At 37.9% G+C, this 288,358-nt stretch overlaps 12 protein-coding genes, 1 long non-coding RNA gene and 1 other non-coding gene across 69 annotated transcripts in view; 6 read left to right on the top strand and 8 right to left on the bottom strand.

Annotated features, from left to right (window-relative positions):
- The window catches only part of LOC133515338 (cell adhesion molecule Dscam2), a 92,622-nt gene extending 32,857 nt beyond the window's left edge, over positions 1-59,765 (top strand). Inside the window, exons 5-42 of one of the 50 annotated variants that reach the window (XM_061847864.1) lie at positions 4,914-5,096; positions 6,875-7,024; positions 12,754-12,886; positions 13,906-14,054; positions 14,353-14,536; positions 14,953-15,056; positions 15,715-15,971; positions 16,851-17,008; positions 17,492-17,646; positions 32,098-32,391; positions 34,406-34,525; positions 34,871-35,044; positions 35,135-35,223; positions 35,487-35,694; positions 35,842-35,998; positions 37,056-37,307; positions 37,388-37,498; positions 37,586-37,827; positions 38,001-38,156; positions 38,606-38,754; positions 39,687-39,819; positions 40,308-40,417; positions 41,124-41,283; positions 41,720-41,871; positions 42,023-42,105; positions 42,874-43,050; positions 43,355-43,419; positions 43,580-43,681; positions 45,784-45,984; positions 47,451-47,627; positions 49,565-49,660; positions 51,263-51,438; positions 51,920-52,033; positions 52,572-52,710; positions 53,343-53,492; positions 58,035-58,095; positions 58,886-58,900; positions 59,543-59,682. In XM_061847864.1, coding sequence (XP_061703848.1) covers positions 4,914-5,096; positions 6,875-7,024; positions 12,754-12,886; positions 13,906-14,054; positions 14,353-14,536; positions 14,953-15,056; positions 15,715-15,971; positions 16,851-17,008; positions 17,492-17,646; positions 32,098-32,391; positions 34,406-34,525; positions 34,871-35,044; positions 35,135-35,223; positions 35,487-35,694; positions 35,842-35,998; positions 37,056-37,307; positions 37,388-37,498; positions 37,586-37,827; positions 38,001-38,156; positions 38,606-38,754; positions 39,687-39,819; positions 40,308-40,417; positions 41,124-41,283; positions 41,720-41,871; positions 42,023-42,105; positions 42,874-43,050; positions 43,355-43,419; positions 43,580-43,681; positions 45,784-45,984; positions 47,451-47,627; positions 49,565-49,660; positions 51,263-51,438; positions 51,920-52,033; positions 52,572-52,710; positions 53,343-53,492; positions 58,035-58,095; positions 58,886-58,895 — 5,531 coding nt within the window. In that variant the 3' untranslated portion in view covers positions 58,896-58,900; positions 59,543-59,682. Of the gene's footprint in view, positions 1-2,446; positions 2,615-2,811; positions 2,974-3,084; positions 3,253-3,350; positions 3,513-3,832; positions 4,010-4,913; positions 5,097-5,216; positions 5,397-5,524; positions 5,705-6,041; positions 6,219-6,874; positions 7,025-8,015; positions 8,140-8,184; positions 8,309-8,515; positions 8,640-8,666; positions 8,791-9,153; positions 9,278-9,322; positions 9,447-9,495; positions 9,620-9,845; positions 9,970-10,649; positions 10,774-10,845; positions 10,970-11,002; positions 11,127-11,463; positions 11,588-11,861; positions 11,986-12,753; positions 12,887-13,905; positions 14,055-14,352; positions 14,537-14,952; positions 15,057-15,714; positions 15,972-16,850; positions 17,009-17,491; positions 17,647-20,075; positions 20,370-20,457; positions 20,752-21,583; positions 21,872-24,333; positions 24,619-28,684; positions 28,970-32,097; positions 32,392-34,405; positions 34,526-34,870; positions 35,045-35,134; positions 35,224-35,486; positions 35,695-35,841; positions 35,999-37,055; positions 37,308-37,387; positions 37,499-37,585; positions 37,828-38,000; positions 38,157-38,605; positions 38,755-39,686; positions 39,820-40,307; positions 40,418-41,123; positions 41,284-41,719; positions 41,872-42,022; positions 42,106-42,873; positions 43,051-43,354; positions 43,420-43,579; positions 43,682-45,580; positions 45,755-45,783; positions 45,985-47,450; positions 47,628-49,564; positions 49,661-51,262; positions 51,439-51,919; positions 52,034-52,571; positions 52,711-53,342; positions 53,493-58,034; positions 58,096-58,885; positions 58,901-59,542 lie in introns of all 50 variants that reach the window. The other 49 variants (XM_061847817.1, XM_061847815.1, XM_061847835.1 and 46 more) reach the window with 49 other exon arrangements.
- Positions 59,766-61,241: 1,476 nt separating this feature from the next.
- Positions 61,242-71,801, bottom strand: LOC133515351 (ATP synthase subunit delta, mitochondrial). Its single transcript, XM_061847878.1, has 6 exons — positions 71,642-71,801; positions 71,311-71,443; positions 71,000-71,090; positions 70,336-70,442; positions 66,956-67,060; positions 61,242-61,461 (listed from the first exon to the last, which is right to left on the bottom strand). Exons 2-6 carry the CDS (start codon positions 71,440-71,442, stop codon positions 61,396-61,398), a joined length of 501 nt encoding a protein of 166 aa, XP_061703862.1. The 5' UTR covers position 71,443; positions 71,642-71,801; the 3' UTR covers positions 61,242-61,395.
- Positions 71,802-72,541: 740 nt separating this feature from the next.
- Positions 72,542-88,108, top strand: LOC133515342 (breast cancer type 1 susceptibility protein homolog). Its single transcript, XM_061847866.1, has 10 exons — positions 72,542-72,656; positions 72,764-72,856; positions 73,042-73,241; positions 73,525-75,734; positions 76,790-77,301; positions 77,609-78,076; positions 78,671-78,764; positions 80,161-80,295; positions 84,953-85,073; positions 85,720-88,108. Exons 2-10 carry the CDS (start codon positions 72,771-72,773, stop codon positions 85,905-85,907), a joined length of 4,014 nt encoding a protein of 1,337 aa, XP_061703850.1. The 5' UTR covers positions 72,542-72,656; positions 72,764-72,770; the 3' UTR covers positions 85,908-88,108.
- An 8,515-nt stretch (positions 88,109-96,623) lies between these two features.
- LOC133515330 (acyl-CoA Delta-9 desaturase-like) lies at positions 96,624-108,035 on the top strand. 3 transcript variants are annotated; one of them, XM_061847795.1, is made up of 5 exons: positions 96,624-96,753; positions 98,717-98,952; positions 100,001-100,131; positions 104,338-104,543; positions 105,770-108,035. In XM_061847795.1, exons 2-5 carry the CDS (start codon positions 98,736-98,738, stop codon positions 106,272-106,274), a joined length of 1,059 nt encoding a protein of 352 aa, XP_061703779.1. In that variant the 5' UTR covers positions 96,624-96,753; positions 98,717-98,735; the 3' UTR covers positions 106,275-108,035. The 3 variants fall into 3 exon arrangements, with proteins under 3 accessions (XP_061703779.1, XP_061703778.1, XP_061703777.1); XM_061847794.1 differs by having other exon boundaries at positions 96,637-96,914; XM_061847793.1 differs by lacking the exon at positions 96,624-96,753 and adding an exon at positions 98,481-98,635.
- A 467-nt stretch (positions 108,036-108,502) lies between these two features.
- LOC133515329 (uncharacterized) lies at positions 108,503-119,936 on the bottom strand. 2 transcript variants are annotated; one of them, XM_061847791.1, is made up of 9 exons: positions 119,576-119,936; positions 116,223-116,416; positions 114,151-114,325; positions 113,891-113,990; positions 113,397-113,662; positions 112,728-112,970; positions 112,160-112,395; positions 109,558-109,813; positions 108,503-109,372 (listed from the first exon to the last, which is right to left on the bottom strand). In XM_061847791.1, exons 1-9 carry the CDS (start codon positions 119,660-119,662, stop codon positions 109,181-109,183), a joined length of 1,749 nt encoding a protein of 582 aa, XP_061703775.1. In that variant the 5' UTR covers positions 119,663-119,936; the 3' UTR covers positions 108,503-109,180. The 2 variants fall into 2 exon arrangements, with proteins under 2 accessions (XP_061703775.1, XP_061703776.1); XM_061847792.1 differs by lacking the exon at positions 119,576-119,936 and adding an exon at positions 117,345-117,617.
- Positions 119,937-120,350: 414 nt separating this feature from the next.
- LOC133515328 (ELAV-like protein 1) lies at positions 120,351-121,927 on the bottom strand. The gene has a single exon (XM_061847790.1). It carries the CDS (start codon positions 121,797-121,799, stop codon positions 120,894-120,896), a length of 906 nt encoding a protein of 301 aa, XP_061703774.1. The 5' UTR covers positions 121,800-121,927; the 3' UTR covers positions 120,351-120,893.
- Positions 121,928-126,471: 4,544 nt separating this feature from the next.
- LOC133515327 (proton-coupled amino acid transporter-like protein pathetic) lies at positions 126,472-151,399 on the bottom strand. The gene is made up of 6 exons (XM_061847789.1): positions 150,833-151,399; positions 148,026-148,203; positions 140,820-141,177; positions 133,196-133,371; positions 131,999-132,171; positions 126,472-127,304 (listed from the first exon to the last, which is right to left on the bottom strand). The coding sequence occupies exons 1-6, from the start codon at positions 151,098-151,100 to the stop codon at positions 127,072-127,074; spliced, it is 1,386 nt and encodes a 461-aa protein (XP_061703773.1). The 5' UTR covers positions 151,101-151,399; the 3' UTR covers positions 126,472-127,071.
- Positions 151,400-151,937: 538 nt separating this feature from the next.
- On the top strand, positions 151,938-160,285 carry LOC133515325 (5'-AMP-activated protein kinase subunit beta-2). The gene is made up of 5 exons (XM_061847788.1): positions 151,938-152,342; positions 152,429-152,575; positions 154,164-154,295; positions 157,247-157,345; positions 157,895-160,285. Exons 1-5 carry the CDS (start codon positions 152,022-152,024, stop codon positions 158,039-158,041), a joined length of 846 nt encoding a protein of 281 aa, XP_061703772.1. The 5' UTR covers positions 151,938-152,021; the 3' UTR covers positions 158,042-160,285.
- Positions 160,286-162,875: 2,590 nt separating this feature from the next.
- Positions 162,876-178,730, bottom strand: LOC133515324 (UDP-galactose transporter senju). Of its 4 annotated transcripts, none has more exons than XM_061847787.1 (5): positions 178,317-178,730; positions 177,852-177,975; positions 169,753-169,936; positions 168,741-168,872; positions 162,876-164,868 (listed from the first exon to the last, which is right to left on the bottom strand). In XM_061847787.1, exons 1-5 carry the CDS (start codon positions 178,396-178,398, stop codon positions 164,683-164,685), a joined length of 708 nt encoding a protein of 235 aa, XP_061703771.1. In that variant the 5' UTR covers positions 178,399-178,730; the 3' UTR covers positions 162,876-164,682. The 4 variants fall into 4 exon arrangements, 2 of the variants coding, with proteins under 2 accessions (XP_061703771.1, XP_061703770.1); XR_009799009.1 differs by lacking the exon at positions 162,876-164,868 and adding an exon at positions 165,082-167,139 and having other exon boundaries at positions 167,183-168,872; XR_009799010.1 differs by lacking the exon at positions 162,876-164,868 and adding an exon at positions 165,082-167,951 and having other exon boundaries at positions 168,095-168,872.
- Positions 178,731-179,257: 527 nt separating this feature from the next.
- Positions 179,258-184,219, top strand: LOC133515323 (TBC1 domain family member 23). The gene is made up of 2 exons (XM_061847785.1): positions 179,258-179,552; positions 179,794-184,219. Exons 1-2 carry the CDS (start codon positions 179,530-179,532, stop codon positions 181,796-181,798), a joined length of 2,028 nt encoding a protein of 675 aa, XP_061703769.1. The 5' UTR covers positions 179,258-179,529; the 3' UTR covers positions 181,799-184,219.
- An 8,590-nt stretch (positions 184,220-192,809) lies between these two features.
- LOC133515519 (uncharacterized) lies at positions 192,810-276,688 on the bottom strand. Its single transcript, XM_061848065.1, has 7 exons — positions 276,679-276,688; positions 271,676-271,884; positions 252,868-253,003; positions 198,415-198,548; positions 196,152-196,325; positions 195,468-195,684; positions 192,810-193,422 (listed from the first exon to the last, which is right to left on the bottom strand). The coding sequence occupies exons 1-7, from the start codon at positions 276,686-276,688 to the stop codon at positions 193,295-193,297; spliced, it is 1,008 nt and encodes a 335-aa protein (XP_061704049.1). The 3' UTR covers positions 192,810-193,294.
- On the bottom strand, positions 204,082-205,837 carry LOC133515348 (collagenase-like). The gene has a single exon (XM_061847872.1). The coding sequence runs from the start codon at positions 205,312-205,314 to the stop codon at positions 204,463-204,465; it is 852 nt and encodes a 283-aa protein (XP_061703856.1). The 5' UTR covers positions 205,315-205,837; the 3' UTR covers positions 204,082-204,462.
- Positions 233,119-234,005, bottom strand: LOC133515352 (uncharacterized). Its single transcript, XR_009799013.1, has 2 exons — positions 233,727-234,005; positions 233,119-233,475 (listed from the first exon to the last, which is right to left on the bottom strand). It is a non-coding gene; the product is annotated as an uncharacterized LOC133515352 (long non-coding RNA).
- On the top strand, positions 256,538-256,610 carry Trnay-aua (transfer RNA tyrosine (anticodon AUA)). The gene has a single exon. It is a non-coding gene; the product is annotated as a tRNA-Tyr (tRNA).
- Positions 276,689-288,358: the final 11,670 nt, after the last annotated feature.

Here is a 288,358-nt window from a genome sequence, read left to right as displayed (position 1 = left end):
CTCCTTTAGCAAAGTGTCTGCTTAAACTATATGTATATCTAAATTAGCGCCATTATTTTGTAATGTAGCCATAAAACAAGCAAATCCACATACAACATAAAACACTGTTAGTACTGTAACATCGTTCCTGTATAACTCTGTTTAGACCCGACCAGTTCGCTACAGTATTTTACAACTAAACATAGGCCGCCGTATTATACGAGCTAGCCAAATGAAAATGGTTCTTACCACGTGCTCTTAAAGTACCTATCTGTAAGCAACACGGGGATGCTAAAGTTACAGTAACCGAACACGTTGGAACTGTACACGGAAGACCATTTATCAAACAAGATAGCTCACTTCAAACATGCTCGGACCGTTGACTTATGACCCGCGCTCGTTTGTAACCTAATACGACTGTGACATGATAAAAGAATTATGTTTCATATGGCGAGATGTGCCGAGATAGGCCTATTTGGAGAAAGTTATGAGTTGAGATGTAATGGCACATTGCATTTAATAGTAGCATATCTCTGTACCTACTAGTAATATCACACACACACGCATCCATTACGTCACACGAAATATCGAGTTTTTGGAACTTCCTCCTCGCTTGTCACGCTTTTCTCTCTCTTTAACGTGTACTGTCACATTCACATTTGGCATGACCCAGCCCAGTTAGTTAGTATAGTTCACAAAGCTTTCTATGTACCTATTATTAGTCCAGTCTGTTCTCTTGTTGTTCACTATTTTAAAATAGTCAATACATTTCCCCATATTTCAGTTTCCATTTAATTACAGAGTAAACATACATCGTTAAACAATAAGCTCTTGAAACAATACGGCTACAACGATAAGCCCTTTTTACGGCCCTTGATTACTAATAAAGTAACAATTGTCGATGCACTTTATTGGGCTATCGCGACGTGTCACGAAGCGCTGCCCTTCAGGGGGCGAACGGTCAATTAAATAATCAGCTCGCGGTGAAGGACCGCCTATTCAGGCGTAGAGTGATGCTGTGGGATTGTGATGAAAGTTCATATGGGTCAGAATAATTTGTAACTTGTGTTGATAAATTTTAACTGAAGTCCCAAAAGGTTATCTTAATAAAAACAATTCACTTAAGTATTCTATGGCTAAGAAAATACATTTTATGCCAAACTGCCAGTAACTATGCTTAACGGCAACTCACCACGGAAACGTGGAGATGGTTCTAGGGCAGAGTGGTTCCTAACCTTTGTAATATAATATCAGAGAAATTGATTTTACCTACAGGAATTTCATTGTTGAAACTTAATGAAAACAGACACTTAACTAACGGAACACTATATTGTTTTCAACTGTAAAAGCTTCAGGTGACAGACATGTAAATAAATGCAAATGTACTTCCACCAGTATTGAGTAACCGCGTCTGGTAAACAATGCTATTTGCTGATGTAACACCCACCTGTTGTATTGCAAATGTAACTCATCGGCAGCGTGGAGCTCAAGGCTACTGATAAGGACATTTTGCGATTTGAAACAGTACTGATATAATGGTCGCAGTTATCTACGATAGCGTGATAATCGCAGCGTCTGTCACTTTCTATCAAGCGGCGTTAGAAAGTGACAGTTGCTTTAACATGCCGATAACTGCACTCTATACGTTTCAGATTAAACGTAGATTTGAATTCAATAAAATCGAAGCATAATAGCGACGGAAAGCCGCATCACCTTATTAATCGACGACGTTAGAGACCTTACGATTAAGGCGATTGAAACTGCAGTTCTATCTACCTATACGTACCTTAACAGCCACAAATATTTGACACCGACTTGGCGATCAATGAAATAGCTTCAGTATCACCATATGTTTGGACGGTGATTTTAATGGTGCAACTTTGCGTCTTATGAATTGGTCTTATTTAAATGCTACATATTCAATCATAAAATTTATAAAAATAGGTACTGTTGCATTGTTACCTATCTTTTTAATATGTAATTGTTAAGTATTTACCTTCTTTACGGGATTAATATATGAATTGTCTACGTCTGCTGAATAGTACAATCAGTTACACTTGCCGTTGTAAATAGTTATTTAGTTAAGTAATGTGGTGATTTTACTATTTATGCAGAACCATCTTAATTATGGAAATCAGTGTGTTTTTTCTAACAGGTTTTAGAATATCAGTCATATTTGGGACTAAATTTATGTTTTTTGTTTGTGATCAAAAATATTTAACAACGTTTGATGCTAGTTGTGGCCCAGCATTACGACACTGATGTCAACAAGGAATACGTCATTATGGGCAACAGCATTGTGCTGAAATGCCAGGTCCCGTCTTTCGTCGCTGACTTCGTAGAGGTTCTCTCCTGGCACACCGACGATAACCAAGACATCTTACCTGGCAACGACTACGGTTACTCTCTCGCCTTTTACCCTCTTTCTTCCTAATCCTCAAGGATTTCCAAATTTCTACATCCACAGTGGTACAGCAGCAGTACGAATCCGAAGTAAACAATGAATACGTCATCCGCGGAAACTCAGCCATTCTCAAATGCTCCATACCCTCGTTTGTAGCGGATTTCGTTAACGTCGTCTCTTGGCACGATGAAGATGGGAATTCTTACGCCGCCGCAGATCCTAAAGACAATGGTACCACTAATATATGTGCATACATGTCTCCGCATCCTGTTGCCAGCTTTCCATTCCCAATCAAACCAATCAATAGAATGTCAGTGACCACAAAACCTTGGCGACGTTTATGGTCTTCCTGTTGTTAAATATTATTTTCAAAAGCCTCTCGAATTGTTTGGTGTACTTATTTTAAGACCTCACGCGTCTTTTTTCAGTTGTTAACCAATTCTACGAAGCCGAGATCCTCACAGAGTACGTTATAAGGGGCAACGCGGCTGTCCTAAAATGTTCCATTCCCTCTTTTGTCGCCGATTTCGTGAAGGTAGAGGCGTGGATCGACGAAGAAGGAACTGAGATTACGCATTCCGACGACCTCGGTAACAATACCTCGCTAAACAATGAAGTAACCGCTTCCCGACGCACTAAAAGCCTGTCCCACACCTTTACCCGCTCATTTCCATCTAGGTGACTTAATTGTTATTCTTCAGTCGTGTCACAGTATTACGTGACCGAAGCCGAAAATGAGTACGTGATACGAGGCAACGCCGCAATAGTCAAGTGCAAGATACCCTCTTTCGTGAGCGACTTCGTCTATGTGGAGTCATGGATAATGGATGACGGACAAACGCTTACCATTAACAATACACACTCCGAGGGTACTCCTTTCACGTCTTGCTTTTGTTACTTCTCACGATCCCATCCCAAATTCCTTTACCATCATAAATAATGTACAAAAATAAACTTATGTTGTCAGTGATATCGCAACCCTACGAGTCCGAAGCGGACAACGAATATGTCATCCGCGGAAATGCTGCTATAATGAAATGCGAGGTCCCCAGTTTCGTGTCCGATTTTGTATCTGTCGAAATGTGGACTGACAGCGATGGAGGATCCTACTTTCCTGAACATGGAGAGGGTAACTCCTCCAATACAAAGAGAACTCCTTTCCTAAATCCATGTTTTTTATATTTTTACACAGCTGTTCTTCAAGTTTATGAGGCTAGAGTCAACGACGAGTTCATCTTGCGCGGAAATACAGCCATTCTCAAATGCATTGTGCCTTCCTTTGTCGCGGATTTTGTTCATGTCGTGTCGTGGACTATGGACAATGAAACTGTTACTGCTGAAGAGCACGCTAACGTTAAGTCGGGTAGATAAAACCTGTAGATGTTAAACCCATATCCATCCCACTATAAGGTACCGTTTTGAAGGGGTGAATGAAATTTTGCTTCACAGTAGTTCATCAGTCTTACGAACCTCGGGTTATCGACGAGGATGTCCTGCGTGGAAACTCCGCTATCGTTAAGTGTTCAATCCCGTCGTTCGTGGCGGATTACGTCAATGTCGTGGAATGGATAACAGACGAGAAGTCCCTCTCTGCGTTTTCGTTAAACGGCTCTGACGGCAATTACGGTAATCGAGAGCGCCCGCCCGACCCCAATTGTCCCTATCCGCTCTCCACTAAATCCTATAGCGTTAGCAATGGCCATGTTGTAGCGAGTATAATGTATAAATTCCAGCCGTCAACCAGTTCTACGAGTCGCAGGTGTACGACATGTACGTGATTCGAGGGAACGCTGCATTATTCAAATGTCACATCCCATCGTTTGTCTCCGATCATGTGCAAATAGTTTCTTGGCATGATACGGATGGCGGAGAATATACTCAGAATGAAACTTACGGTATTACTTATATCCGAAAGAAAATATCCGTCACCTCCCGTCCTCTCTGACCACGTTTAGTTATGCCAGGTTAACGTTGTCGTTTCAATATTACAGTGGTATCGCAAGCGTACTCAGTTCACTTAGTTGAAGAGAACGTTCTACGTGGAAACGCTGTAATTGTGAAATGCCTCATCCCTAGTTTTGTTACTGAGTATGTCTCAGTATCTTCATGGATAATTTCGGAAGGCGAACAAGAAACTGAAATTAAATTGGAGGATGTTAACAATGAGGGTATTTTGTAGTTGTAGTTAATGTCAGTATGTCAGACAAGCTCCTAAGATCCTTTCCTGTGTTGAATACATAATTAGTCGTTGTTTTTAAATTATGTTTACAGTCGTGAGCCAAGCTTACACAGTTCAACTAGTTGATGAGAATGTTTTACGAGGAAACTCCGTAGTTATGAAATGCCTCATCCCTAGTTTCGTGACCGAGTATGTATCAGTCGCTTCGTGGATAATTTCTGAAGGCGAACAAGAATCTGAAATTAAACTAGAAGACATTACTAACAAAGAGGGTATTTTATAGTTAACTGGTTAGCTTAGCTCCTAAGATCCTTTCCTGTTTCAACCGGATGTTTTGGATGTTATTTGCAGTGGTGAGCCAAGCTTACACGGTCAATCTGATGGAAGAGAGCGTGTTGCGCGGGAACGCAGTTATCCTAAAATGCCACATTTCTACTTTCGTCACGGAATACGTAAGCGTCTCTTCTTGGATTATATCCGAAGGCGAAACTGACAAATTGGAAATTAACGCTGACGCTGAAGAAACCAACTTGGGTATTTTTATCTAACAGCTAGTCGTGTGCCATCCTCCCATTCCCTTGATGTCGTTTGTTAGGTTGATTAAGTTGTCGGTCTATTGTTAATAATGTGACAAGACAAATAACGTTGTTTCAGTCGTGTCTCAAGCGTACACGATTAACTTGATGGATGAAAACGTACTGCGTGGCAACTCAGCCATCCTAAAGTGCCACTTACCGAGCTTCGTTACTGAGTACGTGACTGTATTTTCTTGGATTATATCCGAGGGCGATATTAATGAGAAAGAGATTAGTGTAGAAGATTCAGCTAGCTTAGGTATTGTTAACTAACAAAATTATCCCAAATTCCTGCCCGAATCCTACTTGAAACGACAACTCAACGAAGTTTATTTTAGAATTATAATCTGGGTGTTTCGTATTTAATAAGTTGATAATTTATTCCAGTGGTGTCTCAGTCGTACACCGTCAATCTTTGGGAGGAGAACGTTCTGCGCGGAAATGCCGCAATACTAAAGTGTCACATTCCGAGTTTTGTCACCGAATATGTCACGGTCACTTCCTGGATTATTTCCGAGGGGGATACAGACGAGTTGGAGATAAATTTAGAATCTGACGTTAATCTGGGTAAATAAGGATAGCTTCGAAACTGTCTGAACACATCCTAACCTACTTATCCTAGTCATTTCCTATTCCATTGCTGTATATACATAGTTGTTTTCTGTAACAGGAAGGTGTCTTCTACCTCTTCTCTAGGTAATGGGTACATAGTTTGCAGTGCGAAAATACAATTAACAGAATTAGTGATATAAAAAACCTAGATGAGTCACGGTGGGTCTAAGTCTCATAAGCTATGAATCATCGTTCTGTAGTTACAGTTATTACTGCGTAATATTATTACTAACCGTGTAAAATTACTCGTAAATCAAGGGCAATGTTTATCGGACGTACTTTCCTTTTACAGTCGTCTCCCAAGCTTACGACGTGAAATTTTGGGAAGAATATGTTTTGCGCGGAAATGCTGCAATTCTCAAATGCCAAATTCCAAGTTTCGTTTCTGAATATGTGTCAGTCGCATCTTGGATAGTTTCCGAGGGCGAACAGGAGGACGAGATTAATATCGACAATTCATCAAGTTTAGGTATTTGGTTGGTTGTATTCCTTTCCGTTCCCGAGGTTTCCCATACAGTCCTTAACACTTTCGTCTATTAGTTTCGTTAGTAGATATTTCTAATTGGCAATGTAGGTTTTGCGATTTTGACGTAGGTATACTAATGTTTAGGTTTCCTTTATAGGGTCAAAGATAAATAAATGTTTTATATGAATAAATGTTCTAGAAAACTCTTTGACAACTCGTATTGTTCCAGTGGTTTCACAAGCGTATGCGGTAAATCTAATGGAGGAATACGTTCTGAGAGGCAACGCAGCTATTCTTAAGTGTCACATCCCGAGCTTTGTTGCGGAATACGTTACTGTAGTCTCGTGGATCATAAGCGAAGACTCAGAAGACGTCGAAATTAATCTCGACTCCGATCATGACTTAGGTACTAGTTTTTGCCGTCCTTGGCCTCCGTCTCCAATTATCAAGTCTTTCCAGTGGTGCATAGGAGTGTTCCTATTGGTTTCCCGTGGCTCCATGGGCCTCACGGCCTACCTTTTCCTCTGATCCTCCTTCCTGCATGCTGTGAAATTTATAAGTAAAGCAGCCTTAAGCTGCGCAGCACAAATCATGAAATTGAATTTATTGATGTAATTGGGCTATAAAATGGATTCCTACAATGTCTTATGAATTTTCAGAGGGAAAATACTTAGTACTGCCGTCTGGAGAGTTACATATTAGAGATGTTGGACCCGAGGATGGATATAAATCATACCAATGCCGCACGAAGCACAGGCTTACGGGAGAAACTCGCCTTTCCGCTACTAAGGGACGTCTCGTCATCACTGGTGAGTTATCTTATTTTCTAATTGAGGTGGCGCTATAGATTCGTTCACGTATAAAATCAATGAATTTTATATTTACATTTCATTCATTTTCACTGTTTATATGCAGAATGAATTTAGAGCGTCACGTTAATAACAACAATGTCGTTTTCATTAAATCTACGTGTCCAAAGTTTTTCTATTCATTATTAACGTATTGTATTTGTTAAGAGTTTGATAGCATTTTAAAGACATTGTTGATATTAAGCCTTTTTTTACTCAATTAGTTGTCTTTAAAATCTATAGCGGATCTATTGCGGATTATTTCCATTTACATAATATTATCAATCAACATAAATTACCTATGACAAACGGTAACAACTAAATTTAAACTACACAGTTTAAATAATCAATCAACTTTCAGCATGGTCAGTTTAAGCATGCAGCTGATTTTTGTTATCAATTACAATACAGTACTGGAAATATTCTGCTTTAATTTTATGGTTTATAAAGGAAATTAATAATCTTGTCTAACTATACTATTTCTGATAGCAACTATTTACCTTACCTTTCAGTGTATCTACCTTACCTGACGTAATCAATATGCATACAGTTGAGATTATTAATTTTACTATTAATAACGAAGTTTACACACACAAATATTTGTGTCTGAAAACTTTCTTATATTAAACGACTTGCCTGAATGTTGGGATAGGGTACCCTGCAGAGCCTTGACTCGTGTTTTCAAAATTAGGCTTATAGAGAACAGTAGGGGTAACTTGGCCGGTCGAAGTCCACTCTGAGTAATACGTTCTGGTCCGATCCTTGAAAACCCGCCTTCTCCCAACATGTGCAGAACCCGTAGGTCGGGTGCCTCCCAAGTTCCCTAGCGCACAGACGACCAGCGGTTTCCAGTTTAACGAAGGCTCCAACCTGGCGGTTCTTTGTGCTGCCCAGGCCTTCCCTGCGCCAATGTACCGGTAAGGACTTCAAAGCTAACCCTTTACGTCCCCAGAGCCAGTAGGGCGCGTGCCTCCCAGGCTATCGACCACACAAGTCGGTGCCATGTACGTTACCACGCTGGCAGCTTCGTTTACGTTGCAATGTCCCGCTCAAGCATTTCCTGTACCCCTCTTCAGGTAAACTTAGCATACCAAGTCTCTATTATCTATACATATTTTTAGAACCGGTTGGCCGCGTACCTCCCAAGTTTGCGACCGTACTCACTGGGACAATGTTCGAGGTTAAGAAAAACGAATCATACGCATTACAGTGCCCTGCGCAAGCTTTCCCTACTCCACTATTCAGGTACATAATTTTAACCATTTCACACTCCTTTCCTAGAACCGGTCGGTCGAGTGTCACCGAAATTTGCTACTTTACTAATGGGCACCTGGATGGGAGCTAAAGAAAATCATTCGCTTTCATTACAATGCCCGGCTCAAGCGTTCCCCGTTCCACTCTTCAGGTACTTATTAGTTACATATTATTGAGCTATGCATATTTTGTGTGTAGAGCCCCTGGGAAAAGTATCACCGAAATTCCCCAATATCGATAAGGGCCGTCTTGTGGACTATCAGCAGAGCAGCAGTATTACTCTGTTGTGCCCTGCTCAAGCGTTCCCGATTCCGCTTTATAGGTAAAACATAATTATATTTTGCTACAGAACCTATGGGAAAAGTATCGCCGAAGTTTCCAAGTCTAGAAAAGAGTAGACTATTCAATTTTGAAAGTGATCAAACTCTGTCAGTTCTTTGTCCTGCACAAGCTTTTCCCGCCCCAATGTTTAGGTAAGTCAAACTTAATATGACACAGAAACATATAATTTCCGATTCGTAGATCCCATGGGAAAAGTTTCTCCAAAATTCGCTACCGGAGACGTTAGCCGATCGTTTATTGCAAATACGGGTAGCGATCTTCCGTTGCTCTGTCCAGCTCAAGGGTTCCCTGCGCCGGCATTTAGGTAATTCAAAACTGTCTCTAACGTTTTCTCTTGGACAGAACCGATGGGCAAAGTTTCTCCGAAATTCCCATCCATGGAAACTGGACGCAGCTTTACCTTTTCGTCGTATACTTGCGTGACTCTGCTCTGTCCGGCCCAAGCGTTCCCCACTCCATTGTTCAGGTACTTAGATGTCTGTTTGTCTCTCTAGAACCCGTGGGTCGAGTGTCTCCAAAATTCCCTTCAATGGATAGCTCGAGGAGCTTCAGTGCTACTCTTAATTCAAGTCTGACTATCCAATGCCCTGCGCAAGCTTTTCCCGTCCCATTATTCAGGTAATTTGATTAGAAACATTTCAGTAAGCATTTATGTATTCTTAGAACCTGTTGGTCGTGTTCAGCCTAAGTTTACGACGGGTGACAAAAGCCGCGCCTTCGACGCTAACGGAGGAGATAGCATCACACTTTTGTGCCCCGCCCAAGCATTCCCTGCCCCAATGTTCAGGTAATCCATAGATAAAACATCACACCAATGCGCGCATATTTATATTTAGAGCCTGTGGGTCGCGTTCAACCAAAATTCACAACTGGTGATAAGCTTCGCGCCTTCGACGCGAACGGTGACGATAGCATCACGCTCTTATGCCCTGCACAAGCATTTCCTGCCCCAATGTTCAGGTACCTATATAATTTTTCATACCACAAACCATTTTGTAGAACCGTTGGGAAGTGCGGCTCCAAAAGTGGCAACTAAAGTGATTGACCTCATAGAAGAGTTATCGAATAATACCGTCACGTTGCTCTGTCCGGCTCAGGCTTTCCCTGTTCCAATATTCAGGTAATTTGACTAATTTGCCATTGCTAGTAAAGAGCAGAATTCAGTAGATAAAATGTCCGTGTTCAGAACCCGTGGGCAGAGTTCCACCGAAGTTCCCTACTTTGGACGATAGTAGAGGATTTAAAACATCGGTCAATGCAAGCGTGACATTGCTGTGTCCCGCTCAGGCCTTTCCAGTTCCTCTATCAAGGTAAACACTAAACTGTTAACTGTTTCTTAGAACCGCTGGGCAGTGCTGCTCCCAAAGTGGCTATGAAAATGATCGACATCATAGAGGCGCAATCCAATAATACTGTCACATTGCTATGCCCGGCTCAGTCTTTCCCTGTCCCAATATTCAGGTAATTCACAGGTTTCGATGTTGTGAATACAATAGAATAAATATTTATGTTTAGAGCCCGTGGGGAGAGTTCCTCCGAAGTTTCCCACATTAGACAGTGTTAGAGGTTTTAGTACATCTGTCAATTCGAGTGTGACACTGCTGTGCCCCGCTCAAGCTTTCCCTGTTCCTCTATCCAGGTAAATACTGCATTTTTGGCATGTCTGTTTTTTCTTGTAGAACCAATAAATAGTGCTCCACCCAAGGTGCCTACTAAAACAATAGATTTCGTGGAATTCAAAATGGGTTCAAGCATTACGCTGTTGTGTCTGGCACAAGCGTTCCCGGTTCCAGTGTTTAGGTGAGTTTAAAAAAATATCGCATTAGTTTTAGAGCCGGTCGGCCTGAAAACACCTACTTTCTCTACGGATTTCAAAATGGCGTGGTATGTTAAGGACTTAGAGACTTAGAGCAAGGTTTTGCATTGTTGTGCCCAGCGCAGGGATCCCCCGCTCCTTTATTCGGGTATATAAAGCCTTTTATTGTTTTAGAACCGATTGGCTCCAAAAGTCCTGCTTTCTCAAGTGGATCCAAATTAGCATGGTTTGAGATACATTCTGGTCAAGATTTTGCACTCACGTGTCCTGCTCAAGGGTTCCCTGTCCCCCTGTTTAGGTGAGGAACTAATACAAACACACAATTTAAGCATTCCGAAGCTAATATATTTAAGATACAATCTTATTTTAGAACCCGTCGGATCAAAGTCTCCTACATTTTCTACTGATAACAAATTCTCATGGTATGTGAGGAAAATAGGCGATAGCCTTAATCTTCTGTGCCCAGCTCAAGCCTTCCCGGTCCCCCTTTTCAGGTGAATAAATTATTTTTAATATTTTACTTATAGAACCCGTTGGCTCAAAGTCCCCTACGTTTTCGAACGACGTTCAGTTCTCTGGGATCACTCGTAAAACAGGTCAAGATTTCGCTCTGTTATGCCAAGCGCAAGCGTTCCCCGTCCCAATATTCAGGTAAGAAAAACAAACATCCTAACATGAAATATAATTGGCAGAACCTGTTGGGTCCAAAGCGCCGACATTTTCATCAGAGTTTAAAAGCACTACGTTAACAAAAGCGGCAGAACAAGCTATCGTTCTCTTGTGTCAAGCTCAGGCGCATCCCACTCCTCTGTTCAGGTGAGCCAATCGTTTCTCGAACGGTTTTTTCTTTTCCTTCACTCGATCTAATCGGATCAGCTGCTTCCTATCCAACGAAACCTATCAATTATGAAATTGAACTAGAATCAGTGGTACCCAAAACCCGCATTCAGGTAGGTTCTGATATTAATTTCTATATACTTTGTTGTAGAGCCCGTTGGAGCAAAAGCCCCGTCTTTTTCAACTGACTCAAAAGGCAGTATATTTGTTAGAGATATTGGAAATAGTTTCGCGTTACTGTGTCAAGCCCAGGCATTTCCCACTCCAGTGTTTAGGTAAGCTAACGTCACGTATTTTCTTACGCAGAGCCGGTGGGTTCCAAGCCTCCAAGCTTCTCCAGTGATTCCACTTTATCTGCGGTGATAAGACATAAAGGTCAAGCTTTCGCAATGACGTGTCAAGCCCAGGCTTTTCCCATACCAATTTTCAGGCAAGTGTTGATACGATTTCTTTTCATTTGCAATATATGAGTAACGCCAACTTTGGTCTGACGTATTTGCGTGTTGTACCAACTTTGTTTGGTACTAACTGCCTCTTCTTCTTATGCAGAGCCCGTCGGTTCCAAGGCCCCCTCGTTTTCTACTGAGTCTGATATATCATCCCTAAAAAGACACGGAAGCGAAAGCTTTGCCCTTCTCTGTCAAGCACAGGCTTTTCCGGTACCAATCTTCAGGCAAGTTTAACATTATCGTAATTAAAATATAAAATAGCCAGGTAATATACAATGTCTTAATTTAACTCCTTCTGTAGAACCGGTGGGCGCTAAATCTCCGACATTTTCCACGGAATCAATGGGAAGTATATTTAGAAAACGCATCAGACAAGGCTTCGCTCTTCTCTGTCAGGCTCAAAGTTACCCCGCCCCTATTTTTAGGCAAGTACCTGTTGTATTCTGTTATCAACATCAACTGTTTATTTTGAATAACAGAACCCGTGGGATCCAAAGCCCCAACTTTTTCCACGGACGCACGTAGTACGACATTCATAAGAACAATTGGACAAAGCTTCGGACTGTTATGTCAAGCTCAAGCTTTCCCTGTACCATTATTCAGGCAAGTTTTTCTATTCCATTTCAAATAGGGTTTTACGGCAGGAAAGTTTTTCTTAAGAGTTCATTCCATTCCTCAGAGCCAGTGGGTGCGAAAGCGCCAACTTTTTCCGGGAATTCTAAAAGTTTTACATTCGTCGAGGAGATAAACAAAAGTTTTGCTCTACTGTGTCAGGCGCAAGCGTTCCCTACTCCTTTATTCAGGCAAGTCACAGTTCTTAACATGTAACGTTTCATAGAGCCAATTGGGAGTGTTGCACCGAGTATCACTTCGACGCAGAAGGCTGCGGTTCACTATTCACAAAACTCTGCGATGGCTCTCCTATGCCCGGCGCAGGCGTTCCCCGTGCCGTTGTCAAGGTGCGTTGAATTTATCTACTTACTCTCTTACAGAACCTACCAATAAGATCGCCCCACGGAGTGAGAAAAGCCGCAAATTCGAAGGTGGACAAATATTTTTAGTTTCTGAAACAGAGTCCGTCTATCTCACCTGCGAAGTATCCGGCTATCCCGCCCCCATATTTAGGTAAGTCCAATGTACCCTGAACCCATGAAAGATTTTTCGAGATTAAGTTTATTGTTTATAAAGGCATCCTTATTTGTCCGATAGTTTTCCCATAGGGTTTATAATAGAGATCTGTAGGTTTTTAAGTATCCATCCATTACAGAACCAACTAATAAGATACCACCTAGAAAAGATTCAACCAAACACTTCGAAGGTTGGGAAGTTTTCGTCGTTTCCCAAGGCACCAATGCATACTTAACTTGTCAAGTCGCTGCATTCCCGGCACCCTTATTTAGGTGAGTGGTAGGTGTCAATTAAAATTCAGAGTGGAATCTTTATTAATCTGAAGGATTAAAGTTTCCTTTGCGACTAAACGAAAGAAATGCGTACCTGTTGAGATTTGAACCCTGTCACGGCCGGCCGCCGATATCTCACGCATTCATTCATCACGTAGCCTCACCATCTCATTCCAATGTACTGATGTGCGTTGTTATTGCAGTCTGTTGCGGCGGCCGCTCCGCCCGCGTGACATGAAGGCGTGACTCGCGGCCGGCCGCGACCTTAAGGTCCCCAGCCAAAGTATAGAACAGCGTACACACCTGCCGGTAAGTGTCAGGGTGTTCTTGCTTTTATAAACGCTTCGATCTTTACTTTGTGCTTTGGCGTAGCTCGCACATAACATCCATGTTCACGCGCTTTCGTTATTGTACTTATATTAATTTAGTAGCCAAGTCTGTCTCGGTGGTAGGGTTGAAGCTTCTCACGTCAACTTTAAATGTATTTCACTTTAAGAACCTACGAATAGTATCCCTCCCAAGCTGTCTAGTGGTCGATTACAAGAGTCTGAGTTGGGTGTCGGACAAAAAGGGACGATTCTGTGTTTGAGTCAAGGGTTTCCAGTGCCGGTTTTCAGGTGGGTGACAGAGGTTAGTCTGTAATATTTTTGGTCTTTAACGTACTTTGTAGCGATTTATCTTTGAATGTCCGATATTAGCTAAGTTGTCTGGTTCACTCTCTGAACGCGTTCTGTTTTGTTTCAGATGGTACAAGTTTATTGACGGCACAACGAGGAAGCAGCCAGTTACGCTGAACGACCGAGTGAAACAAGTATCTGGAACTCTTATTATCAAGGAAGCTAAAGTTGAGGATTCTGGAAAGTACCTGTGCGTGGTCAACAACTCTGTTGGTGGTATGTTTACATTTACATACATATCGTCACTACTTTGAAAAAATCTCGTATCTCACACTGCTACTCAAACTTAAAAGGCAGTAACTCTGCAGGCATCCCATACATAGATACTACATTTTTCTTTTGATTGACAGACCAAAATACGAGTTTTTTTGTTCAAAGTAGTGCCGATATGTTGAAAATACTCTTCAGCTTTCATAAATGAAATGTTGTTCTAATTTTCTTAATAACAAATATGTCTGTTATATTTTACTTATAGTATAGAATAATATATTAATGCTTTTTATTAAATTTCCAGGCGAATCAGTGGAAACGGTCCTAACAGTAACCGCCCCTCTCAAGACGACTGTGGAACCAGCTACGCAAACTGTCGATTTCGGCAGACCCGCGGTATTTACCTGCAAATATGAAGGCAACCCCGTCAAGACGATCACCTGGCTTAAGGACGGCAAGGATATGAAGCACCACGACCCTCTGCTCAGGTAATTATTTAATGTACTTAAACTTACAGTCAAAGGTAGTAAGTCATGGATGATATTCTCAAAACGGTCATGGATCCCATAACAACATCGGTAGACTTGCCGTGTCCACCTGCAAGTCAAGTTAATGTGGTTTAAGAACGACAATGATGAACGATATGGTGTGTCATAAATGTTACAATCATCTGCTCCGGAAATTTATAATTATTTATGAAAGAAAAACAAGCCATATTTTATTCTTTAGTCGATAGAGTTGGGTGCATAAATTATTATTTTGAAAATATCTTCTACATCTTTTTTAACTGGCTCAGATAAGCAGAAAATGTTTTGGATTGTCTAAAACTAAAGGTTATATCGTCAGTTCCTGATAATTGTTGTAAGCTTGCTAATACATGTTTGTTTTTTTATATTCATTTTAGGATCGAATCAGTGAAGAAGGAAGACAAGGGAATGTACCAGTGCTTCATCAGGAACGACCAGGAAAGTGCAGGAGCTAGCGCCGAACTTAAACTTGGGGGACGATGTAAGATATTTACATTTACTACACATGCGTTATCGTATAGGAACAAAATTTGGACTCGTCCATTAAATCCAAACTTTGACAATTACTCTGCAATTGTGCATATACTTGATTTACTTCAAGCGTAAACCTTGAATTCTTAAAAATATTTATTGGTTTATAGAACATATTTAACTAAGAGTAACGAGAACTAAGTTCTGACATATTGTGCTACATTTAATCAGTTAGTTGCTAATGATGATTCGGTCAAATTATGTTTTTTCAAAAACAAATTATATCAAAATTTAAACTAATACAGTTGATACTTTTGGGCATGGTGCTTTACGCACACTAGCGTCCCCTCCCCTCCCTCTGGCGCAACACCCCCTCTTTGCATGAAATAATTCCCGGTTGACAGTTTTTGATTTTTTTGGGTATGTATACATTTTAAGAATAAAATACCAGTGAAAGAAATAATGCTCATTAAATTCCTAATAAAAAGGTTATGTTAATTTTTTTGAAATGATGCATCATTTTTATATTACAGCTAGCTATGCATAAACATGAGATAAACTTTGTCTTCCCCATACATTAGAACAAAACTTGACCGAATCCTAAGTCTACAAATTTTCTTAGCTCTCAGTTCTAAAAGTTAATGACTATTATCTTTTTCCGATTCCAGTCGAACCACCCCAAATCCGCAAGAACTTCCAAGAGCAGACTCTCCGCTCCGGCCCATCTCTACGTCTCCAATGCGTTGCTTCCGGCAACCCTACTCCTGACATCGCCTGGCTTTTGGATGGAGAGAAATTATCCAGTGGAGAACGCCTGCAGATCGGACAGTTCGTTACTGCGGACGGCAACGTTGAGTCGCATCTGAACATCTCTTCTGTACACACTAATGACGGAGGATTGTATTCCTGCATCGCTTCGAGCAAGGTAATTAAAGAACTTAGGAACAATCCTTCAGTTCTGGTAAGTTCTTCTGGTAACTCAACCCTCAACTTCGCCTTGTTGCTGGAGAACGAAAAACTTATTATAAGAACACCTGCCGACGGCAACATATTCTTGCATCAATGTTATCCGGTAGTTTTCCTAAATAATCTTAGATTTTTTGTCACAACTTTAAGTAAGTTTTTGCAATATATCGATCGTGTTCCAACGCTAAAACTAATTATTAGTAACTATCTACTTAAACTAAAAAGTCTATCAAGACTTCAGTTGAGTTAATAAAGTAAGAAGTAGATATTGGCACGCAAACTCAACAGCTTAGCATTTAAAGTGACAATTATTGGAAATGAGCCAACCTAAAGCCAATTTGTCTGACATTAATAAAATAACAATTCGTTTCAAGCGGCACGTTTTATATTCCTTTTACCGAAATCTTTGGTAGATAAACGCGTCTCAAAATGTCAGTTCAGTTCGTATCACTAACTAAGAAGTCTGTCAACATTGAATTTTTAGCCATCGGTAAACCCGTTAAGTTATACATTTTAAGTAAACACACTCGAGTCAAGGCTACGCAATAAAATCCATGACATAAAGGTGACGACGTGAATGACTTTTCTTTTATGGTGCTCCCAAATTGGTTGTTATAATATGTTATATAACATCGTGTAACAGGGACAACATAATAAATTAGTAACAATACTATCAGGATGTCCCTGTCACAAGATGTTGTGTAACATTTTATAACAGCCAATGTGGGAGCACTATTACTCTAAAAACGCAAACCGGGCTGATCATCGCCCTTTCTATTTGTTAACGAGCGTCGCATTTCTTTTAGACCTTTTATAAAATGTACGTTTGTAACTCCAGGTGGGCAGCGCGTCGCACTCGGCCCGCGTGAACGTGTACGGCCTGCCCTACGTGCGGCCCATGAAGAAACGCCCCGTCGTGGCCGGCGACACGCTCGTCGCGCACTGCCCCGTCGCCGGATACCCCATCGACTCTATTGTGTGGGAGCGAGACGGACGGTAACACCTTGTTTTCTGCTAAGGGAGCGATGACAATATGAGATTTTACTAACTAGTTTTCTATGCAAAATTAGTCCCGGAATTCCCGGTTTTCGCCATACATATTCAGTACCGCGAGCAGCACGGAAACTAGTGGAAATTATTACAATGCATCCATGTAGGCATCCTTGTTGGGGAATATAAAGTTATTAAACCATTTTTAAATTCACTACGCTGTGTTACGCTCATGTTTAAAAATATGTCAATAAACCGGAACTGACTACAGCCAGGCCCGGACGATCTTCCATACTATTTAGATTTCGCGTTCGTTGTTCGTCGAGTCGCGTTCATTATAAGATTTATTTACTGCTCGCTGTGCTCTGCTTCTCAGATCGAAACTGCATTAATTTAAAATTACCGTCTTTAATCTATTTTTTTTATTACTTCGACAACTGTACGTTAGGTTAGACGAGTATTCTGTATTGTTATTGTATTTATTTCCAGCGTCCTTCCAATCAACCGCAAACAGAAAGTATTCCCCAACGGTACCCTGGTGATCGAGAACGTGGAACGCAACAGTGACCAGGCCACCTACACGTGCGTCGCTAAGAATAGCCAAGGCTACAGCGCCAGGGGATCGCTCGAGCTGCAAGTCATGGGTAAGTTCAAATGCAGCACAATAGCCAGGAGAAACGTTCATTTGATGCGTAGAGTAAGTGCCCGACTAAAGTACCCACGTCGCCATAATAGCTGTATAGAAAAGTGGATACTTATGTTAGGCCACCGACTGTAGCATGTTGCTGTCACGTTCTGACGATGATCTTCCACACTGTTGATGGATAATTTATAAACATGTGGCAAAAACGAGTGCTTGAGAAAATGAAACGTCGACAAATAATAACATCGATAAGTCAGTCATAGATTAATAATTAAAAGATGTACAATGCCTCAAGGGCCTATTTTAGATATAAGCTAGTTATAGTAATCATCTGTTTATATCCATTATGTATATTGTAATTGTAAATAAATACATCCATTAAAAGATGTAAATTCTACTTGCTGTAATTTACCGGGAAATTCAAAGAATGCAAATCAATTACAATTCCGACCACAATTTCTTTATTACGAGTACATATATTAAGTATTGAAAAATAAAAACGTAAACTCTAGAATAGTGTCAAAAAAATAAGAAAACTACCTATAGGGTGCTATAGGTGTATCAAAGAAGATATCGAACGTGTTGTGTATTTCGCAGTAGCTATCTTTTTATACAATGTTAAAAATATCTATAACGCTAAGGTGACATCGATAATAGACATGTCAATATTTGATTTTGTCAATCACTTTATTTTGCCACAAAAACTTCTATGTGTGTTTATAAACCATAATGTAAAGAAAGGTCCTCCGATGGTCGGTTAAGACTGTTGCTGTACTTGCTGTTGATATTAACGAGGCAGTAACAGTTAACTCTGAGCACAAAATTAACGTTTTATGAACTGGGTACATGTCATGTCATGTCTGTCATACGGAGTTTAAACGTTGACCCTAAAGTTATATATATGGAGTAACTACTTAAGTATTCGGAAACTAAACTTTATGTTGCCCGGTAAGAGATATAGTCACATTGAACATTAAACCTTTTGAATTCTTGGTACTTAAACGAACAGTCCCTGTTTAATTGGTTATGCATATTACGATACAGTATATAATTAATAAATGATTATACCTTTAGGGTCAACTTTAAAGTTTATTGTGTGAGCTAATAAAATTATCGTCTGAGCAAAGAATAATTAATGTAGTTAATTAATTTTTCGTGTTTCGGGCTCCATCAAGGTGTTGATGATTCTGCCAATGTCGAGGTGTGTAAGAAAATACCAAAACAGTAACATCTAAGTTCACACATTTGACAGTTGTCTATTGAAGTTTGTAGTGATGAGGCTAGGACGTATCGTTTGTCAAATCTAGCGATTATAAACGAATTAGTCGAATCGATTTTACAGTCGATGTTTGCAAGTTTGTATTGTTTCCTTTTTATTAATAATGAACCTTTTTTTCACATATTATTTCATTTTAGTGTCATTTTGTTTTAAATATATGATTTTTATCAACTTAAGATAATGTGATATGAATCGAAACGACAGACTCGACCACAACACTGCTTTTAATAGGTCATAGTGTGATAAATTATTATCGTAAATTACTCAATAACTAAGATCTAAATTTTTTTTACATATTTAACAAACCCAATCATTATTATAGGATTTTATTTATAATTTCAATGGGTCATGCGCTTTTACGTTCTACGGGCGTTGTCATGTGTCAAATGTGTGAACTTAGAGCTCACAGATTTATAATAACTTTTTATGTTTAAGAATTTAATTAGCTCACTCATCAGCACAAGTATTCATACTTATTGGGTGTTGAGAAAGAAGAGTCAACCACTCATTATTTGGAACAAAATTAAAAATAAATTCAATGAAGAAAGAAGAAAAGAAACAAACTAGAAAATTAAGTAGAATAATAGATGTTCTAACTGAACTTTCTAAATAGGGAACAAGATGACTTCGCTCTAAAAAAAGCCCTCATCTACAGAGAGGTGAGATGAAAATATAAAATAAAGCGAATAATGAGTGGAAGAATACCTAAATCACAGAGTTGCCCGGCACATAGTATCTTAAGTATACAGGTCTACACATTGTAATTCAATTTTCATCTTCAGCATGCGACTCTGTGTCTCTTCTTGTCGCAAAGTAAGGCCGTTGCAAATGTGATATGACGTCAACAAAAAAATCAAATGAACGACAGAATTTTTATACAAACTTCTTTAACTCTGAAAAATTTTCAAGCTAAAACATCGCAATTCACATTTTACGAGTATGAAAACATGTTGCAGTGGCTTTATTTACCACTGTTGTACTAATAACCTTTCTTTCAGATTTTACATCAAGATGTTGAATATAAGTGTGTCATAAATGGCCAATGTTATTATCGGAGATGTTTATGCCCGCCAAAGCTACATCGTTTGCCACACACGCCCCGTTCCTCCGACGGTAGAACAAGTAGCTCCCTGTAGCGCGAGTCATTGCAGTGCCTCCGCAAATATCGCCCTTCGAGTTCGGCGACGAACCCGCCAACGCCGGAGACATGGCTTCCATATCCTGCGCCGTCAGCAAGGGCGACCAACCGCTAAACATTTCCTGGTACTTCAACGGACAGCGAGTCCAAAGGGGCAATGATTTCGGAATAGTGGTCGTCAACATAAACAAGAAAACCTCTATCCTAAACATAGACTCGGTTAGCGGGGTAAACAGGGGCTCCTACGACTGTGTGGCGGCGAACTGGGCCGGCTCCACCAACCACAGCGCAGTACTTAACGTCAACGGTACAGCTATCGGCTATCGAAAATTGCTTGTATCCTTCCTTTTGAAAAGTAGTTTCCCCTTAGAAACCCACTTTCACATATTCCCCAGTCCCACCACAGATCACGCCGTTCGAATTTGGCGAGGAAATCCTGAATGAGGGTGAGACGGCGTCAGCTTCGTGCGTGATGAGCAAAGGAGACCTCCCAGTTGTATTCACATGGAGATTTAATGGCGAGGAAATTAAGCCCCGCAATGCCCTTGGCATCGTTCTCACAACCATCAGCAAGAAAACCTCCATCCTGAACATTGAGCCGGTCAGCGCCGTCCACCGTGGCTCCTACACTTGCGAGATCAGAAACCAGGCCGGAGAAACTAACCACACCACTCTTCTAAGTGTCAACGGTTCGCTTTTCTTTTATTAGATTTCATTTTTTCGCTTTTTATCACAGTCCCCCCTCAAATCTTACCTTTCGAGTTCGGGGAGGAGCCCGCTAACGCCGGAGACACCGCCTCAGTCCAGTGCGTTATGAATAAGGGCGACTTGCCGGCCAATTTCTCGTGGAGCCTCAACGGGAACTCGATTTTTCACGGCAAAAGCCTCGGCATCGCCATAGGCAGCATGAGCCGCAAAATGTCGATCCTCAATATTGATTCCGTGAATGGAACCCACAGAGGCACTTACGTCTGTCGTGTTGAGAACGCTGCCGGTTCTACCAACCACAGCGCTACCTTGGAAGTCAATGGTTCTTCTTTCACCTTTTTATACTAGTACTAGTGTAGTTTCTTAATTCAGTTTTTTGTTGTGTATATAGGCAATAAATTATTCACCCTGTAACAGTTTTGCCCCAAATCCATCCTTTCACCTTTGGAGACGAGCCGGCCAACGCGGGAGAAATGGTCGGTGTTCAGTGTATGGTGCCGAAAGGCGACGCTCCAATCAACATAACTTGGCAATTAAATGGCCAGCCTTTAAGAGGAATTCAAGGAATAACAGTCACCAAGATTGGTCACAAAGCGAGTAGCCTGTCTATTGACTCCGTAGCATCCATACACAGAGGTGTCTACACTTGCTTTGCTTCTAATCCAGCGGGTCATGCCAATTACTCTACTGAACTGGCTGTAAATGGTAATTTTATAAAAAAACGCAACAAAGTAGATCTGATTTAATGCAACTTGTCTTCTGCTTGTCTTGTCTTGTTTATTTAAATGATTTTTTAAATTCAATCCATTCTAGTACTCCCCCAAATCAACCCTTTCACGTTCGGAGAAGAGCCGGCCAACGCGGGCGACACAGTCGGATTGCAATGCATGGTGGTGAAAGGAGACGTCCCCGTCAACATCACTTGGCGGTTAAACAATAGGCCGATAACGGAGACCCCTGGTATTTCGATCATGAAAATGAGCGCGAAGGCTAGTGGCCTCACTATCGAATCTGTGTTAGCCATTCACAGAGGAACATACACGTGTCATGCTCAAAATGCAGCCGGCCATACCAATCACTCTGCTGAACTCGCTGTCAATGGTACACTTCATCGACTTTACAAATTTCTTTAGCTTTGTATTTTGTATGCTCTTATTAGTTCCAAACCCTAAAAGCCAGCCTTTGAATCTTTGTCCAATCTGTTCTCTTCTACCTCAATTCCATCTAGTTGTACCGCAAGTGACTCCGTTTGATTTCGGTGAAGACATCCTGAACGCAGGTGAAACCGTATCTTTAACTTGTACCGTGGGCAAGGGAGATTTGCCTCTGAACATACATTGGGAACTTAACAATGAAGTTCTGAATTCCGGCAACGGTGTGCTTATAATCAGAAGTGGCAAAAGAATTTCTATGCTGAGTATAGAAAACGTTCAACACGAGCACATTGGCAATTATACCTGCATAGCGGAAAACGAAGCCGGCCAGAGTAGCCACAGCGCAGTCCTCAACGTAAACGGTATACAATTCATGCAAACCGCTTCGCTTTTGTTCGCACGATTTACCTATTTCACATGTATTTGTTTTTACCTTTCTGTTACGTACGACCACCATCCTTGGCAGTTCTTCCTCAAGTGGCGCCGTTCGACTTCGGGGAGGACACATATAACGCGGGAGACACCGTGTCTCTGACGTGCACCATCACCAAGGGCGATATGCCGATCGAGATATCTTGGTTGTTCGACGACAAGCCCGTGGGGAATGGGGACGGCATCGTTATTGCGCGCAGTGGACGGAAAATATCAATTTTGAGCATTGACTCTATTCAGGGCTCCCACAGGGGGAATTACACGTGTGTGGCAAAGAATGATGCGGGGTCTGCAGCGCATTCCGCTCTCCTTCACGTCAACGGTAGTATAATCCAAATTTTAACTTCGTCTTGATCGAATGGTAGTCCTTATTTTTACGTTAGTTTCCTTCAGTTGCTCCACAAATACGCTAAATACAATTATGTCATTTAATTTCGGCACGGAACCCGTCAATGATCAGGAACTGGTCGTGGTTATGTGCACTGTCTCCAAGGGCGATATACCTGTATTGATAAATTGGTACTTCAAGGGCAAAGCTGTTAAGTCGGGAAGTAACAGAGTAGTGCTTACGAATACGAAGCGCACCAGCCACATGTGCCGTAGGCAATCAGGCGGGCACAACTAACCACTCAGCCAAGCTCTGTGTTACCGGTACTTAATCGTAACTCGCGTAGGTAATGTTTTTTCCCAATAATCCTAATTTGTACTTGCTTATTGCTGATTCCTATCCTCTGTCAGTCCCTCCTCAGATCATGCCCTTTAAGTTGAGCGAGGAACCAGACAATGCACAAGAAATGGTCGTCGTTACTTGCACAGTGTCTGAAGGAGACCTACCCTTGAAAATAGAATGGTATTTTAATGATAAGATAAGTAAGATCGGGAGACAGCGGGAAACTCGAGGCGTACAAGTCAACTTAGCATCGAGTCTGTTAGTCACCAGAATCAAGGGTCCTATTCATGCGTCGTTCGAAATGACGCTGGCTCCATAAATCACGCTGCACAGCTATATGTAAACGTTATAAGTTACATATATCTTTCCTAGACATTGCAACCTTTTAGTATTAGTATACCTTCTTTTCCCCATCCTACTTCTACTTGTAACTTTGGCGGGTCATAATATTTATCACAGATAATCGTCATTACCTACGATGAAAGTATTAGTTCAGATAACAGTCATACTTCGTTAACGTTACTTTATTTCAGTGGCACCGATTATAGCGCCTTTCGAATTTGATGAATCGGTATTTTTTGGAGAGGGCGTTCAAGTGATGTGCCACGTTACCAAAGGGGACAGGCCGCTCGATTTCAAATGGACGTTTAGTGGTGGAGACGTGAGTTCCTTAAGCGGGTTAAACATCATGAATGTTGGGGACCGGGGCTCGGTTCTTATAATACCCACCGTGACGGCCCAGCATTCTGGCATTTTCACGTGCACAGCCTCCAACATTATTGCCAGCGCTAGTCATCACGCCATGCTCAATGTTAAGGGTATCATCGCACTTTTCGTGGTAGCCTATTGTGTCATGTTATGTTTCGTCTCTCCTCACAAATACTTTTAGCCAAATAGTGGAAACAAAACCCGCTTAAGACATTGTGCTCCCAGTGTAGTAAGATAAAAGGCAAGTTTTTTACAGTGGCGCCCATCATTTCAACATTTGAATTTGATGCGGCAGTTTTTTACGGCGAAAGTATTCAAGTCATGTGTCACGTTCCCAAAGGAGATATGCCGTTCATTATTACTTGGTATTTTCGCGATCTTCCACTTCAAAGGCAGGATGAAGTCATCATAACCAAATTAGGAGACAGGAGCACCTTGTTATCTATTCCAGCAGTGACAGAAAAACACTCTGGAAATTACACTTGCGCAGCTTCTAATACCGTAGCAAGCACTAACCACACTGCCACATTAAACGTTCAGGGTACACACATTAGATTCATTGTTGATTTTTGGTTTATTTTATGTTTTTCCCTCACCAGTTCCTCCGCACATAGTTCCATTTGAAGCCGAAGAGCAAGTGTTTGCTGGTGAATCTGTACAATTGACGTGCCACGTATCTAAAGGCGATACGCCCCTAACGATCACTTGGAGTTTTCACGGGGAAGACCTATCTTCCCACCAGGGACTGTCTACAACGAAGATAGGCGAGCGCACGTCGCTGCTGAGTATAAATAGCGCCACTGCGAGTCACAGCGGCGAATACTCGTGCCACGCCGGCAATCATGCCGGCCTTGCCGTCCACTCCGCCTCAGTCAATGTCCATGGTATCCCCCATTCAGCCCGCTGCCTTAGCCTAAGCGCACGCTGCACGCTTGCCTGAATAATACTTAATGTCGGCCTTCTGGATTATCAGTGCTGCCGCACATCGTACCCTTCGAGGCGGACGAATCTGTGTTCGCCGGTGAATCGGTGCAGCTCACCTGTACCGTTTCCAAGGGTGACTTACCGCTCAACATCAAGTGGCATTTCCATGGTTACGACAATGCTACCTCAGAACTTGGCATCATGACGACTAAAATGACATCACGCACTTCATTTTTATCTATCGCTGCCGTTACTGCCAGCCATAGTGGCAATTATACCTGCGTAGCCTCCAATAGCGCCGGCTCTACTAACCATACCACTATCCTAAATGTTCAGGGTCAGTTTCATTTTTTCATCATTATTATGGTTTATCATTTTTATGTCGGTTTCGCATCGATGTCAGGTGTGTCGATAGAACCAGCCTCTGTTCTATCCACACATCTCCAGCGCCCGCTTCTTCTTTTCCACCATTTATTTTTGTCGTCAATTTTATTCCTACCTTTTGTTCATACGAATATTCGTATATCTCGTACAGCCACACCGAAATTTTGTTAATGACATATTATTTAAAAAGTCTATCTGCATGATTTACCTCATATAGGAAAGAGACGCTTTTCTATGTATGAAGTTTAGCGGTTCATCCTTATCGCGAGAGCTAGGAACTAATTAAAGCGAACGGACAATCGTCAAAAAATTGTTTTTGTGTAAAGTTTTATAACTTTGGTGGTTTCGTACTTGTTTGACTAAAGTTGCATTCTTCCTAAAACAGTTTTGCCCCAAATCCACCCTTTTACATTCGGAGATGAGCCGGCCAACGCTGGCGACACGGTGGGCATCCAATGCATGGTAACTAAAGGCGACGTTCCTGTCAACATTACCTGGCTTCTCAATGGAAAGCCTTTGAACGGAATTCAAGGAATTACGGTCACCAAGATCGGGCATAAATCAAGTAGTCTGTCTATTGACTCGGTAGCTTCCATTCACAGTGGTATTTACACTTGCCTCGCTGCCAATCAAGCGGGTCATGCCAATTACTCCAGTGACTTGGCTGTTAACGGTAATTTTCCTAACACAATATTTTACCTAATTTAATGTAAAGAATTTGCCGCAGTATCGTCTAAGTATATTGCTTTATGTCCAAAAATTTACACCTATTTTTGTATTTTCTTTTATCCATGCTTTTGCCGCAGCAATGATCGAAGACCAATTACTATAGTCCCCAAGGAAAAAAGATAAAATGTGTGTGACTGTAGCCTTCCACATCAAATTCATTAGCGTTTCGACTTAAGTTCTTCAAGATTAGGTTAATCACCTTGGATATGATGATATTATGTTATATTTTGGTAAATGTTTCCATTGCTTTCCAATGAATATCTCTGCGAAATCTAGTTCAAAATATTGTTCCTTAGTTGCACCGCAAGTGACTCCATTCGATTTCGGCGAAGACATCATGAATGCAGGCGAAACAGTATCTTTGGTCTGTACCGTCGGAAAAGGCGATCTGCCACTTACAATACACTGGCAACTTAACGACCAAGTTCTGAATTCTGGAAACGGAGTTCAAATAAATAGAAATGGGAAAAGAATATCTGTATTGAGCATAGATAATGTTCAACACGAGCACATTGGCAACTATACCTGCATAGCGGAAAACGAAGCTGGACAGAGTAGTCACAGCGCTGTCCTCAACGTCAACGGTATACAACCCATGCAAACCGCTTCGCTTCTGTTCGCACGTCTTACCTATTTTACAGTCACATGTATTTGTTTTTACCTTTCTGTTACGTACGACACCATCCTTGGCAGTTCTTCCTCAAGTGGCGCCGTTCGACTTCGGGGAGGACACGTATAACGCGGGAGACACCGTGTCTCTGACTTGTACCATCACCAAGGGCGATATGCCGATAGAAATATCTTGGTTGTTCAACGACAAACCCATGCGAAGTGGGGACGGCGTAGTCATCGCGCGTAGTGGACGGAAAATATCAATGCTAAGCATCGACTCAATCCAGGGCTCCCACAAGGGGAATTACACGTGTGTGGCAAAGAACGATGCGGGCTCCGCGGCACATTTCGCTCTCCTTCACGTCAACGGTACAATAATCCAAATCATAATTTTTGTCTTGATAGAATGTTAGTCCTTATTTTTTTCGTTACTTTCCATTAGTTGCACCACAAATTATGCCATTTGATTTCGGCACGGATCCTGTCAACGATCAAGAACTAGTCGTAGTTATATGCACCGTCACGAAAGGCGACATGCCCCTTTCTATAAATTGGTACTTTAACGGGAAACTCGTTAAGTCGGGAAGCAATGGCGTGGTGCTTACAAACACGAAGCGCACCAGCCAGCTCACTATTGAGGCGGTCACGCACACCAACCAAGGGAACTACACGTGTGCCGTAGTCAACCAAGCGGGCACAACTAACCACTCAGCCGAGCTCTATGTAAACGGTACTTAAACGTAACTCGCGTAGTTTATTTTCTCCCAATAGTCCTGATTTTTCACAAGCTTTTTGCTGATTCCTCTCCTCTGTCAGTCCCTCCACAGATCATGCCCTTTGAGTTCGGCGAGGAACCGGTCAATGCTCAAGACATGGTGTTAGTTACTTGTACGGCTCTTAAGGGAGACCAGCCTTTGAAGATAGAATGGTATTTCAATGAAACTCTCGTGAAGTCGGGTGACAAAGGAATAACGCTTACAAATACAAAACGCACTAGTCAGTTAAGCATTGAATCTGTCAGTCACCAGAATCAAGGCTCTTATTCTTGCGTCGTGCGAAATGACGCCGGCTCCGTCAACCATACTGCACAACTATTCGTAAACGGTACTTGCATCTTTTCTCCATCCCAGCCTTGAAGCCTGTATGTAGCATTTTTTTTAAATTAAAGGAAAAATTGAAAAAATTACACCTCCGGCAGGACTCAAACTTGCGACCATTGGAACATCGGTCCTACCTGTCCTATCGCTTCTGTTAACTGGTGATGGTGGTTCGCATACATCTGGTAGGCCTTCGTGGCTCAGTTGGAAGAAGCGATCGGACCGGTGTTCAATGGGCACAGGTTCGAGTCCTGCCAGAGGTGTACATTTTTCAATTTTTCCTTTAATTTTAAACTTAGTATTAGTATTCGTTTTTCCCATCCTCCCTCCACTTGTAACTTTGGCGGGTCATAGCGGACATCACTAAAAACCATTACTGCACAGAGAAGACTTCGACGAGACGTAATAAAACTTGCATAATTTCAGTGGCGCCAATCATAGCTCCTTTTGAATTCGACGAATCAGTATTTTTCGGTGAGGGCGTCCAAGTTATGTGCCACGTTACCAAAGGGGACAGGCCTCTCGATTTCAAGTGGACGTTTAGTGGCGGAGACGTGAGTTCCTTGAGCGGGGTAAACATCATGAATGTTGGGGACCGGGGATCGGCTTTAATCATACCGACCGTGACGGCCCAACATTCGGGCATTTTCACGTGCACTGCCTCCAACATTGTCGCCAACGCTAGTCATCATGCCACGCTCAATGTTAAGGGTATCGTCGCACTTCTTATGATAGCCTATACATACTTATGTGTCATGTTACGTTACGTTCCCCTCCAAACTCCTTAAAACCGTATCACTACTGAAACAAAATCATGTGATTTAGTATAGTCATAGGCAAGTTTGTTACAGTGGCTCCCATTATATCACCATTTGAGTTCGATGAAGCAGTTTTCTATGGAGAAAGCATTCAAGTTATGTGTCACGTTCCCAAGGGCGACATGCCGTTAACTCTGACTTGGTATTTCTGCGGCCTTCCACTGCAAAAGCAGGACACAGTCATCATTACTAAACTTGGCGATAGGAGCTCCGTGTTATCTATTCCGGCAGCAACTGCGAAACACTCTGGAAATTACACTTGCGCGGCTTCCAATACCGTAGCGCACACTAACCACACTGCCACATTAAACGTTCAGGGTACATACTTTTCTGTAGATTCATTGTTAACTTTTCGTTTATTTTTTGTTATTTTTTTCCTTTACCAGTTCCCCCGCACATTGTTCCATTTGAGGCCGAAGAGCCAGTCTTTGCCGGTGAATCAGTACAATTGGCTTGCCACGTATCTAAGGGTGACACGCCCCTCACCATTGCTTGGAGTTTCCACGGGGAAGATCTTTCCTCTCACCAGGGAATATCTACCATGAAGATCGGCGAGCGCACGTCGCTGCTAATTATATCTAGTGCGACTGCGAGCCACAGCGGCGAATACTCGTGCCACGCCGGCAACCACGCCGGCCTGGCTGTCCACTCCGCCTCAGTTAATGTCCATGGTATTCCCCGTTCCTCCCACTGCTCTAGCCTAAACGCACGCTGCACGCTTGCCTCAATAATAATCTCGGCCTTCTGAATTAACAGTACTGCCATACATCGTTCCCTTCGAGGCGGACGAGTCTGTGTTCGCTGGCGAATCGGTTCAACTCAACTGTCACGTTTCCAAGGGCGACTTACCTCTCAACATTAAGTGGCATTTCCATGGTTACGAAAATGCTACTTCAGAACTCGGCATCATGACTACTAAAATGACCTCGCGTACCTCATTTCTATCAATCGCCGCCGCTACCGCCAGCCATAGTGGCAACTATACCTGCGTAGCTGCCAACAGCGCCGGCTCTACTAATCATACCACTATCCTTAACGTTCATGGTCAGTTTCATTTCTTCATCATTTTGAGTTTTCATGATCATCAGCAGCGCATCGGTGTCAGGCGTGTCGATGGAGTCAGCATGCGTTCTGTCCACACATCTGCAGCGTATGCTAGTTTTTTTCCATTGTTTAATTTGCCATCAGTTTATTTCTACCTCTTAAATTGTTCATTTGTCTCATGCATTAACAACGAACATTTTACCATTCGACATGAACCGGTAATATTGTCCTTTGGGGGAAATTGGGGAGTCCGTCCAGACGATGTTCCACGCATCGAAGACAATCCACTCTTCTCTTGACACTCGTATTGTAATTTCGAGTTTTGACGACAAAGAGCTATCTATAGCGAGATTTAGGAACTTCCACTCAAGCGTGCGACCTATTTGATGTTGCGATCCGTGACTAGAGCGCCCGTTGCTGAACCCGCGTCCTAGTCAACACTACTAAAAGTTACTGGTAAATAAATAGGCTATTTATGTAGGTAGCAATAAATATCGGGGATATCAATTTTTGTTTTCTTTGTTGCCGTGTCTTTCATCCAAACCTTATTTTGCTACTCGTATTTCATATGCAAGTGGTCCCGCACATAATCCCATTCGAAGTTGAGGAACAAATCTTCGCCGGTGAGTCGGTCCATCTCACTTGCCATGTATCGAAAGGAGACAGTCCTCTTCAAATAACTTGGAGCTTTAACGATCGCGAGATTCCGTACCACAATAATATGGGCGTGACGACGACGAAGTTAGGAGAGAAAGCGTCAGTGCTGAGCATTCCGACGGCCATGGGCCAGCACAGCGGGAACTACACGTGTACCGCCAGCAACCGCGCCGGCCGCGCGCACCACTCCGCGCTAGTCAACATTCATGGTACCGCACCGACGACCCCTAGCCCCCTACAAATGCACGATTAGACTTAACTATAGCTCCTTTTCTTTTTCTTTTTGATTAGTTCCTCCTCATATAATGCCATTCGAGATCGAAGAGTCCGTGTACTACGGAGAATCCGTGCAAATGACTTGCCACGCGAGCAAAGGTGACCGACCGATGACGATATCGTGGACATTTGAAGGGCAAGATCTTTCCAATGACTTAGGAATCAAGACGATGAAAATGGCAGAACAGACATCATTCCTATCTATAGCTGCTGTAACGGGAGAACACAGTGGAAATTACACATGCATAGCAAAAAACAGAGCAGGAGAGCATAGATACTCAACATCTCTCCACGTTAAGGGTACTCCTAGTTAATTGTTCCAGCATGCACCTTATAAGTTGCGCCACTAACTTACCGTTTTTTTGCCAGTCGTCCCCCACATCAAACCTTTCGAATTGGACGAAGCCGTTTTCGCGGGAGAGTCGGTACACCTCGACTGCTACGTGTCAAAGGGCGACACGCCTCTGAATATAACGTGGAGTTTCCAAGGGCAGTCCGTTACGCGTAGGATGGGCGTGATCACGACGTCCTCAAGCGCTCGCGTCTCCGTCCTCGATATTCCAGCCGCAATGGGTGCAAACAGTGGCAACTACACGTGCACAGCGACCAACCGCGCCGGAAGCGACAGCCATACAGCTATCCTCAACGTTATCGGTACCACCTTTAGCTCGAGTGACGCTTGCTTTCTGTTCAGTTCTTCCCGTGGTCCAACCCTTCTCATTCGGGGAAGTCGCCATGAATTCCGGCCAAGTAGTAACGGCTCCTTGCTCGGTTATTGAGGGCGACCACCCGCTGCAGCTCCGGTGGCTCTTCGATGATGAACCGATCAAGCCGAGGTCAGGGGCGACCGTATTTCATATCGGAGAGCGAAGCGCGATCCTTAGTATCGGTTCTATCTCGCACAAACACGCTAGCAACTACACATGTATCGCGGAAAACGAGGCTGGGATTAGTTTTCATTCCTCTACTTTAATTATAAACGGTGCATATTTTTTCTATATGTTGAGATATTAGGTTTTATTTTTCTTTAATTACCCTTTTTCGTTATCTTCTATCTAATCGACTTGACTTATTTAAGTAGTACGATTAATTGATGATGCATTCCAGTCCCCCCAAATATTCTGCCGTTTACGTTTGGAGAAAAGCCCGCGAACGTCGGCGAGTACTTGCAGGCGGCGTGCACCGTCAACCTTGGCGACCTCCCGCTCACTATCTTTTGGACGTTCAACGGCCACCCCATATCGCAGAGAAACAACGATTACGTTCTCACTAATTCCAAGCGCAGTAGTCTACTCATTATAGAATCTGTGGACGCAAAGCATGCTGGTTCTTATGTCTGTATAGGAGAAAATCGCGCGGGCCGCACGTCTCATACCACAGAACTAGTTGTTTACGGTTAGTTATTTTTTGGTAGAATTCCATTTAGTTACTAGATGACGTTTGCATTTCAGTTCCTCCCAAGATCGCACCTTTTGCCGCTGGTGACGAACCGGCCTTTCTCGGTGATTACTTTGCGCTCCAGTGTATAATAACGCACGGGGACCAGCCCGTTCGCGTCGAGTGGACGGTGAACAATAGATCCGCCCACTCCGTCCCCGGCTCACGCGTCACTACCGTGGACCGAAGGAGCAGCGTGCTCACGATAGAATCCGTAGACGCCAAACACGCCGGTCTCTATAACTGCACCGCGACTAACGCAGCCGGCGTCGCCTCGCACACCACCGAACTTGTAGTCAAGGGTTCGAAGTATACATATTAAGTTTCAGCCCATTAAATCTTGATGCTAAAATTTTGCTTCATTTAAAGTTTTGTATTGTCCTAGTTCCACCATTGATAGTGCCGTTCAGTTTCGGTGAGGTGCCCATCAACCCAGGTGACGCGGTGCTCGTACATTGCCTGGCTTCCAAAGGAGACCTGCCTCTAGAAATCTCGTGGACGTTTAGCAGTGAAACTATAGAATCTAGTCTGCACCGAGACATCACGACGACGCAGCTCAGTCCGCGCGTGTCCGTGCTAACCATAACGTCAGTGAGCGCGAACCACCAGGGCAACTACACGTGCATCGTACAGAACGCTGCCGGCCGAGCCGAGCACGTGGCGACACTCGTCGTAAATGGCACGTGCTAATTCAATATCGGAGATGGTAAACAGGGACTAACATCACGAAGCAGTGCCTTCGAATGACCTCCACACTGGCACCGCTCTTTCCGTCATTCTCACAGTCGCTAACATGCCTGCCACTGGTCGATCTAACCCTATGTTTCTATGGTTGTTTGCAGTACTGCCCCGCATAGTTCCATTTTCGTTCGAGACGCCGTTATTCGCGGGGCAGGCGACTCAGGTCACTTGTTTAGTGTCCGAGGGGGACCAACCTCTCGATATTCAGTGGTACTTCGAAGGGCAACCCTTGAGAGAAAAAGCTACAGTAACGTCCACTAAGATAGGCCAGAGGGGATCTTTGCTTCTGATCGACCCTGCGGGGTGGTCGAACAGTGGATCTTACACTTGTCTCGCGCGAAATGCCGCTGGCTTCTCCAACTATACCACCTCACTCGAAGTACACGGTATACTTAATATGCATTCTTAGCACGAAGCTTTGCCTTAATACCTTAAAAGTTCCAATATCGTTCGCTTATAGTCCGAATAGAGCGGTATACAACAATATCCGATGTTGATGTTAAAGGTATTTTGTATTTCACGTCTATAATATTTATGAATGTGGCTAAGATGCACATGTAGATACCCGCACACAGGCTGCGATGTCGTGGATCATCTAGGACAGACGTTGGATGTCAGTAGGAACCGGCTGCGGCTATCATCGACGAACCTCTCCCTCTCCTCGCATCTCTTTTATTATGTCCCTCCTTCTTCCCGGGTTCCTTCTGTATTTTCTGTTTGTTCATTTTATTGCAATATTTGTGTTGGGTTCGCGCTAACATGCTTGGCTTTTTTATGGCTCTTTTGAAATACATTGCGTTGGCGTGGTCGAAATAGTCCAAATAATTTTAACGTTGTTTACTACTTGGCATATTTTTTTGGTCATAAAGAAAAGTGGTTTTAATCACTGCTCTTTTATTTTACTGTATGTAAAATGATGTCAGAAAACTTAATGATATGGATAGGTCACGTCAACCCAGTCATTTCCCTAGAGTGCTTTTTGTTGGCATTACGCTTTTCATAATGAAGTTAAGTTTTATTTGTATATTTCCATTTATTTTGTTATTTGTAGCTAGCTGCTTCATTAATGGTTTTGTTTTGCGTCATGCTTAGATAAGTAAATCAACAAGCTTCTATAGTGATACATATAGGTACCTAAATTGGTAGTTTATTATTTTATGCTGCAAAAGCCTTAGCTACGCTTTTTTGCGTTAGCTACAATCAAGTAAAATAATTAAAATGTAAAACAATTACCTATCTAAATAATTAATAAGTATCGGAATGGAAGCTTTCACATTAAATACCAGATTGAATCATTGCAGTAGTTTTCTTTCATTTTTTCCAAAAGAAATCAATGTTTTAGATACCTACTAAGTAAATTGTATTTGAATGACTGCCAGTCTTCAGACTCAGACCTTTAATATTTAAAACTATAGGCACTACCTATTTACATTGATTGATAAATACAATGATTCAATGTTATTTGGTGGCATTGGAATTCAGAGTATTTGTTGAATACTTGTGTTAGATTCATGTATTCCATTTTACGCAAAAGGTAACAAACAAGTATTTGCCAAATGCGAATAATTCATGTGCCATCTCTTTGATAAAACCATTTCCTTAATGCAAATCCAGTAAATATTACAGTAAAGATTTCATTTTATCATGGCAAATTTACAAATCTATTTAACTAAATCTGGGTTCTACTAATCTGGATTTGAATTAATGAGGTTGAGCAGAAGCAGACATATTATTGGTCCCAAGAAAAACTTGAATATATAAAACTTCATTTCAATTTTGAATATACTTTTCTTCTTGAATTCATGTTAAACTTTAAATTTATATGGAAATTGAATCTCAAACTCACCTATTATAAAAAAAAACAATTGTCTATAAATCACAAAAAAATCATTGCATGCACTGCACCCATAATGACGTTTGACGGTAAGCTACAATTGTAAGTGCGATTTCAGTGCCCCCGCGCTGGATACTTGAGCCCACCGACAAGGCTTTTGCCCAGGGCTCGGACGCTAAGGTCGAATGCAAAGCCGATGGCTTCCCCAAGCCCCAGGTCACATGGAAGAGGGCTGAAGGTACGTGCTCTTTTGAGATCGATTCTATTTGTATTCTAGGACACTGAGAAGTCCGTTTCATTCCATCCATTCAATGACTTTTACCATCTCGATATTATAGTTTAGGTAGGATCTGTATTGGTAGTTCTATAATTACTTTCGTGTGAAAAAAGGGCGCCAACTCAAATACTTATTTGTTGTGCAACAATAATTCATTTCTTCATGCCCACCTCCCTACTTGATTGTTTCAAGAAACTTATTAATTGTGTCCATATCATGTTACACCGACTAAGTACCTAAATAATACGCAGATATATTATAATTCCAGACAAATCCTCTTACATAATACATCTCTCTTTATTATAGGGGATACGCCTGGCGATTACAAAGACCTTAAGCCAAATAACCCAAATGTGAAAGTAGAGGATGGAGCTCTTTCGATTGCCAATATTCAGAAAACGAATGAGGGTTATTATTTATGCGAGGCTGTCAATGGAATCGGCTCAGGATTATCGGCTGTCATTCTGATCAGTGTACAAGGTAAGTTGAAAAAGAATCCCACTCTACAACTAAAATTATAAATATTGCGGAATTTATTTGAACTGTATTAATTCGTTATATCTATTGTAGCTCCCCCTCAGTTCGAAATCAAAATGAGGAACCAAACTGCCCGCAGAAGCGAGCCCGCTGTATTGCAGTGCCAAGCCAAGGGAGAAAAGGTAAGAAATGGTCGTCTTTCTATTTCCAAAGATTAATTAAAGAAACTTGCTAAAGCTCAATCTCTTAATCCGCTCTCATCCAATAGACTCCCACAACCGTGGATGGATTAATCCACCTTGTGGAAGGTAGAACTAACCGTTGCTTCTTTAGCTATTATACGACCGATTTTTTAAGGTTTTCGGCAGCTCAAAAAACCTATTTATAATAGTTAATCTTAGCGCTTCCATGAATCGCATGATTTCTGATTTCATTTCATCCACAGCCCATCGGAATTATCTGGAACATGAATAACAAACGCCTGGAACCGAAATCGGACCCCCGCTACACCATCCGCGAAGAGATCCTGCCCGGAGGAGTGGTTTCTGACCTGAGCATTAGGAGGACCGAACGATCTGACAGCGCGCTTTTCACTTGCGTGGCCACTAATGCCTTTGGCTCTGACGATACCAGTATCAACATGATTATCCAAGGTGAGCGATTGACTATTTTATTCTCTTGGGTCGTTCCAGAATTTTAATGAAGACGAGTCATTTAGTTATTCTGGTAGGAGACTTGCAATATAACTGCAGTCATGATGGTTGAAGTAAGCAAGTTTAAAACCACGACTTGTTCAACAGAGGTACCCGAAGCACCGTACGGCCTGAAAGTGTTGGACAAATCCGGTCGCACCGTGCAGCTTTCCTGGGCGGCCCCTTACGATGGCAACTCGCCTATCAAGAAGTTCCTCATTGAATACAAGCGCGCCAAGGGAAGCTGGGATAAGGACATTGACAGGTAAAGTTTCTCTAAATATAACTAAAAAAGGAACGTGGCTTCCTGTTAAACGATATTTAATCTACTTGAAGTTATAAGAAAAAAAAATTCTGAGGTGTGGGGTGAGATGTGTACATTGCAGGGACCCGTCCGGTATCCCCTTCGTAGGTTTTGGAAGGGGTATTTAATAAGGCTTTGCTTACCAAAGCCGTTGCTAACTAAAACCCTTTTATTTGGCTTTTTAAGTGCTTCATAATACGGGTTAGATGATACCCGTTCGATAGCCGTTCCTTAAGCGCTAACTTAAATAAATTATAACGCTTATTCCATTTTCAACTTTCTCTTCGTAAAAATAGAATCAAATATTGCTTATATAAGTTTAAAGTGAAGGACTGGGTGTCTAGCGCGTTGACAGCACAGATGTCATTATGTTTTGAATTGGGAAGAGTAGATATATTTACTACCCTTTCATTTTATATCTCTCTGAAATGGAAACCCCTTCCTAGAGCTAAGTCAAATGTACGGGTAAGTAATTCAAAGGGAGTAAATCATTGGGACTAGTCGATAAACGACTAAGCCATTTAAAGGCTTTTTTTCTGGGAAGGGGTGGACAGGTCCCTGGTATATTGTAATATCTGAGGGTAGTAGCGTTTTAGGTTCCGTACCCAAAGGGTCAAACGGGACCCTATTACTGAGACTCCGCTGTCTGTCCGTCCGTCTGTCACCAGGCTGTATCTCCTGAACCGTGATAGTTAGCCAGTTCAGATTATGTATTTCTGTTGCCGCTATAACAACAAATACTAAAAACAGAATAAAATAAATATTAAACAAGCCCCCATACAAAAAAGGCATTTTTAGATAATTTAGAACCCTTCGTGCGCGAGTCCGACTCGCACTTAGCCGATTTTTTCATATCGATTGACACCTTCTCATGACTACTATACATACAAGGTCCTGGCTTTGGTACTGGAGGCTATGAGCGCCAGTAGTAAGGTATCAACACATCTGGGTTTAATAACAGATTGACCATTCTCGTTTCATCATAAGTTTAAGTCTCATGCTGTTATGTCCTCTTCAGGGTACTAGTCCCCGGCGACTCTACCGAAGCCGGCGTGTTCAGCCTCCGCCCCGCCACCGCCTATCACATCCGAATCGTCGCTGAGAACGAGCTCGGCACCTCCGAACCCTCGGAAACCGTGACCATTATCACTGCTGAAGAGGCGCCCACTGGCCCACCGCAAGACGTGAAGGTTGACGCTCATGACAAGCACACCCTGCGAGTCACCTGGAAGCCTCCCCCATCACAGGACTGGAACGGTGAACTGCAGGGGTAAGTAATATTGTTAACATTTGTAATTAAAGTAATATTTGGCTGAGTATTGTGTAAAATGCAAAAATGATATCTTACAGATACTACGTTGGCTACAAACTGGCATCAAGCAACAAGTCATTCGTTTTCGAAACTGTCGACATTTCTAAAGAATCTGGCAAGGAGCACCACCTCGATATCATGAATCTGAAGTAAGTGTCAACATGAAAACACGTTATACAATACGCCAGTAAATATCTACACTTCGAACAAATACCTCACGATCGTTTTTTCCCCAGAACATTCCACCAATACGCCGTAGTAGTTCAGGCATTCAACAAGATGGGTTCCGGTCCCGTGTCACAGGAAGTCCGCGCGTACACCGCTGAAGGCGCGCCCTCAGCCCCGCCACAAGACGTTCTCTGCACCACTCTGACTGCGCAAACCATCCGGGTCTCCTGGGTCTCTCCTCCTCTTGCGGCTGCCAACGGACTGATTAAGGCTTACAAGGTCGTGTATGGACCCAGCGACACGTGGTACGGTAAGTAACTGTTTACCTGTGCCCCTGGTATTTTCTGGGTGCGCCACTTAGAAATGACAGCAACTGTCTTTTCTGCCTTAGAGACCTTTTTAGATGCTGTATCTTGATAGATAACATTTTTGTGAATAGATGATGTAAGGGAAAAAAAATGCTAATATTGTTTTTCCTTATAGATGAGAAGACAAAGGATACAAAGATCACGGCAAGCAGCGAGACTATCCTCCACGGACTAAAGAAGTTCACGAACTACTCAATGGAAGTGCTGGCGACGACCAACGGAGGCGATGGCGTCCGATCTGCACCCATTCACTGCCAGACTGAACAAGACGGTAATTACATATCTAAACTTTATTGCACAAAATATATACGACAATGTACAAATGACGGACTTAATGCCAAATGGCATTTTCTACTAATACTTAGAATCGTAATTTACAGAATGGGAGATGATACTCAGAAATAGTGATCTGATAATTTCTTGTAGAAAATATTGAATACGAGACTAACCCCCTTATTTATAAACGTGTACTAAAGTTACGATGCCGCTGATCATCGTTTGTCCCTTTCCATCATACCAATATGTCGGAAAGGGACTAACGATGATCAGCGGCATCGTAACTTAAGTACACGTTTATGAATAAGGGGGTAAGTTAGCTACTTAACATCTGGGTATCTGGTAATTGCCAGTGGGCTCCACCCGCTTAATTGACATGCGACATTTAGATTCAGAATACATCGTTATCTTTTAATGACAATGACTAATGCATTTACTGTTTAGTGCCCGAGGCCCCTCGTGCGGTGAAGGCGCTAGTGATGGGCCCAGACTCGATCCTGGTGTCGTGGCGGGCGCCCGCGCAGCCTAACGGAGTCGTCACGCACTACAACGTTTACACGCAAGCGCAGAACGCCGAGCCGCATCCTAACAAGGTAATTATTTAAACTTGCTTAAGTGGGAGCATGCCGAAGAAATTCACCCTGAAGCAGAGTTAGTCACCGATATAACTAAAAATCTAAATATCTTTCCTGCATTCGCAATAGTTCTTTAGACATATTCTAAAACGGTATTTAGGAAAATACAATCTATCAGATTTTCTGGCCGAAGAACATATGAAATGAGGATTTGTGGAGTATGTGCCGACAACCTCATCGTCCAAGAAGTAGCGCTGCGGAAATGGAGATGGATCGGACATACCCTTCGAAGAGGAGCTGCGGACAGCGCCAGTGTCGCGTTTGAGTGGCGGTCTTAAGACGGAAAGCGAGCCTGCAATCGCCCTGTACACGTCTGGAGGCAGAGCATAGAGACCGAGCTGCGAGCCGTAGGACTGAGCTGGAACGAGGCCAAGACGGTTGCTCAAGATAGAAAGGCGTGGAAGGATCTTGTGGAGGCCCTCTCCGGGCTGCCCTAGGTCCAACAACGACAACAACAATTTATCAGATCATCTAAGTAAAATGCAAAATAAACCAAAATCGAAAAGATATCGAATTATTTATATACCATATGAAAATACTACCGGTAATTCAATCCCTACCCTGAAGCAAAATTCACCAAGTCCTTAGGTAATTCTTCTACTTTTTATTCCGTATGATGTTCAATCTTCAGTCAACTGTGCAGTATGTATAGTAGGTGCTAGTTGAGGTCCTAGGTTGGATCCTGTTTTCATAGTGCAACCAACGGCATACTTCAACCCAACAAGATAATACGTTCTTCAATATCTTGCTACTGTGATGTCCACTCATTACCTACGTAGCGGCCCAATGAAGTCTGAACATTGGGAAGAAAGTCATTACGTGGACTGTCTTGCATCTATGGATAATACCTCTATACATAACGTTGATGAAATTTAACTGTTTGGTTTTAGGTACCTGCATCGCAGACCAGCTACTCAGCGACTGATTTAAAGGCCGGCCGCTACGACTTCTGGGTGACCGCATCCACCATCATCGGAGAGGGACAGCCTTCAGGAACCGCCTCCTGTAGCCCTAGCGACAAAGGTATGTTTTATTTCACTTTGAACCTATTCCCAAGTACTTTGAATAACCTTTGAAAAACTCGGGCACTCACAAAAAAGTTGAAAATCCATTATTCAATTGCAAAGGTTCTAATTCTTCTGGAACTGACACACACACACGCTCTGCTCAGGGTTAATATTATTGACATATGAGACTATGACAATATGTTGTTACATGGTTGTTACTGTTTCAAGCATCTTCAGAGTAATTAACGATGAAATCGACACCAAAATTCAGCTGTAATTGATATGAATAATAGATTTATTCAAAATGACAAATCCTATTATTTTTGTAAATCATTCTAGATTATTTTACATCCTGTACTTATTTGATCTTTTACTGTTGCTCGCTGTCAATGCATACTGTTAATCTTCATCATTATAAAAAAAAAACAACTACAATGGATATCCTACCAGACTGCGCCAGTTCAGTAAACGTTCATGTTATTAACTGACCTGATTGTTTCTCAGTGCCCGCTAAGATCGCCTCTTTCGACGAATCCTTCACCGCCACATACAAGGAAGATGTGAAGCTGCCGTGTCTCGCTGTTGGTGTTCCGCCTCCCAATATTATCTGGAAGGTAAGACGACTGACTATTAAAATAACTCTCGTGTGCATCCATTAACTGGTCTCCAATTATTTTACAGGTCTATATTCTTGATTAACGGGATAATTTAAAAGAAATGAACGACTTTTGTGTATGTACCCCCTAACACGTTCAAAAAGGGCACTCTTTATTTATTATTATTATTGTAGTTTGTGGGCCTTTGAATGCCACGTCGACCAGGCATTGGTCTATTGTGACAGCCCTTTAAAGTTCATTACTGATGCCCGTTGAATCCAGGAAATTCCAGATTCTTTATTTAAGGAGGATTGACTATTATTATTATTAATATGAATAACCCGTCGCAAATACAGCCAATATATTAAAAATAATCCCAAACCTTTATATACAATCCTTATAGACATTTCGATAGCGTGATGTAGAAATCGCCGCTCCCGGTACAGCGCCATCTCACGGGATATTTGGTAACAGTTTATATTAAAGAACTTGACAAAAGCGACACGAACATAGACAACATAGAACGCGAACATTTGTCTATTTCGCGTAACGTTAAGTATTTTCCTTCGCTCGGATCACGCGTCGTTGAAGTCGCAATACAACACTTAAATACGCGTTAATTTCGGTTATGAAACTAGAATATAATTTTACCTTTATATATAACCAGATGTAGGTACTGAATCTCGTGTCAAAGATTTACATATTCAATGTTTTTTTTTTATAGATTAAGGGCCAGCCGCTGGAAGCCTCCGAACGCGTCCGTCAACTACCCGAAGGATCTCTGCAAATTGCCGGAGTGGCCCGCGAAGATGCAGGAGAGTATTCGTGCCACGTCGACAACCAGTTTGGAACTGACACCGTCACACACACACTCTCTGTTCTCGGTGAGTCAATTTCAACTGGCAGAGGGATCTCTTCAAATCGCCGGAGTAGCCCGAGAAGATGCCGAAAAATACTCATGCCATGTCGACAACCGGTTCGGAACTGACACTGTCAGTCTGTCACATACACGCTCTTTGTTCTCGGAAAAAATATTGAGCTAATTGATATGTTGAAATATGATGATAAAACTTCCTCGTAGTGTAAAATGACTTCAAAATAATTAAAAGACAAGTCGGCAGTGAAATCTAGCTGCGATTGATCTAAACACAGGATTTGTTTAGAGTGTCAAATCCTATATTGTCGTAGTGATCGTAAATCATTTTAGTATAGTTAATATCCAAAAATATTTTATCATTTACTGAAGCCCGCTATCAATGTATTTCTTTTGCTGCCAAAACATGTTTTTGTACCTTCCTAACCTGTTTTTTTCTATGACAGCGCCACCCTTCCCTCCGCAACTGAGCATCGCCTCCTCCTCCGTGTCATCGCTCACGCTCCGACTGAAGCCCTCCGAGAATGCTGACCAGTCCCCATCCGCCGGCTACACCATCCACTACAAACAAGAGTTCGGAGATTGGGAAACTGTACAGGTATAGCCAACTTAACTATTACGTCTGGTCCAGACGTACGTTATACAAACCTAAATAAAGAAGGTAAAATCGAACTTCGTCTATCCGCAACATACGTCTAAAAATCAATCACAGTATTATTTAAGAAGATAAAAATTACTCCTTGTTACAGATACCAAGCAACACTGACACCTATACCTTGGAAAACCTGTTCTGCGGCTCTAGATACCAACTCTACGTCACGGCTTACAATGGGTAACTATTAAAACCCTTTCAGGCTTACACGATTCGATTAGATAAGAATATAGAACTAGGTTGTGAGTACGTAATTTGATCACATAGAACATCAACCTGTTTTTGTTAGCTGACGATCTGTAAACCTTATTGTAACTACTTAAGGTATATCGATGGTCAGTTTAAGAAAGTTGCTGTCGGTATAAACCTTTCTACCTATGATACTTTCTACTATTGAATGATCGTCGATCGTGTTTATTCATCTTATATAATAGGGATGATGACACATGTTGAATTTTATAACAAAATCGAGTAAAATACATAGCAAATGAGCAATTTATCGCAATAATGTGGTTATTAAAATAATATATGGAATTGATAAAAAAATATAGGACCTGAAAGTTTCAAATTTAAAGGTTTTTTTTTATTTCCAAAAAGGAATAAAGTAAGGGTACCATTCGATTCCTTACATTTTATCCAAAAAAATATTGTATACCAAATATATACATAAACGCAATATTTCACCGACAAAATCGCAATTTTAATGTTTTTCATACTTCAAGATGGGCTCTCGGGGACCGTGACGTCACGTTTCCTTATCGTTTTGTTGGGAGCGTTTCGCGAGTGAAGTGCGACGGTCGGACTTTGACTATCATTTCTGACTTTTGTATCGCTTTAATGCAATGGGTCCCATATAGACATTTGATTCTAAAAACGATCCTGAACTATTGATACCATTAATAAAAAATTGTCATCTAGCCTATTATATGAATATTATCTAAATCCCAGCATCGGCACGGGCGAGGCGTCGGACGTGGTGATCGCGCGCACGCGCGGCTCCAAGCCGCCCGTGCCGCGCGCCGCCGACTTCATCGAGGTGGGCTCCTCCAGCGTCACGCTGCATCTCAAGCAGTGGCTGGACGGCGGCTGCCCGATGAGCCACTTCGTCGTTGAGAACAAGAAGAAGTAAGCACCATTGACTATTTACGTTACTCGAGTGGTATATACCTAATTACCTAGTGTTTTCTTCTTTATTAGGCGGGTCCACACAGAGCGAGCATACGTGCGAGGCAATTTCCTTGCTCGAGGCACATCTACACTGTCCGGTTTGTGCGCGAGGGAATTGCCTCACGCGTATGCTCGACCTGTGTGGACCCGCCTATTGATCTGATAACTTTTTGTAAAATACCTTTTAAACAAATGAATTTAAGACCTGGAATTATGTTAACTGTAATAAATGCCGGATCAAATTTACGTTTTATTTCAATAGGGGAGCTGCTGAATGGAATCAGATCTCGAACGCTGTGAAACCTGGCGGAAACTTCGTCGTGCTTGGTATGTTATCAAATTTTAAAGTAATTTTTACGTCAAATCAAAGAAAAGATCACCATATGAACCGTGCGAAAGTGTAAAATCGTAACAAAACATTTCTCAACTTGATGTGTATACAATAAGGTATAAATGAGTGTGCACACCAATAAACCGTATGTTGCAGATCTGGAGCCGGCGACCTGGTACGTGCTGCGCATCACGGCGCACAACAACGCCGGCTTCAACGTCGCCGAGTACGAGTTCGCCACGCTCACCATGACTGGCGGTACCGTACATCACTAACTACCACCTGTACTGTTTGACCGTTTACCACGACAATGACAGAACGTATCTTTATGCAGTTTAACCTTCGATATAAACATCCGCAACTTACACACTTACAAACTTTTGGTAACAGACAAAAGTGTTGTAAAAAAATTACTTATAAACTTATTTCGACTGAAAAGAAAAACCTACGATAAATGGGTTCGGGAACTGATCGCTCTTGTAGTTGAAATATATCGGAATTATCGCTAAAAAAACATTTTCAAATGTTTCAAAATTGTTTTTGTTGAATATTAAAGGACATTGCACATGGTTAACAAAACTTCTTCATACTGGGTTTCATATGGTAGGTATACTCAGCGTTATAATAGCCAAAAACTACATAAACGGGACGGTCTAAACCAGATATGAGGATATCGACTGCTAGATGACTGATTACTAGCACAGTGCTAGATGTTAGGTTAGATCTTTATAACTTTTAGGTTAAGGTATATTTTTTCTTCTTTTATGCTTGTCACGTAATTTCTTCGTTGTGCATTTGTTTTTTCTTGTAAAACTTTACTTTCTGCTTATCGCTTTTTTCTATGTAGCTTGCTTAACACTTTCTTTCTTTATAACTACTTTATTTGTGGCTTATTGGTTTTGGTGCTTGTATAATTTAAATAAAAATATTGAATGTGACGCGTGTGTTATTTTTTATTTATTTCATAAAACCGTGTCCTGTAAATCGCTCATGGTCGCAAATAGAAAACACTTTCTTTTCAAGGAAGTATCACAGGTATTTTTAGGTATATTTTGACGACCTGTCTGGCTTAGTGGGTGGGCGACCTTGCCTATAGAGCCGATGGTCCCAGGTTCAAATCCATAAGTAAGGGCATTTATTTGTGCGATGAGCATTTGTTCCCGAGTCATGGGTGTTTTCTATGTATTTAAGTATTTATGTATTATATTAGATATCATTGTCTAAGCACCCACAACACAAGCCTTATTGAGCCTACTGTGGGACTTAATCAATTTGAGTAATTATGTCCTTTAATATTTATTTATTTATTTATTTGTGCCGGTTAACAAACAAAAGTAACCCCTTTGTCGGGTGCCAATATAGCGGTATTGCACTTGCACTTGAAGATGCGGGAATCGTCAATATGAACGACAGATAATGCACCCTTTATCCTCAATGTAACATTTTCTAAAATACAGTTGGAAAAACTTTTTTTTTAATTGGATAGCGATAGCACTTAAATATGAATATAAATCATATTACAACTACTGCTATTAAAAGGTAAAAAAGTTGCAAGAATGTGACTAATAATTCTCAAATAGGGTATGTAACTATCCAATGATTGGCACTAAAAGTACCAGCTACCTATGCTACCTACCAAGTAGCCACTTGAAGTGTCCATGGCATGGTTAAAAGACTTATAACTCTTATAAGTGACCTCCATGGGTGGGGTGCCGACAATAGGGTAGTTTACTTTCAAAAAAATGCTTTTGCAATGATATTATGACTAGGCGTCGTACTTAGCGCACCTAACCATTTGGCATGATAGTGTGAATATGACTTTATCGTGGTAAACAGATATTTAGAATCATGTAGTTCTATAGAAGTAGCTAGTTTTCATATATCATATCATAAATTGTACAAATTCGTACCTGAAATGCATCGCTTACCATGATTTTCAATATTCACTGCAATAATCTACTCTATCACCGATTGCGCAGAGAAAAACCGACGAGTCAGTTTTTACTCTACGTAATCTTTGATGCGGATTGAGCAGTACAATTTTATTTTATTCCTAAAAACGTAAGGTATGTCTCGCAACGTTACTCTCTCGCCTTACAAGTGCAAGCGAGAAAGCAACACTGCGCATATCTTTTAACAATTTGCGTTGCATTTCAGGTACGATCGCGCCCGTGCGCGAGGTCGGCGACGGGTCGCTGACCCCTGAGCAGACGATCAAACTGATCCTGTCGCACCTCAACCTGATCGTGCCCGTCGTCGCCGCCATCTTGGTTATCATTATCGCCATCGTCGTCGTCTGCGTTGTTAAAGGCACCAGAGATCACCACAAAGGTATTCACAATGTAATCTTTCTTTTAAAGGTACCGTCGCGCCTTTACCAGGCAATGCTGGTGATGGAAAGGAGCTGCCGCCTTGGATCAAAGCGTGGCTGGAGCCCGAGGTTTTAGTGCCGATTCTGGCGACTATAGTGGTGTTCATAGTGGGCGTGGTGGTGATTTGCCTGACGCTCGCCAGGAGGAACACGCCGCACCGCCTGCGAGGTCAGAAGGACGTGTACGACTGTATGTATGCATGGAGCGACGCTTCATCTCTTCATTTTATCATCATACCCAGTCACAAATGTCAATAACAGCGTTTTATAATATAGAACCTTTTCGTAAGCTGAACTGTCATGTCCTTGCAACTTGGAGGATTTAACAACTGGAGTCGCCTTTAAAAGCTTGGCCCTCTGTGGAAAACCAGCCAATGGTCATATGCCTTGTAAGGACTGACGTTTATCGCACGTGTGATGCGCCCCTGCCTCACAAAAATCGGCAGACTGTTTTGTACAGAAAAATACAGACAAGACGTCTCCAAAGCCTTGAAAGCAGCATTTCGACCGAAACATCGAATTAAAACCTAGATATTTAACCTTTTGAACGCCACGCCTATCGCACGCGGCGCGTAATCGTGAACCTTGTACGCATGAAGGTTGATATTGGGCTGTAGCCGCGCGCGTCATATGACGTCTTTGGCGGTCAAAAGGTTAATAGCTGTTGTTCTGCTCACGTGTTGTTAATGACATTTTGTGAAGTTGACTGATGTTACGTTATAGCCAAACTTTGCTAAAGACTCGAGGTTTCACTAAAGATACGACGAAGTCGAGGTCACGCTAAATTAAACAACAGTGATTAATTTGTGTAGATATATTAATTAAGTATAACTATCACGTAACACTCGTCGATCTTATTTTTCTTTGAAATTGACATCTTACTTGGAGTTCTTTTGATATAACTTCCGATGTAATTATTGTTGCTAGCCATCATGTATCCACCTTTTATATCATTAGATGTGGCAACATATTATTATTATTTTAAAAGCCATCATTTTATATGATTTGCTAAATCATTTAATTGTCAATTTAACTAACGTAACTAGAACTCCTAGAACGCTTAGATACATAAATTGCAATCTTATTAAAATATTTTATAGACTTTAATTTCGTTATAATTCAAAATATATTTAAGCGTTCAATTAAATTGACCAACTATATTGTTACCGTTAAGTTATAGTAAATGGAACAGGGTATGAATCTAAATAATAAAACCGTTTTGATTTGCACCTACTCTGTTGAAAATATAGTTTCACTTATAATAACCGTATCAATGTTATTCCGGCATATGGCTAGCTATATTTATATCATGATATTCATGTTGTGAGAACATTGAATCCTCATCAACTACAGAACTTCTATACTTAACACTTTGAACACATTGCGAAGTTAATACGTTTTCAAGTGTCTATAGCGAATTAGTTATGCGTATTTACGAAAACTTGACTCTAAAACAACCTAAAACAGTAATGCAGAAATCAAAAGATAATCACAAGTTGAGAATCTGCAATAAAATCAACGTTACGACAACCTAAGGGCTCATTTAGACGGCGCGCGGACTATTGAGGTTACATCCAATTCAACCGACCGATCAAACACCGCAATGTAATGAAACTCGCATCGTCTAAATGAGCCCTAACAAAGTCGTTGCCCCAGACGACGCCGTGTACAACGCATCCCAAGCGGCCATGGGCGGCGGCGGCGGCACGCTGGACAAGCGCGGCGGGCTCCGCGACGAGCTCGGCTACATCGCGCCGCCCAACCGCAAGCTGCCGCCCGTGCCCGGCTCCAACTACAACACCTGCGACCGCGTCAAGCGCCAGGCTGTCATCAGTGAGTACACACACATAGGCGCAAACACATTGCCATTTATATAATCCTTCTCTTACAGATACAAAAGACCAACCTGTAACGTTGAAATGGAACAGGGAATTTTGAAATTCATCATTCAGGATTGCTTTCCACGAAACTACGCACGTACCTACCTAATTTTAAATTTGATAATACGCACTTTTCTTATTTTGATCTATTTCACATCTTTGAAAATAATTTCATATGACGCTGTCTTCTCATCTATTCACCATAATAAATTCACTCTATCGAAATAAACTAAAAAATAAATGGGTAAGTAAATGATTTGAGATTATTATGGACCTGTCTGCACGAATTTCTCTCTTCGCTATTTCTTGCCTAGATATTCCTAATGTATATTTTAAGACAATAGTTTTAACAAAGGTGACAAGGTGGGTGACGGTATAAAAATGTGTAGATGTCGTCCGTGGTCATTATGTCTGTTCATCCTCTATTTTTTATTATATAATTCTACCTATAATGATGTCCCCTTTACTTATGAAATAACAAATTCGTGCATTAAAGAAACAATAGTAGACTGTTAACCAACGGATAAAAGGCACCCATTTCTGTCGAGATAGTCCGAGACTGAAATGGTGCCTTTCACACGAGTTAAACACTCTACTGTTCATTTCGAATACGAGGAAAGTAAAGTACACTTGCGTTTGAAAAAACACGGCCAAGTATAAACTTCAGTAGTATTTCTTGTAGATAATTTAAATTAACAATTTAGTTAAAAATATCGTTATTTATGGAATTGGGAGTTAATTATCAGAATGGAAATTGTACAACAAATCAATTTAAAACCAAAATTTTAATTGCTTATCGTAAAAAAAAGAACTAAACGTACTTAGAAAGAACAGTGCTCTAGAGCAGAAACTTATCATATTCTGCACACTTTTTAAAACAACAACGACCAACTTTCTGAGCACGAGAAATGAAAAAATAATTTATCTTAAAGTTCTAATTTAAGAAACTTGTTGAATGTAGATAAACATGCATTCAGATAATGGTTCCAATTTCGTTACCCTCGACAAATATTTTTGTTTGATACGATATCCTGAGAATAGTTTTAATATTCAATTATACCTACACATTTTCTTTAATGCACGACAATAATAAATGTGGTTAATAAAGATTAGTGAATCGTTACTTTTATTAAAGTTTAATTTATTTTTAAAATGATTGCATCGATTCCAATCTTTATTAGCCGTGTACGTCTGATAAATCTATTTTTGTTTGTTCGATGTATTTATTTTACATCGGGCACGCTTTTTATATTGTTTAAATAGTTCGATAGCATCTTTCTGGTTTAGAATTGTATCTTCAATTTAAATTGCACTTTGTGCATAGCGATAAACTTTAAATTTGTTAATGAGATGCTATCGGACAGCATGCCTTATAAAGAACCACGACAAATCGCATGGATCAAGCTTATTATTAGACCAATCGTTGAGCTTGGACGTAGAAAAGGTGTCTGGTTCTGTTTCGTCGCTTACGTATTGCGTTGCGTCTGATCCAAACTCAAGAAACAAACGAAACTCAAGAAAGAAATGAGGTCCTGATGATAAAACGACCAAATTAGTAGAACACCAAAGATCTCCTTGGGAAGTTATTACCCATTTTCTAAAGAATGCTGAGAACAAAATGTCCGGTGATCCTACCTCTATAAAAAGATAGGAGCATCTTCTTGCATAAAATTCTAATAAAATCACCGGGTGGATTGTGCATAAGTCTTCGAAAATAGATTTATTATCATCCGAAAGACCTTCTCAATCTTGTCATTATCACGTTGATAAATGGGTCCATTAATTTGGTCGCATACCATCGCGACACCCAACTTCATAATTTCTCGTACCGCATCGTAAGCGTCGAAGCTTCCTGCGTAGTCGTGGTTCCTAACCGGTAGTGTGGCACAGTGAACGCGCACTCGACGTGGGACCCTCGCCGGCACCACTACGAGCGCGTGCGCCGCGCGCACCAGCGCCGCGGCTCCGGCGACACCATCTCCACAGGTGACACGCCAGGGTCATCGCCCGACTAATGAGTTACACACTGACGGCATTCTGATTATCCACTTTATCAGAGGGCCACAGAACGCACGCACCGTGCGTGCGTTCATGCTTGACACTGACGTCAACCGCCATACATTTGTTTTCACCGATGTTTGGCGGTCGGCGTCTCCGTCGTACGTGGACGCTCGGAGCGTGCGTTTCGTGGCCGAGGAGTTACACGATCTTCCGCGAAGGGCACAGCTCTTTAGCAGGGCATCAGGCTCGGTACGTCTGATGACCTTATGTCATGTATTTTTATGGAAGAACCTGATTCTTTTGATGGTGCTTTCTATTTTTTCGTTAATCTTTATAAAACAAGTGAAAATCTCATCAAAATGTTGAGATCCTTTATCGAAAAGACGTGCAGACTCATTCAAAAATTAAAAAGCACTTGGGCACTTAAAGACACTATATGAAAACACTGTGAATACCATTGATGGTGAATACTGTGATGTGTATTTATACACTATATAAATGCATTTTGTAACAAAGGAACGGCGATCATACTGGTATCAAAAGTAGTACTAATGTCCAATTACATTTACTTTAAATATAGTATAGTACCTATACGTTATTATTTAGATACTTAATATTATCTACATCCTGTTTATATAATTGGGAAATTTTATACGGTACATTCCGTACATTATAATATTAGAAATCTATTTCGGGCCTGAAGTTAACCACGTAACGTAACTGATACAAAGCCACTTGTAACTTAAGATGAAGTTGGACATTAAGACAGAATTGTAATGAGGTTCTAACAGAGTGGAGTATCGACTAACATGCCTGAACCGTGAGTATGTGTATGTGTTTTATATGAACGTATGACACAGTCTGCCCAGCAATAATATAATGATATACTTGATGATGATGAACATGTTCAATTTTGATGAAAACGCAACTTAAATGCTACAAGGTGAAGTTGAACTTTTTGGATGCGTATTGAATTCTGGGCAGACTGATTTTAAATTTTAATTCATAGTTAATTGCAACCTAGATCTGCTTTTTTTCTAACCCAGTTATTTTTTATTTGCTTCTCTTTTTATGTATGATAGAATAATAGAATTAGGTAGCATGCGTTTGATCTAGATTTATTTTTGAAAATCGGTACTTGGTTTTTCATTTTCATTTAATTACCTATTTTTCATAACTGTTTTCAGCATATTCAATTATTTTTCAATATTACCTACATTATTACGCGATGGAATGCCATTTGCATAAAATGAAAACGCATCTAATGTAACTAAAATGCATTTGAATAATACCCTATTATTAAAAAATAATAATAACCAAAATAGCCAGACGCACGATCACAACCTAACATAACTTCACTAAAAGAAGCAAACACATTCCCGCGGAGACACTAAACAAACATAAAACGCGTTTTATCTTTATCTATCCATTAACTGCCTATATTTCTTTAACAAAATATCCGAATGTGTATCATTTAATTTAGCCCATAAACAAGTCAGCATCAACAAGAACCCGACCAAACCAAGTCTCTGCGGGAATTTCCACATACGAGTAAGTGGCCTACTTATTATATAACATCATTTCCAGGCATGGAGGACGAGATCTGCCCGTACGCCACGTTCCACCTGCTGGGCTTCCGCGAGGAGATGGACCCGAGCAAGGCGCTGGCGTTCCCCCACGCGCACGCGCACGCGCACGCCGGCACGCTCGCGCACCCGCACCCGCACCACCCCGCGCACTCCCGCGCTGGCAGCCAGAGCATGGTGAGTGCATTCCCGGATTACGCATTTACGGTTCCTTGCTCCTAATTTGAGTATGCTGGACAAAATACTATCTCACAAAAAACCGCAAGCTTTGACAACCACGGGCTGATGTGCATGTAGCGGCGGTATCGGCATGAGCAGTGTGGCGTCTTATACTGGCGTTAAGTAAGTGCAGGATAATTACGAAGTTTTAACAAAGTAGATGAACCCAAGCAAAAGTAATCCTGTCATTTTGTTATAAACATGTTGATCTATGAAGTGACTGGAACGCTAAATAAAGGCCCCTGTGCGCAGTTGTTAACTTGACACAAAGTGACAATTGGTGCCGTGACCAGGATTCCGGCCTAGATAACTCTGCAGCGATTTTTATAGCACAGATGTGCAAGTGATATTTTAAACTTCTAACTTATATGAAATTATGACGTTTGACACTTGCACGTCTATGATATAAAAACAGCTAAATAAATAAATTTCGTTTCAGCCTCGCGCCAACAGCCGCTACGCCCGCAAGAACTCCCAGGGAGGACAGAGCGCCATCTACTCCACCGCCCCCGAATACGACGACCCGGCCACCTGCGCTGAAGAGGACCAATACGTGAGTGATCGACATACAAATTATTCAGAAAAAGAAACCAGAATTGATGAAAGAAAACATTATCAGAAAGCCGGGCTGATCTCAAGACCTAGTTTCCTTTCTAAGTTCAAAGGCAGGCATTTGCTTTTGTAAACAAACACAACACATTACAAAATCATTATTAACCGCATTAAATATTCGCCAACGCTGCCGACCGCACGACGGTTGGTATGAGCACAGATGAGGAGGAAGAGACAGACCAGTCAGAACCTCAAAATTGAAGTTTTTGCACGGACGGACAGCAAGCTCCCGTCCGTCCGTTTTGGACCCTAGTTTTGTTAGATTCGGCAACGCGCATGTAACTCCTCTGCAGTGAGTTGCAGGCGTATATAGGCTACGGAGACTGCTTACCATCAGGCAAGCCGTATGCTTGATTGCCGCTGACGTAGTATAAAAAAAAGCTCATGTTCCTCTTTAATATTTTCAGATGCTTAAGCGCTACTGGCCTTTGTACATTGTAATTTGACTCTTACACATGTACACGTATGGTTTATTTCAGCGCGCCCGCTACTCCCGGCCGATGTACGCGTGTGGCCCCGAGTACGACGAGCCGGCGTGCTGCCAGCCCGAGGACGAGCAGTACACCGGCGCCTACGGCACGCCCTACTCCGACCACTACGGCTCCCGGCCCAGCATCGGTGAGTAGTCAGCTGTCCTCATAATGACCATCGCCCAAAATATCTTGTCAAGCTGGACAAAGATTTTCTACAAGGACAGACACTGACAAAGACACTAATCTAGTGATTTCTATCTTTGTTGTCAATTTTAAGGCTAATTCTCTGATAAGAGGAAATTCATATCGGATATTTGTTTCTGAATAAATTCTAATTTGGTAAAAGGAATCTGAAAATTTTGTCGTACAGATTATCCTGACCATAAACATCAGATCTGAACTAAATAACGAATGTAGTTATTTACGGTCGCCCTTTAGTACACTGCTTTAAAATCTTTTATGACAAAAACCTACCTAAAGCCTGACCAGTAATATATGATCACGCGCCATATTGCGGAATTTCATTAGAACTAAATTTTTTATACCAAATTGAACTGTCACCCTATACATGAGAATAAGAGCTCCCTCTTGACACATCATATATTTTGGATTGGACTTTATTTACCGACCTACGTGACGTCAATGCGTATATGGTACGTCATATTTCGGCGTAATCGATCCTTTAGTTGGCTATTTCGATTTTTATTTCTCCGTCTCCCTGAAGATTCCAGGTGAATTAGAAGAGAGACCTTAAGTTAACGTTCCGATTGTCATCAGGCACCCGCAAGTGCGGCGGCTCGCCCGAGCCCCCGCCGCCGCCGCCGCGCAACGCCGCCGCCGACAACAACTGCTCCTCCTCCTTCAACGAGAGCAAGGACTCCAACGAGATCTCCGAGGCCGAGTGCGACCAGCCCCGCAACTATCCCGGTACGTCGCTCACACAACAGACCTGAACCTTATTGCCAACTGATCAGGTCTACTATCGTCCACACTAACGACTGCCAATTCTCAAACCTTACTGGAAACACTTACCTCTATTTAAATTCAATGTCCTTGTAAAGCCCAGCGGAGGTCTGTTAAGATGTAGCTTCTGATTCTGAACAACCGATTTGTTTATTATCAATTATTTGCCTAGAGGTTGCCATCTGTCCGGGTTGTCTCGTATTTACTCTAACCTCCGAAGTCCCGATGACTTTTTAAAATAACTGGTATAGACTTAACAACTGAAGTCGCCTTTAAGAGCTTACCCCTCTGTCGAAAACCTCGGCCAATGGTCATATTTATTATATAGACTGACGTTTATCTGACTTTGCTATTTGTGCGTTACATTTGACGTGCCCCTCCCCCGCAAAAATCGGCAGACTGTTTTATACAGAAAATTACAGACTAGGCGTCTCCAGTTGTTCAATCCTTCAAGGATTAAAATTCCAAATAAAAATAAACTAAAAAATACTCTTGGATTTAGGGGTCTAATTAGGAATCTGCCCGTGCAAGAATCCGAAAAGCGTCCGAAAAAATCGGGACACTACTTTCTTTCCCTATACTCCATTTTATATTTTGGATAAAATTTAGAGATGTGCCGACTAGTCGCCGACTAGTCGGGAAAGCCGACTATCCGGCCACATTTATAGTCGGCGACTAGTCGGCGACTAGTCGGCAAAATGAGCCGAATAGTCGGCTGCCTAGATCTTCCAAAAAAATAAGGAAATAAAATAAAAAACCACCATACTCGAAGTGTTTGCCGATTTACCCAGTCCACCTCGCGAAATAAGTACTTGGCATTGATTACACTTCACTTTACTTGAATCATCTTCAACATCGTCAAAAAATGTCCACACGCGTGATTTTCTTTTAGTCATAATGTTTATAAAGATCACTACTTGTTTATTTAAACTTTTAAACAACAATTACGATTCGTTATGTATGTTTTTCTAATAATAACACACCGGAGCAACAAGTGAATCGGAAAGGTAAACAAAACTAGTCAAAACATGAAAACGCAACCACGTGCGGCAGCGAATCAGGCGACCCGAACGTTTCCGATTACGCCCGAACTTAGGCGAAGACCATAGTCGGCTACGCCGACTAGTCGGCCGACTAGTCGGCCACCTGACTGCCGACTAGTCGGCTAGTCGGCTAGTCGGCCAAAACCGTAGTCGGCACATCTCTAAAATTAATCAATTTTAAGATCGGAGGCAGCAATATGTAGCAACATAAATTCTTGAAGTAGTCGAGCAAGGCTATTGATCATAAATGTTATCACTTGCCGCTAAGAACTCCGCACAGTAGAGCTTCCTGATTGACGCAGGTGCAAAGAGTGCCCTACACGGCTACCTCGAGTTGACATTTGATATTTACGTTAGTGGCTGCGTGAACTGGATCGCATTCCCTCTCTATCGCACCAATCCATCAGTGCGAGCGAGCGGTCGAGTTTACGCAGTAGCTAACATAAACGTCACGTGAACTCGTGGTAGGGCTACTAGGCAATAAGGAAGCCAATACTGTTTCGACTTCTCACCGCTTATAATAGAACGCGGCCTAAGAATACGACAGATGTCGTGTCAAATTAAATTCCTTAAGGACAGCATGTGAATGCAACATGCTTACAAAAACCGAATTAAAGATGTATCCGCAAAGCACTGCTTCTGCCAGGGACACATAAAATTCAATACATCCACCATATTTGTCATACTTCACGCATATAAGTAGTATATTCCGCTAAAGCTTAAAGCTGTAATACTCTACATTTTTGTTAACTAAATTTGCTACATAAACAAGTATGACAAATAGTTCCATTTCATCCCGTAGATTTATGAAATCATATAATCAATCAAAGAGTTGAAAGATTGACAGAGGTAAACAAAACTATGATTTCATAACGCCGATATAGTATGAATTTTATGAGTTGTTTTTTTCCGCTCTGGCCGTAATTTATTAAACAACAGCCTGTTTCTTTTATGGATATTTAGGTGTCTTAGGCGTATGCCAAAGCATCCATTTCGTTAAAAAGCAACTACACGATAGTATTAAGGTTCAAATTTATATAACAGCTCCTTCTGAGATAACGAGTTTAAGTAATGTAGGACGATCGGTCGCCTGTGTGTGGCCAGGTAACAGAATGAGCTGTTACATGAAATTGATGTATATAAATAGGGCGGTAAAATTGCTTTTTAAACGAGTTTGTTCCCGTTGAGTCAGTACCGGACTACCGGTAACATTGGTAACCGCTGCATGAAAGAAACAAAGGCTTATGTTTAACAGATTAGGGCCCGAGCCAAAAAAATCAATTCATTTCACGATACGCACACATTCACAACTCGAGTGCTGAGCGGTGATTGGCTCTAACCCGACAAATGAGTACGTGTGCGTGCAAAAGCAGCTTGTTATGAAGTCACAAGTTTGTCTTAAGAGTCACTGAACCTAGTCGCCGCCATACATTCGAAGTTATCCTCTCATTCTAAAAAGATTGAATGAAATCACATGTAATTTGACATGAACAGTCATGTAACATATTATATCTATGTCTATTACTAATAGTTTTCGTCACTTGAAATTCCAATACAAAGAAATGAGAGGGAGTAGAAGTTTTACACACAAAACTTATTTAATTTGTATGTACTTACAAAAAAATTTAGCATCTAAAACTAGTACCAGACATGGATATATGTTACGTAAATGTTCGTGCCAAGTTTCATGTAATTTAAACACGCCGTTTTAAAATGTAAGCGTAACTTGGATTTTGTGGCGGCGTAGGTTCGTGTGACACCAAAACGACCCTACCTCTGACTGTCTTTCGACTCTGAGTAATCAATATTAATTCTGAAATTGGTCCATGCGTCCTGGGTGTCGCCTGTACAGAAGACGGTAAAACTTTGGCTCAACTAGATTATCTTTGTGTTTTAATAAATTGTGACTGACAGCATGCAAAATTTGTCTCAGTAATAACAATTGGATACATTTAAGCTTCTGAATAGCGCAATTGGCTTACTAGATTTAATTTTCAAAATTTGTCTTGTCTTTCTATCTTCCGACTGTTTTGTGACACTGAACAAACATCAAAACAAAAAAAATATTTTTGCTATCTGCGTATGAACAAAAATTTGGGTAATTAGGTATTTATATCGTCTGGAAATAAACAAAATGATTACAAATCTTATGAATCATAAATTACTTGAACAGAGAGAAGTTGTTCAGTTTCGCCCAATAGTCTAATGGGAATATCTACATTCTTCAACTGAATTTTCACAAATTTATTTTATGTGTATAGACGTGGTTGTGATAACTTATTTTTAAATTGTTGTAGATTATAGTCCGTGTTTCAGAAAGCAGACTCGGGTCTCATTCATCCAAAAGCGTGGTTTTAATTGACAGATTGTTTTAATTGACAGATTCGTGTCCTTTGGAATTTGTACCTTAACACAAACAGAATAAAGTCCGCATAAACACATCATCTAATAATAGTAAGATGCTTTGTTGTTCTTGTTGTAATCAAATGCATAAAAACCATACGACAATCTCAAAATTAAAGGGTAGTGTAAAAAAACTTAAATGACTAAATTCAAATAGCTTCCCAAAACCCACGGTCCTACTCATGGTACATACTAATACTTCGATGTAGTTAGTAAAAATCATTTACAATTGAAACAGAGTTCGTTCATTCATAACAATAAAAAATCAATCATACTTTTTACACCACCGGTAGGGTGGCAAACAAGCGTGCGGCCGCATCCTATTGGCCCTTGCAATTGTAGTGGAGTTACACTATCGTTGCAGACCCTTACGAGACCAGAGACTTACTCTTACTTGTTAAATGATTGTGATGAGTTATAGTTGTTCGATTTGTAGCTGGTCCCCAACGGCTTATCCTTTTTCTATTGTTAACTAAAACCGCGCGTGCCAGTTTTATTTAATTACAACTCATATGGTAATTGAAATAAGATTCAAAATGAACAAATGGAAAATAGGAATACGGTTACTGAGTGCCGGCGAGTCGAACGCTACCGAACCAGTCTAAAATGTGTCCTCGATATGCGCAACAAAGGCGCGTTATCGGAGAGCGCACCTACACTGGTTTTTTGAGCGTTGGACTAGCCCGCGCTCAGGTGCCAATTAGAATTATACGACCCTTTTTTTGCAGGTAGTGGCACGCGCTGTTTTAGTTAACAATAGACAAAAGATAAGCCGCTGCGGGCCGGCTTCAAATCGAACGACTATACTTCCTATATACTATTTATTTAATAGTGTAGGAAGTAACTCATTAATCGCCACTGAATCATCCGTCAGGGATGTATTTATTTCAATTGCCTACTTTTCTTGTATGTTGGGCCTTAGGAAGTTAGATGGGCACCTATTTTTTCTCACCAAAATAAAATTACCTAGATTTACATAATAAATGTTTGGATGAATGTTGGCCGAGCCGGCGTAGGTAGGAGGTAGCGTAGAGCGCGTCGTGACTTGTGTCTGTTGCAGTGAGGGCCCACACTGCCAAGGACGGCATGCACACCGAGGAAATGAGGAAACTCATTGACAGGTCAGTACTAGGCCAACACACACACACACATCCTATCACAGAAATGTTACAAAGACTAAGTCCAAGCCTATACAATGTTCAAAAAAATCAGCTCATTTGAAAGCATACGCCAACGCGTAAAACGCGTCGTGTTATCATAATATTACTGTATTACATCTTCCTAAAGTACAATATATTAGAATATAGAATTTTGACACCCCAGTTACGAAGTAGCAATGGTCTGATTTATTTATTATCTGCCTGATATTTACTATAAAATGTATTTCTAATTGTCGTTAGGTTTGCCTACCTAAAGTTGATGTTTTAAGTTAAGTTGTTAAAATTTAAATTTCAGACATTCGTAATTTACCCAGTTCCAGGATTGCTTTAAAAAAAATGTTTTCTAACGATGTACATTATTTCTGTATCACCAACAAATTAAGCTGAAAAAAACTTCCGTGAAGTATTTCTTACTGTATTTTGGACAAGCCAATGGAAGTTAATCTTAACAAGAACACTAAACCTCAAGTTTTTTACACCAACGTTTTAGTGTTGCACACAACTGCACATGATTTCAATGTTTAATTGTTCATCATATATCACCATATCACAATGTTCCATGTGTAATCAAAATTGTAATAGTAAAATAACACATGTACTGAACAGTGAGCCAACTAAACAAATAAGATTTAAATGTTTAAATCAGACACTCTAACAACATAGCCGGTTCCTTGTGTGTGCGCTTGCATACATAGCGTAGCGTACTAGTATGCATTACTAAGCATGTGTTATGTTCTGCATCCGTCTCCAGGAAACAGTAAGTCAAGTATGTGAACGATGTCTATGTGACCTAATTTGCCTGTTTATGTTCTAACATTATGTCGCTAACACTTCCAACCTTGTGCACTGAACTTATTTTGCAGATTGGGAAGGCCTCATAACCTTGTTTTGATAATCAGTTGTCGTGAGGCATGTGTGATAATCATTTTAGCATTTATTCCCTGAAATCGGATGACCCTGCATAGCTACAGATAACTAAGTTGCCCTGCTATCAAAAATTAAATCCCTGTCGTTTTAATTTTTAAACATTTCACATTAGCCTGCTACTCGCATTTTAATATTAATGAATAGTTATCGATTATTATTAAAACGCCTTCATTGTTTGATACTGTCATACGACATGCGATTTATTAACCAGTGATTGCTGATTTGTCACATATATGCCCTGTGCTCTCCATAAGCTTACAGTACCTTACAATTTCCGGTAGATAAGAAATCTAACCTAACAGCAGTACATTTTCTTACCGGTTAGGTTAAAATGTAAAAATTTTCATGATGTGAGAATATTGTAACCAATTTTTGTAACCCACTTGTCCCAAATCGTCTCAAACGTCGTTCGTTCATCACTCATTAAGCTTGCAAAACTTCGACATGACATTGTTTTACTAACGTGTTTGTACATTTTCAGACCAGAAGCAACCACCCCAGTCCCCCAGCAAGCAGGCCACGGGCGGGGACTCACAGCCTACGATACTGTGGCAGTGTAACCTGTAGGGCGCCTCCGACCCGGCGACCGCGCCACGCTCCGCCACCCGCGCTCCAACTTCGCCGTCTCGCTGAACTAACACTTTACGTTCCACTTTTTAATTGTTCATTCGTTTTCAGTTTTACGCACTCGGAACTGCAGTTCAGCGATACGGTTGTGCCAAATTGTTAATGAGCGTGTCGCGTTTTATTTGCAGTTAAATTTATCCCAACTTAGTTGGCCGGATTTAGTATTTATTTCGCCTTAGTTAAGCGCACGTCGGTGCCATAATGACGGTCTCGGTGCGGTGCCGCCGGGCCCCCTAGGACCCGCGCCGCGTCTAGTTACCATATGAAGCAGAAAATCATGGTTGTGCTAGTTATTTCAAATTGATATATTCGCTTGATAGTACGGCGGCGCGGTTGTATTGAAATTGAACCTGTCCAATAGCGACGTAAATCTTAGCTCCCTCCCCCCGGCGCGCCGGCCGCGCTCCGCGATCTCACGCTGTCGGCCGAGCGAGTGGCGACCAGTGCGAGTACTCCCACACGTACGAGTACATCGAGTTAGTCAACCTTATTTTAGTCTTATTTGTTCAGCTTAATTTAAAGAAAGCTTCGTCGTTTGCCGGTCCGGGGTGTTGACTCGAAAGTTTGGATTTAAATTAAGCTCAACACGTAATAATGTGATATTTTGTATTTTTTATCCCATTTTTATGTTTAGCGCGAGGTTATTTTTCCTCGCGGTTAGGTGTAGGGCTCCCCCCATGCTTCCTTTAATGTTATGGATTTCGTGATGCTTTTTTACCATTTACGTTATTGTATTGTGTTGCCAACATTTACTAGGATTGTAAACTGTATGTTTTTTTATTGTTTTTAAATTGCATTTAAGCATACACTACGTAGGTTAAGTCTAGATATAAGCTTCTTTATTACTAATTAATCAACTTTTAAACGACTCGTGTAATCCGTAGCTAGTTAGTGACGTATGTATTACGCAATATTATTAATGAAGTAAATTAACTAATCGACTCTAGGTACATACACTACTGTAATCCTCGACTAAACCGATATACAGGAACGAACACGAAATGAATTTAAAGTATGAACTGTCAAGTCACACACTACCGATGCGGAATTTGAATGCTTCTAATGTTACTCTAGATAAGGTGCATTTTTACTAATCATAGTCGTAATTTAATCCTTCTATAGTTATTGGAGATAGCGTAAGACACGTCGTGTCGTGTGTAGGTGTTTCCTTATGTGTTGTGCATCGCGTAGCTCAGTAGGTAGGTCCCGCGGCTTCCTAGCAACCAATTCTTCTATTAACCTTCCAAATTAGCTAATTCGGTAACGAAGCTTAATTAAAAATTGTGAACAAATTAAAAATTATAAAATTATTCAAAATTATATGGTAGCTTAATCCAAAATTATAATGTCGAATCGATAGACGTATAATAAATAAATACGTAGCGATAATAAATGGCTATTCTATCGGGGTTTTTCATAAGTTCGATATTCGCTTGCTGTGTTGTGTTCGCAGCCGCATTTCCTGTTTATTTTGTATTGTGCGAAACCGACGCTGCAGCAGCTAACAGTTTGTACCAAAGTGTTTGATTTGTGTTGAATAAACTACTCAAACGTCAACTACATATCGCTGTTTTATTTCGACCAACAAATAATTTACACAAGTGACATGCAATAAATAAGAACTGTTGACATGTTCTACGGAGGTGTTTATTATACATACAGATGGTTCAGTTCATATTGAGTTACAACTAACGCTAGATGCCCGCTCTACGCGGACGCAGCCTTCACGATCTCCTCGGCAACTTCCACGGCGATCGCCGCCTCAGCCTTAGCCTGAAATAAATACAGCTTATGAGAAAATGTTAAAACATTCCAATAGAGGGCTCTATCCGAAACCAAAGGAATTACGTTTTATAGTTCGTATAGCGTGAGCATATGATCTTATTCAATGTTGGCTTGGCGACGACAAATCCCGAAATCGTTGGCACCCTTAAGAGGAAAGGAGACGGCCGCTTCTCCATACAAACGTATTCTTCATTTTCCTCTACATAGGGTGTTTTAGTCACCTGCAATCATTTACGAGCTGTATATATGGGTCATACTGAACAACTTTTACTATGGGACCAAACCCAAAATCGCGAAAAAAAAATTTTACTATCCCATCCCATCCCAAAGTTGCTCATTATGACTATATATTTACCCCGTAAATTATTGCAGGAGACTAAATAAACACCCTGTATAAGGTTATAGGAAAAAATGATTTCATACAATGAATAATTAATTAATCAAAAAAAATCATCTGCTGTGGTTGATATACAACCAATTGTGTCAAAACATTTTCAATCATGTTAGTATCCAGAGAGGACTACATTTGTATGAAAAGCCGATTTCGCGCGGGTTCTGCACTTTCGTCTTAACCGTTTGACAAATGCAATGATGTCAGAAATTGCACAATATTGAACCCTATTACTGAGTAATAAAATAAAGTTCTAAATCATTTCTGCATTATAAACGATTAAGGTCTAAATCATATTGGTAGAATTTACTTTTGGAATCAATGTCAAAACTGAAAGATACACCATAGCAGACAAAATGCAAATTGTTAGGTTAGTGCTTATTTTACCTTGTCAGTGCAGCAGTGTTTGGCATGTGCAACTAGACATCACTGACGGGTTATAAATGGTAAAAAAAATATCTTTAGGGCCTTGCACCAACCACATTTAGCGGACTGATCAACGTCACTCGACCGTGAACTATGAGACCACATGCAATAGACCTTTTGAATGCTACGGCTATTTTATATAACACTCCATATTAAACCTTATTGGAATATATGAAGATTAATAATAACGGTAACCGTGCACTTCTGTGGACGTCTTTAGTGGTCGAAGGGCTAAAAGCCTTCCTAGAGTGAATTGTCGTGCATTTGACTATGGTCATATTGGTCATAATTCAAAGTGATGATGATTTTCTACGCCTATTCTAGTTTTTATTCACGAACGAGTTAAATATGCATGTCCCTATAAGTATGATATTTGACATTTATGACATATTCGAACCCAATATCGTATATTTGTGCTTCGGCAATGAGGTTACCGAATTACAAAGACATAAAGGAGTTGAATTTAATAATTTAAAAAAATATATTGCAACTTGATTATTACAATAACAGGGTAGATATCTCTTTTTAAGGTGGTTCGATTTTCATACAAAAAACAATCGCTATTTATTAATTAATTACACAATATTATTACATAAATTGTTGCGCATCTATCTACTTTCGAATATTCATTTGCGCTAAATTAATAGAAAAACTTTGTTTCATACAGAAATCATGCAATAATCAACGTTATATTTTTATAAATTTTACTCATGTGTGTGTGACAAATGTCGTGTACAAATACATTGCGACGTTGCCACTCCATGCCTCGGGCGGCCATCGGCGCGACGTTGCGATGTTTGACGCGTTTTTAGCTGACTCTGTCGACACTGACACTCAGTGTGACCAGGCGTACGATAATTGTCGTACATGTACGATAATTTGGGCCCCGGTATGACGTAATGTTCCAAAGAGCATTATCGTACACTAAAGTACTATAATTTCAGCCCTTGGATGATGCCACCTTAAAAGTCTAGTAATTTGAAGCAAAATATGACACTTTCTCTCAGAAATAGGCTAAAATTAGTATCTTTTGGGTGTTCGGCTCCTTGGTGTAAGTTTAAAGTTTAAAATGTCACAATTTCCTGTATACCGTTTGAGTCTATCCCAAAAATACACAAACATAAACAGATTTTTTGCGCAATTTAGACGAAAATTGTATTTTTTGTATTATTAATTCGAAATTTAAGCTTATTTTGCTAGACATTTTTAGGGGCTGCCTTTTTGATTGGCGTACGATATTTTTTTCAACGGTACAATAATATTGACACTCAAGTACGATAATTCTCTTCCGCTCACCTGGCAACACTGCTGAAACTTGACAAGACCTGGGGGCCTACCGCGAAAACCGAAATTCGCAAATTGCGGGGATCTTTCTCTTTTACTCTCACTAAGACGTAATTAGAGTGACAGAGAAAAATGCCCGAAATTGACGAATTTCGATTTTCCCGGTAGCCGCCCTGGTGCTTGAGGTACTTGATAGAAGCAACGCTGCCGCATGTTCTGAATTGTGATTTTATGTGTTTTTGGTTTGAAAATGATAGCAACGTCTAAATCAAGTTACAAAAATCATCGATATTCTGGTCCGCGAAAAACCAGGAAAAGTGTAACTGTAATTGGAGTCTACAAAAATGACCAATTCATAGAAAATATGACCTAGAAACTAGTTCACTTTTATAAAACTCAATTTTGCCCGAGATTGTACTTAGGCGAATACCTAAGGGAGCTAAGTGTATTGATCTTGAATAATTAGTTGGCTAATACATATATGACTCCAACATGATATGGACATTTACATCATAACTATTATACCTAGTTGGTTACTAAGTTCTGTTACTCGATTTCTTTCTTTCTTCCCAGCGTTGTCCCAGCATATTGCCACGGCTCAATGAAGCTTGGGGTCCGCTTTGACAACTAATCCCAAGATTTGGCGTAGGCACTAGTTTTTACGAAAGCCACTGCCATCTGACCTTCCAACCCAGAGGGTAAAACTAAGCCTTGTTGGGATTAGTCCAGTTTCCTCACGATGTTTTCCTTCACCGAAAAGCGACTGGTAAATATCAAATGATATCTGTTCTGAAGTTCTGTTACTCGATTTGCAACCTCTTTATTTCCGTTAAAACAAATGCTATCGAAAAAATAAAAAATGACATAATGTGGTGGATTTGTGAGCTATAATTATATACCACACATAACGCTTATCTCGTCGTATCTATAATGAATTTGGGCCTAAAATAGAATCGTATTCCAATTTTTTGAAACGCTTGTATTACTTTCTATACTAACTAAAAGTTGCCTTAAAATTCAGCTTTTATACTAAAAACGGCTTTAAATATGTTAAATTAATAAAATATATTTTGACAGATGCTTTCGCGCCCAAAACGCTCTTTGAAAATTGTGTGAAGTCACAGTTTATGGTTTGACACATAACTACATATACACGTAGAAGATACGAACTGTCAACTGATATTTGTCATTTGTTGTTAATCGCCTAACTGTCAACAGTGTCAATCCGAGAGTTGTGACGTCATCAGAATCTTCAATGACGTTTCGAGTTTGGTCACGTGACGTGTGCCAAAAGATATTTTAAATTCAATATTTACAAAAATATGGTCATTACAGGTCCCCTAAAAGTAGTTTAACATGTTCTTATAATCCAAAAGAATTTATTGGGATACAATTATGCCCTAAGATTTGTAGATGGAAACAACCCTATTGCGTTGCACAAATGTGGGCACCCGCCAAACATGATTTTGGGTGTGTCATACTCAGGGCTAACACAGATTCATTTCTGTGAAAAAGGTGTGAAAACCGGAAACTGAAAACCGTTCTCGAACCAATAGTGAAGCCCTTAAGCCACACCCTATTTCAAAACCAGCCATGGATCTTTGAACAGGACTCAGCTCCTGCACATAGGGCAAAAACAACTCAAGCCTGGTTTCGAAGGAACAAAATTGACTTTATTGCCCACGAAGACTGGCCGTCCTCCAGCCCGGACCTTGACCCCCTGGATTATGCCATATAGCAGGTTATTGAGGAGAAAGCCTGTGCTAAACCCCACACAAATCTTAACTCCCTCAAGCGGGCCATAGTTAAGACAGTGACGGAATTAGACATGACAATCGTGCGTGCCGCTATTGATGACTGGCCTCGTCGTTTGAGGGCCTGTGTCAAAGCCAGAGGAGGCGATTTTGAATGATATTGTCATATGTAATTCCTGATTTTGTGTACTTCATTTTAATATATACTTTATTAATCTTTCGTTGGTATATTTTATGTAGATAAAGATTATTGCAGTAACAGAATTTAATAACCAGGTAGAAAACAATGCAATACATAAACACATTAATTGGATATGATGTGATCCGTTGAATGAAATTGACAATAAATAAAATAAATAAATAATTTTCTATCTCTAGGCATTGTGTGAAACTTCTAGTTGTGTCAAAATATCGGGAAATCAATAATATAAACAAACATGGTAAATATCTCATTTCTTTTTATAATGATTATACATAGAAGGCCGTGCAATTTTGTAACTCACTGTAATTTAATTAAATGTATCGTAAAAAAATGTTTTAATTCTACTGTAAAATAGTACCTACTTTTTTAAAGGCTGGGCAGTAAGGGATTGCTTTAATTTTAGAACAAAACAGCGTTTTTTTTTTGAAAAAAATACCGGAAAATCTGACTTACAAATTTGGACTTTCTTAGGTTCATTCTACTTAGAATCTTCTCCATCCTAGCATTAAAAAAAGATATCCTAAAATATCCATACCATTACGTCACATTTTAGTGTGAAAGAAATTTCAATGTAAAACTAAAATTTCAATACAAATTTACGGGTTTTTTTAGCACGAGGATTGATTATGCTAGTGATTCTGAATTGGAAGAACCCAAAAATATCATGATGTGTGAGAATCAGATTTTTAATATTTTTATGGAAAACGCTCATATTTCTCATAAAATAATTTATTAATAAAAGGTACTTGATAATACCTACTGATAACAAAAAAAAAATTAATGAGTCTCGAACCCACATCCTCTTGCATGTATTTCCACGTACATACCGCAACGCTATTGAAGCCTACTCACGCTGTGCCAAATTGTCTACTACAAGGATCCCAGTAAGACTGTTTGAATGTGTGAGTGATACTTAGAAATAGAGTCAAGAAACATTCTGTCGACATTAAGGGGTAGTTTTTGTACAATGAAGTGTTCAATGTTTGTTGTAATAGTTCAATATTTATTTATTTATTTATTTATTTATTTATACAAGGAATTCCAACAGCTTTAAAAAATACATTAAACTTTTTTGATAGTAGTACAGAGCCAATTACAGGAACTCACAAATAGAGTATTCAGTGATACTTGTGATAAGAGGCACCGCTCTTCCGCAGTAAAGTATCTTAACTAACAAAGGTGACACAGATTAACTTAAAATACAGAAAATGCTGTATCCCATATCATTACTACATGATGAGTTCCATAGCTATGCCTAGAAAATAGAAAAGAAAATTGATAAATTTACAGGGTAAAGATGCCAGGTTTCCAGTTCACTTAAGGGGGGAATTTAATACATTGAAGGTTAGGATCGTCTGCGCGTATTTTCACGAATAAATATTACACAATTGTGTGTAACGTGCGAATTCTAGTTGTATGTTGTACCTTGTCTCCGCTGGCGGAGCTGAGCTCGGACTGCGCCTTGCTGAGCGCCTCCTGCGCCGCGCCGCGGTCCAGGCTCTCCAGCGGGTGCGCCTCCTCGGCCAGCACCTGCAGTACACCCGGCGATTAAATAACAACCAATACAACCATTCGTATTACAATTTTAAAATATTTGCTTGATTTTATTTTCGTCTCAGTACAGGAGCGGAAAATGTTTCCAATATCAACAAGTCCATCAATAAACAAGAAAAATTAAACTGTTTATTGTTATACCATAACTGTTTAGTGTTTTTTTTTTTTAACAATAGCTTTACTAGGTTTATTACTTATGCTTTAAATTACATCGATGGAAAAAGTGGTTTAGAGCTTTTGGTATGTAAGAGGACACGATCCTATTACCATATTCATTATTATTTTTTTAGTTATGAAATTAGGTTCATTGGGTAAACTGCGAAGGTTTTTTAAACTCTAAAGATTTAAGCAGAAAAGAAAACATTGTATACAGTCGAGTTAATTAATATGTACACATTTCTCCACCTTAATCCATTGTAATAAGATGAAAAATGTGTACACATATTTATGAATTCGCCTGTACATCGTAGACAATTAGACATATATATGTATGTATGGGCCTTATTTGCCGAATAATAAATGATATTTAATTTTTGTCTTTAACCTCGTGGCGCCCACGCGCCTTTTGATAAACCAAAATAAACATGGCGACTCCAGCCCAGAACTTTTTTCAAGTAACTTTCAATTACCGCTCATGCGCCTTTCAGAAGGTCATATTAATAAACTCTGTCTAGATTTTTGAAATTTCGCGGGTCAAAGAAATAATTTATTCCTATTTCTGAACGAAATATTAGGGAACAGTTTCCGGTATGCTACCATTAGCTGTCACAATTGACAGATGTCATTTTTTTTGATAAATGGACGGCGGTATGGCTGGCTCACGAACACGTGGTAAGTAAATCGCATTTTATTATGATAATCCGTGACATACTCGATGTTTTTATGCAAAAAGTTGCTAATGAATGGGTAATTCTTAAATGGAGATAATTATTTCGCATTTTTATAGCTTAAATTCTTCGAAATCTTGGTTTGAAATAATATGTACTTTGAGAAGTCGGTTGGGTCGAAGCTAGTACTAAAAATATCTTAATGTTTTTAGTTTGTGGCTTTATGTTATGCTGGTTTATGAAATATTACTAATATGAAAATGCTACTTTTTCACTAATAATTTGATACTCTTTACACTACTAAGTTTTCGTGTCTAGTCTGTGTAGATACACTTATCTAGCACTATTCTAACCCAGTATTGTTAGCCAGAGGTTCAGGATTGCATTGATCACCTATACGTAAGGTGTTTTAATCACAGGTTTGCGGGATGAAGAAATCCAAGCCTTTATGGGCGATGGTAACCTGGACAATTCGGAGTTTGAAGATGACGGAGAAGCGGATGCAGATTTTACAATAGATCATGGAGACAACGCAGATAATAGCTCGTCAGACACCAGTTCAGAAGATGAAATTCCTCTTTCCGAATTTAGGAGTACAAGGAACGGACCACGGACGAAAAATAACTGAAATAAACATATTAATCCTAAAAAAGTTATTAATTTTACATCACTTAATAATTCCTTCTAATCTAGTAATTGTGGCCCAGTGGCCTTTGTAAAGAACAAAAGGTAGACAAATAATTGAATTGAAAAACACATGCTAATATAATCATAATTATACCCCGAAAGTTTCACTTCAAACCGGTAACTCTAACACATAAAAATTTCAACTCGAAATCTTGGGCGGATAGGACTATAACTATTATGTCCTATAAGAAGGACGGTCGGGTCATAGTTAAAGAAGAGCCAAAAAAGCCTTGGGCGCCACGAGGTTAATGTAAGGTTTAAAGCTCTAAAATAAATGCAATATTGAGTCTAATACATAATTGCTACGAACATATTTTTAACTTTAATCTGTGTCAAGTGATCTCTATTAATTAAAGCTATTATTGCTATTGCTGTAGCTAACTGTACATTCTGCAGACCGATTTGTAAATGCATGTCACTAAAATTCCCTTTCAATTAGTTTTAAGCATTATTGTGTACTTTTATTATGTACCTATGTATAAACTTATTGAATAAACGTCTTTTATTAAAATACAATCCAGTACCATGATAAGCGTAAGTACAGTCAACATCAAAAGTAGCGGATGAAACAATGCACCAAAAGTATCTGATATTCGGGATAACTTTTCTAAATGTAGATAAATCTCTAAAATTCACACCCAAAATTATATCTTTTACAGTCTAAGTTCTACATATAGAACTATCACTTTTTGTTAAGCTGTTACAGAATGGTAGATACTTTTGAAACTTTGTTTGATCCGCTACTTTTGATGCTGACTGTACAAGCAAGTCCTAAAATAAATTAACAAAAGATCATCAACTTCATAAAATGTATGTCATCATTTTGTTACCAGTTCAACTTCATCAAATTTAGCTTTCTGACAGTAAATGCACAAATTAGAATTACTATAAAAAGTACCTAAATCACTAATATACGCGGTGTCCGCGAGAAAACGGAAAGATTTTTACCGTATATTCCGGATCGTATTTTGAGACAAAAATGTCATATATATATATTTTTTTTAAATTGCCTAGTTTCCGAGTAAATGCCAATTTAAAAAAACGTTTTCATATTGTGTTTCAGTGATTCACTGCATAACGTCTTTTTGATGGCGATTACTATGATTATTTTTGATTGACTAGACGTGCTAGTCTAGACGTGCTTATTGACAGACATCAAAGTGACAAGGCAAGGAACACTTTGAATAGATTAGTTTTTACGTAAAATAAAGTACCAATTCATATTAATTCATACATTTTCAAGGAACATGTACTTATTATGTATAATGACATCCAAAAATTAAAAAAAAAAAAAAATTGGTTTGTTGGAATTAACTTAAATTTGTATAAGATTTTTTCTTTCTTATGACCTCAGGAATATGTGGTTAAATTTTTCCTCATGGGCACCTTGTATAGTCTGTCAAATAACTTTGTCAATAGAAGAAGGCGCAAAATTTTAAATTTTCCGCTTTTTTCTATGGCACATAGCTTGACAGACTATATTTAAATAATTGATCCTAACCCAGTGACAACGAGACCCTGTGATACTTCTCACCCTTTGAAACAAAAACACCAAATTGGCTATGCCATTTTTGATAAATTTGCAATCAGGATTTGTATTTGTAAGACCCTCTTTGTAAAAAATGACAAATTGAGAACCTCCAATGAAATTCGAAGTTGGTAAAAAGCTTTCAGAAAATGTCCGCTTGGAATATAAGTTTTTATAATACGGCTAGCTGTTGTATTTGTTTGAGATACCTGAACAGAGGAGTCATCATTGACGGTGACGGTGCCAGATGAAACGAAGATCTTGTTCTGTTTGCCATCACTCTCAACCACTGTTACAACACCAGGTCGGAGGACAGCTGAAAATGTAAGACACTCTTAAGATGGAAATATTGTTACAGATGAGTCAAATTAACAATGTCAACACTCATTCACTTCAATATGACAGAGACAGTAGCCTTCCCCATTTGGCGGGTCCACACAGAACAAGCTGCCTTGTAAGGAAATTGCAGCATGAAGCAACTCGGTCAGTGGAGACATGCCTCTCTGATGAGCCTATGTCACGCAGTGCCCAGTATTATACAGTTAAAAGTTTGTAAAGTTGTATCACATCACTAAATAACATCAGTCTAACTTATTGTTTAAAAGCCACTTGTCCAATCTGTTTTTAAACACATTGACCGAGGGAGCAGTCACAACACTATCCAGTAAACAGTTCCAAGCCGTCACGACATGGTTAGGCAAATAATGTTATGTAGCTTTAGTAGTAGGAGTGTGAACAATTCTTAAGCTGTAACCTCGGGTCTCGCGGCTGAAAGTTCTTCTTATTGATTATATTGTGAATGTTTGGCTTCTTTACAATTGTCTTGGTGATTATGACAGAGAAAAGTGAATATGAGAAATAAATATGACATACCCAGCGTGGGGACGTGCTTCGCCAAAATACCGAAGGAGCCACTGAAGGATGGCACATCAACCTGCTTCACTGACACCTTATTGTAGAACACCTGCAAAACACACACAGTGAACAAATAAGTACAAACATCATTTTATATATGTTACACAATATTCAAATATATTTGTTGAGAACTTTAATCTTACATTCCAGTAAGACTAACCTAACTGCAGATAAGTAAAGTATCTTCAAAACTAAATTTTGTGAACAAGCCTTGGTACCAAATTGTACCTAATTAATTTTTGTAATTTTTATAACGAATCTACACGTACCTTGTTACCAGCGGCGAAGGTGAGGGACATCTCGCCCTCTTTGACAGTTTCTTTGGGGGCCTCCGCCGCGAAGGTGCGGATTTGGACCCTCCTGGCTGCGCTCCTCAACAAACCGCGGAGTGCCACAGACATGCTGCAAACACAAATAATATAATTCTGGCCTCACACCAACAATATTCTTGTTGGCTATAAAATTCACCGAATACTATTCAGTATTCTAACTTGATATTATGTAATGACATTTCTGTCAAAATTAGAAGGCCGATTTTCAAAGAAATTAATCGTTATTTAGCAGAAATTAACAAATGGATTCTGTAGGAGTTTTACTCACATTAAATATAGTTTGTCTGTTCAACGTGATTGTAAAATTAGGAAGGTAGTTTTTTGGTCCTTCAGCAAACAGGCACACGCACCCCCGATTCCGATTGACTTTTCGTTGACAGATATTCAGAGGGCCTACCGCGGATCATTGCTGTTGCCTCTCTGTCGCACTTGTGAATACGTACGTATGTATGACAGGGAGGCAACGCAACGAACGTGGTTTGCGGTAGACCCTCTGATATTCTTTGGTTGACAGACAAAATAATGTTGCTAGGTTCTTGAGGTAAAGTCGTAATTTCTGGTAAAATGTATGTGGACCAGCTACATTTAAATCTTTCGTGAATATTTACAGCAAAAAAATCATTCTATCATTTTACTGGAATATTAGCATTATTTACTCTTTGAATGTCAGGAAAAAAGAATACTTCTGTTCTTCTATATTCCAAAATAATAATCACTTAAATGTGGAATATTCAGCAATTTTCTGGTCGCCCATATATACTGGTCGGGACATATTTTTTATTTCATGTTTTATTTATTATTTTATTAAATTCAATTAATTCATTACGTTTTGGTAATATATAGTGTAAATCTATAAGTTTCATATTGCTGAGTCAAAAGACAAAAATATAATTTCACTATAAGTAATCGTTTTTAAACATAACTTGTATAATCCCGGTCCAAATTAAGATAATATTCCAAAAAAACTTATTTGTAAAAAAACCACTGTGAAGTTGACAGCTATATGGTATATAAGGGTACTTTTATTAAATAAAATAATAAGAAAGGTATAATATTTTAACTGTAATATTTGAGCAAAAACATCATAATAAAACTGAAAGTTTGAGGCGCAATTTGGACTACATGCAGTGCAGTGTCACAGACATCACTGTCAGTTTGGCGCGCGGACTGTCAATAAGCATAGAAATTAGAAATATGAAAGGAATGGAAGGAATATTTGCCGCCAGCCAGTGTTATTTTTTGTAAAAGGATTTGTGCCTAAATTGCTTAAATCAATGAAGAGTGTAAGTTTCTATTCTAATTTAGTGTCTATTTGTGAACAAATTACAATCGCAGCCTGACAGAATGACTGTTTCATATTCACGATAATTTTGTTTTTGCGCGTTTACAGCATCAACATGGAGAAAGTATTGAAAAAGTTTAACCCTGAGAATGCTGCCAAGGAACTAACTCGGGTAGTGGAAAATGTAACTTGCTTAGAATGGTTTGTGTTTTCGTATATCTCTTCATATTTTTTTTGAAAATGTTCAACTATTACTTGAATGGTCCTGGATGCATCATATGAATATATATAGTCTTAGGAATTTACTAGTCCATTAATTGATGCATTTTCATTGTATTTATGAAACACCTACGTAAAAATAAATAAAACAATGCCTTAATTTCCAGTTGTAAATTTTACATTGTTCCGGAGACTGCCGCATGCGGGCACACCCTATGCCATGGTTGCTGGATAGGGCGGCAGACGTGTCCCGTTTGTGCGCTGCCTCTCAAGAAGCGGGCATTGACGCAAAATGCAGTTATTAAGAGATACACGGAATGTGTACAGAAAGCTACAGCATTGTTTGAAAAACAGTTTAACATCAAAAGTAAGTATAGATAGTTTGAGTAATCCTTTTTGACAGACAGGTTGAGTTGAGTTGAGGAATTGTGCTTTTGGATTAGCAGGCTGCTGGGAAATGGTTGCATAAATCCCTATGAAATGTTATTCAACTTTTTTTATGTGGTGACCTAAAATTATGAAACGTCAGTCGTTCCATGTAGAGCATAAAAAATATTTAAGAAAATGCTAAAAGTTGACTGTATCGCCGGAATCCTTATTAAAGGTTAATAGATCTAATTGTTAGTAATACATTATAATTTGTTTTTCAGTGGAAGAATTTGCTGTAGATTCTCCAGTTCAAGCAATAAATAAGATAGTGGAAAAAGACCCAAGTAAAACTGTAAATGCATGGCTATGTGACTCACAGAACCACTTCTCAGCCCCTGTGTCCTCTCAGCTGTCCACACAAGGAGAAGACCCCACTATTGAAGTGAAAACTTGTGAAATCCAAGTTCATACAGAATCAAAAAAAGTTCAGAGTCCAACAAAAGTAATACATGCACCACCTCCCCCCCAGGATGATTGGGACAAGATTGAGGTGGTTTCAGACACAGAAGAATTTTTAAAAAACAAAGAGAATTTTGGGCCCCACATAGAGCCATTCCATCTAGATGATGATGAATACACAACAGATCATCCCCGAAGAAGTTCCAGAAAAAGGGAGCACAAAAATGAATCCAAACCCAGTGAAACCTCGGGAGATAAGCACAGCTCTAGTAACATAAGCCTAGATACTACTGACAAATTAAACAAAATCAAGCAGAACTGGAGCAATGTTAAGAAGATGAAAAAAGAATTCAGTAAGTTACATAAAAAGAATAAAAATAAGCTAAATGTCTCAATAGAAATGTGTAAGAAAACTAAAAGTGCCATCAGCAAGCCTGCCCCAAGTGTGGAGCCTGAATCTCAAAAAGTTATAATAATAGATGATTGTACACCAACTCACAAAAGTACACCAAAAATAGCTGAAAAAGAGAAATCACCTGTTTCTGACAAAATAACTATTAACACTGGTAATAAACATGATACTGAAGATTTGAGCAACAAAAGTAGTGGAAAGGCATCACCAAAAGATAGACTTAGATGCCAGGCAATGGATACCAATGAAAATAATGATAATATGTCTAAAAGAGACCATAGAACTAACAGTTCATCTATATTGAATAATTTTAAAAGTTATGATGTAAATCAAAGGGAACCCATAGAGACTGAAGTAAATTTAATGTCAAGAAGCAATATACCTTTTCTTAAAAAGAGTGCTTTACACACAGATAAACCTTCTGAAGATTCCAATCCCAAAAGTACTGAGATAGCCAAAGAAAATACTATCCAAACAGTCAACCATGCTGTTAATGACAATATTGAAACGGATTCAGATGATATACAAATAACAATCAAAATCGGAAGTACATTAACTAATATTTTTATCAAGAAGAAGAAAAATGATGTTAAAGTGAAACTCAATACAGATCAGGAGGCTCAAACATTGCAGTGCATGGAAAAGACGACTTCTTGTAAATCATCTTCATCTGTTTCTAAAACTTTAGATGTACAAAACATTGAGATTAACATTGGAGGTGAGGGAGTGGTCAGTGCTGTTACACAGCAGACAAAATGCATTGAACCCAGAGTTGACCAACCACCAACAGCTACCAGTGTGAAAGCTAATCTAAATAAAACTGCATCAACAAAGAAAGACACTGCATCAGCTGAAACTATTCCTATTGAAATCTCAGCAAGCCTTGAGAAAGAACTTACAAAAATTATGGAATGTGATGATGATGATGATAAAAAAAATAACGCTCAGAAAAAAAAGACACAGGAGCCTCAAGAGAAAAATGAAGATGTTCATAAAGTATCATCGACTTATACTCCTAATAAGGAAGAAATATCGAAAGAATTGGAACTTGATGAGGACATGTTTGCCAGCGGATCTGTCAAAGAAAAAAATGTTCAACTCCTTAAAGCTACAAAACCAGCTCCATCTGAAATACTAATGCCTACATATAGGCAAAAAAAACTAACACAAACACAGAGGCAGGCTAATAAAAGAAACAGAGAAAATGATGATGAGATGACTAGTAACAAGAAACTCAAAGTTACTAGTGAAGACTATGAAGATAGTATTGATGATATACATAACAAAGATAATAAAGATGAGAGTTCAATCAATTATGATTCAGTTATGAACCAAGTGTTTGCTAATATTGATGCAGATATTGGGAAAACCAGTAAAAGTCAAAGCATTATCGAAAATCCAGATAAGACCTTAGCTGACAAAGAGGCTGAAACACAAGCAATAACACAACACTCACAGTTTCTAAAAACTCAAAAAACTCAAAGGAAGGTGCTAGGTTTGAGTAGACTGGGCAATGCTACACAGAACATACAGAGTAATTTGCCACCAAAGGATAGTGAGAGCCTTTTTGCATTGTCAAATGTGGACTCACAGATTTTAACAGACAAGGGCCATAATCAGGTGCGTATTATAAATTTTTTTACAACAAGACAAGCAATACAAAACATCATGATAAGTTATGATTGACAGTTTCGTCTAGTCCGTTAATTTCCAATGATTTATTTTTATCTAATAATGCCCCTACGAGCGTGTACAACTTGCCTTAGGGCCTGTTTACATATTGCTTAGTGTTTAGTATGAGTTTAAATAGGAACGCAATAATCCAGTAACTTTGTCGCCTTTTGTAATGGGGTTCAAGTTTGTGACCTCGAACGCCGAAAGCAATTTAGTTCGAAAAAACCGCGAAAATCTGTTTTTTATTTTTATTTATTTATATTTGGGTGATTATAATAATCCTTAAGGACTAGTCTTTGATAGTATCTTCTCAGGGAGTTTTTAAAGTAAGTAGTAACTAAATTTGCTACAATACGAGACTAAAATTGTCTTTATAGATCTAATAGTTTCCGATATAATAAAGCCTTTCAAAGTTTATAATTTTTTCGAACTTGAATTAGTAGGGTAAGTAAGTACAGTGAGTATGCACTCAGGCGATGCCGCTTGGCACGGTTGTTCCTTAGGTCAAACAAAACTACGACGGTAGCCACGAGATTGTACCGTGCCTACCCCCTAAAAAGGGTCTGGAAAGGATCGGCTCACCAGGTCCAATCGATGCTATATTTCTTCCTGCTCTTAGCAACTAGGGCGAGTTATATATAATAAATATAATAATCCTATCAAACCTTTAATGTAGAGTAGAACCTCGCCGAGATCTCTCGGTTATTCAAAGCTCACTATTTTTCTAATAGCTTCTTAACGTAAATGAATGAATCAAGTTCTAACTCGCCTTTCAAATCCGCCCGAAAAATCATCGTAAGTAATAGTGTCAGCTTGTCAGCGTCAAGAATGACCGTTCATGCTTTCAAGAAAGGTTTACATTCGCTTCGGCATATCGTCTTGACGTGTACTTAAAAATTTGGTTAAATTTCGTATTACGTACATATGATGTTCAAAGTATTAACAGCAACAAAAACAGAGTTCAATCAAACTTCTACTCTTATCAAAAGTAAATTTTCCAGAGGCACGGCCCAGAGACCCAGGCTCACATTGAGAACCTGCTGACGCCTGGCATATGCCAGGACCTGGCCGACACCCATCGCCAGGAGGCTGGCCACAACCGTCAGGAGGCTGGCCACAACCGCCAGGAGGCTGGCCACAACCGCCAGGAGGCTGGCCAGAACCGTCAGGAGGCTGGCCACAACCGCCAGGAGGCTGACCACATCCGCCAGGAGGCTGGCCACATCCGCCAGGAGGCTGGCCACAACCGCCAGAAGGCTGACCACAACCGCCAGAAAGCTGACCACAACCGCCAGGACCTGGCTGACACCCACCGCCAGGAGGCTGGCCACAACCGCCAGGAGGCTTACCACAACCGCCAGGAGGCTGGCCACAACCGCCAGGAGGCTGGCCACAACCGCCAGGAGGCTGGCCACAACCGCCAGGAGGATGGCCACACCAGCCAGCACGTGATCCCTGCCACGCCGCAGGACCACGACTCAGATGCTAGTGTGTGTGAAGAGACACCGCAGAAGTATGTATATTCCGTACGCATCTAATGTGGGAATTATAACTCCGGAATATTTACTTTAATTTAGTTGTCAAATTAAAGTAAATACTGTCAAAAGTTGTTCATTGACAATGTCAATTTTTTCGTAGAGCTGACGTCCTTATTACATTCAATAGCACTTTGGTAAAAAGCGAATCAAAAATAGGGTAGATTGCTACCAAGTGCTGGTTGACATCTAACTAACAGTATACCTACCACGTTCCTGTTTATTATTTAATAATCTGTCACACAATCTATTGGAACTGGTTGATACTTACCCTTAATTTCACAGAGCTTCATCATTCACAAGAAAGCCTAATGCGGCCAGCGGCGCACAACCCAAACAGACGCAGTCCCAACTGAACCCCAAAGAGGCGCAACTCATCAAGGAAATCATCAACATCTCCGACACCGACAAAGATAAAACCGTCATAGCGAAACCCAAGCTAACCTTAGCAACACCCACTATAAACCAGTTCTGTAACTCTATCCAGCATTATTCTACGCCAGTAGCTCGGAAAAGTCTTAATTTTGACACAGCGGAGAGTACAAATTCTCCGTCAAGTACAAGGAGGAATGAATTCTCGAAGCCAAGAACACCGAACGTGAAGTTTTGCGTGGCGGCGTCGGGTCTGAAGCCGGCGGAGGTGAAGGACGTGGAGTCGCTGTGTGCGCAGAGGGGGTGGACATTTGTTAAGGAGTTCACTAAGGATTTGACACATTTGGTTGTTAAGGTGGATGAAGAGGGCAGATCGCAGAGGTAAGGTTAATTGTAGAATAATGAACTGATATTGTGGTAATATAAGCTTAAATTCATCATATCAGCTTAAAAACTACCGTTAGAAATTTTAGACCAGGGTTAGAGTGGGCTAATCTGCACAATGTTGTGACTAACACATGGCCTTTGGATTTGATCTATACTTGCTGGGACACCTCTGTAACTCAGTTTATTATACAGGATGTTTTTTTAACCCCTAGCAATATTTTGCGGTGTGCATATATTGGTCATAGTAAACTACTTTTACTATGAAACCAACCAAATCGCAAAAAATGTAGTTCTCCCATAGAAAACATCTGGACGGCCACAATGTACGTAGAAGCCAAATTTTTTTTAGTGGTTTCGGGGTTGGTTTCATAGTGGAATTTGCTGAGTGTGACCTATATATTCATGTCGCAAAATATTGTTATGGGTTAAAACATTTTGTAAAAACACCGTTTTTGTTATATTATAAGCCACTTGGACAATATAAGTCTTTATATTATACCAACATTATATGTTGTCACTCTTACTAGCTAGGTACCAAATAGTAAAAACAACAGAAGAGTGTTAATTTAATATGAACCTTATTCCTAGGACGGTAAAGTACATGTGCGCGCTGGCGGCGGGGCGCTGGATCGTGCGCTACGAGTGGGTCGACGCGTGCCTGCGACGCGGGCACGCCGCCGAGGTGAGACAATGTCAACCTTGTTGCTAGGTCGGTAGAGTTCATGTTCCTAATCCGTCGGATCTAAATATTTCGAACAAGCTGCATTTAGATTGCAATCTAGTCGTGGCTCTTTAAAAGTCTTGTTGGAAGAGTACAGGGAATTAAGGAATTATGTTTTTATTTAAACCTCCTTTATTCAGTTCGATATAATTTAAATCATATTTAATTGGAACAGAGTTGAATTTGCTTTGTACATATAGATAGAAAAAAATCCCTGGGTGAAATTTAATATTTAACGGTTGTCGCTCGCGAGAAACTATTTCATAAGATATATGATAATGCCGATGCCTTACTTAATGTCAAAGATTTGTTGATTGTATAAGATGTGTAAATTCTAAGACAAAATAGTGCTTCGAATTCGTAGATGTCACTGTACGGCTCCGTACGTTGTGCGGTAAGGCGGTAACTCTGTGTGTCAAAAGATGATGAAGTGTGACAATTTAGTTACTACAAAACATTCCGCCGTACTTCAGTGGTCAGAATTTCTCATCTCATTATCAATCATGTATGCTGCCATAGATAAATAAGTAAGCATAGAGCGCTCACTCCATATATCAGTTTTCTTACCAAAACCATACAGAAATAAGAAGAACATAGAGTGCTCAACTCCATACAACGGTTTTGTTATCAAAAACACTATTATTTTCGTAGTCTACATCTAGCGTCAAGTAGCGGAACTCTCAGTACTGCTACTCGATAATAGATGTTGCGGCAAACGAAAAGTCTAATGCTCAACGATTTTTCAGCTAATATTATAACCAGAGTAAGCGTAGGAGTTGAAAACAGAGTTCCGGTTATAATTTTACCTGAAAACGGTTGAGCATTAGATTTTTCGTTCGTCGCAACATCTATTGTCCAGTAACAGTACTGATAATTCCGCTACTCGATGCTAGATGTCGACTACGAAAATTATAAGCGTTTTGGTACCAAAACATGTATGGAGAGAGCACTCTATGTACTTCTTATTTCTCTATGCCAAAACGCTTATAATTCTCGTATATCGATGTCGACATCTAGCGTCAAGTAGCAGATTTATCAGTACTGCTGCTTGACAATAGATGTCCGACGAACGAAGTCTAATACTTTACAATTTTCAGCTAATACTATAACCGCATTAACCGGAACTCTTAATCTCAACTCCTGCTTGTAATATTAGTTTTAAATTGTTGAGCAATACACTTTTGGTCAGTCGCGGTACTCGTGACATCTAGCGTCAAGTATCGGTACTGATAAATCTGCTACTTGACGCTAGATGTCAATTACGAAAATAATAAGCGTTTTAGTAAGAAAACTGATGTATGGAGTGAGCACATACTTATTTATCTATGCTACTGCAATCAAATGGTTTGTCCACCAGGAACCGTTCGAGGCGCTGGACTGGACGGGCGAGCCGGGCCCGCGGCGCGCGCGCGGCGCCACGCGCAAGCTGTTCCACGGCTTCACCTTCTTCTGCATGCCGCCGTTTAGTGTCCTCAGCGAACCCGTGCTTAAGGTACTTAGCTAATAGGAGGTATTCAGATATCGCTATATATGTGCGCCGTCTCGCTCACACAGCGTGCGGGTCGCATGTGTGTGATCGCCGAAAACCAGTGTCACTGTCACAATATAAGTTTGTACAACGTATTAAGTATTAGAAATAATCTTTAATCTAATTGGACCCGGGTACGTCCTTAAACTACGTCCACAAGAGAGGTATGGGCATTGTGAATGTCATCTCGCTTTGTGTGGTAGGGCACAGCACAGCGGATGTCCCCAACTGGGGAAGTACATACCTCCACCTTACAGAAAACCGCAGCCAAATAACACTAGACCCTACTCATAGTAATTGTGTTCCTGCCGGAGAGTAAGGTTGCCAGAGCTCAACGAGGGTGCGGAGTGTTAGGGTGGGCAACGCGCATGTAACTCCTCTGGAGTTGCAGGCGTCCATATGCTACGGATACTGCTTACCATCAGGCGGGCCGTATGCATGTTTGCCACCGACGTAGTATTAAAAAAAATATAAATATTCTAAACATGACCATAATGTCAAAAGTTTCCGATATTTTTAAACATCCTGTACCTGAGATACGTATTTTTAATGACGCGTGGCGGTGTCACCTTAAGTGTAAAATAGAGATTATTACATATATTTTAGTCACGTTTTGAGACACGTTTAGATATGTGATTAGGATAAAATTAAACACCTGTTTTCAATTCGCAAGAAAGCCTCTTTAGATTGTATCTTATCAATATGTTTTAAAATTATTTAGGCACGCGTTTTATGATTGCATGGTTATCAGCTCGTTGTCAGTTATATATTACCCGATTTAAAAGAAATTAAAACCCATATTGTTAGGAGCCGAATCTTATGGGACTTAAAGGGAACCGATGCAATAATAGGCTCAAATACACCGTGTTTTGGTATGGGTAAGTACCAGACATAGAAGTTTTTGTGGCAAAATAAAGTTATTGACAAAATCAAATTCGACATGTCTATTATCGATGTTACCTTAGCGTTATAAATCAACTAACTAAATATATGTAATCAAGAAATTATGGTCGGATTTGGATTTGATTTGCATTCTTGGTAATTTACAGCAAGTAGAAGTTACATCTTTTAATTAGTAATCTATGACTGACTTATTATTGCCACAAAAACTTCTATGTCTGATAAGTACGTATAGGAAAATAAATGACATCGATAATTTAAAACAAAATATTTATAGTATAAAAATATTAATTAAATGTTGCATACGGGACCGTGCACGACGACAGCGCCATATAGGAGTTGCAACTATATACAGATCGTTTTTCTTAGCATTAGAAAAAAGGTATACAATCTTGTAATAACTTTTTATTGAAAAACTCTTTTTAAAAAACAGTTAGTTATGAAAGCAAAAGGTTGTAAATGATCGTATATGATTTATATTAGGGTTGTTCCCAATTTGAAACGCTTATAATACGTTCTATATTAACCAAATGTTGCCCTAAAATTTAATTTTTACCCTAAAAACGGCTTCAAATATGTTAAATTAACAAAATATATTTTGACCCTTGCTTTCGCGCACAAAACGCTCTTTGAAAATTGTATGACGTCACAGTTTACGGTTTGACACAACTATGTACATACCAAAGAGTAAAGTAAGTATATAGGCACAAGTATACACACACACGTAACACCAAGGCCCCCCGTTCTCTATTCTCAGTACAAAATTTGATACTCGAGTCGTAGCCATTTTGGTGGGCAAGCTGTGTATGCGTGCGTGTGGGTTTCTAACCAACTAATAAAATATGTTTTCTGTAATAATTGAGTTATTATAAATCATAAAGTATTCATTATCTATTAGCATTTCTATGATGTTAATTTTTAGTGTAGATATCAAAGCTTCCATTAATTGCCCACCACCAAAATGGCTACGGCTTGAGTATTAAATTTTGTACTTAGAACAGACAACGGGGGGCCTACCGCGTGGGGACTAAGACGTAATTAGAATGACAGAGAAAAATGACGAACTTCGATTTTCGCGGTTACAGCCCAGTGTCAAACCGTGAGTTGTGACGTCATCAGAATCTTAAATGTCGTTTCGACTTGGGTCACGTGACGTGTGTTAAAAGATATTTTAAATTCAATATTTACAAAAATATTCTCATTAGAGATCCACTAAAGATAGTTTAACATGTTCTTATAATCAATAAGAATTTATTGGGATACTATTCTGCCCTAAGATTTGTAGATGGAAACAACACTATTGTGACATATTTGCCGTAACTTATTTTTCATAAGTGTTTTTCAATAAAAAGATATGTAAAAACAAAATCGCTTCCCTTCTTAAGCAATATTTTTTGCTTTAATTAGTATAGCAAGGACACTAAGCATGAAGAATTTCGTACATTTACCGTCCTGTTCCCATCTCTATCGCACGTGCATAATTATATTGCTGTCCAGCTCGCACAGTTTAGCTCATTGTGGCGAAAATTAGGCGCGTGCGATAGAGACAGGAATAGGCAGGAATGTACGAAATTCTTCCTGCTTAGCGTGTTTACTTTAGCGTGGGACTAAAACTAGTTTATACATGAATTATATTTCTGATTAGTTAACATAATACAAATCAGCTTCCTGCAGCCTTGTCTTCAACCATCCCGTAACCCGTAACTGACCATGATAACCATACACCGCACTCGAGGAGGCATTTTGTGGGCACGTTACGTTACGCACGTATTACAATTATGTATCATTATAATTAAATACCAGGTTACAAATAATAAGTAAAAATCAAATACTTTCTGACAGCTCGAAAATGTATTGATTTATTTGCAAACGTTACTAACTGACGTGCCCGGAAAATGCTCATTGAGTGCGGTGTATGATGATAACTTCTTACAAACCCCCTCAGTTAAACGGTGGACCTATTGGCTATGTGCAAAGTTGGTGGTGGGTGAAATACAAGTGACGCCAACTCACGACGTGGTGAAAATATGGACTTTCAACTGCAGCTGCCAACTGTCAAATAAAATAAGCAATATTCCCCACACTCACTAGGGCGGCGCCACGGCCACTCACGGAAAGAGTACGAGTCAATAAATTGTATATACAGACGTCAATCACAATGAAAATAATCAACGATGATCAACTCTGGCCAATGTGGGCCTCAAACATACATCTGTGGAGTGCCAGTCCAATTATATACAATTATACGGTATATACAATTTATGGTGCTCCCACACAGGCTGTTACAAGTGTTATTTAACATTATAAAACATTTGTTATATAACATTGTATAACAAATGTTATACATTGTTATCGTGTTATGTAACATATAAAATGTTTTAGAACAAATGGCAACAACTTCACAAGTTGCAGGTGCTCCCACACTGGTGTTACATTGTGTTAATGTTAATGTTAGATGTTATATGGTTATAAAAGCTCCCAAATACCGTAAATACGTGTCAGTGCAAGAGGTTTCCGACTCGAGTAGACATGGACGAGGGTCATTGGGTTCGCTCTTTATTTTTGATTTGCGAAAAAAGAAAAAGCGCTCTTGTTGGATGCGTCGCTCTCTAAAAGCTAGAGAAAAGTACAGCGTGACGGAATATCTGGTGGATTTGGGGTTTGATGGCTGTTTAACCGATTTTTTGAGAGTAAGCAGTTCACAATTTGGGTTACTGCTCAATTTAGTTGGAAAGAACATTGCAAAACAGGACACCAATTGCAGAAAACCCATAAATATTACGGAAAGACTAGCAGTCACCCTGAGATTTTTGGCAACAGGAAGTAGCTATGTGAGTCTTGGAGATGTATTCAAATTAAAGATGATGGGAAATTAATAAGAAACGAATTCGCCGAATATTTCATACATGAGGGACTATTGAATTGGATATCTAATTACTATTATTAAAAACGGTAAAATGAAACTCACCTGCTGCAATCCACCCTCTAAACTTAAAGATGGTTTATTTCGGTCCTATAGAAACATGAGCTTTTTAAATGCAAACCATTTAGTGTGTCCATCGGCTCCTGCGCCTGATTTAGGTTTCTTGTACTCTCTTTGAAATTGGCCTATGTGTGACCTAATTTTTTTTCGACTAACTGTTTTTCCACATTAAACTCATTGGCGATTTCCATCCAAGCATCGTGTTTTTTATTTCGATTTTTGTAATCTTCTGGCAATGTATTCCACCGGACATCCCTTGCTACATGTCAATAAGCTTGAAATCATCGTCGTTACTCAAATTAAGAATTGTAATTTTGCTCATAATTAAAAACCGAAATTCACTACAGTTTCACATGCGAATGACAACTTTAAGTAAATGCGTTCCGTAATCACACCTACCCCCGCGTTCTTCGTATTGCACTCTCCCGATAAAATGTTGCATAACATTGTAACATTCATAACATTTGTTATAAAGTTATATAACATTGTTATAAATCTTTTTTTTTTGTTTTAGGTGTTATATAACATTTTTATATCAATGTGGGAGCGTTTATAACATCTAACAAGTTGTAACAAAAGTTATAAAGTGTTTAACAATGTTATCGTGTTTTATAACGTTATTTAACACTTGTAACAGTCTGTGTGGGAGCACCATTATAGATTGTAATGTGGTACGTTCCACAATAAAAAAAGGATAAAAGATTAACATTTGAGTACAAGTCAGTTTATTTTTGTCAGGTGATGTTAGAATCGGCAGGCGGCCGCGTCGTGCCGTCGGTGCGCGACGTGCACGTCCAGGGCGAGGACGTGCGCCTGCTGCTCGCCGAGCCCGAACATACGCAGGAAAACCGGTTTACATGTGAGTCAACATTTTCCTAGCATTGCGCTGTGGAACCACGCCACAGTTGTGTTGGAACATGAGGTTTTTTGCAAGGCATTAGTTTTTAAGAAAGCAACTGCCATCTGACCTTCCAACCCAAAGGGGATATTAGGCCTAATATACGGGGAAAAGCTCGGTTTCCTCACGATGTTTCTGAAGCAGTTCACGTGAGTATGAGTTTTAAAATGTTGCAAGAGTATGGTGTCAACTTCAGACAACTGCATCACAGTATTTATATTACAAAACAATGCGGCTATAGTGACCGTAAAAATAACTATATAGAGATTTTACAAAATCTTTTAAATGTACGCAATCTTTTTGAAAGAATACGTTGTAATTTTTCTTATGTAATAGGTACATTCGTGGTCTAAAGTGTTGTTGTCAAAGTGCCAAACATATTTACCACTTTACCACGCCACTGTAGTATCACAATGTAAGCATGTAAAAGTTAACTCTCAAGATTCGGTTGTTATCTTATTAACATCTTTGCTTTGATAAAATAATCCCACTGTGCCCATTCGTAGTGCGTATACAGACTGCTAATTAAGTTATTTATCTCTGATTTACTAACTATGAAATAACCACCATTCTGAATTAGTCCAAATTATTTATTTGTTTGCTACAGACCTGGCATTAGAACAAAACATCGTCCCAGTAAACTACGAGTGGGCGCTGAACTGCCTCGGCAGCTACAGCGTCACTTCTATCCTCGAGTTGATGCTGTGTCCCTCATCCTTGCTGCCTGCCGTCACTTCCAAATGGCCGCAAGCCCTTATCACACAAGAGTTTGACACTGTCATAGAGTCTGACTGACCAGGTGATGCTAGTGACAAAGGCTTTTGAAAAAATAAGTTATATTGTTGACTATATTACTACAGTGTAAACACACAAGGACGCGTAATTTGTCAGGATGGCCGTGTCGGAGGCAATAAATTGAACATAACGCCATCTATTGGCTTTACTGTAATCTGATTACATCTACTAGCAATAGTCAATCGTTTCATAATCATCACAATCGCTCACATAATATAGTATATTTTCTCATTATTGTTCCCTACAAAAGAAAAACTTATATAAGCTTGGTTTATTCTGAATGAATTTATGAAGTTGGTCTTCGTGGGATACTAAATTATTGACAGCCTTGATGGCATATAACTAATTATTATAATACAAATCCACAAATTAACAAAACCCGAGAAAAAATCCGCAAATTAAGAGGAAGGCGGCATATATGTAAATAAATAAATGGGTCCTCAAAAACTCATACTGTACTCGTATTTGGACAAATCTGGATATTGTTTTTTTTTCATTATAGAACTGGGTGCGTAGCCAACATGCCAATCGTTTACGCTCCGTAGCGACGAAACGCAACTGTCTCTGTCACATTAATATGGAAGAGTGAAAGATGACTATTGGCACGTTCGCTAAGCACCCTAATAACTATTAGTATAATCGGATTATTAAAAAGCTTCATCTTTTTGCATCACACAGAGTAAATTGCTCTATTATTGTAATCTACACTCTGTATCTTTAGGTATTTAAATAAAAGTAAACAAAATCTACCCTCAAATGGCTCCTTAAGCCAGTTGAGGGTAGATAAAACATTAAATGATCAAATAATGTAGTTTAAAGTCAGGTCGTTCAGTCACAGATCCAGGCGGTTTTTTTTATTTGGTTGGTTAACCAATAAATGTTATAACTACCCGAAAATGTACAAATTGTTTGTTTACTTTTATTTAAATACCTAAATATACAGAGTATAGCACCACCCGTATCATTTATTTTATATATAAAATACCAGTTGGGTGACTCCACGGCAGAAGTAACGCTAGTCACCAGTTTAAATATTGCGTGTTTCTTTCATTCGTGACTCGCGCGACTCCTGCCGTGGAGTGACCAAGTTTCACAAATATAGGTGTTATAATTATAAGTACTACTAACGCAGCAGTTACACTTAAGATTTATTAAATAAGTGTTAATCGTTTAATCTATAACTTTGCATACACTGACATCATGTGAAATGATAAAAAAAAAATAACCTAGATATTTTGCAGCTTTGCTTTTAAGTTTGCAACGTTTACGTTAAAAGTTGTTATAGAACGGCAGGCGATGTTATTAAATTACGGGTCAATTTATAAAAGCGGGTTAATAATAATAGTTGAGTTCAGTAATGTAATTAAATTACATATAAAAATCAGATAAAAAGTTGTTGCCTGCTTGTTTTTACTTCTCTTTAAGAATTGAAATAATAGCTATAAGTTCATTTTAGCTTGCATTAAAAGTTTTAATATCATTCCTAATACAGTAATACACTCAAGCAAGACCATCGAAAACGGCTCACTTCGTAAGAAACATCTGAGAAACCCATTTTCACTACTCTAGAGTGTATTTTACTTAAAGTAGTCTTAAGTAGAGATGCAACGAATAGTGGCTTGGCCGAATACCGAATATTCGGCGGAACCATAGGCCGAATAGCCGAATATTCGGCCGCCGAATAATCGGCAAGAAGTTTTACCTAAAATGAAGTAAATTCTAACGCGCGCGTGCATGCGCTGTGCAAGTTGCAACTTATTTCTCGCTGTAGGCAGTCTTTGATAGAAATTGCGCTTATTCTGCACGACATTGCGGTGCGTTAGATTTCGTCGTGTGTGTAAAAAAAATATTTTGTATTATTTTTCTCATGTTTTTGTATTACTATCTATGAATATAAAGGTAGTCTGACTTGTAGTTTGTTACTTTTTATACCCCTCGTTTGCCGTTATCTACGTGTTAACGTACTATTCGGTATTCGGCCGAATAGTGAAATTGTGGCCGAATACCGAATAATGGCCGAATATTCGTTGCATCTCTAGTCTTAAGTGTCAACTACTGGATTGTTTATCCTTATTACTTATACGCAAAAAAATCACAACTGACAGGTTCTTTGGCCAGTTTAGAATACTGTTAAATTTACAAGATGTATTTTAAAACTATTGTTAATATTTTTTATGAAGAATAAATGTATTTTTATCTAATTTTGCTTTTTAATGACAGATGCAGGTCAAACATCATTTCGCTGAACTAAAATGCACATAGAGGTGCAAATTTTGTAAAAAATTTAATTTTTAACATTTTGTTCACATTCGCCTCCATTACACTCCCTAAGACAGCAAGAGTATTCAGGAAGGAGTATACAGTAGTAATTTGTAAAAAAAGATTGTTACCCCAAAAAACTCATAAAGGTGTTTTCTTAACCACCCTAAAGCCCGTCACAGGCGGAGCGATAATATACATTAATATACCGACAGAGATATATAGTATAGCTGAACACACCACACGCCAACGATACCAAAATATATATATATATGTTACTGTAAAAGCCCGAAGTACGGTAAAACCTAGGATATACCGGTAAGACCTAGGTTTTACCGATGCCGATCGGTAAAAGCCCGAAATGTGAAATAATTATTGTTCCCTTCGGGCTTTTACCGACATGGATTTGGTAAAACCTAGGTCTTACCACGTCGACCGGTAAAGGTTGAATCATGCACTGGTTCTTGACATTATTAGATGAAAATCTTGTATCAGTGTAAGGGGCGTTATATGTAGCGCCATTTAGAGTGATGCTTCGTATTGTTTCGGCTATTGTACTAGTCATATAGATCTAGGTCTTTCGGTTTTGCTGAAGGTGAGAGTGAACTCTACTCACTGCAAATTCGAACGCCGTGAGCAGGTATGTAGAAGTCCTGAGAGCAGAGTAATGTACAGTGTGTCACATACCCTCTGTAAGCAATATGCCCAGTTGGTGGGAATTTTCGGACTATAGCTAGCCGCTGTGATGGGTAACAGAAACGCGTTCCGTATGTGCTTCGCTTTCCAGATGACTAGGGTGCACTGCATTATGCAGAGATTATCATATTGCGAACAATTGGTATCTTAACTAGGTACCAAGGTTAAGATATAGTTTATAGTAAAAACAAATTAGGTATCTATTAATAGTTCTCGCTAGTTGAAGCGATCAAATGACACCCAGACGCTTTCAATTAAATCAATCAATTTTGAGGATGCTGTTGCGGCTGCCGAAGCACTGCAGCGCGTCCGGCATGTTTGCTGAGGCGCGAGTTGGTGACTTTTTTGCCATTAGGCGGACAAAAATCGCCTCCATGCTAAGACGGGTGCGCGGCAGCAGCAACAGTATACTCAAGGTGTTGGCCGAGCGCTTCGACTGCCCCGTTATAAAGTTTTGGGTGGAGGTGGCAATTGGGAGAGCAAAATAGAGCTTAGCTTATAGAGCACAACCTTTAATATGTAGAAAAGGACGTATTTAAGTTTCTTCTCGTACCGTGGGTATAAATAATAAAAAAAAAAAAAAAAAACAAAAAAAAAATCGTTTATTTCAGATCACTGATCCATAACGACTATTTGTATAAGCTTAAAACTATGCTAATTAGGTACTAAGAGAAAAACAAAAACAAGAACTTATAACTAAACACTAAGATGTGTGGAGAGTAGGGGCGAAGGTTGCCATACTCTATTTCACTCTCAATTGCTATCTCCACCCAAAACTTTATAACGGGGCAGTCGAGGTGCTCGGCCAACACCTTGAGTAGACTGTTGCTGCTGCCGCGCACCCGTCTCAGCATTGAGGCGATTCTTTTCCGCCTGATGGCAAAAAAGTCATCTACTCGCGCCTCAGCGAACATGCCGGACGCGCTGCAGTCCTTCGGCAGCCGCAACAGCATCCTCAAGATGTTATTATATTGAACGCGCAATGCGTTATAGGCTCGTTGTGTAAACTTCACCCACAGGCTGCACGTGTAGAAAGTCTGACAGTAAGCTCTAAAGAGCGTCAGTTGTAAGCATATGCCCCAGATACTTAAAGAGATCTACAACTTTTAGGGGTACGCCACACAACATGATCCTCGGCTCCGTAGACGGGTTATACTTACGAGCTTTGAATATAACAAGCTGACTTTGGGCCGTGTTGTATTTTAGACTATGCTGCCCGGCGTATTCCTCACAAATATTGATGAGCTGTCGTACCGCGTCAGCCGAAGGCCCCAGCAACGCCATGTCGTCAGCGTAACTTAAAGTGTTAAAACACACATCACCTGTATGGCAACCGACAGGTGCCCTGCTGAGTGCCTCGATCAACGTTTACGTAGACGTTGAAAAGGACAAGGGATGTTAGCCCTCCCTGTCTCGGTCCACATTGTAGTTTGTACTCGTCAGACTCCTCTCCCGCCCATCTCACTCGGTTGACCTGGCTGTTGTACCAATGTTTAAGCAACGCGACATATTCAATGGAATCTCCCGTTTTTGTAAGCTTGTACTATAGCTTGCCGTACACAACCAGGTCAAACGCCTTTGACAAGTCCAGAAAGCACGCATAGATCGGCGTGTCCTGTCCTTGTAACACCTGAAAGCTTGCTTAATACACAAAATCGCACTTTCGGTCGACAGCAGTCTCACAGAATAGAGCTGTAAGATTCCGGTTCAAATAACCCTTTAGCGGCGCGGTTCCTTTGTTCCGACCGGCCGTACCAATAGTTCCTAGGGACGCAGAGGCCTCCTTTCGCATCCACATCAGCTGTCCACGGCGCTTAAAGACGTTCCTGGCTAACCAGGAGCGGCCCTCGGTACGACCAACTAGCATGACAGGGGAGTACCAACATACAACGGAACCAGACAGGCTTTTATCTCTCCCTTACGAACCAAACCATGACCCACGCTTGGCAAAAGGTTTTTTACTTAAAAGAAAATGATTTAATTGAAAGCATCTAGGTGTCATTTGATCACCCAGCCATAGTCGCTTTAACAGGCGAGAACTATTAATAGATACCTAATTTGTTTTTACTGTAAACTATACCTAAACCTTGGTACCTAGTCAAGATGCCAATCGTTCGCGATATGATAATCTCTGCATTATGCAGTACATCCTAGTCATCTGGAAAACGAAGCACACACGGAATGCGTTTCTGTTACCCATTACAGCGGCTAGCTACAGCCCGAAAATTCCCACTAACTGGGCATATTGCTTACAAAGGGTATGTGACACACTGTGCATTACTCTGCTCTCAGGACTTCTACATCCCTACTCACGGCGTTCGAATTTGCAGTGAGTAGAGTTCACTCTCACCTTCAGCAAAACCGAAAAGTCTAGATCTATATGACTAGTAAAATAGCCGAAACAATACGAAGCATCACTCTAAATGGCGCTACATGTAACGCCCCTTACACTGATACAAGATTTTCATCTAATAATGTCAAGAACCAGTGGATGATCCAACCTTTACCGGTCAACGTGGTAAGACCTAGGATTTACCAAATCCATGTCGGTAAAAGCCCGAAGTGAACAATAATTATTTCACATTTCGGGCTTTTACCGATCGGCATCGGTAAAACCTAGGTCTTACCGGTATATTCTAGGTTTTACCGTACTTCGGGCTTTTACAGTAACATATATATATATATTTTGTCTGTCTAGCGCTCTCTGTCTAGTATCTACATTGTGAGACGAAATATATCGATATATATATCGAGCTATGTCTCGCAAGGTATCTTAAGATCCCTTGCTATAAAATATCGTAAGATACCAAAATATATATTATAGTTTCGTGTGTGGATTCTTACAAATGGGACGTAAAATATATCGTAAGACGCCTTGCTATATCTTTTGGTACATTATCGCTTCGTCTGTGACGGGCTGGGCTGGGTTTCTCAAAATGTGGTACGCGAACCCAGAGATTCGCCCGCGATTTGCGACAAGTATAACCAGACTTTCTTAAATAAAGTTGTGTGGTTTTTACGTCATGTGGTTCGCAGACGGTAAGCACATTGATTAGAAATAAACGGGTAACCAATTGAAAAAAGAAGTGAGTTTGAGGAGCCCTGGGCCATGGTATCTTCGCGTCATGTTGCAAATGTGCTTGTTGTTTTGTGATAGCGAGTACGGGGTACTAATTATAATTAATAGTAGTTGATAATATAGCATCATGCATCAGTGCCGTGGAGTCCAATTTTCCATGGATAAGACGGCTTGTTTTCGACGACCGGTCTGGCCTATGAGGCCGATAGTCCGGGGTTCGAATCCCGGTAAGGGCATTTATTTTTGTGATGAACACAGATATTTGTACCTGAGTCATGCTTTTCAGTCATAGGGTTAACCCCTATTAGGGTTACGTCACAGTAAAAGCAAGCGCGAAGTGAAATCCGTTGCAGAGGAACTACCGCGAACCACGTTCGACGTGTTGCCTCCCTGTCACACTTACGTACGAAGTTATGCGTGCGACAGAGAGGCAACACGTCGATCGTCGGCCCTCTTGTTTGTCAAAAATGTTTTCGTAAGACCGGCTGTTCTCCTCTAAACGTCGCATTAATCGACCGATTTTCATGTGTGAGTAGGTTCGATAATCATCAAGTTCGCGGGGTCTACAGCTCACAGAACGTAAGTGCCATCTACACTTTCAGAAATCGGGCCCGAAGTCAGTTCATGTTCGTGTTCTGATAATCGTTTCCCGTTTCACAGAATATCAGCACTTCGTTAACAATATTTGAAATGTAAAAAAATGGTTCATATGCAAAAACATCAAACATTGAACATTTTTGGCAATTACAAAGTATTTTTTACATATCAAATATTGTTGAAGATGTTGGTGAAACGGAAAAATACTCTTTTAATTGGCCGATAACACCAAAATTCAAATCTGGAATACAAAGAGCAGCAGCTAGCACTTCATAATATTTCTGAGCTCTTTTTGAGCAATTTCAAATTGAGCAAGTGCGAGAAGGACGAATGATTTTCATCGATGATAAAAGATAAGATTTATATCTTCCTACTCGGCCTTTGTACAATGGTGGTTTACTTATTGCGTGCCGTGCCTCAAGTGCTTAAATAAAATACGCCATACTGTACCTATTATAGTATTACACACGTGTGCTAGTTTCTTCAGGGCTGTTTGTCGCAACCTTTACTATTGGACAGTTTCACCTCGGGATTTTGATGTCAAGACATGATGGCACAAGAATCTAAGCAGTCATTAAATTAGCCCTTGAGATTCTGGTAAGATCGTGAAAGATGTAACTGTAGCATTTTATTTAATCAAATCAAATCAAAAATTAAAAATATTTTATTTTATAGAGTTTACAAAGGTCTTAGGTAATTATCAATTTAAATACGTTACTTATATCAAGCATTTCTACAGATTGCAATAGTCCCTTACACCATACATTTTAAATGAATATTTCAGGAGTAATCGTAAATTAAAACGAGATCGTCCACATTAAATAAATAAATAAATAAATAAATAAATATTATAGGACATTATTACACAAATTGACTAAGTCCCACAGTAAGCTCAATAAGGCTGGCTTGTATTGAGGGTACTTAGACAACGATATATATAATATATAAATAATGCGAGCGTGATGGGCACCTTTGCGTCTGGGAGGGCTCGGGACGGGTTGTTTGATTAATTTTTGTATTTGTGTCTTTCTTTTTGTTTACTTTTACTCCTGTTTAGTTTATAGTCAATTTTAATGTTTTTTTTTTTCATTGTATTTTAGTGGATTAGTTTCCAATACTATGTTATCTGTAAATTACTCTTGATTGAATAAATATATATAATTTTTATATATAAATATGTATAAAATACTTAAATACATAGAAAACACCCATGACTCAGGAACAAATATCCATGCTCATCACACGAATAAATGCCCTTACCAGGATTTGAACCCGGGACCATCAGCTTCGTAGGCAGGGTCACTACCCACTAGGCCAAACCGGTCGTCAAAACAACAAACATTAGATTCAAAATTTAAAAACAAAAAGAAAAAAAATTTTTTTTTAAAAAGCGGAACCTATAAACAAAGTGATTTGTTAAGATTTAGTTAGTGGAAACCGTTTACTCCCGAAGTGGAATTTCATACAAAAAATATCGTTATTTCGTTAGATTCGAAAAGCTATTCTTCCCTTTCCTAGACGCTATCCTTGGTTAGTTCCGATTTTCACCACCGCATGCGCTGCGATCGCTTAACTTACCCCCACCGCAATCACCGCATGCACTATCGCAGGTAGCCAATACTACAGATAGGCAATATAACCATAATAGAACACGTTCCCCAAAATCCCCAAAGTAGATAGACACTTGAGTTTAGTACCTACTCCCAGTAAGTTCCTATGTAGATAGGTGACGTTCGTGCCTATTAGTAAGGAGAAATATATATAGTATAGTTTCTATATGGTTTCTATAGATAGTATGCAATACGCCCGTGAGGGACAGAGCACCCAATGCGACGAAATAAAAAACACGTTTTAAGATTCCTGACAACATACCAAACCTTAGCCTTTTACCCACGTTTTACCACAACTCTTCCGTCGTGGTTGGTTGTGGTATAAAGTCTACATATTAATTATTATAATCCACTTGCCGATTAAGCCGATAAATTTGTTGTTGCTCCAAGTCGCTCTTAAATTAAAACAAACTTTATATTGTGTGCAATAAAGTTCATAAACCAATCTCATTTATTTCTTTAGAGAGAGCGAGTTACTTGGAGTACCTAATGTTTTGCAAGTCCGTGAACTCTGTGAATCATGTTATTATTGAGTAATTGGGTAATTGTCGTATGATGTGATGAAATCACTTGTAAGGATACGTGGTCTTCCGTCAGGCCATAAGGGGTCCGAAGTTCAAAGTCTACATGGATGTGAAGAGAACTTTGGCCAATACAGGCCCTAGGTAGATTCTAGGGTACCTACCTGTATTGATACCTAATAAGCTAATAACGAGTAGTATAGTATACCTATTTGAGGATGAACTGTTGCTTGTGCGGATTAGACGAGTAAAGAATATGTAATTCACGAGATTCATCTTTATGCCTTCACGGCTCTTCAGTCTCTTCACTATTTGAAATATTCCTAACAATCGACAAATAAACTCAATGAGCGCTTTACGCTTTGCTCGCGCTTGACGCTCGCTCGGTCGGTGAAGAAGGGTCTCAAAATCCAAAAACACAAGAAATAGATTTAGGTTTCTTACGCGCTTTATTCTTACGCGGATATGGCCACGATATGGCATGGCAACGCACCAACGCTGAACGGAATTGAGCAAATCGGAAGTTAATTTTGAATGGGGTTGGCAACTGTCAAAGTTTTGCATAGATGGCGCCATCATAGCTTGCCCCTATCTCTCTAGTTTTGTTGTATGAGATTTGGCTTCCAGGATGCTTCAGGCCATAAATTTCCAAAAAAATGCAAGAATTTGACACAATTCTAGGGATTGACAGAGCATAGCTTGCTGGCGCCATCTGGAAAATATTTCTACCGGCCAAACCCATTGACGTTAGGTCAAAGAGTAGTATAATATGTGACGTTATCTATGAAAAGGGAAATTATTGTCGATGGCGCTTCCGCCGTAATAAACGATGCTCCGATAAAAAAAACAACGCTGTGCGGCGTCGTAGTGATTATATGCTCTTTGTAGGCGCCATCGACAAAAGGTCCTTTTTCCTAGATAATGCCACATAACAACAAGCTAGGACAAGTACAGTCATGGGCAAAAATATAAACTCGCATGATTTTTATTTTATTTTAAGTTACACACTTATTTTTCGTCTTACCCGTACAGGAAACAATGATGTCAAAGCCAACACGCAGGTGGAAAATCTTTGCGAGGTCCCTGGGGGCCTATCGCGAAAAACGAAATTCGCAAATTGCGAATCTTTCTCTTTTACTCTCACTAAGACGTTATTAGAGTGACGGAGAAAAATTCCCGCAATTGACAAACTTCGATTTTCCCGGTAGCGGTTCCGTTTTTAGGACTAAATAAAAAAATTGGTAGGTCGTATTAAACGCCTTGTAGACAGTCCAAAGGATCCTTCAAAAGAATGGAGCTCGGTCGTGAACTAAGTACCTATGTGTTATAAAGCGATTTAATCTGCAGGTCGACAAGATTTTATGTTTAGGAATTAGGACAAAATAGTTTTTTGATAAATAATTCTAATAAATAAATATTCCTATTTTATTATACTTTTAACTTGAATCTTCTTTAAATACATACCTATAAGCAATATCATTGCATTCCTTACTGCAATATCTGATATTATTCTGCAATCAAATATGCTAAGCATTAAAAAAGCATAAGCATATTTGAAATTGCTCAAAAAGAGCTCAGAAATATTATGAAGTGCTGCTCTTTGTATTCCAGATTTGAATTTTGGTGTTATCGGCCAATTACATCCACACTCGCTATCGCCGGATGTCAGGCAAGAGTATTTTTTCCGTTTCACCAAATATCAGCACATCTTTTACAATATTTGATAATATCAGCCTAGGTAAGCCTAGAGATGACGTTTAAACGAATTATCAATTTATCTCAATGATCGTTCCATATGATCTTCCCATGCTACGCAGCTGCATATAGTATTATGTTAACTATGTTATGTTTAGCGCTAAACGTGACTAGCACGTGTCTGGTGGATGTGCCGCCGTGGACCGGGAGAGTTGACGTGTCGCACCATACATCGCGCCACCGCGCCCGTCCTCCAATCCTCGCGGCGCGCGCTGACGCGTCCCGCGCTTCGCTGAGGCTAGACGTTCGTTGAATCCCGCGGACTGTAAGTCGGTCCACAGTTCAAACGAAACACGTGAAGTCGCCGGTATTCCTGATTGATAACAGAAGTAATAATTAATGATCGTTATCGATATTTGTATATAAATATTTAAGCTTACAGACATCGCACTTCAGTTTAAAGTGTTGCTTAACGTACACTTACGTACGCTTGAAAATTAAAGAAGTGAATTAAGTGAACAGTTTGATTTTATTAAAAAATATAACATAGGTGAGTACCTAGAGATATCTATCAGTTTTAATGATTGATCCTATTCTTTTTGCTTTTCTTACAAAATATAGAAGAAGGCGATCTTCAATCAGTACTATTATGAGAAAGTTTGGCAACGCTTCCAAGTAAATAATATTTAACTCACTGTTAACTATACTGCAGTCAACTTTTTCTAACGCTGTCTGGGACATAGTGAAAGTTAGTGGCTATTTTTAAACATATACTTTAAAACGTAACTTTTCCTTTATATATTAAACTTTTTGGAAAGCATTATTGATTTTCAGCGGTATTTACCTAAGCAAAATCTGCTATACCTTGTTTTCTGAGCATTAGGAACAGGGTAAATAATCTTGTGTCTTTTTACTGAATAAACGCTTTAATATTTTTTTTAACTATTATCAATGAAACTAAAATAATGTAAATGTATATAAGTATATGCTATATATGTAACATATTCGCTGTGACTTATTTTCAAGTGTTTATCAATTTAAAAAAAACATGAAAAAGTCACGTCAAGATTGTTTACCCTTTTTCTAATGTTAAAAAACGAGGTATAGCCCACTTTCTTCCGCTATACCGAAGCTGCGATAATGCATTATGTAAAAGAGGTCAGAGAGGACATTTCACGAGTCGAATTTCCACGTAGTGCAATAATCGCCATAGTCACGTGTATCTAACGGTTTCAAATTTCTGACATATTTACTTTACCCTACCCTCTTCATGCACATATACTGTAATTGCCCTTATTTATTTAATTCAATATCCATGACCATGAAAATATTAAGTAACTAATATCTCTATAAGTACAGTAGAGTTTGTACCTAGGGTGTTTCTATTTTAATATTATTTTTTACGAAGTCATTTAAATTATTAATCTAATAAGAAACAATATAAGGAACAATTTGCGAAATAAACTATATATAGGTATATTCGTGGCTTTAACATATTGTATGCTAATAATCCACATTTTATCCACAAGAGGGGAAAAGTTCTTTGATACAAATTTTGAGTTGACTTTTAAGTGAGGCTTTGATTTGTAATGTTTTAGAGCAATAATTTCCTTGCATTGGTACATAGAAAAATGTAGTGTTTCACTCGATAACAGAATTTGTTTAACCCTCGCTACCAACTCGCTACCCTCAAGATTGCACTTTTCGAATCACTCGATCTGCACTCGATACACTCGTGGTGGATCTTTCGCTTGCTCGTGTATCAATCGCGTATTAGCACGAGGGGTTAAACAGCAACTTTGTCCACATGTAAAACAAATAATTATTGTTTAATAAAAAAATGCGTACTCGAACAAATAAATGTTTTTGACCGTGATTGTACTTTGCAATTTGTAGATAATTTTGGTACTTAATTGCAGTATTTTTAACAATAATTTTCAGTTACAAAACTTTAAAAAACGATGTACCTACCTATATCGGCGCGTTTAATATTTTGCTAATAAATAAATAATTCAATAGGTAGCTATTAATTCTGTTGAATTAAATAGGAAAGATTTGAACTCACTGTCTATCCAAAATTCAAGGTCATCTGATCGCGCGATTCCGCGGACCACCCACCCATCCCTCTGGCTGGCCTGCGCCGTATCGCACCGATCATGCGCGCGTCACTTTTCATCATTCATTGCACTGTTTTTGTTGTGTTGTCGTCATAATACGTATGTGAAAATTGATAATGGATTTTGTTAGCGAAATCGAAAAATGTCCCGAGAGGTACATAATATCATTGCTTAGTTACTGTTTATAGGTTATTTTAACAGCCGGTTAATTTTACGGATTTTTAATCTTGTTTAGGACACGAAAAGGTGAGAAAATGGCCCCGAACGTGACGGACGTGAACGGTGTGCTCTTCGAGAGTGACGCAGCAACCCCTGACCTTGCCCTGGCGAATGCCCCGGTCCAGCAGGCGGACGACAGCCCGAGGATCTACGTGTGGCGAAATATCATCCTCTTCGCGTACCTTCACATCGCGGCGTTGTACGGCGGCTACCTGTTTCTGGTGTCAGCGAAATGGCAAACGGATATTTTTGGTAAGCTTATCTGTTAGTGTAGAAATTTTCCATATCTCTATCGACATGTAACATCATGTCATATTGCAGATTATCTTATCCGATTACCTAAAGAGAACTTATACGAGCGAAATTGATGCCCAGTGGTCAGATACTGTAAGAACAGAACAACACTGATCTTCATTTTGTCGCTTTCACTTCTATATTCAAAAGAAATGAATCAAAATTTAAAACATTAGTACCTAGTGTCTGAAAAGTTTTTTCTTCTGCATTTGTTTACATAACACAAAACAGACCTCGATAATAACACCATTTACCTACGCAATTCTTGTTGATGGGCCTTTGAACTATCAAAAACCAAATAGAACTTTGGTATCCAATCCAAGTAACCACAAGTTCAAAACTTAATGAAGGATACTAATGTTCTATTTGCTTTTTTCTCTAATTTATAAAAATATTCTACCTCAAAACTGATTCATTCAATTATAAGTCAAACATAAATTAATATTCATGTTAGTTTTGGACAATAATTGGAAGAACTGTTATTATAAATAAAACCTTCTTACTCACGTTGTCCTGGCATTTTACCACGGCTCATGGGAGCCTGGGGTTCGCTTGACAACTAATCCCAAGATTTGGCGTAGGCACTAGTTTTTATATGAAAGCAACTGCCATCTGACCTTCCAACCAGAGGGTAAACTAGGCCTTGTTGGGATTAGTCCGGTTTCCTCACTATGTTTTCCTTCACCGAAAAGCGACTGGTAAATATCAAATGATATTTCGTACATAAGTTCCGAAAAATTCATTTGTACGAGCCGGGGTTTGAACCCGCGACCTCCGGATTGCAAGTCGCACGTCTTACTGCTAGGCCACCAGTGCTTCATTATTATAAATAACATAAATACTTAAATACATAAACACACCCATGACTCAACAAATATCCTTGCTCATCACCCAAATAAATGCCTGTACCAGGATTTGAACCTGAGACCATCAGATTCATAGGCCTACTAGGCCAGACAGGTCAGTATTAAATTGTACTTACCATAAAAATAACTCTTGTCCGCAGCTTACTTCCTGTACGTGGCATCAGGGTTGGGCATCACAGCGGGCGCCCACCGGCTCTGGGCCCACAAGTCCTACAAGGCTAAGTGGCCACTGCGACTCATCCTTGTCATCTTCAACACTATCGCATTCCAGGTACAAACCATTTTGGGCCTCATATAGTCACTTTGTGTCACAAGGGCATATTAACTTTGACTCTCTTGAACTGGATCAGTCTGGTGGAAGCTATTTAACATGCTTACTTACAACTCTTACAAGTTGGTACAGTCAGCATCAATAGTAGCGGATGAAACAAGGCGCCAAAAGTATCTGATATTCCGGATAACTTTTCTAAATATATATAAATCTCTAAAATTTATATCCATAAATATATCTTTTACAGTCTTAATTGTTCTACACATAGAACCATCACATTTTGTTACGCTTTAACAGAATGGTAGAAACTTTTGACACCTTGTTTGATCCGTTACTTTTGATGCTGACTGTACATTAATTTCGAAAGTGGGTGCTTTATTATATGGTAAGCCAGTTTTTTTATGTTTATTGAAGTTTGAGGCCTGTGCCCAGCAGTGGGACGTATATAGGCTGAATTATTATTATTATTATTGTATCTCCTTGGATTTCACGGGCCTATAAATCCCGGTCTTTTGATAGGCTTGCATGGGGATATAGATCCAACACGTAGAGGCCTCTTGGAGAGCTTTAATGTCATGTAGAACGCCTGCTGGAACCCGTTCACGGGCGCAACAATAGACACCAATGAACCGGTCGCAACAGGCATTGGGACTATTGTAGTAAAGTGAACAGTATAACGGTCTATGGATTGAAGTTTGGGAGGACAATGAGACTGGGTTATTGCAAAGACGTCCGGACACCTGCCATAACAATGTTTTCACTAGTTATCGAGGCAGGCGGTGACTCGCCGCCCACTAGATGGGCCCCTGAAAATGCCGTCCTGAAGACGACCAGGAGCAACACCGGTGTGAGCGGCTCAGGGGTGTCGAGAGGTGTACGCCGCTTTCTACCCAGTGGCTGATAACAGCCACTGTGCCAACTCGCGTCTTATGCAAGTTTTCACTTCCACCCCTGAAGCATTTAGCTCTAACGACTCCTCTCTGGACGGCCAATGAAGGCAAGCCAAAGCTGAGAGTCCTGCGGGTCCCCTTGGGGTCCACTCCGACCGACGAAGACACGCCGGAGACGGAGACCCTGACCGACTCTCGGGAGTACTCGGGTCCGTGGGGTCGTTACTCCCCAACAGCTCGCCACAAGCTGCCCTGCGGTTATTATTATTATTATTATTGAAGTTTTGCAATAATCATTTTAGTTCACAGATGGTAGTAATAACGGTTTAAAGTCTTCATACTTTGCTCAATATTTATTTAAGTGACATGTATTTCCTGTGTCAATAATGGCCCTAGAGAAGGCCAAAGGATGTTAGCCTTAGCTATATAAATACTAATTGTTTCGTGCCTGGAATTCACTATTACAATAGCTAATATGTTCATGCTTATTTGGACTACAAGGTCTGACACTGTACTCTATATTTATCCTTCTAAAGCTCACCATACAAAAAAAAGCCATTTGAATTTAATACCAATAGTGAAGGAAATACGGTTGACTTTCTTTTGTTTTGTAATCTAATAAAACGAAGAAATGCAGCTCAGTTCTAGTTGAAAATAATTTAAACTTACATTGAAATATTTAGTAATAGTCAGACCAAGATAAGTTGGGAGCGATTTTGATAGCCAAGGCTGTGCAAGTGTTAAGTAAACGTCATAAATTCATAGAAATTCACACTGTCTGGGCTGCCAAAATAGCTGCCAACTTATCTTGGTCTGACTCTACGTGATAGTGAGTTATTCCAGGGGCGTATTTATCGAATGGTGTTACATTAGTACTGTTTATAACTCTATTAGTCCACGAACTGCCTTTTCGAGAACACTAATAAGATTAGTCTAATTCAGTGGCGGATTAACCGAACAGCAGAAAAAGCATATGCTAAGGGCCCCGCGCCTAAGGGGGGCCCCGCGCACCGACCCTGACCATGCGATTTCGGTACGCGGAACCGGCCAAGTTCAAGTAGGACTCGCACTCCGCGGATCCTGTACTACCACATTTTATTTACAATGTATTTTTTTTCGTAAGTCAGTAACAATATTGATCAATTATTATTATTTGTTATTATCCTGTCTATTTTTCTTTACGACGATACCAATATTAAAGATTTTTTATTAGGCTTACGCAAAGACCTAGACCAGAGGATTTAGCATAAAGCCGAAGGTGCAGAGTGTCTCAAAACTTTTGTGCATGGTTAAGCTGCAGGAAACAGCAGAGCTCGGAAACGAACAAAAGAAGATAGTGTGTTTAAAAACATATTAGTGAAAAGCAAGGAAGGATGATTTATTTACTAATTATTATTTCAAATAACAAATTGCACCTTACAGCTAATGCCTAATGATGATCAGCTTTGAGCCCGTAGGAGGCCAAAGGATGCGCTCCTCTACGACTGGCCGGGCGCCCAAAATATGCCGAGTTGCTGCAAAGCCGTGATACTTATGATCTAATTGTCAAAATGTTATAAAAAGAAAACAGCGGGGTCCCTATGCAGGGCTTTGCATTCGCATAGGCCGGATGTAAAGCCCTACATAGAGTCCGATACCCAAAGCATCCCAGCAAGTCGCACTTTCGAGCACGAACTAAGGCCGAGCAGCAGGCGAGCCGAGATCACATTGGTTCAATTCCAAACTCTGTTCTCCTACAATTCAGCCTTTGCATGGTGGCGCGCCGCGATAGAACACTCCGGGCCTCCACCCTTATACGGAGCTCGGCCTACGGCCTCGTTCACACTCTGGCATTGGTTTCATTCTAGGCTCTGCTTTCCTGCAGTTTGGCCTTCAGTTTCGCACGGGAACGCTACGAAATCGGGTGGTCCGGTCGGTCCGGATATTCAGCTCGTGGGGCTCAGCCTTCGGCCTTGTTTTTTGGCTCACTTAGCCATTAGTTCCCACTTCTTAGGTCCCACTCACTTTTCACCTATTTTTACACGTTTTTATTAAACTTAATAATATTGATGTTGTTAAACAGTATCTCTACATGCTTTTATTTAACTTGCAATACTCGTAAGTTGTTTTCAAAACCTGCAAACCATCTGCAAACTATTTTTTTGACCATTTGTCAAAATTTGGCAAAATTGACCTAATCTGATGATGAAAACCGAAGGTAAGGAGGAAATCTATATAAAAGAAAGGAACTGTGATAAAATAACACAACTTTATTAAGATTAGGCTCTTTTAAAATGGATTAGTAAAAAAATTAAAAGATCGAAATTACTCCTTATTTTTTTTTCTTTCGGAGCGATTAATTCCGAAAATAATAACTTTATTAAAAAAAAGGTTTTTGGAGACCGTTATTCGTTTTGAAAGACCTACGCCACACTACAGGGTCAAAGCAAAAAAATATCAAAGAAAAAACATTTTGTATGGGAGGTATCCTAATTTTTTTTAATAGTTTTTATTTTACCCGTTCTGTCGCAATGCATGATTTATGTATCCATGCCAAATTACAGCTATTTAGCACTAAAGATCACGGAGCAAACCCTCGGACAGACGGACATGGTGAAACTACGTATATAAGAGTTTCTAGGTGACTACGAAACCCTAAAAAATACACTGCATAACATGTTAAAAACTAATAGAGAACAAGTGGACAAAAATTAAGACATCGTAAAAATGTTGTGATGGTACTGAATCCTCGGGGTGCAAGTCCGACTTGCACTTAATCAGTTTTTTTTCAAACCAGGGGGCCCCGCGAGCTATTGTGCTAAGGGCCCCGCGCCTTCTTAATCCGCCCCTGGTCTAATTCGGAGAATGGACCCCGCGCTTGACAACCTAGTTATCCATAATGAACGAAGTTCTGCAGCTCCTTCCACTTCAAATTCAATATGTTGGTACTATTTACTCGTCTTATATCGTTTTATCTCATTATTTTGGAATAATTTGGCTGCCGTCCCTTAGTAAACCGTGGCAAAAAGCCAGGACAACTATTAAGGTGCCACGGCCCAGGCTCCCTAAGGGAGGCAACCAAATTCCAAGGTTCGCGTAGGAACTAGTACAAAAGCGACTGGGATCTGATCTTCCAACTTAGGCCAAGGGAAATAGGTCTTATTGGGGTTAGTACTGTTCCCTCATAATGTCTTCCTTCATCAAAAATTGCCTAAAATATTAAATTGTTTCATACATTCAAACCTCTGGTTCGTTAATACCTTACCGAAGCCACCAATGCACTTGTACTAATTATTATTCCTATTGTTTAGTATAATAAACATATCCGTTGTGGCAGGACTCGGCGATAGACTGGGCGCGCGACCACCGCATGCACCACAAGTACTCGGAGACCGACGCCGACCCGCACAACGCCACCCGCGGCTTCTTCTTCTCGCACATCGGCTGGCTGCTCGTCCGCAAGCACCCCGACCTCAAGCGCAAGGGCAAGGGGCTGGACCTTAGTGACCTCTATGCTGATCCTATTCTTCGCTTCCAGAAGAAGTGAGTACATAGTAGTGGGGTAGGGCCCAGTCTACGGGTGGTTAGGGCCACTGAAGAAGGCAAAGAACCAATGTAATTTCCGAGAATTTGTATGGCTTCTTTCAAAATCGTTCACACGGCTAGACGGCTTTCCCGCATAGACGCCGTGTGAACGATTTTGAAAGAAGCCATACAAATTTTGCTGTCACTGCGGTATTCGATAAAATCCCGTATACGGTATACGGGAAAAATTAACGCCGTGTGAACCTAGCCTTACTTTAATTCCGAGAGAATCGGTTTGCGAGCACTTCACAGAATTTTATGTATTTGATTTGAACAGAATTTTGTTTTTCTGTGGAAGTAAAAAAAATCGAAAATATTGAATTTATTGACTTATATCGCAAGGAAAGGCGAAATAAAACGAAAAAAATCCTATTTGCATACTGGGGACAAAATGATATTGGTAAAATGGTAAAATAAGAAATTAGGCGGATCCACACAGAGTGAGCATACGCGCGAGGCAATTTTGCGTTTCCTCGCTCTGTGGGGATCCGCCTATTGGCGTTTATAGTCTGTGCAAACCTCTTATTTTGTAACTGAAAGCAGTCAATTTGCAATAAAAGTAACATTATCATATTCATCATTGTGACATGTCTTAAGTACGTGTCATATTATTGCAGACTATAATTTAAAATGACTCTTTTGAACTTACGTAATGAAGTTTCGTTATGCTCATTCTAATGGAGACAATAAGTCAATGTTTCAACTGTTTTTGCTCTTACAGCAGTTTACGAGAAATAAAAACCATTTTAAGCCTTATTATGTAACAGTAAATTCCAAAATTTTGTGGCAGATTTTGATATGATCCAGATATCAGTGTTTGCCTATTTTCGATTCGCATTTTGAGCTATTTTTTACCTTATCGCCTTAGGATAAAATTCAGAATGCAGCATAAGGTTATCGCATGATAGATACCAATGTTTGTAGAAGTTGTTGCACAAGTGTTATTTTGTTTTGAAAGTAAAATGCATTAAGTGCCAAATGATTTCGATCTAATCTCGATGCAATAAGGTGTATAATTGTGCATATGATTACTTTCTAGGCGTTGCATCGCTAATATCGCTACTTTCTTTTTTATAACTTTAATCTTCTTATCTTTAGTCTTATCATATTTAGCTTTTATCACGCGTTTATGTAATCCATTAAACTGAAAAATTTGCATAACGATAAACCTCTTGTTGTTCCAGGTACTACCTAATCCTGATGCCTCTAGCCTGCTTCGTCCTGCCGACGGTCATCCCGGTGTACCTGTGGAACGAGACCTGGACCAACGCCTTCTTCGTGGCTGCATTGTTCCGGTACGCCTTCATTCTCAACGTCACATGGCTCGTCAACTCCGCCGCCCACAAGTGGGGCGACAAACCCTACGACAAATCCATCAAGCCCTCAGAAAACATCTCCGTCTCTCTCTTCGCTTTCGGAGAAGGTTTCCACAACTACCATCACACTTTCCCCTGGGACTACAAAACGGCGGAACTCAGCAGCAACCGATTAAATTTCACTACGAAATTCATTAACTTCTTCGCGAAAATCGGCTGGGCTTATGACATGAAGACGGTCTCCGATGAGATCATCCAGAAGAGAGTCAACCGCACGGGAGACGGGTCCCACCATCTATGGGGGTGGGGCGATAAGGATCATTCTAAGGAAGAGGTCAATGCGGCTGTCAGAATTAACCCTAAAGATGATTAAATATTAAGATATAGAGCTTCCTTTTATGGTCTGATTTAACTTAAGTTTTTACTTACAGACACTCGCTTAAGGTCTGTTTTTAATTCTATAAGACTAAAAAGTCATTTTATTGCAAATGTCGTATCGGTCTTTAGGAATAAAAACATACTAGTAGAAAGTATCTGAGATGCTACTTGGTGAGTGATTGCGATTTAGCGTATTATTTATATGTATCTATAGAATTGTGTGATCGCTTCGAATACGTGACTTTGTGATAACACATCAGTATTATAGACCACATATTGATTTTACTTTTATTTATATTGTAGATGAGAAAAGGCTTATAAAAGTTGGGGATTAACACGTTCGGTCATTGTAGTACTTTTGTTCGTAAGTATACATCTGATGTATGCGGGATTGACTTAAAGAGATTCTATTTGATAGAAAAAAAAAATGTATTTTGAATGTGAATGTCTTAAGATGCCTCTTCTCAGTTCTATAACCATTGATGACATGTCATGTCAATCCATTTTATCGCCTATCGCATATGATTTTATTCATTAATAATTAAACGTAATAGATTTAGAAACGTCTGCAGTCTGTTTATGTAGTCAAAAACGTATTTTGTACTCCATTTTACCAGTCCATTCTATTAGTAAAATTTTCAGTGAGATTTCAGCATTAAATAAGTTATGTCACTTATAAAACAAAAATTATGGCTGCCTAGTCTTAATGCGTTTTTTATTTAAGGTAATTTATTTTCTTCCATTGCCAGCTTGGCTGACGTAAAGACCCTGGGATTCGTTTGTAATCGCCAATTTCTGTTTATTTAATACGTCAAAATTTTGTATTGATTTTTTTTGTAATTTTTGCGCGTTTGAGTTCCAGAAGCGATACTTTTTTTTTCAAAATAAAATTTGGAAGCACCTCTATTATTTAATTAAGTTCAAAATTTAATTCTGAATATGTACAATATGTTGTATGCAGCCACTCATGGTAACATAAAAACATATAAATAAGATTAATCAATCAATTAATTTCAGGGCAAAATTAACAAAATGACTAGAGATTTTTAACAGAATGTAGTTATTCAAGTAAACGGGTCGATAATGTTGATATCCCAGTAATTTATTTATGGCAAAGTTCATTACGCGTCGTTGTATGACCAAGTTTTATTTAATATTAAGGATATGTGGTATATAATAAGTTTTGTAATGTGTGCATATTGTATGCATGAAGAGATTTGAGCTTCACCGAACTTAGCTGGCTCTAATTCGGTGGTACTTTTAACTTCGCTAATTTTGAAGATGCATCTGCAGTTTAAATTTATATCTGTAATATAAATATATTATAGAGATTATATATGTGAAATATCTGTAACTTGTAAGTTTTTACTAAGATCTATTAATTTATAAATAATATTAAAATATTTTTTTATATAGAAAGTAAAGCTGAATTAATAGTGCAGTTGCGTCTTTATTATTTGTGAGTTGAGAGTGAACAATTGGTACAATATGTATTGGACTGATGTGTGAAGATGTTTGTGATATTAGAGTATCATTTAAAGCATCGTTGATATGAAACTGCTACTAATTTTTTTTTTACCGGCCCCCTATTAAGTTTGTTTGCCATAAGTATAAACCTAAAAACCTTAATACCAGACGAAATAGTATCAAAGTTTCCTTACAGTCATCAAATATGTAGTATCAATTTGCTACAATATACTAACCAAAATTGGCCTTTATGTATTTGAAATAAGGTATACGAATTTTCAGTTATTGTTCATGATGGTATTCTATTTATATAAGTATTGCATTGTATATGAGAAGCGGTTTGCTTTTGGACTTGCAGTTTTAACACTTAAAAGGACTTAGACCAGTCTAACCAAGTTTTGTGGCTCTTTGGCCTTCCTAAAACGAATGATTTCTACTGTGGTCGACTCTTTTCTTCTTTGCCGACCCTTGGTTTAGGACTCCAATTCGGGTCATAAAATGACCAATTGTTTCATATCAACGGGCTGGACATAAATAAGCTGAGCTAATAGCACATGCACGTATGGTGTCCCGAATTTAACGCACTCGACTCGGTGTTGTGAGTCTATCTCTTTCTTTTATGTCCTAGACATAGTCTTGTTGTTCTATGTTACTAAATTTTAAAACTGAATGCGTCTTTCAATTTTACTTTCCTATTACCAACTTACCATTTATAATACGTATTTAGTCAGGAATAGGAAATGAAATAGCAACAAATAACTTTACAATAAATTTATTTGTACAAGGCTAAATGCGAATCTTGATAAAGTGCTTCGTAATAAATTTATAAATTTGCTCGAGAAAGCTGTGTACGGCGGAATGTCGTGAATTAAATTATGGCACCATTTCGGTCGCCTTCAACGTAGATTTAAAAAAAAAAACTGGTAATTGCTTATAAAATCGCATCAAGGCCAAAAGTTATCCTCAACTGACGTTTTTGCGGTGACTATTCATCGTTGTTGAGGCTATCGCATTCTTTCCTTAACTCTTACTTAAGTAGATAAAAGTGGACATCAGTAGCACCAACGCATAAATTGGTAGGTACTTATATTAATAATTATGATGCATCCACATTACCAACATACGTCATTTTCTCTCTTGTGAACATCAGGAAACTTTATGAAAACCAGTCACTCGTTAATAAACAGTCGGGTAAAAATAATTCCAATTCGAAACATCGTGTGTTTCTAGTAATTTCAACCAAGAACGTTCGGTTCTGGCAGTGTAAGCAAGCTCAAAGTAACACTAAGCTTGGTGTTAAATGTTCTCGCGGAACCATGCCTGCTCGTAGCACTTATCCGGCAGGCACGCAAAGAACTTGATGAGGTTCATGACTGGGTCCCACGAGGGATTCTGGTAGCGCCTCGTGGTCAGGTAAAGTAACTAAGCTTGCTGTTAAATGTTCTCCTCGTGGAACAAGTCCTGCTCGTCGCATTTATCCGGCAGGCAGACGAAAAACTCGATGAGGTTCATGACGGGGCCCCGCGAGAAGGGGTTCTGGTAGCGACCGCGCTTGTCCCGCAAGTAGGGGTAGCGCTTGTAGTTGAACATCTCGTTCGTGGTCAGGTTCATGCAGGCATGAAGGATCTGGAAAATATATTTTTAGAAAGAACCGGAAAACTAAGTAACGCCGGAAGATCGCGTCTGGAGAAAACCGTATAACTATCTGATATGAACATAAACCGCTACAATTTGGGGCGACATATCCTCTTATACACATTACACAGCCTATAATTAGACTAAGAAGCAAAAACTTGTGAAATAATACTTACAGAAGTACACGTAAGAATCCACCCCAGCGCGCAAAAAGTGAGCGCTTCAAGCAGTCCCAATAAATACAGCAGTCCAAATCCTTCAAGAAGAAGACAGTAGCAGGCGAAGTATATGGACAGCGTGCAGTTAATAGCCACGCTCATCACGAACAGGAAGAACCACATGCGGTTCCGAACGCCTACGCAGTTGTAAATGAACGGGCAGTGGTGGTCGAAGTAGGCTACGCAGCGCTTGCAAATGCGACAGTGTTTGGCCCTGAGAACAATAATCATAAGTTATTAATGCTGGATCACGCATATAGAAAATTTGTATTTCGTCGTCACCTGCTATCCTTTCTATCACTACTATCACTAGCACCCTAATATGCAAAAATGTCTAAAAAACGATATAGAGAGGTAAATAACCAAATTTCGATGCTCGCGGTAGGCCTTGCCACTGCGAGGTACCTATTTTAATTTAGATATATTATATCAGCGCCACAGTCAAGGAAAAACCCAAAGAGGAAAGAAGGAATGAAATCCTCTGTCTAGAAGTCACATATTACGATAATCTTATAAGTCCGTACCGTATATACACACTTCATATGTCTTTCTGTGACAAGACATAATATGAAGTGGCAAGGAAATCAAATTTCTCGACCGTACTACACGCATAAATAGGTTTAAATTAAAACGCAAAACCATTTTGATAATATCGTTTTCTGGAACGATTCTGGGTTTGAATTGACTTTGAAGATTCGACTTCCGGTTTGAAAGACACCGTTTAGTTACTACTCGTACTTAGTGTTAATAACTAGCGCCACCGTTCAGGCATTTCAGAATAGGTACATATTGTAATGTGCATTTGAAAATTGGTACTTAGGTACATTAAATATGTAGGAGTAGGTACCTTATTGTTTACGTACAACAAAATAGAGATGGATCATGGATCGTTAAATCGTTATACATATGTATATTTCGGTGCCTACCTAGAATTAGGTGTGAATGCAGTATTCGCAAATATTTATAGCCTGTCAAGTATTCCGTCAGTAGAAAAACGCGGTAAATTTATAAAATGTAGGTAGGCGCAAAAGATTATCGATCCAGAATTTCGCGCCTCTTTCTACTGACAAAGTTGTTTGACAAACTATACATACTTATCTAGTTATCTTTTACATTAAGTTTGTTATGTTTTAGACTTTCCCATAGATACCGCATTGCATTGCTCATACTGTATAAATTAAGTTGTCATGTCAATATTATTACATTCTCTAAACTAAAGGATGATGTCAGCTCTGAGTTTATCGACATGCCTCTTTGTCACATAACAAAGACAGACAAACAACATAAACATCAACATCAAATTGTCATTTGACAAGGACATGGTTCGTCTTCCCCATAGTGCAAGAGGCACTTTTATGCAATTGTATTTTTTTAATACCACACGTCGGTGTTAACAAGCATATGGCCCACCTTATGGTAAGCGGTTTCCCTATGGAAACCTGCATACTCCGCGGTGTCACAAACGCATTGGCAAGTATTTAAAGCTAAACATTTTACTTAGTAGAGGTAATAAGTAAACAGAAATTATAGATTTTCCGCACGAGTGGTCATTCATGCAAATCACGATGAATGTTTAAATATACGTTACATAAGGAAATGGATCCATAAAATTGTACTTTATTACCCACACCGCCGTACCTACGACCCACTACATAATGTTTTGAGGAAATACATATTTTTAACAATATGAGAATATCGTAGTAACAAAGTCAATGTTACATAGATTCATTTAAGTAAGTTAAAAAAACCTTTTTTTGGTGCATCGGTAATTTGTTTTATTGTATAATTTCATGATTATGATTAGGTACTCATATAATGACTAAGTATGTATAGATATGTAATCTCTGTTGCGCCCGCCTGTAGCGAATAAGGCGAAAATGCGGATCCACAATTTAATCATAGCTTTCAGTTCGCTCATCACGCATTTCGAACATATTTAATCAATAGGCCTAATCATTGTTGTAGACTGGGATACTATATATAAGGTTCAATCAACGATTGTTTCAATGGATAACATAATCTCAAGTTTGTGTGAAGATAAGCAGTAAGCGTTCCTGGTCCTACAAGGAGTTCAGAAGCCTGAATCTTGATGATGAGGGATTTAGATAAAGACATCAAGCCAATTAGAGACCACTCCCATGCTTATTCTCTGTCTGTATCTTTAGGTATTTAAATAAAAGTAAACCTCTAATAGTCTAATATAACCAAAATCGCCGTGTCATTGGAAAAGGACAAAATTGTGACTTTATGTATGTATGTAAGAGAACAGTAGATACCGTTAATGTAAACTAGGAATATGGTGGGCCCTAGCGCTCTTCCTGAATCCGCACCTCCGTAATCTGCATTAGAAAACTCGCATCAATATTCACGCATGCTAATATACCGTGATAGGTACCGCTTACGAGTTTGGGACCCTGTCCTGTTGGTAAGTTTTAAGCCAATCAGCTTCACTTAAATTCCGATTCGCGAGGAGAGGAGAGAGAGAGGAGGAGAACAAGGTCCTAAAATGATTGCACACACGAAAGAGGGAGGGAGGGAAGAAGATAGTGAGAGATGTTACCTGAGCGGTCTTAGACACCGGCACGTGTGGCACAGCCGCGACAGAATGACGTTCCTCTTCCTCCACTTGTCCAGGTACGGAATCTGGCGGATAGCCCGGTAGTACGTGTCGGAGTTTTGCGGGATGTAGCCCGGGTCCCGGCGGTTGGCGATCACCCAGCTCAGCCACATGATGGCATTCCAGTAGAGGAAGCAGTAGTGGGACAGACGGAGAGTGTTCCACGTTAGAGGGATGCACTGTGGAAAAAAAACCACGCTGTGAGCACAAACAAACTTTACCATGGGTAATTGTTGTGATCTGTCAAAAGCTTCAGACTATTTAAAACACGACATCCTCCTGAAGAAATTATCATTCTAATATAAGTTTCGTGGATCAGAACACCAGCTTGTTTAAAATTACCTAGAAAACCCAACCCAATTAGTAGACGTGAATGATGAGGCCTTGCCTCTTTGCCTCTATAATTTTACACAAATAGATACAGGAGTACCACAAGGGTCAATACTGCGACCTTGCATATTTTCACATATCTTGTACCTATTACATCGAAATTTTATTCATGGAAACTTACCCTAAAAACATACATAGGATAACCCCACAGCAGCACTGATACAAGGAAGAACAACAGTGGTCCCTTTGAGTCCCCCGCCCCTCCAAACAGCAGTGCCCAGAGTTCCGACAATGGAGGCATCCAATGGGACTTCCGCTTCATTTCCTTCGTGAGGAGTTTGACTACTTCGGCGTGCCGGTGGCTTTGAGCCAGCATGAGGGGCGTCTTCCCGTTTTTGTCTCGAGGCTCGAGTTCTGCCTTAACCTGTGAATAAAAGTCTCATTTTATTCCTGTGCCAGAAAAGATAAAGTGAAGAAAGGATGCCTTTCTTTCTTTCACGGCGGCTAGGATATCGATCTTTGCAAAGTATCATGTACCTACTGTCCTGGTATCTGGAAATATTTGTTTTATATATTTTATTAGGTACCTCTGCGGCCAGCCTCAAAAAGGCCAACGTCATATGATGAAGATATGGTTAAACTCAATGACACTTCTGAGCGCCAAAAGTCGAGGGGCTCATAGAAATCTCCGCCGTGTGAAATCTAGGTAGGTATTTTAGCTGACTATTAGCTCCTGCTAAATTGCAGCGACGTGAAACCGAAGTTTACAGTGCGTCGACGTTTCGTTCAGTACGTCCTACTAAAGTTGCTGTAAATTAAGGCATGAAAAGGTAAGTCCAGTAACAATTACCTTCTCACACAGCAATCTGACGCATGTCAGGTTCCCCGACAGACATGCCAAATGCAGCGGCGTCGAGCCAAAATTGTCAGTACAGTGTAACGGTACTCCAGAGTAAATCAGCAGTCGGACCAGATCCGCGTGTCCCTTGTACGCTGCCCAGTGGAGTGCGGTGTCTCCGTTGATGTCTGCGAGCCTGGTGGCGGCTCCCATGCCGAGGAGGTAGGCTGCAGTGGCGGTCTTGCCGTACATGCAGGCGGTCATTAGGGGGGTTAGTCCTGAGGAGAACACGAGCTAGGTATTAGGAAATGTAATAGGAAAGAAATAGAGGTGTAAAAAACTTAAGGATGACTGAAAAACGTCTAAGGACCGGTCGCACAAACCGTCTGTCAATGGTAAAACGATATTTTTTGTTATAGGAATCTTCATATTTCATTGCTAAGTGACGTTGATTAGTCTATCAAGTGCAATTCTGCCCCTATGTTAAGAAAACATGTTAAGGTTACCTTTGAAGTCAGCAGCGTTGACCGCAACTCCACACTGTAACAGCACCTGCACCACTGACGCATGGCCCTTTCTGCAGGCCCAGTGGATAGGACGAGGGCCCTGTAACCAAATAAATTCATTATAGTCAATTTTTTTCTCCTATATCAGCCTCTTGCAAGAAGCGCCAGAAACATAAAGCTTTCTTATCTTTATGTTTTGACCACGCTGCCATCTAGGGCTGCCAAGTGCGCTGGTATGTAGATCTGGTCTACCAACTAACCTGAGTGCCCAAGCAGGACAGATCCACGGGCGCTCCCCGCTCCAGGAGATACCGCATAACTGCCACGCTGCCGTCCAGCGCCGCCCAGTGCGCTGGTGTGTATCCATGTTGGTCACGAGCACTGAGTACCTCCACGCCGAGCTTTTCGACTAGTCGCTCCATTTCTGATACTTCACTGAAAGATATTATTATTACATTTGAATTCAAAGCCCGATTGAGTATCGGCTCCTTTACCATGCAAACTTCCACCGAAAATTGGTTTGAACGAGATCTAGTAAGTAGTTTTTTTTTAATACGTCATAAATGGTACGGAACCCTTCATGGGCGAGTCCGACTCGCACTTGGCCGCTTTTTTTGTTTCATTTGTTATGATGATCGGTAATCATTATCATCATCACCGAGAACTACAGTTGCGGAAAGTTTCCAAACGTTTGAAAATTCTGAAAAAGTCGTTCATATTGGAAATATAACATTTTAATCTTCTTATAAAAATAAGCCATTCTCTATGGAAACTTTGTCACCAGCACATTAGCCTAGGTATTATGGTGTATATATACGTTTCACTGCTGGGCACAGGGCTATAACCGCGAAAATCGAAGTTCGTCAATTGCGGGCATTTTTCTCTGTCACTCTAATTACGTCTTAGTGAGAGTAAAAGAGAAAGATCCCAGCAATTTGCGAATTTCGATTTTCGCGGTAGGCCCCCAGACCTCTTACATACGATCGGAAATAGCTGCTTAATTTTTCATTGATATTTGTTAGTTTGAAAATTAATGACACCATACATCCCATGACTGGAGCAAAAAACCATAGTTTTAATTGGTTAATAATATTGAAACCAATTACAGTAGCTTTCATTCAATACATAGATATCACAAAGGACGAATTGGACATTCAATTTTTAAAGCATAAAGCGGTACATATTTTACAGATGTCGGTGAAATATCAAAAATACTCCAAATTTTCTCTTAAATGTCCCATGATTGGTGCCGTTAACATAATCCTTTATTTAAGTACAGGTAACTTAATAATTACCTTGGAAAAGTAAATTTGAGCGTAACCTCTATGCTTAAAAACTATGGTTGATTTTAAAATCGCCTTAAGAGGGGCGTTAATAGTGTTAATTCCTTCCGTTACCTTCATTTACGTTACCTATTCTTTATCGTAATAAAAACCACAATGAAAGGCAATCACAAAAATGTCGCCACATCTTGACAGGCAGTAAGAATTTAGAAAGTCGGTGAAGTACCTATTAGGTAGGCATATTGTATTTATTTACACGTACACTTGATGAACTCTCTTAGAGAATGAACACTCGACTTCTTAGGGCCACCCCACACTAGCGTCTCTCGAGCGTTAGTTGCGGTCACAATCTCACAATACCTATACTTAAGAATCTTTATTACAATAAGTTTTGAATAGCTTTCCATAGATTTCACCAAGGCAAGAAAGTGACTATTGCTATTGTTTATTGTGCGTCTATTTATTTTATATTTTAAAAATAAGTATATATTTTGGTAGGTATATAATATAGGTAATATAAGTATAAGTTATCAACTTATTATGTTGTAACACTAAGCTTTAATGAGGTTGTGATTTAAGTCGTTTTCATATATAAAAACTGTTGGAGCTAAATTACCCTGTGGGGAGCAAAGCAAGCCCATAACGGCAGATCAATTATACTTAGATCCCGTGTGCATGAAAGAGATATTTAAAGTTAGGATGTTATAGTATACATCACTGTTGTAATGATCACCTGGTATTTATGAGAAAGCCCTCGCCCGCAATGATAAAACTATCTCATCGCTACGTCGGTGGTGGAACGGGACAGTTTGTCTTACAAGAACAATAATAAAAGGGTTGCCATCGTGGCTGATATTAATTTTTGTGATGGTTAGGGGAAAGACACCTCGGCCTCAGTGGTCGCCAAAAGTATATTTCATATAGTTAGAGACATAGGTACATAATACCTATATCTTTTTGGTAAGATACTTGTTGCAGATATGGAAACTGTCGAAATATATATTTTTTTTTTGCAAAGGGAAGCAGATTTTTAGATTTATATAGCTTACCTGGACCTAACCGCCTCGAAGATCAGCTGGTGTAGGTCCGAGTGATGGTAGCTCGTGATGGTGCGAGGGGGTGCCGCTGGCGCGTCAGGGGACATCGGCGAGCACGGGGGCAGGGGCTCCTCGGCCGCCATGGTGCAGGGGGGCGGCTGCGGCAGCGCCCACACGCCGCGCGCCGCCCCCGGGCTCGGGTACACCTATTTGAGACCAAACGTTCATTGTACGATTTAGCTAAGTAATGTACTGAAATTCTGTTTTTATCCGAGATATTAAAATAGTAGTTTGATTGCTCAATCTGCTAGTTTTGTTACCCATAGGCCATAGTCTGATCTGGTACTATATACAATGATAGTTGAGTAATAGAACTGTTATTTGCATATAAAAACAGTAACTACTACCTACTAGCATGTACCGACACCTATATATTATAGTAATTCGGATCGTATCGCATTTATTTTGGTCCGGTTCGAAGGACCAAAAACTTTCGAGTCTTTATGTAAGTTATGTTATAATATCCTGTCGAGATAATTATTCGTTATTATCACTATTGTCAGTTGTATTTCAGAAGTAATTAGCGGGCGTTTGAGTTAATGATTCCCTTTAATTGAATTCAGTAATAGTATGCATGTCAATGTCAAAGTAATTTCTTAAAGGCAATGTAATACTTAAGGTTATAGGTACGTACGATACGTTGTAGATATACGGTATCTAGATCGTAAAATATTATTAAAATTATGTATTACTTAGTAGCACCAACCTAGCTCATACCATGGTTGTCATTCGTAAGGAATTTTCTATATCCGGCTATTATCGAAGCTTCTAACCTAACCACGGAAAGTACGTAATTAAGGTACAGTTTATATATATATATATATATATATATATATATATATATATATATATATATATATATAAATAATCTCATTGATACAAAGACTTTGACAGGTGACAATTACCTAATATGAATAGTAATGAAAACATTAAATACCTAACGTACTTGATAAACTCGTCATTCTTCTGCGTGTAATCGTGCATCAGATAGCATAACCTATACCTATTTGTCAAACCCAGAGCTCGTCCTTCATTGTAGTAAGTTGGTTACCTATTTATGTCACACTACGCTACCTTGCTGCTCACGGTGAGGCCTACGCCCCCCGCTACTGCGGACCCTTCGCTCTCCGCCACGGCCGCTCCACGCGACACCCCTCCTCGAACTACCCAGTGGTAGTAGGTACACTATAGGTACCAACTCACGCACTCCACGCCCGTTCACTCGCACGGCTAAAACATTTAGCTATAAATTTCACTAATTAATAAATAAGGCCACAGTTGACCAGTTGACAGCTGCGTTTTGCTACAAATTTATCGATTTACGCCAAGAGAAGTTCAGGCATGCGCCGATTGGGGTTTAAGGAAACTTTCAAAAGTATTGAACTTATTAATGTTGCGAGATAATCACGAATTAATCATTTGCATGTCAGTTGTCCATATTTATACTCCTAATTTCCTATATATTGCTAAACGCATCTCGAGCATGTATACTTACAACTTTTTGATGATAACTATTATTAAAAGAGTTGAATAGCGTTTGTAATTGTTAAAGTAACGTAAGTACCTACAAAATATTACGGTCATTATTAATATGTTACTTGAATAAAATCTTTTTTTTGGTTTGTATTTGTAATAGGATGGCGCAATTTATTGACGATATTTACCGTTTTTAAATTAATGAAAAAAAAAATAGTTTAAAAAACACTAGAAAAGTCTTGTAATGAACTTTGACCAAAAGTTCATTACAAGACTTTTCTAACAAATACAAACACAGCTATGATACGATGTTCCATCATGAAGTTCCGGTTCATATCTTCCGGCTCCATCATCAGTTCAGTTCGACAGGAATGCCATTAGTTTTACATATCTTAACACTAAATAATTATAATTTATTCTTGAAATCTTATGAAATATCACAGTACCATATTATTGTATTGTCATCAGAACTACATACAGCTGCCAATTTTCATGACACTACGATCCTTGGAAGATGGTTATATTAGTTATCTTATATTCCATTACATAGTTAGTTACTCGTACATACAGGTCGACCTAATAAAAGCGTGTTAAAAAGTGGATAATAATATATAATAATTCAGCCTATATACGTCCCACTGCTGGGCACAGGCCTCCTCTCATGCGCGAGGGCTTGGGCTAGTCCTCACGCTAGCCCAAGTCAAAGGTGTATGTGAAGTCCCCAAAGCCCAAGGATTGGGGGACTTCACATACACCTTTGAATTTCTTCTCAGATATATGCAGGTTTCCTCACGACGTTTTCCTTCACCGAAAAGCTAGTGGTAAATATCAAATGATATTTCGTACATAAGTTCCGAAAAACACATTGGTACGAGCCAGGATTTGAACCCGCGACCTCCGGATTGAAAGTCGAGTAGGCTTCATTATTAAACCATTTTAACTGTGTCCATACTGTGTGTATCTGATACCTGTATATCTGATAGTAATCCTACAATTATGATCATAATACGTCGTCATAGGTTTGTCATTTTACAATGACTCCTATATCTATGATCACATTTCTATGATAATGTAATTGCGGCCTAAATGCGTCGTTTTCTGTTAAAGCAAACCGCAGCCAAATAACACTTGACCCTACTCATAGTGTTGTGTTCCTGCCGGTGAATAAGGTTACCAGAGCTCAACGAGGGGGGTGGGGTTAGGGTCGGCGACGCGAATGTGACTCCTCTGGAGTTGCAGGTGTACAGTCAGCGTCAAATACTTTGTAGCAACCAAAGTAGCCAAATAGTTCGGTACACCATATATTTAGTATGGTGTACCGAACTATTTGGCCACTTTGACTGCTACAAAGTATTTGACGCTGACTGTACATAGGCTACGGAGACTGCTTACCATCAGGCAGGCCGTATGCTTGTTTGCCACCGACGTAGTATAAAAAAAGGCAGTGATTGCTTGCTGAATTAATTTATAAAAAAAAAGTCGCATCGTACTTTGTTAATAAAACCTACGAAAGTGTGTTCATTAGGGCCTAAAAACAAACTACCTACCCTATGATTATGCGATCGTATCAAAAATACACACTGTATAAGAATAGCAGCGCTTTTCTTATGTTAAATGTAAATTACCTTCTTCTAACATTCCAACAATAGCCCGAAGGTCACGAACAATATTGGGCCTATGTTATCGCCGGGAGACGCCTACTTGTGCTTTCTCGTTTCGGTCACCGACACACATCATCATCTCACTATCCTATGCGTCATCGGAGCACGCACGTGTTATAACAAGTATTATAAAAAAGCGTTTGTCTGTTATAATCGAAGAGAACTTACGTCTTTTTGGAATCTTACTGCAGTGTTTGCAGTACCGCAGTTGCCGCTGGCATTTTGTAGGTCGCGATGGCAGACACCTAGCGCCATCTAGCCATTGAGCAGAGGAAACTGATAAGATTGTATGGTGAGAAGATAAGGTTAATTTTATAAGCCGCAAACACGCTAAGGTCAAGATAAGTGGCGATGGTTTGGTGCACTGGATTTGGCACGTAGGAATTGCAGTGGTGTCACGTACATTCATATCTTTAATAGTTGAGATAATTGTTTATCTATAACATTTGATAGATCAACCTTTTACCTGTTTAAGTAGGTTACCCTTTACTTTCGTCTTTTCAGTAGGTTATCAACTTCTGAGTTTATCCCAATCAATTTTTCATGCCTGATAAAAAGTGAATATATTAGGAGTAAGGGATACACAATAGGGAACAAGTCATCCTTATCAGACCTAAATACTAAACAAAAAAGTTTTGAAGTAAAAAAAGTATTAAGAATCATAAGTAATGAGACTAAAAAGTATTAACAAAATCTACAATAAATAGAAGAATGTATATTGACCTAAATACTATTAAATCTTTGTTTTTAAAAGTGTAAGAAAAATATTACCACATTTGGGAAAATAGGAAATTAGGATTTGTCAAATTATAATTAAAACATTAAAAAAACTTAAATAATTAAGAGGATAAATATATTTTATTAATAAAAATAATGCATTTTGTTAAATATTAGTTACATTTATCCAAATAAGGGATAATAGTATGGAAATCAAAACAGTGTCTAAAATTGTGAAAATGAACTTTAATTCAGCAAATTTTATACTAAATGTATAAATATGATATAATCTAGATCTCATTTTCACTACCTAAATAGACATCATGTTATAAAAAGTGTACAACTAAAACTAGTAGTTGATTAAACATCTCAATGTGGCTTATCAATTAGTAAGATCTTGTAAAAGCACTTCCTTTAAAATGGTTTATTATACTTAAATAATAGATAAAAATAATGAAGCTACAATAGCTCACAACTGATGTTGAAATTCCAAACAACAATTTTTCAATACAATCTTAAACGTCTAGTAAACTTGAAATATTTAACGAGCAAACTGAATAAATTATTATTCATAATAAGAAACAAACTTAACAATGTTGATAGCTCAAAGTAATATAATATTTTCAACAAGAGTCGCCAGACTTCACAAAGGTGTACAAGTCAAGAGTCAGATTATTTTGATGCGGTTTGTATATGCGGACCAATAATTGTTTTGTCTATTTATTACTGTATTGATATTGTAAATTTTATTAAGGCTTTCACTTAGACATTATCTTTTTTGTGTTTTAAAACTTACAGAGAGAGGCTGCGAGTGCAGAACATAGCCATTCAGGGCCTGGATGGCCATGGCGGCCTGGTCGTAGTTCCGCATTGTCACAAATCCAAAGCCTTTGCTCTTATTAGAATGGTGGTCTTTGATAATCTTAACCGACACTATAGCACCATACGGACCAAACAGCTGCCACAGAGTCAGTTCCTCCACCTCTGGAGCAATATTATAAATGTAGATAGACCATGTGCTCGGTGAGCTGTGATCTCCTATAGCACCCATGTGATTAATCCAATGATAAGGTTTAACCAACGCGTTTTTAGTAAAGTTATTATTATTGTTTTTATGTTTATTAGGGTTAGTCTTATTAGCATACTTAACAGTTAAAGGGTGTAAAAAACCTGGCGGAGTGGTGCCATTGATGTTTTGGATGGCTCTTTCCGCTTCATATTGGTGTTCAAATAAGACAAAAGCTATGCCTGCGGCGATGCGGGAATTAACTATTTTACCGAATTGTGCGAAAAGACCGTGTAAGTCCTGCAAGGTGAGTTCGTTGGGCAGGTTACACACGTAGAGGTTCCAGTCGGCTTCCGGCTTCGTGGGCGGCTTCATCTCAGGGTTCAGCAGCGCATGCGACACTTTGAGCGTCTTGTTCTGCATCAGCAGGCCGTTGAAGGCCTTCCGCGCCTTCACGGCATCCTCTGCATTCGCGTACTCCACGAACCCGTATCCTCTGTTGGCTATCAGCTTGCAGCTTTCCAGTTTACCCATTGTGGAAAACAGTGAAAACATCATATCCTGTGTCATGACTTCAGGAATGTAATTGACGATGAGTTTGGTGGGTGATTCGTCAGGCCCATATTCGATATTTTCATGACAATTACCGCCTTGACACGATTCCGACATTTTTTAATTGTTGTCGGTGAATGACATTTCAGCTGAATGTTGCCTTTTTTTTTTCGTATCGTTCAGAAATTGAACGACTGGCTTTTTACACCGTCTTAAACCTGGCATACACACATATTCAACCACATATTTTCGGCACAAATCAAAGTATTATTCTGTTATTGTATTATATCATACAAAATTTAATATGCATATTTTATCATATAATTTTAACAATAAAACTTGCAATTTGATTTTGTTATGTTGGCTAAACTGCCATCACCAAGGTCGAGTCATTAATAAGCAAATTTGCAACTTATCTGTGGCATGGGTGCGGCCTTTCTTCGCGCGCAGATTCAAGAAAAGCAAAAAGGAAACTAACGATTATATTATTTTTCAAGAATATATCACGGTTAAGAAAAAAAAGACAGCGTTGCACCATATCTAATTATATTTTCGTATAAGTACTGTTACATTCAAGATTTCAGTAAATATTAAACATTAGAAATTTTAATTAGCAGGAAGTCAGACTAAATATTGAATAAAGCCAGATCTATCAGGTTTCAGTAACTAAACAAGATCATTACGACGATAAATGGTCACAGTAGGTATATAGACCACACAATTATATATATCCAGTGATAACAAAATGATAAGCAAATATGACAACACAACAATGTTAGTTTTAAATAATAGCAGTACACGAGCAGAGTAGAAGATATTAAAAAAATACTTTACCACTATCCTTGGGGATCAAAACTAAAACCAGTCAGGCGATTTCTGTAAAGTCTAAATTTGACAATTAGGATCTCCGGCGTGTCTTCGTTGCTCGGAGTGGACTCGGCTACGACCGGTTCATGGGTGTTTATTGTTGCGCCTGTGTACGGTTTCTAGCAGGCGTTCTACACGACATCTCACAACAACAACAACGACAACTCTCGAAGGGGCCTCTACGTGTTGGATCTATATCCCCACGCAAGCCTATCAAAACTTCAAAAGACCGGGATTTATAGGCCCGTGTAATCCAAGGAGATACAAATAGTAATAATATAACCTAACACTGGCCAGTGTTATTAAATATATTTAAAAGGCCCTTAAGTTCATGATTAATATAATTATGAATATGCAACACTGTAGCATGTCCAACAAATTATGACGATACTCTTAGGAATCAATAATTTCAGTGAAAGCACTAGACCGTCTAGATCTAAACTACACAAGAATATGATGTCGCTAATAAATAGCCAGTCAAACAACTTTGTCAGAAGAAAAAGACGCGAAATTCAAATCTAGACTAGAGAATAAATTTCGCGCCGAAGGCCGAAATTTATCGCTTTTTCCTACTGACGGAAATGACTTGACAGACTATAGTTTACATTTTGACTTTAATAACAAATTAATACCTTTTTTCGTCGACTTCAACTCCTTAAATTATTTTAATAGTTAGAGATTATTAATAATAATAAAAAAATATTAGGAAAAAATTAAGGAAGGTGCCCTAAACAATATTTTCTTAGCAGCACGGGTGTAGTATAAAAAAAAACACCTGTGCAATAAAAAATAAACAATAATAATTATCTAAAATCGTAACATTTCATGTAAAAATATCTTGACATCTTAACATTTCATGTTGCAACTAATCAACATAAAATACGACATTTTTTTATAGAAAAAAAAGATGGCAGTAGTGAGTAGGTACATTATAAAGCAGTTTATACACAAAATTGACTTTTACATAATTATATTTATTAGCACACTGACATAGCTACACTGTTGCATATTAATTCTACATAGTTCTTACTTAAAATCACAGCTATTAAGGGTACAACATTAGATTACATAACTAGGGTGGTATTCTGAAACAAATAAAAGCAAGAAAATAATCACAGTTCAGCTAAATAAAAGCTGGAATACACAAGGTATTGAAACTATTGAACTCCCCGTTATATATATTATTTAACATCTCTTATAATTAGTAAAACATGCCTTCAAAATCATATTTAAAGTTCAAAATCATAATGAAATAATTTGTCCATTTCGAAGCGTTGTACCTTCTAGAAAATACTTGCTAAAAGCGAAGTTTTTAATAATGGATTCTTTCTACGAGACTATTAATTTTAGCTGAACATACATGGGGTTCAAATAGTGAAACCGATAACTTTTAAGGTTTTTTTGATCCATACTGAATGGGACACCCTGTATATTACTTTTGTACGAAGTTGCTTGTATATACAACAGATCGAATAACAGATAATAATAACATATCTAAGTAGCACTTAGAGAACAATATAACATATTTAAGTATTGTTTAAATATTCATGGCTACTAATGAATAACCCGCGAGGCGGTGACCGAATAAGCGTTTTAAGCGCAATATATTCGAAGCAAAGATACACTGATTGGGTAAGATGTGTAAAATCTAAGACAATTGCGTGCCTTGAATGTGACAGGTAAACGAGATGGCGCTGTACAGTTCCATACATTTTGCGGTAACTCTGATTGTCAAAAGTTGACGTTCGACAATTCAGTGACCGCAAAACATATGGCGCAGTACAGCGCCATCTCTTTGGGATGTCAAACTAAGAGCACTTTGTTTTTTAACTTTACCTCTCCAATTTGAAGAAACGAGAGTAGAGTTATATTTATTAGTTTGTTTGTAAATAATTATGTTTTTGACGTTGGATTTTTCTATATTTTTTTTCAGCAGTCAAAACTTTGCTGCTTATATGATGATTTTTTGTATATTTTTTTATTTCATTTCATGTATTTGGTATACCAACACCTGTATACACTGACCCAGAATTGTCGTGGTTTTATAGTAAGTGTAACATATACTTTTTTATGCCTTTTTTAGAAAAATCCAACTACATAAAAAAACATCATTATAAAAAAAATACAATTAGGTATACAAACATTGACTGAGGCGTATAACACTACAATGTAATATTATGCTAAATACTGCACCACATTCTAGTATAATGAATTAACAATAAGCCTAACAACAACAAACACGTAAATCAACATACACCAAAGCAAAAAATACCCAAGGTATTGCAAAATCTCAATTCGGAATGTTAACATTATCACATAATAATAAATAGAGGGTACCTACACATAGACCTTTAATAATAATCTAGACTTTGTGACTATTCAATATAATGCACACTCGTATCTGTATCGTTCTTAGAAAAAACCCAAAAAAATGAACGTTAGTATGGCTTAAATATGCATCATTAGAAATACAAACGGGTTATTCCCAGTAGTTACCACAAAACCGAACCAAATCGAATTGGTGGTAACTACTGGGATTATTTTCCTGGTAGTTACCACTGGTAAAAAGGTGTTTTAAGGAAGTTAAAAACAGTATAGTATAAATATAGAGTACTTTAATAAATAATGATATGTCCAGGAAACTGCCTTAAAGTGATGAAAAATAGTCGATTGTTGACTGATTTGTTTGTTTGTTCCTATAATTAATTCAAATTACAATTAATAAGATAAATTTCACCCAAACGTTAATTTCGTCTTGACTATTTTAGTTTTTTCACTTGTACCGGTAAAACTGTTCATATTTTTATTTTCAATCAATTTTAAGGCAGTAATCTACTTATAATTATTTATTAAAGTACCTACTCTATATTTCTACAATACAATTTATACTGTTAATAAAAACAGTATTAAACTCTAACAAAATTTAAGTGGTAACTACTGGGAAAAAATAATGCTACGTTTTACCAGTGATAACTACTGAAAAAAACCCAGTAGTTACCACCAACTCAGTTTGGTTCGGTTTGGTGGTAACTAGTGGGATTTTTTCCCAGTAGTTGCCACTGGTGAAAGGAAGGAAAAAAGTTCCCAATATGTAGTTACAACTTGGTGGTACATATAGTCTGTATCTTTAGGTAGTTAAATAAATAAATGTAAACAATGTGTTTCTACATTTTCGGGTACCTGAAACATTTATCAGTTAACCAACCAAATACAAAACTGCCTGGATCTGTTCCTTCATCGTTCTGGCTTTAGACTATTTCATTTAATCGTGTAATGTTTTCATCTACCCTCAAATGGTTTAATATTCGATTTCGTTTTAGGTTCTTTACTAGGGTGAAAAGCAAATATTTTGTAATATTTGCTCTAAATTACAATTGATTAATCAAATCATCCTGATATGTTCTTATTAACAAAATAGCACGATTATAGCAGCTTCATTGTAACGTTGATTAATAATATGTCGTAGTAAAACTTCTGTATGTTTTGGCACTTCGAGTTAAATTATTGACTTGCAGAATTTTCCTTCCCAATAAAATACATAATTGTGGTTTGTTTACATTCTTTTAAATACCTAAAGATACAGACTATAGCAGGAATAACCCTACAAGCGTGACACCTTAAAGATGTTAGCGTCCACTGAGTAAAGTCCCTTTTCTCTAAGAACGACACTTTTAACAATTACTCTTTAATAACATCTCATAATTTGAATTTAAAATATAATACTTTTTTATCAATAAGTCACGATTCATTTAAAAATAATTCATTTAACAGCTATATAATAATATAAAAACGAAAAACAGATCTAAAATCTTGCTACATACAATTATTGTCATGATCGGGAAAATAAATAAACGTTTATCAAAATCTTTGGTGATCCAAATCGTCAGTGGTTTGGTAAGGAGACCATATAACAGGCGTTAACTATGCCAAGCTCGAAAAAAATTGTTTAAGAGGGCAGTGTTCAATGGTTTAGGTCAAACGAACCTATTGAACGCTACGTGAAGCGAATACCAAAAAAGCCCCCTGATTATAGTAAGCTTACCAACCACTTAATGTGCATTCTTATTTGGTAAAATTCCTTCATAATTCCGCCTTGTCGTTTTGTGTCAAAGTCGTAGGTTCAAATTAGACGCGGCAACAAGTAAAGGTTGTCCAGCTGCCGAGTGTAAAGCTTGAAATTGTACTAATCGTGAAATGACGCCATAATACCTGGTGATTTAAAAACCTCGACAGTATTTCATGGGCCATTTTACAAACCAGTTGTTCTATGATATGGCCACATTCATGAAAATTTTATTACAATATATTTAATCATTTAAAAACTTAGAACCATATTACAAGTTCAAGCTTTTGAGAAACAGTAATAATTACCGCGAAGATAGATATTAGATAACATCTACTGCATATACATAATTCGAGTGACATGAAGCAAATAGGCAATACTGCTCATTTCACGTCTTTGACACAAAAAACGTTAAATACATTATCTATCAAACTTAGCTTTCCTTCCATCTTTATCACCTCAATGCAAAATATTGCTCACGCTAGCATACGTGCCAAATACGAAGCCGGTCAACCCAAACAATATCAGCAGGAGGTCCTTGTACAGCATCCAGTTGTGCTTGCCGAGGTTGTCGGGCCAGAAGGTCATGATCTCGATGATGGGCGGGAAGATGAGCGCCAGCGCGGAGCTGCTGACGGCGCCCACTAGGGAAATGATACCGCTCAAGTTGGGGATAATGGCGGCGGCCACGACTGTAAAGAAAGACAACAAAATCTAAATGTAAAGTCGGCGACGGAATACACACACTCTTATATACTCGAAAGAAGCTCTCAGTACAATTGTGGTGAATAATCCTTTACCATCGTCTTTTCACGGCAACGCTTGGACGCGTTATGCTATTTCAGTCAGTTTCAGTACAAAAAGTACTGAGGTTGACAGATGCGAACGTTCCCAAGAAAATACGACGACAAAGGATTGTTCACTTTACATCTGTACATTTCTGATTTCGAAAAACGGTCTATATGACTGACACTTCTCTCAAAAAAGATAAAATCTGACAATATCTGATAAAATTCTATATAAACTAAAATAAATGTCATATACTATGAAAAACTGACCAAGGCCTCCAGTGCCCCAGGCAGGAAACGAACCAACGTCCTCTGCTATCGCGGCAGGTGCCTGGACCATTCGGCCACCGGAGTCATGGCGGCATAAGTCGAATTTTTTCAAGTATATGCATTTTTTACGGTTGGTAGGAAGGTTTATTTCAGTTTATAATTTATATACTCCTAATAGTACTTGAAATATTAATGGTTGCATGTTTACTGGTATAGAGATAAAACAAAAACGTAAGTAGCAACACGAAGGAGCCACTATTTTTTAATTTTATTTAATGTCTAGCGCCAGTAAAAATACAAATGTAAGAATTTCGAGCATCTACCTCTTACGGATCAGATAAAGCCCTAATATATTATTCATAAAGCCCACGACCCACAAAGGGTTGTAGCGCTAACGGAATTAAATTGAATATTATTCATAAATAAATTATTTACATGTACGTCCCAAAGTCTACTGTATGCTAACACGCATACAAAGCAACACCACGAAGCAAAAATAACTAGCTAATATCATTTGACACTTACATTGATCGTTTATTTGCAAACAATTCAATAGTTTGTTTGCAAACAAACTAATAATATTAGTAACAAATTTAGCATGTTATAATATCGATGAATTCGTCGATAACGGTTGCCGACCCAGAACAAACACTTTAAATGAAACCAAATTAAATATTGGATCATAAACTTAATTTCAAAATATTAATTTCTTAATACGCTATAATATTGAAGTGTAATTAGAATTTCAAAATATTAATTTCTTAATACGCTATAATATTGAAGTGTAATTAGTTTCTTGACGTGTAAAATGTACTATTTTATAAATAAAGACATGAAATGAAAAAAATGAAATGATCAGAATTGTTCACTAAGAGGTGTCAATCATAATAAGTCATTTTTTGTAATTTGTTATTATTGTAAACATAAACGTCCCTTTAATTAATAATCTAATAAACTGCTTCCTGAGTCTCAGGTACATTACAATGGGCATACTTAATTTATCAAAAATAGACCCTACATCATTGTATTAAAGTTAGAAATTACTTGCATAAATCATCAAGAGTGCATTACTCTTAAATGTATTTGTTTGCAACGCACGGTGGTCGAAATCTTCCACTCGGTAATCGGCAATTGAACTTTATGTATTGATACTCTAATGACTTGATCTAATGATTTTATTAAACAAATATTACGAATCCATAATGTTCACTGTCTAATTTAGTACCTATAACGTATGCGGAATGATGTAGCTATCGGTGTCGAAAATACAAATGTTGGCAATTTTTTTTATTTACAATTTTATCTTCCGTAGGAAATTTTTTTTAGGAATATTCGTATTTCACATTCTCGTCCGTTGGACTATTGGTATTCTAAAAATAATCGTTACGCTGCCATGAATTTCCATTTTATGTTATGTGACATAAGATTAGTCCCTCATAAGTCCCATAATACTAAAATGGCTGTTATTTACATTTTTTATCAAATGATGTACCCGCATTTTCTGAGTTTTTATTTTATTTTCGGAGACGGTGGAGACTTTTCTTGAACGTTTACCGATGCCCATATCTTCAAGATATTTTTAAACAGTTTTACTGCCATATTTGATGTTCTCGTGTCCTCTCAAAGATTTTGTGAATCAGCGGGCCTTCATTTTCTTTAATCGATGTCTCCCAAAAAACTAGCTAATGTTGGAAATGGAATGTTTCCCTGAACCATACTTTCTAGCTGTAGTTTTTGCAAAGAAAAAGGTCGCAAAATTCCACTATCTTCGCTTTCGGCCAGAGGGAAATAGTACTGGAGAAATTACATACAGTTTCGCGACACAGTTTCTCTTGAAATTATGGTCAATTAAGGAGAACACTCTTCTAGAATCCAATGCCCATGAAACTTACCTTATTGACACATAAATAAATTGGCAGTTAGATATACTTAGTTTTTTTTTTCATTTACATGTTCAAAACTTTGTTCAGATTTTACTCCGCATACGTTATAAGTGTAATCTTAACTTCCTAAGGCCTACCGGTTCTACCAATATTAGAAAAAGCGTTAAGTATAGATTAAACTTTGCCAAAATTAAGTATACTCGTAGATTGAGTTACATGTTTCCAAAATGTTGGAAAAATTATCGGAAATCTCAGAAAATTTTACAGGAAACAAAGGCAACTTTCATCTTGTAGATGTAAAATTTAAATTTCCATATATGATATATGAGAAGTTCCCGAAAAATTCCATGTGGAAATTTAGCAAATAAGGATTTTTTTCCCCACGGCTCGTCATATCATATCAGTAGATTGAGCGGATAGGACAATAATACTTTTTATCACAGAAACAATTCCTTCATGGAATTATAATGGGAAAGAGAGTGCGATAAAAGAATTCCACATTCTACGAAGTTACAAGTAGAAACCAAAGATAGTTTCAAAAAGAAACTGTTTTGCAGTACTATTTCAATGTAACACCCATGTTCCGTGTGTTATGAAAATAAATGAATGATTAATTAATAAAACTTCGACAACATTATAACAGGACGGTCTAATGACTTATATTTAGATAAGAACCATCACTGTACTACAAAATTCTTTAAAGAAAACTGTATTAAGTTGCTAAATTAATTTGTGTATTTTATAAGTGAAAATTAATTTACAATACGTGTTTTTAAATAATTATGTTTATGTCATGTTTATTTAACACCCATCTTTTTGGGTCGCTTTAAGGTTCAACCGCGTTTGGTAAGTCAAAGGTGCATCCACACCGCAGTTAACTTTGTGGAGCAACACCAAAGATACATTGATTGAGTAAGATGAGTAAAATCTAAGACAATTTCGTGCTTTGAATTTGACAGGTAAACGAGATGGCGCTGTACAGCTCCATCTGTTTTGGATGTCAAACTAAGGGGCACGTTTTTTTCTTAGACTTTACCTCTCTATTACAATCAATACTCTTTGGCAACAGGTTGTTCTACAAAAAGTAACTGCGGTATGGATGCTCCTTTATGGCATCAATTATTATTCACATACTTCACCATTTTCAGACCTTACAAAGTGAGTTGGTCTATTGTGGTCATTTGTAAACGGTTACGTCTGAAAATATCGATACGCACAAAGTGCCAAAAATATGTATACACTACCCTAATATATGGGCCATAAAGTCGTGTATACATATTTATGGCACTTCGATCGTGTCGATGTTTTCAGACGTGACTGTACTGAATTTATATCGTGTGAATTCATTTGTTCGATCTTTGACCCCAAAACTGGTCAATACTGACCGATCCAGACCCGATCCAGACGGCTTGTCAATAAATATTGATAAGCAGTATTTTCCGCTGGTACCTATTAATTATTCGCCAGTCAATTAACGTATCCCGTTATAAGTTGACAGGATGCTTCAATAAATCGCGTTTAATAAGACGCAAGCTTATCTTGTTTTGTATACAGAGTAACGATAATGTATAAAGTGACTAGTATTTTCGTGCTCGTTATTATTTGAAAGATCGGACCAAATCAGAGGCAATTTTTTTATAAAAATAAGATATCCCGCTATAGGTGAAATGATATCATAATCACTTTTTTTATATGATTTTAATAGTAAGACGTTTTATCTATTGACGTTTATTACGGGTAACCCTGTATACTTTATTATTTATTAAATCCCTTATTTAGATACATTGCAATTTTTTGGTACTTGTTGAGAAGTCTAAATTTCCCTATCTGCTTCGTTTACCGAGACTTTTTTTTTCAGTCAGTTACTACAGTTTTTAGTTAGAAATGCGCTACCTTAAAAGAGGAGGGAGAGTAGAGTCTACTCAAAAATTATAGTGATCAAAACGTGTCTGGTGACGATTCGCCGTGCTTAAATTGAGCGTCTTGAGCCCACTCAGATGTGAGTCGTGATTTAACGAACGGCTTTGTATAAGTTTTACGGATTGCCAGTTAACCCTTTGAACTTCACGCCTATCGTGAGCGGCGCCTCACCGTGAACATCGTCAGAATGCACGAAGGCGCGCACTGCTTGGTCCCGACAGAATACCAGCGCTGCGGCAGAAATGCTGAGTCGGCGCCTTTTTTCGACTGCACAGTCGTGAGAAAACAAAACTTGTACCTAGTTAGTAATTAGTTTAGTATACATAGTAGATCTAAGTTTTAGTTTTGATTTATTTATAATTTAATTATTTTTTTGTCACAATAATGTTTTGAAATAAAGTTTTTATCTATATAAGGTTGATGATGGCTGTAGCAACGCGCGTCAGATGACGTCTTTGGCGGTCAAAATTCAGAGATGAGCTGCCTTAAATAAGTAGCGAGAGAAAAACAATACCAAGTACTTACAAGTGATCGTGATCAATACGAGTCTCGTGACGGATTCGCCGTGTTTTAGTGCATTTTCGGATGTCAGTCGCGATTTGACGACGGGCCACACGATGCCCATGGGCACGTAGAACTGCAGCCCGTAGGAAAGGAATATGGACGCCGCCATCACTGCGCGGACGCTTTGTGCTAAACTGGAATAAAAAATTGTTATATTTGAATCGGAAAACACACTCATTTATCTGTATATGTATACTCAAATATTCACGCTGAAATAATCAACGACATCACATTCGATCGACCCTTATCATGTAAATAGGTGGTATGTGGTCGTGTCAAACGCTTTGTCGTAGCTAAATCCCGCAGTCTTCCATTCAGTATTGCGACAATGTTTATCCTCAGCTATTTTTAAACAGTCAGTCAGCACGCTAAAGATTATTCTAGTTTTGATTAGCTGACGTGGCCTTATACAGTTTGAACAGCAAGTCATACACATTGAGTGGCTTGGCAACATTCGTTTCCTATCAAAAATCGTCCCATAAGAGGGAGATGGGAGTGGAGAGTGTTATAAACATGCTACGTGGATGATGTCGGTGGCAGAAGCTAGTCTCAAATAATATAAATTTCACTGGTTTCAGTAATGCTCTTTGGGTGCAAATGCACAAAAAATAATGCAGACAATCACGACAATGTCACTTCAATGACAACTCATTATCTTAGCCCAGTCGATTGCATCTACGTTACATAACAATTGCGATAAAATTGGTTCATCCGTGTTAAACTTATATAACCCATTTTTTTTATGGTAAAATGGTAATGGCAACCATTTTTCCTATCAGATTAGCTGTCATTTCATCTTATAGGTTATTGCGAGGTAAGGCTTTTTTTAATACATTACAAACGCGAACACAACTCTTGACCAAGGGGTAAATATAAATAACTTACAAATCGTTGGGCAGGTTGAGTGTGATGCTGCCAAGCACAGCACATGTTGCTTTAGTTACCCGAAAAAGCCAACGTATACGGGGTAGGCACTATCACTTATGTTGATGCAATATATACCTTATTACATTCAGATAAACTTACAAGTCGTTTGGCAAGTTGAGCGTGATGCTTCCAAGCACGTGTTCTACATCATTCAGATACCCGAAGAAGCCTATAGCAGTGACTCACATTAGTTGCTGCAATATATAACTTATTACATTGGCATAAACTTACAAGTCGTTTGGCAAGTTGAGCGTGATGCTTCCAAGCACGTGTTCTCCATACTTCAGGTAGCCAAAGAAGCCAATAGCAGTATACAGGGCAGCGACTATCACCATGCCGGTATTGAGGACGCCGTTCCAACCGCCGAAGTCTTCGGGCGTCTTCATGTTGTTCTCGAGCGGTAGAACCTGGGAAAATGTAGGAGAACTGGCATTTGTAGGCGTTTGTTTCAACAACGTTCTGCTGAATTTGACGACCGGTTTGGCCTAGTGGGTAGTGACCCTGCCTACGAAGCTGATGGTCCCGGGTTCAAATCCTGGTAAGAGCATTTATTCGTGTGATGAGCATGGATATTTGTTCCTGAGTCATGGGTGTTTTCTATGTATTTATAAATATTTATATATTATATATATCGTTGTCTAAGTACCCTCAACACAAGCCTTATTGAGCTTACTGTGGGACTTAGTCAATTTGTGTAATAATGTCCTATAATATTTATTTATTTATAATTGAACTAATTAAGGCCCTTGTCTCTGTATAGTGTGTATGTCAAGGTAGGAATGTCAGCTAATAATAATATTTGCATATTATAAACTGAAATAGGAAGTGACCAAGTCCTCCAGTGGCGGAGGCCGGATTTGAAACGGCAGCGGCGTCTTCAGCTTACACAAACACATTACAATCTTTAATAAAGTAATTTGATGTGTTTTCAGAGTTATTATGCAGGACATAATTTAAAACAGTCGCGTTATATTGACAGACTGCGTACAACCTAAACCGGTGACGGTAATTTAAATTATATTTACTCCGTCGCTGGCAAACTAGCATACGGCCCGCCTGATGATAAGCAGCCTCCGCTTCAAGCAGACGCCTATGTACGCCTGCAACTCCAGAGGAGTAACATGCGCATTGTATTTTTGTAGAGCTCCAAAAATAATTTGTTGAAATTCTACAGAGATGAAAGTTTTGAACGACTTCTGTGCGGACAAAGTCGCGGACGGGGCTAATATAAATACTTAGACAATGTCTTTATTCATACCCACAACATACATGGCATTGATATCAGATAATAACAAAAAAAAAAGTACCAAATAAAAGCATGGAGATTTAACTACCTAAAGATGACATAATGGAGGCATGTGTTGTAGCAGAAAAGAGGCCTGGCTCACCATGGTGATGAGGCAAGCCATGCTGTTGTTCTGCTGGCATACAAATTATACTATCAATAAAGTAGCACAGCGTCACCTATTTTATTTTATTTTATTTTGGTAAAAACCAACTTTGACCCGTAGAATAACTAAAATGATATTAACTTCACCTTCGGTACTTGTCTCATCATTAAAAAAAAAAACTATCTTGAATATGACGTAGATAATAATAAAAAGTTTATTATAAGACATAATTACTATATCAGTGTTAATGCTCTCTTAACAAAGCCTTTTTAATAACACTGGTTATACCTTTATTCATAACATTTCATTCATAACATAAGATGTAGAAATCAGTCCATTTCAAGATAAGGAAATAATATTTAGGCGAACGAAACAAACTTGAACACAGTTTTGTTTCCCGAAAATGTAACCTAAGAAGCTACAGGTAGATTAAAAATGTTTAGGTATCTATAGGTATTCGTCAATTTCTTGCTGCTTAGTTTTATTACGTTCTTATACATAGAGTAAACCTATAAACAAACCTAACAACATTAATAGACCAGCGGTTGAACAAAAATGGGTTTCGATAATATTAAAGTTTTTTCTTTTTTGATATGTCATTGGGAGTATGTTAAATAATACTTTGGTAAAAAGTTAGAAATTTTAAGGTTGAGCTTTCGGTTATATTTAAATATTTTAATTTTTGCTAATAACTAAGTAAATATAGAATTAAAGTTACAGAAAACTTTAGCATATCGAATAACACTTCAATTTATGTACAATTTTCAGTTTTTAGAAATCTGGAACAGCTGCTTTCTGGTAAACGTAAAAACACGAATTATTTTGTAAATATAGAATTAGAGTTGCTGATATTGCAAAATTACGATATTATCGATCAACTTAGTATTCTAGTAAAAAGTTAGACATGTAGACAATGTGCTTGTCTAGATATTGATTTCAGGTTAAGCAGTATAGCTAATATTGAATTAAAGTTTGTAGAGTTAACAATAATCGATCATCAACAATGATCTCAGTTACTAAACAAAAATTTAGAAATATAAAATCACGGCGACACTCATTACTGATATGTATGCATTCCTTGCTTATATAAATACGTTACGTTTCAAACGCACGGCAAGTTTGCGCGCGCCGCGCGCTGTGGCAGGAGGCAGCGAACAACGGTAGTGGGGAGCGGGGTGCCCTTGACTGCGTCTACGGTCCATCAAAAAAAATCCTAAAGCGTGTTTTAAATTAATATCAATAGAAAATTGTTATTTTGTTGTTACTATAATAGGTATTGCCCGCGGTTTCGTTCACGTAGAATTCGTTATCGCGTTACATGAATATTATTTATTTATTTAAACTTTATTGCACAAACAAAAAAAAAACACAAATGGCGGACTTAATGCCAAAAGGCATTCTCTACCAGTCAACCATTGGGTCAAATAGAGACAAAAAAAACACATTCTCATACAGATGACCACCCTTCCTTGTACCATTTTAAAAGCCAGTTGCAGCTTTTCTTTCCCGATTTTTTTCAGATGTTTGGACTTGGTATTTTCCTCGCGATAGTTATTTGTTTTAAGGGGAATGTTGTTGTTAACCGCTAATGCTAATATTGATAACCGATAGTTATATAGAGATACGTTATAAGGTATGTGCACCCTCATGTTATTTATTTCTGATAAGAAATAAATGTAAGACAAAATTCACAGTGATACATTTCAAGTAGGTTGCCTTGTAAGATTGCGTACGGATAGTTTTTTTTGTTTGTTATTTCATCGTATGATATATCAAATGAAAGCTTATTTGAAAGTTGCCGTATTAAAAAAGTTGGTCCAGTTAATGGTCGCCTAGAACCGATAACCGATTTTTATATAAAATGTAGGCAACCATGGACTGGACCAACTTGTTAAAAAGGCAACCTAGTACAGTTAGTAATATAGTACCTGGGCGACCGAGCTTTGCTCGGTTATAACTATTTATTGTAATATGGTGGTGATAATGTACATAAACTTAAAAAGTAAAATGTGAACTGACAATTATTATTATTTACAATCGATTTTAACCTTACAGCACTTGTCACAGAGTAACGCCATCTATCGTCGATTTCTCTTATTACATAGGTCATTTTTTTTTACTAAATTAAACTTGTGTAAAACAATAAAAATTAAAAAATTATATATAAACTTGAACATATAAAAAAAACAAAAGTTAGTCACCGGGCGAGATTCGAACCCGTAACACTCGTTTAGCAGTCTGCGTCTTAACCCGCTGGACTAGACGGACAGTGGCCGGCAACACGAAATTAGTGACCATATTCTGCGTCGAAAGAAAAACGCACGAAAACTCGAAAACACGCGTTTTCCCAAACATAAGACTAATCTAGATAGATTGTATACCCCCCAAAACCCCTATATACCAAATTTCAGCGAAATCGTTAGAGCCGTTTCCGAGATCACAGAAATATAATTATATATATATACAAGAATTGCTCGTTTAAAGGTATAAGATAAAATAACTTTTCTTTTGATATATCATGTGACGTTTTCGTTTACACACTAAAAGCACAGTGTAAAAAGTAACAGTGGGCCGACGCCTTTGATGTTTGCGTAAATGCCGACACCGCTCAAGGTCTCCGTACCTACCTAGGGTTATCACAGACTTACACAACTGCCCAAAAGAGGATGGAAATGTTTTTAGTTTTCATGTTGTATGATGTATGTGTACTAATTTTACAAATGACGTCCATTTTGGAAATAAAGATGGCGGACGTCACTTTTTTGAAAAAGTCGTCATGGGTGTTGTTTTCTGGGTTTTTAGGGGTGTGGATTTCAAAAATGGCATCTATTTTGAAAATAAATATGGCGGACGCTACTTTTTGAAATGGGTGTCGATGTGTGTAGCCGTGATATCAACCACCTTTAATTCTAAAATGGTCTCTATTTTTGAAATCTGCACCAACAAGAACCGCCAAAATTGACGTCATTTTTGTAATTGGAACCCCGAGGAACCTCGGAGATGACACCCATATCGATTTTTAAGAAAAAATAATGTCCGCCATCTTGGATTTCAAAATAGACGTCATTTTCGTAATCGGAATCCTGAGGAACCTCGGATATGACACCCATATCGACTTTTAAGAAAAAATAATTTCCGCCATCTTTGATTTCAAAATGAACGTCATTTTCGTAATCGGATCCCCGAGGAACCTCGGAGATGACACCCATATCGATTTTTAAGAAAAATTAATGTCCGCCATCTTGGATTTCAAAATAGACGTCATTTTCGTAATCGGAATCCTGAGGAACCTCGGATATGACACCCATATCGACTTAAGAAAAAACAATTTCCGCCATCTTGGATTTCAAAATGAACGTCATTTTCGTAATCGGATCCCCGAGGAACCTCGGAGATGACACCCATATCGATTTTTAAGAAAAAAATAATGTTCATCATCTTGGATTGCAAAATGGACGTCATTTTCGTAATCGGAACCTCGAAGAACCTCGGAGATGACACCCATACCGATTTTTAAGAAAAATGAATGTCCGCCATCTTGGGTTCCATAATGGATGTCATTTTCGTAATCGGCACCCTGAGGACTTTCAAAAATAATGAAAACATCAAATACTACATGATACATATACAAACAGAAGCAAGAAACAATTTCTTGCTTTTTAAAGTCTTAAACTACTCATAATTTCTTAAAATAAGTTATAAAACATGTCCGCCATTTTGAATTTGAAAATTGATATCATAATTATGATATATTTTTGTTTACACTGAGACAAATAATTAGCACATGTCGTATGAAATATTTTAATTGTGTGTGTTTTTTTTAATTTATTTTTATACTACGTCGGTGGCAAACAAGCAGAGCTTTGCTCGGTTATAATATAACTAACTATTTATTGTAATATGGTGGTGTATAGGTGATAATCTTAACTACATTCTTTTACTAAATTAAACTTGGCTAAAACAATAAAAATTAAAAAATTATATATAAAATTGAACATATAAAAAAAAACAAAAGTTAGTCACCAGGCGAGATTCGAACCCGTAACACTCGTTTAGCAGTCCGCGTCTTAACCCGCTGGACCAGACGGACAGTGGCCGGAAACACGAAATTAGCGACCATATTCTGCGTCGAAAGAAAAACGCATGAAAACTCGAAAACACGCGTTTTCCCAAACATGAGACTAATCTAGATCGATTGTTTACCCCCAAAAACCCCCATATACCAAATTTCAGCAAAATCGTTAGAGCCGTTTCCGAGATCCCGGAAATATATATATACAAGAATTGCTCGTTTAAAGGTATAAGATAATTAGGCATTAAAACACTCGTGTGATCTTTTTAAGAAACTCACTTCGTTCGTTTCCTAAGCCCACACTCGTGTATTTTAATGCATTTTATTATGTAGCAGTAACATAAACTACTAATATATGTTGAAAGTAAGTACAGGCGGCTAACACAATGGTAACAAAAGACAAAAGTTTTGAAAATGTAATCATCATCGTCACTTGGCTGTACATTTGAGGGCCTATCGCGAACCACGTTCGACGTGTTACCTCTCTGTCGCACTTGTAAATTCGTACGTAAATATGACAGGGAGGCAACACGTCGAACGTGGTTCGCGGTAAGCCCTCTGATGCCACCTCCATTAGTCTTTTGTACGCCGGTATAGCCTTCGACTCAATGTATAATCTACACTTTTTATGGAAACCTAGTTCCTCCTTCCCGTAGAAATATTTAACTTTCCCATCACCAAGAAAGATTATTTGCTCGCAGTTATTAACTGCTCAATTCCTCGTTTTTTCTCTGTTACTAAGTCAGTACAGTACAGTACACATATCAAACATTTTTCACTCATTTTGAAGTCATAATAACTTTTATTCTATAATTAAATTCATGTAATGTCCGCATCTAATTTATGTGCACGATAAACAAACAAATGAATGATTTGAAAGAAAAGACAAACAGCGCTTGCGAAGCTGAGCGGGGGGCGCGGGCGGGGCGAGGTATCTATCGCTCACTAGGTCGGCTACGATAGGCTCCCGCGCGCCGAGCCGACATGTTGACGGACCAGCGCGGCGTGGTTATGAATTTCGCGCCTTTTTAAGTTGATTTTACTATTACAATGCAAGCTACACACAGATATTTCTACCTTTCCATAAAATGGCTGCATATATTATTTTATAGTAATAGACTTATCTCTACGGACTTTAATTCAATATTAGATCTTACAGGACAAAAAACGCATATTAATTGTAAAGCACATATCCTATTCTTCTAATTTTTTGCCTTGCCTATTAACTTAAGAATTTAGATATGATATTGTGGATTTTTCAAACTTTAATTCAATATTGAAAAAATAATAAGCTGATTTGAGTTTGACAAAGTAGCACGTTGATTTTTTTTCTAAAAATTTGATAGCATAAAGCCTCATACATATTATAAAAGACGATGCTTAAATTTTGTACTTTAATTCAATATTCAAAATTCATCAATAAAAATACATAAATACCTTATTTATATCTAACGCTCGTTCTAAATTTTCTTCATATATTACAAATATGCTTAAAAATATGTCCCATACCAGATAAACATCACTTTTCACTCTTTAGAATTATCGAAACTTATAGGGCAAAAATCCGGTCCCACTATTGGTCTATAAGGTCCTAAACTAAAAACAGAATCATAACTCTGAAATAATAATATAGACCCGTTTCGAGAATAAATAGGACAGGGCGGTTATCACACAGATTCTGTATACTGATGATGATGAGGTGACAGATAACCGCCTAATCAAACGAACTACATATCAGCCGTGAGTTTTTTTGTAATATTTAACTTGATTCGCCTTGGTCTACTAGGTTCGTAGACAAGGCCACTACAAACTAAGCTAACCGCGTTCAGTAGTTTCTTTGTTACGCAGTTGAATAATTCAATGATATTTAATACCCCGGTTCGCGTTACTGTGGGCGGAAGGATGCACTAACCGACGGTGGGTCGTTTATAGAACCTGCTTCATCAGACTGCCAAATATTTACCACAGATTGATTATATAAGTAGACTTAACGGGAAGTTATAATCTTATAATTTAAGCAAAGCTTATAATAAATATAAATCCATTCTAGAAGTACAAGCGGACAGAAGGATTCGATGCATTTCCATTGTAGACGTTCCATATCTGACAAGTTTACACGTGTACTTGCAGCTGCCTCAGTTGATATTCAGCAAAAGTTTTTATTTTCAATACCTATGAGTGAATAAGCCATAAACCGTAATTAGGGGCCGTTCTGTGGCGAGCGTCCAGCGGAGCGTTAAGCGGGGCGAGCAGCGTGGCGTCAAGCTTCGAAGTATTTTGTATTTTGCTCTCAACGTCCACATTTGTTTAAAACATGGACATGCGCTGCACGCCCTGCTTGAACGTCCATTCGGTTAGTACACATAACAAATAACTGGCAATTAATACTCACCACCCCAATCCCCTCAAACGCATAAATAGCAGTCCCGAAATACAGCGGCAGCTGATGCCAGCTCGCGAACGATTTCACAGAATTCGTCCTCGGCAAGTCTTGCAATATGTAGTAGAACGTTATCATCAGCCCCCAAGCGGTCATTATAGACGCTATCAGCGATACTGGGGTCAAATACTTCAGGTTTTTCACCATAGCAAGGGCTACTATAGGTGGAAAGAGGAGGACAAGATAGCTGTGAACGCTTAAGTTGATGTGGAAGAAGCGAAGTGTGTCTTGTAAGTTGGTGGCGACGAATAGGAAGTAGACGCAGCAGAATCCGAGTTGCGTTATGACGAGGAACACGTTGATCACGTTTCTGGAACAATGGAGATGTTATTTGGATGGTGTTATGCAAATTGTACTTTTTAGTAGTCCTGCTATTTATGTATACCAGTCCTGCTACTTTTACGGTTAATCAATGGCCAAGATTTCTATTACTTCTTTATACCAAAAGTATTTTTTGATTGACAAAATAGTATCTTTTGTTTGACTAGGAATTATATAACTTATTACAGTTGACGAGCTAGTTAACACAGAATATCTTATATCGGACCCAGACTTATTAACAGTCGCGATACAAACAGACATTGCGAAACAATTAGGGTTCCTTTAGACTTCTTTTATTCTCGTATACCCTATTACAGTAGATTTATAAGACCTGAGACTTGTTTCATGAAAATTTGTACCTAATAGGTATTATATGGGGAAACTTCAACAAAAGGAGTTAAAAAGGCGGCTTCCTATTATATCACAAGGTACATATTGCAATAATTTAGTTCCAGCTCATGTAAATTGCTGTACAAATTTTAACAGACCTCGTATTGCCATGCTCTAAATATCATCAGTTTAATATCTGCAGTAGGTAATAGATACTATATAACGTCCATACTATATAACGAAATTAATATAACATGTGCCGACTGCAATGTAAGCTGTTAATAGTCACCATACTCATATAATGGTGACATCATGGTTGCATCGAGTAATGGAGTCTGCAAGGTCGAGGGGCGAAACACCCCCATTACTTCACAGTGTAAACTTAAACCAGTAGCTCAACTGTTTTGGTATAATATTCGTAAACAACGAGCAGGTGCACAAAGTGGTGCATAGCGCCTATTTCTTCCGAAACTATACACGACACGACTGATTGTCACGTGAACGTGATGTAAATGTAGACTCCATTTTATTTGGATACTTCGATGAACCGCTGGCGACGCGACATACGACAGTTGCATAAGCACTTAACTACACACTTGTGGCGCATCTCAGAATTTAGTCAGATTTAGACCAACCACAGACTTGCTCAGTATGGAATCTGCTTTAGAAGTCGTGTTCAAAGCTCAAGCAGCATCATTAAATTTTAGAACGAATACCTATAGTTCACAAACATGCGGCTACCAAATGAATTTTTTAAAAGACTTTATTTATTAGGTTTACTCCGTAAAGGGTGTAGCAGGATAGCCTAGGAAAAATTGCCCCCAGCGATTTTGGACCGAAACTGTAATCAAACGATGCCTTTTGGGGAGGTTATACTCTGCACAAAGTTTCATCCCTCTGTTACCCCCTGGGGGTGAAAAACACCCGATTAACCCCAAAACTGTTTTAATTATTTTTTCCTAAACTATGAAAGTGACGAATTTCAAATTTCGTACAAATATTAATAAGACTAAAAGCTATGTGCTAAAAAAATATTAACCCCCTAACCATTGAAATTCTTGTAAAAAAAACAAAAATAAAAAAGAATCAACCTGTATATCAAGTTTGGCTCATGGTACCACACCATTTTTTTTTTCAAAAATGAACCAGTTTATATTCTACATGATACAAAAGTTTCATAGCTTTCTCCCCACCCCAGTTCTTTATCCCCACCTTTTTCAAATCGGGCACGAGCAGCGGTCCGATCGCAAGCCATTGTTTATTAATAATGCAAGGCTTTTAGTGGGAGTTCAATGAGTAGTACGCACCAAAGAGCGAATACATATTAATTTCGCAATGTTCCTTCTGGAGTAGGTCCATGAAACTTTTGTATCATGTAGAATATAAACTGGTTCATTTTTGAAAAAAAAAATGGTGTGGTACTATGAGCCAAACTTGATATACAGGTTGATTCTTTTTTATTTTTGTTTTTTTTTACAAGAATTTCAATGGTTAGGGGGTTAATATTTTTTTAGCACATAGCTTTTAGTCTTATTAATATTTGTACGAAATTTGAAATTCGTCACTTTCATAGTTTAGGAAAAAATAATTAAAACAGTTTTGGGGTTAATCGGGTTTTTTTCACCCCCAGGGGGTAACAGAGGGATGAAACTTTGTGCAGAGTATAACCTGCCCAAAAGGCATCGTTTGATTACAGTTTCGGCCCAAAATCGCTGGGGGCAATTTTTCCTAGGCTATCCTGCTACACCCTTTGCAATCGATTTTTCGACCTCTTAACCGATTTTTCCTGCATGGGTCGATTGTTCATCCCTTCCTTTTTTTATATTTTTTCCTGCAACTACAATTGGGTTGATTTAGACCTTAGATTTTACATCAGGTCAACTCGATTAAGTGCTTATATGTCCTACAGTACTGCTTCCATACGCATACTGTGGTCCTATCTGTATATAGGGGGCGTATTGTGTGTCGGGGGTAAAGGACGAACGTGACTGAAATATATTAAATTCTTAATAAGTACTTTGACGTCGGCGTTGCACGAATGAAGCGTGGGACGGTAGGACGGTTCACTTTGTCATTCACGGCACACATTGGGGATTGGGGAATGTTAAATAATTATTTTATAGACATAGCAATTTGCTTAGCTCCCGTTTTAATAAAGCTTTTTTTCACTTGCGATCTTAAAATATATCATCATGCAATATTAAAAAAAATACTATTAAAAAAATGTTAGGCCTGTTTTTTTAATGGTATTGGATCATATACCTACAGTTTATCATATCACAGATGATAATTATGAGGCCTAAACGTGACACAAACAAAAGTATTTTAACTTTATTATGCAAATTGACCAAGTCCTACAGTAAGCTCAATAAGGCTTGTGGTGTGGGTACTTAGACAAAGATATATATAATATTTAATAATCATCATAATTATCGTCAATATCAATTATTTATCAATACTTAAATATATAGAAAACACCCATGACTCAGGAACAAATATTGGTGCTCATCATCATCACACAAATAAATGCCCTTACCAGGATTTGAACCCGGAACCATCGGCTTCATAGGCAGGGTCACTACCCAGTAGGCCAAACAGGTCGTCAAAAGCAGTTGGTTTTATGTTGATGTTAGAATGGTAGGAAAAGTAAGGATTCGGACAGATTAAATACGCGTACATTCTACAAGATGTCGCTGCACGCGACCAAATCTCTTGATATTATAATAATTCTAAAATCAAATAATTAAATCTTCCATTAGAACTTCCGCTTGGCATTTGAACTCGCGGCTCGGCCCAGATAGCGTGGAATCTTTATTAATGGGTAAAACGATAGTGCCCTAGTAGCCGATATTGTAATTGTAAACAGATTGCTTTTATCAGTTTTAGTGTACATTTGGCTTAAATGGTGCGGGACCAGACATGCTGACACCAATTTTAATGTTTAATGAATCTGAACGTTATTGTCAAAGACAGAGAAATAGTCAGATGTAAACACAGTTGTTGATTTTCCATTAGTTACTCACGAGCCCACGAGTTGCACGGCCGGTTTTTGGTAAACTAAAAGAGCTACAATCATCTGGGCCACTTAGAACCGTATGAACATGCGTAAATTGTGCGAAGGTAGTATTCTAAAATTGCGAAATTTCGGAAACTTCACAATCTCATATTTTTAAGGGGAACAAAATGTTCCATTTCCAAAGTAGAATCTCTCTTTATTTCTTGTAAAATTTTCTTGAAAGTTCCGAGATATTCAAAAATTTTGGAAAATTTCCGCAACATAGTGCGTTGTTATAGATGTTGTACATTCACTTTTGTTTGTAGTTGTTATACATTTACTTACGAATGGGGAGCATAAGGAGCATTTATTATTATTGAACCCTTAAGTGCCACGTCGACCAAGCAGTGATATATTGTGACGGCCCTTTAAAGTTCATTACGAATGCCCGTTGAATCCAGGAAATTCCAGATTCTTTTGGCCGCAAAATTCCCAAATGAGTTTTGACAGTTGGTTATCAGGATTTGATAGGTCAAATCCTGATAACCAACCTGACTGATCCTGATTTTAGGAGTTGTTGTCAGGTAGGCCTGGCAACAATGTTGTCATCTCCTACAGTGTCATTAGATAGGTACAATAATTGAGACGATCATTGTGTTAATTAGCATAGTAGATTAGTTTGTCACTATTTGTACACTACCTACAACATATTTAAATGGAAAAGTTAAGCAGACCACGACCTATATTCACGTGGAAAATTTCACAACGCACTGTTATAGTAACTGATACGTGTCTGGAAGTTTGTTATCATTTGTTCTATGCCTATAGCTATACATATATTGAATTCAAATGCCTGTAATTAAACATAATAGGTATATCATATGAATTTAAACCCAAATCATATCAGACAGCGACCTCGTAAACAACTTTTCTGGTTTGATATGGGCAAAACTGGCTTAAATGCTTTTGTTATTATCAATAAACTTTAAGTCGGTCATTGCTACGCAACCTTTTGAGCCACTTAGACAATCTACAAAGATATTTCTTAAACCAAGTAAAAATTCTGAAACATTATAACCTGACTACACACACACACACATGTACAGAACCATTTCCATTTTAGGAGTTGTTGAAAAAAGCCCACGTCAACGGAGCAGAATCACTGACGAATCGAGTGACACCCATCAAAATCGATGGCGGGCACATGACACTAATATACCCACCCACACACCCTCCTACCATTGCCCAAGCTATTAACTACCAAGTGCCAATTCGTAAAGCTTACTTCAAATACATATAAGGTTCACTAAAGGGCAGTTAAGGGATCTTAGTACCTACATAAAATCTACTATCAACACTGTTAAAATTATAATCCCTTCCTTCATCGTAGTCGAGTAATTAATAACATGCAGTTTAATGTTTTGGCTTTAACCGGGCCTAAATAAGTTAATTTGGCATCTAATTACTTCCGTCAATATTCTATAATAAAACGTCTAATATTTGAGTAATAGTTTTACTCGTATTTGTAATAACTGATAAATAAATAACAAGATAGCAAACTATTAAACTACTCGAGTCAGATCTCGAGATAGGAAACATTCCGCACATTAATACCGATCCAATGAACTCACCACAGTCGCGCTCCAATATTCCGCAGCACTCAAACAATAATGGATCGTCAAGTGCAATTACACATCCACAAAGTGCACAATAAAATAGGCCTAAAACACTATAAAATAAGTTATATTTTACAGTTTGTTGCGATTTGCCTTTAATCTCTTTTTGCAATTTTTTTGCAGAGAAACCACAAACTGTTATTCATTTGATTGATTGAATTTAATGGATAACAAAATGTGTTAAAAAACTTAATAATTAGTCAATACTTTAAATCGAATCATTTAGTTAAATGAGTAAATATATTATATGTATTCATCTTGGGAAAATTCTACAGATAACCATAATAGCGGAAGTCAGAAATTAATCGTTAACAAATACTACAGCAAATCGGAAATCTAAGTGGAAGTTTTACAGAACGGAATAGATAATGAATGTAGCAGGGATCGGAACCGGTTTTTTGGAAAAACTTTGAAATAAACATATATTTCGGTTTATTTTATACTCCAAATATAGGACTCGGTTGTGTTTTTGGATAACGACTTCGTATTATGAGATTGCCCAATTAGAAATGAAATAATTAACAAAGAACGAAAAAATACCGTTTTCGTTCCCATACAAAAAATACCGGTTTCCGATCCCTGGAATGTAGTACCTATTGATAAGAATACATTTAAATTAATCATTTATCTTATACCTATTTAAACGGTTAAGCAAATTAACTAAACTGGGGGCCTAGCCAAGATGACAATCGTACAGCGACAAATGGATAACGAAAAGTAAAAATGTATCTGGATGACAGATGCTACGAAAAGTCACGTGAGTATTTTGCATTATTCAAGTTTCGATTGGCGTTTTCTATCAAATATTGAAATCTTACTTAAGCCCCCAGGAAATAATTGACCGAGCAAGAGTGTTTCAGCTTGGGCAGAAATGCTTTCATAAGTTCGGCGGTCCCGCCATTCTTCTCTACACGTAAATATTTCTCAACCGATTCTCGTGAAATTTTGTGATCAGATTCATTTTTGGAATTATTTAAATGGCTCCACCATGAAAGTTTGCGAGGTCTACAGCTCTCAGGGCCACTAGTTTATAAGGTTTTTTTAGACCTTATTTAGCCAGCCAGATGACCAGACCGGAGAATGACGAATGGCGTATCCGTGCGCCGCAGTGGGCGAGCGGTTTTACTATAGCACTACGATAATGTTTTTTGTTACCAACTTTACCTACTTTTTTCATGTACAGTTCGTGTCATCCACGATGACGCGCAGATTTGTCAAATTTAACCTTTAATAACATGACAATGCGAGTCAGGGCACGCGTCGTCGTGAATGACACGATCTATAACGACGAAAAAGATCAACATCGTACTTTCATCAAACTGCCAAGAGCTACTGCTGAGCTTATCAAGGGGCTGCTCAATTATACCGAAACCCTTCAATCTTGCAGCTGTGCGTCCAGGTCTGGCCATGGCCAATGCATCTATTTAGAGAGAAGGGCTGAAGATGTTCAGCGTGCGTGCTGTGCGATAGCATAGAATCGTTAGCGCTAGTGCATAGAATCGTTTAATAAATATGTAGAATCAGGGTAAATTATTTAACTAGGTAAACCGGGTTCTCCTTATTATTTGGGCAATATTACAGAAATATTAATTATTTTTGCTAACTGTATTTCAAACAGAGAACCTTAATGCCGGCTGCACTTACTCGTCGAGTGACACCGAGACAGGCAGAGAACGAGTATGTAGAGTATGTACACATTCACACTGCTCCGTTCTTGTCTCGCTCTTACTCGTCTCATCTCGCCCTTCTCCGATTGGGTTGGTTTTTTGCCGAACGTGTCGGCGAGAGGCACTCTACGAGTACGCAATACGTATACGGTACTGTATGTCAACTTACTTCATTTTCTTAGCGTACGGCCTCAACGGCACCGGCCCGGACGTGAAGGCGTCTTCAACAACCTCGGAGAAGCTGAGAGCCGGCCGCTGGTTCCTGATGCATAGCTCGTGCGAGCACCGCACTAACATGTGCATGCAATGCGTGCATACCGCGCCCATGAACAGCGTGCCGAATACGCCTGTGAATGGGTTTCTGGTTAGCTTAAGAGGATAGTGGACGATAGCTTCTTCATACAAACGGCGCCCTTATTTTTCTCCCTAGATAATGTCATTATGGAAAACGTTTTTACACAATTTGATGTATAGCAACCTACACTGCTGATATAGCTTATCATATAAATAGCTGCTAGCTAGATTTATGAAAACTAAAAAAATCCAAACTGTATCTATAATGTTAATTTCCAGAGAGGAAAATGGGGACTACGGTTGTATGGAGAAACGGTCACGTGACTTCGTCTCCTTACGTCTTAAACACGGTTTACATAAATACCTACTATTTACTTTGCGACGGTTAGCCAACGCGAACTGCTCTAGTTAAAGCTCCTTTATCGAAATAAGGAAGTTCTTATGAAGAGGATTACATACTTTGCTAATAAAGGAAGAAGGAAATGAAGGTTCAGTTCAAATAAGGGTTCTTGTATGCTGCGCCACTCTTTGTAAAATAAAAATATTTTTGTGCAAACTTTGCAATATAGAGGTGAAAATGTACGGGTTTTCTTAATGAAAGGTACTTTTTAGGGTTCTGTACCCAAAGGGTCAAACGGGACCCTATTACTGAGACTCCGCTGTCCGTTCGTCCGTCCGTCCGTCTGTCACCAGGCTGTTTATCATGAACCGTGTTAGTTAGCCAGTTGAAATTTCTACAGATTATGTATTTCTGTTGCCGCTATAACAACAAATACTAAAAACAGAATAATATAAATATTTCTTTCCAATCTCGAGGTTCTCATCTCATCCAATCACCGAAGTTAAGCAACGTTGGGCGGGGTCAGTACTTGGATGGGTGACCGTTTTTATAGATAACGGTACGAAACCCTTCCTGTGCGAGTCCGACTCGCACATGGCCGGTTTTTTGTGTCCCCTTGACTGTCTCGCTATGCGGCTCGCGTCACGGGTTAATTTAGGCTGCGGACAGGACGCAAGCGGCGCGCGGCGCGGCGAGCGGCAAATCAAAGCCGTTCTTACATTTGGTCGAGTGCAATGTATGAATGGCCTTGATTTGACGCTTGTCGCGCCGCGCGCCGCCTGCGTCCAATCCGCGGCCTTAGTGCCCTTAGACTACGGTCTGTACTGACGCAGACATCGCAACGTAAGTCAAGTCGTGTGCGACAAAGGAACCACTATTTTTTTAATATGAACTAGTAGGTACTTAATATTAAAAAAATATTGGTCCCACTTATCATATTGAATGAATGATACATATGTAAATTTTGAACTAACTAACTAAACATTATTGAGGCAAGAAGTGGTTGTACTGTACTTATCTTTTATCTACAATGGATCAATATGAAGTGTTTGCTGCAGGGATAAAAAGTCTCCTTGGCAAACGTTAATAGCAAGTCTAGGTATCTATAAACTACAGAAATCTTTAAATTCTCTAATAAAAACAATTGTGTGTACTCATAATTACACACAATTGTTTAAGCCGTTTAAAAGAAAATACAAAAAATTATAAGTATAAGTAAAATTTACAACTGTGTGTATTTGTTTCCTTGGAATTATAAAAAAATAAATAATACTAAATAAATAAAAAAAACGGTGAATATAGAACTATGTCAATAAATATGAGTAAATTTACAATGTAACATGAACTGCGTAAATATTTATATTACGTGAGCATGCTTGCTATTTGTTCACCGATGATAATATTAATGATAAATTGAGAGTAGGTTTAATAACTAGTCAGGGTCTCAGGGATAGATAAATAGGTTGGCTATCCAGTTCACTGTGACATATACTTACATATATAATTGTTTATATCATAATATATGTTGCAATGTTAAGCTTGTTTTAATTAAGTATGTATGTTGTTACCTAGTACCCACAGTACAAGCTTTGCTTAGTTTGGGGCTATGTTGATATGTGTATGATGTCCCCTATCTATATATTATCTATTAAGCTCTTTTATTCTAAGTTAGACAATGTCTCTTAACTCAGTGTCCGCTTGGCAAAGGGCTCCTTCAGCTTTTTCCGTTGGGGTATGTCGTGGGCCATGTTCCCTACTTTTTATTAATTTTAATGGCGAATTTGACATTTAAATTAATAAATCAGTTGTTTAGTCGATTTGTTTAAATACAAAATTATACGCGTATAATATATATGATAATTATTTATTTATAAAAGCAATTTCATACCTAGATAGTTACATCAGGAACAGGTAAAAAAAATTTGAGAAGTGAATATTTGAGAGATAGTAATTAATTAATAAAAGAAAATAGAGGCAAATATTTCCAAAACAAGGTGTTAGTACTACTAGACTAGTGTCCAACCGAAACCAAATTTTTTGCCGTTACTGAAACCAAAGGTTCGGTTTTGCTCTACTTTCAGCCCAAACCAAATCTTTAGCCAAAATATTATTTGTATGCTGAAACTTGCCAAAACTCAATGCAAAACCAAAACTTCGGTTGGACTGTATTTACTGCCATAATTAATAAATGATATTTATAGTGGAAACAATATTTTTCCTAAACTTATATTTCATAACAAAACTGCAACCAAAAACTTAACAACAAAAACCTATACTTAATTTTTATTGTTTATGAGGTGGCCTGTGCCTAGAATTTAAATATAATGTAAATAGAGACTTACCAAACAATAAGCCCGCATTTTTGAAGGCATCAGGCATAGCCAGAATTCCGGTGCCAATATTCCCTTTCAGCAAATGAATCATCGTGTCGAAATTGGAGGTCGGGTGCTCCAGGTGCCTCTCCGAGGCCGGGCAGTAGTCAGACTTCGGTTTGTCATCTTTGATCGGTATAATTGCATCACTGGACAACTCCACGGCTTCCCTCTGCACCTCTGCATGCTCAAGAGCAATACTGGGCCCCGTAAGTAGCGGTTGTTTTTCATCACTCATTATAATTAAGTTTCAAAAACTTTTTAATAGCTAATTTCCATTAGAATATTTTGCGCGACCACTACGATGTTATTTTCACGGCATGAAGAACCAATTTAAACAATCGATTTAATGAATGAATTTGCATATAATTAATCGAGTTTGAATACTTTGTGCAGTTATTATCCGCGTAACTTATTTAAATTGATTAACATTTGATCATCCGTACAAATTGGAGGACGAGCGTGCGTATTATGAATTATGACGAAAACCGATAACGTCAGTCCGTCTTGACTTCTCTCGTCACAGTCAATAAAATGCTAGTACTGCTAGTAGACTGCTTGGAGAAATGTTGATTAGATAATGGTTATCACCAAATAAAATTGATTTTTGAGCGCCCATTCCTACAAATACTCTCGTTAGCGACCAAATTGAAGTTGAATCAAATTCGACAGGATCAAAAAATATCCTTCTGTCAAATTTTATCTTGCATCCCTTTTAAGCGTTCTATATTTTGCAAGAGAAGACAAGGAAAGACCTACTGGAAACAGAAAAGATTTTCTGCAATAACTGTTTAAGGTATATAACATTCAGACGTCTAAAGTATTAACTTAAATAGCTTAAAAAAAAGGATAGGTCCAAATCGTACATTTGATTCTTAGATCGTTAGTGAAATCATGAAAAATCCCCTTTTTAATACATAAATAAAGATTATTTTATTTTATGTAGGGAAATATATATATAATTGAACATAAAGAATTGGCTATATTATTTACATACAATCCTACATAATTTTTTCTTGACAAATATTTATCTGATAAAGTAGCAAGTAGAAATCGGACTGTTATTTTGATTGACAATGACATTTTTGCTTTTAGTGCACTAAAATTTCTTATTTCCTTCAAATGTGAGGTTTTATTTGGGTAACTATTTATATACAAAATGGGAAACGCAGGTAGTAATCATCCCAAGGAATGGCATAAAGATGCTGCAGCCAAACCAACAGGCGCTGGTCCTTCTTCCCCAACCAAAGAGGGCGAGGCTTTTACGTTTGACAAAAAGGTAGACGACGATCGCAGTGGAAGAGATGACGACAATAACATTGAGGATGGGGCTCCTTATTATACCAAGGCCGTGCCTGAGAGCGAGGAAGAATTCGGTGTTATGCGTGAACGATCGAACACATTGACTGAAGGAAGTAAATCTACGGATGAATCGAAAGTGTTGCCCACTGTGTTTAGATGGGAAGGTGGTGGTAAACAGGTATTTTTTAGATCAAAATTTAGTACACACATACGTGTTTCTACATTGTCTTTAAGATCTAAAAGTATAATGACGCTTACTTGTAGGTTTTCATTAGTGGAACATTTACTGACTGGAAGACAATTCCTATGGTCAAGAGTCACGGAGATTTTGTGACCATAATAGACCTCCCAGAAGGGGAACATCAGTACAAGTATTTTGTGGATGGGGAGTGGCGCAATGACCCTACAGTGGTGAGCTATACTATAATATGATGTTGTTTATTTATTTGTAGTAAATAAAGTTCAGTTCAATAAAACACCAATAGGTGTCTAACCTTAGTGTCAAAAGGACACATTGAGCCGACAGTTGTTGCAAACACATAAATAAATATTATCATCATCATCATTTGCTTGCCCTTATCCCATTCATTTGGAGTTGGCGCAGCATGTCTTTTCCTTCCATATCTTTCTGTCACCCGTCATCTCATCGTTCACTCGCGTTCGTCTCATGTCATCTCTCACACAATCTATCCACCGTTTCCTAGGTTTTCCTCTGCCGTTCCATCCCTCCACATTCATTCGTAATACCTTTCTTGTCACATGACTTTCATCCCTCCGCATCACATGCCCATACCACGCTAGGCGATTCACTCTTACTTTTTCTATTATGGGTGCAACTTTCAGACTTCCTCTTATATACTCTTTCCTTATTCTATCCATTCTTGTAACACCACACATCCATCTTAACATTCTCATTTCTGCTACATGCAATCTCTTTTCATCCTCACTTTTAGGGCCCAACACTCTGATCCATAAATAAATATTATATTAAATATTATTAACCGATGTTCGATAATAAAAGGCTTTGAAATTGAAAGTTGTCCAACCATATATATTAATTGCTTTGCTCTATACGTGATGAAAATTTACTCGGTGATCAGGAGTTGAAAAATATTCATTACCAACCTAAATAGAATTCAATATGCGAGATCTCATGCAATTTACTTCACAGTCTAAGTAATTACAGTTAATGATATCATTATAATTAATAACCACTGGATACATGGACATCTATTTTTATTGAAGGGAAGTACAAAGGCCTAATTAGCTTAGCCTTGCTTAACAAATATATTTGACATGCACTGTTGAATCACTGATATGTAATTTTTCAATAGGGGGCCTAGTCAATGATTTAAATGCTCAATAAAACTTAAATAATGTATGGAAGTCACATGACTTTTCCTTGTGTCTGTCATGTCATTTCATTGGGATAAATTTTTCAATTTTGTTTGGCATACAATTATCGTCTTGACCTTGGCCCCAGGACAGACAACCCTCTACAATCTTATACCTTTAAACAAGCAATTCTTGTATATATATATGTATATATATTTCTGTGATCTCGGAAACGGCTCTAACGATTTCGCTGAAATTTGGTATATGGGGGTTTTTGGGGGTATTCAATCTATCTAGATTAGTTTTATGTTTGGGAAAACGCGTGTTTTCGAGTTTTCATGCGTTTTTCTTTCGACGCAGAATATGGTCGCTAATTTCGTGTTGCCGGCCATTGTTGCGGACGCGGACTGCTAAACGAGTGTTACGGGTTCGAATCTCGCCCGGTGACTAACTTTTGTTTTTTTTTAATGTTCAAGTTTATATATAATTTTTATTGTTTTAGACAAGTTTAATTTAGTAAAAAAATGTAGTTAAGATTATCACCTATACACCACCATATTACAATAAATAGTTATAAACTTATAACCGAGCAAAGCTCGGTCGCCCAGGTACTGAGCAATACTCAGAGGAATAATTAATTTTATAGTTCATTTTGTGTTTTCAGAAATTAGTTGACAATGGTATGGGATCTAAGAATAACTTGGTGAAGGTGAAGTTGTCAGACTTTGAGGTGTTCCAAGCTCTGGCTAAGGACAGTGAAGGAGTACACAGTAGCGCCCAGACTGAGTATTCACAGGTAAATACTTGTTTTTTTTTTAATACAGTAGAACTTGCTCAAAGACCCCAGTTTTACGCAAAATACAACATTGTGTTGTTGACTTGGAGAAAACCCAGGAAGAAAAACTAACCAACAACCTCTAACATTGTATATTACCTCAATGAAATTTGAATCATAATTAAATGGCACAAAGTTGCTTTTGTTTTGTTCAATATTAAACTAATTCAATGAGGGCTACTGGTTTTGTAAGCACCAGTTGACACCACTGTAGATCTACATCTACATCCGTTTTCTGAACCTACGTCCAGAAAACGGATCTCAAAATTCTATTATGCTTATTTTTAAATTCAATATGCTCTAATATACACAGAGGTATTTTAATTTAATTAATTTTGCAATATACACAGAGGTATTTTAATATAATTAATTTTGCATATATTTTCTTGGCACGTTTTTAAAACCACTCACATTTTTATTGAATTGAAGATTTACCACAATTATGAATAAGGAGTGAAAATTCGCAATAAAAAAGCTTGCAACCCAATAATTCTATGCATTTGACATTTTAAAAGACCTCCGTCTATACTAGAGCGGCAAAATTAAATGCGGTAGCCTTCAATCTATTTTCTAATACAATACAAATATTCTTAATACCATTGAATCAGAATCTCTTAAGCTATTTTCGCTGTCAAATAAAACCTATGTAAAGTACATAATTATTATATGTATAGTGAAAATAACATGTATAATAATAATCTATAGATTTTTGGGCCTTTTCAAGGTTATGAGGAGTAGAATATTTATTTGAGGAATTACACTGAGTGAATGGAGTGAAAATTGTTTTATGTTAACAATGAACTCAAACTGATCATTATCTTGATTTTATTTTGTGTATGAACTCGTCTCTGTGCGTCTTTTAACTACCGATGTGCCATTAAGCGGGTCCACATAAAGCGAGCATACGCGCGAGGAAATAGTCTATTGAAAAGTTTCCAAATTTGCGAAATTTCCACATTGACAATGTTGGAATCTTTACATATTTTTGTACGGAGATCGAAATTTTCAGTTTCCAAATGACAGTTTCCTTATTTTCCTATGAGATTGCACATCTGTACTGTTGTAAATATTTGTGGATTGATAACTTATTTGATAAATACACATTTACTTACAGCATTACGGCTAAGGGGCGCCAATGTGCTGTATTATTCAGTAGTAATAAAGCTATAAGCTAGGTGATAAAAGTATACCATAAATATGAGAATAATTAATAAGTTACCTATGTTTATTCGCAAGAACGTAAAAAATCTTTAAAAAGTTTATGATTTTTGTCAGTAAACACAATGCGTAAACACAACCCACAACAAGATGGTCCAAAGATATTATAGCCACAGCTGGACAAAACTGGCTAATCAAGCCTAAGACCGAGAAAGGTGGAAATATATGGAGGAGGCCTATACCCGACAGGGGTCCTTAAAATAGAAAAATTATACTGTTAAAACTTGTCATAAAAAGTATTTAAGGAAAAATAAAGGCTTAAATAAATAAAATTAATAAACAATGCGTTAAAAATAAAAAAGCGGCCAAGTGCGAGTCGGACTCGCGCATGAAGGGTTCCGTACAATTTAAGACGTATTAAAAAAAAATCTTCTTACTAGATCTTGTTCAACATTTTACCACTTTGGACACACATTTTACCACTTTGGAAGTGTCTCTCGCGCAAACTATTCAGTTTAGAAAAAAATGATATTAGGAACCTAACTATCATTTTTGAAGACCTATCCATAGATACCTTACACGTATATGTTTGATGAAAAAATTTTTTTTAAAATTTTATGACGTATTAAAAAAAAAACTACTCACTAGATCTCGTTCAAAACAATTTTCGGTGGAAGTTTGCATGGTAATGTATATCATATATTTTTTTTAGATTTTTCATTCTGTTATTTTAGAAGTTACAGGGGGGGGGACACACTTTTTTTCACTTTGGAAGGTTCTCTCGCGCAAACTATTCAGTTTAGAAAAAAATGATATTAGAAACATAATATCATTTTTGAAGACCTATCCATAGATACCCCACACGTATGGGTATGATGAAAAAAAAATTTTTTTTTTAATTTCATGACGTATTAAAAAAAAACTACTTACTAGATCTCGTTCAAACCAATTTTCGGTGGAAGTTTACATGGCAATGTATATCATATATTTTTTTTAGATTTTTCATTCTGTTATTTTAGAAGTTACAGGGGGGGGGACACACTTTTTTTCACTTTGGAAGGTTCTCTCGCGCAAACTATTCAGTTTAGAAAAAAATGATATTAGAAACATTAATATCATTTTTGAAGACCTATCCATAGATACCCCACACGTATGGGTATGATGAAAAAAAAAATTTTTTTTTTAATTTCATGACGTATTAAAAAAAAACTACTTACTAGATCTCGTTCAAACCAATTTTCGGTGGAAGTTTACATGGCAATGTATATCATATATTTTTTTTAGATTTTTCATTCTGTTATTTTAGAAGTTACGGGGGGGGGGGACACACATTTTACCACTTTGGAAGTGTCTCTCGCGCAAACTATTCATTTTAGAAAAAAATGATATTAGAAACCTCAATATAATTTTTGAAGACCTATCCATAGATACCCCACACGTATGGGTTTGATGAAAAAAGATTTTTTGAGTTTCAGTTCTAAGTATGGGGAACCCCCAAAATTTATTGTTTTTTTTCTATTTTTGTGTAAACATCCTAATGCGGTTCATAGAATACATCTACTTACCAAGTTTGAACAGTACAGCTCTTATAGTTTCGGAAAAAAGTGGCTGTGACAGAATCGGACGGACAGACGGACATGACGAATCTATAAGGGTTCCGTTTTTTGCCATTTGGCTACGGAACCCTAAAAATTGAGTGGAACTGAGGTGATTTTTTTTGCTTTCATAATAATTTATTTGTTTGTTATTTTCAGGAAATTCCACAAGCTAAACCATGGGAGAAGGTATCAGGGCCACCAATATTGCCCCCTCACCTATTACAAGTCATATTGAACAAAGATACACCACTGTCAGTAAGTAGTGATGTCCTTATTTTTTACTGCACCTATTAGAATATAATTTGGATATCTTGTTTAAATCTTATTATTTATACCTGAATGAAACACAACCAGAGAGAAAATGTAGACATTTTTTTTTAAACATAATAACATACAGCATTACAGTCAAGACCAAAGCACTGTACAATTCAGATTATATAATAGGATTAGGATCACATGATAGATGGTGCTATATTATATTTATTGATTACAATAATATTGCTGCTATTTATCAAAACATAAAATTGGACTTAGGTACAGTCAAGGTATTACATATCGATACGGATAAAGTGACAAAAATATGTACACACTACCTTAATATCTAGGCAATGAGGTCGTGTATACATATTTTTGGCGCTTTGTCCGTATCGATATTTAATACCGTACTGTACCTCACCATTTTTATAGGGAGCAACAACATCATTAAAAACATTTAATTATAGGCATTTTAAGCATATATGTACATTAAAATCCAGCACCATCAATTTGCAAGAAGACAGCTCAAAATACACTTTATATTTTCAGTGTGAACCAACTCTCCTACCCGAACCAAACCATGTGATGTTGAATCATCTATACGCGCTGTCAATCAAAGATGGAGTCATGGTACTATCTGCGACCCATAGGTACCGGAAGAAATACGTCACCACCCTCCTGTATAAGCCAATATAGGTCAAGGTGCCATGCTAGTTATAAAGTTGAAGACCTCCATAGACGGATCAATTTTGTTAGCAATATAATCCCATCCTTTACTGCCAGTGATCAGGTAGGGTTCTCTGTTCGTACGCGTTTTTCTCTGCATATGTGTTTACCGTGTTATCGGCTACGAAGGCGCTCACGCTGGCAGTGAATGCGTCAAGGCTCGGTCAAGCATTACATTCGAACAAAGAGAATTAAGAAGACCAAGAGTGCTCACTCCATACAACGGTTTTGTTACCAAAAATACTATTATTTTCGTAGTCTACATCTAGCGTCAAGTAGCGGAACTCTCAGTACTGCTACTCGACAATAGATGTCACGGCAAACAAAAAGTCTAATGCGCAACGATCTTAAGCACTATTGGTCTTCTTAATTCTCTTTGCATTCCATTCGAATAGTAATTTGAGCGGAGTCCCGAACCTAGGCGTCGCAAAACGTCTGAGGCGTTATACGCGTCCTGATGACTCAATGTGTTAAAATCGATCAACATCTGTAAGAAATTTGATCGTCAATGGTGGTCTATGGTTGTACCCTAGTACATGTATGTACGGGTATGTACAGTGGAACAATTTGACTTCGAACCTTGAATAAAAATTGCTCTTGCATATTCGAGCGATAAGAGAAATTTCGATCTTCGTTTTGCGCGGTAGGTCCTCTGAACTAACGCTCTGGCCGTGAGCGATACCGACGCTGCCGTGGGTCCTGGTATGACAGCGTGTGAATCGAAGGCCCAAGAATGGAATAGCTGATCTTTATTTATTTAAAAATTCCAATACAATATCCAAAAAAATTACAAATGGCAGACTTAATGCCTAAAGGCATTTTCTACCAGTCAAAAATAAGAAAATATTTGTTTAGAGCTACTTATTGCATTGCAAACAACTGAAAAACATAAACTACTATTAACAATTAATATGTATTCATTCATAGAGAAATAAGTAATCAATAATAGAGTGCTCACTCCCTACATCAGTTTTCTTACCAAAACGCTTATTTTTTTCGTAGTCGACTTCTACCGACAAGTAGCAGATTTATTGGTACCGCTACTTAACAATAGATGTCACGGGTGTCGCGACTGACGAAAAGTGTATTGCTCAGCAATTTAGAACTAATATTACAAGCAGAAGGTTATATTGGCTAAAATTGTTGAGCATTAGACTTTTCGTTTGCCGCGACATCTGTTGTCAGGTAACAGTACAGATAAATCCGCTACTTGACGCTAGATGTCGACTACGAAAGTAATAAGCGTTTTGGTAAGAAAACTGATGTATGGAGTGAGCACTCTATGCTTACTTATTTCTCTATGAGTTAATATACTTTTGTGTCAGAGTCAAATTGTTTGACTGTACTTGCCTTTTTAATTTGTTCAGCGTGCCTAGGTAAATATAATATTGTTATTTAGGTTTTAGTTATTAGACCTTTACGCGAAGTGTACCTATCTACTACAGTATTCTTGTCATTGTTTGAGCGATTTTGCTTTGGCAAAAATTTTGTCACCAGATCGCTAATAAGTCATGAATAAAGCAATATTTAAAATAGTTTGCTTGGTCACTTTAACCAAAATGTAGGAATTTATAGTTATCTAAAACGCACATGCTATTTTTGTGTTTATTGGCAACGGGTGAGACGATTAAACATTTGACCGCGAACGACGTCATTTCACGTCGACGAAAGGTGGTGCCTCTTGAGACGTCTATAGACGGCAAGAATTACCAAAATATAACTATAAAAAATCTTACATGTATGCTGCTGTACTCTATGTAGCTTTGATTTTTTTATTAGTTATTATTATGAATAATTAGAAAGTCATGTTTGTTGCTTATTGATCACAATGTTTGATCAGTGATAGACTCCGACTACGCTAAGTTTGCATCGATTGGGCGGTGACAATAACTAGCGCCATCGATACTCGACGTAACACCTGCCAGGAAAACTTAGCGTGGTCCGATTCTACTGACACTAAAACTAGATGGGAAAATAACGACCCAGGGAACGGTTACTCGTCGACGTGATATAACGTCCTTTGCAGTTAGAGGATTAGCAAAATAAGAAGTTATTGATGTACATATAAGACCTTGAATAAAATTCCATTGTCAAGATATTAAATGTGATGTGCCTCAACGAAGCCCAAATGATGTCTCCCAAGAATGTTTTTAATGTAAGAAATTCTATTTAATGATTACATACATAAGTATGAAATAAATTATGTGCGTCGGTTACATGCGTTTTGTATACCTATTTCTTTCTTGTTTCATCCACAAGTTTGCACGTCTCGGAAAGTTTCCAAAAACTTGGAAAAGTTCTGTAATTTCAGGAAAATTTTACAGGAAACAACGGAAACTTTGATTTACTTACTTTTTGATCCCCATACAAAGAAATGCGAAGTGCGAAGAAACTTTCTGACGGCACAACATCCTGAAACTCACCACACATTCACCCTATGAAATGAAAAGATAAAAAATCTTTATTTTCAGGCAACTCATAATATAATATAGCCAATAACATATATCACTAAAATAAAAAAGTGGACATGTGCGAGTCGGACTCGCCCACCGAGGGTTCCGTAATTTTAGTATTTGTTTTTATAGCGGCAACAGAAATACATTATCTGTGAAAATTTCAACTGTCTAACTATCACGGTTCATGAGATACAGCCTGGTAACAGACGGGCAGACAGCGGAGTCTTAGTAGTTAGGGAGGCGAATAGGGGAATTTTCGGTAATACTCGAGCGTGGCAGTTTAAGATATGAGAGATACCTTAGACCTAATAGAACAACCTTGTAAAGTATTTAGCTCTATATGTAGTGACGCGCGCCTAGGATAGACGATCAGATTAGTAAAAAAAAATCGATAGTCTGAAATACTCGAGCGCGTCAGATTAAGATATTGGGGGTTGATTTTAGTGTTTTAAGACTAAATTTAACTAATCTGACGATAAGTCCTTGACGCCGCCGAGTTATAGGGTCGCGAACTTGTAAAAAAAAAAACGTTAATCCGGCATTCTCGAGCGCGATTTTTATTTTTTTATTTTGAAGAATATAATCTAAAACTTACTAAAAATACAAAATCTGCCGGTTTCCGCATGACCGGAAGTGTGGAGGAGCCATTTCATCTTCCGAAAAACGCGTTGCGGCATATAAGTCGCGAACGATACATTTTACAAAAAAAAAGTTTAAATAAACAAAAAGGTAATTTTATTTTACACAAAAAAGGTCTCTTTACATTTTTGTCCAATGTTAAAACTTTTTGACTTGAAGCATCATAAAAACTCAAACTCCCGGTTTTTTGAGTATATCTGAAAACTGAGTGTGTTAAAAAAAATTGATATGAAATAACGATGATTAAATTATGTGACTTTTATTATATGTCAAAAATTTTTTTTTCTAAAGCTTCTCGACAATTTTCGAATACGAATAAATGAATACGAATACGAATGAATGACGATAAGGACTACCACATCAGCGGTCCTCTGCAAATCCGATTAGTAGACTTTGCGAAGGACTTGAAAAATATCAAGTTCAAAGAAGCTCTAGTCAAGTTTTTCATTGATCATTGGAATAGTCAAGAGATGGCCGTTATTATTCGCAACAAAACAATCTATTTAAACCACAACTTGTGCTACGTCTTCAAAGTCGTCGATGGAATAGTGCAGAGAACAATCGATGATAAGCTCTCATGCTCAAGTCACGAAGAAGCCGACACGAACACAGTTTTCCTTGCCTGTCAATTGCCACAAGGTTCTACAACAATCATTCGAACATCAGACACAGATATTCTGGTCATTGTGTTGGCCAATGTGGAGCATTTGAACGAATCGGTTAGAGCGTGGATGGATCTCGGAGTCGGTAATGCACGTCGCTATATAGATGTTTCGGCACTGTCAGTTTCAGTTAGGCTCAATGCTTTCACGCGCACTGCCTGCTTTCCACGCTTTAACAGGATGCGATTTTAATCCAGCATTGTATAAACGAGGCAATATATTGAGAGGATATTTTGAGAAAATCTGAGATCTTTCAAAAAGCGCTCGCTGATGTAGGGTCCGATCGTTGTGATATCCAAACAATATTACATCTACATTTACGTTGGTTGCCTATCGCTTTATTGTCATTCTTAAAATCCCCGTTTTATCAAGGAGAAAGAAAGGAAAAAAAAGAAACCAAAAAAACCTTTTTCGGTCAGATTAAGAGAACCCACCAACATTTTTGTCAGATTAAGAAAATATGCTTTCAGGATACCGAGATAAACCTCCCCTATGAAAATCTGACGCGCTCGAGTATTTCAAAAAAACTTTTTTTTTTTGCATTTTCAAAAATTCATCGTAACTTATCGTCACGCCGAAATCGTCAGTTTTTTTAAAGGGAGCTTCCTTGGGGCCTACTTAACACCCCTTCCGAAAATCTGACGAGTAATTTTTTTTTTTTTGCATTTTTGACTACTTTATATTCCTACCCCCACCACGCAAACCGGCAGATTAGTATACCGTTGTTATCAGAGGCACTTGGGGCATACGTAGTATGAATATCTGACGCGCTCGAGAATGCCCAAGTAACTGTTTTTTTTAACATTTTTGAAAAACCGTACACGCCATACCCACCGCTAAAATGGTTTTTACCATACGAGCTTTTCTTTTCGAAATTATTTTATCTTTCGATTTTGATAGGTCTCGACGGCGCTGTTGAATTACGCCATTTAGCTACCTCGCCTCCCTAACTATAGTTATAAGGTCCCGTTTTACCCTTTGGGTACGGAACCCTAAAACACACTATAGCTATGTAAGTAATAAGGTATACAAATAATACTAAATTGATAATTATTTGATAATATTGTATTTTCAAAAAAGCTATGAACTAACGAACCTGAAAGGAACACATTAGTTAAAACATAATTAATTGTGATGCAGCCAATAAATAATTTAACAAATAGTTTCGTTAAGTTTCAAATTATTTTTTACACACAAATATGTACAGCAAGTGGCAAAATTGCATGAACACATTATTCATGAATTAAGTCGTAAAGCGGATATGCACTAAGGAGCGTAGGTAAATAAAATATAAGTATTTTAACATAATATTGTAAAGTTAGCTCCTAACTACATGAGGCCTCTGGTATGCGTCTTAATAACTTTTTAAAGGCCTGAGTGGACGCTCGAAGCGGAGCGTTCGGCGGGGCGTGCAGCGTGGCGTCGGGCTCACAAGTGCCGTGAGCAGCGTGCACTAAGGCCGCTCCTATACGCTTGCATTTGTTTAACATGCACGCCGCACGCCCCGCCCCGCTGCACGCCCAACTCGAGCGTCCACTCAGGCCTTACACTTAGGTAAGTTCACTGAAGACCTTCTACAAGCTCTTTAGTCGCGTTTGTACACATACTCCTAGTAGGTCGGTAGAGCAGAAGGAGCGAAGCTCTTCCTTTCTGACTGTGTCTTGAGCGCCGTACGTATACAAATACGAGAGTTCTTGCTACATGACGGTCTTCCCCACATCGACCTTAGGTATATACCTACCTAAAGTTAGTATACTTTATTATATAGTATTGCTTCTGTTTCACATTACACTATCGTATCGAGGTAAATGTACTATACATAATACTTATCATATAGGTATATAACTACAAGTTTGAGAACTATTTCTAATACTGGCACAAGTATTATTTGAACTATGAGTTATATCTAGGTCAAAGTTTCTCAAACTTATAACCCCACGAACAAACCACTTTCGCGTTTTTTCAAAAGTACAAATGGTGTTATTGCGAATCCTTTACAATCACAGCCGAACTTCTGGGGGTTCGCGTAGCGCGCCCGACTTTGAGAAACCCTGACCTAGAACTAAAACAAAGTCATGCGCACGCATTGGCAGTCCGAGAGACTTGCCTAGGCGGGAGAACTTTTATTGTGTAACTAAGGGTTCCAAAAACAAAACAACTGCTTCTGGGGCTTAGAAGGTAAAAAAGTGCCCACATCAAAATTATTTATTTTATCAGCACTCCCTACCTTATATAGGTTTTCAATAATATCAATGATGTCATAGGTCCATAAAGAGTAATTCCATTTTACAATACAATAAGCACCATTAAATTTCATTTTTCTAGACAATCACACCCTTTTAAATTTAACTTTTAAAACTAAACAAAAACTCGTGACTATTCTTAAAATAATTATTGAGATTTGGTGAAATTACTAACTTAAAAACTTATATGGACTAACATCAACTTATTGTGTTTTCTAACGAAAATGTTAGATATAGGTAGGTAGCGAGAAATATTTAACTGCCAATTTTGTTGTTAATCCAAACTATGCAGCAGTGGCAGCTAAAGATATCATAATTAAGAGATGCCACGAATATTCGGCAACTATTCGGTATTCAGCCACTTGCCGAATATTAGATACCTTTTCAGCAGAATACTGCCTACTATTCGGCCGAATACCGAATATCTGTTGCACCTTCCTACGTTACCTAAGTTAATAAATACGAAGACCCTTTTTTGAGTACAAAATATTTTATTTTTATCATGGGACTGACTTGATTGACTCTAACTACATTCATTAATTCTGTTCAACAAAAATATATCTTAGCTAATGTTGTCCTCTGTTGGCTTACAGATTGTGACAGGGCCGGATTTAGGGGAGGGCAACCGGGGCCTCCACAAAAGAAACTTCGGAAAATTTACGGTTTAATTTGAAAATAATTTGGGACCAGGGGGCCTCCACTCCTTTATTGCCCGAGGCCTCCAGACCTCTAAATCCGGCATTCAATTGTGATTCAAAATGTGCGCATGTCGTGGCAGACCCTCCAACGTGCAGTTTCTATAAAAAAAAATACTGTCAGAGGCACCATTATTCGACGCCTGAGTTGTTATTAAAAACCTACATTTGGTTTCTAGTATCAGATTCTTTGATGTTTATCACTATATATTACGTTAGATAACATATTCACATTAATCACACCTATTTCAACTTAAAATATTATAAAAATAACATTATTTTAGATCTTTAAAAAGCCAATAATAATTCAAATGAACAAATGTCAAATATTTTTATTGAATCGTTCAAACGAAGAAATACACGATATATCTATGTAGGTAGTCAAAATCCAAACGCAGATTTAAAACTTTAAATTCATTTCTATTAGGTACTAAAATACTCACAAAAATACAGAAAGCAAGTTAAAACTCACTAAAATGATTAAATGTGATAAATCACTAAAATTATTGGTTCCGTGGAGTTTATGAAAAACAAACCACAATGCATGTCTTAAGTAATCAAGACTATGAATACTTAATAATCAAAATGCATTACATTACTTCCCGTCTTTCTACAGAGATTTTAAATAAGTTACAAGGTGTCGGGATACGGGGAATAGTGCATAAGTGGTTTGTGTCATACCTCAAAAACCGAGTACAATGTGTAGAAATCGAATACTGTGATAATATAACTGGAAACATAAATAAGGTCAGATCAAGTATAATAAACGTTAAAAGGTCCATACCTCAAGGCAGTGTGTTAGGGTGCATATTGTTATTAATTTATATAAATGATCTACCAAAAATTATAGATTCACCAAGCGTTTTGTTTGCTGATGATATATCCGTTGTGTTTCCGTGCTCAAGCGTTAGTAACTGTAAATTTTACCTTAATAGTACCCTTTCTAAATTAGAATCTTGGCTAACTGACCATAATCTCCAAATAAACTACAACAAAACCAAACTAATGCAGTTCAGGCCTTATCAAAAAAAAACCCTTAACAATAGATATTTCATTTAAAAATAATAAGTTAGAATCTGTAAATACGTTTTCATTGCTAGGATTAAATATAGACTCACATATAAATTGGAAGGACCACATATAACAATTAATTAGTAGATTATCCCGATTTACGTATGCACTGCATGAATTAAAAAAGACTACGAATATAACAACTGCTTTAACAGCCTACCATGCTTATGCTCACACCTTGTTCCGCTATGGCATATTGCTTTGGGGAAATAGCACGATTGTAAACAGTCTGTTCACTGTACAAAAAAAGTGTATCAGAATAATAATAAATATAAAACAAATGCACAGTTGTCGAACCTATTTCAAGGAGCTAGGCATCTTAACACTAACGTGCTTATATATATTAGAAATATGTAAATTTGTAAAAGCCCATAGCCATCTTTTCTTACAAGCCAAAGAACGACACACAAAACCGCTAAACCTCCGAAACAATAACAACCTCGCGCTACCCACATCCAACCTAACATTATATCATTCAGGACCTCACATGATGTGCACTAAAATATATAACAAAATTCCACAAGCAATAATATCAATAGCAAAACCTAAATCATTTGAAACCGCCTTAAATAATTATTTATTAGATAAAAGTTATTATTCTTTGAAGGAGTTTTTTGAAGATACCTTTCCGACAAAATAGAATGCTAGACTCTGTGCAATGTAATTACTTATAGTATAAGAATAAATTGCTGTGCCCTTACAGGGTCTGTATTCAATGTAATATGTGAGCAATAAAGATGTTATGAGTTAAGATGTTATGAGTATACCTGGGTGCCTAGCAAGTTGCCAATCGCTTGCGCCGTAGCGAACGAAACGGTAATCTCTCTCTATCACTCTTCCATATTAGTGCCACAGGACATTAGCCTTTCGTTCGCTACAGAGCTTAAATGACTATTGACCGCTACTAGGGTTGACGTATGAAATAATGGAATATATTGACAAAAGTCCGTCCGGAATTCTGACATTTCCTGGACGGTCATTTTTCCAACGTCTATGTTCACGGAATTCACACGATTTATCGTCACGATAAAACGGAATATACTTTTAACTGAATGAGATTATATGTGATCGTTTATATACTATCGTGGACCATATCATCTACGATTTACCGTTACCATTACCACGATAAAGTATAAAAGCGTGCATTAAATCCCTTATTCCAAACCTTTTGTGGGCAATAACCCCTACATACTAACATATGCTGTAGCTACAGTATAACCTCTCTTTACTCTGCTCAGCTCCAGACTTTTCGCTAACTTCTAGAGACTATGGCAACCCTTTAGCAAAACAGACACAAATAAACTATTTTCGATTTCCACTTAGCTCCGAGGGGCCCGGGACATACATTCCGAGCCCCTGGCTTTGCAGCCGATACTAATTATAAATGTAAAACTTTTATAAATTGTCCTTATTCTTTAGAGCGTTGGATAGAAAATATTGGCTGAGTTTTACATATTTACGTTGCGATTTGACCTTATTAGAAATAAACCTAACACTAATTTGTGAGCGTCATATATTGGTAGCTACAGCCTGACCTTCCCTTTCTTCTATCCGACTCCAAACTTTTAGCTAGCTTCTAGTGCTTATTTGGGGTTTATAAAGAACCCTGAGCTCGCTAAGTCCCCTTACAATCCTGACAAAGGACCAAGAGTCCTGACATGTTAGGGAAAAATCCTGACGCATGGCAACTCCATACGTTAGTGACCAACGATGTAGGGTGGAAAAAAAACTAGTGACAATCCGTAGGTAATAAATAATACTAGTTTCGCGTGACTGACCAAGTGTATACAGAGTGTATCGATACCAAGGTCCGACCCGTACTAATATTTTTATATGACGACGGCGGTCAATGAGACGTACATCGAACAAAGACACAACGACTATGAGTGGACCTTATCTACAATATTGTCACTGTATTTCAAGAGTCACACGAAAAAGCCGCTTTCATACAATTGAAGTTACACTCTCATTTTCAAAACGACATGCTTAAATTAAATGAACATTTACGTATCATATGCATATCTCTCTCTGGTAGTTTTCGTTGCTAAAAATTGTTATAGAAAAAAAATAGCGAGTTAGCGAGTAAACATTTGTATGTAAAACTTATCCTCGAACTAATTTACTGTTCTTTATATCCTGCTACCCTAAGGTTGTCTGGAAGAGATCGCTTACAGCGATAAGACCGCCTGTTGCTACCTTTCTTTACATTGTAAATCTGTCTTCTTTGTGGTGCAATAAAGAATATTTACTTACTTACTTAATTTCTTTGTTTGGCCGCGGCTAGGTGTGACTCTTAACAACTAAGATACGCGAGGCCACGCTTTATACATGACTGTTTAAATTTTTGTACGACTTTTAGAATTGTAAAATGAAGTAGGTGGTAGCTATTCGGTTCTGACTTCTTCTAGCAAGGGCTTTTGATCTTTATCCTTCATAGGTTCATTCAGGATCGCATTATTCACTGGATTTTTCATATACATCCCCACCGCTACACTGACTAGACATATAGATGTCACTGTGCCCCAAGTGATCAAAATATTAAACAATAAATAACAAACTACTGCTGTTATGACCAATTCTAGCGCACTGGCGTAAGTTTTTAATATAGAATTAAGATTCTTTAAGAAAAAGCTAGTCACTATACCTACTACGGCACTATTTACAATAATAAGTATCACAATAATATTTGCTAGCGAGCTAAAATCGTCAAAGACTGTTCCTAGTTCGCCTTTGAGCATAAGTATGAAGAAATTACAGATTACTGAGTCTAGATACATGAACACGTTTTGTAGAAATATGTCTACACTCGCGCCCTGCGTTTTTAGAAGATATTCGTTGTAAGTTCCGGCTAAGCATGAGCAGAAATTCTGGAAGTTGATGGATAAGAAGTAGATGTTGAATACTTGCGACCAGACGTCGGTTTCTCCGGTTTTGGACTGGACTGAGGCAGCGTCGAAGTTCTTGAGTATGCAGCCGAGGGTCAGGATGCCCAGAGACACCCATTGCATTAGCGTCAACTTCTTTTGGAAGAGACACTGAAACGAACGGATTGGCAGGTTAGAAGCAATTCAAGAGCTAAAACAGGGTTGTACAGTCAGCATCAAAAGTAGCGGATCAATTTGCGTAATGTCTCTGAATGTAGAACATTTACATTGTGGGAGATACTTTTGATCGCCAGCTGTAAAGATATATCCCATAGTGTCCCACTGCTGGGCAAAGGCCTCTCCCCTGGTTCTCCATAACTCCCGATTTTGTGCTTCCTCAAGCTAGTTGTAAAGGAAGGTGTCATAGTCGTCTCGCCGTCTCCTCACTGGCTTACCCCGCCTACGCTTCTCTTCTGGCATCCGCTTGGTGGTTAGTATAACATAGTTATCTACCTGGAAAAGTATAGCAGACAGCATCACATGGAACTGCAGTAGTAGGAGGTCGGGTCGTAGTGCGAGAGGTTAACGAAGGTCAATTTCCTGTAGAAGCAGTACAGCAGAAAAGTGATGAAGTACAGCAGCAGCAACTTGTAGTTCAAGGCCAGGGGCCTTTGATAAGAACCGAGTAACAAACAACAAAGCGACGGACAACTATTAAGTTAGTACTACATAAAGAGGCCACGTAAATAAAAACCCAACGGCGTCTCATTTAATCCTACTGTTAATTAACGAGAGCTTTGTCATTCATTACTTGTCTCTCGATGAAATTAACATACTCTTACCTACATATTTACTACCTGCCCTATGACTATGATGGCAGATGATAGAGCTGTGACGGACCTTCAGCCACCCCAAATATTACTACCACTAACGTTGTAAGAAGCTCGTGGCGAACATATACCGCTGGAGCTCTAGGTGAACTTAGCTGATGCAAAGTAGCGTAGAATAGGGAAAAACGGCGTTCTATATGTAAGTAAGAATAGGTATCTACCTGGAAAAGTATAGCGGTGAGCACGATCCGGAACTGCAGCAGTATGTAGTAGGAGGTCGGATCGTAGTGCGAGAGGTTCACGAAGGCCAAGTTGTTGTAGAAGCAGTACAGCAGCGAGGGGATGAAGTACAGCAGCAGCAACTTGTAGTTCAAGGCTACCGCTCGGAAAATGTGTGGTTTGTCACTGAAACAACATTATCACATACTGTTAGCCTTATAGTAATATATCGTACTTAAATTTTGACACCCGAAGCTGTGCGTGAGATGCTATGGCTTACGCTCCAGGTCATAGCCCCTTTTGGGCAGTGTTCGACCGAAACTGGATTATATGACGAAGCCTAAAACGAAGGTTCGGTTTTGCTCTAGGTTTGTCCGAAACTGAAACTTCGGTCGGACATTACCGCTTCGGCGCAGCCAAAAGTTTCGGAAGTGTTTTGGAAAAAACCGACCGAAACTTCGGCCGGACACTACTTTTGGCCCTAGGACAGGGGTCGGTAAACATGGGAAGAGAAGAGACAATCGCAGTAGAAATCATCAGTTTAAAGTAGGTATCTCAATTATCTCAAAGAGTACATGTTGTGTGTTTCAACGAGCCACAATGGCAGGTACAAAGTGCTAGCGAGCCGCGTTTTGCCGACCCTTGCCTTAGAAAAAACGCCCCGAATGTTGGGTGAAACCCAGACATTTTATGTTAGAGGAAATTCTACCAACCTAACTTTTGTGATAAAAATAACGATTTTAATGGGTAAAGTTACCTATGAACCTTTTTGCGTTGACAATTTAAGTAAAACTAAATTATTTAAATTGTCAATCTACTATATTATGTTACTATTGATTATTATTCAATTCTACTCTAAACATTAAACAGCAAAATAAAGCAGCAACAACATAGGTTCATTAGAAAATACGTTGTAAATTTAATGTGCATTTAATCTAGGTACTAGTTTAATTACGTACTTATCTAATTTCACACATTCGCTACAGTAATAGCTGATAGCACGCTGTGACGGCCAATCTACCACCTACATATTTATGTAATTTAAGGCGCTCTTATAGTCGGATTTTAGGTTTTTGAGGGGGTGAAGCAGACGAAGTGGCAGAGCAGGCAGGCGGGCGCCCCGCGCGCCGCGCCCGGAGCACGCCTACGTCCTTATTCTGACGCCATCCGTATTCTGGTTTGTTAGTTCTCGAATCTTTTCCGGAAATTTATATTGATTATGATTTTTACTCAATGAAATTAAAAATTAGATAATTATATACAATACTAAAGTATACCGCGGCAAACTGATAACCTAGTAAAATGATACCAAATAATTTTCTGACGAAAAAATATTACTTACCAATTCAGACAAAAGTTACAACCGTCTTAAATCATATATAGACCACTTAGTTGACCTTAAAAATGCAATAAAAGTCAATTTCGGGCAAGTAGTGAAAAAAGGAAGAATACTAGTAAAGCTAAGTAATTTGTGGGAGTGAACGTGGAAAGGTAGATTTTTTGCAGGTACTGAGATAACACAAAACAAAAGCATAAGGTATGCATAAGCATATAATTATATGGTAGCTCCAAAAAGTAGATAAAGCTTGCTATCTTCACAAAAAAGAACCATGACTCTAACTGTAACGACTATTTCTTTATTTATTTTTTGAATTGACGACGATTATAAACTTTCAATGCCAAGGTCGAGAAAATTGCTTTTTTTATATATATCATTTAAAGTTTATAATGGCAAAAAACACACTTCTATTTCGAAGTTATATAGTAATGGGCATAATTGACTGACTTTAATCAATGTCTAATACAGAAGCAGTCTGTTGTCTGTCTGCTCTGTCTCTAATCAAATATTACAAGTATATTTGACCCACTGAGGTTTCAGATGAAGTTGAAAATCTGCAAATATATGTAAGTAGGGTGGCAATGAAATATTATGGTACCATCGAACTGATCTGATGATTGAGAGAGGAGGTGGCCATAGAAACTCTGTGTAAAAACATCGCAACCTAATTGCGTTTGAGGTTGTTAGAATTATCTCGATAAGTATTATTTTCCTGTGGAACGAAGTACGATTAAGACCTGTTCCGTATAGTCTTTTACAAGAACACATTAATATACAAAACTTTCCGATGAACAAAATTATTTTATCTATAACTATGTTATTTATCCCTTCAAATGGCGGCCCACCACTCACGGGTTGATGCGAAAGCCAGTAAGCTGTCGGCCACCTGTCACTGTTGCTAGGTTTGATTAGTTAGGTGCGTGTGGCGAAATACATAAACATTACAATAATTTAATTGTTCTATTCGAATACCGTATTTAATGCTTATTCTAACGATATATGCTTCAATATAATATACTGTTATATATAGATAAGCTTAAATAGTTGTATTTGTAATATTCTCTAAATCCGCGCTGAACACCCAACGGGGCCCGGCCACTTGACTACTTTTCACGTTGTCGCTGCCGCCACTTGAAGGGATATATTATAGGCCTTGACTAGTGATTCATTTCAAAATAAACCACCCACCCGCACCCTAATACGAAAATGAAGAAAATATCTTTTGTGAAACTTTCAATCGATTTTCCACTAATATTTTGTATTGGCAGGAAAAATAGCAAAATCATATCACAAAGACATAACAAAGGTCCAAGGTTTCAAAGAAGAAGGTAAAATCATTGCTGAGACCTGAAATTGGCGGCAGAATGTTATCGAAATTTATACTAGAAAAAAGAAATAAAATGTCACCATTTTTCATACAAATTAGAAATAGCATGGTATAAAAGTACTTATTCATATAATTTTACCAAACTTGTACAAAGGGTTTTATGTTTAGCACTAACAAAAGTGGAATTAAGTGACATTCTTGAATTTATAGAATAATTAACCAGTGAAATAAAAATATTGGCGAAAGGTACAAATATATCCGAACTGCGAAAATTTTGTATGGGACTTGAAGGGTAAATATCGCTCCTGCTCACCTTACAAAATCAAATAATTGATAAATGTTGTAAATAAAGTCTTATATGATGACGACCGGTTTGGCCTAGTAGGTAGTGACCCTGCCTACGAAGCTGATGGTCCCGGGTTCAAATCCTGGTAAGGGCATTTATTCGTGTGATGAGCATGGATATTTGTTCCTGAGTCATGGGTGTTTTCTATGTATTTAAGTATTTATAAATATTTATATATTATATATATCGTTCTCTAAGTACCCTCAACACAAGCCTTATTGAGCTTACTGTGGGACTTAGTCAATTTGTGTAATAATATCCTATAATATTTATTTATTTATTATTATTATTATTTATTATGTATACCATGATACATTAAAATATGAAAGTTAATAAACCAGAAATCCAAATTCAGTAGTAGTTCTTGTATAAAGACTTAACGGAACAGGCTATATAACACAAAACTATTACGCATCCACAAAAACGCATGTAACTCGGAAACTTAAAGTCGTGAAATGGCACCTTTCACTAAGTACTCCCACATATTTGAATTCAGTATATCTCCTGCATCCTGTATGTATTAAAATTGAAGCTGTTCCAATATAAAGACTGATATAAATTAAACAAGCGAATTAATTTATTTGTTTACGTTTAAAAATAGGTATTCAATTTGCTTATTACTGCAATAGCCGTTTAAAATATTTTATCATTTCTCATGCTCTGAAAGTGGGTCTTTGTTGTTGTCAAAAGAGTGCAGAAAAGTTACTGCTCTAGAGAGAGTCTAGAGCACTGTACGTTCTTAGTACGTTTGTTTCTTTTTTACGATAAGCATTTCAAATTTTGGTTTTAAATGGATTCGATGTACCATTTCCATTCTGATAATTAACTACCCATTCCATAAATAATTATGTTTTACCTAAATGTACGAGTATAATTAAAAGTACCCCTCACGAAATACTACTGAAGTTTATATTTAGCCGTGTTTGTTTACTTTTACTCTCCTCGTATTAAAAATGAAAAGTAGAGTGTTTAACTCGGGTGCAAGGCACCATTTCACCCTTTGGTTAATCGTGGCTGAATGCCGGACGATGCGTGTGTAAAACTTGTCAAAAAAGATAATATGACGGACGGATGTCTGAAATGTCACCGTATTTAAGAATCAAGTACCTTAAACTTAGTTTTTTCTTCATAAGTGTGATGAAAACATTGTGTGTATAACATATTTGTGTATTTACAGTGTGATTATCCATTTTATGTAACGTCCGCTAAACTAGCACAGGTCCGACGCTGACAGTGGTCACGGGCGTACTGGCGTACTGACGGTATTGCCGTGCAGGGTAACGTTTAGTAGGCAAAACGTTGAATTCATAATTATGAATGAAAAGTTTAACGCACCGATAAAATGACAAGCAAAATCATAGTTACTTAAAAGCTATCGAATGAAGTAAATTTCATATTGATATTCGTCATAGTACTTCTAAAATATCGGAAAGGATACAATTTTAAGCATATTTTCAAAGCAATAATCTATCGAGAAAAAGATGAGCCCTCGTGTTTCTGACAAGCGTACGGCTAGTTCAAGGACTGAAGTTACACATACTAGAAAATAACCAATGAAATCTTTGTAAAAGCTTGTAAATATCGATTTAAAAACAGCGCATTTTACTATACACCGCGCCTTAAGTAATTATGCCGGGCGTTGCAGTTACGCGGTTATCACACTGACGAGCGTGACAGTCCTATGCGCGTATATACTGATGTCCCGCTCGCACACCGCAGCGGCATACGATCCGCATCCAATGTGAAGGCCGCGTTGGTCTCATTTTTTTGGACTAATGATGATATAAAAAAATTGTACTACCGACTGGAAGACGAGGTTAAAGTCGGTTAGTTAGAGTTGGGTGGTCAATACAATTTATAAATTATGTAATTATTTTTATCTGAGTATGGAAGTTAGGGAAGCATAAGCATATAGCATATATTAGCCGCCCCAGTTCTAAGTTAAAAGCAATTGTTGTTTAACGCGGTTAAAAAGAATTTAGCTGCATCACTTTATCAATTCATGTTAGGGGTGTCAACTGCAAAAAAAAAATATTATCAAAAACTCTTGGCAGTGAATGTGATCAATTGTTGATTAATGTTACTATCTACAATAAACAAAGGATAAGATAGTACCATTAATCAATGAAATTGCCTAATAAATGAAAATGATTGTCCCAAGCATGGGAAAAACAGTGAAAAATTCTACCCAAATTGTTCAAAGATACTTGTAATAATTACTTACAATACACTTCATTGGGCACCAAACGGAATTTTACATGAAAAGAAATGAAATTTAATGGAATTTAACAGGAAGCTTTATTAGTCTAATGGTAATTCTTGATGTTTCTACAATATGTCTGAGTTGGGTAAGTAAAGAGAGGTTATTCCCACTAGTTACCATCAAGTTGTAACCAATGGTAGCTACTGAGATTTTTTTCACACCTTTTACCACTGGTAACTACTGGTTTTTTTGCCAATACTGGGATTTTTTTTCCCAGTAGTTACCACCATAATATTATTAGAGTTAAATATTAATAAAAAAAATCAATAATTATAAGTCGATTAGTGTTTCAGTAAACTGCCTTAAGTGATCACAAATATTAAAACTGTTTTACCGGTGCAAGTGCACCAAGTAAGTTGGTGGGTTACCACCAACTTACTTGGTGCACTTAAACACCACTCCACTAGTTATAGTGGGATTTTTTTCCCAGTAGTTACCACTGGTGAAAGGTAGGGCAAAAATCCCAGTAGTAACCACAACTTGGTGGTAACTAATGAGAATAACCCGTAAAGAGCAAATTATTACTTCATCATAGGTACCAGACTCAAGGTATGACTATGTAACATATTTCAAGTCTCTGACTAACAACTCCTTTCTAATTAAGAGTCATACGAACCTAACCACCACAATACAATCGAGGTTACAATCTTATTTTAAAAAGACTTTCTGAAAAGACATGGAAATACCATTCAAGTAACATATATCTATGTCTGGTATAGTTCTTGTCATCAATGATGACGCGCAGATTTGTCAAATGTAACCTTTAATAACATGACAGTACGAGTTAAGGCACGCGTCTTAGTGAATGACTCGATCAATACTAGTTTTCGTTGGTAGAAATTAGGCGGGTCCACACAGAGCGAAGATACGCGCGAGGCAATATTATAATTTTTAGTAACATAAACTAGGATCAGACATAGATAATGTTATGTAAATATAAGAACACAATTAGGGAAAAAAAATTTTACCTATGAAGGTGCACAGCTTTATAATAAATTACCGTCTGATCTGAGGGAGACAGGCTCATTAAATGCATTTAAAATTAAATTATCAGAATACATTTGAAACCACTACCCACCTTAAAAAAAAAAAAAAACATGAGCGTGTACCTTTCGTGTGACTTTGTATGCTATCTTAATTAAGATTACTTTTACTTTATAACTCTGTTCTCGTGTAAGTGACTTGTACGTCTTTTATGAGAATAAATATCTTTAAACCTAAACCTAAATGTTCATGCAAAGTTTCATGTATTATTAAGGCATGTTGTTGTAAAATAGAGCTAACTTTGAGCGGCTTTTTGTCGGCGGGTTGGTGTGACTCTTAAGAGTGGTACAGCTACTTTTTAGCTACAACCACTATATAGTGATCCAAGTAGCATAAATTTAATATTTTTTACATATTTTACTTCCTCTGTTTTAAAGGTGGTTATTAAATAAGTTCTTTGCCAAAAAAGAATATTTTGATACAAGCTTTTGTTGCTGACTATATTTTTCTTTCAACAAATAAATAAATATTTTAGGACATTATTACACAAATTGACTAAGACCCACAGTAAGCTCAATAAGGTTTGTGTTGAGGGTACTTAGACAATGATATATATAATATATAAATATGGGCAGGGTCACTACCCACTAGGCCAGACCGGTCGTCATAATCAACAGGAAACTAATATTCACTAAGACAATTGGAACAAACCCAAACACAATTAGGTTGCATTGTTTTATCACAGAGTTCCTATGGCTACCTCCTGTTTCCATCATCAGATTTGCTAAATGATACCATAATATTGCATTGTTATCCAATTTATATATGTATAAAAAATTTCAGCTTCATCACAAACTGAGTAGGGGGTCAAATTTAACTTGCAAGATTTGACCCATACAAACAATATATTGCAAGTTAAATAAAAGCTTGTAAAATACTGTGGTGCAAACTGACAGTAGTTACTAAGTGGCCAGGAACTCCAGGATTATCTTGGTATTGATAAATCAACATCTGGCAACCCTAACCCAATTAAAATACCACAAAATTCTTTTTGTAAGAATTTTCAATGAGAATCAATTTTGATGTTTCCTATTGGATTAACTAGTGATATAATTTCAGCTATATTTTAGCTTGTTAGTACTACATACAAAAATGCATGGAATGAATGCTTTCAATACAACAGTAATAATAGAAATTGTAACTTTACAGTCATTGAAACACCAAAGTTATGATCATTTAGATAGATATCTAAATATCCAGATAAATAACTAAATGATAGTTAAATATTATAATAACACTGGTATTTCAATGTATGAATTGGTAATTTAGTAAATCACATTAACTCCCCTAAGGCATGTCAAAAAAATGGTTTTGAATTAGAATAAATAATAGGGGAAATCAAATTCAATTTCTGTCAAGTTCTTTCATTATGAAATGGAACAAGACTGTTCCAATTGAAAACACTTAATTAAGTTAAAGTTTTCTGAATCGTTAAGGAAGAAACTGGTCCTTAGGAGGATTACAGTAGAGTCCATTTATAACGCCATTCAATCCAATTGCGATTTACATTACACATTTTATTATGTTTTATTACATTATGGAAAGTAATATTTAACCAAATCAATACTATCACATGTATGCGGCAGCAACGGGTTGATTTTGCCAGATACAGTTTAAGTGCATTGCCACAAATTGCCAGAGAAAAAGAGTTAATAATATATTAACCGAGTCTAACATAATAAATACCTATAGTAGCTTTATCTTAATTATAGCTTCATATTAAAAGGACTCTGCTCATATTTCTGAATCACTAGTTTTGGCAAAAATATAAATGAATCATACTTTCGTCTATACGAGTAGAGTGTGGCAGACGCCACAAGTTTCAGCAGCTCAGTCAGAAACACGACCAGGGTTGTATTATACGAATATCCTCCATTTGCGTTCTTAGATGCAGTCACGAACACACCTGAAACGTAAAACAATACAAACATTCATGTTTGTAACAAGAAATAATGCTCAATCGCCTATTGTCGTACAGTCAAGTGCAAAAATATGTATCGAATAAATCGTCTCATAAATATGGTACTACGCTCTTATTACACTGGAATAAGATGCTTTGGGACATATTTTTGAGTAAGATGTGTACACCCATATTTTTACACTTAACTGTACTGTAGGTAAATACAATTTCTGGGAAAGAGGAGAGGAAGTATGTAAATCGATAACGCTATGGTCAGCATAGCCAGCACAGAAGTTTTTGATAAGGAAATTAGCCTACTATGACTAATAGTAAATTATGAAACTTACCTTGAAATACAAATAATATTATGTACAAAGCAAAAATAATAAATCCCTCTTTATTGGGGAATAAGTCTTGCAGTGCTTTCATTTTAAGTCCATCACTTCCCGTTCACACACCACAACTAACTACAAAAATTAAACTTAAAATTATTTACAGATCCGGATTTTCCGAAATGAGTCGCGAACTCGCGAAGCAGTGTTGTCACATACAATTTTGCCGAAATGGTAGAACAGGGTGCAAAAATAGGTAGAAATGGGTGGAATTTAAAATGAAAAATAGGTAGATCTACCACTCAATATAAGTACATTTTTATGATTAAAATGTTTTGAATTATTTATAAGTTTTTAATATTGTGACGTTAGTACACGTGTTCATTAAAGAAATTGAAACATAAGTTAGGATTTCCATTGTTTGTAGGTAATAAACCTGCTTGTATAATCTGTTTCTTTGGCAAGTTTTCATTAAATCAAATCTAAATTCGGTAGAAATTAGGTAATGTTCCGTCACATGTATTGAGAATTGCTTACAATTGTACCATTTTGAAAAATAGGTAGATTTCAGGCCGAGGGAGGTAGATAGGTAGAACGCAGGTAAAATAGGTAGATCTACCAAAAAGTAGGTAGATGTGACAACACTGTCGCGAAGGAAACAAAAACAAACAAATGAGCAAGATAGGAGACCTTGAGTAGTCCAAATTGAATCGAAATCAAAATGATTTTTAATCCCATGAATGAAAAGAAAAACAATTATCACCTGTAACAAACTAATTTAATAAGAATTATTTCTCGATAAATTAGGTTTCAAGAAGTTTGTGATATTAAGTAAATAAATCGGCTTTCAAGTAAATCAAGAGTTCCTGTACCATGGTTTGGACCGTGGCCATGTGACATGTGACAATGACATTTGTTGATTAATTCAAGACATTGTTTTAACAGCCTTGAGCGTCACGTTTTAAGCATAAAATAATCGATTATTTTGCTTCCCTTAGTCCATCCTTATCCTTAGTCATTTGATGACAGTTGGACACAGCTGACAATATAGTACTGTCATACATGGCATTGATTTTATTATTGTGTTGAAATTACCTAAAAATGAAATAGATTGTTCATGAGCACGGGTGATATAATCAACTATCATTATTAAAATTATACATTCCGAAATTTAAGCGCTTGATCATCGGTGGTTGTAAAACACCAATAGTGATTTGGGCTTGTGACAATGGAAGAAGACGACAGCACTTGGTAAATAAATAAACGCAATTCGTTGTCGAATAATGCAGTTTTTTACTATTATATGCTTATAATGATGTAAATACATCTAGACATTTATTTTTCCCTTAATTATCTGTATATCGAGTATGACCTAATTGATTAAGACTTATATTGTAGGGCTGTATTGTAGGACTGCAAGACATTCTTATCTTTTCCGTGACCCGATAAGCAGTGAACGCGTTAATATTAAGTGTTTAATTTGTATTTTCAGGTTGATTGAACTGGAATCGGCGCTTCTCGATGGATGCTCAGCTCACGAAATAAACATGCTCACAAAAGGTAAAAAGATTCCAGAAAGCCTGCGTCCTGACGTGTGGCTTCTCTGTCTCAATTGCCAAGACGCTACCAATCAGCTATTGCTCTTTGATGAAATCTTTGATTTGGCCAATCAGAATGAACTGAGAGATGATGTGAAGAAGTTTGTAAAAAGTCTGGGTAATGATGATGATGATAAACTCTCAGTAATTTCTGACATTGAATCAATAATCACATTTTACTGCAAATCCAAATCCATTCAATATATCTCCAATAATGGTTGGATTGAAATTTTATTGCCATTGTTGAGTTTAAAATTACCAAGGGCAGATACATACAATTTGTTTGAGAAAGTGATAAATCTATACATTCCAAAAGGCTGTACCAAGAATGGTGTACCATTCCATATACTGCGATTGGTTTTACAATATCATGACCCGGAGCTGTGTTCATTCTTGGATACCAAAAGGATAACTCCGGAGCAGTACTGCCTGCCGTGGCTCAGGTCTCTCTTTGCTGGAACATGCAGTTTGGATGTTGTTCTCTTCATGTGGGACTTATATTTTCAGAGATCTGATCCCTTCTTCATTTTCTTTCTCTGTCTAATTATGATAATAAACTCCAGAGAACAACTGCTTCAAATGAAGAATGAAGACAAATCTGAAATCATAGAAACTCTGAGTAGAATGCCGGCAGATTTGGAAGCGCCAGATGTTTCAGATTTTTGCTCATTAGCTCACTATTATTCTTTAAAAACACCAGTTTCATTCCGAGATGATGTCCTAGATGTATTGTTTTCAACAAATGGCCTTGAGATTAACTCTAAACTTTATTCTCAAGCCCTGTGTCTTCCAGTAGCAGTCCATGAACTCATAGAAAGTGCTACAGTAGATGCATCAGATATTGATAGTGTTAAGTACTTCTTGGTTGATTGCCGACCAGCAGAGCAATACAATGCTGGGCACTTATCTACTGCCTTCCATTTGGATTGCAATCTCATGCTCCAAGAGCCTAATGCATTTAATACTGCAGTACAAGGTTTACTCAATGCACAGAGGCAGGCATTGGCCGCTGGATCATTGGCCGCCGGTGAACATCTGTGTTTCGTTGGTTCTGGAAGGACAGAGGAGGACAGCTATGCACATATGGTGATAGCGTCATTTTTAAAAAGGAATACCAAATATATCTCAATGCTGGATGGTGGATTTGTAGCCATACATGACTATTTTGGTCCCCACATGACAGATTGTTTGGAAGAACACAACCCGGCTTCATGCCTAGTCTGTGCCCCACAAAACAACAATGAAGGAGTTGAATCACACCAAAGTAACACAAGAGACAATGCACCAGCCATACAGTTGTTTAGTAAACTTTCATCAGCAATGAAGGCTAAAAGCCAAGAAGTTAAAGGCAAGTTGATAGAATATATTGTTAATCCAAATGCTACTGGAGGCATAGGAGAATGGCATGTTTCTGCCAGCGACAGGAAAGAACAGAGGTACCGGAATGTTCCTCCGGTGTTCAGTATTAATGATGAAGATGATGATTCTCGTTCAGATTCTAGAAAGGACTTGACAGACTCAGATATGTTGGAAGAAACCGTGGATCTTAACACATTCCTAAAAGAGCACAATGTCATCGATAATTTCTTGTGTCAAGAGGTTCTATTGAACGGTTACATGTATGATTCATGCTTAGTTGTTACCGAGACACATTTAATAGTTCTCCGAGACATCCCCAACAAGCGGGGCATGTACAAGGTGCTGTCTCGAAGGCCGCTGTCGACCATTGTGAAGATAACGGCGAAAAAGCGTCACCCAGAACTAATTACATTCAAGTACGGCGTGCCGGATGGAGATAACTTGCTAATTAAGGATATGGATCGCTTTTTGATACCCAACGCTTCGCTGGCGACTAAAGTGGTATCTAACCAGATAGTCCAACAGTTGGACAACAAATAAACTATTTAATGGTAGAATGATTCAAAAAGGTACTATAAATTCGCCTCAGTATTCGATTTTGAACCCTATTAGAGTAATATAAGCTTTATTATTGTATTTTCCTTGCTGAGGAAAATCTAGATGTTGATCTTTAATTTTACAAATTATTAAAGTCTATTAAGTCTACAATAAATATTTGATAGTCTGCCTAACGAGGTTTAGAGCATTTACTTCTTTATAAAATATTTGTGTTGTAAAAAACTCACTTTGCTTTCATTTGCACATATTTGATGTTAATTACTATTTTGAAACATAGCTAAGCTACGTATTTAATATTAAAACTAGTTTTAGTGCTTAATGCAAGTATTTAAGTTTCTAGTTCAGAACGAACTAAACATCAACCGTTTTAAAGCATCGAAAATGGTTACCTATCGTTATTTTCTTTTTCATTGTTCTTGAATGTAGTTACCATCCTTTGTATAGGTAAAGTTATAACTTAAATAAATAATTAACTTGAATAACCCCTGAGTACCTATTAGGGCTAACATTTTATAACGAGTCCTTGAAATATTAAAGAATAGAGTGTTATTTGAATGAGAAATCGATAATTATTAAATTATTCAATATAATTATGCATTTATTTCGATGTATATGTTATAAATGAGTCTGATTGTGTATATTTTTTATACTAGTACTTAATTTAGCTAGTTTTCTTAGCTTGGCTTTAGTTTTTTTATATGTATATTTAACTGTACACACCAAAAAGCCAAAATCTTGCGTCTACTAGTCCGATATTGCACAACTTACCCATCATTGATGTAAAAAAAAAAATCACATGTTTTGTGAATTTACATACCTTGTAGCACGTAGCACGAAATAAACTTTGAGCCAGCACTTCTACAATAAAGGTATATCTAGGTCTAGGTATCTAGCCTATCATTCAGCTGTGAACGAGGAAGAGGATTTTAAGGAGTCGTGAATATAACACTTAAAACTTTCGCGTTTTGGTCACGTACTGAACACTAAATCATAAATTGAGACGGGTCTATTGCTAATTTATCATGTTTACTTTTATTTCGAACGTTTCGGTGCAAGTTACACTGGTCTTGGTCGCGGATAACTGATGTCTCAGGAAAAGACGAAAGTATATGAAAAAGTTGGGCGTAGCACTAACCACCAATTCAAACCACCCATCTTACTTCTTGCTTCCGATGGCCCTACAACCCTTTGTGGGTCTTGGCCTCCTCCACTTTCTTCCTCCAGTTGTCGCGATCCTTGGAAACCTTCCTCCAGTTGGTATACTTCCTCATCCCCCTAAGATCTTCCACACAGTCCAGCTACCTACCTTTTACCACTAGGCCTTTTCTGTTGTGGTGTCCACCTTGTCATAATTTTTGGAGCTCTCATATCGGGCATCCTTTCGAGGTGACCTGCCCATCTCAGCTGGGATTTGCAAGACCTAACAATGGTCTCCTTTTTAAATCAGAGCTTCAAGTTCATGGTTCATGGCGATGCCGGTAACTACCGTCAGGCTTCTTCGGACCATACATTTTTCGTAGCACTTTCCTCTCGAAACCGCAAGCTTTCCATCTTACCATCTTACTTATTACCTACATACAACCGTCACAACGCGAGAAAAAGAAAAACGAAATAAATTCGAGTTAGACCCGTTACAAATTATGACTTGGTATGCGTGGTATGAGTTATCGTGCCTATAGATGGCGTTAGACACTCTGTCAAAGTAACATACATGCTTTTAAGTGAGGTGTGTATTAGCAACAGATAATTTGAAATAGAGTAGATTGTCAAAGAAAACTTTGTAGCCACAGTAAATTTATTGCCATCTTTCGACACTTGATTAAAACTTTTAGAACGCCATTTGACCCTGATCCTTATGCTTTCACTGATATGTGTTAAATTTGTTAAATATCAGTGGCGCCATTTAACCGGGCATAGGCCAAAGGTTATGGCGCCATCGCTCGAAACGATGCCGCCATACCTTTGGCCTTTGACCTATTAGATGGCGCTACTTTTTGATATTTAACAAGTTTAAAACATACCTATCAGTGAAAATAAGGCTCAAAGTCAAATGGCGTTCTAAAAGTTTTAATCATGTGTCGAAAGATGGCAGTAAATTTACTGTGGCTAAAAGTTTTCTTTGACAATCCACCTCTATTTGAAATTCTCTTTGATATTAGCTATCAATGGCGTTGTCGTGAGCATAACATTTATGCATATAACATAGCGGTCAAAAGATCACAGTCAATTAAGTATTCCAATTCATTTTAATAACAAATGTATAAGTGTATATTGTATTGATACTTCTTTACCTAATTAAAAGATTGATTGTTAGAAATTATTGCATACTTACACTTGAGAACTATGTAAGTAGATAATTATTACGTGTTTAATTATACAATAAATTATTCTTGCGTTACTGAATTTGGTCTTTTCTTATCTTATCTCTTTTTTTAAATGCCACATCTGTGGAAAACATGCATATGGCCCGCCTGATGGTAAGCACAGTGACCGTAGCCTATGGACGCCTGCAACTCCGGAGGTATAACATGCGCGTTGCCGAATCTTAACCCTATTTATTTTTAGTAACTGTGTTACTATTGATTAGTGTAACCAAAGATTCATGGGTTGTAGAAAATGTGTAAAGTCTAAGATAAATTCACATTTCGAATTTACAGAGTAATGTACCTAGAGGGCCCTGTACGTTTTCGTACAACCCTCTAGTTGTCAACCAGATTTACGAACAAGAGGAATTATTATTATAAAAACAAAAAAAGCGGCCAAGTGCGAGTCGGACTCGCCCGTGAAGCGTTCCGTACCATTTATGACGTATTAAAAAAAACTACTTACTAGATCTCGTTCAAACCAATTTTCGGTGGAAGTTTGCATGGTAATGTATATCATATAGTTTTTTTTAGATTTTTCATTATGTTATTTTAGAAGTTACGGGACACACACACACACACACACACACACACACACATTTTACCACTTTGGAAGTGCCTCACGCGCAAACTATTCAGTTTAGAAAAAAATGATATTAGAAACCTCAATATCATTTTTGAAGACCTATCCATAGATACCCCACACGTATGGGTTTGATGAAAAAAAAATTTGCGCTGGCGAATTTTTTGCACAAAAACTCAGCCTCACTGTGCAGAGGGGGAACGCGGCCAGTGTTCTGGGAACAATGCCTCAGGCTAATTTAGGTTTAGATTGTTGATTATGTAGTTATAGAAAAAAATTGATTAAAGAAATTTGAAAAAAAAAACTTAATTAATAATAATTATAAAAGGGCCTCAAAGATTGGATGGGTTCTGTATTGTTATCTGTTTAGATAATTTTTAATTTTAATTTTATTGTTAGTTATGTAACATCCTGTGACAGGGACAACATAATAAATAACTATCAATACTATCATGATGTCCCTGTCACACGATGTTGTATAACATTTTATAACAGCCAATGCGGGAGCACCAAAACTTAGGGTTAAAATTGTTAAAAACATCCTGTATACAAGGAGCAGGTATGCTATTAGTGTAGGACCGGTCACGTCTAAAAATATAGATACGGACGACAAAGTGGCAAAAATATGTATACACGTTAATATATGGGCAATAAGGTCGTGTATAGGTACATATTTTTGGGACTTTGTTCGTATCCATAGTTTTAGACGTGACGGTATTTATAAAATAAAACAACCACTTTATTGTAACTGATAAATTCTTTTAATCCTTAAATTATTCGTTAAGTTTGATGAGTCGAAATGTTTAATTACATAGAGAGCCCTCAAAAAGAGTGGATATAGATATAGAGTTATTTACAAAGTTAATGCTAAGCTTAACAGTAAAGTACTTGATATGTATCCGTTGCGATTCAGGCATCACATAAAATATAGACACATAAGTAAGTAAATATTATACAGTTAGCGCCAAGGTTATCTCTTGAAAAGCAAAGTTGGTAGTGGCCGACCGAAATCGGTTTTTTCCGAAACTGAAGGGAAGGAAGGGTCTTGTTCTAGTTTCGGCCGAAACCAAACCTTCGACCGAAACATGATTTTTATGCTGAAAGCTATCGAAACCGAAAGGATCGGCTGGTTTTTGGCCGAAACATGATTTTTATGCCGAAACAAAGTTCGATCGGACACTATTTGAGACACAACTATGATTCTTCTTTTTTTTTAAAAAATTACAGTACCAGCACGCGTATTGTTCCAAATAATTTCGCACTCTTGGTCCGCGCCCGCGCAGATATTATTGACGCTTACTGTATTACAGTATTTCAGTTCTATCTAGTTTTTTCGTTGACTAAAATCACAAGTAGGTACCTAATGATATGTTTGTGTCTTAATAATGAACTGATCATATAATAGGTGCAGACACTATCGAAGAGGTAAACATATGATATGATTACGCTATTTTAGCATTTGATAAAACTTCCCAGATGCAGTGGCGTAGCGTGAAATCTAGCCGTGGGCGAAGTCACGTAACTACGCCACTGCAGAATGTACCTGACAGAAAACATAAGGATATTTTTATCACATATTATATGTAAAATTATGAAATACCTAACAAATGTCATACAAGTGTCTGATAAAAACCTCGTGCTTAAGAGATGCTTAGTATAGCGTTACTTTTTAACTTATAGAATTTCAATTAATAAAAACCACAACGTCGTCTGCGTATTTATGTTTAGAAGATAATTATATGTATACCTAACTAATGATAGTGTCTAAGCACCTATAGTCATTAAAAGTCCCACGAACCTAACGGCCGCCATACAATCGTGAATTAAAACGACTTTATGTTATACTTTGTATAACGTGCAATTGGACATGAACATTCAAGTAACATATATCTGTCTGGTCCAGTTTTCGTTGCTAGAAATTGTAATGCGAAGAAATTAAAATGAGTAGAACTTTTACATATACAGTAGAATCCGCATATAATGACATTGAAGGGAAGAGACAAACACGTCTAAACGGATATCATATAAAGCATAGTTGATTAACTTCTTATTTTTGTTATTTTTTCCAAATGAATCTCAAATTACTAATAAAATTAAGAGATGAGTGCTACCTACTAACCTTGTACCAACTAGGTATCAACTTTTCACTGAGAATTAAAATAAAACATAAACAACTTAACTAGCGAATAACCGGTCATGAAAATAGGATTTATAGGTCATAGAATTATAAGCGAGATTATTTTTTCCGACTTTGCCACAATGAATTTTATAGGTAAACCAAACTTCGCACAGTAAGCGGTTGGTCAGCATAAGCGGAGTCATAATTTATTTATTTATTATAATAAACGGTTTCCACTGTATATACAACTTCTACTCGCTCTATTTTCTTTGTACCTATAACAATTTTTACGAACGAAATCTAGTATGAGACATAGATATCTCTTCTCTTCCTCGCGTTGTCCCGGCATTTTGCCACGGCTCATGGGAGCCTGGGGTCCGCTTGACAACTAATCCCAATTTGGCGTAGGCACTAGTATTAGACATAGATATATGTTACGTTAATGTTCATGCCAAGTTTCATGTCGTTTTAAAATGAGAGCGCAGTGGCGTAGCGTGAACTAATCTAGCCGTGGGCGAAACCACATCTGTGAGGCCCTTTTTGTTCCGTGTGTATTCCCAAGGTAATGAAAAGGTTGGCTTTGCGGGCTCCCCCCGTAAGTACGAGGTCGTGGGCGAGGGCCCCATTCGCCTACGCCTAGCTAAGCCACTGTGTGAGCGTGATTAGATGGGAGCGAATTTTTGGCGGCCGGTTCGTGTGACTCGGTTAAAATCTTAGGTACTAGAAGTAAATATGTACATCTTATGCTCAATGAACCATAGCTCTGATTACTTATAATATAATAAACAAATGAATGGCAGTCATTATCACATTACTTAGGAAGTGTGAATATATATTTTACAAGATGGTGTCGTAAAATCTATTTTCTAAATATTATTATATCGGAGCGTCTAAAGTAATAGTTGAAATGTTAAAGAGCAATAAATAGGCATGCGTACAGAAAGTTAAACCTAACTTTGAAATAGGTATTATTTACTTAAGTTGATAATTGACAGATAGTTTGTTTCAAAATATCAGTACCAGCCACGTTAATTTCTCAATTAAGTATTTACCTACACCAGTGGTGGGCAAACTTTCATAATCGCGGGCCAGAAAGTTTAAGAAATTTCAGAGGAGGGCCAGAATTGCAGAAAAAATGCATTTTTATTATTTCTCGGTCTACGTATAAGTTATTACGAAGGACAGGCGGCGGGCCGGATAAAATCATTTCGCGGGCCGGAGCTGCTTCGCGGGCCGTATTTTGCGTAACACTGACCTATAGGTTCGGCTACAGCAGCCGTTTTTCGAAAAAAATCCTGAATGAGCGTTTTTGCAACACATTCTTCATGTGGAGTAGGTACGAGTACGCTCTTAGATTTTTTGGACTTAATAATAATTAAGCGGTTTCCGACGCATGATGTGGAGAAACATATCATTTCAGGCGAATGAGTGGCTAACGTGCTCGGGGTGGAGCACGTAAAGGATGCTCGAACGTTATGATGAAGAGATTGGATGCAGTCCACATTTTTTTTATACTACGTCGGTGGCAAACAATCATACGGCCCGCCTGATGGTAAGCAGTCTCCGTAGCCTATGTACGCTTGCAACTCCAGAGGAGTTACATGCGCGTTGCCAATGCACATGCCTTATGGCCGCACAAAAGAGATACAAATTACATGTGGCCGCGAGCAAGAATAAGAAAATCGAGGAACGAGGAAGAAGCAACCTTCTGAATTCCCTTCCCTTCAATAAGCTTAGGTTATATAACTACTGCATGAAAACAAAAAACATTGATAATGTGTAGACATGGTTTTCCAAAAAGCACCAATAAGATATAAATCTTAAACTAATACATAATCTATGATAACATTAACAATAATAAATTATTTTATTTCATTCGAACCCAATTCCAACCTAATTACTCGTAGTATCTATACACAATATATTTATTTTTAGTTAAATCCGCTTGTATACTGTATTCCTTGGTCGTACAAGCTGGATTAGGAATTATTTTCTTAAATATTATATTATAAAGTTTGGAATTTTCCTAAGAAGCAAGGACTTTTTTCGCAAGACTCATTGGAGATGGGTTCTGTCCTTTTTTCCTTTACCGAAGAAGAATTTTATGTCAGTTAATTCCAACGAACGCTGTCAGGTATTTAATTGTCATCGAAAATAAGAATAAAATGTTGACATTTTATTCTTTTTTACAAATAAATTTAAACATAAGTAGTGCTAAAGTTATCGGTGAAATCACGGTGAAATGATTAAAATAATCTGCTCTGCTAGGTGTGTCTAAACAATCTATATCGGGCTCGCCTAGCCTAGCCTAGACTTTGTTTGCTTGACTTATTTGATTAAGTGTCTGATTAGTGACTCTGCCGTGAAATGAAATGTTTAAAAACACCCAATTAAAACTTTTAATTAACTCGTATCCAGGCAAAAGGTTTAATATTAATGAATCCCAGGCATCACTTATTAATTGGCAGAAATATATTGAACGCGTAATAATTAGGGATGAAAATTCCGGAGAATATCAAATGCTTTTTCCGGGAATTTTACAAAATTTAGTTTTTTTCAGTTTTTTCCTGTGTTATTCAGTAAAATTAAATACGTCATACACAATGCCACTGATGAGTGATGACAGTGTCAAATATATAAAATGCCAGAAACTAACAAATTAGACGTGCAACCTTAATCTTCCTGTTTAAATTCCCACTTAAATTCATATCTTAAAATACAGAAGTTTAAAAAAAAACTAGTTTTTTCGGCTTTATTCGTTTTTTTGGAAGTATTATAACTGAAATTTGCATTGCATTTTTCGAAAGCATATTGAAAAAAAAAAACGAGTCGTTTGGAAATTTTCCCGTATTTTTCCGGGTTTTTTCAACGCTAGTAATAATAAGTATTTCATTCGCGAGTGAATAGGTACTAGGTATCTAATGAATAAGTGTTTGAAGGGTGACTATAAGCTATAAGAAGTTCAGGCCTTCGACGTCTACGTTCAATTCAAAGGTTAGTAAATCTTGTGTTTTGAGTTATTATTTTCAATTAGCCGCGTTAAATTTTTCCGCTAGGATTCCATATCTATAACTGTAGTCTCATAGTATTCATGTTACGCTTCGGATTTAATTACAAACAGATGAATAATGTGAGGGCCTGCCGCGAACCACGTTCGACGTGTTCTGTCACACTTACGTAAGAATTTTGAAGTGCGACAGAGAGGCAACACGTGGAACGTGGTTCGCGGTAGGCCCTCTGCTTCCAAACATTTGTTTAAAACCTTTGCATCCGTATTATCATTAATTTGTTTCATACAGCTTTGTCAACAACTAACGGTGTTACCAAAGAGGTATTGATTGTAATAGAGAAGTAACGTCTAGGGAATGCACTCTCGATCTTGCTCATAAACGTTCGTCTCTGGACTTCTGAACCCCTGTTTAAACATTACAAATTGCTATACTTGCCTGGGCTAAAAATCATTGGTTAAGTAACATTCGCGTGCACAAAATGCTAATTGTTCAAAAGGGAAATGAGATGATGTAACTTAATCCTAAATGGCTACTCTTTCATTAACATACCGTGCATTTTCCTATTCCCACACAAACAAATAAGACGGCCGATTCAATAGTTGACTTATTTATGGATCATCCTGTATACATATTTACGTGAAAACCCTTTCACTAAAATAGTGCAGAAAATAGTACTTACATGAGAATATTCTTTGAGGTCGATTCTAATTTAACAGTGTGTTACGGTTTTGTACTGGTTTTGATACTAATTTGACGGTCTTTACATGACGCACGACTTCCATTTCATTTCTTATTTTTAATAATGGTAATATCCAGAGAGGAAAATGAGGACTACGTTTGTATGAAAAGGTGATTTCGCGAGGGTCCTCCACTTTCGTCTTAATTCAATGGCTGACAAATTTAATCTCATAGCGCCGTAATTGAAGCTCCCCGTTTTTGTAATCCGAAAAGAGCGATATTTTCTGATATATAAATAATCAGAAATAGACGTAAAAACACAAAGAAAAACTTTGATTTGTTTGTTCCCTAGTTTTTGTTATGAGAGATGAATAAGTAGCAATAAAAACTGCAAATTTCTAATAAAAACTAACGCATCGTGTAAACTTACAGATTTCACTTTGGCACTGAATTAAGCGAGGCGAGGCTTGTTTACTCATTGGCAGAACATTGTTTGCAAATACGCTCATTACCAATGATATGAAATACTTACTAGCGAGAACTACCAAGGCCTGGGATTAGGGAACGTCAAATTTAGTTATAATTTTGTGCACGTTATCTGGCATCAAAGTTTAATAAGCAGGTATAGTTATATCAGGCAGATCAGGGGTTAAAAAGAAAATCAATATATTTCCATATTCTCGTATTCTATACTTTCGTAAACATTCTACAAAATCACCTAAACACTTAGTTATACTTGATGTGTGTTTTGAGTTTAAAGTATTTTACAAAAACGTTCATTACTATTGGAATCTTCTATCTTAGACAGTGAATATCTGGTCTAAGTTGGTATAAGTATAGACCTCTTAATGAACGACAATCCATATAAAATTCGTATTGACTAAAATGTAATTTAAGCTTACCTACGCGCAGCTTTGACGTTAAAATGATAATGATGAAACTATGATTCGCGGAACGGCCATGGCTAATTACAGATGAAATAAAAACCTGTCAAAATATTTACATGCAAAATCACGCCAACCAGGTGAACGCATAAGTTTTTATCACAGCCCGTTTATTAAAATCTTGTTATTAAAGCTACACATAGACTATGACGCGTGTGCTCAATATCATTAAATGTGTATAGTGATATGTAGCAAAGAGAATTGATTGTAATATCTCTCTATTATTATTAATAAAGTCTAAAAAAAAGTGCCCCATTAGTTTGACATCCAAAACAGATGGCGCTGTACTGCGTCATATGTTTTGCGGTCACGATCGTCAAACGTCAACTTTTGAAAATCAGAGCTACCGCAAAATGTATGGGGCTGTACAGTGCCATCTTGTTTAACTGTCAAATTCGAAGCACGAATTTTCTTAGATTTTACACATCTTACCCAATCAATGTATCTTTGATATGTCTCACTAAATCAAAACTCTGAATCCTAATGGAAATATAATATCGTCTTCTAAGAACAAAAGGGTACACTATATAATGCCGAATTTTAGAATATTGAATTTTATTATATTATTTTCCTACTCCTCTACTGTTATCTGTCATTTATGCATTCATTAACACGAATATAAGAACATACATAAAAGATTTCAAGAAAAGTCTATATTGTCTATTCCTCATAAAAGCTCTTGTGCTTTTATAAGTTATAATGTTACTGCGATTAGTGGCTACCAACCTAACAAAACCAAAACGAATACAGTTTTAAACTAAGTGCATTGCTGCCAACGTACAAAATATTCATTTGGTTGCATAGTAAAAATAATTACTTCATAAGTCAGAAACACGCATGTGACACCCGTAATATAGCAACACCCATAGACTACGAAGACCGCTTAGCGTTGCTTGTTAGTCTCCGTAGGCTACGGTGGCCAAAATTGAGAAAAAACTGTCCAAAAAATTAATTTAGCAAGTAGCAAGTACCAGGGCCTCATGAGTTACGAGGAGGTGTCGCCGACCGGCCGGCCGCGGGCCGCGGCCCGGGGCGGGCCGGGCGCGTAACAAGGTATGCTCGCGCGTCTTGGCTATATACTTTTGCTGTAATTTGTTTACCTAAATTAAGATTTATTTTTGTTGACTCGTAGGAAAAATATTGTATGCAACGTTGTATAAGTAGGTCAAAAAATTCTCGTGGCGTATTCCTTTACAATGTTCGCCTACGCCTTCGGCTCCGGCTCACATTGTAACTCACGCCACTCGCCTTTTTTGACCCTTCTTATACAACTGTTGCATAAAATACTATAATATATTAATTATATTCGGAATATTTGGGTGTTCTCAGAACAAAAACAAACGTCGACAAGTAATAAGCGTATTTTAGGCATGTATAAATTTAATTTTGCCGAGTACCTGACTTTATTGTGTTTCAGAGGAAATTCAGTAAAACGGGCGCACCTCGAGGCATCTCAGGTTACGCCGATCTTAGATTAACATCAGAGATTCCCGCCTGCCTCGCGTACGAAATCTGCTCCAGCGTTATTAGCTCTGAACATGTTTTAAACTTCAATGTCTAGATATTGTAAATTACAGGGTTCACTATAGATTTACGAATAATAACAGTCAATACACGTTTATGATAGGTTCATCAGCGATGGTAAAACATCTCCACGTCACGACGATTTTCGGTGTAACGCGCTGGTCGAAATCTTTGGGTCCTAGTGTAACTTTTCTTTAGGTCTGGCAGTGAAGGAACGTAAACTTGTGACACGCGTCATAGTCTAAACGCTTCAGCATCAGGCGTGAAGTAGCATCAGAACGGAGAGCAGCAGGGAGGGCAGCGGGCTGGCCGCGGCCGCCGTCGGCTCCGGCATCGTCAGGTTGGCCGACGGCTGCGAGAACGTTGACGGCCGGATTGCGTCCACTGGGAAGAAAAAGACTTATGAGCGAATTGGGGAATTTTAAAATAAAAACACTATAAACGGGTAGTTTTGGTTGTAAAAGGCTCTCCTTTATAAAGAAAAGTTTATTTCCGCCCCGTCCTTGTCCATGTGCGTTAAACGGGGTTTACAAACATAAAACTCTCAGGGATCATAACGCAATATTTTTTTTTTATGGTATTTCGTTTTTGAAAATCTAGCTAATTAGATCAGCTAGATTCTAACTAGGATACGGCCTAGTCTTTCAGCTAAATTTATGTACGAATCATTTGATATTACCAGTCGCGTTTAAAGGAAAACGCCATGAGGAAACGGGACTAATCCCTCTAAGGCTTAGTTTAGACGCAAAATAGGCGCAAGTCGTCGAGTTGCGGAAAATCGCCCGTATACAATACAATACAAGGCTTAGTTTACTCTCTGGGTCAGTCAGATGGCAGTCTTTCGAAAAAACTAGTGCCTACGACAATTTTTGGGATTAGTTGCCAAGCGGACCCCAGGCTCCCATGACCCGTGGCAAAATGCCGGGATAACGCGAGACAGATGATGAAGGTAAGTAATGATATAGATGGAAGTGGGCGTATGCCCGTCCTCCGTATTTTCATTCACACAAAATGTTCGAACAGTCCTAATGCAAAGTTGCTAAAACGCTCACCTAGCAAAAATGTATAGACCCAGCGATAAGAAAAATCATCAATATTACGGAATACGGCTTGACGTTTGCTAAAAGTTACGTAACTCCAATACCCATTAGCGAGCCGCGATCGGGCAATTTCTATATCAAACTCCAAGTACATAAAACTCGATTCATATCTCCGGCTGGGGGTATATTATCAAGCGCCCGCCGAGAGGGTTCTTACAAAGATAGTGTCACATTATTTTCAAAGTTTCACCCGCAACCCGCAAGCCCTTTCGGGCAGACCGAGGATTCTTCGCGCGATGAGCTATAAAGTACATCTTAGTTGCTCTTTTGGGGATATCTTGAACGCCAACCCTTGCTAGATTGTGATTTACAAGTTGCTTTCATATCATTCTGACAAAGGTAGATACCCGTGCTCAATAAACGTCTAATAGAATTTACGCTAGTAGGTACAGTACAAAATGTTTTACAAAATTAATGCGCCATCTTTACTGCGCGTGATCACAGCTCCTTGCTTCATGACATTCCACTCATTTTATTACGTACCTACTGCTTTTTGATGACTAACTTTACAACTACCGTTGTTAATTTAACATCTACGTTAATGGTAAAGCCATCCAAACAGCCCGTTAAGATCACTAAAGAAATAAAACAACACCACTAAAGAAATAAAACAACACTACAATACGATTTACTTTACCACCCATATAAACTTTCGAAGCAATAGGGAAAATAATATAACTGCCCCGCGGTTTCCCGTCTGTGTATTTGGCCGAAGAGGCATTATTGATAAAATTTGTATTTGTGTTTCTACTTAAATCAAGACCTTTGAATTTAAATGACATGAATATGGAACGATTGATTCCAGACAGATTCGCTATGCGTAGGAATTGTTATTATTACAATAATAACCAACGCAGCCATAGGTAGCATCGGCTGTACTAGTAATAACAGGAGTAGCATTTTGTTTATGTTATAAACTACGACGATAACATTTTGATATGATAAAATATAGAAAATTAGTATATCGACTATTATAGTCGGTGATTAGTTTTAGGCGCAAAATACGATATTTATTTATAATAAGTACCTAAATAGCAACTGGTTAGATAACCAAATAATTGTAGGCATGTAAAAATATGTTTAGTCAATAAATGATCGTATCGTTGGTCTACTAAATTTCGGGGTACTAAAAGTGCGGGCGATGAAGATATGTATCTCGTTCAGTTCTACGCGCTTTGAATATGGATATCGGATACCCTGATGTAAACCCTAGCTTAGATGAGTTGAGAAAATTAGCTTTTCACTCTTAGAGAAGGTTTCCTCTAGCCTTGAAACAAGTATTTAAGACATAAGGGTTAACTCACACCACATGAGTATTAGGAACCTCACCAATGACAGTGTCATTCCTCTGGTCCGCGAACCTATCGTGAATGCTCCGGAACTCAGGTATGGTGCTGACACACGTGATCTCGAGCCGGCCTGTTGCCACCAGCTGCAGCTCCGACACCGTGACGTACAGTTCCCGGTCCGTCCGAGACCGGCTCCGGCTCCGGTGCCGCGACGACGCGTGGACGACGTTCGGCTCGTGCTCGTGTGAATTATGTAACTGGAAGTTTAGATGACCAATTTTATTACAATCGTAAAGTGAGATGGCAAAGTAGTAGTAGAAGGGTAAAAAAATTTGGAAGGCAGTGTACCAAACACTGGCAATGATACAGTGGCGTTATGCGAAAAAAAAAAATGTTTTATTTACTGAATCGATGTTGCTACGTGACTCAATTTCTTGGAAGGTATGTATGTATCTATGAAGTATGATGGCGCCTATTTTCGTTTGCTTCCTAAATGCTTCACCCGAATACTTGTATCATGCAATAACGGCGGCGTGCAGTGCATGAATCATGATCATACGATGAATTAAATGCTTCTTTCTCCCATTCTGGAGGCTCATTGTACTCGTAGCAGCCGCGCGATGTCCTATTCCGGCAAAGCTGCATACACAGACCAAAGGACACGAGCGTATGTGCGTGGCGTTCTTGTGCGTACGTGCGTCGTCTGTGTTCATCTGCGACTTACTTTAGCGTGCTCCCTAAGGCTGCAACCGGGTGCGCGCGTAGCAGCGTGCGAAGAGTGTGTTAGCGTAAGTAGCGGCGGCGGCGTGCTGGACTCGTGCTCGAGTCGCAGGCGTCGTCCGTTTCGCTCGCTCATGGGCACGCGGTACTTGTGCGAGTGGGCAAGCAGCTCGTCAGTCTGGAGATGAAAATGTTAGCAGACATTTAAGAATTTTCTAGAAAACTCTCGGTTTGAATTCCTGGAGCCACTAAAACTAATTTGGCAGATGAGATGAAATACAGTAGGAAATATTACGCAAAACTCTGCCTATAGAGCGCCACTAACACATAGCTACTGAGGCCATACCATATCCAATACCTCTGGAGTTGCAGGCGTCCATAGGCTGCGGTGACTGCTTACCATCAGGCGGGCCGTATGCTTGTTTGCCACCGTTCTGGTATTTAAAAAAAAACACAAAAACCGAAATTTCGTTCGCTGCCTATCACTCTTGTATATTCGAGCGACAGAGAAGCAGATAACGAAATTTTGACTGCCTTCCCTGTAAACATTTACATTTTGTGTGGTGCACAAACATGCTAAATAGGTAAAAAAAATTCTTTGGTTTGATTAATTATGCTAGACCATTCATGCATGAAAGACATATTGATGCCTCAAGAACAAAAAGGCCGATGTTTCTACGGATCTTCAGCTAGGATAGCTAAAAATATTGCTGTTGTTTAGCCCGTTCAAGTGCGCCAAGAGATGAAGTAGCAAGTTGGGTAGGAAGTCTATGTACTTTTTCTGACCTCAGAAACAATATACTGAAGGACCTCCTTCAGTTATTATTTATATACACAACTGGAATGCGGTAAATAGGTATGCGGTGCAGGAAGTGGTGATGGTGCAGTTAGTTCGAAGGGTCTCTCTGGAGACGAAGTTGCGAGTTGGAAGGATTTCAACACTAGAAGCTATCAATGTATGGACTACGAGTTATCTCCTTGCCGTTAATTAACCAGCGAGGTGAGGTATCGGTATCGAGAAGTTAATGTGGTGTTTTTGTGGAATTTCCTGTGGAATGTCTGAGGGGAAGTAAAGCGTACCTTTTTGTCTTAGTTGACACGGTTTTTCATTGACACGTAGGGTCTCCCCGAGGGCAAAATAGCGGGTCGGAAGGATCAGAACACCAGAGATTATATCAATGTATGGTCGTGGTGAAATTGGCATAGATTAGACGGTCTCAAGAAAGAAACATGTCAGAGGGATCTATAAATCATTAGAGAGCTATTAATAGCAGCGTTTTACCTTACAATAAAACGCTTATTAAGCGAAATCCCTTATTTGAAGCCTATTTAATATTTGAGAGTGCGATGCTGTTTGACAGATGACGTAACGGTTCACTATAGGCTGACACCTACCCCCTGGTACTCGTATTTCAAGTTTTTACCCCTCCACCAGGCGCCCGTGGCGTGCGGCCGCGGAGCTCTTCATTGGGTCTCAAAATATAAATAAAACGAAGTTTCAATATACCACATTCGAAAAAGGATTGCATTTTAAATTATTTATTATTTCGTTTTCAATATGAAGAGACATACCAGTTGACCTGTGTGTATAGACTATAGATGTTGCTTAGTGCAACCTGCATGGTAGGAGAAAACGCAGTGAGTTAAAAATACCCTCAACGGGCATTATATAAGTGATTTGGTTTATTGCAACTGAGTGTTGTAGCCACAGGCGAATTTAAAAATATAGGCTTCAAATAAGGTATTTCGCTTAATAAGCGTTTTATTGTAAGGTAAAACGCTCAAATCATTGAAGTAATATTAACAATCGAACGGTAAAACCGTTTACAATACTTTTAATTAGTACTTACAAAAAATTCTAAGAATCTAAGGATTTCTAAGAATTTCTTGCTGTGCCGAACCGAACGTTCCGACAAACAGAACGCCAATGAAGAGCTCCGCGGCCGCACGCCACGGGCGCCTGGTGGAGGGGTAAAAACTTGAAATACGAGTACCAGGGGGTAGGTGTCAGCCTATAGTGAACCGTTACGTCATCTGTCAAACAGCATCGCATTCTCAAATATTAAATAGGCTTCAAATAACGGTACAGAAGCTTAATATAGCTATTAATGCAGCACAAGCTACCTTCTTCCAAATGACAAACCAGGTGGTGTGCGGCGTGGAGAGCGCGCAGGACCACCGACCTGAGATGACGTAGCGCGTCGGATGGATCAATGATGAAGGATGTATAAGGCAGTAGAGAGCTATTTTAATGGAGTACAAGTTACCTTCTTGCCGTTGATGAACCAGGTGATGTGCGGCGCGGGGAGTGCAGGAGCAGTGGTGCAGTTGGCCCGAAGGGTCTCTCCGGAGACGAGGGTGCGTGTTGGGAAGTCAATGCGTGGGTGATGTTTCTGGGGGTCTGCGGAAAAACAGTATTTATGAAAATAAGCAGAAATTTATAATATTTGTATGCAAGAGTGCTCAGGTAACACAGTGATTTTCGGGGAGATATAAACATAAACTAAACATACTTAGTTGCAACAAAGCATTTGCCTTTTAGCTGTCACCCTTGTCACAAAACTTCGACTGTTTATGCGATATAGGATATAGTAGAACAACCGGATATACGAAAGCATTTTTGCCCAAGCCGAAATGGACTTTCGCTTTCGCTTGGCAAATTGAGTTAAAAAATGGCCTAAGTAATAAAAACGTGGAATATAAAATAAAAATTAAATACACAAAAATCAACAAATCTGATTTAAAAAATCTAAGTGTTTTCGCCTTAAATGAGGCGCTCAAGGTAAAATATGAAACAAAACATCTTCAAAGTATTCGGCAAATTACAGTCAATCTACGGCTCAAAGGATTCCAGTTTGTTTATGTCAGGACTTTAGTAGTAGGTACGCAGATTATTTCGGAAGTATCCAGGCCGTGAGGTGTCGTAATTACGGACGACTAGAAGGAAGTTAGAAGTCTGAGAGATGAGTGCGATAGTTGGTTGTTCATTGCCTTTCAATGCTTAGGAAATTAGGTGGAAATCTAATTATGGGAACGCATCGCTTCTTTTATATACTGCCGACACGTCCTTAATATGTAATATGCTTTTCGAACCGATGCCAAACAACTTCATAAATATTTTTTATTCTTCTGAGTACGACTGGTAAAATAGAAAGACTTGACTTTGAAATAGTATCTCACATAGTCATGTAAGTAATATATGTAGATAATTTGTGTGTGTGGTTGTGTGTTAGATAATTTTGGCCGATGTTTATAGCATTAAAATCAATGGTAGCCTTTCCAGTTGACTAAAAATTATGAAAGTGAACAAACAAGCTCGTGGCAAAGGTTGTGATTGATCAGTAAATTGGAGAACATGATTCGAGGTTATCTGCTTGTTTATTAAGTCCAAATATTTAAAACAAACTGACAAGAGCAGTTTCTTAAGTTAATCTTATTCCTTTGATTTTTCCAGTTATTGAGAATTCCTTGTAATCCTTGTAGACTGGCTAGCTATATAAAAGGTGTAACGAAAATAGTGGGGATCCGTTTAAGGGCATATTCAGTATCGTGTTCTGATTAGAAAAAAAAATAAAAGAATATTTTTGTTGACGCATACATTTTTTTTCTATGGGACAGGTCGTTCAAGTCGATCAACCCTCCAACAAAGGCCAAAAATATTTCACGCTTAAAAAATGTTTCTTTTATTTTTCCTAATCAAAGCACGATACTGAATATGACCTTAAACTCATCCCCACTATTTTTGTTACAGCCTGTAGATACCTAATTCACAAGCAGAAACTCTAGTTTGTTGCGACCGAATACAGTAGTTCATATGTTACTGTATTCAGTCGTATTATCAATTTATATTCGGCTCTCAGTCTACAACGGGACCCAGGCTTAATGATACCGTTAAGAATCGTCGTGGAGATTTACTGCTCGCAGAGATATTCTACGGAGATTGCTCCCGGAGACAAAACATTTTTACTTCATAATTTCTGTAGAGCAACGGAACTCGTTGAAAACGTTGAGATAAAGAACTAGCTTCTACCCGCGGCTTCGTTTACGTAGAATTTGTGCATTCATATGCTACTTTTATGTACGTGACGTGATAAAAGACTTAGGGGGCGATATTTTGATGTCGAATTTCGTCGCATTTTAACAAAATTTGGTAAATAAATATAATTATGTTGTCTATTTTATTCTGTACAATGTAGGTAAGCGCAATTTTACCGTATACCTTAAAACAATTTTTCTCTGAGTTGCGAAAAAGTATGGTAGTTTCGTAAACCAAAGGAAAAATACACACATTTTTTTTGGGATAAATTGTAATTATGGTATTATTTTGCTCAGAATGAGGAGCTGATAAAACCAGCCAAATTTTATTCCAAACCTGGCGACAAAGAGAATTAGAAATCATAAAAATCGACCCTTAAATGACTATGGTGCTCCAGGTAATTTCCGTCTTTGTTCCATAATACCTTGCCCACACGATTTGCCTGATATATGGTTTGAATCCTCTCATTCGTTCCCTGTACTGTAAAAGACACACGAGGGTGAAATTTCTTTATATTTATCGTTCTCATGTGTCTTCGGGAATATTTATGAATATTATTTGCAATGCTTTTCACTCGTTACCCGTTTCAAGTATTCCTTTACGTCATATACCTACAGGCAGAAGCGGAAGTTGCTAAGCGAGCGAGGTGTTCAAAATTGCTTGGACACCTCTTTGACCACTGTGAAATGTGCCTACTTTGCTCCCTACTGGGTAATTGTGCTTCAACAATAAAATTAGGTACGTGTGACGTTCGTTACCGCATTACTGCCGTGATTAGAATGTTCAATTCGTCACTCGTTTTATTGAGGATGTTGACAGTGTCAGCACCCGCATCAATGCCACAGCAGTAATGCTGCAACAGTACTGTTGCCGCAGTTATCATCCGAACGTTACTTTTAGCACCCTGCCAGCTATATGCCAGTTTAGTTACTCCTGCTGATTGTACCTGTTTCTTAACTTAACTTTACTTTCTTGTTTGAAATACGTTTTATATAAGTATGTTGTTCGTTTATGTTCACGAATAAAAATATTTCTATTTCTAAATAAATTGATGGAATAAGGTTAATGAAATAAATATTATAAAAACTTCGTCAACTACTGAAGCACTATGAACTCTTTTTTTTTTTTCTATGAATCCTAGGAAGCCACGTTTGGTTTGATAATTATTTTATTATGTCGTAATAACACAATTTTAATCAGCACAGGATTTTGATAGGTAGCAAAATCTCTTCAGCATTTTCAAAAATATTTATTGACTATCGTTTATACTCGTAAGTGACACTATGGTAAAATAACCTACACAAATACATGGCGTTATTCTACGAGGGAAAGTTTTCTTGTAACGAATCGCGCTCGGACCTTTTAGGCTTCGCTTTATCGGTTTTCCTCAGTTTATACTCGTACACAACATAAAGTAGCAAATATATGGTCAGATCCGAGAACCAATATAATAACGATAGATATCTGATGGATATTATTAAAATTTGGAACCCAAGTCACAAAAACCCTCCGCTTTTCGCCTTGGGTTTTCGATTTGTAAATGTAACACTATGTCATGTATATTAATTAGATAACAAGGTTGCCTTTTCAGGAATAAAAACACGTATACAATTTAAACACATGGTAGGCTCAAAAAGTGAGAATAATGAATCACCTCATTATAAATGTATATTAAATACCAGCAATTTCGGCGACCAGCGACGACGTCGGTCACCCGATATTTTAAACGTATGCGTCGACGTTGGGCCCTCGGGAAATTTATCAACCGTTCGATTTGGGCTGACAAACCACTGAGTTATTAAACTGCTGATGGGGATTCCTGTCACGAATCTCAGCAGAATAAGCTAGATTTCATTGATTAATGTCTCCAAGTTATATACTAGACTAGTTTTTGCCCGTCACTCTGTCAGTATAGAATAAAACGAAAAGAAAACGCGCCTCTCGAATTATAGAAGGTATATCTAACTTGTATTTCATCTTACTATGAAACCTTTATCTGATCAATTTTACCAAAATCAGTCCTGTAAAAAGGGGATGCAGATATCCGCTAGAGTGACAAACTTATATGTAAGACGTGGGTGGCCGGCTTCAGCAGAAAACACTGAAAATATTTCTCCTTCTACTGCTGAACAAAATGTATACTTTTGACTTTTGATACGTGAGCTACTTTAATTATTAATATTGTCTTGCAATTGAGATCACATTCCCGATACTACGCTCGAGCTCTATCGATCATAATAAGAAAAAAAGTGTATCAAACTCTCTATACATTTTCCGTTCTTCCATTCCGTTGCCGTTATACAAAGTGTATGAAAATTGTAACGGAATGGAAATAACATTATTGGGACACTATACAGGACGTCCCAAGACTATGGGACATCAACGAAAAGTACCTTAAATATCGTAGATAGGATATTTTGCTGAAAGAAGACTTTATGTTATTTTTAAAAGTCAGTAATTGTGCATTTAAAGATTTTCTAAGAATTACTTGCTTCGTCTGCTGAATTGCTGCTTCGTGCTGTCGACTTAAATGTGAAAAAAAAAATCACCCCTATTTTTATGATGCCAATCGAAAGAATCGACAAAAAATAATAATTCTTCTTAAGTAACATAGTATTTTAAAAGAAAGGAACAACGTAAAATGTTTGAGTCAAATTTCAAGAAAATTATTAAGTTAGTTCGAGTTCGATTCCCTGATGAAGCAAGTAATTCTTAGAAAATCTTTAAATGCAGAATTACTGACTTTTAATAATAACGTAAAGTCTTCTTTCAGCAAAATATCCTATCGACTATATTTAAGGTACTTTCCCTTGATGTCCCATAGTCTTGGGATGCCCTGTATATTGGGAAATAGGTCTTGATTCTGATTAGGACTAACATACAAATAAAAAAGCGACCAAGTGCGAGTCGGACTCGCCCATGAAGGGTTCCGTACCATTTATGACGTATTAAAAAAAACTACTTACTAGATCTGGTTCAAACCAATTTTCGGTGGAAGTTTGCATGGTAATGTATATCATATATTTTTTTTAGATTTTTCATTCTGTTATTTTAGAAGTTACAGGGGGGGGGGGGGGGACACACATTTTTTCACTTTGGAAGTGTCTCTCGCGCAAACTATTCAGTTTAGAAAAAAATGAAATTAGAAACCTAAATATCATTTTTGAAGACCTATCCCTAGATACCCCACACGTATGGGTTTGATGAAAAAAGATTTTTTGAGTTTCAGTTCTAAGTATGGGGAACGTATGGGTTTGATGAAAAAAAAATTTTTTTTTAATTTTTATGACGTATTAAAAAAAAAAAACTACTAACTAGATCTCGTTCAAACCAATTTTCGGTGGAAGTTTGCATGGAAATGTATATCATATATTTTTTTTAGATTTTTCATTCTGGTATTTTAGAAGTTACGGGGGGGACGACACACTTTTTACCACTTTGGAAGTGTCTCTCGCGCAAACTATTCAGTTTAGAAAAAAATGATATTAGAAACCTCAATATCATTTTTAAAGACCTATCCATAGATACCCCACACGTATGGGTTTGATGAAAAAAGATTTTTTGAGTTTCAGTTCTAAGTATGGGGAACCCCCAAAATTTATTGTTTTTTTTCTATTTTTGTGATAACATCATAATGCGGTTCATAGAATACATCTACGTACCAAGTTTGAACAGTATAGCTTTTATAGTTTCGGAAAAAAGTGGCTGTGACAGAATCGGACAGACAGACGGACATGACGAATCTATAAGGGTTCCGTTTTTTGCCATTTGGCTACGGAACCCTAAAAAAAGAGTGAAGTATGCAAACATGATTTTTATTTTTTAAATTTTTAATAAAAATATTATGACCCTTAAAATACAATTTATTTATAGATAGGTGTCAGCTAGAGTACAAGCTATCTGCATAATTACCAATCACGTCGGTTTACCGCGGTATAAGTAGGTGCGGATAGATTGGTTCCATTAGTCAATTTCCGAGGCCGAGTCATTTTGAATTTGCCATTAGCTTCCGGGAGTGACACGACTTGCTGGAAACTAATACGTTACTTAACGAGCGATAGACACTAATTACTGCTTTCTATAACGTTTTTTTGTTGAATTCAAGGCTACTTCAAATAGACTGCATGGGTTTTAAAAGACTAAAAAATAAATCTTGCGCGTAATAAACACAGTTTATTTTCATTAAAAAACAATAATAACGGATACACAAAATTACAAAACGTAAGATTATTCCTCAAATAACGACATTGCCATGGAGTTTCAAACGCTCTAGTTCACATTATAAATGCAAGCGTATCCAATCCACATAGGAAGTGACTCGGGCAAAAGCAGACGGATGTCCCAGCTTACATCCGTCGCTAGCGACGAATGAGCTCACTCCGACCAAGACGTTTTGTCCTGCATTCTGCACAATCAGCGGTCCTCCTGAGTCGCCTCGGCAAATACCTACCCCGCCTTGCCCGCACGTACAAACGTTTGACTCGGTTACTATATCACCGTACACTCTAGAACATTCTTCATTTGTAATTATTCGAAGAAATACGTTCCTAACCATAGTGTTTATAGTAGGGTTAGTCACGTCAGAATACCTTCCGTATCCTGACGCGTACGCCCAAATGTTATGTAGATCGAAGTTTCTCCATGGCCCTGTCGGTAGCACTACTGGTTGAATCGCATGAGAGAACTGGATATTCGTAGGAAGATATAGAATAGCGACGTCGTTGGCTAGCGTTCTGGCATTGTAGTGAGGATGGGGTGCTATGGAGGACGCAACTGTTCTCAAGCCACCGTGGTACAGGAAAGCTGAACCGAGCACGACGGTGAATCTCCAGGCTTGGAAGTTGCCGTCATTCCAGCAGTGCGCCGCTGTGAGGATCCTGTTGCTGGAGATGACGGAGCCCCCGCAAGCCGAGGTATGGGGCAGCCCGATGAGGTCCATGATTAGCCCGGCGAGGTACGGGTGTTGGTAGACGGGGGCGATCACCCCACCGACGATTTTGTTGATGAAAATGGTTTGTTCGGCTTGTCTTATCCTTTCTGCCTCCGGAATGCCCACCCTCCGATGGTAGCCGGACCAGTCCGCCGCCTGGCCCACAGTGGCACACAGAAGAATGATCACAAACGCGTGCATGCCGCTTAGACTAATCAAATCAAACGATTCGACTAGTCGGAGCGACCTCGCGTATTTATATATACGACTTAATCCTTTATCTTTGGTGAGACAGCTACTGGGTTTTGGTCTTTCCAGTCTTAATCTGATTTTTTATTGCCTTTCAATCACAGAGATTTGTATCATATCGTACGTTGTTTTTCAATCGAAATTAGTCGCTAGACGGGTTTATTGTTTGTATTTTCATCACATGTATTTTTTAACCAATGCAAGGGAGATTGATATTTATGATTGATTGACCAAGGATCGGCCGATTGAGCGTTGTCTTCATACAATGGTTACCAATTTTCTGTCGGAGGCAAACTGCGATTTTAGTAATCAGATCGGCATCCCATCTTGTAGAATGTCGAGTGCCTTCTCTACGCTGGGTCGTACGTTCGTGTTAGTCATTCAAGTACCTTTTTGCCCAAGTTGATTTTGATCCTCGGAGCAATGTGCCTTGTTCACAGAGCTACGACGAGCTAAATTTTCTCAATGCCAATTTGATTTCACAGGAAAATTTCGACCAATGGTTGCTGCCAAACATGGTGAATTTGACTTTGTGACTGCAGTAGATAACACACCATTATCGTAAGATATTGTGGTATTGTAGACGAGAAGATATTACATACCTCCATCATCATCGTCATTCTAAATCTAGAGCAGAGTCCACCTGGGGAAGTACTTCCACCTTACGGAAAACCGCAGCCAAATAACACTAGATCCTACTCATAGTGGTATGTTCTTGCCGTTGAGTAGGGTTGCCAGCTCTAACGGGGGTGCGCAGTGTTAGCCCATGCCCATGGGGGGTCGGCAGCGCGCATGTAACACCTCTAGAATTGCAGACGTCCATAGGCTACGGAGACTGCTTACCATCAGTCGGGCCGTATGCTTGTTTGCCACAGCCGTAGTATAAGGAAAACCTAGCTTCCCGAACACTGCCCGTTCGAGTTGGATACGACGAATGACATATTTCTCAAAGATGGACCTAATACTTACTCTACTGGACTGTTTATCCAGAAGTTGTACAATTAAAACTCTGTTCCTTTACCTACGGGGCAATGAATGGCTCTGTTTCTTTTGTTATTAAAGTAATTGGTGCGCGCTAGATATATTGCGAGTCGTGTCAAGGTCGTATCATAATAATTAGATCAAAATATCAACAAAGTATTTATAGGTAGTTTACTTTAAATAAAGAACTGAAGTCACGTGAAATTGTTCGTTTACATTTGTAAAGTGCTAATGACTATTGTGGACTATTACGGAACCCTAAAACCTGGAGTTAAAGTTCATTGGTCACCAACATAAAAAACGAGGTAGGTATATAAATTGAGAACCTCTATTTTTTAAGGTGTCTAAGCAATTAAAAAAAATCGTTATCTATGGCTAAAATAATAATAACATACTCATAGTCCACGCGCTCTAATCAACCATTTGACACTTTATTGTTATTAATTACCTTTTAATCTACCGGATTATTAAATTAAATTACTGATTAGTAAATTTAATTCGCTAATACTACTAATATAAAACGTTGATCTAATTGTTAAAAATAATTATTTGTTTTTGTAGAAACATTGTTTAGTATGTACACTTCTGTTAAAATAGGTAGGTACAGTCGCCATCAAATATATCGGAGCGGCCATGGTGCTCACAAATATCTGAACACGCCTCTATTATCAAGGCATTATAAATGCGTGTTCAGATATTTTTGAGCACCTTGCCCGTCCCGTTATATCTGATGGCTACTGTACAGTAGGCATCAAATACGAGTAGACCAAAGTGGGCAAATTCTTATATCGTGACACACATTTGTTACCTTTGGAATAATTTTATTATATGTATGTATTTAATATATTTTGCCACTTTGGCGGTCACTACCTATTTAATGCTTACTGTATAATAGGTAATTTTCATGCAGAAGAGACGAAACTGGTCCTTTATAAAGTTTATAAGTTAGTGATCTTCAAAACACCTAACAACTATTTACAATATGAAAGTTAATTTAATATAATAATAATAAATAATAGAAAGCGTGTGGATCGATTCCAGCAGAATCGTCTTTTTCAGAGTGATCAAAGGAAGGTATACCGAAAGTGGGAGGAAACCAACCTTCGTGCGTCCGACACGCGGTCGCCAGATGCTACTGCCATGACTGATTTCTGGCGTAGCATCTGGTCAGTGCCTGTCGAACACACCGAGGGGGGTTGGATGAGTGTTGTCGAGCGTGAGTGCGAGTCCATCGAACCTATGGGGGCAATCACCATCAGCCCCGATGACGTAAGTTGTGCCATCCGCACGGCTCAGAACTGGAAAAGCCCTGGGCCGGATGGATTGCACAACTTCTGGCTAAAATGGTTCCGATGCTCGCACTCACGCTTGGCAGCACAATTTCAACAAGCCCTCGAGCTTGGTTCTCTTCCACCTTCCTTAACAACTGGTGTCACCTTCCTGCTCTATAAGTCCGGTAGTGCCACGGAAGCAAAGAACTACAGACCCATCACGTGCTTGCCTACACTCTACAAGCTCCTTACATCCATTTTGAGATCAAAAATAAACGCGCATATTGTCGCTAACAACATTTTGGCCTCCGCTCAAAATGGATGTAGGGTTGGGTCCCGTGGTACTAAAGAGCTCCTCCTCATAGACATGACCATTTGCCAAAAAATCCGGCGGAATAAGGGGGCCCTCTCTGCTGCTTGGATTGACTACAAGAAGGCCTATGATTCGGTGCCTCACTCATGGCTGGGGAGGGTCTTAGAGCTGTATAAAGTTGATACAGCTTTAAGAGCCTTCTTAAGCGCGTGTATGAGGCAGTGGACCACAGTCCTTCGTCAACCAGGAGGTGGGGATGACCGCCCTGGCCCGCAGGATTTTATAAGGATTGAGCGAGGAATATTCCAGGGTGATAGTCTGAGTCCCCTGTGGTTCTGCCTAGCTCTGAATCCCCTCAGCACCCTGCTGAAGGATTCGGGACTAGGTTGCCGGCTTCGGAGAGAGGGTGAAGTCATTTCTCACCTTCTGTACATGGATGATCTCAAATTATTTGCACCAAATAGCCAAGACTTGTTGGAGCTACTGAAAACCACCGAAGTTTTCAGTAGTGCCATCAACATGGAGTTTGGTGTCGATAAATGTGCGGTTATGCATGTACAGCGGGGGAAGGTTGTAAATTCAACAAATTTACAACTTTCTGAGACAATGTCTTTCAGATCTATCTCTGAATCAGAAACCTACAAATACCTTGGTATGACACAGTCGTTGGGTATTGAGGACGAGGGTATTAGACAGTCGGTGAAGGAGCGCTTTTTCAGTCGGCTCACAAAAGTCCTTAACAGTCTTTTGTCAGGAGGCAACAAAGTGCGCGCCTTCAACGCCTGGGTAATGCCCCTACTCACATACTCCTTTGGCATACTAAGGTGGACTCAGACCGAGCTGGACGCCCTGGATCGGAGGGTCCGACTACTGCTAACCACACACCGTATGCTACACCCACGCTCGTCAGTTATGAGATTGTACATCTCACGGAAGTGTGGAGGTCGCGGCTTCCTAAACGCCAAAGATCTCCACAACCGCGAGGTGTGCAATCTCAGGAATTATTTCCTTAACAACGAGTGTGGGATGCATCGTGATGTGGTGGCAGTAGATAGGAACCTCACGCCGCTCTCCTTGGCAAACGAGAACTGGCGCAAACCTGTGGTACTAAGTACTGCGGATCGCAAGGCGGCATGGGAGAGTAAGGTGCTACACGGGCGGTTCTACAAGGCCCTCACGGGACCCGACGTAGACCTGCTCGCGTCGGTGAACTGGTTACGATTCGGGGACCTCTTCGGAGAAACCGAATTTTTTGCCTGTGCAATTGCGGACGAAGTGATGATGACGAACAACTATCGGAAATATATCCTGAAGGACGGTACGGTCGACATTTGTCGGGCATGCCGCCGTCCCGGAGAGTCACTCAGGCATATCATTTCCGGTTGTTCTCATCTTGCTAACGGCGAGTACTTGCACAGACATAATCTCGTAGCCAGGATTATTCACCAGCAACTTGCTCTTCTATACGGCCTTGTGGACCGCGAAGTACCGTACTACAAGTACTCACCTGCGTCAGTTCTCGAAAATGGTCGTGCCACGCTCTATTGGGATCGATCTATTATTACCGACAGGACTATTGTAGCCAATAAGCCTGACATCGTGATAATAGATCGATCGCAACGCCGGGCCGTGCTCGTCGACATCACCATCCCCCATGATGAGAATCTCGTGAAAGCCGAGAAGGACAAGTCCAGTAAGTACCTAGACTTGGCTCACGAGATAACCGCCATGTGGGATGTTGATTCGACGATCATTGTCCCGATAGTCGTTTCAGCGAACGGTCTCATAGCGAAGAGTCTCGACCAACACCTTGAGAGACTCTCGCTAGGTGGTTGGATCAAGGGTCAGATGCAGAAGGCGGTGATCTTGGACACGGCGCGGATAGTCCGCCGGTTCCTCTCTCTGCGGCCCAGACCACAGGCAGCTTGGGCCCTGCCCCGCTGCTGGCGGCACCCTAGGTTAGGTTTTTTATAATGTGTTTATATATATTTTGTATTGTTTTGTGAGTGTTTTTATATTTTACTTTTATATTCATATTATAAATGACCTAGCCTAAGACCAAAAATAAATAAAGGAAATAAATAATAATAATAATATTTCATTTTTTCACCGCAGGGCAGCTTGTGGCGAGCTGTTGGGGAGTAACGCCCCACGGACCCGAGTACTCCCGAGAGTCGGTCAGGGTCTCCGTCTCCGGCGTGTCTTCGTCGGTCGGAGTGGACCCCAAGGGGACCCGCAGGACTCTCAGCTCTGGCTTGCCTTCATTGGCCGTCCAGAGAGGAGTCGTTAGAGCTAAATGCTCCAGGGGTGGAAGTGAAAACTTGCATAAGACGCGAGTTGGCACAGTGGCTGTTATCAGCCACTGGGTAGAAAGCGGCGTACACCTCTCGACACCCCTGAGCCGCTCACACCGGTGTTGCTCCTGGTCGTCTTCACGACGGCATTTTCAGGGGCCCATCTAGTGGGCGGCGAGTCACCGCCTGCCTCGATAACTAGTGAAAACATTGTTATGGCAGGTGTCCGGACGTCTTTGCAATAACCCAGTCTCATTGTCCTCCCAAACTTCAATCCATAGACCGTTATACTGTTCACTTTACTACAATAGTCCCAATGCCTGTTGCGACCGGTTCATGGGTGTCTATTGTTGCGCCCGTGAACGGGTTCCAGCAGGCGTTCTACATGACATTAAAGCTCTCCAAGAGGCCTCTACGTGTTGGATCTATATCCCCGCGCAAGCCTATCAAAAGACCGGGATTTATAGGCCCGTGAAATCCAAGGAGATATAATAATAATAAAGTTTATTGCTTTCACATTGGTGTTCATACAGATGTTCTTAATGAATAATATAATGTTTCACAATATGACACCCTGTAAGGGTATTGCAATTTTATCTAACACTAACACATGAAACAATTATAACATACCTACAAACTACAGAATACACAAAAAAAGTAGTTTATAGTATACCTATGCCTATTTATGGTATTTGTTATCATCTAAATATTCTTGTAAAGAATAGAAACAATTATTTATTAAATAAGTTTTCAAGCTATTTACAAATTTATCATATTTTGATTCTATCGCTATTTCTTTAGGAAGACTGTTGAAAATTCTTACAGACATGTTATAGGGACTTTTGTTACTCATTTGTAAATTACTGGCAGGAAGGGCAATCTTGTTTTGATATCTTAAGTTCAAGTTACTAGTATGACGGTCTTTAGCTTTTATGTATAGGTCGGGATGTTTTCGTACAAATTTGCATGTTTCTAAGATGTAAAGGGATGGCAAAGTTAAAATATTAAATTTTTTAAAGTAAGGTCTGCAGCTTTCTTGATTTTTTATGTTACTTAATATTCTAATACACCTTTTTTGCAGTATGAACAAATCTACACTATTTGTGCTGTTTCCCCACAAAACGATCCCGTATTGAAGCCATGTCTGTGTAAATGCGTGATAAGCACTAAGAGCTGTTTTTAAATCTGAGGTTTTTTTAATATTTCTAAGGGCATAAGCAAAGCGTGATATTTTTAAACTAATTTTATCTATGTGTGTTTTCCAATTAATGTTTTCGTCAATAATTATACCGAGGAGATTGCAGTTCTTTATTGGTCGAATTGGGTTGTCTAGGTAAGTAAAATTAACATTTAATGGACTCCGCTGATGGGGTCGGAATTGAATTAAATTTGTCTTTTTTAGATTTAGTTGTAGATTATGGTCGCTGAGCCATTGTATTACGGTATCAAAAATATTATTTAATTTATGAGTTAGATCGTTACTGTTTAAACAAGAGAATACTATAGAAATATCGTCGGCATATAGGAAACTTTTAGTATATTCGGTGTTTATTATTTTTGCCAGGTCGTTTATATAAATTAAGAATAGGATGCAGCCTAAAACACTGCCCTGTGGAATAGAGCAAGTTATATATCTGTTTTGTGACATTATTTTACAAAGAGAGTTTGTTGTTTTGTTAAAATAGTCTATTTCGACATATTGTATCCTATTTGTTAAATATGACTTGAACCAGTCATGAGCTGTTCCACGGATTCCTATGCCATACAATTTATTTAGAAGTATATTATGTTGTACTCGGTCATAGGCTTTACTCATATCAAGTAAAAGCCCTAATGCATACTTCTTACTATCAATAATATTAATAACATCATACATAAATTTGTTAACAGTTAATATTGTACACCTTTTCTTCCTAAAGCCGAATTGACTGTCATCGAATATCTCGTATTTATTACAGAAAGCTGACAGACGTGTAGCCATAACCATTTCAAAGATTTTTGAGATGGTTATGGCTACACGTCCAAGAGATTAACAATTCATTAAGTCATGAGACTGATACTTGTAGCACAGGTATTCCTAACCTGTGCTAAAAGTATCAAATTTCTTCTATTTGTCTAGATACATACCTAATAAGGGACATTAACAGTTGTCAAGCCAAATGTTGAACAAAGTTTGAAAAAGTAAAAGCTATTAAATATTAAAAGGTTTTAAACAACTGGAAAGCAAAGGTTCATATTAAGAGTAAAGTGAGTTTGTTAATATTAATACGACCAAGTGTCCTTTATTAAGTTCCTACTATAAAAAAAGTGCAGACAAACCAGGATTTATGAATATTGAAGATGCGCGCGACAATGGAGGATTGAAGATTACAATGTATTATTATTAAATTCATTTCTCAAAGGTCCCCCTCAAGGATCTCTGTTACGCAGCGGCTTACGTGAGCGATGACTCGCGAATGCGACGCGGCGCGGCGGCCCAACGGCATTCGGAGATCGCCCACGTAGGACACTTCCATAGTTATCAAAGGATTGAATTCACCAGCGGCGCGGCGCGCCGCTTCGCGTTCGCGAGTTATTCGCTCACGCACGACACAGCCTTACGAGTGCTCGTGCTCTGCTATGATCTGTTTCTGTGTTTGACCGTTTTCTTGTTGTCCTTGATGAAGGTATTTTCACGGTGTTTATGGTTCTGCGTATGCTTACTAGTATATTTAATTACTTTTTGGTCCAAAGGCATCGGTGCCGGCAGCTAGAGTCAGACCGAGATAAGTCTGCAGCGAGTTTTAAAGCACAGATGTGCAAGTGTAAAACTTCTATGAAATTATGACGTTTAAATAACACGTCCGTGTTATAAACATCGGTGCAGAGTTATCTTGGTTTGACTATACATATCCCGTCAGTTAAGCCTGGTAACTCTGTAAGCAACGTTAACGACCTTGTTTTGTATACGAATCCTAATAATAGGACAGAACGAAGACAATAGACGAGGAACATTAAACCGTACTACATTGCAAGCTGATAATTAATGCAGTTGTCCCATATATTGAACTAGGTAATTGAGGTGAACTAGTTAATCCTCTAACGCTTTGGGAAGGCGTGTTCGTTCGGATATTTGTAAGCAAAATGTCTCCTTCGACATACCTAATGGCGACTGGTACTGTACTATACTGTATTGCACTGCACACACGCTCTTTCTTTTAACAGTTGTGCGCAGTTAATTTTGCATAGTTTGCCGGCTTAGCAACTTATGCTGCTGGCTGTATAATAAATAAAGATAAATGTCTATTGGAAGACGTATTGCGCTGGCCGCGATTTCAGCTTTGTCTGAGAATCGTCAGGTATGAACAGGGCTTCATTCGCAACGCCAGCCAAGAGTATCGCCTGTGGTATCGCTCCCGGCAAAGTAATTTATGATTACGCATAGGCAAATATGGGTCTCGCGCTTAATTAACGGCTGTCCTTTACAAACAACGCACTTGACGGAGGAAGGATTAGTATTATCATACTCTTCTGGTTGATATACAGTGTGTCCTTAGCCATTGGATAAACCCTGAAATCCCACGTAGGGTTACTTCTCAGGAATGCTCTAACGTTAATATTTTTTTAATTAGAACAAAAGATAAAAAAAAGCCTGACCAGGATTATATGAGCATTGTGAAGAGGGCGCTATTTTTTTTCATTTATATAGCAACAGTATAGTCTACGTAAATTCTCGGAATTAGTTGCCAAGCGGACCCCAGACTGCCAGATCAACGCAAACAACGCACACGCACGCACGTTATTTTTCTGACAACGCTAGGAAGAAGAGTTCAGTATAGTCTGAACAATGTGGATTAGCAACTTGTTATCTTGATTTACATACTTGTATTCACCTTAATCAAAATCAGAATCCACATATTTAGTGCCTAAATTTTTTTGTGGGTTGTTCTTTTTTACCGTATACAATTTATGTATTTTCTTACGTATATTACGTATAGGTCTAAGTCGTCTAATTGTATTTTCTATTTTATGTTTGTTTTGTTTCTCTTTTGGCAGCCTTAAACCTTAGGAGGAACGACCTTCTCTCGTAATCCGCGTAATCGATGCCAGTGTGAGAAATTAGTTCCAATGGAATTCCGCAACATGGTGCATGATCATATATTCCTGGTCAGGCTTTACAACGCCTACCAATTTTGGTTGGTAAATATTCACCATTTTCAAAATTACTCCGCTTTCGAAGAAGCGAAATTATCCCAATGCATCTCAATAATAATCTTATTGCTTTTCTCTAGCACCAATATGTGTGCGAGCGAGATGGGCTCAAATTTCACTATCAGATATACAAATCGTATTTTATAAATCTGAAACTGAATACGTCAAGAATACGTCTTAGCAGAGGCGATAGCTTTGTAACCTCCAGGAATGATATCTCAGGTAATAGTGATAAATGAGCAGGCACGACGGTAATTCGCCAACCAGAACATTAATAACAAAAAGCGGGAAGCGGGGACGAATTTAGAAAAGCATGACGTTGGTTTCGTTAAAATTCAGTGACAGTAAGACGGGTCGACATTCTTAGAACTTGAAAAGGTAAACTGGATATTGTTTACTTACAAATAAACTCAAAGAGCATTGTACTCTTAAAGGGAGCACTATGTAAGCAATATGTAAGCTATGAGTTCAAATTTAAATTGAAAAATATATTGTGTAATGCAAGTTTTTATACCATTGATGAATATTTTAATTATAATTTCTAACTATTACTTCATTTTGACATGTAAACTTTTGACATTATAAATTCTAATTATTATTTCATTTTGACATGTACACTTTTGACAATATAAATTCTCATTATTACTTCAATTCAGTTTTGACATTATAGATTCTAATTACTGGTTGATTTTGACATTATGAATTTAAATTATTACTTCATTTTGACATAAATAAGTAAATTAGATTTAACTAGTTATTAGCTAACAGTTTGATGAACTTATGTGCGGAATTTTAATGACTAACTGACTGCAGATTGAGACTTAAAACTTGACGTCTGTATTTAGTAATTTAATATTTAATGTTTGTATTTGATAATATTTTTAGGAAACACGACATTTATGTAACGTATTTTACTTTAACATGCATAAACTATGTCAATACAAGTAATTTTCACATGCCCTAAGGCCGAGCATATCAAGGGTATATAATGTACACTTACTGATATCTAATGTACTATATGTTCTTGTGAATAAACTTTCATTCATTCATTCAATAAAACATGAACATAACTCGTGTAAAGTCTTTCTGTTTCCATATTTGGAAGTTGTTAAAGGCATACTTGCTTGGGTCATCAATTATTGAATTATTTTTCTCTTTGTGCTTTTATTAGGTACCGTACAACCACCCAATATATTTTAAAAGCTTCCATTATGTTTAAAAAAATACCTCGAATATCTGGTGTGACTATAGCTATAGCATATTACACTTATCCTGCTGTCGGCCCTTAACATCGTGGCCGACGTCGGCAGCGAAGTTGCGCCCGAGCAAGAACGTTTTCTGTTTCCGGAAATATAAGAACATCGTTAAAAATATTTGCCTTGTAAAAAATTGTCTTAACTTTGCCATTTTTTTTTTAAGTTTGATATTTTTGCAGTTGAACTATTTTTTTTCATCAATAAATATTGTAAACGATGTGTTTAACGGAAAACGATCCTTTGGCCTGATATCGAGACCGCCCGCGTAGCCAACGTGGTAATCGTTAACGCTCCGTAGCGAACGATACGCAACTGTCACTATCGCACTAATATGGAAGAGTGATAGAGAGAGTTTACTACGCCACGCTACGGAGCGTTAACGATTAGCATGTTGACTACGCGGTCGGCATAGAGATGTATTTACACTATTTACTCACCCCTACCCTAGTATTTACTCAAAGCACCGGATAAATATTCGTATTTACTCATTAAGGTGAGTAAAAACAATTGCTAATAAAACATTTAAAAAAATGACATTTAAGAACTAAATTGTTTTTTATTGAAGAGTGTTAACGTATATTAACAATATTTACATAATAAAAAGCATATAGGACGCTTAATTTTTGTAATCATCAATAAGAGGCAAATTGTGATAATACATAATAATTTTGTTTTTAATAAGAAGGTATTTACTTGTAAAATATGGGACTTAAGTTCTAACGATGATCTAGATAACTGCATGTCGCGCAAAAGTGAGTGTTTACGTTGCACTTACGCCTTTTATTAAGGTTTTTTTTTTTAACAAAATCTCAAAAATGGCTCAACCGATCATGTTCAAAGTATTTTTTTTAGTACCTACTCTATTCTACGGCTAACTAATCTCACGATATGTTTTCATATATTTTTAAAACTTTGGTTTGAAAGTTACGTAGTGATAAACATTATTTCGGCCTCTAGAGACCGGTTTTTCCAAAAGTATTGAATCGATCCTAAAAAGTTTTAAGAAACACTCAAGTTATTTTTAAAGACCAATTTAATGATTTGTAACACGTTTGTGGTTTCTGTAATTTTTTTGTGACAATTAATTACATGTATGGTGTGCCCTCCATAAGAAAATATTTCTTACAATTTTGAGTATTTAATCCAGTAGCGGCTTACAAAATACACCTATATTTCAAATTTATATGCCCCGTTCAGCACTCTAAATAGTTTATACCCACCACTTTGGGTATTACCGAGTAAATACTGCTAAATTGAGTAAATACCGAGTATTTACTCAGTATTTACTCACTACCCATCTCTAGGTCGGCACTGACGTCGCGGCCGATCGTTTGCTTTCCGAAGGCAGAATAAGTGTAATAAGACCCCTTATTATTTGAATGTCGTATTTCTATAGCCGGAAATTTATAAAAAATTAAAAGTAAACTCTGACAAATCAAAAAAGGATACTGCTATTTATAGCTGCTAAGGGCCTGTTTCACAATGTCCAAGTGAAGTCCTGAATAAGCCACTTGCCAGTTATCTGACGAATAAAGTCATCGTTAGCGTTTCACAATCTTCATATAAGCTTAACTGGTAGATGAAGTGCTAAGTTTGCAGGAAGTTTTATCTGGCAGTTAATTAATAATTATGTATTGCACTTGCGGACCATTTGTTGTGGTACCTAGGGGACTATCTGGTTGGCTGGTTTTACGGTAGGTAGCTATGGTTAAAGCACGAGAACAAATATTTAAAAATACTTTCCCAGCGAAAAGCAATGTAATGTAATGAATGAAAGCAATCGTAAACATGAAATGCATGTTTTGTTGATATTTAAATATAACCAGGTGTTCCGGGCTGTCGATAAAAACCGGGCAGCTTGATAAATGGTCCGACTGAAATGGGAAACACAATTCCGAAAGTAAATATCTCTCGGTTGCGTGTTCATGTAAAAATAACTGTAATTGGTAGTCGTCAGGGTTGCTTTTTCCTTATATCTCTGATTGATATTGGACATTTAGGAAGTGATCAGTGGAAATACAGCTTCATTGGAAAAAAAAACTGTAAGACGTGGGCTCGAGTAGGTTTTAAACGTGATTTTTATCGAGCTTTCCGAGCGTGTCCCGTCACTACCTCAATGTAATTTTAAGAATAAAATACGGTCTTTCATACGGTTCTCCAATCTGATTGAGACATCTAAAGAAGCCTTTGCTATAACTTTGTTGCTCACTTCGATCCTTAAGGACTAACTTATATAGGTAACATTTCATAGTGTTCCCTAAAATATTTATTAGATTTCGACTGGGCACTAAATTAATCATTTCGTTTTTGAATAAAATCACTGTGACATAAGGATGGACAGACAGCGACGAAGTGTAAATGAGTTTGTCGTTTTGGCTACAAAAGCTGAAATAAACGTTTAAATCTTATTGAGTCTTTAGATATTACGTATTTAGACGAATTATAGAAAATTGGTTAAGCATTTTTATAATGAAAGTTGTCTGGGTGGCTAAATTGAATGTGAACTGATTCGCTCGAGGACGTGACTAGTAGTTAAAATAGTGGAAATGTTTTATAAACCATTTATTTTCTACTAGGTTACGAGGTCTGGGGGGGGGGGGGGGGGGGGGAGGAAAGGAAAAATGGCACTAGGTATCTCAAGTCGGGCGCAACGTCTCATATTGGCTCGCTCAGCCAACGAAGTAAGTAGGTAAGTGTTGAATAAAATTTCAATATGCCTTAATGCCTTATGGCATTAAGTTCGCCTTTTGTAGTGTGTTTTCTTATGTGCAATAAAGATTAAATAAATAAAACGAGTAGGGGACTTTATAAGCAAAATCAGAATAGGGTATTTTCATGATAGTCAAATCAGTTTTTTATTTCGAACTATCAAAACAAGTAGCCACTATGGAATTTACATGAAAACAGCACAAGTAACGTCAAGGTCAAGTCACCTTCTACATAGATAGAAATTGTGTCAAAACTATTAGAGAAACGAAGACGATAGTTACTATTTGACTCAAATATTGTGTACAGCGCTATCTATCGGCAAATTGTCTAACTAATTTTCCCGATGTAATGCACGTATGTTGGTTTTTCGAGGATATTTTTCTATCATGTGAAACGATTTCAAAAATTGTTCTTTTATTTGAAAAAAGGTGCCTTTAATATAATCTCATAGGAATTTTAAGTGTAATAAACACACGTAAAGTTGGTTAACTTGAATTTGTAAATTGAATTTGGAAATGTTTTTTGTTAATAAAAAAAAGTTATCAAGATGGAGTCCATTTTTCCTTTAAAGTTTATAGTAATTTTAATATTATGTATATAAAAATTTTATACTTTTTCTTCAGTAAACTTCGGAGAAAAAGGGGGGGGGGGGGGGGGCGGGGGCGGTAGTTTATTTCCCATTTTCAAATCAAGCGACTTTATAATCTTGTTTTGGAGCTTTTCAATTCTATCGATATGTATAGAATGGAAAGGCTTCCAAACGGTACAAGCATTTTTAATATGTTTTCTATATGAGGAATTATTACACCAAGATCCCTAATTTCAGTGACTCGATTTAAAATTTCATAGCAAAGTGTATGGTATAACAATATTCAATATTTTTATTTTTTCTTGAGAATGTTATAACACTACATTTATCATTATTTAGGAAAAGATAATTATCGAAGAAGTATCTTTCAAGATTTAGTAAATACTGTTGCAATAGGTTACGGTCGGAAGGATTTTTATTACTCTAAATATTTTAGTATCATCAGCATAAAGTAATACGTTCGAAAATTTTATATAGTCTCATGGGCCCAAATGAGAGCCCTGTGGTACTCCAGAAGTTATAGATTTGAATTGTGATGTGTATCCAGACAAAACGACAGCCTGAGTTCTATTTTCCACGTAGGGTTTGTATCCAACGAAATAGATCGCCATGTATACTGTGTTGTGACAGATATTATCAAAAGCTTTGGCAAAATCGGTATTCACAGCATCTACGGTGTGTCCATTCTCCATGGCGCCCAGCACTACTGCTGTAAATGTCAATAAATTAGTATCTACAGACCGCCCTTTGAAGAAATCATGTTGACATGTGGTTATGTGATGTTTGACGACTTCAAAAAGCTGTTCCTTAATAATTTTCTCAAGAATTTTACTAAAATGACAAGAGTTTAGAGATAGGTCGGTATTTTTCTACTTCTTTGGAAACTGTTCCTTTAGGTATTGGGGTTATCCAAGCTTTCTTCCAGATTGTTGGAACACAACCTTCGCTTAAAGATTTTTTTAAAAGCTCGCCGGTTTAGGGTGCTCTCGACTTGGCATTTCTTCAATATTTCCTTAATTTGATCAGAGAAAATCCGCCGAGGTCTACCCCTTCCAGCTCCCTCTTCTACTTCTCGCTTATACATTCTCTTTGTTAGCCTTCTTTTACTCAATAAGTAAACTATGTCCGTATACAGTCACAGTGATTTTAAATTTATAACGTTAAGTCAAAATATTGCAAATAAGAGAACAAACTAGTAACGGAAGCAAAGCGCCCACTAAGCCCTGTCCCTCGGTGACTAATATTAAGCCATTCAGTACCTAATAAGCGTTTCATTTCCGATTTCGGATAGCCTCAATCCATTCAGAAATCCCTGCGTACCGAGTGCCAGCCCCAGCTTGCCTCCTATTCCGCCGGCCTACAGTCCAAACTTCAAGAAACCTAGTTTAGCCGAGTAAACTTGCTGTATTTGCTTATTTGCTATGCGCGTCATGGTTGTGCCTCATTGTGAATTCAAATGGACCTTTAATGATGTTGTTTTTGGTGGAAACTGAAATACATCTGAACTTTTGATGCTGGATTTGGAATTGAATTTGGCGACGTGGTATTTGCACAGATGTTTAAATGCGTACGTCATATTTGAATAGAGATGTATGCGATATAAAAAGGTTAAACGTTTTCAGGGGGCGAATCGGAGCAATTTGTTAAACTGAACAGAAAATTGACTGCACGCGTTTTAGAGACTTGTAAGATGTGATTTCTTTACTGTCTGTATAAGTCAATCATGTGTATTGGCGCGTGATATATATCAATATAAAACCCAACTACAAGAAAGCCAAAAGCGTCTTTCTACATAATGTCGGGGAATATATGAAATAATGTAACAATCAAAACTAATTTTTAACCGACTCCAAAAAGAGAAAGATCAGGTAGATGTTCTTGATTCATCGGAATCTTTTCGTTTTTATGCCACAACGACTATAGAAGTCTATCTGTAGTATTCTATAGAATAACTATAGAAGTCTGCTGGCCTAGCCAAGGTGACAATCGCTATCGCTGCGTCAACGAAATGCTTTATGTCACTCTTCCATATAAGTGCGACAGTGACAGTTGTGTTTCGATTACTACGGAGCGTAAGCGATTTGCTATTGGCTACGCGGCCCGACTTGAGCTCAAAAATGGCCCTACAGGAATTGTGCTGCTACGCTGCTAGTGACTCAACTGTACCTTGTAGGTACAGTTCTACTTATAGATATAGGTACGGTCACGTCTGAAAATATCGTTACGAAAAAAGTGCCAAAAATATGTATTCACGACTTTATTGCCCATATAATAAGGTAGTGTATACATATTTTGGCACTTTTTCCGTAACGATATTTTCAGACGTGACTGTACTCATAGTAGATTATGATTTGCGGTCTATATGGTCTCTACGTTTTTATATGGTCATGTTCCATATTTCATGTATCACACTCACGAGACGTTATTGCTTTGTATTAAAATTAAATACGTAAAATAAAAATGTATTAAGAGGGAAGTATACCAGATGATCATCGATACAAAAAGAAAAACATTTTTCCACTTTTATATATTTTCCATTCTCCATGATTTTTTAGTATATTTGTTATTTATATTTGTTAAGATTTAGTTGGTGGAAACCGTTTTCTCTTGAAATGGAATTTCATAGAAAAATTAACGTTATTTCGTTAGATTTAAAAGCTATTCTTCCATCTTAACAAAATGTGCTGGAGCGTGATTACACAGCTATTGAAATCCAGAAACTTACCTAAACTTGGTACATAAGTAATTGCATTTAATAAGGAAGTAGTTTCAACGCTACAAAGTAAAACGGTGGCGCAAAACGCTCATTTTCTCACAGAATATTAAACGATACTAAATTTACTAGGGGACTTATAAAGGAGGTATATTTTTCATTTGCGCGATACGTGCCACATTATTTTCGTATGCTATTTGGAATGCTTCGGGCTATTTAGAATTGTGATAAATATAATATTATGGTTTTAGAGCTATATTTTTATCCCACGTCTGTGGCAAACAAAGACACAATCCGCCTGATGTCAAACGCTCATAATCAATGGATGATTACTCTAGGGCTGTCATATGGCGCTGCCGGCCTTTTAATTACCTGAATTAAGAATCTGTTACATTTTATACACTCGTAATGTAAGTAGTGATGATTTTTTATTTTGTTGATACACTTATTTATAATATTTTTAAATTAATTAAATATTCGGGGGACAATCTTACACTGATCGACCTAGCCCTAAACTAAGCAAAGCTTGTACTATGGGTACTAGGCGTCTATATACATACGTATATAGATAAATACATACTTATATACATAGAAAACACCCATGACTCAGGAACAAATATCTGTGTTCATCACACAAACACATCCCCTAATCGGGATTTTTTTATACTACGTCTGTAGCAAACAAGTATACGACCCGCCTGACGGTAAGCAGTCTCCGTAGCCTATGGACACCTGCAACTCCAGAGGAGTTACATGCGTGTAGCTGACCCTAACACTCTGCACCCTCGTTGAGCTTTGACCGTTGATTTCTATGGCAACCAAGGTATACGATATGTTTCGCTACTGTGGCTGTCACTGTTTTTGAAAAATGTCCGTTTGTAAACAACGAGCCGTAGATGTGTACAAGGTACGAATGGCCGCGAAAGCAGGATAATATGGAAAATGGTAAATGTCTACTAACCTAGAAGCACTTTCTACTGTAGCTGTAGGCAAGATGCTGCAGTAAGCGTTGCAGGCCGCGTAGCCAACGTGCATATCGTTCACGCTCCGTGGCGAAGGAAACGCAACCGTCACAGTCGCACTAATATGGAAGAGATAGAGAGAGATAGCTACGATACGCTACGGAGCGTGAACGATTGTAACGTTGGCTACGCGGCCTGATGCTGTAGTATTTTTATTTTATTTATTAAGGTCTACCAACAGTTATTACATCCAATACGTTTACATAACTCAAAAAAAGAAACATTCAGTGATGCATAACTAATTATAGGTAAACACAGCATGCAAAAGAAAAACAATTTCTTACTTAACATAAAGTGAAACTTACAGGTTAAATAACAAAAATAAATTAAACTTGTTTATACTATAGATTCATATTCAATAATTTTCGGAACCTGAGCAATGAGTCAGAATGAATATCGCAGCAGTGGCTAAGTTTATTGTATAATCTACATAGTCGTGGAATGGGTGAATTAGCGCCTAAGACGGTTTTCCTAAATACCGGAGACAAAAGGTCTATTGTGTTCCTAGGATATCTATATGGGACTCTAAATCTAATTTTGCGCAAAAGTTGTGGACAATCTATATAATTATTTAAAAGTTTATATAAAAATTGAAGATCAAGCATGTCTCTTCGTTTATCAAGAGTATTAAGGCTTTAGAGATATTCGAAATTTTCTAAGTTACCTACACCGCTTTCGAAATTGCACCTTACACTAGGTGTGTACCTACATATACCAGGGGCGGATTAAGAAGGCGCGGGGCCCTTAGCACAATAGTTCGAGGGGCCCCCTGGTTTGAAAAAAAAAGATGATGGGATATATGCGAGTCGGACTCGCACCCCGAGGATTCAGTACCATCACAAAGTTTTTACGATGTCTTAATGTTTTTCGACTCGTTCCCGATTTGTTTTTAACATGTTATGCAGTGTATTTTTTAGGGCTTCGTAGTCACCTAGAAACTCTTATATAAGTAGTTTCGCCATGTCCGTCTGTCCCTCTGTCCGAGGGTTAGCTCCGTTATTTTTAGTGCTAGATAGCTATAATTTGGCATGGATACATAAATCATGCATTGCAACAGAACGGGTAAAATAACAACTATAAAAAAAATATTATTAGGGTACCTCGCATACAAAATGTTTTTACTTTGATTTTTTTTTTTGCTTTGATGGATGGATAAGGTCTTTCAAAACGAATAACGGTCTCCAAAAACCCTTTTTTTAAGTTATTATTTTCGGAAATAATCGCTCCGAAAGAAAAAACAAGTGAACAATAGGCCCAAAAAATATAAAAAAAATCGTGAAACAAAAGCTTAATAAATGCTTTCAATGAGAACTATAGCGAAAATGATCGGTTTAATCGCTTTTAAGTTATTGCAAAAAATCGTCTCACTAAAAAGAGCGCTGCAAAGGTTACTTCCCTTATGCTTGTAATGTAAATGATACTTACAAATAGCCTCCGTTTGGCCTTTTTTGACTGAATGGTAACAATAATAAATATAAAAAATGAATAAATATAAAATAAAAAGAAAAAATAACGGAGCCCATACACAAGAAATGTTTTTATTTTGTGTCTGTAGTTCGTGTTATCCACGAAGACGCGCCCCACTCCTCTTCCCAATCGCCTATAGTACCTACAAGTATGGTGTGCAACCTTTTACTAGTAGTTGGCAATGTAGTAGTTCTGTTTATACACATTAATTAGTAGACATAACTACTACATTGCCAAAAAGTTGCCGATTTGTACTATAAGCGATTAGGAAGAAGAGCGGGGCGCGTCTTCGTGGATGATACGAACTATAGGTATATGACGTCATTTAAAATCCGAAGTATTTCCCTTATTTATTTATTTTAAGGAATTCCGAATTATCTATTTTTTATTTTTTTATTTAGCCATTTTAAAATAGCCTAATCTTAATGAAGTTGTGTTATTTTATCACAGTTCCTTTCTTTTATACAGGTTTCCTCCTTAACTTCGGTCTTCATCATTTTGCCAAATTTTGATAAATGGTCAAAATAATAGTTTGCAGATGGTTTGCAGATTTTGAAAAGAACTTACGAGTATTGCAAGTTAAATAAAAGCATGTAGGGATACTATTTAACAACATCAATATTATTAAGTTTACAAAAGCTTGTAAAAATAGGTGAAAAGTGAGTCGGACCTAAGAAGTGGGAACTAATGGCCAAGTGAGCCAAAAAACAAGGCCGAAAGCTGAGCTCCACGAGCTGAATATCCGGACCACCCGATTTTGTAGCGTTCCCGTGCGAAGCTGAAGGCCAAGCTGCAGGAAAGCAGAGCCTAGAATGAAACCAATGCCATAGTGTGAACGAGGCTGTAGGCCGAGCTCTGTATAAGGGCGGAGGCCCGGAGCGTTCTATCGCGGCGTGCAAAGGCTGAATTGTAGGAGAACAGAGTTTGGAATTGAACCAATGTGATCTCGGCTCGCCTGCTGCTCGGCCTTAGTTCTTGCTCGAAAGTGCGACTTGCTGGGATGCTTTGGGTATTGGGCCCTATGTAGGGCTTTACATCCGGCATATGCGAATGCAAAATCCTGCATAGGGGCCCCGCTGTTTTCTTTTTATAACATTTTGACAATTAGATCATAATGTATCACGGCTTTGCAGCAACTCGGCATATTTTGGGCGCCCGGCCAGCCGTAGAGGAGCGCGTCCTTTGGTCTACTACGGGCTCAAAGCTGATCATAATTAGGCATTAGCTGTAAGGTGCAATTTGTTATTTGAAATAATAATTAATAAAGAAATCATCCTTCATTGCTTTTCACTAATATGTTTTTAAACACAGTATCTTCTTTTGTTCGTTTCCGAGCTCTGTTTCCTGCAGCTTAGCCATGCACAAAAGTTTTAAGACACTCTGCACCTTCGGTTTTCTGCTAAACTCTGCTCTTGGTCTTTGCATAAGCCTAAAAATTCTTTAAATTTGGTATCGTCTTAAAGAAAAATAGACAGGATAATAAAATAATAATAATTGATCAATATTGTTACTGGCTTACGAAAACAAATACATTGTTAATAAAATGTGGTAGTACAGGATCCGCGGAATGCGAGTTCTACGTGAACTTGGCCGGTTCCGCGTACCGAAATCGCATGGTCGGGGTCGGAGCGCGGGGCCCCCCTAGGCGCGGGGCCCTTAGCATATGCTTTTTCTGCTGTTCGGTTAATCCGCCACTGACATATACTTACGCAATTTAAGAGGAAAGGGGACGGCCTCTTCTCCGGAAATATGGAAATTCCTTATTATGGAAAATATGTTTCCATTATTTGATGTGTATTAACCATAGGTATGCCTCTACGTTTGACTCGTAAAAATCATAAAATGCTCCTAACTTTTATAATAATCAAAAATTCGGAAATAATCAAACGTAGAGGTATAGCTGTGGTTGACATACAAAAAATTGTGTCATAATATTTTCAATAATGTTGATATCCAGGGAGGAAAATGAGGACCACATTTGTATGAAAAGGCGATTTCGCGCGGGTCCTCCACCTTCATCTTAACAGCGTGTATACAAAACGAGTAATATAAATTGTTATTTATCGTGACGGCCGGAGCCCAATAATAGAAAACGTGTTGGGCCCGACATAAATCTGGAATTGGAAAAGTGTTTGGCGTCTCAACGCCCACTAGTAGGTTCCCAAAGATTTTTTCGTGAGATAAAAATATAACGAAATTCTCGTCTAAGTTACTCGTCTGAATTACGAGTCTCGTAAATTTTCTGGTGAGGTAGAATTTTTTTGATTGATTCTTCAGCAACGAAAAAAACATACCCAATAGTTATTTATTTTATTAGGGGGCGAAGTTGTTATTTAACCTCTCCCGAGCAAGCAATTCAAGCAAAGTTCAAACTTCGAACTTTCAAGGCACGAGGCTTAAACAAACTGCTACCAAGTGAAACACAACATTTTTCACCACACCAACGCGAGGAAAATACTAACTGTAAAATCATTACACATCAAATCCAAATGAACGTTATTAAATATTTATCATTCGAGACCATCACTTAAGTCAATTTGTTATCATTTATATTTTCTGTACTCATTTCATTCTGTATTATTCCAGGTTTGACAATATAGCTTTAATCTCATTTCCACTATTTGTTAATAAAATTGTATGATCAATACAGTGTACCAACATTAAGTTACAGTTACAAGTTACAGTTCGCGTAAGCCTGCCAAAAGATCACTTTTGGCTCGTAAAACGGATATATGTCATCTGTGGCAATCCTATTTTTGTCTGTCATTCATTAGGATTCCGTACCCAAAGGATCAAACGGGACCCTATTACTGAGACTTTGCTGTCCGTCCCTCCGTCCGTCCGTCTGTCACCAGGCTGTATCTCATGAACCGTGATAGTTAGCCAGTTGAAATTTCTACAGATTATGTATTTCTGTTGCCACTATAACAACAAATACTAAAAACAGAATAAAATAAATAATTCTTTCCAATCTCGAGGTTCTCATCCAATCACCGAAATTAAGCAATGTCGGGCGGGGTCAGCACTTGGATGGGTGACCGTTTTTATAGATAATGGTACGGAACCCTTCCTGTGCGAGTCCGACTCGCACTTGGCCGATTTTTTTTATCGCTAAGAGAGAAGCTTTGTAAAAGTTAAAAGAAACTGATTAAAAGCCTCTAATGAAGAAATACCTTTGTTCATATTTAAACTATTTAAAGCATCACTTGAATCCCCTAGAAGAGGCTCACAAGGTGGGCTTTCAAATTGTAGCAGCCAACCAAAACGACATTGACAGCCAACCGAAATGTAATGAATGAGGAAACAACTCACAATCAAATCTTTGCCACTTTTGGGGATAAAATGCAACGCTTTCATCAGTTTTTGAAGAATAAAGAGAGCCTTTACGAGTTGATGTAGTAAAACATATTGTGCTAGTTATTTATCTATACGTAGAAACAGAAGTAAATAGTAGTATTTAGTTCTGTTTCTTAGGTACTTTGTTGACACGTAGAGAAAATATTCGTAGTAAACCACCTACTATGTTCAAATGTTATATATTTTTACAACGCTTTTCCTTGTTTTCATTGACTACATTTTAGAGGTCCCAAGGTTTACCTATTGCGTACTCCTTTTTGTGTGTTTGGAAGGGGTCGAACAAAAATATTAAATGCTGCACCCAATGGGCACTCCGTCCTCGTAACCATTTGCATAGGTTTGCGATTATAAAGGTGCATCTACACCTCAGTTACATTTTGTAGAAAAATGCTTACAAGTGTTAGGGCTTTAGGTAACTGTCTGTAGCCACAAGAGTTACTTAATGATATCGTGCTGCACCCGCGTAGCCAACGTGCCAATTGTTACCGCTACCGCCGTAGCGAACGAAACGTAACTGTCACTGTCGCAATAATATGGAAGAGGGATAGAGAGAGATGGCTACCTTACGCTACGGAGCGTTAACGATTGGCACGTTGGCTACGCGGACAGTATTATAGATCGTGTCATTCACGACGACGCGTGCCTTGACACGTAATATCATGTTATTAAAGGTTAGATTTCACAAATCTGCGCGTCATCGTGGATGACACGAACTATATTGCTCCACAATATTTAACTGCGAGCTGCGATGTGGATGCACAATAATAAAATCAAATAAATAAGAGCCTAGAAACTACGATTTAAATAAAATGTAGGTATGGTTATAACTTATAAATTTGAAGATGTTTGCTGAATTATTCTCAATAATCTCAATCATAGATGGTAGATAGATAATTAGATACCCTATAGATGTGCTATGCCGCGTGCGCCCGTGAGGGACAAAACATACGCAATACGACAAAATTAAAAACACGTTTTAACATTTCTGATAACATACCAAAAACAACCTACGTAATTTGGTCGGGTTATTTGTTACCCACCATAAATAAAAGAAATGTGAGACTGACAAGGACGAACAATAATAACGCTTTCTCAGCTACTCTTATTGAAAGATACATAAGACTATCCCGTTCTGTCAGTTCCCCCCACAACTCATGCCCAATCCATAATTAAAACTAGATTCAAGTTCTCAATAGGGTTGTTTCCATCTACAAATCTTAGGGCAGAATTGTATCCCAATAAATTCTTTTGGATTATAAGAACATGTTAAACTACTTTTAGGGGACCTGTAATGACCATATTTTTGTAAATATTGAATTTAAAATATCTTTTGGCACACGTCACGTGACCAAACTCGAAACTCATTGAAGATTCGGATGACGTCACAACTCTCGGATTGACACTGTGACCGTTAGGCGATAAACAACAAATGACAAATGTCAGTTGACAGTTCGTATCTTCTACGTGTGTATGTAGTTATGTGTCAAACCGTAAACTGTGACGTCACACAATTTTCAAAGAGCGTTTTGGGCGCCAAAGCATCTGTCAAAATATATTTTGTTAATTTAACATATTTAAAGCCGTTTTTAGTATAAAAGTTGAATTTTAGGGCAACTTTTAGTTAATATAGAACGTAATACAAGCGTTTCAAAAAATTGGAAACAACCCTATTCATCCGCTATTATAGAGATCTCCATTTGTAGATTTCTGAATCTACTTTAGAATTTGTAGCTGGTCTATGGATATTAAGCTTAGAAAGGAGGACTAGTGTTGGTAGGAGCTCAAGTCTTTTGAGTCTAAATTTAAAGAACTCGTCTCATTGTTACAAGACTCAGCCCTAAAAAAAATCCATAAGTCTTTTAAGCGCCGATTTGAGTCCATTATTAGTACAATTTAAGAGCAACGCAGAACAAAGACTCCGTCAACAATTTTGTTTTATTTAAATAACACTAAAAATAATAAATATGTAGGTGTTATTGTATGATTTGTGAGTTGTGACCCATGAATTTTATGCGAGGACAATGCATCTTGAAAATGTTTGGTAACAATTTTAGAGTTCTCTGAAGAGGACTTAAGTCTACAAAGACTCGGGTCTCTAACAAGTTGAAAAGAACTCGAGTTTCGACTTAACTACAAGAGTCTGATAATCCGAGTCGAGTCTTAAAGCAGAGGGTTTAACCAACACCGACACTAAGGACCACTGTATACTCGTACTTTGTAGTCGTGTACGACAATCTCAACAGAATTAAGTAGTGGTTAGTTTAAACCAGGTTAGCCATGCCTGTGTCTAGTTCGGAACAAGTTGTCCAATTAGGCACTTACTTCTCGAACTAGTTCACGCGCACAACTTGGAGAGAATATGTTGCGATACTTTGTGGAAGAATTTTAAGAGGAAAGGGACCGAATGCTTCTTCATACAAATGGTCTCCATTTTCCTTACGGGATATATAAAAAAAAAAATGACTAAGTCCCACGCTAAGCTCAAGAAGGCTTGTGTTGTGGGTACTCAGACAATGTAATATACAAATACTTAAAATACATAGAAAACACCCATGATTCAGGAACAAATACCTGTGCTCATCATATAAAGAAATGCCCTTACCGGTATTCTTAGGCAGAGTCACTACTCACTAGGCCAGACCGGTCGTCAAATATTGTCATTATTATTATTGAATTATTGATTATGAAAAACATTTTTATACAATTTGATGTATTTTAACCATAGCCGAGTCCTTTGTTTACATTATTGGATTTTGAAAAGCTCCTAACTCTTATATTTTCTTACAGCTTTTAAAAAATGGTATGGAATTTGATTTAATGAACTAATAAAGTAAGGTATAAGCAACCTATTAATGAGATATAAAATGAATCCTCATTGAATAGATTCTTGAACCTCTTTTATCTAACACAGCTGGCAGTGAAGTGCAAAGAATATAATACTCACTAGGAGAAGAACGCTAACTCCATACAAAAAAATGCCCCTTTCAAAAGTTCGTTTATACTAGTGGCGCTCTCTTTGTATCTCAGTACTAAAATTGACAACCGGTTTAGCCTGGCGGGTTTTGGTAGGTAGTGATCCAGTTCTAGCTAGTGGTTCTGGGTTCGAATCCCGGCGACGGAATTTCTTTTTGTATTTTTTCATTTTTTGTTTTTGTTGGGGTGAGGTTTTTAATAATTTAAAAAGTATTTATCAAATAAAAAAATATTATGTTACATATTAATCAAAATCACAGGCATCTTTTGTCCTAAGAGATAATGATATCTATATTTTAAAGTTTTTTCAATATAAAAGGTAATACAGTTTATTATCAAGTTATAAATATTTTTATTCCTATATATTAGGATCAAAAGAGCTTAATTCGTTCGAAAAACATACAATAGGCAGGAAAAAAGTCATTTTCTATACAAATTTATGTATCGGACGGGGCTTGTTGAACTAACTGTGACACTTCCATATAATATCTACATACCTATATGAATTTTATTCAATGAGACCACAGGTCGGTAATTTCGGTTCATTATTGATGTGGGTACCACATAGTTAACCTATCCTGTGCGTGTGATTATCTTTTGATTTTTTTAAAACGTTATTTATGTTTAGGTCGTCTATTTTTAGCGCATGTTTTAATTCCCAGATCACCTTCATAACAATAAATAGAAGTCATTAAAATCTTCATGATAAAAACAATTTTATATATGTACATATACTATTTATTGCATTTAATATAGCTTTTTATATATCTAAAACATGATCTTTGGCACATCTGATTTTACTCCACAATTGCAATTAGTGTAACTTGTAATCATATCACATATATCAGTCCAAAAAACTAAAAATTACATGAATATATGACAGACAAAGTTGTTATTACATCTACCCGATTGTCGGACACTTTCTGCTCCACAGCTCAATGCAGCGGTCTTGTTGATGGTCACCGGGAAACTACAACTAGTCACAATTATGTGGCGGATCCGTGCCTTTTGATTTTGAGCCTTTCCAAGGAAATGATATGACGCCCAAGGATTTTTTGCTCACGTTCACCCTCTAAAACAAAACAGTCACATTTTAAACAATACTATAACATATGTCCCTAATTACTAACCTTGCTAATAGCTACCAGAGTTCTAAATTGCCAGCTAAAACAATGTTAGAATTTACATCTATGATGAATTTAGATTGTAATTTTGGACGCGATAGGGCGGCCGTGCGACTTTAGAGGGTGGTAAGATTAAATTTATATATTTGAATTTGGCAATAGTACACTTATTTTATTTATAGATTAAAATATTTCTTACCTTGAAATAATTGTTGTTTCTTAGTTTAGTACAATGGATTAAACTTTAACCGAGTCTGAGCGGAGATACTGTGCGGTGGATTTTTAATTTTAAAAATTAATCAATAAATCTATTTCAACAACATAAATCGTTATTTAATCATTTTATATGAAAACTGATAGTTTTGAAAATGAAAATAGTTTTGCGTCAATGACTTTGACAGCATTGACATTGCAGACTTTTGTCTATGTTCTAACCGGCCAGACCCAAGTGCAAGGCTTTATGGAGGGTATATGTGCCTCTGACCTCCATAGATTTTATGAACATAGACAAAGACAAACTGAAATAGGTAATAATTTATATAAAATAATAATAATTTACATATGGTAGTGTGACATAAATCAAAATATTTGATAAAAATGATTTTATTTGTTCCCAAAGTTGAATAGACAAAGTCAGATAGGAGCAATGTTGCTGTAACAAAATATTTTTATATTAATAACTGGTATCTATTTCCAGAAGGTCAGACCACACATGCGCAATTATGAAGCGTCATGTCCAAAGAATATAATACTCACTATGAGAAGAACGCTAACTCCATACAAAAAAATGCCCCTTTCAAAAGTTCGTTTATACTAGTGGCGCTCTCTTTGTATCTCAGTACTAAAATTGACAACCGGTTTAGCCTGGCGGGTTTTGGTAGGTAGTGATCCAGTTCTAGCTAGTGGTTCTGGGTTCGAATCCCGGCGACGGAATTTCTTTTTGTATTTTTTCATTTTTTGTTTTTGTTGGGGTGAGGTTTTTAAATTAGTATTTATCAAATAAAAAAATATTATGTTACATATTAATCAAAATCACAGGCATCTTTTGTCCTAAGAGATAATGATATCTATATTTTAAAGTTTATTCAATATAAAAGGTAACAATACAGTTTATTATCAAGTTATAAATATTTTTATTCCTATATATTAGGATCAAAAGAGCTTAATTCGTTCGAAAAACATACAATAGGCAGGAAAAAAGTCATTTTTTATACAAATTTATGTATCGGACGGGGCTTGTTGAACTAACTGTGACACTTCCATATAATATCTACATACCTATATGAATTTTATTCAATGAGACCACAGGTCGGTAATTTCGGTTCATTATTGATGTGGGTACCAAATAGTTAACCTATCCTGTGCGTGTGATTATCTTTTGATTTTTTTAAGGAGTTATTTTTGTTTAGGTCGTCTATTTTTAGCGCATGTTTTAATTCCCAGATCACCTTCATAACAATAAATAGAAGTCATTAAAATTTTCATGATAAAAACAGTTTTATATATATACATATACTATTTATTGCATTTAATATAGATTTTTATATATCTAAAACATGATCTTTGGCACATCTGATTTTACTCCACAATTGCAATTAGTGTAACTTGTAATCATATCACATATATCAGCCCAAAAAACTAAAAATTACATGAATATATGACAGACAAAGTTGTTATTACATCTATCCGATTGTCGGACACTTTCTGCTCCACAGCTCAGTGCAGCGGTCTTGTTGATGGTCACCGGGAAACTACAACTAGTCACAATTATGTGGCGGATCCGTGCCTTTTGATTTTGAGCCTTTCCAAGGAAATGATATGACGCCCAAGAATTTTTTGCTCACGTTCACCCTCTAAAACAAAACAGTCACATTTTAAACAATACTATAACCTATGTCCCTAATTACTAACCTTGCTAATAGCTACCAGAGTTCTAAATTGCCAGCTAAAACAATGTTAGAATTTACATCTATGATGAATTTAGATTGTAATTTTGGACGCGATAGGGCGGCCGTGCGACTTAAGAGGGTGGTAAGATTAAATTTATATATTTGAATTTGGCAATAGTACACTTATTTTATTTATAGATTAAAATATTTCTTACCTTGAAATAATTGTTGTTTCTTAGTTTAGTACAATGGATTAAACTTTAACCGAGTTTGAGCGGAGATACTGTGCGGTGAATTTTTAATTTTAAAAATTAATCAATAAATCTATTTCAACAACATAAATCGTTATTTAATCATTTTATATGAAAACTGATAGTTTCGAAAATGAAAATAGTTTTGCGTCAATGACTTTGACAGCATTGACATTGCAGACTTTTGTCTATGTTCTAACCGGCCAGACCCAAGTGCAAGGCTTTATGGAGGGTATATGTGCCTCTGACCTTCATAGATTTTATGAACAAAATTCCCTAATTACTAACCTTGCTAATAGCTACCAGAGTTCTAAATTGCCAGCTAAAACAATGTTAGAATTTACATCTATGATGAATTTAGATTGCAATTTTGGACGCGATAGGGCGGCCGTGCGACTTAAGAGGGTGGTAAGATTAAATTTATATATTTGAATTTGGCAATAGTACACTTATTTTATTTATAGATTAAAATATTTCTTACCTTGAAATAATTGTTGTTTCTTAGTTTAGTACAATGGATTAAACTTTAACCGAGTTTGAGCGGAGATACTGTGCGGTGAATTTTTAATTTTAAAAATTAATCAATAAATCTATTTCAACAACATAAATCGTTATTTAATCATTTTATATGAAAACTGATAGTTTCGAAAATGAAAATAGTTTTGCGTCAATGACTTTGACAGCATTGACATTGCAGACTTTTGTCTATGTTCTAACCGGCCAGACCCAAGTGCAAGGCTTTATGGAGGGTATATGTGCCTCTGACCTTCATAGATTTTGGTGGAGGTAAGGTATGGAATCTCCATGAACCAAAAAGTGTCATCAAAAAATCTTAAATAGGTGGCGACTGGCGCTACAATACCTAAAATACTTAAAAAAAACATCAAATCATAGACAGCGCATTTCACTCCGTCAATAACGAATTTCATGTCATTTAGCATGTACGTTACGATTTATATGTCGTTTTAAGATTATGATTTATGATAATGTAATTTTTACCCAGGTACTTATTGGCTATTGCATTTATAAATGTTCATCATCATATCAGCCTTTTATCACACACTGCTGATCATAGTCCTCTCTCCACCACTTACCCCGGCTTATAAATGTTGCTATGTAATATGTATTTTTCATATCCCTATATGATGTCACTGTAATAATTGTTACATTGACTTTTAAAAGAGCCCTTGAGGCCTACTTGCAGAATACATTTTTGAATTTTGAATTTTACCAATCAGCATCAGAGAACTTCAAAGGCGTGGTTACTATAAGTGCCCACAGCGCCAAGGACAACTATAGGTGTCATGTCATGACATACGCTGACAAAGTAACCTTCACACTTTCGAATAAGGTTTACCCATGCTCGATTGCGCCCTGTTGTGTGGTAGTGGTGTTTGTGTTTATGATATAAAGCGTTCAAAAGGTTAAATCGGAATCGGTACAATCGTTTTATTAATTCAGCTATGATGAGTCAAGTAACTAAGACGACGAAATTTTCATTGTTTTGGATACTTTCATGGCCTATTTAACGGTTTAGATTAGGCAGCCGTAGCAATAATAATAATAAAATGCTTTATTGCACACTGCAAAAAAATGGTAAAACTATGTAAAGGTATAAATATGTAGGTAACAACAGGCGGACTTATCGCTAAACAGCAATCTCTTCCAGACAACCTTCAGATAGTGAAATGGCGAACGTAATCAAGTTAACGGGTGGTGCAAAAATATTAATAATAATAAAATAACAAAATACAATACATATACTACAAATAGTTAATATATATGTACTACATTTATTACTATATATAAACAAAATATAAAAATAATAAACACATAAATATACTTATGTATTTAAATACTTTTCTATCGTTCATGATACTATGGAAATTTGAGGCAGTGCCAGTCAGTGGCGTGGCGTCGCTAGACACCGTAAATTGAAAAACTATGACTCTCTGGCGAAATATTAATTAGAAGGTAGGAAAGCGTGTGCGGTTATAACATGCATTATATTTATTAATGTATTTATTTAAATATATAATTTTGTATAGCGCGTAATGATATAAGATTAGTATTACGCATACGTATAGATTTTATTAATTGAGGTTAGCTGGAACAGATCTCTCATAGGGATAAATTCGGCTTTGTACTTTCAATTCTTCATCTACTGTTACCTATCCTTGTTTCGTACAATAAAATGTTTATTACATTTATTTTTTATACTGAAATACGTTTACCTTGTCTAGTATTTAGCAAAAAAACGACTTTACTCCACTATGTGATGTTTTTCGAGAGCAAATGCATAAGAAGTTACCTACTACAAAAATATTCAGGTATGTCCATAATATTTTAAGAGTTTCTCCAAGAGAGAATTCGTATTCTACCGAATTAGTGCTTGGCCAATAATAAATCTAGCGTCCTAACTCCTAACTCTGCCTGCAGAGCAGTCCCGCGGCAGACAGTTTATTATTTAGCGCAAGTATTAGGTTGTCCAAGTTATTCGTGCTCAAGTTTCGGCTAAGGAGTTTACACGGGTTGAACCAACTTGCTCGGAGTTGGCTCCAAACGCTACAAGGATAACTCTCAAAGCATCTAACACACACAACATTAATCTACACACATATTAGTTAATTTGATACATCTTAGGTAATCCTGCATCCTAAATGAATTAGTAATCGCGTTTAGCATAACTAAAAAGTAACCTAGTAAGTGAAGTCTGATTGCACTAATGGAATAATTATCAGACAAAACAAAACTTCAGTGAGACACAGACATATTAAATATATTAAAACGGGTGAAACGGGTCACACGTATTTTAAGTTGAAAATTGCTCTATAGGTTTCATTTGGACCCGGGTACGTCCTTAAACTACGTCCAAAAGAGAGGTATGGGCATTGTAAATATCATCTCACTTTGTGTGGTAGGGCACAGTCAGTGGATGTCATTCCAGATCTAGAGCAGAGCCCAACTGGGGAAGTACCTCCACCTTACAGAAAACAGCAGCCAAATAACACTAGACCCTACTCATAGTGTTGTGTTCCTGCCGGTGAGTTAGGTTGCCAGAGCTCAACTAGGGGGGGGCGGGTTTAGGGTCGGTAACGCGCATGTAACTCCTCTGGAGTTGCAGGCGTACATAGGCTACGGTGACTGCTTACCATCAGGCGGGCCGTATGCTTGTTTGCCACCAACGTAGTATAAAAAAAAACTCCTACAGTTTTCGACTTAAAATACGGCGCGCGGGCACTAATGTTAGGACTACTTCTAAATGTTTGATATTTGTGTAATTAATATTGGTTACAAGTTCCACGAATGTAATCCATGACTGTGCTTAGATGACCAGGTGACCACGCTCTGCTCTGAAAACTAAATTTAAACGAAAAGCTAATTAAAGTTCATTAATCTGACGGAAATAATTAAAGCCGCTTTGAAATAGTCAACATTTTTTATGATAAAGGAGGCAAAGTAGCAGACCAATCGCCTGACGGTAAGCGAAGCGCCGCCCATGGACATCTGCAACACCAGTGAGGTTGCAAGTGCATTGCCTGCATTTGAGATGGGAATACGCTCTTTTCTTGAAGGTTTGAAAAAACCTGACCATTTCCTCTGATCTGATCTGATCTGACCTGACGTGCAGAACAGTTAACATGCAAGATAGATAATGAAATTAGTAAGAATATCTCAAAAAATACAGATCTTAGAAGCTCGTAAAGGAACACATAGACAGTTCTCATGTTACTATATGGAACTGAGCCCTTATCGGCTGTACAGTCACCAATGTCAACATCAAATACATAGCGACAGCCAAAGTGGCCAAATATGTCGGAAGGTCGGAACACATCTTTATTTTTGTGAACAAAGGTTCAAATCCAGGATCATACCAATGAGTTTTTCGGAACTTACGTACTTACCCCTATCGGATCATTTGATAGATATGATGAAGGAAAATATCGTGAGGAAACCTTCACTACATCTGCGAAGAAATTCAAAGGTGTATGTTAAGTCCCCAATTCGCACTGGGGTCTATAGCCCACCCTCTCGCATATGAGAGGAGGCCTGTGCCCAGCAGTGGGACGTATATAGACTGAATTATTATTATTTTAAAGGTGTGTTACGATTACGATATAATAATATGTATTTAAATAGATAAATCAATCAATAAAAAGTCATTTGTCGAAATATAACAGCAATGTACAAAGAAAAATAACGCACAATAAGCACAATAAGGTTTAAGTACAATGGGGTTATTGACTGTACCTATTTAAATGAGCCATTATTAAGTGGCTATTTAGCCAATTTGGCCGTCACTATCTTTTGATGCAGACTGTACCAATCACGAATAACGCCTGGTGTACGTTTCCCGAGAAATTCAAGGACCACAATGACTATACCGTTCAATTTACACAAGTCTTAACCCACACGCTTTTTCGAATAAAGTACGCTTGATTTTGAACCTTTTTGCAACGGGATAAAGTGTGTATTTTATGTTTTCGCTCGTACGATAGTGTTTGCGTGGATTATGTTTCACGCTGTACGCAATTCCTTCTAGAAAAAACTTGTTATCGATCAACGATGATAATGGCATTAGGGGCCGGCTTGTGAATTGTAGGTACCAATTTTTTATTTCTTTTAGTATTAAATTAGAAACTAGGGGAAGGAACAGCAATGAAAACAAATAATTCTATATTGTCTGAACATTGAAATAGACACATTAAAACATAACTCCAATTTTATACTATTAACCGATTCTTAGTACAAAATAAAAAACAAAACGGATGGTTTGATTCCTCCAAAGAATGACGTCATAGGTCCAGGTTACATTACAACCCTCAAACTGACAAACAAAACAGCTACAAACAATAAACAAACCTCATATTGACTAACAACACATGTATATTAGGATAATTTTGAATTCTACTGCTGAACATGGTAACAAGCAAATATATGGCAGGTTGGTACAGCATGTTGTATATTATAGTGAACACACACCTAACTTGTCAGTAGAAAAAGGTGCGAAATACAAATTTTCTATGGGAGCTCTTCGCGCCAAAATTTTTTATATTAGCCGTCTTTTCTGATACGCCGCGATTTACCATTGCGTCCCTACTCTCCAAACCAAATAATGATTTATGGTCATGTCATGGGTTAAAAAAAGGGGGAACTTGAAGCCCGCCAAAATAAATTGCAATCACGCGTAACGTCGCAAATCGTCCACGGAAAGCTTTTCTTTATTTGATAGCGTCAGTGTTGCCAACTTGGAATTTTAAAAGATGCTGAACGGAAGGCGAAAAGTAATAAAAAATTTTGGTGGGCACATTTTTTGGTTGCGAAATATATGAGAAAAAAGATGCCAATAGGTTATTTTACATTTTATTTAATGTATTTATAAATGTTCGTACCTATAGCATCGATAGCAAACGGGTATTTCTATTTTCTGAAAATAATATCGCTATACTCTGGCACGTCTAGTTTGTCAGTAAAAATAGCAGGCAAATTTTAAAGATGTAGGCGCGAAGGGTTGACGTCCCATAGATAATTTGAATTTCGCGTCTTTTTCTACTGACAAGTTAGGTGTGTTTAAGTATAAACGAAAAAAAAATTAAACTATACAGGTTCGCGCCAAAATGGCAGCCGCCATTCTTGTGACATAATAGCAGTTCAGTAAAAAATAAACATAAATGTTGTTACTAATTTACGAGTAACACTTGTATGCTATGATGACGTCACTTACGATAAAAAAAATGGTGGTCCGCGTTTTCGGTCACGTGACATACAGATAATAAAACTACGATTTTAATAATGAAATTAAAAAATAATTTCATGTTTTACAAAAAAAAGTATTGAATTCGTATTTTTTATTGTAAAAATGATGTTAAAACCACTCTTTCATAATTAAAATTTGATAGATGAAACTCCCCTCTTGGCTAATCTTGAGTGCCAGCAGAGTTCAAACAAAAGTTGTTAAATTCAACACCTGGTTGCCAAGTTGGTAACACTGGATAGCGTGCCATGTGTGGCTAAATACGTTCTGAAGGTTCCGCTGAAGTCATTTATCACGCACGCACCGTCGCGTGAGTGAGACAAGAGATAGAGACATCTGTACACATGTAATCCGGTCAAACGGCGATGGGTTGGAAAGACAAATGAATAATAAAGACTGATAGTGTACAAAAACTGTGCGTTTATTGCTCTTAGTAAGGTTAATATTATTTTTTAAAAGTTATATCGAAGCTCCAAACCATACTTTATATTTACTGTTTTTTTTTGGTTTTAGTTACATGTATGGAGTGAACCCCCCCCCACACATTTTTTATTAAACTTCTAAACTAAGTAGTGGCTTACAAAATACATGCATACTGTACCTATCAGTCTACACAAAAATATACCTTATATGTTGTTTAGGAATACATTATTTCATCTAGCAACATTATACGTCATATTTAGGTACGTTCTGTCATTCACCGGATTCCAACATTTCCAACCTTCAAAACTGCATTTAGTCATTTTTCCATATTGAAAAAATACTACTTGACAAAAGCCAATCGTGGCCGAATCGTGCCTGCATTCAATTTAATTTAAAGTTAAAATATGAATCCCTTCCGACTTCGGGCCTTATACATTTTATTTGTTGTAAGTGTACACTGATTGACATTGATTAGTGAGGTAGAAGAAAAGATCATAGAAGATATAAAAGGCCGTTACACGAGGGATACGCAAATAATTTTTATCTCGCTGACAAGGTACTGTTAAAATCCATGTTTATTTCCGTTCTTTCTTTATTCTGTTCGATGTTCCTAACATATGTAGTTAGTAAAATTACTGTGGTATACGGATAGACGGACATGACGAAACTATAAGGGTTCCGTTTTGCCAGTTTGGCTACTTGACCCTAAAACACGATTAGCAATTTAACAATTGAGTTTCGTAAAACCGTGACATGAAGTTTAATTTTTCCGCGCTTAAGTATCGTAACGCTTTTTTTTTAACACGCCCAAGGTGCGTAGTCGACATGCAAATCGTTTCCATAGCGAACGAAACGCAAATATCACTGTCTAGGAAGAGTAGAGAGACACAAAGCGCTTCGTTATCGTAGTGCAAGCACCTTGGCTAGGCACCCTGGTAGCTTATTAAACGGCGTTATTATGTTAAGAATACGTCAATGAGTTACAAAAAAATGATTGATTACTAGACGCGATTGTTTTCTAAGTCATCAAATGTGACGTTCCACAGGTAAAGGTACCTTATAGCGGTTGTCACTTACCACCGCATTTGTATTGGAACGTCGTTAATAACAGCGTCAGCGCTGACTGCCAGAGGGTACCTTTATCCGTGAAATGCTACATACTTGTATACATACATACACTACACACCATCCATATAACAGTCAGACCAAGATAAGTTGGCAGCGATTTTCATAGCCCAGACGGTGCAAGTGTCAAGTAAACGTCATAATTTCATAAAAGTTTGACGTTTAATATAACCCGTGCAGCGTCTGAGCTATCAAAATCGCTGCCAAAATTGTTTTTACTCTATTTTTTTTTAATACTACGTCGGTGGCAAACATGCATACGGCCCGCCTGATGGTAAGCAGTATCCGTAGCCTATGTACGCCTGCAACTCCAGAGGAGTTACATGCGCGTTGCCGACCCTAACCCCCTCCCGCCCCTTGTTGAGCTCTCTATTTTCTTGTCTACTGTCTGTCTGATACTTTAATTGGTGGTAAAGTGTAAATACTTGTCTATTGATGTATGTGTACGTATTTACTTATAAGGGAAACATTCGATTTGTTTGTGAAGAGTTTATTTTTGTTTACACGACAGTGGTTTATTTGGTCCTCAAACAAACGTAGTGATTAATGTGAGACAACAACATATTATTTACCAAATCCACTAATAAAGATAACCCTACTATATTATTATTAGATTAAAATAAATAATAAAATTAACATGTCATAGTAGGGGAGACCGAGGTAAGGTAAACAGAGGTCAGTTGAAACGACGTAGATTTTGCGGTATTAATAATCGTTTTGAAATGGTGGGACAAGGCATTGTTATTCCTACCAATGTAAAGTTTAAAGGGGTTACAAAAAAGATTGGAAAACTGTACAATCAGCATCGACAGTACCGTGTGAATCCACGCGTCAAATAGTAGATTGTTAACCAAGGGATGAAAGGCACCCATTTCTGACCAGGTATTTTACCAATAGTCAGAATGGGTGCTTTTCACCACAGTAAACATTATTACAGGCTTTTATTTAACTTGCCCTGTTAGTATGTATGTATGCTAGTGTGGATGAAATCTTGAAATCTAAATTTGACCCACTTCCGGATTTCCGATTGAGCTGAAAATTTTCATACATATGTAAGTCGGGTGACAATGCAATATTATATGGTACCATCGAGCTGATCTGATGATGGAGACAGTGGGTTGCCATAGAAAATCTGTGATGGAACAACGCTACCCAATTGTGTTTGAGGTTTTTAAAATAAAAGCTTGTACCAAAATTGAAGTTTTTGCCAAAAACCTATTTTTCCCACTTTTTTGGAACTTATACAAAAAAACCATTCAGAACCGAGTTTTCATTGGTCGTATAGAAGTCGCATTTGGAAAGTAGTTTTACTTTGGGCAGAAACGTATCACTTTCAGCCCGCTTCATCGACAAACAATGACCTACTTTCCCTAATAGCTTTACAAAAAGATATAAGTCAAAAAGATAAAACAATTTAATAATAAATAATAATAGTACAATTGTAAGTACATGAATGTGTCTTTGTATCGAGTTACCAAACGGCCTGTATCCGTCGGATTAAATGTTGTCCGGGCCGTCCGGGCCCTAAGCTAGCACCTCACTGGCGTTCTTCAGCTGGCCTTGATGATTCATTAGTAATCTAGACATGTGTCTAGTACGTCTGAAGGATAATCTGACATTGCAAAATGGACCTTCCGCTCTAACAGGATTCTACTGGGAAAAGTAATATTGCCAACGCTATTCCTTAAAAAAGCTAACTTAATACACAGGCGTATTATAATTTTAATTATCCGATATGAATTCGATCTGGATTAGATATGGATCGGATCTGTTACTGTCAAAAGTGACGTTTTTGGTTGATGAAATGTCACTTTTGGCACTTCTTATCAAGTTACCTATCAATTAAAATTAGAATTCATCTTAAAGGTAAATATAGTTTATATATTTTCCAAGTAGGCACATTAAAATGCGCTTATGAACGTCAAATAAAACCATGCACTGTCAAACCACATTCAGAACAAATAAGGAAAGCGGCAAGAGAAACCTTCGTAGTGCAAATAAGTTATCCCTCCCTTTTATACGAACAAAAATTTTTGGCACAAATAATATAACATATCAGGGTGCGCGAATGTACAATAATTTACCAGCAAATATTAAGAATGCACCAACCTTCAACATTTTCAAATACAAACTAAAAACATATGTTTTAGATAATATTTCAGCCACCTAAATCCGGCCCTGGCAAACGGCAACACGTTATCGCCTCGAACCTTGGTAACAAAGGAAACTATGCTTACCCGCCACATGTTTTAGAATCGCGCACTTTGGAATAAAAACATCGCAAGGAATTATTACCTGTTAAGTAGTTTATGTCAGCGGTGATATTGTATTCATTTTGTTATTACTATTCCCTACTAGAAATAAAAACAATATGTAATTTACATCACTATTAACGCTCCCTATATATTTTTTTGTATGTATCAACTTATCTCATTAAGTGAAATGTAATATTTCTTTTGAGATAAATAAAATATCTTTAACCCGAAATAAAGCTATACATTATGGACATTATGGTTTGTATGGAAGAAAGTAGTTTTTTTATTTATTTTTGCGAACCTGACCCATTCTTCGAGCAACTCCGGGAAGGGAGACAGCATTCGTACTATTTCCCCTCTGCCGAAGCATAGGTACAACTGTACCTATGGCGGTGCATGTTGTGACTCGTCCATACACAAAAGAGATCGAGGTGTCCAAGATATGTCTTTGATGTGTGTCATTTTCTATGTATTTGTGTCGTCATTACAGATTAGGTTTTGTATGTAGCAGGGATCGGAAACCGGTATTTTTTGTATGGGAACGAAAACGGTATTTTTTCGTTCTTTGTTAATTACTTCATTTCTAATTAGGCAATCTAATAATACGAAGTCGTTGTCTGAAAACACGACTGAGTCCTACATTTAGAGTATAAAATAAACCGAAATATATGGTTATTTCGATGTTTTTGCAAAAAACCGGTTCCGATCCCTGGTATTGTCGTCAAGCTCACCATACTTATTAACCTATCGAATGAGCTAATGGTTTTACGGATACTGGAAAGCGATATGTAAATGTACTACATACCTATACGAGGCCTGGATGTTAGTGAGATGACGATATGAGTTGTGCTGGTGTCCGACTTTATTACCTACATATAACATGAGTATCACATGATTATCCACCTGGTTTCTTGAGCTTAATAGTCGCCTCCAAACCTCCCCTTATAGCGACCCCTTTCCTCACACAAAGTTTACCTTAAGTTCATATTAGCCTCACTGGATCACTGTTCACTCTGAGTACTGATAACGTTGGTCACAATATACTAGAGACACATCATTATTCTAATAACACCATAAGAACGTTCTTGACTTGATCTAAAAGCAAATATCACTGCCGCGTCGATCTGTTCGCACACAACCTCCTTTTTCCTACTGTCGTTCTCATCTACCCTCTCACCTTCCCTCAAAAAATCCCAATAACCTCGAAGCGGTTATATATAATATAATATTAGCGGGTTCGCAATACGTTGGCGACACTCCCGCCCAGAAAGAAAATGCTACTCTTAATTGAAATTAGATGTCTATAGGCAAACATATAAATAAATCAACAACTAGATAATAAGAACACTTGTGAATAACAATGTGTTTTCTCGAACCGCATGGTTCACCCTTTGCGTCGTGAATCGGCACGGCCTGAGACTTTGTGCAATTTCTGATGACGTTACAGAAATGTGCTGAGACACTGCGTTTCTGAGATCGATCCAATCGTGCATCTGGTCTGAGTTGAGTTGTGATTGTGAGTGATCTGTCTTGAGCTGATAAAGAACAGGATTCTGAGTCTGGTCTGAGCATTCATCAATGTTTGTGCTGAGCCAAATAATAACAGGATCCTAAGACTGATCTGAATACTGATCAATTTCCGTGCTAAACTGATTGAAAGCAGGATTCTGAAACTGGTGTGAGCGTCCATCGATGTCTGAGCTAAGCTGAGTGGGATCACGGCTGCGACCTGTCGTATTTGGTCCATTACTGGTCTCTCCGTCAACCCATGACCAATGTTATTTCTTACACTCCAGCGCGTACGGTTCTCGATTGCTCCGAGCAGTCTCTAGTTGCAATTTAGGTCACGAGAAGAGACCACGTCATGCGGCCCATGTGTCAGAGAGTGGCAATGTGATCTGATATCAAATATCGGTATTATTAAACAGTGAGAGCTCCGTTCGCGATAGGTTTATCCCATCTGTAACTACCATCTGTGATTCGCTCTGTCACTTTGTCACTTTGCTCTTTTGACATCGTTATTAACATAATAACCTATTTCACCACTTCAAGTGCCACAACTATTACTACAGCAGACGTAAACAACTGTAACTGTTTTGAACACTGCGACGACCGCGAGAACGAAAAGAACATACGTTTTTTATATGCAATGATAGTTACCACACAGACAAATGCGGCCATCTTATCCGAACGGGTGTATGTAACCTAAATTCCCACTACTTCTCTTTACTGAATATTACTCGCAGTAATCTACTATGTTAAGTATTCGCTTTAAATCTATTCGCTTATCCATTAAGGCCACTGTTGACATGTCCATCTCTGGGTGCACCCACTTCATGTCCGGCAGCCCTCCCCAGCCAAGGGAGAATCACGCTATTTTTATATAATCACAAATCAGAATGTAAAATAGAATCTATTTACAACTCGACCACACTCCTTTTTTTTATGCTAATTGGACATTCAACAGACTTGTCAAATCAGGCTCCCACTTCGAACCGTCAAATCCAAAACAAGTGATGTGATATTCAAGGCACCTTTTCTTACCGTTCATTTCGATTTATCAAGCAGATATTGAGTCAAAATGAACTCTGTTTTTTTTGTTTGCAAAGTGGTTTTTATTCTTCTTATCATTCTCTGGTGCGTTTATATCGCGCCTGGTGTGAAATAATCTAGTTTAAATATGTTGGGACAGTCAAGTTGTCAGCAACAGTTTTAAAAGTATTATATCGCGTCCGTGATTTTATTCACGTCGATTTACGCATAAACATTTTTGCCACACTTTATTCTGTCTAAATTGAGCTACACTGATACCGCCTTTGGGGGGTGGATGCTGGCGAGTACCTCGGTATTAATTCAACGCATTCAAAATGCTTTTCTTTTCTGTTTCTTGCCGTTCTCACATCACACCATTTTTAAACCGTTATAACCTATTAAATATGTCTGCCAGACCTACCTTACACTTTGCATCATTGCTTTTTGGAGTCATTCGCGATTAACAGCCGTCTTATCTATTTGAAAAACTTAAGATTTCGAAGGGTCATATACGTGGTGTCCTCAGGCTTAATGGCACGCAACACAGTAAGTCCGCTTTTCGTGGCAGCTTTCGATATGTTTACTCTTTGATTACATCCCCGTGCACATGCATCAGTCCTGCTAAGGATGGTAGAAACAGCAATACATATACTGTACATCCGAGGTACCGATCCATCTTCCTCATTCCGATCAGATCTTAAATTAAGCAAAATATCGCCAGCCTTCCGCACCACAGTGTTTTAACTGCTGTGTCCATCAAATTGACCCAATCTGTTTCTTTTATTCACGAATAATCACTTCACAACTTTAACAACCATGCGAGACATATAGATGGGTACTCAGTAGCAAATTCTCAACGTGTGCCAATTAATAAAGAATACAGTGGGTGCGGCGTATACTCTTTAAGGCTTTGCGCTTTATTGACTTCGCATTCGCAAAGGCTTTTGATTTCTTTAACTGGAGTTAAATGTTCAGAGTTATGAGAAATGGGGATACCGTAACACGTAATCCTTTTATAGTTGAACGAGGAGTGCAACTGTTCACTGAGATCTGTGAATAGACAATGAGTATAGGAAGGTTGTGAGGGTGATGTCCAAGTTGGTGGCCAACTAATCAATAAACTCAGTTTTGCAGATGACATGACTATATTAGGTTAAGTGTCCGTGGAAAATGAATTTCGGTTCTGCTACAAAAGATTGGGTATGCCAGTAATGAGTCCATTTTCAGGATGCAGATCCATACCTTATGATCAATAGAAATGAGACGAAGATGATGCATGTCGATCTTCCTTGTAAAATTAAGAGAATCAATGAATTGCACGATCTTGAGGCAAGTTGTTGGTTTACTTGGTATTTTAAATAAGTGATGATGGCATCTGCGACTAAAAGGTGATCAGAAGAGCTCATGTGGCCAAAGCTGCGGTGAAACGACTCGCCAGGATATGCATATGGAATAACATAAAACAAGGATCAGACTAATGCGGGCGCCTTGGTTTCTCGATCATATTCTTTACATGTCCGAAACCTAGACCATTGAAACTGAAACCCATCATAGGACAGATGCATTTGAGATATGATGCTGGCGAAGAAAGCTTGAACGTTACTACGGTGCAACTGCTTCAACTCTTGACAAACTCGACATCACCGAGGTTATCCACTGTTAGTACCCATAGCGTTCTTAGTTTCTTCGGCTATCGAGGCCGAACCAAGAAAGGAAGAGCCAAGGAAGCGTAGGGATGGACGTATGGTCACACGTCGTTGGGCGAACAGAATAACATTAAAGATAAATCCACATTACAGGCTAGCATACACCGCCCAAGAAAGAGCGGCTTCGAGTGCACTGGTGAAGAACCACACAGGACAGGTGTCCACAGTGACTTATGACGATACGGCAACGAATAAGACTTTGATAAATCTGTCTTGTGACTATTGCTACTGTAGGAGTCGTACATAAAACAATTAAGGCTCCTCTTCCCGCAAAATACCGTAAAACTAAGTTATTCAGAACCATATTTTATATTAAACATTGATACTTTCTGAGCAGCAAAAAACATATAACAATCTACAAGATATGACCAACGATATATTTTTCTGGAAATCTATTTTAATTTACACAACTATATTTCTTTCAGTTAGATCGGTATTACTTCTGCAAAAATATGGAACTTTACAATCATTCTCACAAGACACTATAAAATGATTTGGTTTTCTTGCTTTTTGCAATTTCATAAAACTATGCCTCAATTTCTAAAAACAATAAGCCTAAATTCCGCCTAGATTCCTACCATTACCCCCCTCTGCGGAGGCAGTGCGAGGCAAGTCGTATTGCTAGACGGACCTGTGCTGCATTGCACGCGCGAGCAAGCGATATTCTATTTCGAACGCATAGCTCTGCGCGCTCGATCTTTTGCAGTGGGTGGTGCGGTGAGGGGTATAAAGCTCCGCCCACACGCGCGAGGTCATTGGCGTCGAGTGCAGCCTTAACACTACGATATTTCACGGCAATATTAAAATGAATCAAGAAAGATATCGAACTTCCTTATATGACATCTGATTCTAATTGTGATTATGATTCTTGGGATCATAGTGTAGCTCCAGTCTGCATTTCAATCCGATTAAATCTGATAAACAAGCTAACAAGCTGAGGTGTCCCGATCAATTATTATCAATAATTATTTGGCTTATGATTAATCTCTTCCTTTTAAAGGTTTAATGGTCTGAGCTTTTGCATACTAAAATAATTAATAATAAAGTCCTTTTTATTGTTTCTAAAGATGATATTATACAAAATAGATGATATTATATCTGAATTACTTCTGTCATTACATTTATTAAAATAACACAATACTTGAGAAATTCTGATCTTATTCAGAAATGTATCCACCATGGTCTTCTACCGCCTTTGTAATTATTACTATGAGTATGAAGGTTGAAGGTACTTAATATGTACATCTACGACGAGTAGACTCGATTGAGTTGGCGACATCAATTAACATCTACTGCTCGATTCCACTTTCATTTAACAAAATTAAAAGAGTTTTGCATGGCTAGTGACTATTCTTTAAATTATCTACCACTCCCTTACCTGTTTTTGTTGGAATAAAATACATAATAAAGAAACCACTAGCCCATTCAATTAGTATGCAATTCATTTGAAGTCTTCTCAATAATAATATATTTTAATATTTTTAACCCTAGGTTTGGGTCATCGCATGTACATGACATAGATACATACACAATTCAGAAGTTAAGTTAATATTTATCTAATTAGTTTATATCAAATCGCTAATCTGTGACTGTCCACACTATGAATCAATGGTTGAATAATAATAGGAAGTCCTTATACCTATAGGGTATGGCTTAGGTGCAAACATATATATTATAATAGCCTGGTGGCTTATAGTAAACAGTTTTGCGTTTGCAATTTACTGTTATACAAGTTGATATTTATTGATTCTCTGATGACAATCTCTAGATTGGAATGTTAATTGGGATTGAATCAAGATACTGTGCTGAGTTACATGAACAGAAAAAGTAAGTGAATATTATTTAAACATAATATTTATATTCGGCAGTTCTTTATTCGTTTACAATCCTTTTAACCGTTTATTTTTTAGGACAGCAATATCATGCATGCCAACTGTTAAATCTAGCGAGAGCCCCATATTGGCAGTTTGCTGGTGCCATTGGAGTGGCTGCGCGATTCTGATTGGGTCTCAATGATGGTCCTGGTCCTTTGAGTTTGGGTAGCCATGTACATATTATGACATCAAATTGTAATCTGATTTCAAGTGCCTCCTGCATTTTCATTAAGGCACGTTACAGGTTACTACATCTAAATGATACCTATAACTTCTAAGAAACCAACCCGTACCAATACCTTACAACTGTAACAACAAACAACAATGAGGCAAGACATTCCTTAACATCTCTTATGTTATGAGTGGTTCTAGTCCTTCAAACGAAGTGAAAGGGTTGATTTCGAATTTTGAATTACACGCAATGCGAATGCTTCTGATTTTAGCTTAGTGAAGATATGGATGCGCAAAACATACGATTATAATAGCCTAGTTTGGTTGTTTGGAAGATGTCGCTCTTCAGCGATAAGACCGCTTGTTGTGCACCATAGTTTGAGTTATGTGCTTAATCTGTATGTTATTTTCGTTTTTATATTGGTGAGCAACAAAGAATATTTGTACTGTATTATTTTATTAATCTTGATAAAATAAATTTTGTTTCATTCTAAGAGAATATTTATGGATCATATAAGTATATCGAACGAATGTTAAATCTGGTTCCTACCTAATACGTTAAACATGATACATTCGTTTTCTAAAAAGACACGCAGTATAAATTGTTTCCATCCACCACGCACACTTGCGCACACGACGAGTCAAATCAGGGCTGAGCTGATAATTTGTGATAAAGCGGATATTCTGCAAGCAATGCGTGTTATACAAAAGCATCATTCATAAGAGATTATGGTCCTTTTCACAAAATGTTATAAACACCAATATAACTAGATCCCGAAGTTACAGAAAATATACCACATCGGGGGTCAGACCTAAACTGGTTTGTAAGCAACAACAGTCGGCAAGGCATTATATCACTATCCGCATGATAAATAAACTTTAAATTTGATACTATTAACTATAACAACTATTCCGCCAAACAGAACAATGAATGAGAGATTTTGATTCTTATTATTTTAATATTAAAATGTTAATTATTTTGTTAATGAATTGTTGATCAACAGCATGATTTGAATCTGTGATAAAGTCGCTGTTTGAAAGGATGTATCCTGGGTCACAACACAAATTGACCAGCAAATTTTAATTCAAAATGTCGTAAATGTTTATTAGTGCATGATTTTATTTAATTTATATCAAAGATTGGTCAGGCAACTAAATCTAAACACGTAGGTAAAGTACCTTGTCCCCTACATAATCAAATATAAATATCAAAATTAACATAACGTATAGGTACCTAAATATAGATTATAGTTAAACCTCTTGTTTAACTTAAACTTAGGTTTGAGCAGTTTGACCTGTTAGGTATGAGCAGGTATGGTAATGGCACCATTCATTAGACATTTAAGAGAACAATTGGATAATTGCTGACACTTCACCGATAATTGAAAAATTTCTACCGCTTTGGGCGTTAAAATTTGAGTTGAATGTCCTTTCACCTTTTATTATTTTCGACATGTTTAATGAAATATGTAGTTAGGTACTTGGTTTCAATATAATGAAATGTGAGACTTAAGAGTTCTAAGGCTCTTGTTGAAGGTAAAATGTTACTAAGTCAGTGTTTAAAAACTGATGATAAATACTTGTTTTATAGGATTTATAGTAAACACGAATTACGAATGTTTACTGAGACTTACCTGATTCATAAATGATTACTGATTACCTTTTATTATTCAGTAGAGATAACTATATTTTCTGATGTGACAATCTTTGCCACTCTCTCATTCTTTTAACATAGAAATGTTGAATCTGTTTAGTAACGTCACATATAATCATGAGCGTAAAAGTAAAATCTTGAGCGTTGCGAGTGTTTCAAGGCACGTGAGTTGAAAACAAACTTTGCTGCTCTGGTAAAACATAAACATTTTTATCACATCAATTATTGTCAAATACTGGTTCTAAAACATAAAAATTTAAATATTTATATCATTCAAAACCATAACATGAAATTCCATTCCATTCCACTGCTTATAGCTGCTATAGGGCTAATAAACACACTGTTTTCAAAGATTAAAGAGAGCTTTTTAATTCAGACTACCCTTTGTCGCAAAATATTAATAATCGTGAAAGTATGTATTTATATATCTGCTTTTTATAAACTATATTATGATACCTACTGACACTTGCAATCTCTTGTATATCAAAGAGCAAGAATGTTCAGTTAAAATGTATGTAGGTACTCACTCAATTGCCTATGTGCTTAGGTGAACCACTAACATTCGCCTGCTGAATACCTTTTTGGTAGAAATAATATAAATATGGGCTTCATGGTTGAAATAAAACATTAAATTGAATTAAATAAACCAAATATTGTAGCTCTTTAGTTGTACGCGCGTAAATAAATTGACTTTTCATATGTTAGAGATAAATATATGTTACTTTTGATGATGATAACAGTGCATGTGAATAAAAATTCCCAGCATGCTCCACCATGTCGTCAAGCTCACCATACTTATTAACCTATCGAATGAGCTAATGGTTTTACGGATACTGGAAAGCGATATGTAAATGTACTACATACCTATACGAGGCCTGGATGTTAGTGAGATGACGATATGAGTTGTGCTGGTGTCCGACTTTATTACCTACATATAACATGAGTATCACATGATTATCCACCTGGTTTCTTGAGCTTAATAGTCGCCTCCAAACCTCCCCTTATAGCGACCCCTTTCCTCACACAAAGTTTACCTTAAGTTCATATTAGCCTCACTGGATCACTGTTCACTCTGAGTACTGATAACGTTGGTCACAATATACTAGAGACACATCATTATTCTAATAACACCATAAGAACGTTCTTGACTTGATCTAAAAGCAAATATCACTGCCGCGTCGATCTGTTCGCACACAACCTCCTTTTTCCTACTGTCGTTCTCATCTACCCTCTCACCTTCCCTCAAAAAATCCCAATAACCTCGAAGCGGTTACTTAAGTTAAACGTGACTACTAGCGCCATCTACTCCATGACGTTGGCAAATATTAGCGGGTTCGCAATACGTTGGCGACAGGTATGTAGTGAGTGAGAAGTGCGTCTGTGTGCACGTTTCCCCCCGCAAAAAAATGGCAGAACGATTTGTACGGTGAGATATCGCTTGGGCTCTTCCCTTTCGATGTGTCGGAAGCCGGTGTTGCTCGAAGGTCCTGAATTGTTTCAAAAATCACTTTTTTCAGATAAATAATTAAAGTCATCTTATGGAGAATTCGTAAAATATAGAAAAGCACCATCGACAATTAGCTTCCACTAGGGACAGTGCTGAGACTCACGGAAAACAGTAAGTTGCTTCTCGCTGGACTCCTTGGTGAAGATGGGTGTGTCTATGGACACCTCGCAGGAGTAGCTGCCGCTGGCCGCGAAGTCCAGGTTCTGCAGGATGATGGAGTTCTCTGTGGCCAGTGCGATCTAGAATAAAAATAAATCATCTTGAATTAGTAGTTAAGTAGTTATTCGCTAAGGTTAACAGTGGAATAGGAAATCTAACTGGCTTGGCGCCATCCTTCCTGGGAAGGAGTAGGTAAATTGATAAAGTATCCAACTTTGCCATAATAGGGGCATTCTAGTCCAGTAAAAATGTCGAGTAGGTAATAGGTAAAGGTTTTTAGATAAAGCTCATGAAACAGGTATTGGAACATAATATCATTTTATTACACAACAGATTTACGTAAGTAGTTTATAAAGGCAGGGGCCATATACGTAACGTCACCGCCAAAAGACATGATTTGGGCGGGTGCAAAAATGGCACACACTGTCATCTACTACGGTTACGGTCTCTGATGATACGACCGCCTACGACCAGAGAGGAGCGAAGCTGGCGTTGTCTGAATGTTCACTCCTTCACTCATTTTATTAAGGAGGCCGGCAGTGACATCGCCCGCGTCAGCGCTGTAGCAGTAACGCTGCAGCAGCAATTCGGCTGCAGTCGCCATTTATACGAAGTTTATACGTGGTTTATACGAAGGGTCTTGTAGCAAACTCGTTCGCGTCTTTCCTTTAGACATCGCAAATTTAAGGGAATCTAAAGCTAATTTTTATGCGGCATTTTTACAGCTAGGATACATTTCTTCAGTACTAAAGACTCAAATAAGAAAAACGGGATATCTATACACCAGAGTCGTTAACTTTTATTACATTGTCCACAGAAGTGACTTTTATCTACCAGACAAACCTACCTACCAGAAAACAAGTCGTGCAGCGAAAAACCGGAGTAAATACTTGAAACAGTTGTACCATCTTAGCAAACAAGTTTCCACGTCCGGCTGAGCCATTCCTTTGTGCTTCCTCCATTTTTATTACAAAACATTTACAGCTCAACATTAGTACGGTCGGCACAAGAAAAACCATCAAAAGTTTACAGTGCCGTAAACTTGACCACGAGTTCTACTTTCATGTTCGACATGATAAAGTCAGGGTTTATTGATAATATGGTTTATTTTTCAGTTCTCTGAGGAGTTTTTCCTTTCAAATATTTTTTGAGTTCACTAGTCAAACTAGGCATTCTTTTACTTTTGTTGTAGGTCACATACAATAAGACAATTTGTTGTGGTATTAAAAATACTGAATATAGCTGCGTCATTTTCGGTTACGAATGTTACGATCTATTCGACTGGAGTTAATCCCGTACGCTACATGCAGCGTCACTTCACGGGCGGTTTCACTATCACTATGTGCACGACTGTCACGCAACCTAGCGTCCGCAAATCTAGGGGAAAACGTCAATGCACTACATCTTATACAACTACTCTAAAACTAAAAACTACTGAACAGATTTTCATAAAACTTTCACCTCTCAATAGAGTGATTCTTGAGGAATGTTTAGGTATATTATATATTATATAACTAGTTAAGGTTTTGTGTAAATTGATTAAAATATAACGATGTTGTCGGAAAAAATCACGCTGGCTAGGAGCTTTAATCGAAAACGCTGCCTAATCCGTTTGAGCTATAACAACACAATGTATGGTGGGGGTTGTCTCTCTTTCATGGGTCTACAAAAAAGTCCGCGATGTTGAATGTCTATCATTTGCGGATAACTTACTATACCCGTTCTTAAGTTCTAGAAAAAGATCACAAAGTATGTGGCACATGGATACAGTATTCATAAATATCAAATTAAATACGTTAGTTATGTTAACAGGATATTTCAGGAGTAAGTAAATTAAAATTTCATTTCGAGCCATATAACTTGTATGAAATGTTAAAGACGCTATCCGCATTTAGTTCTATTTTTTACCACCGTATGCACTGGGATCGCTTTACTTACCCCCACAATGCACTTCGCACGGTCCCAATACTGTCGTTTCGGCGGTACGAAACGACAGTTGGTCTATACGAGCTTACATGCGCATACGCGGACGCTCGTGTAAAACGCAAGCTGAAACCGCCCTATATCGGAAAACAGCAACATTTCGTTAGTATGCAGAGTTTCGCGTCAAACGGATATTAAAGCCTATTAAGATAAACTGCCCGAACGAGTTACCTACCTAATTGCCTCCTAATTGAAATATAATGAAGATTCGATTGAAATCATATTGTGATTCACATTCTTGAAGTCATGCTCCTTTCCGTTTACAAAATATTTGCTACCATATTAAAAAATATACACTTAATCGTGAGTAGTTACATAATTAGATTTAATATGGTAGCAAATATTAGTACAACATGTAGGTCTTATAACGACAAATATCTGTATTGAATAGTTGAAATATTAATATTTACCTATGCAAAGCTGCTTAATAATAACTAAGTAAAGGCAGCGGAATGTTGTGGAATTACTTCGGAATTACATTTTGCAACATTATTTTCCCGTTAGCGGGGCGCAGATGCAAATGAGTCGACTCATTTCCATTCACGCCACCAAGCTGCGTAGTGACCAGACTGTGTGACCAACTAAATAATTTGTAATATCAGTCATAAATTAGACGGAATGGTATTTTTTTTTTCTTTGAGTCCACAAAATAAGAAAATAACCAAGAAACATTTGGAGTTCTCGACGAATACGGAACCCTACATTGTAGGTAGGTACATCGTATTAACTATGCATGACAAGGTAATGATTTAAGCATACTAAAGTTAGTGTCATTTACGATGACGCGCAGATTTGTCAAATTTAACCTTTAAGAACATGATAATAGGAGTCAAGGCGCGCGTCTTGGTGAATGACACGATCTATACCCCAGAGTCCCGGACTCATAGTCAGTCATATTGTAATGAAATGGTGGACGCAGCTTATGCTGAGCCCGTTCCATTTGTCACGCATGCTAATTGTTAATAATTATCATTTACGTTCTTACGGTAGATGTCGCTAGGGTCCCCTAGACCCATATGGTGCAAAAATTCCCTTCGGCCGCGTACGCAACCAGAGCTTCGTAACCAGATGCGATCGAAAACTATTTCTGCCTTGTACGAAACCGGTTGCGATCAAAAACTAATTCCGTCTTACTAGTTATCAGTTACGATCGAACACTTTTCTTTGTTGTACGAAACCTTTCGACCGTTGATAAAGTCAGCTAAGATTATATTTATACACCTTGTTATAGAGTATAAGTACTGTACACGTTATATATCTAGTCAACAATCAGAACACAAAAATTGAACCAGTTGATAATATTCAAATACTTTGTTGGCAAATACAATGTAACCTTGTTCCTTAAAAGACACTGGCTTAAGAGACATGGAGCACTGACATTCAGGATAAGACATTATCATGAGTATCATTACAAAATAGTTGAAAAAAAAAACCTATAGCTAGATGGCCCAGACATTGGTTTCGTATAAGAACGAGAAGTGTTCGATCGTAACTGGTTACGAGTAAGACGAAATTAGTTTTTGATCGCAACCGGTTTCGTACAAGGCAGAAATAGTTTTCGATCGCATCTGGTTACGAAGCTCTGGTTGCGTACGCGGCCGAAGGGCAAAAATTTGCTACCTATGTATGAGGTCTTGGTGGCCCAGATGGCAGAGCGCTGGAGTATAGATCCAGAGATCGTGAGTTCAAATCCCACCCAAGACAATAATTTTCCACTTTTAAATTTATTCTAAGCTTAATAGCATAGTTCGCAGACGTTTCTGCTTGTTAAAAATTAATTATCATTCTGTATATATATATTATTGTAACCCGCACCATAATTATTGCGTGGCAATAAATAGTTTCTTATAATCTTTATCCTTATTCAAACGCTGGTGTAAATTTTAATAAAGGGAACACAGTAGAGATAACGCATAAAGCAGATTATACATATACCGAGTAAGGAACACATTATGTTAGCGCCCGCGTTAATGGAATATACGCTGAAGGCAATAAGAAAACAAACGAGTAGGTTATTCTGATTACATTTTAAAATGCTATATGACAATGTTCTTGTCCTCAGCATAATTTTCTAAAGTAGGCAAGTCACGATAGGAGTAGTATAGAGAGCTATTGATACATTGCGAGTAAAAAAGAAGGACGACCTAACCGATGAACTTCGATATTTTTTGTAAAATAGCGTCTTTTCTAGATTTTCAGATCTCATATCAAAAGTAATACTCATATGCTTCAGACTCAATTATTTAAATATCATCTTACATTTCGCACGACATTCGCATGACACGAATATTATACAACGTGAGCTAGTTCGCTATAGCAACGCGGCTGCATGTAGGTAGGTAATTCTAGGTCGTTCCTGGATTGCATGTGCCACGTGCGTTACTGCGGAGGGCGTAAGGCCAAATTAATAGTGGCAAATCAAGGCCATACATACATATGGTCAAGTGCAATGTCTGAATGGCCTTGATTTGCCGCTCGCCGCACCGCGCGCCGTTTGCGTCCAGTCCACGGTCTAACAGGTCGAACCAGCTTCCGAACACTAAGTAATACTTAAAACTCAGCTCTTTAGATTAGCCGAGAACAATGCCGGGACAACACTAACAAGATGATGATGATGAATTGGTGATGTAGAGTATTGTTATACAGCCGCAATAATATTATGAGTGTACTACTTGTTTTAGTGCACTATGGCAACGTGGCTGCATTTAATTCTAGGCCATTCCTCGCTTGCATGTGCCGTGCGCGTTACTGCCGAGGGCGTAGCAGATCGACCCGGCTTCCGAACAGTGAAATTTAATGCTCAGCTCTTTTCCAATAACACTCTTTAGATTACCTATCTTTTAAATTTTCTTTGATGTGCCAACTGGCTTGTATTGTCGCCAGAGTATGTATGAGTAGAAACGAAGTGTAAGAGTTACATGATACGGATGATGACAGCACCCGCCATAATGTAAAAACTGCCTATTGAGTATTGATCGAATCTAAAATGTACTATATGGGGCGACGGTGAAAAAGATGGATGGTACTGGGCACCTATTATAAATACCTCAAATAATGTGACACGGTTAAGCAAAGCATCTATCTAAAAACTACAAAAATTAAGTCATATTGGTAAAACTAGTGGCTCGAAACGAAACTTCCAAAGCTGAATCGACAATAAAATGTCTAAAAATACTTCTAGAATCTGCTCTCATCACAAGAATTGGTTGAGAAATGCGTTGTAGAGGAGAACATCCGGGCATAACAAAGAATTTTCGCTTAAGCTGAAATGGAGATCTTTGGCCTCGCTCAGTCAAAAACCATACTAGGAATATTATAATTATTAATTTTGTATTAGCAATATTATCATTATCTGATACTTATAGATCTTGTTTATACAATAATAAATAGTGGGTACCAAACTTTTATACTAGAATTATTAGACTACTTTTTGGACTGTAATATGATATTGGCCTGTTACGTGCGCTACACACGCGACTCGAATTTTGAGTCAATCACTGAACTCATTTTAGCAAATCAAAACGGGGTCTTATCACGTAATCCTGGGGAGTTATATTCAGAAATATTAAACGTTGTATCAATTCAATGAATGCATGTAACTCAAGCGTGATGCAGATCAAATATGATACGTATCTGATATAATCTATCGCTTTTTGCAGGGCTAAGATGGTCGGCTCTTTTGCCACCATGCCTGTCACGTTCTAACAAGTATTTAAGTGCGAAGGTGACCGGCATAGTGACAAGTGATAAAAATTGAACCATGCTGCCCTGCAGAATAAACGTTTCTATTGGCACTTATGATATGACCATGCAAATCTGAGAGCCTACCGCGAAAAACGAAAATCAAAATTTGCAAACTATCTCCTAATCACTAATTACTAGGGTGTAATTACAGCTTATTGTTATTTTTTAATTATCACTAGGTAATAGTTGTCCTAATTCAACAGTATTGTATAAGACCAACATTTTTCAAGGCTCAGGTTTTACGCAGTGTGGTGCCAGGGCGGGCGGGAAATTAGCTCGCCCACACCATTACCGCCCTGAGCCGCCTTTTAGGTGTGTTCATTATTACGTACACTCCAATACAATATTATGTTCGTCTTGAAAGTATTTTTACCTTCCCTGCTCTGTAATTTAGGAACGACACAGTATATGAGTTTAACACGAGGATTGTGTGTTGACCGATTGCCATCCCTAGCATACAAAACGTACAAATTGATAAACATCAAGTCCGAAAAACTCGCGCAGCTAGAAGATATTGATGTCAACCATTCTTTCTTGGAGGCCATGGGGACAACACCGTCCTCGAAACGTCGGAGTTAAGTTTAAAACTTAATTATACGCGATCAAGTCTCGTTTTAGGAAAAAATAGTAAAAATCGTGAAAGTTTATATCAGTTTGTAACACAGAAAATCAAATTCGAACGTACACTGACATCAAAATGATATCTTAATAATGTGTTTTATTTATCGAGTATTTTGCTCGTACTAGTCCTTACATGTACCTATTGGCGCAAGCGAGACGCAGGATAACTAAATGATATCATTTTGACGTCAGTGTACGTTTGATTTTGATTTGCCTGTAAATATGCGATGCATATGTCATAGCAATAGCCGCGCACCACCTCCCTTCGAATGGGAACACCCCGCGGCAGCAGATTGCCTTTGGATTGACCCAATCCCTGTCAGGACGGTCAATGGATGCATATGTCAAGGGTAAGGTACCTCGTCTAGATCCCGATCAACATTCATAGGCGCTGGGTACCGAAATTATAAATACAATAGAGCTCAGTTTCGTTTAGAACGTGTTGTTTGTTTTTTATTTGCTTCGAAATCACTACATACGCCGCCGCTTCTGTCTGTATGTTCGCGATAAACTCAAAAACTACTGAATGGATATTCACGTGGAAACCTATCAGAAGGTAGAGTTAAGGTTTACCCATGCAAAGCAGGGGCGGATCGCTAGTTATAAATATGTACAATATCACGTTTAATTTAATTTAATTTCCTGCAACATGTTCATACATTTATTTAATGTGCTTTCCTGTTTGAAACGTGCTTTTGGCGTGGTCCTTTCAGAATCTTCTCAAGCGGGTTTTACTGTAGTTAGATGAATATTTCATTTCAGGACATAACCCTATTCTATCTCTCGGTCCCCTACTGTTTTTTAGAAGTCAACTTTCACAATATGCACAGCACGTCCGACCACGTAAACATACGGCTGGATTCCATAATATACCGATAGACCCTGCGATCATAACAGTATGGAATTATTGCCTACGTTAGGATATGAGGAGTTTAATGTTCAACAAAAACCAAGGTTTAAAACAACGTGAATTCCGCGCGACTAAGGTTCTTAGTACGAAGGCTTAAGGTCCTATTAAAACCTCAGTGATTCGTTGTCTACCTGAATATACACAAAGCAAAATGATGTTGAATGAGGCGGCGTTACAGCAGCTTTTTACGGTGTCGTTTACAAAATTACTAAGGAAAACATCCTTGACTATAAGAATGGTGGGGGCACGGAAGACTGACCCATACTGGCTACATGGAGCCAAACGACGACCGATGAAATTTCGCTTTATTTTGCTTTAAGAAAAATTACTGCATGGTGGCATACATTAAATACCCAAAATTAGCTAACAATAAAAACAAATATGTATCCTGGATAACATTTACAAGTATAACAATGAGAGTCTTAGAATTATAACACCTATCTGATGTACAGTACAATGTATAGGTACGTGCACCTTATTAACAAACAACCTATCTACATAATAAGCAAATATCCGAGAACAACTGTTCAGTTTCTTCACATTAAATATTTAACATAATATATTAGCGCAGCCGAATTTGTTCACGTACTTTATTGATTATCATGAATCAACAGAGCTTAACGTAAAAAAAGGGCGGTCTGAAGATAAAAGAGGACATTACCGTAAACAGAAACAAACTGTTCCGTCCGATTCCGGAACATGGACGCCGCTCACTGACCGGAATAATTAATTCCGGACTTTAAAAATATCCTTTTAAGTTCACGATTCTTTGCGGGCGCTAGGGTATATAATAAACGTTAGGTAATACCAACAGTCGACTTATAAATTAAATTCTGTGCCATTTTAAACCTTAAGGGCGGCTTCAGTTCAGACTAGCATTTTAGACAAGTGTGCGCATAAGCGCGTAAAAACCAAATGTAGGGAAACGTAACGCGCGTGTTAAGCTCCTAGCGCCGAAGCCACCGTATACGCGCAGAAAAATACGCTAGTCTGAAACCGCTAAAGCAATTTGCGATTTTAAAGAATATGATATTGATTTCATATTAATTTCAGTGTAACAATATTGAAAGCATGCAAGGAATAAGTGTATTCTTGAAGAATCATTACGTATCGATCTATATGTATTATGAATTTATTAATAAAGGGCGCGTAGACAAGATGCCAATCATCGTTCAGCTCCGTATCGTAGCGTAGTTATCTCTCTCTATATCACTCTTCCATATTAGTGCGACAGTGATAGTTACGTTTCGTTCGCAACGGAGCGTTAACGATTGGCTTGTTGGCTACGCGGGCAGTTCGCCGGACGATATCGGCCTGTCAGTTATTGGCGATTGTCAGTTATCGTCCGGCGAACTGGTAATCACTGGGCCCCTTAACAGTATTTATGTATATAAACATAAACTATTTCTTTTTTCCGTTGCAAACAATGTCTTTTCAAAAACTGGAGTGGGATTAACGTACCTAACGTCAGTTTAATTTACATAAAATAACAAATTAAGATTTATAAATACACGCTACAAATGCCTTAACTCAAGTTAAGCCACAATAAAATGCCAAGAAAAAGGGATGCAAAAATGTAGACGACGACGATATTAAGGATCGCAGCGCTTGTGCAAATCTTAAGAAATATTGTATGCATTTCTTACTTCTAAAACCACCACCTAAAAGACGGCTTAAAGAAACCTTTTCATGAAGTAGGTAGTTAGTTATGGAGTGGGCGTGCTGGATGCGATGTGTATTATTAATTATTATAAACATAGCGTAATTACTTAGATACTACAGTTTTCAACATAATTAAGTATTTCACATTTAAGCATCAAGGCGATATTTTAGCTACCGTGCGCCTTAGAATATTCAATGAAACCATATTCGCGGCGCCGTATTATATTCATACATCGATTATATTTTAGCTTTATATTAGCCTTGTATTCTGAGTGCGACAGTCGTTATCAATATCATCAAATATACATTGACTGAGTACCTAAGATGTGTAAAATCTAAGACAATTTTATGCTTCGAATTTGACAGGCAAACAAGATGGCGCTGTACAGCTCCATATATTTTGCAGTAACTCTGATTGTCAGAAGTTGATTTTTGACAATTCCGTGACCGCAAAACATGGCGCAGTAGCGCAGTACAGCGCTATCTGTTTTGGATGTTAAACTAAGGGCCACGTTTTATTTCTTTGGATTTATCTCTATTACAATCAATTCTCTTTGTTACCATGAAACAATTATCACGATAGCAAAATAGAGGCAAAATCTCCATATGTAATGTGATAGTGACAGCTGTCTGCTTATACAATCGCTATCGCTGTCAGGCTGTCACGTTGTCGTTAATGTTGCTCTAGTTAGGAGTGTTAAGACATTGCGTTATACTCATGAATTTGACATGATGAAGTACACACAGTTACAATCACCAAGATAAAAGATAAAGATAGTTTATTATTCAAGTAGGAATATTACAATGCGCTTATGAACGTCAAATAAAGCTACACCGGCTCTAACCATAATAAGCTCTAACTCTCTAAGATAATGGGTTTTGTAAAAAAAATCTCAATCAAATATTTAAAAGTCACATTAGGGGCTGCATTGCAAATTTTAAAGCTCCTAGCTTTCTATCATCAAAAGCACGTATTTATATTATTAAGAGGCCGTTATCGATTTTAGTGGCAAAAATGACAAATTTTACACCTTTTGTTAACTATTAGAAATAACAAGTACTGGTTCTATTACCATGTGTTGTTATCTTCCATTTTAATTAAAAAAAAAATTAAATAGACTAGTAATGTTTTTTCTTCTGATGGAAGTTTAGGTAAACGCGCGTAAAGCACTGATTTTGTCAATCTTATTTGTAATGTTCGTAAAGTTTGGACTGCTAAAAATACTTAGTACTTCAACTTTAATAAACTACATTTTTGTTATTATAAATTTCAAGCAGTGTAAATGGAAGTTAGACGAAATCAATTATCTCCAGAAATCACATCAATAAAAGTGACTATTCCTTATGGTGCTCCCACACAGGCTGTTACAAGTGTTATTTAACATTATAAAACATTTGTTATATAACATTGTATAACAAATGTTATACATTGTTATCGTGTTATGTAACATATAAAATGTTTTAGAACAAATTGCAACAACTTCACAAGTTGCAGGTGCTCCCACACTGGTGTTACATTGTGTTACTATAATGTTAGATGTTATATGGTTATAAAAGCTCCCAAATACCGTAAATACGTCAGTGCAAGAGGTTTCCGACTCGAGTAGACATGGACGAGGATTTGGTCATTGGGTTCGCTCTTTATTTTTTGTTTTTGAGAAAAAAGAAATAAGCGCTCTTGTTGGATGCGTCGCTCTCTAAAAGCGAGAGAAAAGTACAGCGTGACGGAATATCTGGTGGATTTGGGGATTGATGGCTGTTTAACCGATTTTTTGAGAGTAAGCAGTTCACAATTTGGGTTACTGCTCAATTTAGTTGGAAAGACAGTGCCGGATTAACCATTAAGCAAAATAAGCACTTGCTTAGGGCACCACGTGTAGGGGGGCACCAAAATCGTAGGAAAAAAAACGCGCAGGCTGCATCAGCATCGCAGTCGTAGTGTAGTACTTATGCTTTTTTATACGTGTGCAAGTACCCATCTAATAACTAAGGGTCGTAAGAGAGTGAGAACACGTAAGCACATCTACAACCTTACGCGGAGGCCATCAAAGTTCATGGCCAAAAAATTTTACCGTCGGGCTTGTGGCCAACCGATTTTCTCGACGTAGATTACCGATTTTGTAGCGTATTTTGCTCTCTTGCACACCAGATGTATCGGCCAGGCCGAGTGCTGCAGAGCCGCGATCCTGCGACCTAATTGTCAAAGTGTAATAATCGACCCTGCGAAGGCCGAAAAACAAAAGCATCTTATCAAGTTGCGCTTTCGAGTTAAGCCAAAGGCCGAGCAGTAGGAGGACCGTGATTACATAGGTTCGATTTCAAGCCACTCTTTTGCAGTTCGGCGTTAGGTCTTATGCGATGCCAGGCCTTCTACTTAATGCAAACTGCCTCACTTTTGCTTGGCCATGGATCCAAATCCATGCTGTCCTCTTTCGCAGCTGGGCTGCCTTGCTGACACCTCGCCATTGGTTGTATTAAGTATACGATAACGCGCCGCGATCGGACGCTCCGGACGTCCAGCTATTCATACCTCGCCATTGGTCAAATTCAAGCTTTGTTTTCTTCCAGCTCGACCTTTGGCCTCATCCGTAAGCGCCGATCGAACGCTCCGCGCATTCAGCCTTAGACGTTGCCTCTAAAAACACTGATGGCCTAAATGGCCAATTAAATTAGGTAGATCCTAAAATAGCGTTTTGAGGAATTAATTTCCAGCAAGCTGGAAATTGTTTTAATACATTTATTTGGTCCTAAATGCGTGTAATCCGAGTTTGCTCTATCCCAGGAGGTGTGCAAACATTTTGGGATCCTTAGGAGATAATTTTTTCCTTTGGATTGCCAAACCACTCGATGTAGAAGGAACCCACTATCAATTACAATAGCACTTGGTGGATCAGACACTGTTAAGAAAGCGTTTTCGGATCATTAACATGATTTTATCAAAAATAAAAAATATCGACCTTTTTTTACAATTTACTACGAAGGTACTTACCTTAAATCAATCAATCAATATATTTTATTGCAAGAACATAGTTAAATTACATTTCGGATCCTCAGATATCAATTTTAATAATACTCGTAATTAGAACAGGTTTTCCGTCGGCCGTACCGTTTTCGATTTAGGTACAAGCAAAAAAACTGAAAATAAGGAAACATTTATGCACACCTCCTGGAATGGAGCAAACTTGGATTACACGTATTTTTAAGTCGAAAAAATCCAATTGTATTGGCCTAATTGTGACACACAACACACATTACATTGTGACATTATTATTAAAAAAACGGGACTTAATCGCGTTTGATTAAGTTCTAAAATTACCTCCAACGTCAAAATAATGATGTCGACTTTACACAGTCTTCTCCGAGACCATGGGGACAGCGCCGTCCTTGAAACGTCTGGTCAGAGGTTATTTTTTAACCGTACCCTATTAAGTCCCGTTTTCGTAAACAATAATTTGCTATTTAAGACATTTGTTGCCATTGGTACTGGTTCTGACAAGAACCAATGGCCAATGGCTAAGCCTCTACTGAAGCAATACACGGTCTTCGAATTTGCTTACACTTGACCTTACCTACTCTTGGAACAATACTGCTGCAATACTGTCAATTTCTGTGATAAAATGATGTGACGCATTGAAAATTCTATTCTCAGCAGTAATGCGGCAATAAACGTCACTCAATTTACCAATAAAATTCAATATAATCTTGATGAGGGGGCACCATGGTCTAGAAATGCTTAGGGCACCAAAATGTCTTAATCCGGCACTGTGGAAAGAAAATTGCAAAACAGGACACCAATTGCAGAAAACCCATAAATATTACGGAAAGACTAGCAGTCACCCTGAGATTTTTAGCAACAGGAAGTAGCTATGTGAGTCTTGGAGATGTATTCAAATTATCGTTAGAATCAGATCAAACACATACATAATTATAATTAAAGATGATGGGAAATTAATAAGAAACGAATTCGCCGAATATTTCATACATGAGGGACTATTGAATTGGATATCTGATTACTATTATTACAAGACGGTAAAATGAAACTCACCTGCTGAAATCCACCCTCTAAACTTAAAGATGGTTTATCTCGGTCCTATAGAAACATGAGCTTTTTAAATGCAAACCATTTAGTGTGTCCATCGGCTCCTGCGCTTGATTTAGGTTTCTTGTACTCTCTTTGAAATTGGCCTATGTGTGACCTAATTTTTTTTCGACTAACTGTTTTTCCACATTAAACTCATTGGCGATTTCCATCCAAGCATCGTGTTTTTTATTTCGATTTTTGTAATCTTCTGACAATGTATTCCACCGGACGTCCCTTCGTCAAAACATCGTCGTTACTCAAATTAAGAGTTGTCATTTTGCTCATAATTAAACACCGAAATTCACTACAGTTTCACATGCGAATGACAACTTTAAGTAAATGCGTTCCGTAATCACATCTACCCCCGCGTTCTTCGTATTGCACTCTCCCGATAAAATGTTGCATAACATTGTAACATTCATAACATTTGTTATAAAGTTATATAACATTGTTATAAAACATTTTTTTTTGTTTTAGGTGTTATATAACATTTTTATATCAATGTGGGAGCGTTTATAACATCTAACAAGTTGTAACAAAAGTTATAAAGTGTTTAACAATGTTATCGTGTTTTATAACGTTATTTAACACTTGTAACAGTCTGTGTGGGAGCACCATTACGTCAACGTAATTTTGATACTTAAACAATGTACAACATTTGCTGAAACTGTTCTTATACATCATTTTGTATAATTTACCACCATAATTTATGATGAATTTTTAAAAACTGTCCCTTCTCGGCACATATTACCGGGGACGCACGCTTGCGACCTCATTATTAAAAGGCAAGATGAGAAGCCGTGCTAATAGAAACCAATACATGTTATTTAGATATTTTGTAACAAAAGGTGTACCATTTCAACGACTAAATCTATCAATTTTACATTTTTGCTCTAAAATCGTTACCGGGCTCTTAACGTATGATATGTCTCGTTATATAGGTATATATACATATTATTTTAACTTGTTTGTCTATGAAATTATTCCGCCTTATTTCTGTTATCGTAGACATCCATCAGATGTAGATACCTTTGTGGCTTTTGTAGGTTTATTTTTTTCGTAATCTGTTTGATCTTGCTGCTGGAGTTTTTAAATACTGCTTCTAATAATTATTGTGGTATTGAATAAAATCATCTGAAGCTGGTTCGTCTAGAAATTAAGTTTGTCATATTGTATAAGTAGTTGAATGTGCGTCAGAAGTCTATATTTATTTTGCATATTATAGAAAAATGCGTACGTTTAAAATCCTTAATTTCTTTGCTTAAAATAGGTGACAAAAAAACTATAAAGCTGAAGTAATAATATAATGACCTCATTCAAAATACAAGTTTTGAGGGCCGAGTCCCAGAGGACCCGTGAATGAAGTGGGCCAACTTAATAACTATAAAATTTAATTCTAATTGAGCGAGACAACGAAAGGATGATATCAATGATGTTAACGGTATGTCACCGAAATAAAATAAAGAGTTATGATTTTTATATTTTTTGTTCATATGTACCTTTGTTAGTACCTAACTGGCAAAGCATTTTTGCCTGAATATGATTAAATTTGTTGTTGTTCTAAGTTGTGCAGAAAATGATACGTTTCTGCAATAGAGCATTTTACAATGCCAGTACGTTTTTTTCTTTTATATAAAAATAAACAATTAAAATTAGATGTTAAATGAATTTATTGTACAGTTTCCATTTTGATATTCAACATTCCAATCATTCCCCATTTCATAAATTGCGATACTTTTACCGAAATTGTTAAGTTTTTGAAAGTATAAAAGTATAAAGTTAGTCATCTTTTTTTTTAAATACACATGTATTTTACTTTCCTCGGGTAAAAGGCTCAGTCTCGGACTATTGTGTGTGTGTGTGTTAATGCTCTTCAACCCTTGGTTAACAATCTACTATATTTTAATCAATTTGTTTATGTAATTAGTAACAAAACTATAAATAGTGGGTTAGCAGTGTAGTAAGTATCGTACGTAGTATGCACTATGAGATGTCATGAAAGCTTACTAAAGGAAAGTACCTAAAAATTAAAGTATCTTTATAAAAAAAGGAGTTACAGGTATGTACACATAAAAATACTCTTACCTACATTTTCATAAATGTACAAACAGACGAACGTTTAGCATGCCTTGAATAAAAATATGACGCGAGTTCTTCAGCGTGCTTGGCATGCTAATACAGTCCCGTGCTCTAAATAATAGTATAAATATAATGAGTAGATTGACTTACAGGCAAATTCAAACGCATACTTACATCAGAATGATATCTAAATGACATCATTTAGTTGTCGGATGATATCATTTAGATATGACTCTGATGTCATTGTACGTTCGAATATAATTAACCTTTGATTAGTATGTTTCATACCACTATCATCTAACGTCGCTTTATAAACTACTGAAGGTGACACCTTTTAAGTTGAAAACTTGAAGTAGGTATATTCATCAAATGTTGAAGAGCTCCGCTGAAGAGTGTTTTAAATCAAATAGCAGCTACTTTTCGCTGAAGGAAAACATCGCGAAGAACTCTGTACGTATGTACAGATGGCTAGATGAGAGTATGTACCTCGGAGAAGAAATTTTAAAGATGTATATGAGAAGTACTCTACCCGCATTGGGCCACCGTGGAGACTAGCAGCTCAATCCTTCTCGAGCGTGACAGACCCAGTAATGGGAGAAATGCAATGAATAGGTAAACGCATAATATGTGGGTTCATTTAGACAATCTATGCAAGGTGTGCTAAACACTGCTTTGATTTCATTACTGTGTTTCCACTGCAACTCTATGCAGCTCTAAGCGCAAAATGTATTCACTTTATTTGCCAAACTCAATAAAATGGTCGTTTGAAAGCTGCTAAAAGCCAGACTGATGTGATGTACTTTAGCCGCGGCAGTAACGTTTCTTATGGTTTCGTCTAAATAATCCGGGAATATAGGGATTATGATCAATATGGAGAGTACCGGTATAAAAAATGTCTGTGTAACACCAGAGAGATGCATATATAGTAAGTTACGCAGATGTTAAGGAATATGTCAGTGTCAAACTCGTGGTAAGGCTACTGATGGAGATGGTCAGAGTAACACATACTTCACAAGTCTCACTGTTGTGTAAATAGTAATAATAGCTATTTGTTTTACAAGGGGACAAAGTTTTTATTTAACCGCTCGTGCTAATATTGATACCCGAGCAAGCGAAAGTTTGCAAAATTGAACCACGAGCGTAGCGAGTGGTTCGAGAAGTGGAATCTTGAGCGTTGCGAGGGTTTCAAAGCACGAGGGTTAAACAAACTTTGCCTCCGAGTGAAACACAAAAATTTTCACCACACCAACGTTAGGAAAATACTAACTATGAAATACCAAAAAAATCAAACCAAATCAAATCCAAATGAACGTAATAAAAAAAAAATATCATTCAAAATCATCATTTAAAAGCCAGCTAATATAAGGAAACAACTCAAAATTTGCATTTGATTACTTTGCCCCACATGTGGCTAAAATGCAACTTTCTCATTAGTTTTTGGACAATCAAGAGAGCCTTTAGTAATTGGTGTGATGAAAAACATTTGTGTGTGTTACTGTTATGCAAACGTTTCTTTCAGTGTATATACAGCATTACAGGTAGCTACACCACCGTAGTGTAAAACTAAAAAGCTACACTTTATTGACATTTAAAAAATGCACCGATCTAGCTATCTGACATTGACTGACTCACAAAGCCAACGTAATCAATATGTTTCACCCACATTTTACTAGGTGTCGAGCAATACGCGGGAAGTATTTTTCAATACGTATGTATGCTTCATCCATATGAAATGAAGCCGAAGCCCGCCGCCCCGAATTTGTTTTGTAAATGTTCCACTACCGTTTTATTTTATGGGGTTCGGAAGAATCTATTTCCGTGTCTAATAAATATGAGCGTTAACGTTCAATCTGAACCGTTACGGATAGGGTTTGAGTGAACCCGAACCCCAGGGGACGGGCGTAAGTAATGAGGTCTAATTTATCGTTTTGGTTAATTGTTTTGTACTGATACAGGTTGCCCCTGTCTGTGATGTCTTGTATTGAGATGCATTTGTGTCTAAATAATTTTAATGATATTTTAACTTTTTTTGTGACGTCCGCCATCTACTGTCATATGTCCATACTAGGATGAAAACAGCGCATGATACGTCTTTAATATAATCTTTAAGCTAGCTCGTGTAGCAGCAGCGTTCAGTTGATATGACGATGATTTAAACATCGCATTTGTAATTTCCCAAGTCACTTCCGAGCAAAAGGGTGAAACAAAACAAGTTGGAACATCAATCGAAGTAATCAAGCGAGTAATGATTAATTTGGGTTAGCCGTTGATTTATTGTCTTGCCCTTAATTGCGGTAAAACACGAAATTATCAGCATGAAACTTAGATGTTGTGGAACGATTTATGTGTGCCGAGCACAGATCCCTGTTAATAATTAGACGGAGCATACATATAGTATATTTAATTCGGGCTCATTATTAATGTGAACATCTCTTCTTCATCGGACAGGAATAAGGTTGTAACTCTGGAAGGTCTTCTTAAAGGTAGTCTTCAAACCTACTTTTTTGTGCTAAACGGCTCTAGGTGGTGTTACCTGTTATCTACTTATTCATATTAAGAAACTTGTATTTAACGTACTACGCCACGAGTGCAGTCAACGTCAAAATTAGCGGGTCAAATTACGCGTCAAATGTATCTGCTATTCTCTAACAGCTTAGCAAAAACAGCGATATGTCTCTGTCTCTATATATGAAACAATTAGGCTGTAGCAAATACTTTTGAACGGGAACTATAGGATTTATTAGAATTTAGGAAAAAAAATCCAAGGTACCACATAAGTACTTTTGACCCATTGTGTCATCCGCTACTACATTGTTGATTGTACATGTACAATTAGATGCATTTCACATCATTTTAAACTAGAACGGGTAAACTTTACCCACATAACAACTGGAAAATGGTGCAGCTCGAGTTATACTTAAGTGTTTTTTTTCAGTCGATCAATCTTAGTATACTACAACCTATATATGATCGAAGCTCTGACCCTCTGATTTTGAAAGTTTGTGCGTTCATGTTCAAGTGTGGTAAATGCCTTTATGATTGGGATCTAGCCTGAGGTAATCTGTGGAGGCGCAGTTATACGAATAAAGGAAAGGTAATGTGTATGTAGCCTGAACCTTTGGCCTCTCTACTTTAAATCTTTTATTTTTGTTTTTATTACACCATAAATTCAGAACTACAACCTGTGGCATTTTTACTTTTAATAGTATTGTCATATACATTACTACACCTTGGTGCTGCAATACCTTATTAAGGGGCTGTGACGCAGCGTATGCGCAGCGGACATGCACATACGGTAGGAACAGCCTTACAACAGGTGAAGCGACGCAACGCACACGCAGCGTAGCACAGCGCTAGGTCAAATATTATACTTACGTTGAGGAACCTGCGTTGTGAAGTTCCTGTTGGCGTAGGGTAGATTTCGGTAACGAAGGTACTGGAATGGTCGAACTGGAAGGTGAAGCGGCACAGCGGAGCATACTTGAGGACGGCGCCGGGTGTAGTGAATTTCCGGTATGGCGGCTTCCGGTCCCGGACGTACAGAAGATCTTGGTCCCATATGAACAAGGCCTTGTCGAGAAGGTGCGGCGGCACGTCGTGCACATAGCGAAGACGCAATACACACGCAGTGTAAACAAAGGTGTACAGCGTCATGTCATATATTATACTTACGTTGAGGACGGCGCCGGGCGTAGTAAAGTTCCGGTATGGCGGTTTCCGGTCCCGGATGTACTGGAAGATCTTGGTCCCGTGCCGCAGGAACACCACTTTGTCGAGCAGGTGCGGTGGCACGTCGTGCACGCAGCGTAACCGCACCGAGCCGCCGCGGGCCGCCCAACGCTCCATTTGGAGCTCCACGCGGACCTCGGTGTGGCCTCGAGCTGGAACAAGGAATAAGTGCTTTATTTAAACACTACTAATACATCTAATTCTGCTATAGTTGGGAACTGGTAGCGGGATGCCTCTACGTGGTATAGTTTGTATTGTCATATAATGGCTTGTGAGCATATACAAATTAACATTTAATATGTTAATGAACATGAAAAAATCTTGAGGTCCATCCACCATCCTGACGATTTCCAATTTGTTGCCTATCGTACAATAAATCAATTTGATACCTGAGAGAGAGCGCTTTGGGTGTGAATAATCAAGTAAAAACGTTAGTGACTACGAGTTTAAAATTTTAGTACTATATGTAACCACTTGAGGCACTGTACACTTTCTCCATACATTTTCCGTAACGTTCTCGCTATTGAGTAACATTTTCTGATCACATGGTAGCCACACTGGTCGCTCTAAATTCGTTTGTGTAATTTTGTGTCATTCTTAAGCTTGAAGTCGTTAAGAGCACAAAAATAAGTTTGATCTTATTTCTTTAATTTTGATTTTGGGATTTGTTTAAGGCTAAGAACGCATGCATGAATTTCTTGCGGTTTCAGTCTCGCAAATGCGTACGCTTATGAAGTATGTTGTACGTTACACATTTAGCGGTTCTGAAACCGCAAGAAATTAATCGCAGTGCGTTCTAAGCCTAAGAAAATTTAATTAATATTACAGTTTCCATTATTATTTAATTTAATTTAAGTTAGTTGTGATGTTATTTTTATTTCAATATTTTTTATGCCGTGAAGCTTTTTCTGGAGGATAAGGACCTACTACTATCTGGTAGTTTCAAAATTAGAATTAAAATGTGGTGTAGGGTAATGTCCTACACATGGTCCACTACCTACTCAAAAAAGTTTTGTCATTTTTTCAATTTGACAAGCAGATTTTGAAACCCAGTCGTCAGGAGGTCATATGAAGATATTTAAAATGTAATAAGTACTAAAAATTGAACAATAAAGTGTAAGGGGGCACATTTGAGAACGCTTTAGTTATCTAAATTCAAGTAGATCTTCTCAAAATTAGCTTCTTTCGTTTTCTCATATATTTCTGCAGTTTGCGTTGAAAAGTATCTTCCACAGTCTAATTGTCCTAAATATAGAGAAATCTCTTTTTAAGACGTGGGTGCTGTCACGTCCAAGCTAAAATGATATTGGGCGGGACATGTTGCCAGGCAGAGGGATGTCAGGGATGGCAGGTGGACCAAAATGTTGACGGATTGGTGGCCGCTTTCAAATGAAAGAAGCGCTAGGCGTTCGTTAGCTTGTTGGGTGGATGACATTCGAAAAATCGCGGGACACTTCTGGATGAAACTAGCTCAGGATCGGGATAAGTGGCGTACACGAAGAGAGGCCTGAAGACTGGAAGCTAAAATGATGATGATGATCTCTTTTTAGGGTTCGTTTACCAAAAATATGTCTGTCTTGTCTCTCCGTCCGTATGTCACAGCCACTTTTTTCCGAAACTATAACAACTCTACTGTTGAAACTTGGTAAGTAGATGTATTCTGTAAACCGCATTAAGATTTTCACAAAAAAAATAGAAAAAAAAAATTAATTAATTTTGGGGGTTCCCCATATTTAGAACTGAAACTGAACAATTTTTTTTTCATCAAACCCATACGTATGGGGTATCTATGGGTAGGTCCTCACAAATGATATTGAGGCTTTTAATATATTTTTTTTCTAAACTGAGTAGTTTGCGCGAGAGACACTTCCAAACTGGTAAAATGTGTCCCCCCATGTAATTTCTAAAATAACAGAATGATAAAACTAAAAAAATATATGATGTACATTAACCATGCAAACTTCCACCGAAAATTGGTTTGAACGAGATCTATTAGTAAGTAGTTTTTTTTATACGTCATAAATGGTACGGAACCCTTCATGAGCGAGTCCGACTCGCAATTGACCGCTTTTTTTAAATTTATTAGAGAATGGTAGAAACTTTTGACGCCTAGTCTGATCCGTTACTTTCGTACTTGACTGTACATAGTGTTCGTTCGAAACAGGCGCCTTATTTAGTTTTACCAAAAATATTTTCCGATGCAATATTTGATCACGAGAATTGGAACGAAGCAATTTCTTGGATACGTGACAGAGTATCGCATCGTATAAAAGGACAAGACTCGCAATAGGCGGAGACTAGGGACGAATGAAAATGTTATTTATGACTCTGAATAATACTCAATACCTAAAATAATAAAACAATGCGAGTTTTAATTCGTTTGTGGTCAGCGTTCCGACTGTGTGAGACGTGTCTAGCGACCTTCAACAAGGAGGAGTTTTGGCCGAAGGGTGTCAAGTTTCAGCGGTTCCGAGGCCGGCTCCCTGACACTGCGGGGTTGCGTAGTGCATCGCAACCATAATGTGATTTGAACTTTTGAAGGGTTTAGTTTTAAAATATATTTTTGTAATATGTATGCTAGTTTTTAAGGTATTTATCTATGGGCCACTAGTTACCTGAAATAAAGATTTTCATTTAATTTCATAACTATATTAAGTATATGGTATAGATATGAAAACCCCACAAGCCAGCCACAAGCAACAATAACGATAACAACTATATATCTACGAGAGAATCTAGTTTTAGACGGGTTTTTTGTTATTCAGCAAGCAAGTCCTGTTTCTAGAATTCCAAACCTAAACAAATTGCGCCAAAAAACCAAGCAACCTGCATTCATTCCGTCCATCCCTGGTGAATACATGATTTGTCCAACAACGGGGCTTCAAAGTCAACAACTTAAATCTAATTTGCTCGATTCACAATACCAACTGGAGCACGGGGATTCTTTTATTTACGTCAATGTGCCTTTATTTTATTTGATTTTGAAGGATATGTTGTTGAAGTAGACCTGTATTTTTTATCGCGCTGATGTTATTTCTTGGGGATAATAAAATATAAAGTATTGCCAAGTTGAAACAAGGGTATGCACAAGGTATAAATCCAATGCGGGAAAGGGTTTAAAGGTTTTGCTTGGTATGGTTAAGGCAGAATTAGACATAATGCATTTTAACTTCCTATAGCATTAGCATTATTTCGCTAAAAAACCATCAATATCAAGAGATCTTTTACGTGGCAAAGCGCTTTAGCAAATGGGATAATCGTATCTAAACAAAACAAAGAACTTCCAAGTAAGTTTATGTATATAAACATGACGAATATTAACGACTTACGTCGCAGTACGTAATACTCACGAACGACGACAAACAATATACCTTCACATTCAGGCCTTCTACATCTTTATAGATCTGTAAAGATGTCCTTCACATTACACAAACAAAATAAGTACCACCCTTACCGATTACTCGATTAGGCTAGTTTCTTATCTATTGTCATACTACTCGTATAAACAGTAAGATTATTAACAACTAGATGACTGGGCTTCGACCCACCTAACAAAAATTGCAAAATACGTCTCTCGACCAGTCTCAAATTTATGATTTATTTAAATTAAGAGTAACGTTCAGATTCCCTAGAAGCGAGTCGAAGATAGTTCCAGTAGAGTAGTCTCCGACGCCTCAGTGGTGTCTTATTTTTTCGGATTGTTGATTTGTTATCATTACAGAAAACATATAGTGTACCTACTTAAGAGAAAATTCAAGCGTCAGGGCTCACTCAAAATTCGCACCATAGTTTGGGAAATGCTGCCCTAAGGGATTATTTCCGTAATAAATTTATTTAATATAAAATTTATCGTATGTCATTATTTTCGTAGGAATAAAACTATATTCATATCAAATTTAATCTACAGACAGAGTACTTATTACATTTATAATATTAATAGGATTAAGTCTTCTGCATAATAGTTTATATACTCGTCGACTGTAATGGTTGAATTAAGATTTCGTATACCATACTATAATTGCGACTCTCCAATTTATGGGCTCCCAACTCAACTATAAGATTCATTTTGATGCGCTGTAGTGAACTATAAGAAAAATACCAATGACGTGCCGCCGGGCTCTCAAAGAATAAACTAGTAACGGGCGCGGGGCGCAGGGCGAGGGGTCGCGCGTAGTCGCGGTCTTTATGAATTTTGTATTACATTTTTGTCTACTGAGATACTTATCAATGTTCATTAATTATTTAGGTTTTATAGTAAAAAAAGTATTATTTTAGATGACTCGTTGAAAAAGTATTCGTTTCCTAAACACGGTACTCGACTGAAAAGCTCTCTATTATATCACGATTGTATAAAATACTATTACTATTTCCATCATATCATAGGCACTTAAAAAACTACTGAAACAAATTCCTAATATAAGTATCCACATTAGGTCGTCTCGGGCTCATCGCCATCGCTTAGGCGGCTTATTTAATTATTTATCCCGCCGGGAGGCAACGTGCCCTAGTGCCATAATTTATCAAACGTTGTCCACGGTGAATAATAGCCCACCGGGCGATAATGCCGGCATTACACACTAGCTATTTAATTTGTAGGGATATTAGCCTGGGACAAAAGCTATGCTGTAAGCGAAGTATAGTTAAACTGATAGTGTTATGTTTTAGGCCAGTGTGTTAAGATTATCACAACGGAAAAAGTATTTGGAAATAAATGTGCTTTTCTCAAATATGTAATGAAATATTGATATCATGTTCTTCATATTAGGCTGGGAAGTATCACGTTTCGGGCGCGGCTAGACGAGAGGTATTTACTGACATTTCATACAAAATTTTAGGCTTAGACTAGAGACTATTCGGTCGGCAACTCCTTACTTCCCGGTTTCTGTAGTAAGTAATATACTATTGAAGTTTAGTAGTTTTAAGGAGTTATCTGCGTAAATAAATACCTTTGTACATGTTCACTGCAAGAAATATTGATATTTCAATAATGATATTATCGGCGTAATAGATAGTAATAGAATAATTACCGTAATTTAAATACTTTTATAATGATTGAATAAGACTGTGAGTTATGTTATACTTTGATATTTGTTATTTAAATAATATTAAATTATAAAAATTGCACAAGATTGACTCTAGACCAAGATAAGTTAGCAGCGATTTTGATAGCCCAGACTTTCTTGAGGAAGGTTTAGATATATAATTTGTTATGATTTCGGGAAATATAACGAAATTGTCGGCAAAAAAGCTATGCTGGCTAGGAGCTTTAATCGAAAACGCTGTCTAATCCGTTTGACCTATAACAACTCAATGTTTGGTAGAGTTGTCTCTCTTTCATGGGGCTACAAAAAGTCCACGATGTTGAATGTCTATCTTTTAAGGATATATACCTATTCCTAACTTGTAGAAAAAGATCACATAATATGTGGCATTTGCAAAGATAATTACACGGATAAATAATTATCAAATTAAATACGTTAGTTACATTAAGCATTTCATACAGATTACAATGGTCCCTTACATCATACAATTTAAATGAATATTACAGGAGTAATCGTAAATTAAAGTTTCATTTCGAGCCTTATAACTTGTACGAAATGTTAAAGACGCTATCCACAGTTAGTTCTAATTTTGACCACCTTATGCGCTGGGATCGTTTTACTTACCCCCAACATGCACTTCGCACGTAGCCAATACTTACGTCCCTCATACACAGAAAGAAAGAACTTCACTCCTTAATCTCCCTATGCTCTACCGACTTGCTGTAAGTGGAGAAGACAAACACAGGGTTAAAAGCGACGAAAGAGCATGTAGTCGTTCTTACGTGATAGACGGTTTTCACCCTATTGACCTGATATTAATTATGTTAAATAGATTTGAATGTTTTATGTAAATTCTAGAATTTTATATACCTTATGTAAAAATACGAAACTTTACGATTAAAACCGTGAAGTTTCGAGTGTCAAAGTGGAAATAATAGTACGTATTACTAGATTACAGCTTTACTTTAATCGGTTTCTAAGCTTGTCTACATCAAGTCATGACGTACACCATATTATGTACCAACATTTCATGTCATCCACGATGACGCGCAGATTAGTCAAATCTAACCTTTAATAACATGCCATTGCCAGTCAAGGCACGCATCTTCGTAAATGACACGATCTATAAGCCTGTCAGTTAGAACAAAAAGTTGACAGTTCAGAACAACTGACAGGCCGATTAAAATTTTAGTACTATATGTAACCACTTGAGGCACTGTACACTTTCTCCATACATTTTCCGTAACGTTCTCGCTATTGAGTAACATTTTCTGATCACATGGTAGCCACACTGGTCGCTCTAAATTCGTTTGTGTAATTTTGTGTCATTCTTAAGCTTGAAGTCGTTAAGAGCACAAAAATAAGTTTGATCTTATTTCTTTAATTTTGATTTTGGGATTTGTTTAAGGCTAAGAACGCATGCATGAATTTCTTGCGGTTTCAGTCTCGCAAATGCGTACGCTTATGAAGTATGTTGTACGTTACACATTTAGCGGTTCTGAAACCGCAAGAAATTAATCGCAGTGCGTTCTAAGCCTAAGAAAATTTAATTAATATTACAGTTTCCATTATTATTTAATTTAATTTAAGTTAGTTGTGATGTTATTTTTATTTCAATATTTTTTATGCCGTGAAGCTTTTTCTGGAGGATAAGGACCTACTACTATCTGGTAGTTTCAAAATTAGAATTAAAATGTGGTGTAGGGTAATGTCCTACACATGGTCCACTACCTACTCAAAAAAGTTTTGTCATTTTTTCAATTTGACAAGCAGATTTTGAAACCCAGTCGTCAGGAGGTCATATGAAGATATTTAAAATGTAATAAGTACTAAAAATTGAACAATAAAGTGTAAGGGGGCACATTTGAGAACGCTTTAGTTATCTAAATTCAAGTAGATCTTCTCAAAATTAGCTTCTTTCGTTTTCTCATATATTTCTGCAGTTTGCGTTGAAAAGTATCTTCCACAGTCTAATTGTCCTAAATATAGAGAAATCTCTTTTTAAGACGTGGGTGCTGTCACGTCCAAGCTAAAATGATATTGGGCGGGACATGTTGCCAGGCAGAGGGATGTCAGGGATGGCAGGTGGACCAAAATGTTGACGGATTGGTGGCCGCTTTCAAATGAAAGAAGCGCTAGGCGTTCGTTAGCTTGTTGGGTGGATGACATTCGAAAAATCGCGGGACACTTCTGGATGAAACTAGCTCAGGATCGGGATAAGTGGCGTACACGAAGAGAGGCCTGAAGACTGGAAGCTAAAATGATGATGATGATCTCTTTTTAGGGTTCGTTTACCAAAAATATGTCTGTCTTGTCTCTCCGTCCGTATGTCACAGCCACTTTTTTCCGAAACTATAACAACTCTACTGTTGAAACTTGGTAAGTAGATGTATTCTGTAAACCGCATTAAGATTTTCACAAAAAAAATAGAAAAAAAAAAATTAATTAATTTTGGGGGTTCCCCATATTTAGAACTGAAACTGAACAATTTTTTTTTCATCAAACCCATACGTATGGGGTATCTATGGGTAGGTCCTCACAAATGATATTGAGGCTTTTAATATATTTTTTTTCTAAACTGAGTAGTTTGCGCGAGAGACACTTCCAAACTGGTAAAATGTGTCCCCCCATGTAATTTCTAAAATAACAGAATGATAAAACTAAAAAAATATATGATGTACATTAACCATGCAAACTTCCACCGAAAATTGGTTTGAACGAGATCTATTAGTAAGTAGTTTTTTTTATACGTCATAAATGGTACGGAACCCTTCATGAGCGAGTCCGACTCGCAATTGACCGCTTTTTTTAAATTTATTAGAGAATGGTAGAAACTTTTGACGCCTAGTCTGATCCGTTACTTTCGTACTTGACTGTACATAGTGTTCGTTCGAAACAGGCGCCTTATTTAGTTTTACCAAAAATATTTTCCGATGCAATATTTGATCACGAGAATTGGAACGAAGCAATTTCTTGGATACGTGACAGAGTATCGCATCGTATAAAAGGACAAGACTCGCAATAGGCGGAGACTAGGGACGAATGAAAATGTTATTTATGACTCTGAATAATACTCAATACCTAAAATAATAAAACAATGCGAGTTTTAATTCGTTTGTGGTCAGCGTTCCGACTGTGTGAGACGTGTCTAGCGACCTTCAACAAGGAGGAGTTTTGGCCGAAGGGTGTCAAGTTTCAGCGGTTCCGAGGCCGGCTCCCTGACACTGCGGGGTTGCGTAGTGCATCGCAACCATAATGTGATTTGAACTTTTGAAGGGTTTAGTTTTAAAATATATTTTTGTAATATGTATGCTAGTTTTTAAGGTATTTATCTATGGGCCACTAGTTACCTGAAATAAAGATTTTCATTTAATTTCATAACTATATTAAGTATATGGTATAGATATGAAAACCCCACAAGCCAGCCACAAGCAACAATAACGATAACAACTATATATCTACGAGAGAATCTAGTTTTAGACGGGTTTTTTGTTATTCAGCAAGCAAGTCCTGTTTCTAGAATTCCAAACCTAAACAAATTGCGCCAAAAAACCAAGCAACCTGCATTCATTCCGTCCATCCCTGGTGAATACATGATTTGTCCAACAACGGGGCTTCAAAGTCAACAACTTAAATCTAATTTGCTCGATTCACAATACCAACTGGAGCACGGGGATTCTTTTATTTACGTCAATGTGCCTTTATTTTATTTGATTTTGAAGGATATGTTGTTGAAGTAGACCTGTATTTTTTATCGCGCTGATGTTATTTCTTGGGGATAATAAAATATAAAGTATTGCCAAGTTGAAACAAGGGTATGCACAAGGTATAAATCCAATGCGGGAAAGGGTTTAAAGGTTTTGCTTGGTATGGTTAAGGCAGAATTAGACATAATGCATTTTAACTTCCTATAGCATTAGCATTATTTCGCTAAAAAACCATCAATATCAAGAGATCTTTTACGTGGCAAAGCGCTTTAGCAAATGGGATAATCGTATCTAAACAAAACAAAGAACTTCCAAGTAAGTTTATGTATATAAACATGACGAATATTAACGACTTACGTCGCAGTACGTAATACTCACGAACGACGACAAACAATATACCTTCACATTCAGGCCTTCTACATCTTTATAGATCTGTAAAGATGTCCTTCACATTACACAAACAAAATAAGTACCACCCTTACCGATTACTCGATTAGGCTAGTTTCTTATCTATTGTCATACTACTCGTATAAACAGTAAGATTATTAACAACTAGATGACTGGGCTTCGACCCACCTAACAAAAATTGCAAAATACGTCTCTCGACCAGTCTCAAATTTATGATTTATTTAAATTAAGAGTAACGTTCAGATTCCCTAGAAGCGAGTCGAAGATAGTTCCAGTAGAGTAGTCTCCGACGCCTCAGTGGTGTCTTATTTTTTCGGATTGTTGATTTGTTATCATTACAGAAAACATATAGTGTACCTACTTAAGAGAAAATTCAAGCGTCAGGGCTCACTCAAAATTCGCACCATAGTTTGGGAAATGCTGCCCTAAGGGATTATTTCCGTAATAAATTTATTTAATATAAAATTTATCGTATGTCATTATTTTCGTAGGAATAAAACTATATTCATATCAAATTTAATCTACAGACAGAGTACTTATTACATTTATAATATTAATAGGATTAAGTCTTCTGCATAATAGTTTATATACTCGTCGACTGTAATGGTTGAATTAAGATTTCGTATACCATACTATAATTGCGACTCTCCAATTTATGGGCTCCCAACTCAACTATAAGATTCATTTTGATGCGCTGTAGTGAACTATAAGAAAAATACCAATGACGTGCCGCCGGGCTCTCAAAGAATAAACTAGTAACGGGCGCGGGGCGCAGGGCGAGGGGTCGCGCGTAGTCGCGGTCTTTATGAATTTTGTATTACATTTTTGTCTACTGAGATACTTATCAATGTTCATTAATTATTTAGGTTTTATAGTAAAAAAAGTATTATTTTAGATGACTCGTTGAAAAAGTATTCGTTTCCTAAACACGGTACTCGACTGAAAAGCTCTCTATTATATCACGATTGTATAAAATACTATTACTATTTCCATCATATCATAGGCACTTAAAAAACTACTGAAACAAATTCCTAATATAAGTATCCACATTAGGTCGTCTCGGGCTCATCGCCATCGCTTAGGCGGCTTATTTAATTATTTATCCCGCCGGGAGGCAACGTGCCCTAGTGCCATAATTTATCAAACGTTGTCCACGGTGAATAATAGCCCACCGGGCGATAATGCCGGCATTACACACTAGCTATTTAATTTGTAGGGATATTAGCCTGGGACAAAAGCTATGCTGTAAGCGAAGTATAGTTAAACTGATAGTGTTATGTTTTAGGCCAGTGTGTTAAGATTATCACAACGGAAAAAGTATTTGGAAATAAATGTGCTTTTCTCAAATATGTAATGAAATATTGATATCATGTTCTTCATATTAGGCTGGGAAGTATCACGTTTCGGGCGCGGCTAGACGAGAGGTATTTACTGACATTTCATACAAAATTTTAGGCTTAGACTAGAGACTATTCGGTCGGCAACTCCTTACTTCCCGGTTTCTGTAGTAAGTAATATACTATTGAAGTTTAGTAGTTTTAAGGAGTTATCTGCGTAAATAAATACCTATGTACATGTTCACTGCAAGAAATATTGATATTTCAATAATGATATTATCGGCGTAATAGATAGTAATAGAATAATTACCGTAATTTAAATACTTTTATAATGATTGAATAAGACTGTGAGTTATGTTATACTTTGATATTTGTTATTTAAATAATATTAAATTATAAAAATTGCACAAGATTGACTCTAGACCAAGATAAGTTAGCAGCGATTTTGATAGCCCAGACTTTCTTGAGGAAGGTTTAGATATATAATTTGTTATGATTTCGGGAAATATAACGAAATTGTCGGCAAAAAAGCTATGCTGGCTAGGAGCTTTAATCGAAAACGCTGTCTAATCCGTTTGACCTATAACAACTCAATGTTTGGTAGAGTTGTCTCTCTTTCATGGGGCTACAAAAAGTCCACGATGTTGAATGTCTATCTTTTAAGGATATATACCTATTCCTAACTTGTAGAAAAAGATCACATAATATGTGGCATTTGCAAAGATAATTACACGGATAAATAATTATCAAATTAAATACGTTAGTTACATTAAGCATTTCATACAGATTACAATGGTCCCTTACATCATACAATTTAAATGAATATTACAGGAGTAATCGTAAATTAAAGTTTCATTTCGAGCCTTATAACTTGTACGAAATGTTAAAGACGCTATCCACAGTTAGTTCTAATTTTGACCACCTTATGCGCTGGGATCGTTTTACTTACCCCCAACATGCACTTCGCACGTAGCCAATACTTACGTCCCTCATACACAGAAAGAAAGACCTTCACTCCTTAATCTCCCTATGCTCTACCGACTTGCTGTAAGTGGAGAAGACAAACACAGGGTTAAAAGCGACGAAAGAGCATGTAGTCGTTCTTACGTGATAGACGGTTTTCACCCTATTGACCTGATATTAATTATGTTAAATAGATTTGAATGTTTTATGTAAATTCTAGAATTTTATATACCTTATGTAAAAATACGAAACTTTACGATTAAAACCGTGAAGTTTCGAGTGTCAAAGTGGAAATAATAGTACGTATTACTAGATTACAGCTTTACTTTAATCGGTTTCTAAGCTTGTCTACATCAAGTCATGACGTACACCATATTATGTACCAACATTTCATGTCATCCACGATGACGCGCAGATTAGTCAAATCTAACCTTTAATAACATGCCATTGCCAGTCAAGGCACGCATCTTCGTAAATGACACGATCTATAAGCCTGTCAGTTAGAACAAAAAGTTGACAGTTCAGAACAACTGACAGGCCGATACCATCCGAGGGACTGTTAATCAGTGGGCCACTTAAGAAAGCTTATGTTTTCACATTACAAGAATCCTGGAATATTCTTAGTTGTGGTATCTGAATAAATGAAATATTTATTAGACGAGAAGTGCAAAAGACACACGTGTATTAGGTTCGTGTTTATAACGCCGAGTCACGAATATAGGTATATAAAATTCACACCTTTTACTACCTTACCGCCCGTAACAACCGTAAGTAACATTCAAAACTCAGTTACAAATTGTGTTTTATTGCTTGAGAAAAAGATGAAACATTGAATGAGTTTTTGAATTAAGCATATGGAGGTCATGCGTGGTATAGCAGTTCAGTTCTGTTCAAAACAATTGTAATTATCTGAGACAAATAATAGAACGGTCAGTGAATTATTTTTAGTAATGAACAGTGATCGGATTTTCCGGTGCATCACCGTGGGATACTACGTAGAAAACGTAATATGGATATGACCAAAATTCTCGGATTTCGTTTGAAAAAAATTTATATCGATATGATAGGTAGGAATATACTCGTAAACTAAATGTTTATCAATGCATTGAATATATTCTTTACTTTAATGTAAACATGTATAGTATTTTTAATAGATATCCATAAAAAACAAAACTTCTATTTTTAATGAATTTATTGATGAAATATGATTTTTTTATTTATGTACCCAAATTTTGTATTTAATAGCCAAAGGCTATTTGATATCTAGGTCAGTATTAAACAGATCGAAATTGCATAATAATAAACGCCCTGGCGGCATCCTAGGTTAGGTATTTTATAATGTGTTTGTATGCATTTTTTATGTTTTGGTATTTAATTATTATATGCATATTATAAAAAGCTTATACCTAAGAGTTAAGATGAATAAAGAAAAAACTAACGCTTACTATATGCACAATGCACATACAGTTGTGTGCAACATAATAGCAGTCAATAAGAAAAGGAAAATTAGGGTAAAACTATAACTTTAGATCTTTTTATATAATTCTTCTGCATTACTTGACATTGTTTCAAAATTAACTACTACCTTTTTATATAATTCTTCTGCACTACTAAGTCGGTCAAAAATCAACAACAAAGTCCAAATGATGGACCACTTGTACACTCTGCGACGAAGGTCGTCTTATAGTTTTTTTTTCTGGATGACATGGGTTTAGTTAGATGTAAAGCTTTGATTTGAAATAATGGGCAAGATAATAAATCATAATTATAGTACACAATTGTATATTTTTCGTAGGGTTTTACGTTTTTATAAGAATTTCCGCAAGTTAGTAAAAAATGTAATTTTTTTTACTTCCAATATTATTCAAGTAAAGGTTACAGGTAACTTTGAATCAGTGTCAAGTAATGCAGAAGAATTATATAAAAAAATCTAATATAATTATTCTACAGTTATAGTTTAACCCTAATTTTCATTTTCTTATTGACTGCTATTATATTGCACACAAGTGTACACTTATTTTCCGAAAATATTTATTATACGCGACAAAATGTTACTAAAATTTACTGAATGTAATAAAGCCAGTAACTCATTCAACAATATAAGTTGTGGAATCCCGGCGTATTATCCGTATTAGCATAATGTTTGAGGTCATTCACCCCGTGTTGCACCGGGAAATCCGATCACTGGTAATGAATTTTAACTAAATGTTTGGGTATCTGACCACTGGTAATTATGAATCGTGCTATATTGTACGTAAAACGGTTCTTACTTATTTTTGATTTCGATTCTTAATTGATAGGTCAATGTAATAAATCCTATTCCAGCCCCATTCGAAGAATGATTAAGACACGTTTAAGATCTTGGAAAGATCTTTAAAATATCAATAATTAAACGACATGTCAAAATGACCTTTTATTTTGATTTCGCTGTGATCCCAATAAGATCTATCCACGATATTTCTAACGTCAAAGTGACATTGGTTGCCCGAATCGAGCTGCTTCTGTCAATTATACGACATAGAAACGATATCGAAATAAGAACTTATCTAAACCAGAACTTATCGTTATCGGATCTCATTCTTTGAATCGGGCCGTTCGTCTGTTTAACTAGGGACTGAAAAATCGGCTCTTAGGCTACAAAACTGTATAGTTTTACTCGGCGTGAAACTGTGGAAGGGGCGGGATCTTATTTCGCTTCTTAGAACTTCGTATATGAATGGTACGTGCAGGCTACGGAATAATATGCTACGAAATCCATCGTATGTATCGCTACAATACAGTCTACGATATCATATTCATAGCCAACAAGTGTAGCTTGCCTACATGTAAATTTGCGTTTATTACGTTACTGTAAGGCCAATTCAAACTTACATTGTGACATCAAAATGATACCTTGCTGTTTGTGGAGACCGGTCTGTTTAAGCTTACACGGGGTACAGTACCCCTAGTGTAACTAATTTCGACAGCGAAACGTGACGTACGCGTTTGCGTTAAGTGTCATTTTGTATGAGATTTTTGACTTTCCAAAACGTCCCGCTTGGCGCGCTGTTCAAAAACCCATACAAAATGAGACTAAACGCAAACGCGTACGTCACGTTTCAAAATCGAATTTATTTACACTAGGGGTACAGGTTATGTTAAAGTATGTAACTTTACTTTTGAGTGACATTAACGTGAGACACTTCATTCGGTTCTTGTCTGTTTTAATTTTTTTGTCTTTTAATTATTTATATAAGAATTCAAGCCTTGGCGACCCTCTACATCTCCAAGGATAATTTAATATATATTTTTATATTTTATCTCTGACACTTAGAGACTTATACATCTCTAAAGAATTTTAGTATTTTATGGTTTTATTTTTTTATCATAGTTTTTTTGTGTAATTTGACATTTAGAGACAGTATACATCTCTAATAAAGTATTTATTATTTCATAGATTCGATATTTGTAATTGTTTTGTTTTAAAATTTATTGTTTGTAAAAATGGTCATGTAAAAGTGCCCCTGTGGCCTATTTGCTGAATAAATGTTTGATATTTGATATTTGATATTTGACCTAATACGATGTCAATCGTCCGTGCGTCTCACTCGCACCAATACATGAACCAACAAATAAGTGCCTGGCTGGCCGATTCTCGTTGAACAATTTGGTAAGGTTTTCGTCTTGTTTTGACACGACCTTGACGATTGGTGCACGCGAGGTGCAATGTGTATCGTGTCATCTCGATAACTCGTATTAGTTTGCGTGAAGTGCCTGTTAAATACCTCAACGGATCGGCCCGCGTGGCAAATTGTAGTTTTGGCAGTGCAAGCGTTATTTTAATCGTCAAACTTCTATGAAATTATGAAGTTTACTTAACAATTGCACAGGCTGGGCCATCAAAATAGTTGCCAACTTAGCTTGGTCTGACTCTAGTTCTTACCTCCTTCTCAAGGATGGATTCCAAAAACAAAATAGTTATATTGTGTTTCTGACAAATGTGTGGCGTTCAATTAATTTGTCTGAAGCACAATAGTATCGCCTTCAAAGTAAAGTTTACATCCCTAACGAACACACAAACACTTAAACTAATGCAAATGTTGTCTTGGCCGCTCGGGTGTAGAATGTATTAGTTGCACCGCGACATTTCATGTGTACTTGTTGCAGCGTAAGTCGTAAATTGTAAAAATCGTAAAACTGCTAGCGAATGTTTTACGGTACACACACTTTACGTATTCCCTAGACCCTGTACCCCTAGTGTAACTTTGATCGACATCATAACGTGACGAACGCGTTTGCGTTAAGTCTCATTTTGTATAGGATTTTGAGGTTCCAAAACGTCCCGCTTGGCGCGCTCTTCCTAAATCCAATACAAAATGAGACTAAACGCAAACGCGTACGTCAAGTTTCAAAATCGAATTTAGTTACACTAGGGGTACTGATGGTCAGCGAGTCGTGCATAGCTCTAATAGACATTTCTTCAACCAAAAACGTCACTTTTGATACTGACAGATCAGGATCATATCGGAAACAGATCGACTAAAACTCGAAGAGGCTTGTGTCTCTCTTTTGCACACTTCTATTATCTTGTGCATATGCTACTTCTAATATCTTGTGCATATGCATAATGCATGTCTGGCCGCTCCATACTGCTTCAATATAGTTGAAGTGTGCAAAAGAGAGAGGCAACATATTCAAATTCGTGACTGCTTTTGGATTTCTGTAGAGCCCTGCTTTGAGATAAATTTCTAACATTAGTACATTCTTTAATATGTGTAAGTTACACCATATTTTTTAAAAATTTTTTAACTGTATATTTAGAACATTATAGTTATTATAAAAAGTGTTACGTACTCGCTTTTTCACGCCGAGCGCGTATCCCGAACTTTGGCGGGGAGGGCTGTGTTCAGCGTTGAATAAAAAGTTTAATAGAGACGAGATATAGTTCTGCAAGTGGGACCTTTTTACTGGAAATTTCCTCTTCTTTAATAATATTTTATTTTGATTTCTTAAATATTAGTACTTTTTGAGATATTGGCGAAAAAAGAAATATCTTCTTTTTTCGCCTTATTTTGCTAATAACTTTTGAAATATATTGAATGACAATAAACGCTTTGAATACATTTTTCCATACATTATTCCAAATCCAATGAGGTAACACGTATTTTTAGGAGTAGTATCTCTATTTTT

Source organism: Cydia pomonella, chromosome 2 (genome assembly GCF_033807575.1).
Source record: "Cydia pomonella isolate Wapato2018A chromosome 2, ilCydPomo1, whole genome shotgun sequence".
In the NCBI taxonomy this organism is placed as follows: domain Eukaryota; kingdom Metazoa; phylum Arthropoda; class Insecta; order Lepidoptera; family Tortricidae; genus Cydia; species Cydia pomonella.
Note: the sequence above shows the minus strand (reverse complement) of the source record. Positions and strands in the feature narration are given on the sequence as shown.

Coding starts and splice junctions, on each gene's coding strand:
- LOC133515327 (XM_061847789.1), bottom strand. CDS start 151,100: ATGAGTGATGAAAAACAACCGCTACTTACGGGGCCCAGTATTGCTCTT. Junction 141,178..148,025: donor CCGTACGCTAAGAAAATGAA/GTAAGTTGACAT, acceptor CCATTGTTCCAG/AAACGTGATCAACGTGTTCC. Junction 127,305..131,998: donor CGTATTGATCACGATCACTT/GTAAGTACTTGG, acceptor CTTTCTTTACAG/TCGTGGCCGCCGCCATTATC.
- LOC133515328 (XM_061847790.1), bottom strand. CDS start 121,799: ATGTCGGAATCGTGTCAAGGCGGTAATTGTCATGAAAATATCGAATAT.
- LOC133515323 (XM_061847785.1), top strand. CDS start 179,530: ATGGAAGAAGACGACAGCACTTG. Junction 179,553..179,793: donor GAAGAAGACGACAGCACTTG/GTAAATAAATAA, acceptor TTGTATTTTCAG/GTTGATTGAACTGGAATCGG.
- LOC133515351 (XM_061847878.1), bottom strand. CDS start 71,442: ATGTCTGTGGCACTCCGCGGTTTGTTGAGGAGCGCAGCCAGGAGGGTC. Junction 71,091..71,310: donor CCTTCGCCGCTGGTAACAAG/GTACGTGTAGAT, acceptor TGTGTTTTGCAG/GTGTTCTACAATAAGGTGTC. Junction 67,061..70,335: donor ATGATGACTCCTCTGTTCAG/GTATCTCAAACA, acceptor GGTGTACTGCAG/GTGCTGGCCGAGGAGGCGCA.
- LOC133515348 (XM_061847872.1), bottom strand. CDS start 205,314: ATGCACGCGTTTGTGATCATTCTTCTGTGTGCCACTGTGGGCCAGGCG.
- LOC133515519 (XM_061848065.1), bottom strand. Junction 198,549..252,867: donor GAAGCAACTTACTGTTTTCC/GTGAGTCTCAGC, acceptor GTTTTTCCGCAG/ACCCCCAGAAACATCACCCA. Junction 195,685..196,151: donor GCCTTAGGGAGCACGCTAAA/GTAAGTCGCAGA, acceptor CTAAACTTCCAG/TTACATAATTCACACGAGCA.
- LOC133515329 (XM_061847791.1), bottom strand. CDS start 119,662: ATGGCGCTAGGTGTCTGCCATCGCGACCTACAAAATGCCAGCGGCAAC. Junction 116,417..119,575: donor CAGTAAGATTCCAAAAAGAC/GTAAGTTCTCTT, acceptor GGTCTCAAATAG/GTGTACCCGAGCCCGGGGGC. Junction 113,991..114,150: donor TGTCCTGCTTGGGCACTCAG/GTTAGTTGGTAG, acceptor ATTTGGTTACAG/GGCCCTCGTCCTATCCACTG.
- LOC133515325 (XM_061847788.1), top strand. CDS start 152,022: ATGGGAAACGCAGGTAGTAATCATCCCAAGGAATGGCATAAAGATGCT. Junction 152,343..152,428: donor GGGAAGGTGGTGGTAAACAG/GTATTTTTTAGA, acceptor GCTTACTTGTAG/GTTTTCATTAGTGGAACATT. Junction 152,576..154,163: donor GGCGCAATGACCCTACAGTG/GTGAGCTATACT, acceptor TTGTGTTTTCAG/AAATTAGTTGACAATGGTAT.
- LOC133515330 (XM_061847793.1), top strand. CDS start 98,598: ATGGATTTTGTTAGCGAAATCGAAAAATGTCCCGAGAG. Junction 100,132..104,337: donor TCAACACTATCGCATTCCAG/GTACAAACCATT, acceptor CCGTTGTGGCAG/GACTCGGCGATAGACTGGGC. Junction 104,544..105,769: donor ATTCTTCGCTTCCAGAAGAA/GTGAGTACATAG, acceptor TTGTTGTTCCAG/GTACTACCTAATCCTGATGC.
- LOC133515342 (XM_061847866.1), top strand. CDS start 72,771: ATGGAGAAAGTATTGAAAAAGTTTAACCCTGAGAATGCTGCCAAGGAA. Junction 75,735..76,789: donor CAGACAAGGGCCATAATCAG/GTGCGTATTATA, acceptor TAAATTTTCCAG/AGGCACGGCCCAGAGACCCA. Junction 85,074..85,719: donor GCAGGAAAACCGGTTTACAT/GTGAGTCAACAT, acceptor TGTTTGCTACAG/ACCTGGCATTAGAACAAAAC.
- LOC133515324 (XM_061847786.1), bottom strand. CDS start 178,398: ATGAAAGCACTGCAAGACTTATTCCCCAATAAAGAGGGATTTATTATT. Junction 169,937..177,851: donor CTCTACTCGTATAGACGAAA/GTATGATTCATT, acceptor ATGTTGTTTCAG/TGACAAACCACACATTTTCC. Junction 168,873..169,752: donor TCACCGCTATACTTTTCCAG/GTAGATACCTAT, acceptor CGTTCGTTTCAG/TGTCTCTTCCAAAAGAAGTT.